The sequence below is a fragment of the Neofelis nebulosa genome, chromosome 9 (genome assembly GCF_028018385.1).
Source record: "Neofelis nebulosa isolate mNeoNeb1 chromosome 9, mNeoNeb1.pri, whole genome shotgun sequence".
Classification (NCBI taxonomy): domain Eukaryota; kingdom Metazoa; phylum Chordata; class Mammalia; order Carnivora; family Felidae; genus Neofelis; species Neofelis nebulosa.
The window spans coordinates 141,106,100-141,338,984 of NC_080790.1; the positions used below are offsets into that span (position 1 = coordinate 141,106,100).

General features: G+C 58.8%; 11 protein-coding genes and 4 long non-coding RNA genes across 57 annotated transcripts; 10 read left to right on the forward strand and 5 right to left on the reverse strand.

Annotated features, from left to right (window-relative positions):
• Positions 1–2,689: 2,689 nt before the first annotated feature.
• Positions 2,690–25,358, reverse strand: GMEB2 (glucocorticoid modulatory element binding protein 2). 3 transcript variants are annotated; one of them, XM_058686237.1, is made up of 10 exons: positions 25,239–25,358; positions 18,613–18,799; positions 15,078–15,175; positions 14,454–14,584; positions 9,684–9,787; positions 7,158–7,315; positions 4,946–5,017; positions 4,564–4,701; positions 4,222–4,344; positions 2,690–3,585 (listed from the first exon to the last, which is right to left on the reverse strand). In XM_058686237.1, the coding sequence occupies exons 2-10, from the start codon at positions 18,741–18,743 to the stop codon at positions 2,927–2,929; spliced, it is 1,614 nt and encodes a 537-aa protein (XP_058542220.1). In that variant the 5' UTR covers positions 18,744–18,799; positions 25,239–25,358; the 3' UTR covers positions 2,690–2,926. The 3 variants fall into 3 exon arrangements, with proteins under 3 accessions (XP_058542220.1, XP_058542221.1, XP_058542222.1); XM_058686238.1 differs by having other exon boundaries at positions 14,454–14,581; positions 25,239–25,357; XM_058686239.1 differs by lacking the exons at positions 14,454–14,584; positions 15,078–15,175; positions 25,239–25,358 and adding an exon at positions 22,492–23,096.
• LOC131486091 (uncharacterized) lies at positions 23,661–29,644 on the forward strand. Its single transcript, XR_009249182.1, has 2 exons — positions 23,661–24,443; positions 29,180–29,644. It is a non-coding gene; the product is annotated as an uncharacterized LOC131486091 (long non-coding RNA).
• On the forward strand, positions 25,771–26,961 carry LOC131486092 (uncharacterized). The gene is made up of 2 exons (XR_009249183.1): positions 25,771–26,136; positions 26,491–26,961. It is a non-coding gene; the product is annotated as an uncharacterized LOC131486092 (long non-coding RNA).
• Positions 29,645–35,014: 5,370 nt separating the features above from the next.
• Positions 35,015–43,196, reverse strand: STMN3 (stathmin 3). The gene is made up of 5 exons (XM_058686275.1): positions 43,041–43,196; positions 38,124–38,219; positions 37,673–37,848; positions 36,205–36,396; positions 35,015–35,404 (listed from the first exon to the last, which is right to left on the reverse strand). Exons 1-5 carry the CDS (start codon positions 43,057–43,059, stop codon positions 35,345–35,347), a joined length of 543 nt encoding a protein of 180 aa, XP_058542258.1. The 5' UTR covers positions 43,060–43,196; the 3' UTR covers positions 35,015–35,344.
• On the forward strand, positions 38,818–41,048 carry LOC131486102 (uncharacterized). Its single transcript, XR_009249186.1, has 2 exons — positions 38,818–39,715; positions 40,820–41,048. It is a non-coding gene; the product is annotated as an uncharacterized LOC131486102 (long non-coding RNA).
• Positions 43,197–45,665: 2,469 nt separating the features above from the next.
• On the forward strand, positions 45,666–78,218 carry RTEL1 (regulator of telomere elongation helicase 1). Of its 12 annotated transcripts, none has more exons than XM_058686242.1 (36): positions 45,666–45,723; positions 46,394–46,643; positions 47,545–47,737; positions 48,034–48,127; positions 48,704–48,785; positions 48,972–49,032; positions 53,498–53,573; positions 54,439–54,523; positions 55,074–55,139; positions 56,196–56,349; positions 63,669–63,707; positions 63,775–63,853; positions 64,449–64,546; positions 65,130–65,185; positions 67,751–67,825; positions 67,897–67,978; positions 69,996–70,128; positions 70,232–70,345; positions 70,432–70,472; positions 70,628–70,713; positions 70,891–70,968; positions 71,320–71,397; positions 71,834–71,980; positions 72,061–72,176; positions 72,321–72,444; positions 72,535–72,682; positions 72,897–73,054; positions 73,591–73,746; positions 75,037–75,238; positions 75,433–75,573; positions 76,132–76,248; positions 76,431–76,667; positions 76,756–76,917; positions 77,040–77,194; positions 77,283–77,383; positions 77,494–78,218. In XM_058686242.1, exons 2-36 carry the CDS (start codon positions 46,542–46,544, stop codon positions 78,041–78,043), a joined length of 4,386 nt encoding a protein of 1,461 aa, XP_058542225.1. In that variant the 5' UTR covers positions 45,666–45,723; positions 46,394–46,541; the 3' UTR covers positions 78,044–78,218. The 12 variants fall into 12 exon arrangements, with proteins under 12 accessions (XP_058542225.1, XP_058542224.1, XP_058542229.1 ...); XM_058686241.1 differs by having other exon boundaries at positions 45,669–45,733; XM_058686240.1 differs by lacking the exon at positions 45,666–45,723 and adding an exon at positions 45,954–46,260.
• Positions 58,201–64,451, reverse strand: LOC131486101 (uncharacterized). The gene is made up of 2 exons (XR_009249185.1): positions 63,289–64,451; positions 58,201–59,608 (listed from the first exon to the last, which is right to left on the reverse strand). It is a non-coding gene; the product is annotated as an uncharacterized LOC131486101 (long non-coding RNA).
• A 192-nt stretch (positions 78,219–78,410) lies between the features above and the next one.
• On the forward strand, positions 78,411–80,129 carry TNFRSF6B (TNF receptor superfamily member 6b). Its single transcript, XM_058686261.1, has 3 exons — positions 78,411–78,970; positions 79,073–79,276; positions 79,690–80,129. The coding sequence occupies exons 1-3, from the start codon at positions 78,538–78,540 to the stop codon at positions 79,971–79,973; spliced, it is 921 nt and encodes a 306-aa protein (XP_058542244.1). The 5' UTR covers positions 78,411–78,537; the 3' UTR covers positions 79,974–80,129.
• On the reverse strand, positions 80,070–87,838 carry ARFRP1 (ADP ribosylation factor related protein 1). 10 transcript variants are annotated; one of them, XR_009249184.1, is made up of 8 exons: positions 87,694–87,835; positions 87,038–87,136; positions 86,733–86,820; positions 86,423–86,505; positions 83,103–83,271; positions 82,821–82,891; positions 82,146–82,262; positions 80,070–82,075 (listed from the first exon to the last, which is right to left on the reverse strand). XR_009249184.1 is itself a non-coding variant. In XM_058686266.1 (8 exons), exons 2-8 carry the CDS (start codon positions 87,128–87,130, stop codon positions 81,988–81,990), a joined length of 696 nt encoding a protein of 231 aa, XP_058542249.1. In that variant the 5' UTR covers positions 87,131–87,136; positions 87,694–87,836; the 3' UTR covers positions 80,070–81,987. The 10 variants fall into 10 exon arrangements, 9 of the variants coding, with proteins under 9 accessions (XP_058542249.1, XP_058542252.1, XP_058542255.1 ...); XM_058686266.1 differs by having other exon boundaries at positions 86,746–86,820; positions 87,694–87,836; XM_058686269.1 differs by having other exon boundaries at positions 83,103–83,184; positions 86,746–86,820; positions 87,694–87,832.
• A 1-nt stretch (position 87,839) lies between these two features.
• ZGPAT (zinc finger CCCH-type and G-patch domain containing) lies at positions 87,840–104,592 on the forward strand. 2 transcript variants are annotated; one of them, XM_058686257.1, is made up of 7 exons: positions 87,840–87,945; positions 88,402–89,029; positions 101,968–102,101; positions 102,254–102,469; positions 103,341–103,460; positions 103,547–103,946; positions 104,161–104,592. In XM_058686257.1, the coding sequence occupies exons 2-7, from the start codon at positions 88,446–88,448 to the stop codon at positions 104,297–104,299; spliced, it is 1,593 nt and encodes a 530-aa protein (XP_058542240.1). In that variant the 5' UTR covers positions 87,840–87,945; positions 88,402–88,445; the 3' UTR covers positions 104,300–104,592. The 2 variants fall into 2 exon arrangements, with proteins under 2 accessions (XP_058542240.1, XP_058542241.1); XM_058686258.1 differs by having other exon boundaries at positions 102,314–102,469.
• Positions 104,593–104,712: 120 nt separating this feature from the next.
• On the forward strand, positions 104,713–107,728 carry LIME1 (Lck interacting transmembrane adaptor 1). 4 transcript variants are annotated; one of them, XM_058686263.1, is made up of 6 exons: positions 105,155–105,286; positions 106,176–106,294; positions 106,445–106,502; positions 106,573–106,660; positions 106,790–107,130; positions 107,213–107,728. In XM_058686263.1, the coding sequence occupies exons 2-6, from the start codon at positions 106,197–106,199 to the stop codon at positions 107,447–107,449; spliced, it is 822 nt and encodes a 273-aa protein (XP_058542246.1). In that variant the 5' UTR covers positions 105,155–105,286; positions 106,176–106,196; the 3' UTR covers positions 107,450–107,728. The 4 variants fall into 4 exon arrangements, with proteins under 4 accessions (XP_058542245.1, XP_058542247.1, XP_058542246.1 ...); XM_058686262.1 differs by lacking the exon at positions 106,445–106,502 and having other exon boundaries at positions 104,713–105,286; XM_058686265.1 differs by lacking the exon at positions 106,176–106,294 and having other exon boundaries at positions 105,172–105,286.
• A 709-nt stretch (positions 107,729–108,437) lies between these two features.
• SLC2A4RG (SLC2A4 regulator) lies at positions 108,438–111,785 on the forward strand. Of its 2 annotated transcripts, none has more exons than XM_058686259.1 (8): positions 108,438–108,680; positions 109,004–109,164; positions 110,090–110,199; positions 110,630–110,808; positions 110,881–110,981; positions 111,090–111,357; positions 111,442–111,533; positions 111,620–111,785. In XM_058686259.1, the coding sequence occupies exons 1-8, from the start codon at positions 108,570–108,572 to the stop codon at positions 111,729–111,731; spliced, it is 1,134 nt and encodes a 377-aa protein (XP_058542242.1). In that variant the 5' UTR covers positions 108,438–108,569; the 3' UTR covers positions 111,732–111,785. The 2 variants fall into 2 exon arrangements, with proteins under 2 accessions (XP_058542242.1, XP_058542243.1); XM_058686260.1 differs by having other exon boundaries at positions 108,440–108,680; positions 111,093–111,357; positions 111,620–111,783.
• Positions 111,786–112,616: 831 nt separating this feature from the next.
• Positions 112,617–182,124, reverse strand: ZBTB46 (zinc finger and BTB domain containing 46). 5 transcript variants are annotated; one of them, XM_058686254.1, is made up of 6 exons: positions 177,497–177,712; positions 157,435–157,577; positions 148,458–149,426; positions 137,631–137,915; positions 118,883–119,058; positions 112,617–116,178 (listed from the first exon to the last, which is right to left on the reverse strand). In XM_058686254.1, exons 3-6 carry the CDS (start codon positions 149,392–149,394, stop codon positions 115,807–115,809), a joined length of 1,770 nt encoding a protein of 589 aa, XP_058542237.1. In that variant the 5' UTR covers positions 149,395–149,426; positions 157,435–157,577; positions 177,497–177,712; the 3' UTR covers positions 112,617–115,806. The 5 variants fall into 5 exon arrangements, with proteins under 5 accessions (XP_058542237.1, XP_058542236.1, XP_058542238.1 ...); XM_058686253.1 differs by lacking the exon at positions 157,435–157,577 and adding an exon at positions 171,428–171,842; XM_058686255.1 differs by lacking the exons at positions 157,435–157,577; positions 177,497–177,712 and adding an exon at positions 182,102–182,124.
• Positions 182,125–207,217: 25,093 nt separating this feature from the next.
• Positions 207,218–208,986, forward strand: ABHD16B (abhydrolase domain containing 16B). Its single transcript, XM_058686278.1, has one exon. It carries the CDS (start codon positions 207,342–207,344, stop codon positions 208,755–208,757), a length of 1,416 nt encoding a protein of 471 aa, XP_058542261.1. The 5' UTR covers positions 207,218–207,341; the 3' UTR covers positions 208,758–208,986.
• A 1,735-nt stretch (positions 208,987–210,721) lies between these two features.
• Positions 210,722–228,584, forward strand: TPD52L2 (TPD52 like 2). 12 transcript variants are annotated; one of them, XR_009249187.1, is made up of 10 exons: positions 210,722–210,885; positions 214,869–215,014; positions 217,026–217,174; positions 218,155–218,214; positions 222,733–222,834; positions 224,308–224,368; positions 225,875–225,901; positions 226,467–226,835; positions 227,920–227,968; positions 228,442–228,584. XR_009249187.1 is itself a non-coding variant. In XM_058686288.1 (9 exons), the coding sequence occupies exons 1-7, from the start codon at positions 210,867–210,869 to the stop codon at positions 225,899–225,901; spliced, it is 564 nt and encodes a 187-aa protein (XP_058542271.1). In that variant the 5' UTR covers positions 210,722–210,866; the 3' UTR covers positions 227,920–227,968; positions 228,442–228,584. The 12 variants fall into 12 exon arrangements, 11 of the variants coding, with proteins under 11 accessions (XP_058542271.1, XP_058542270.1, XP_058542266.1 ...); XM_058686288.1 differs by lacking the exon at positions 226,467–226,835; XM_058686287.1 differs by lacking the exon at positions 228,442–228,584 and having other exon boundaries at positions 226,794–226,835; positions 227,920–227,960.
• The last annotated feature ends 4,301 nt before the right edge of the window (positions 228,585–232,885 follow it).

Sequence of the window (232,885 nt, forward strand, 5' to 3'; positions counted from 1 at the left end):
CTAGTATCCCCATGACAACTTTCACTCTGACACTTCTTGTCCAGGCGGGTCACAGGCCACGGGCCACAGATCCACAAGCAGGAGCCTCCAAGCTCCACCACGCCCAATTAGCGGATGTCCCCGGGGCGGGCTCCCACACTGGCAACTCCACAACTGAGGACTGCCCTTCTGGGCTTGCAGTGCTCCTGAGGTCTCCCTGGAAGCGGGCCACTGCAGAGACCCCCGCGCCCCACGCCTCTCCACCAACGAGGGCGAGGAGGAGCCCTGGGCATGACGGGACGGGCTCCTCCTGAGAGGAGTGGGGAGCCTTCAAAGCATCTGTAGCGGGGGGCCTGGTGGTCAAGGGACCCCTAGGAAGGGCGGTGGAGGGCAAGAAACCAAGGACAGCAGACCCCACAGACGACTGCGGAGAACGCCTCGCTCCTGGGGAGCCCGCACGGGCCCTCCCTCTCCCAGCCAACCTCCCCAGCTGCCCGGCCGGAGTGCCCGACCAGGGCCAGGGAGCTCGGTCCACACCCCGGCCCTGCCACCCTCTCCTGGCTCCACCTTCCCCCACGTGAAAGCAGGGGTCAGGCGGGTCCACTTCAGCGTGGTGGCCCTGAACTCTCACCTCGGGAACCCCTCCCATGCAGGACCCTGAGGCCCGGGCAGGGGGGCTGCCGCAGCGACACCATGAGGTGAACCTGACCGCCTTTGGGCGTGTGGATGTGCGCCACTGTCCGCGGCCCACCCACCGCTCAAGGACATCATCACGCCCCTTGGCCTCCAGTAAACTGCACGGGGAGGGTGGGGCGACGGGGAAGGCCCCCAGACCACCCTCTCAAAAGCAGGCGGCAGGCCGAGTGCGCCGTCTGCAGTGGGCACACGCCTGCGCGAACTTGACCCGCATCGTAAGAGTCGGACACAAATTACGAAAAATGTTTTTACTTTAAATCAAAGTACCAAGCAGATACTTGCAAAACAACGTACAAAGTAGAACCCGGATGCTTCCCTGCCCCAGGCACCGACCCTGCCCCCCAGAAGCAGCCTGCAGTTCTGGCCCCAGGGGACTGGAAGGCGCGCTCGCACCCTCCCGGGATGGCACAGGTGCCAGGCAGGGGGAGGGGCTGCAGTCATTTCTGAAGCTCTGGTGTGAACTTCCCTCCAGTGCCCTGTGGTCTGAGAGCAGGGGTGGCAGCTTCAAAGGGGGCGGGTGCGCCCGACTTTGACAAAGGCTCCAAGAGCAAACCGTGGTCTTATCAGCCACATAGTTTCCTGTATGGTCTGAGCTGGTGCAGACGGGCAGGACTAGCTGGGCTGTGCCCACACCCGCGGGGTCACACTGCCGAAGGCGTCAGGACTCAGTGGAGAGGAGTGTAGACACCAGCTGACCCATGACAACAACAAACTAGTTCGCAACAGAAAGAAAACGGAAAAAGACCACCCCAGTGGCTTGACTCGGGGGCCAAGACCCGCTCAGGTAGTTCTGGGGCACCTGACAGATGGAAGGACGGACAAACAACCCAGTTCCCTTCAAAGCACAAAGTGGGGCAGTGGCTTGTCTCTGGAGTTCCCCCCTGCCTTCCCCTAGAGAAGGAAGGGTCTTCAGCAGGCAAAAGATCTGGAGGGTTGGGGGGCAGGGGGGGCACGGGAACCTGCCACTTGAAGGCTCGGGCCTGCCATGGGGCCGTGATGGAGAGGGCGCCAGGCCACCAGGGGACCCCTGCCTGGTCCTCCTCCTGGGTCTCAAACAGACCTGCTGACAGCCCATGGCGGCCGTGGCCGTGCCCGTGGGCAGTCTGGGCCTCCCAAGTGCCCTCAGGCACCAGTGTCAGCCAGCAGGGGGCCAGGGAGTCCCAGGGAGCCCAGGGGCCAAGCTGTCACGGTGGCCCCACCAGCGGACTGAGCACAGGGGTCGATACTAAGCCCCCACAAATCTTCCTCCGCCCCTGACTTATTCTGTTTGCACCCTACCAACCACCCCCGCCCCCCCCCCCCCCCCCCGGGGACCAAAGCCCCAGGGGCACAGCCACCGTCACACTCCCCTGGGGTGGGCCTGCTGGTGCTGACAGCTCACAGCAGGAACCACGAGCACAGTCGCCCGCGGGCCATCCCTATGGTCCTGTACAAAACACTCTGGAACCCAGAGCGAACTCGGGAAGCCTAGGCACTCAGCATTGTTTAGTTTGAAAATGCTATAAATTTGACTCTTGCAAGAAGCCTACTAAACAATTCACTTAAAAACACCCACAGTGCGTGTGCAACGGCCCCTGGTGCTGAGCACCTGCCGGGCAGAGGGAGGTGGGGGTACTGCCCCGTTCTCACCCCAAGGCAGATGGCAAACTCAAGCTGTCAGGGCCCTGGGTCCACACTCCAGTCCCAGCCCCCCCACCCCCCACCCCGAGACCGGGGCCACGCGCAGACCCGCAGCAGCACCCACGCTGTCCCGGAGACAGGGGAACAGGGTGCCAGGCCACACTAAACCTACAGAAAACTGTGGGAAGAAACCAAATCCATAGGATCCATGGGTTTCCACACTTGGGGACGGTTCCCAAGACATGTGTTAGCGACACCCCCTCCCCCAGCCGGCTCCGGCCCACCCAGGGGCCCCTCGCACCCACAGAGTCCGCACCCCACTCCCCGGCTCTGCCTCCTCATCCTCTCTGACCGGCTCCTCATCAGGCCTGACGTGTCAACAGTATCAACAAGCAACAGATGGAAAAATGTATTTCCCAAGAAAGAAGGGGGAGGAGGCTCCGAGTGGAGGGCTGACCGCACAGGTCTGTTGTGTTCGATCCCTTTTTCTCGCCGTCTGTTTTGGTGTTTCCTCTCTTTGGTTCAGCCCAACGTGGCCCGCAGGGCGCCGGCACCGTGCTCCCGCCCGGCCGCGGCCTGAGGAGAGGCGGCCGGCCCTGTGCCCACGGCGGGCCTCGTCCTCCACCCACGTCTACTTGTGCTCACGGCCTTCCGCCATGGCGGCCACCTCAATGGTGGCAGTGTGCTCCTCGGGGCCTGAGGCGGCCACGGCGCTCTCGACGGCCCCTGTGGGCACTGTCACGATGGTGCTGCCCCCGGGCGACACCTGGGCCACGTTCTGCAGGGTGGGGCCCAGGCCGGGCAGGGTGAGCAGCTGTAGGGGGCTCACCACCTTGACCACAGTGCTGCCGTCCTGCATGGCGGCCGTGCTCAGGACCGTGAGGCTGGACGCGTCCGGGTGGATCTCCACCGTGCTGGGGAAGGTGGCACCCGACGAGGCCAGCACCGTGTAGCCCCCGAGCAGCGGCGAGGCTGGCGAGCCGGCGGGAGCAGCCTGCGTGGGCCCCTTGCCCAGCGCAGGGGACGGCAAGGCGGACACTACTTTGCCGAGCGGCACGCCGGTCAGCTGGGAGACTGGCACGCCGGGGCTGAGGGCGATCTGGGCAGACTGGGTGAGCACCTGCGAGGCGATGGCGGCCGGCCCGGACGTGGCCCTCGCGAGCCGCGGCCGCTTCGCGGGGGGCGGCAGGGAGACGGGCGTGAGTGTCATAAGCACGTTGCTGAGGTGCTGAGATTTGTGCTTGAGTTCCTTGGCTCGACGTCGGTGCTCATCACACTGCTGTTCCAGGGCTGCGGGAGGACAGGGACAGAGCGTCACCGTGGGGATGGGGGGGGGGGGGGCCGGCAAGCCTAACGGGGGGATGGGAGCATCACTGCAGGGACACGGTACACAGAGCAGGGACAGGGAGGGAACAGAGTGTCAGACCACACACACCCTGACCAGGGGCCTGTGCGGACACCACAGTGATGCTCTGTCCCTGCCCCACCCCACCCCGCCTCCCACAGTGACATTCTCTGTGGGGCCTCCACTGACTGCCCCTCCGAGCTGCCGGACGAGGGGACAGACCTTCCCCATCCTAACCCTCCAAACTTCTTAATCTCTGCGCGAAAGGTCTTGTGACATGGTAGGATAAAAAGCAGGTCAACACCCACACATAAGCTCCCCAAGTGTAGACGCCGAGGGAGACCCGGAAAGACAGGCACAAATGTCAGAGGTGACTCTTAATCACCGCCCCCCTGCCTAGTTCTCCCCGTAAATAGCCGTGTGTTGAATTCCACACGCTCCGGCCCCGCGTCACAGCTTCCCTGCATGACAGCGCGAGGCTCTGCTGGTCTTTCCCGACTCCCCGGCTCTGCCTCAGGCTCTCGGGCTCTCCCACAGTCCCTATCTGGGGCTACGGATGGCCGCGCGGCCACGGGACGCACCTGCCAGGTCCCGGGCGTACTGCTCCCGGGAGCGGTCCATCTGGCACTTGTGGCTGGCCAGCACCTTCTTCACCAGGTCCAGCATGCCGAAGTTCTGCACGATGTTGTTGAGGAGGACGGCATCTTAAAGGGCAGGGCGAGCACACGCTGAGAACGGGGCCTGGCCCGACAGAGGAGTCCCAGGGACACACGGCGTCCCACACACGGCCCTCTTCCGCCACCAGATGCCCAACCACGGTGAAGCGGGGGCAGGCTGCATATCTGGCACCCTGAGGCCACCAAGCACTGCCCTCCCCCCACCCCCGCAGAGTGGAAGATGCCAGGCAGACACAAGCCCCTTACCTCGGAGCTGCAGGGGAGGGTCCTGGACCCGCTGCTGCAGGCCCTTCATGGTCTCCATCAGCTCCTGGTGGAACTCATGGATGACCTCATCCAGCAGACCAGCATCCTTGAGCCCTCGCCAGAAGGAAAATGTGTCATCTGTGGGGGGCGGAGGGCTCAGAAGAATGCACAGAGCAGCCCCTGCGGGCCTCTAACCACAAGCAGGGGCAGAGAGCTGTGGATCAGGGGCCGAGGCCCTGCAGGCAGTGCTCTGAGCTCCACACCGGCACCTCCTCCAGGAGGCCCTCCAGCCCGCCTGCACCCCTCCCAGGGCTGCCCTGCATGCGCCGCCGCCCCCACACTGCCACCCACCAGGAGCCCGCCTGCCGAGCAGGACCCGTACCTGCGATGGCCGTGGTCCAGTCACCGGGGTCCTCACAGGTCTCTATGGTGATGGTAGCGGGAGACCCGTTCACTGCAACCCAGACGGAGCCACAGTGAGCCTTGCCTGACAACGACAGGCCCTCCCAACCCGCCATCGAAACGCCAGCTCTGAATCTCCCCCTCGCACCGATTTTCACAGAATCCGCAAACACGTGTACCTGCCTGTTAAACTTCTTAATCGCGGATGTCTCCAAACGCACACGACCAAGAAAGAGCTAAGTAAGCCTCCCTGACCCCATCGCCAGCTTCCGCGACTGCCCACATTCTGCTCTTCTGGCGGCATTGACGCCCTTACCAGCACCCCCAAGGCCCTCGACACGGCCCTGCACCTCCCTGGGTCAGGAGACGTGGGACTTTGAGAGGGACCCGCGCCGCCCACACTGGCGCACCCTCTGGTTCGGTTCTGGGGCCCGCACAGCTACTCACACAGCTGGCGCTTGGCTGCGTGGGGCTGCCTGTGACAGAGGCCTGGCTTCACACAGACCTGTGGCCTAAGGCCGAGGCTGCGTCAGCTCCCCAGCCTCACGCAGGCCTCTTCGACGACCAACAAAGATGTCCCGCTAAGGAATATCACATGCTTAGAATAATTTGGGGCATAAATGGATCTTTTCCACAGTCTGGATGATACACAATCTTTGACTAATCACACCGCTGGCTCAGGCTGAACAAACCACCACGTGGGTGAGTCACCAAGAGCAACAGACGGGCCTGTCCCAACCATCACGCGATGACAGGGTTCAAAGAGCTAAATCTTAACTAAACCCGACGTTGCCTGCCCGGGACACTGTGGTTTTGCCTGGAGCGCTCAGAGCCTGGTCCTTTCCTGGAGACGAGATCACTCACCCTGGCTGACTTTCATGAGGCAGAGCAGACCGTCTGGACCCACAACCCCACCACCTCGTAGCAGCCCTATTCTCATGAGAGCTACTGGCCCACCAGCAGTGGGGAGAGGGCTGGGCTGGGACTCAGGCCATCCCCACGCTGCACTGTGCTATCCGAGAAGCCAGACCGGGCCCAGCCTGGGGCTGTGCCCAGAAAAAAGCTGAAGACCCGAGGCCCCACATCATTGCAAACTGGAGCCACTGGAGCCTCTGACCACCAGCACCGACGTGTTCCTGGAGCTGCCAGGAAGGACTCTGCAGTCTGGCCAGCCCATCGGGAGTCAACAACAGCCTCACCATTGCCCCGGGCCTCTCCCACCGTCCTCCCAACATCCCTCAATGGGCCACCGTCTTGTCTAGCGACGAGGACGGCCCCTGGCCACATGGCAGCACACACAGCCCGGCCCCGTAGAGAGACAAGGTAGGGACAAGGCAGGTGACCTCACTGGAAGGGCAACCCCAGGCAATTATCACCAGGCCACAGCACAGGGGACTAGGGACCTAATTCACTCTAACTTCAGCATTAAAAACAATTTCTTCCCAACAGCTAGAAGGCCTCCAGCGAATACTTAGTCCATCCACAGGGCACAGCTGCGGGCGTCAACGTGGAAGGTCACGAACACATCAGTCAAGACCCAAGTTGCAGGAAACACGCACGTGAGCAGAGTGCCAGAGGCTACGGGCTGTGCAGCCCCGGGGGGTGAGGCGGGAGGCTGGGCCGGCCACGTGGGAGCACCCCTGAACCGGTTGGGGCTGGTGACGGGCACTGGACACCTGTGCTACTGTACTTCACAGGCTTTTCCACAAGTGAGTTATCGTATTTTATAATGAAGATGACTGAACAAGAAAAAGTACCTGAATCTTGTCAACGAAAAGGGCAACTCAGCTAGCCTCTCTCAGGGAGGAAGGGGGCAGTGCTGACAGTGTGGGCCCGGAGGGACTAGCCGAGCTGGGGAGGGGAAGGCCAGGCTGCCCTGCCCAGGAGTGGGTGTGCAGAGGCCCACCTCCGTGGGACGGCCGGAGTGGGACTGGATCAAATCGCCGGCAAGAACAAAGCCTCTGAGGGGCACCTGGCTGGCCCAGTAGGTTGAGCGTCTGACTCTTGGTTTTGGCTGAGGTTACGATCTCGCAGTTCATGAGCTAGAGCCCCGCATCAGGCTGCATGGACAGCACAGAGCCTGCCTGGGGTTCGCTCTCCCTCTGTCTCTGCCCCTCCCCTGCTCGTTCTTTCTCCAAAGTCAAACATAAAAAAGAGAAAGAACAGAACAAAGCCTCTGTGCCAGTGCGTACCATCGGCTGTGGCGGGTGTGAGTGGAATGTACTCGGCGGAGGTGGGGCTGCTCAGTGACACACGGGCGCCCGAGAGGTCGATCTTGGTGCTGCGGCAGGTGTTGGAGCAGACCTTGTCGTGCTGATAGAAGTCCAGCTCCCCGGAGTCCATGATCTTCCTGTGGCAAAGGAGACCAGAGACTGAGGACGCGGCCAGGGCTCCAAGTGTGCGGCTGGACCCGAAGGGGACCTCACTGATGTCCCTTGACCCGGCTCAAGTGTCCTCAGGTCCTGGAGGCAAGGAAGCGAAAGCTCGGCCTGGGGGCAGGTCCCAGGAGGGGCAGGTAAACTGGCCAACTGAGGACACGCCCCCACCAGGTGGGCGGTAGGCGCCACTGAGGCTCCAGACAGGCCTCTCCGACACCCTCCAGCCAAAATTCTGTTAGCCAGCGTGGGGACTGCCTGCCGCAGAAGTGGAAGGTCCGTGGGGACCGCCACCCTGCTGCCTGGTGCCCAGGAAGAGAGAGGAGGGCCCCGCAGGCAGGCATCCCGGAGATGCCCACTCAAGCAGGGTGAGGCTGGGCCCTCCAGGGATGTTCCGCTGCCCACTGGCCCCGGGGCAGCACCCACGGCTACCAAAAGTGCTGACAGTGCACCCACAAGGTGACCGTGAGGCAGAAGAGATGCTCAGGAGCAGCCCGGCCCCGTGCACACACAACAGGGCAGGGCGGCGCGAGCACCTCTGGCTTCTCGCTGCGCACTCGAGGCAGCTCCCTCCCCAGCCTCGGTTTTCTCAGGAGAGCACAGCATGTCCCCCACCTGCCAGGGACAGCCGTCCCAGGGAGGCCCTTACTACGGCCTCTCTGAAGGGCCTGGGTTTAAGTTTGGAGATGTCTCGACTCACCCGCCTCAACCTGTGAGAGGGTGAGGTGTCTCCACGGGACCTCTGCACTGCTGGGCCTTTGACAGCGTGCCTGACTTCAAGGCTTGCAGATGACCCAGGGCGCACCTCCCCCCGGGGCCTCTTCCAAGGAAATAGCCCGTGGCCTTCTCACAGCTGGGCCACCGAGATGCTTTCTAGAAAGTCAGGGGCTCGCTCAATGGACAGGGTGTAGAGGAGAGTCATGAGCGCTGAAGGAAGGGACGCGGGGCCAAGTGCAAGGGTGCGAAGCGGCAGGCCCACTGGGCCTCTGGCCGCCCGGACGGTGGTTCCAGGGCAGACTGAACAGGGCGGCGGTCCAGGACTCAGCAGAGGCTACAGGCAGTCCCATGGCAGCAAACACAGCTGACACAGCTTCTCCCCGAGAGTAAACACGTGAAGGCGAGCAGCCCCTTCAGCAGCAGAGTGACCCAGTCCAGCTATCCCAGACACTGTCCCAGACAGCAGCGGCCCCCAGACAGGAGGGGCTGTGTGGCGAGCACAGGTGGGGGTGGGAACAGCCAGCAGAGGCGGCCTTGGCCCCATCAGGCGGGGTGAGTTTGTTACCGCCCAAGCAGGAAATAGGAAACACGAATACTGGGGATCTACATTCTTGGGGGACAAACTTACAGCCTAGACTCTGTCCTCAGGGTTCTGAGAAGGGGCACCACCATTCCTGTTTCATGGTGACAGGCAGGGGACAGAAGTCCATTGGGGACGGGTCACACACACCCAGGGTGGCCGGCAGAGCGGGCGCTGGCCTCGCAGCTGCCTGAGAACTGGCCCACACAAACGAGCAAAAGGCCCCTTGGGGGACTGAGGCACAAACTCCAATCCTCTCCTTTCTGGGACTCGATGTCACTGAAGGAGTGGAGAGCCAGCCCAAACCCTCCTCCAGATTCCTGATTAACCCTAAAGGGAAAAGGAGGTCTAGGAGCAAGGGAGACCTGACCAAGAGCACACCGCCATCGATAGGCAGGCACGGGTGCCAACCCAGCACAACCTCATCCAATGACAGGAAAGGTCAGGGAGCTACACGAAGACCGACACGTGGCCCCCGAACTCAGGTGTGGTCTAGACGGGATCCCTGGAGGCAGGCCGGCCATGCCAGCAAGGGACGATCGGCCAGATGGACATGAACCACGGGTCAGAGACACAGGCCCCTGATCAAGCGTGCCCAGAGACACAGGAGTACCTCCTCTGTCATGGCAGCACACAGGGAGGCGGTGCGGGGACAGCAAACTGACACAACAAACCCACAGGCCTGAAAGCCACGTGCAGGCAGGGATTGGGCCGGTGCTGTCCCTGGGCACCGCCGGGTCTCATCCTGTTTACAATGTGCCTCAGCTTAAAAAGCTCAAAACCCAGGGCACCCAGGTAGCTCAGTCGGTTAAGCATCTGACTCCTGATTTCAGCTCAGGTCATGATCTCAGGGTTTGTGAGTTCAAGCCCTGTGTCGGGCTCTGAGCTAACGGCACAGAGTCTGTTTCTCTCTTCCCCTCTCTCTCTCTCTCTCTCTCTCTCAAAATGAATAGACTTTAAAAAAAAAAAAAAAGCTCAAAAACCAGCAAAAGAACAACGGAAAGACAGCTGGCGGGTTTGCGCTCTGGCCCCATGCAGGCCCTCACCTGAGCATGATGCCGTTCATCCGGATGGCCCTCTTCCAGTCCTTCAGTGTGGACTTGCCAGCCAGGTGCACAAACTCCTTTGGGCTGATCACGTGCTCGTCATACTGTGGAGGGAAGCGCAGCAGAGCAGGGTCAGGACGACCTGGGGTGGCCCACCTCTCCGGCCCGACCCTTTGCCACAGCCCAGCCGCAACGGGCACAGGAGGACAGGGCTGTGGTGTGGCTCCCATAGCCGCTGGCTTGCTCTCCATCTGACACTTAGGTTTCAACCAGCCGCGATCTCGATCCGGCGGGGAAAGAACAATTCAGGGGCTGGGGCGGGGAGCTGGCCTCCAGCTGCCCCCGAGCCTGGGGAGGAAGCTGGGGGCCTGGGCCCTCAAAGGAGAGCTCAGAAAGGCAGTCCCTTCCGGATGGGACTCAGCAAACCCACTTGTGTGTGATTTATTCCAGTAATAATGTATACACACGTGACACGAAAATGATACAAGACGGGGTGCAGGGGGAGGTGTGAACTGTTGCCCTCATCCCACCCCGGCCCACCCTCCTCCTGGAGCACATGTCCCCTCACACTGGTGCACACACATCCACTTCAATGTCAGGGTTCTGGGGCCAGTGTCACCCAGGGTTGGAGCTCAGGTGGCCTGAAAAGCTAAAATATCTTATTCAATCTTGTTAAGCAAGCAATTCTTGGAACCAAAAAAATCAGAATAAAACTGCATTTACTCAGGAAACAAGCAGGCAGGAGAGAGGGGGGGTCACCGGGTGTCGGCAGAGGTGGAAACGGAGGTGCTGCTGGGCCTCCGCTGCTGTCTGGGCTCAGGCCTGGCCGGGAGCAGCCTGCGCATCCTGCTGGGAGCACAGAGCACTGAGCATCTCCGGCAGACTCAGGGCAGACTGGGGTCACGGCCAGTGCAAGCCGCCTGGGGCCCCCTGCCGATGGGAGGGAACTTCCGGAGCATCTGCACACTTCCTTCCACCGAGTCCAGGAAGCCACTCGGCCCCTCACCCAGCCGGTCGGGGAGATGGTCTGCGAGCCCAGGCAGCAGAGTCAGAATACCTCTCGGCCGCTGCCCAAGCCGGCAGGAAGCCCACGCTGGGCTGGGCCGAGCCTCTGCCCGACGCCTCCCACCCCCTGGACAAGACACCACCTCTGTCCCCCTACCAGGCGTGATGCCCTCTCCCTCCTCCCCCAGGCGTGACATCAGCTCTGCCCCTCCATCAGGCGTGATGCCCTCTCTCCCCTCCCCCCAGGCCTGACATCAGCTCTGCCCTCTCCCCAGGTGGGACACCACTGCCCCCTCCACCACCCCACACGATGCCATCTGGGGCCACGGTCTCTGGCCCACCCTGGCCTCACCCACCGGTCCACCTCTCCCGGGTCTCGCCTTTCCTCCACTCTCGCCTCCACACGCTGCCTTTGCTCCTCTCCTGCCACCGTCTGGGCTGACCGGCACTGGCAGGCTTCCCGAGTTTTGTCCGCCAGTTGGCAGATCGCACGCCACTCTTAGGGTGGGTGCTGCGCCCACCTGCGCTGTCAGAGTCAGGAGCCCGCTGGCCCCACTGCCAGGTAGCCATGTTTTCTCTGTTTTCGGTCTTCCTGCAACATGTCGTCAGAGCAGGAGACACGCTTGTGCTCGGATCACCCACACGTCTCTACTTCCTTCACTCGTCACACCCTCTCGCACCTAAGGACCCCTACGTGGAGTCGCTTTCCTTCTGCCTGAAGCACACTTCCCAGGACACCCTTCAGTGAAGCCTCGCTCGTGGCAAACGCAATCTCAGCGCAAACAGACGTTTCGTCCCCTCCAGTTTTTAAAGATGATTCCGCCGTGCGCAGCTCTTCTCCCTCACGCAGGACGCAGTGCCACCGCCCTCCGGCCACTCTGGGGACTTCCAGGAGCTCAGCCGCCAGCAGACTCTTGCTCCTGAGTAACCGTCTGCTCTAGGCTCTTCCGGGGTCTTCTCTGTGTCTCAGTCTGCAGTTCCATTACGATGCTATCTGTGCTAAACAGGTTTTGGTTTCTAACTTATTTTGCTATTATTTTGAACTTACAGAGTAAACGGAAAACTAGCATGAAGAATGTGCGTCTGCTCCTCCCAGGTTCCCCAACCCCCCCACCTGACCTTTCTGCCCCTGCTTCTTGTCCACTCCCCTCCACACTGTCGGCGGGGGGAACTGTCGGCTCAGGTCCTTGTTCTGAGTTCTGCATCTATTTCCTAAGAAAAAAGGTTCTGCTAGGGAAGCACCACTCCCCAGATCAGGAAATTGCCACTAATATTTAGTATCTAACTGGGTGGCTTGGTCGGTTAAGCGTCCGGCTCTCGTTGTGGCTCAGGTCATGATCTCACAGTTTGTGGGTTCAAGCCCCGAGCTGGACTCTGTGCTGACAGCTCGGAGACTGCTTGGGATGCTCTCTCTCTCCCTCTCTCCCTGCCCCTCCCCTATTCATGCGTACACACTCTCTCTCTTTAAAAATAAACATTAAGGGGCGCCTGGGTGGCTCAGTCGGTTAAGCATCCGACTTTGGCTCCGGTCATGATCTCGCGGTCCGTGAGTTCGAGCCCCGCGTCGGGCTCTGTGCTGACAGCTCAGAGCCTGGATCCTGTTTCAGATTCTGTGTCTCCCTCTCTCTCTGACCCTCCCCCATTCATGCTCTGTCTCTCTCTGTCTCAAAAATAAATAAACGTTAAATAAATAAATAAATAAACATTAAAAACCGTACACACACAAACACACACTTGTAATCCAACCAACAGGCAACACGCAGAGTTCACGAACTGCCCCAGTAACAGCCTTTGTAGCAATTTATCCCAAGGCACCACCCTGCCCAGACATCACACCACACCTGCTCCCTGAACAGCCTGCCTTCATCTTCCTGCCCTCGACATTTCTGAAGTACATACATGAATTTTTTGTGGACTGTCTGTCCCTCATGTCTATTCATGAGTAGATCCAAGTTATGGATTTCTGGTGGGAATACCAGAGAATTACTGCCCATTCGATCAGGAGCCCTGTGACGGAGGTCCCCTCACTTGGTGAATGAGCCACCTGCCAGGCTTCCCGTGCAGAGTTGCTATTTTTCCTCTACAGTGAGCACCCAATTGATGGGGGCTATCCTGAGACTGGCAAACACCCTAACCGGCTCTCAGCAGCCAGTCTGGGCAGACAGTCTTGGGGCTGAGGCTCCATCCATTTCCACGTCTGTTAGCAGGCATCCCAACACGAGGGCTTCACTTCTATTTATCTGACATAAACACCATAAAACATACTGCAATAAATACAGACTTACAGACTCTTATCTTGAGTTATAATTCAGACCATCATTAATTATCTCGCTGTTAAATTGTCCCAGATGGAGCCAGGCCTTTGAGTTGGCATCCACAGCTGTTTGAAATTTGGTTGTTTTTTTGTATTCATTTAGTGTGGGATCTGTTAAATCTCTTGGACTGTGGACTGCGATCTTTCTTCTATCGTGAAAGCTCTCAGACCCTTCTTCTCGCCTTCCAGAATTCAACCGATGTATCAACTTTTCTTGAGACTCTATTCCCTCTTTATTTATCTGGATTGTATTCTGGATAACTTCCTTACTCCTACCTTCCAGTTCACGAATTATCTCTTCAACTGTGTCTAATCTGCTGCAAAAGCTACCCACTAAAGTTTCTATTTTGTTTCATTCCTAGTTTGTTTTTCTAAGTACATTGATGCTTTTCTCATGTCCGAGCCTCTCTTCCATTTCTTGAGATAAATTAAACCTCATTTAATGTTCCATGTCTCAAAATTCCGACACCCGAAGTGTCTGTGGGTCCCGGCCTGTCCATGGTCTCTGGGCATGCTCGCTTGGGTGCTTGTCTCCCTGCAAACTCAGTTTCACTTGTTTCAGCGAGCTGTTCCTCCCCAGAGACTTCGCTGAAATTACTCAAAACCTCCAATAAAGACAAGTTTTTCCAAATTCCAAAAGGGAGTTTTCATTTGCTTCTGTATGATTCCTGGGGGAGCTGCCAGTCGCTTACAATTTTTAGACCGCATGGTCCTAATGTGAATGCTCCTCAAGAGGGTCCCTCTTTCCCTCAGTGCTAAGATGGGGGGCAGGAGGTCCCTGTCCCAGGGACAGAGGGGGGCCGGGGGCATGTTATTAGTGGTTTGCCCCAACACCGAGGGGAGAACCCCTGAAAAGTAACAGTATTCCAGGGGACAATCCCTGCCCCCCACCCACAGAGCTGAGGGGAGCACTGGGCCCTACAGGGTGGAGGCGGTTAGTGTGAGGCCAAGGCTCTGCAGGCTGAAGCTGGAGTGACGCTCTGCCTCCCTCCACAGCCCCACTTTTACTCAGTGCCTCGGCTGGAGTATTCCATCCATTTGTGCCAGCTTGAGGAAGCATCTGGAAGACGCTTTAGCACACACCTCATTCAACCTGCCAATAAGACAGCTCCCCCCTCGGCGACTGTGGCGCCCCCAGCGTGAGCACGGCCACTTCCCCAGCCTCTTCCCATGGCTGCGCTACAGAAACAAGGAGTCAGTACCTCCTGGTGGTTTCCCCTATGACCGCAGCAACAATCCTGTCTGTCCTTGAGGGCTTATGCCTGCTCCTCTGTTCTCCTGAGCATATGGGACCGCCGCCTTCTGCGCCACACACGGCACGGGTCACGCCCCCGCCCCTCCAACCCCAGCGGGGTCTTCCTTTGTTTGCTTCAAGGCTGCTGTGCCGCGAGGGCCTCCCTCCCCTGCAGCCTGGCACACGTGTCTGCGTCCTGGCTACGTCGGAGCCTCACCTGAACACACTTCACATTGATGCCCGGACACACAAACTTCCTCCAGATCAGGTTGGCCCTGCTGTCCCCGCAGGTAATGGGGTACACGATTTCAGCCTCCAGGCCCTCCTCCTCTTCAGCCACCTTCACTTCTCACAAGGTGCATCGACAGGGAAAGGGGAAAGACAAAATCAGTTACAACCTCTCCAAAGTACCTCCTGCAAAAGCACAACAGCCGCCACACAAACACCAGACATTAAGGTCCGGGGGGGACTGCGACAGGCCCAGGTGGGCAGCGACATCACTCATCAGTCCCTCCAGGGTTAGAGTTTCAGGCAAAGTCACAAAAAGCGATTTTATGATAGTAACGTGAAGATAATCATGTTCGAGTGTGGTTCAACTGAAGAGCCACTTAAGGAAATAAAATCAAGCTTTACTTGGAATCGTTCTAGAGAAACTGATTCCGTTCTGAAGACTTCTGAGGCCTTTGGCTATTTGCTGCCGGTCACAACGGCAGGGGCCTCCGCCCCCCACGGCTGGGAGGACTCTCAGGCAGGAGGGCCCCTCACGATCAGAGGACTGTCGTCGGGCAAACCCTCTCCTGACCCGTCTGCGGGCACAGAGGCGGGAAGGCAGGCTCCCTACCTAACACGGCCTCCTTGAGCTGCGAGGATGCTGTGAACGCGGCCGCGGCAGCTGCCGCTGCATTTTCCGTCTCCATACTGTCTTCTGCCAGGTCGCCCCTAGGAGGGAGGGACACGTCAGCTGGCCCCAAAGACAGCGTGCCTGGCGCACCGTCTGCCGGCACGCCGCCCCTTCCCTGAGGCGCCGCAGGGTCTCAGCAGTGGCTGTACCGGTCAGGGACCCTGCGGTGACGGTCACTGTGCTGCTGCCCCAAGCGGGCATTTCCCCGAGTGTCCCCGGGGCCACCGGCAGGGCACATCTGTGGAGGCAATAACACCTAAGTGGGAATTTTAAATCTCCTCTTCTTTCTTTAATAAAGCTGTTTATTTCTATTCTAATGACTTCACGCGGTTACAGAAACTGTCAAGAAACGCGGGAGAAAGAAAGAAAAAAGGATGGCCCACAGCTGCCCTCACGTTCCACCACACAACTTGCGTGCAGATCAAAATGCACGAGTAAGTGCAAACCACAGGAGCGTTAAACGCAGAAGAAAAGGAATTAAACGGTTTGAAAGCGGTGAAGGATTTTCTCAAATACAAAACCCCAGGAATAAAAGGGAAGGTAAGTTTCCCTTTAAAAAATGCAGATAAAAACTTTTTGTGGGGAGGAGGGGGGAAACACCACGAACAATTTTTTTTTTTTACAGAGAGAACCAGGGGAAAGGACGCAAGGACAGACAGCTTGTTTCCTGCTGTTATCTAAGGAACCCTCAGATTGCCACGACGGCATCCGAGGAAAACAGGCCACGAGCTGGAGCAGAGACCCCGACCCGAGGGGTATGCGTGCAGCATACTCAAGCCAGGCCCACCTGCACAGCAGGGCCTGGGAAGCCAGCCGGGGGCCTGCACGGGGCTCCCCTCCAGGGCGGTGCACACCCTTCTCCACGGGGAGAGGTGGACTCGCACACACGGCCCCGTCGGGAACGGCTCCCGGACGCCCGCGCCCTCCCCTGGCCCGGAACCCACGTGGCCGCTCTCACCCCACCACGGTCTCAGTCAACACTCCTGACTCAAATGCCCCCAGCCCTCCTTCCTCACACAGGGTCGGACGGCCACCCCTGCGCTCTCCTCTCCCCGCCTCTCTGCACATGCACCTGTTCCCGGCCAGGCCCCCCGAGAGCAGCATGCCAACGCTGGGGCCCCCACTCCCCTTTCAGCCCACGGCGCCCAGTCAAAGCCACTCTGCGTCTCCGAGACCTCACTCCACCTCCCACCGGGTCAGGACGAGAGCTGACAAGAGTAGACTCAGAGTCCGTGGTCTGGGGCCTACGAGGAGCGGCTCGTACGTGAAGCATCACACGGACGGGACACCGGCGCTCCTACCAGGACACACCAATTCAGGGCAAGTGTCTTTCCAAGCCAGAGTCTGGAAGCAGGAAGGACAACATCCAAACAGGGAGCAGGCCCCTCCACACAGGAGAACCGGGACCGTCCCCCAGAGAGAGCGAGGAAGGAGAGGGAGGCAGGGAAGCGCCAGCCCCGGAGAGCTCGGCGTGCCACACGCAGAGCGGTGGCCCACCGCAGGCCACGTGCACATACAGCAGGCCACCCACAGGGGCCACCCTGGGGAAACCCAGCCGTCCGGCCCCCACCACGACCAACTGTGCTCTGCTCTGTGCCCGCCCACCGCACACACCCCGTGGGCAGGAATCTTTAGTTGGCAAAGTCATTGGCGTTTGTCGTTCAAATTTCATTTGAAAAACGTCCACCTCACTTAGAGCAAATGTTCGTGGGAATGGCTGGCTATCTACAAAATGCTACTCGCTTCTTTCCAGCATGGCCCACGTGCCCGTTGCCAGGGCAGAGCGGCGGGTGGGTGGCAGGCCCAGCGGCCTTCCCTAAGCGAGGGGCACTCCCAAGCTCTCCCCCAAACACCCGGCCCACAAAGCAGTTAACTGGCCCTTCACCCCACCCTTTTCTAAACACACAGCAAGGGTAAATCTCGGCTTCCATGCAGTAGGGTAGAGGGTAAAATTTGCCACAGGAAAAGAAGAGAAATATCTTTAGGTCCCTTGAGATAAACCTGCCTCCGCTGGGGTGTGGGGTTTCCTCCCCCAGGGAGAAGCCACATGCGGCCCCTCCTTTCCTCCGTAAATGACCAACCATTTGGTCATCTGGGCCCCTGGATGGGGGGGGTGGGGGGGGTGGGGGGGACACGAAGCCAGGCTTGACCTGGACCAGAGCACCTCGGCGAGAATGGCTGGGGGTGAGGGCTCCTTACAGCATCCAGGGCGCCTGCCCCGGGGGAGGCAGCTCAGCCTTCCCCAAGTGAGTGTCCACTCCTGACACAGGCCGTCCTGAATCCAAGGGAGGGGGCTCGGGCGCCGCCTCCTGCTGGGGAGGGCAGGTCACTGCAGGGCACGTGGACGAGAAGCGGTGGTGTCGCTGTCTGGAAACCTGCCCTCACCGCCTGGGACACAGGCGTGCAGCCTGCCCGCAGCTGGGACACAGACCACATAAACACTGACCAGAGTAAACGCGAGAACATAGGCAGGAAATCCAACAGGAAGGCCCTGCGCTTCCAGACACAGTTATACCCTCTGTCGGTGAAGCCCTGAGTATCTGGACATGGAACCCAGCAAGCCACCAAGAGCCGGCCCTCCCTCCATCCCATCTGCAGGACGGTGGGTGACAAAGGCCGAGTCTGGTTTCAGCCCCAACGCTACGCGAGTGAGGCCGGAAGAGTCTCCAGGCCCGGTCCGTAAGGTGGCCGTGCAAAGCAATGGAAACACAAGCATCCTCTGTGCCAGCGACGGGAGTCGGCGCTCAGGTCAGGTCCTGGGTCCAGAACCTTCCTCTCAAAAGTTCTGTCGGGCAGGGAAAAGGCCACAGCTCACCCCTGCCGCAGCGTGGCACCGACGTCAGTCTGAACGGGTCACACACCGCAGAGCGGACACCGACAGCAGGCCTTCCCCAGCCCGGGTCCCTCTGGCAGGAAGCACGAGGGGGCCACCAGTCCCCCCCCGACCCCTGGGTGACCTGCTCCTGTATGTCAGCCCTTCCAGAGGGGGCAGGGGTGACAGAAGGCACACAGGCAGGAGCCATTCTGCCCCACGAGGCAGCTCCCTCAAGTCAGACGTGAACTTTCTTGCCAATGGCTACTCTCTTTGCACATCTACCATGAGAGAGGAGGAGGAAAAGACAGTTTCGTGTGGTATGTCAAGAAACTCACTGGCTCTTCAACCTCATTTTGCAAAAACAGTTCCCAGTTGTTCCCACTGTCCACCTTCTCGAAAGCCACATGACCACGCGTCTCCAGAAACGAGAACCACGTGACCGTGCTGACGCAGGAGGAAAAGGCAAAGGTAAAGCGCTGTCTCTGCCTCCTGGCTGATGTGAGGGCTCCGTTTCTCCTCCAACTCTCTACTCACACTGACACGCGAGTCCGGTTTGGAAGAAGTCAGTCCGGGAAACTCCAGACGCCCCCGCCCTCACGTGATGCCCAAGGCACCCACCAGGGCCCGAGCGGCCCTCAAAGGACAGAGGCCCTGTCTCACCCGTGAGGAGCCAGGTTGGTCGTCACCAGCACAGTCTTCACCTCCTCCACGCCGCTGCCATCCACCGCGGTGTCCGGCGTCGTCACCACCACCACCTCCTCCATGTGGACGCTCACATCCGGGGTTGCCATGGCTCAGCAGGAGACGACGCCGGGACCGACACGGTCCTTCGCCAGGGTCCCAAGCCCTAGAGGAAACCACAAGGCAGGGCACGGGGTCTCAGGTGGTCTCTGTGTCTGCACAGCGGAGCTCACAGCACCTCCAAGAGCCCCCCTTCGGTCCGGGCCCACTAGTTTTGGACAGAAATGACAACAAGAGGGCTCCTCCAGGGCAGACGGAATAGCACAGCTACAATCCCTGAGCAGAATGCAGGGAGCTGGCACGCGTTGGCCCAAAAACCCCATGGTCACACAGCAGGGGCCAGGGCAGGAGACCAGGACCCAAGTGGACTCCTGTGGACGGGAGTCCCCCCGGCCCCAGTCCAGAGGCAGCCTGCATTCCAGAACTGCGCACAGTAAGTATCTGGAGACAAGTCCAATTTCCAGTCTGCAGAAATGGAAGGGAAACCCACACAAGACAGAAAAGGGAGAAGAGCCTTGCTCTTATTATTACTTTTGCTGCTACAGGCTCTGCCTTCAGGCCAGCCCCAGTCCCTGCTAAAACTGTGATGCGAGTAGCCCAGCAGCTCCTAAAGCGCTGAGGGCCTAGAGGCACACTGGTCCAAGGGCTGGGGGACCCCACTTCTCTCCTGCCCCCATGCTGACGCTTGCCCAAGGCAGACCCTGTGCTGAGGTTTCACAGCACTGAGGACACACGAAAGCCACAGGTCTCTGGTCGGAGGAAGGGGACCCTGGGGTCAGAGTGTCGGGGAGGCTGTGCAGAGTAGGGAGGTGTGGAAAGGGTGCCTGTCTGCGAGGGGGCCTGACCCGAAGTGGCACACCCAGGGTTTCGAGAACTGACTTACACGTCAGCTCCAAAGAGCACAGCACAGGCTCTGAAGACAGAGCTGATGTGAGGGCGCTGCCCACAGAAGGAGCTCACAACCTGCAGCCTGAGCCTGACCAGGTCGCTTTCCTGCTGCTACAGAAATGTAACATTCTCTCTGAGTTAAACAAGACCCAGAGCCTCACAACACAAGACTCAGAGCGTCCAGGATACAATCCAAAATTTTCTGACATAAAAAGAAGCAGGAGGGGCGCCTGGCTGGCTCAGTCAGTTAAGCATCAGACTTCAGCTCAGGTCATGGTCTCACAGTTCGTGACTTCTAGCCCCACGTCGGGCTCTGTGCTGACGGCTCGGAGCCTGGAGCCTGCTTCAGATTCTGTGTCTCCCTCTCTCTCTGCCCCCTGCTCGCTTGTGTTCTGTCTCTCTCTGTCTCTCAAAAATAAATAAATGTAAAAAAAAAAAAAGAAAGAAAGAAAAGAAAGAAACAGGAAAGTCTGGCCAATTCTCAAGAGAAAAAAATAATCCAAAAAAGCCCAGTCTGAAATGAATCGTCAGAGCCTTTAAAGCAGCTGGTGCACCAGGCTTCAGGAATGAAGCCAGATATTCTGGAAACAAACAGAAAGATAGGAAGTCTCAGCACAGGAACAGGAGTTACAGCCAAATGGAGATCTGAGAATTAGAAACATAATAACAACAGAAATACAAAACTCACTGGATGGACCCACTATGAGAATAGAGACAGGGGAAGACGGAGGCAGAACAATGAAATGAACAGAGCTCAACAGAAACTACCCAAGCTGGCCCACAGGAACAAGGTGGAAAAACAGAAGGAGCAGAGCCCAGGGAACGTGGAAGAGTAGAAGACAGCTGGGCATCTGCAGCACGGAAGCCCCAGAAGGAAAGAAGAGAACAGCGTGAAGCTGGAAAAATGGTGTGAAGAAATAATACCCGACCGCTTCCCCAGTTGAGTGAAAGGTTAAACATGCGCGTTCAAGTAGCCCGGCAAATGTCCGACAGGATGAGGTCGAAGAAATCCGTGCCCAGATGGCAGTCAAACTGCTGAAAACCAAAGACAAAGTAAGAACGTTTGAAAAGCAGCCGGGCAAAAAAGGACGCACGACCTGTCGAGAGCAACCCAAGGGGCCACAGGGCGCTCCCGGAAAGCCATGGGCCAGCGGGCAGGGGCGCGTACACCGTGCTGGCAGAGAGCTGTCCGCCAGGGTTCTACCAGAGTGAAAGGATCCTCCAGAAATAAAGGCAAAACAGAGACGTTTTCAGCTGAAGGAAACGTAAGAGAATTGGTCACGAGGAGACCTGCTCCAAAGGAGCCGTTCTTCAGACAGAAGGGAAATTCTACAGAGAAATCCCGTAACTTCAAGAATGAGAAAAGACCAACGGAAACGGTGACTATCTGGGGAAATACACACTACGCTACGTTCTTTACACGACAGCTCGAAAGCAAACACTCCGCGCCGTCTGGCGGGACTTGCGACGCGCATGACAAGTAACACGCAGCACGCACGAGGGGATGGTGGGGTAGGGGGCTTCTCCGTCCCACCTGAAGCAGGGAAATGCTGCTCGAAGCACGCTGTGAAAAACCGAGTCCTTCAAAAGGTGAACGGAGAAACAGATGGTTTGGTTTATGTTCCGAACGACAGAATATTACTCGGAGGTAAAAGCAAACGAGCTATGAAGACACACAAAGACACGCAGGACCTTCCTGCACACTGCTAAGCCAAAGAAGCCAGTCTGAGAGGGCCACACTGGGGAGACAGTGAAAAGATCAGCGGCTGCCAGAGGTGTGCGGGAGAGAGGGCTAAAGGTGACGCACGGGGGACTTGAGGGCAGTGAAAACACGCTGTATCGCTGTATCGGTGGCTACATGACGTTATACATTTGCCAAAACCTCACAGCACGTACGACACCGAGGTGAACCTAACGTAAACCCTAGACCACGGCGGTCCTGATTCCGATGTGTCCGTGTAAGTTCACCCTTCGTCAAACACGCACGGCTCCGAGGGAGACGATGTGCTGTGCCATGGGGTCCTGGGGCAGGGTCTCCAGGGACGGGACCTGAAGGCTGTCTTCACAACGCCTTTTAGCCAGGAAAGCTGCCACAATGAATTCATTGACACCAACAGACTTCCTCCCCATCTCTAAAATATAACTTCTGTGTTCTAGATTTCAGCTTTGAAACCAAATCTTTTACACAAACATGAATAAAAGTCTACTTTAAAACTGTACTCAAGGGGGGCTCCTGGGTGGCTCAGTCGGTTAAGCGTCCGACTTCGGCTCAGGTCACGATCTCACGGTCTGTGGGTTCGAGCCCCGCGTCGGGCTCTGTGCGGACAGCTCAGAGCCTGGAGCCTGTTTCACATTCTGTGTCTCCCTCTCTCTCTGACCCTCCCCCGTTCATGCTCTGTCTCTCTCTGTCTCAAAAAAAATAAATAAACGTTTAAAAAAAAATTTTTTTTTAAATAAATAAATAAAATTGTACTCAAGGGGCACCTGGGTGGCTCAGTCGGTGGAGCGCGTACGACTCTAACTCAAGGTTTTGAGTTCGAGCTCCGCGGTGGGTGCAGAGATTACTTAAAAAAATAAAATCTTTGGGGCGCCTGGGTGGCGCAGTCGCTTGAGCGTCCGACTTCAGCCAGGTCACGATCTCGCGGTCCGTGAGTTCGAGCCCCGCGTCAGGCTCTGGGCCGATGGCTCGGAGCCTGGAGCCTGTTTCCGATTCTGTGTCTCCCTCTCTCTCTGCCCCTCCCCCGTTCATGCTCTGTCTCTCTCTGTCCCAAAAATAAATAAAAAACGTTGAAAAAAAAAATTAAAAAAAAATAAAATAAAATAAAATCTTTGATTAATTAATCAATTAATTAAAACTGAACTTAAAATATCGATCTTTGGTGCTAATTTCTCAGGGTTTAGCTATCTTACCAAGCAAGGACCTCTACTTTCATTGGGAGAGCTCCACGGGGTCACAAAAGTCACACTTCAACCGAAACTGCAGAAAGGCAGGAATCCGATCTACACGTCGGTGTCCTCCCCCAAACCCCATGTCCTCCCCCAAATTCCGAAACTTTGCAGAGGACTAAGCAGCATAAACGCACAAAACTGAGCTCTTGCCTCTCCAGTGGCAACTGTATCAAGTTTCCAAAACAACACGCCCGGAAGTCACTCCACAGAATGTGGCTCAAGTCCTTGACGCGGGGAGGTAGACACCGAGCAGGCACTAGGGTGTCATCGAGCCCCCAGCACAGGAACCGCACCTCCCCAGCGGGTGAGCGTGACCTTCGGAGCCCCTAGCACCGGGTGGACTTGGGACGGAAGCCCGGGTCTACTCCCAGGGCCTGGGTTCCTGAAGTGTCAATCAGACCCCAATTAATTGTGAGGTAAGATACGAGGAAACGTTTTTTTAAATAGCATTCTTGAGCATAAATATATAAAAACGACACAAAACTGTTAGTGTCTCATCAGGACATCAGATTCAGACCTGGCTTCCCGAGTCTTCTGCAAGATCACAAATGTTTTCCTTTGACAAAAACACCACTAAGAACACAGTTGAGGTCACACGTGGTGGCCTTCGGGTGCCATTAGCTGGATTCTCCCAGGGTTTCCAAACTTAATGAGTTGCCGACTTTGTCAAAGTTCACGGGGTTCACATAAAAAAAATCCAGATTTTCAGCTGCCTTGTTCCATGGAGGCGGTCCCTCTGGTCCTTCCTGCCTTTCTGGGAGCATCTGGGCCTCACCTGCCCTCCTCAGGGAGTCACAGACCACAGCTCCCCAGCGTCAACCACAGCGTCCCCGTCCTACCCGGCCAGGCTGTGCCAGACACGCCAGCGTGCGGCCCCCTGCACACGTATTTGTCTTCCGGCTCTGAGAAGGCATCTCGGCGGCCCCCTTTCTCAGTTCAGGCATGAAGTGGGTTGTGATTTTAAATCCTAGACTTGAATGTAGTTTTGTAGTGTTCTAAATTCATAGAAACTCTGCCGTGCTTGTACGCATATATACAAATTCCTCCCCCCTCCAGGATGTCTTCCCCCAACTTTTTTTAAATGTTTGTTTTTTTGAGGCGGGGGGGGGGGGGGGTGTGCAGACAGAGAAGAGTCAGAGAATCCCTAGCAGGCTCTGAGCTGTCAGTGTGGAGCCCAACGCAGGGCTCAAACTCACAAACCGTGAGATCATGGCCTGAGCCGAAATCAAGAGTTGGACGCTTAACCAACTGAGCCACCCAGACGCCCTGCCTCCTCTTACCAAAAATGTTAAGATACTTCCTATGAAGAAACAATTCCGGGACAAGCAGGCTGCCTAGTTCATCTTGTTATGTTCCAGTTGTATTTAATCCATGGATTTCACCGTTAAGACCAACAGACGCTGTAGTAGGACGTCAGGCACTGTTGGTGGGAACGTACATCGGTGCAGCTACTGAGGAAAACAGTACAGGGGTTCCTAAAAACCACCACCTGACCGGACAATCCACGTCTGGGTACAGATCCAAAGGAAATGAAATCAGTGCCTCCCAGGGAAATCTGCATTCCCATGTTCCCAGCAGCACGATTCACAGCGGCCGCGTCGTGGAAACAACCAAAGGGCCGCGGAGAGACGAGTGGGTAAAGAAAACGTGGTGTACGTAGGCGGAATGTAATCTAGTGACGACACGCATGACCCTGGAGGCCAACACGCTGGGTGAGGGAAGCCAGGCACAGGACAAACACCGCATGACCCCGCTTCCCTGAGAATCTACAGAAAACTCAGGGGAGCAGGGGCCGGGCGGAGGGAACGCACGCCAGCAGCAGTTCAGGCTGCGCACCAGCAAGTGCAGACATTACAGCACAGCGCGGTGCCCGCCGTCAACACGGACCACGTACTGGAAAATTCGCCAAGGAGGTACATCTTGCGTTAAACGTTCTCATCACGAAATAAGAGGGTGGGAGGGAACTCCGTGAGGCGGAGGACAGGATGGGGTAATGGTTTCCCCGGCGTATACTTATCTCCCAATTCATCAAGCTCTATTAATTATGCTTATCAATTAAGCTCTATTAATTTTCTGTACGTCAAAGCAAGACTGATGTAACCGACACTTGTATTTGAGGCTTTAGCGGACAGAACCTGGACTCCGTGTAAAAGTCAACCAAGTGAATTGCAAAGTTAATCAACTTTGTTAACAGGTCGTTACTGGCTCTGGTCCCCCACCTACACAGTATGGGCCCGCACGGGCACGGCCCACGGGGCGGGGCGGGGACCGAGTCCACACGGCTCCCAACCGACGCTGGCCGCGGAGGGGGCCCGCGTGGCCGCGGCGCCCACCGGGCGGGGAGGGGGCCCGCGTGGCCGCGGCTCCCACCGGGCCGGGGGAAAGGGGGGCGTCCAGACAGCTCCCACAGGACGGGGACCGGAGGTGGGGGGGGGCGTTTGTCAGCGCCCAGCCCGAGGGCCATGCCCATCGCCCCCCAGCAGCCCGCCCGTCGCCTTCCGGCAAGATGGAGGCGGACGCCGCCGCCGACGCCGCCTGACGCGGGCCCGTGACGCCCGTGACGCCCGTGACGCCCGCCGCGCGCCGCCGCCCCTCCCCCGCTCCCCTCCCCCCGCCGTAACGTCCTGACGCTCCGCAGGGACCCCTGACTGGACGGCGGCGCGCGGCGGAGCGAGAGGCCTCGCCGCGGGGGGGCCGCGGGCGCTTACCTGGGCCGCGGCCGGGCCTGCGCGGGCGCCGGCGGACGGGCGGCGGCGGCGGCGTCAGGAGGGCGGCGGCGGTGGCGGCCGCGGGCTCCGCTCCTTGTTGGGGATTCGGCGGCGGCGGCGGCGGCGGCGGCGGCGGCCCGGGCGCGCGCTTCCTAGTTGACGCAGGCGGCGGGGCCGCGCACGCAGGGCAGGGGCGGGCCCGGAGACTTATTTGGCGCTCGGCGGGAAGGCGTGCAGCACCGAGAAATAAGGCCCGGCGGGGCCGGCCGCGCGTGCGCCGGGTGGCGGGCGGAGGGTGGCAGAGGCGGGACGCGGGGCGGCTGCGGCGGCACCTTCGCCGGGTCCCGCCCACCGGCGCACCTGCGGGGGTCCGCCCACACAGCTGTGGTCCCGGGTCTCCCGGGCGGGAAGATTCCGTAGGAAGACCTTTTGGAGAGTGGGGGCGGGGGGGGGGGGGGGAAGGTGTACGAACGGTGGCAGGAACTGGTGCAGGTCCGCTTGTCATCTCAAGCGTGTGAGAGGCTCCCTGTCCGGAGGCGGGCTCCAGAAGAGCAGCTTGCGTCTGTGTCCTCCCGCGTGTCTAGTCGGAATCCTGTAATTACCAGGCTTTCTTTCTCATAGTAACCCTTAAAGGGGGCTTCCAACATTCTTTCTGAGTCCGCGCTGCGCCATACAGTGTTCTTCTGTTGACTGCCACCCCCCCAGCCGCACTGTCCTGTCTCCACTGGACACGCCCTCATTTACATTTAAGTTAATTAAAATTCGGGGCCTCAGCTTTCACTGAGCCAAGAGACACACGCAGATGTAGGGTTAGGGAGCTCTGAGAATTGCTCGCGTTCACTCTAATTACTTTTAATTACAGGTAAGGCCCATGCGTTTTCCAGAGCGTAAGAAGATAGTAAGCATTACTCAGTTTTTATGGGGTACCCCTGATTTGGGAGCCGGGTACAACCACCCTTGCTGTTTGACTGAGAGGCGCAGGGGGAGGCCTCAGAGCGGTGGATATCTAGCTCCATCTGCTGCGTCCAGAGCTGGGCAGTTGGGAGGCTTTCTGCCCTTGGCCGGAGGACGCCAGAGGAGTCTCTGCAGCGGTGCGGTGTCCCGCGTGTTCCTTGGTCCGCCTGCGCTCCCTACCTGCCCCGGGCAGTCGGGGTGCAGCACCCAGAGCGTGTCTTTGGCCGCCCACTCAGGGAACAGGGTGGACAGCATGAACTCTTCTGATGTGGGTGTGACTGATTTCTCTCATTGCTAGCAGCGGCCAGAGGACCCCACCCCCTCATCCCTGCGTGCTCCCCCTGAGGGCACAGGGAAGGCAGGAAACAAACGCCTTGTTCGGAACCAAGCATGAACCCGTGATCAGTCTTCAGTAGGAAGATCACTGAAGACCATTTCCCAAATTGGAGGTTTTCAAACAGACTTCATTTCAGTGATGTTATAATTGGGAGAGTGGCAGTTTCACTCTGTCTTCAATAATTTAGAGTGTACTTAAACCAGTGACGGAAAAAAAAAATTTTTTTTTAAGATGATGCTACTGAGGGGCACCTGGGTGGCTCAACCGGTTGAGCGTCTGACTTCGGTTGAGGTCATGATCTCATGTGTGGTGAATTCAACCTCCGCGTCGGGCTCTGTGCTGACAGCTCAGAGCCTGGAGCCTGCTTCAGATTCTGTCTCCCTCTCTTTCTGCCCCTCCCCCGCCCCTGCATGCGAGAGCGAACTCTCTCTCTCTCAAAAATAAATAAACATTAAAAAAAATTTCTTTTAGGGGCGCCTGGGTGGCGCAGTCGGTTAAGCGTCCGACTTCAGCCAGGTCACGATCTCGCGGTCCGTGAGTTCGAGCCCCGCGTCAGGCTCTGGGCTGATGGCTCGGAGCCTGGAGCCTGTTTCCGATTCTGTGTCTCCCTCTCTCTCTGCCCCTCCCCCATTCATGCTCTGTCTCTCTCTGTCCCAAAAATAAATAAAAAAAAAAAAAAAAAAAAAAAATTTCTTTTAAAGATTAAACTATTCAGTTTGTGCGAGTGCTGTTGTTTTATTATCTGGTAAATATGAGAATACACGCGCAATCTGTGTGTCTGTCATTTATCTGAGCTTCTTTGTCCTCACGTTCTTGAAATAAATGCCAATAAAGTCAAAGGGAGAATGCTCAGAAGGGCGCTGGAGACGGACGGATACCATGCTCCTGTGGTCCAGGAGAGAGCGTGCACGTGACAGTGTGCCTGTACCAGCTGCCTGGTGCTGTGGCCATCAGCCCGAGTCCGGGGGCACCCAGCATCCCTGGTCTCTGGTCTCTGCATTCGGGCTGCTGCGTGACCTTCATCGTTCCTGCCATAGGCCCTCAGGCTCAGCAGTGGGACCTGTGCTCACCTTTTTGTCTCCCAAAGAATGAACTTGCAGCTCTGGGCTCTGCTTGGCCGACAGGAGAGCAGAATAGAACAGCGTAGACAGGGGGTTGGGGTGGTGATTTCTCCCCAGGAACACCCATGTGAGATTCCCAGCCCACCGCAGGCTCCCAAGGGGAGGGGAGATTTTGCTCTCGATTTATTACAGAGGAAGGCAAGTCACACTGTCTTGCAAGCCACTGACTTCAGACCTTCTGACGATGCCTGGACCCCATGGAGGCCATGACACTATGGGTGTCATCCAGGCCCAAGAATGCTATGGGGTCACCATGCCCCACCCCCTACTCAGGCTCTGCTTCCTTCGGCTCCTGACCAGACAGGAAAGCAAGACAAAGACAGGCTCCAGTGCTGCCGGCAATCAGCTGATCTTTCCCTCCAGCACTGCAAGAGCGCCTGGGGGGAGGTGGCTCATGGGCCGGGAGCTTCAGAACCACACATGGGGACGAGGCCACGCAAACTCAAGAGCAGTGGGCTGACAGAAGAGTATGGAAAGTTCACATTGCCTCCAACTACAAGAAACTGCCCCATATCACGCTTTGGTTTACTATTAAAGAACAGTCTATTAATAACACATTTTCCTTCAACCACGGATCTGAGGCCAGATTTTTTTCATATGCTTCATTCTCACTAATTTTTTTTCCCCTGAGAAAGTGTCACTTATTTGTTTGTTGTGGCTGTTTACACTTTTTATTGGTGCACGAATGTACATGGGGGACGGTGGAGAGAGAGAGGGAGAGAAAATCCCAAGCAGGCTCCATGGTGTCAGCACAGAGCCCAACTCGGGGCTTGATCTCATGATTATGAGATTATGACCTGAGCTGAAATCAAGAGTCGGACACTTAACCAACTGAGCCACCCAGGAGCCCTTGTTTTTTTTTTTTTTTTAAGCAAACATTGTTAGATATTTGTGCTACAATATCACTGTATGTTTTCACCAGGTCACGAAAATCAAATGTAATTTTTCAGGATCCAGTCAATATCCTAGAGCCCTTGTCTTTTCTGTTGTTTTTTCACTTTGATTTTATTTTACATCTTTTATGCTTTATTTCACTTTTGTTTTACATTATTTTGTCATTTTCCATTATATCTTAGGGAACTTCTAAAATTAAGGGGTTTATTTTGCAATTAAAATTTTTTTTAATGTTTATTCGTTTTTGAGAGAGAGAGAGACAGAGCGTGAGTGTGGGAGGGTCAGAGAGAGAGGAAGACACAGAATCCGAAGCAGGCTCCAGGCTCCGAGCTGTCAGCACCGAGCCCTATGCAGGCTCAAACCCACGAGCTGTGAGATCATGACCTGAGCCAAAGTCGGATGCTTAACCAACTGAGCCCTCCACGCACCCCAATAGGGTCTTTCTTTCCTTAAGTGAGATTATTACTTTCACTAATTTTTTTTTACTTGGGTAGAGTTGCAGCACAATACTGTTTCTCAAAATGTTATGTTAATATGTAATGGGTGGATCATTTCAGATGAATTGCTCTTTTTTTAATTTCTGAGTTTTAATTTCTAACATGGTAACTGTGAATCTGCACAATCTACATTAACAGAAAGTTTATGAAACCAAAAAGTTGGAAAGAATTTCCCAAAAGCCCGGTACGGCGGTGCAGCCACAGGACACAGAAGCACAGCTCCCAGAGGCTATAAGTGTGTCACCTTCAACACTGCTGACGATGCACGTCCTGTCTGCAGGAAAGCAGTTTTGGTGGCTTGAGGGTTTTTTCTCTGTACTTTTGCAGTGAACATGCGACACGTATAACCAGAAAAAACATTGACGTGATACAATAATGCCTACCTTGTTTTCCTCATAGTGGACATTATGAAGATCAGAAACGTTTTAAAATGCCCTGAAAAATCATAACTTACCCTATGTGCATAGTCTTACTACCACGGAAGTTCTCCCAGGGCAGGGGCTAGGCTTTCAAGTCAACACCATTCTCTAGAGTGAGGCACACACACACACAGTAAGCACTTACTGAACTCATGCTGAATATACAAATAAATGCATGAATGTCTTTTTTTTTAGTGTTTTTATTTATTTTTGAGACAGAGAGAGAGCATGAGCAGGGGAGGGGCAGAGAAAGAGGGAGACACAGAATCCGAAGCAGGCTCCAGGCTCCGAACTGTCAGCACAGAGCCTGACACGGGGGCTCGAACTCACGAACCGCGAGATCGTGACCTGAGCCAAAGTCAGATGCTCAACTGACTGAGCCCCCCAGGTGCCCCTAAATGCATGAATGTCTTAAAGTTAATTATACTGGGGCACCTGGCGGGCTCAGTCGGTGGAGCACGTGACTCTTAATCTCAGGGTTGTGAGTCTAAGCCCTACGTTGGGTGTAGAAATACTTAAAAACAGATAAACCCTTAAAAAAATAAAGCTATGAATTATATGTCTGCAACTTCTGGTTGCGGCTGAATTGTGTCCCTCCCCAAAATATGTTGACATCTCAACTCCCAGTAACTCAGAGCGTGACCTTACTTGGAAATAGCGTTGTTGCAGTCGTCGCTAGTTAAAACGAGGCCATATTGTATTAGGCTGGACCCCGAATCCAACGTCTCGTGTCCCATAGAGACACGCACAAAGGGGAGATGGCCATGTGGCCACAGAGACTGGCATGACACGTGTACAAGCCAAGGGATGCCAAAGATTTTGAGTGTTCAGCAGAACACCAGCTCTGGTTCCCAATCCCAGGGGAGAGCAAAGCTCATCACAGCACCAGCCACTCAGGTAAAAGTCCAAACACTTCTGCCCCTGCATCCTGGCATCGGAGTTGCCAAGGAAACCATGAAGCAGCCGGGCGCCGAGAGCAGTTTACTCATGCGAGGAAGAGAGGCAGAGAGGAAGAGACGGTGGGGTCTACTTGGGTGGCTGGTCCCCACAGCCCCACCCCTCCTGTGCCGCAGGGGGAAGGCCCCACCCCCTGAGAGCCGGGGGGCCTGCCTGATGGTGCAGAGGCACAAGCAGGACTGAGCTCGCGGTGGGGAAGTGTGTCCCGCACAAGTTCTGTGGAATTCTTATTTGTTGGAAAGAAGGTTCCAGGCCCAAAGCCCATTCTTTTTTTCCTTTTTTTGTAAGTTTTTAAGTATTATTTCTGAGAGACAAAGAGAGACAGATGGTGAGTGGGGGAGGGGCAGAGAGAGAGGGAGACCCAGAATCCGAAGCAGGCTCCAGGCTCTGAGCTGTCAGCACAGAGCCCGACGCGGGGCTCGAACTCACAAACCGTGAGATCGTGACCTGAGCCGAAGTCCCACGCTTAACCGACCAAGCTGCCCTGGCGCCCCTGAAGCCCATTCTTAAGTGGTGCTGCTTGGGACTGAAAGGCTGCCTTTCCCAACAGCCAGAGCTAGGAGAGGCCAGGAGGATTCTCTGGCCCAGGTTTCAGAGGAAGCACGGCCTTGTGACCCCTTGATTTTCGGCTTCTGGCCTCAGAACTGTGAGCAAATACATTTCTGATGTTCTCAGCCCCAGTTTGTGGTACTTGTCACCGCAGACCTAGAAAACTAATATCAATGTTGAAGAGCGAAACTTCTTCAGCGAAGAGAGAGACGGCCGTGGTCGGTGCTCGCTTCTTCCGCCCCCACCTGCACGCAGCCACAGCTGAGCTCACCCAAGGGGAAGCCTGCGAGAGGCTGCAGGAAGGCCCTGCCTGGGACAGACATCTCTCTGTGCCGCCATCTGGCCTGTTTTGCTAGACGCCGTATTTTGGGGCGGGGGCCCGCTGCAGCCCCCAGACACTGAGTGAACACCAGCTGTGTCCACAACACACGGGTTGCTCAAGACAGGACGCCTGAGGCGGGTATAAAATACGCCCATAGATCCTTTGACACACTTCCTCTCCACAGGTGGAGCCTGACTCCCCTCCAGTGTGGGCTCTTCTTGGTGATGTGCTGCTTCTTTTTTTTTTTTTTTTTTTTAATGTTTATTTTTGAGAGACAGAGAGAGTGTGGGTGAGCGGACAAGGGGTAGAGAGAGGGAGACACAGAATCCGAAGCAGGCTCCAGGCTCTGAGCTGTCAGCACAGAGCCGGAAGCGAGGCTCAAACTCATGAACCGTGAGATCACGACCTGAGCCAAAGTGGGACGCTCAACCGACTGAGCCACCCAGGCACCCCGGTGACGCACTTCTGACAAAGGGCACGTGTGTGCTCCACCCAGGATCGGTTCACGCAGCTCAGGCGGCTCGCCCCGAGGGGACCAGCCCTGGGAGAGTTCATGGGGAGAGGACCTGAGGCAGAATCTGCGTAAGCGGGCCAACTTGGGGATCCTCCGGCCCTGTCCAGCCTGCAGGTGACCAGGGCCTTGGCCGATGTCCCAACCACGACCTCAGGAGAGACCCTGAGCCGGACGGCCCAGCTCCTGAGACCCTGATTTATGGACGCTGTGAGATGAAGGGTGTTGTTTTAAGCCACCACTTGGGGTAACTTGTTCCACAGCAGTAGATAACTAATACAGGACTGGCTCCCCAAAAGGGCTCCTGCCTTTCCTTTTCTTTGTTAGGGAAAGCGTGATCTGTCCGTGAAGGATTCCTCCATGTTGTGACTGTTGCAGATGCCATCTGCCCCTCGCTGCCTGATTAGGGCCCCCCTAAGAGTTGAGAAGCCCTGGTCTGTGACCAGCCTGGTCCTCTGGGAACGCCAGGCTCCGTGGCGTGCATGTGTCTATGTAGCCAGAATACAGCCGTGCAGAGCTTATGCCTCATGAAAATATTCTCAACACGCTCCCTTTCTCTCCCATTGTCCCCAGGCTTTTGATGGCTCTATTTCTTGTGGAGCTGTGTGTCCAGAGTCTGCCTTTCCCACCTGTCCCTGGGCAGGGGAAGGCGAGGATATGGTTCCCACTGTGTCAGCCTGGGGAAGTCGCTAGGACTGCCTCAGGGGAGGGCCAGGAGTGTGGGGGAGAGGTGACGGGGTCTCCCTGGATCCTGGGGAGCAGGCACCTACTCAGGGCCTGGACCTGAGGCCCATGTGTGGGCCTGAGCAGACGCTGCATGGACACCCACCAAACATGCCTCCTCCCTAGCGGAGGGGTCCCTGCTGGGCACTCCAAATGGCTACGTGGGTCCCATGGAACAGGCCGACGACCAGTCGAAGTCCAAGGTCTTCTCGTTCTCCTTTTGCCGCTCAAGGAACCCGTTTTCTGTCTGTGAGCGATCAGCTGCGCAGTGGGGTCCACAGAGCCGTGGGGTACATCCCTGGGAGGCTAGGACCCACCCACACCTGAGTGAGACCCACAGGACGGTGCAATGAGCAAGACAAGTCTCAGACCTCAGGCCCCCATGTGCCCCCCATCGCAGCAGCCGTTGGCCCCCGAGCCCAAGCTGCCAGGACAGTCCCGCTGCAGCCACAAGTCCTGCCCCCTCCCTCACACTGCCACTGTCACCTGGGGCTCCAGCGAGGAAAATGGACTGGTGTGTCATTTCCACACTCACCTCTTAAAGCCCCAAGGTCGTTAGAACTGTCGGTAATTGTGATTCAAACAAGCTTGATAAGGGGCTTTAGTCGGAGCTCTACACTAAGCCTTCAGGCACTCACGAGGAGTGGCCCTGAAGCCCGTGTGACCCCACAGATGCAGGATGCACAGGGCACAGTTCAACCGCTTCTCAAACACACGAGTTTTTCTGTCTGTAATCATTCATTTGATTTAATTTAAAGTTCACTTTCACTACGTGGATGACGTCGGCACAGCCACACTGGGCTTCCAGCTATGCGAGAGCTGCCCCGGCTCACAGATCCAGCCTTCCCTTCTCTTTCCGCTTCCCCTTCTGAGTCCCACAAAAGCCACATGTGGGTTCCAATCCTAGCTTGCCGCTCCCTCGGAGGCCGTGTGGGTGGGGATTAGGAGAGTGGGTGTGGGTCCCTACTTCCTCCTAAGTCTATGGCAGGGAACCTGTGTCTACTGTGCGCTCTGGCTCGGCCCTAGGAGACCACCACCAGCAGTGCCCCCGTAGGTTTCTGTGGGACGGATATGGGGGCACTGGGCGCTGGACCCACCTGGTTTCTGAGGTGCTGGCTCTGGGTCCTGCAAGAACCTGCAGTCTGTTCCCTCATGCTGGCCAGCAAGAGGATGGTCAACAGGGACCCTGCCCTCGGTGCTCAGCTGCGGGATGGGGCTGCTATGGAGAAGGGCAGGATGCCACAGTGACACAAAGACTGGACACCGCCCGTATCCGGCAGATGAAGGCCTCACAGGCCAGCGCTGGGGGATCTGGAGATTGCACCCCCGGCTGAGGGAGGGGAAGGAAACCAGTCCAGGAAGGTCTTGGCAGGAGAGGCCTAGGGCCACGTCTCCAGCCTGCAGGTTGCCCAGAGGGGGGCACTGGTCAAGAACGTCAAGGTTCGGGGCGCCTGGGTGGCTCAGTCGGTTGGGCGGCCGACTTCGGCTCAGGTCATGATCTCACGGTCTGTGAGTTCGAGCCCCGCATCAGGCTCTGTGCTGACAGCTCAGAGCCTGGAGCCTGTTTCAGATTCTGTGTCTCCCTCTCTCTGGCCCTCCCCTGTTCATGCTCTGTCTCTCTCTGTCTCAAAAATAAATAAACGTTAAAAAAAAAAAAAAAAGTCAAGGTTGGAGTAGGCAGGAAGGCGGTTTGGGAACCCTGTCCCCCAGCATCTGAATCTGCAGGCAGCTGGGCCCCTACTCCCTTTGCTGTCTGTTCCCTGAGGGGCACTCGTGGCTGCCACTCACTCACGCCTAGCCACACCTGTCCGGAGGCAAGCCTGAAAGGCCCATGGCCAGGAGCATCATGGGAGCGTCTTTCTACCAGAGTGAGGGCATGCGAAGGGGCCAAGACTCAAAAGAGCTCCGAGGACGGGGTTCCCCAAGGGTCTGTGAAGTCCAGGGGGAGAAGAGCAGTGATGATGGAGGAGGGCTTTCCCCACATGGGTACTGGGCCAGAAGCTCTAGGAGGGCACTCCTGAAAGGAGGGGCCAGCAAGGGGTGCCCACAACCCTCTAGACCATGGTGGCTCGCTCCTGGGTCCCTGGTGGAGAATGCCCACTCCCTGGGAGACTCAGGCCAGGCCATATCCCTCCCCACTCCCACTTCAGCCACAGGCAATGGCTGTGGCCTCCCAGGTCAGCCCAGATTGCCCCCTGAAGACCAGGTGGTCTCAGAGGACCCCTCTGCGACCACAGTAAAAGGCTGCCAACCGTACCCACCAATTCCAAAACATTCCACTGCACAGACGGCTTCCTCGGCTGGCCGCAGTGACAGAATGCCCTGCCCCGAGGTCCTTCTTTCTTCCTCCGTCCCCTCCCACGCGCTCAGGCCCTCTCCCACCGAAGACGGCACAGGTGGTGTACCTTTGCCTATCGGCGGGGAGCTGGCTCAGAGGATGTGCCCCAAGTGACAAGGTGCTCACAGGACAACCCAGCATAAGGACCCACATGTTCCTGCTACCACCACTGGATTTATTGAGGCTGCCACCACGTCTGCTAAGAGGGCCACCAAGAGGGGACCCAGCCACTGCCCGGCCTGGTGCCTGAACTGAGGGACTGTGTGCCATGTTCTGGTGGCTCCTTGAGGGAGAGCCTGCGGAGAGTGACAGGCCACAAGGACTGGACAGCTCAGAGCGGAAAGAGAAGCATGAGCTAGGAGTGCAGGGTGGGGAGGGGGCAGGAACCAAAGTTGCATCTAGACAAAGTGGGACAAGACGAAACCAGAACCCGCGTGTGTAGACGTCTCCTCTCAGGATCCAGGCGCCTCTGGTCCGCAGCCCCTTAGCCGGACATCTCCTCTCGCTGCTCCTTGTTCCTGCGCACTTCAGCTGCGTGCAGCTCCTGTGAGGACAGGTGGAGGTGGGCGGGGCCCTGCGCCGCGGGGGGCGAGAGGGGGGGCCCGCCCCTCCCCCCCCGCCCCTCCCCCACACCCAGTTTTCAGGGACCCTCCCAAGTGCGGGAGAAGCGACCAACGAGGGCACCTTAGCGACCAGGACTGAGGGTCAACAGAGAGCAGGAGGAGGTCCGCGTCATCCTCTGAAAGTGTGGCCCGAGTGCGGGGACTGGCCCTCAGTGCGACTGGGGTTGCGCCCAAACCACAGAGGGGGAGTTGGAACTCAGGTAACTTCCTTGGGATTGCGGACTCCACGGTGTCCCCTGGCACCAACCTGGTTCCACCCTGTGGTCTGAAGCAGAGGCCACTCCCGGGGGCTCCGGCCAGGGCAGGGCCTCGCCTCACTCTGGGCTGTCTCCTAGCTGGACAGGGAGCAGCCGGGGCGCGAGAGCGCTGGTGGTGCGGTGGGCAGGGGCCAACCGAAGGAAGGGGCTCGTGGGTGCTTCCCCGGCCCCTCCCCTCTTCTGGTTCAAACCCGGGATACGCGTCCTTCCGGGCACTTCCAAAACAATGACCACCCGTTTATTATTGCGGTTATTGGCCCTGTCCCACCGGAACTGGACAATTGGCCTTGGCTGTGGCACTGCGGGAGGCGCCCAATAAATGCAGGCGGAGCCCGCCTCTCGCGGCCCGGGATCCACCCCGCCCCGGCACCGCCCCCTACGTGGAGCCCCGCCCCTCCCTGCTTTGGCACGCCCCCTCCCGGTCCCGGTCGCGTTCCCTGCTCAAGCCCCGCCCCGGCGCGCACCTTCTCGCGCAGTCGCTCGCGCAGCGCCGCCAGGTGCGCCTCGCGGATCTCCTTGCTGAGCTCCATCTTGTAGTTGAGCTTCTCCTCCGCCAGACGACTGAAGTTGTTGTTCTCCTCCAGCGCCTTGTGCAGCACCTCGCGCTCGTGCTCGCGCCGCTCGGCCAGCTGCTTTAGCACCTGCGCCTCCTGCGTCTGTGCGGACGGGCGGGGGCGCGCGCGTGGGCGGTGGCCGCCCGCTCCGCCCCGCCCCGCCCCCAGCCTGGCCCCCCACCCCCACCCCCCCGCGCGCGGTCTCGCCCCGCCCAGTGCCCTCACTGCCCTGCCCTGCTGCCCACTGGACGCGCGTCCTCCAGGAGCCCGGATCTACACTGTCCTGCCGTCGGCGAGGGTGTCCACCCGGTCCCGCTTTGCCTGGGACTTCCTGGGCTTTAGCATCGCAAGGTCCGCGTGCCCGCAGAACCCTCGGCCCCAGACACACCGGAAGCTGCTGACCCTTTCTGTGAGTCCTCAGCTCCCAGAGCTGCCCCTCCCACGAGGCTGAGTGCGCCCACGCAGTAAGAGAGGCTCTGTCCCGCTCGCTGCCGCCTCCAGAGGTCCTGATGCACTCAGGGAATGTTGGAGGAGCAGAGCAAGTTCAAAGCTTAAGGGCTGTCACTGAGCCTTCACCGTCTCCTCTAAAAAGTAGGTGCGTGATGCGCACCAGGTTCTGAATTCCCTAAGGTGCGGAGAGCTGTGCACGGGCCCCCAGGGCTGGGGAGAAGGGACTGGTTGGGGCAAGGAGCCCGGGACTCCTGGCTCTACACTGTCTGTCCTTATTTGGGGGAGGGGCTGCTTGGTGAGGGTCAGAGACCCAAGGATGATCACCCACACTTCCTTCCTTCTGGGCCCACCCACGTGCCAGTCACTACTAGCTAACCCTAGGAGGCCTGGGTCCCCAGGTTTCACTGGGACGTGCTACAAGGGATCCAGAGCCACTGCCCCTGCCCAAGGGGCAGCCCTCAGCACTGCACTCCTGAGGGTACCCCTGTTGTGTGTGTTTCAGTCTCCATGGGGCTGGTGTGAGGGGGAGGGGTGGGGAGGGAGGCTGGGGCCCCCTGAGCTCCCAGCGGGTCTGGGCTTGCAGCCCCCGACACATGGCAGCCCCTTTGTTCTCACTTCTCTGCCCCGGAGAAAGGTGCTAGTCTAGCCTCATGTCCCAGGACTCCTCCTGGCTGTGGCCAAGGACATCCCCTCCAACAGCATCTGCTTCCTATCTGTCTCCGGCTGGCTGCCATTGGGGATGCCTTATCCTCCCTGTCCCATTCTGATCTCCCCAGAGGCGATCCAGGGAACCATGAGACCCTCTCCACCCCAAGCTAATAGCCAAGCAGCAGCTTGGAGTACCCTGTGCCTGGAGGGCTCTGTCTGTGCCCATCCAGGCCTCCTGGCCACCTTCCTCAGGACCTGGAGGCAGGGGTGGGCTCCTCACCTTCCTCCGTTCCTCAGCTGCCTCCAGCCGCTTCTGCAGCCCCTCCAGGGAGGTGTCCTTCCTCTTGGGGGGAGAGGAGAGCACTGGGCTCTCAGGGGACAGGTCAGAAGGGGACTTGAGGATGACCTCGAAGCTCTGGCCAGAGGCCCTCTTGTCCAGCTGCTTCACCTCCATGTCTGTAAGATCAGACGGGGACTTCAGGATGCTGAGGGGGCCTGTTCCCAGCGCACATCCAAGTCAAGGGCTGGGGAAGGGAGCACGGCTGCTCACGTGGGACTCCCAGGCCTGAGCCCCCAGGACCACCGCCCCCATCAGAGCTTCCCTCTCCAGAAGCCAACTAGGGGAGCGTGTGGGGGAGGGGGGTTGGAGAGGCCACGGGGCCAGGGAACAAGGTAGGGAGGAGGCAGGCACTGGTCAAGCAGGACCTGTCAGTGGCCCGGGGCACACTCACCCCCATACTGGTAGATGGTGTTGGGGTGCGGCTGTGAGTAGAAACAGGAGCAGATGAGCGACAGCACTGACAACTCCTTCATCTTCTCCTTGTAGGCTGTGGGCAGGAGGCCAGCATGAGAGGGCGCCACGACCTCACCTCCTGGCGGCCCCCTCGTCCTCCCCGGCATTCTTCCCATGCTGTGTCTCTCGGGAAGTCTGTTTATCTCGCTCTCTTTTCTGTTCCCTCGCCTCTCTACGTCTCTCCTCTCCTCTTCCCTCCTCTCCCCACCCCTCCCAGAAGTTGACGGTCTTTCCCTGGCTCCCCTCCCTGTGTCCTGCATTGTTCTCCCTGCTCCAGGCTCCTTGTGCTCCCCTCCCTCCTCTTCTCTCTCTTGGCATTTCTGTTTGTCTCTGTTCATCCTTCTGTCTCCCTCACTCTCTGTCACTCTCTGTCTGTATCTTTCCACATCTCCATGGCTCTGTCACTGTATTTTCCCAACTCACCCTCCCTGTACTTCCCCCTCTTTACTTCCTCCCCTTTCCCTCTCACAGATACTAACCGCCACATCAGATGTGGTGCTTCTGCAGGCAGCACTTTCTTGGGCTGTCCACTTGGGTGAAGCCCTCAGAATTCCTCTTATGCACCCTCCCCCCCCACTTACCCTGACAGCATTGCAGCTCCCCCCCCCCCCCCCCCCCCCCGCCATCCCCCAAAACCTGGCTCTGAACAGGCCCAGGCTTTCTGTTCTTCTAGGGCCAGAGGGTAGGGAGCTGTCCGTTCAGCACCAACACCTGCCCTCTAGCTTTGCAGAGCAAGTGCCCACAGCCAGTGTCCCCAGTGCCCAACTAGAAAAGGAGGCCATGAGCCCTGTCAGAAGATAGAGGAGCCCACTGTCAGAGTGGGAATGAATGAGCTATTTGTGGTCCATTTGTGACAAGCCAGACCCCAAAGTAGACACGTTGGTCAGGTGTCTCACTAGTGTTTAACCATCTTCAGGTCCAAGACTGTCCCCTTGCTCAACCGAGATGATACTGGACCCAAGGGGTGAGGGTGACTTGTGCAAAGCTCCTCAAGTACAGTTCAGGTGGTCTGTGTTCTTTCCACAACTCCAGCATGTCACAAAGACCAGGAGGCTCAGAGACCCATGCCCCCGCCTCCCTGGCTAGAGAAGCTGGGACAGGTCTCCAGAGAGATGCTCCAGAGAGGGAACATGGCTTCTGTGAAGGAAAAGCTACCTACAGGGCTCTTCCCAGGGGCAGACACCAATTGGGACAAGTGTTGAGGTAGACAAGAAAATTCCTGATCAAATTTCACACGAGACAGTGTCTTTAAGTTGAATTAATGTGAAATTGGGGAAAGTGCTGGTGCAGAAACAGGAAACAGGACAGAAATCATCAGCCCTTGTCTGAGGGAATAGCTCACAGTGAGCAGGGTTTTCTCACAATCATTTCTCTGCAGAGAATGATGTTATTTGATCTAAATGTCCTGATGACCCAGACTCCTCTGGAGAGAGCCCGAGAGACCTTAAAGGGAGCACAGTGAATCCTGGGCTGGCAGCAGGGAGAGCCTTTAAGGGGCTTGGAGGGGAAGCAGGGCAAAGACATATCTTGGTAAGTGGGCCGGACGGGGGCAGGCTTCCAAGGGAATTTCGGCCTGAGTTGCCAATTTTATTTTTTCACAAGCAGAATCTATTTGTGCATTTTTGTGCTGTGAAAAGTTAATTTTAAAAAGAAGGCAGAGGATACATCACAATACATGTGCTGGGGAGTTAGAGAGTGTAAGAGCAGGCAAAGCAGCCCTTCAGAAGCAGCAGACCAGGAGGCATTTGGGCATTTGGAAAGGCTGGGGAAATCACCAGCCCTGTGCTCAGAGGCAAGGTCAGGACGGGAGCAAGAGGGTATCTGGGTCAAGGGGACACACTTGGGTCCTGGGAGAGGCCAGGAAGGAAAGGGCTCAGTCTAACCCTGCCACCACCAGCCTCCCCGGCAAGAGACAATGCTTCCCCGACCTCCCAGGGAGCCCTTCTGCACCACATGTGAAACCTGCAAATGGGTCTACCATACAGGCAGGAGCTTGGGGCCTCGCCGCTGCTCCAGCTCCTCTCTGCCTTGAGGCTGAGGTTTTCCTGGGAGAAGGAGCTGCACATTTATTACAGAGGAAGAACAAGTTCACAGACAAATGTCACCTCAGCATGAAGGGAGGCTGGCGGCAGTTCAGGGAGCAGGATGGGGAGGTTTGGCAGGTGTGAGCACCGAGTTGTTAGGATAGAGGGGAGAGGGATGGTAGGGCTGAGACTGAGCCAGAGCTCTCTGAGGTCACAGCTCAGCCCAGGGGACCAGTGCCAACTGGAAAGCGAGGGACTCTGTCCTACAGCTGTAAATAGGGGTGCAGCTCAGTGTCTGATGGTCATGGAGATTCCCTGGGCTGGTTTCTCCCAGGCTGATGGCCCAGGGGGAGCTTCCTTCCCTGAGTAGCCAAGTGGGAAGGGGCACCCCCCAGAAGGGGGCTTTGGGAGTGAGGCTTGCTGTGTGGTTTGGCTACAAGTTGGAGGGGACTGGACAGCAAGTGAGGAAATGGGCAAATTTGCAGAGAGTGAGCCAGGAAAAGCCCACACATGGGGCCGGAGAGCAGGGCTGGGCCCAGCGGCTCCGAACACAGGAGGTTACACCTGTGTCCTCAGAGCTGGAGGGCTTAAAGACCATGTCTCATTGCAGAGGGAAGAGGTTGAGGGCCAGACCCGTCTAGGCACCTCTCCATACACAGAGCTCAAGTCAGGAAACCCCTCTACAGCTTGGAGGCATGCCCTTTCTCCCCCTCACCAGGACCCTTCTCTTCCCCATCACTGACTTCAGGGAGTCATTAAAAAACAAATCTCTGCTGTGAACTGGATTGCTTTCATCTCCCCCCTCCTCTTCATTGTATTAAATGTTAAATATGCAAATATGCACATTGGCCTTTTGGATGCTTAGGTCCCAGGTGAGCAAGAGTTAGAAGGCACCACCTCAGCCTACAGTGCATGGTAACAATAATGACACCACTCATAAGGTGGGCGCGTGACATCCATGCGCATGACCCTCAAGACCAGCCAGCCCAGGTAGATACGCTTGTCAGGCTCATTTCTACTGAGGGGAAAAAAGAGACTCAGAAAGCAAGGGGCCCAGCCAGAGTCACACAGCATGCCAGGATGGGAGCCTGGTCATGAGTCCCAGCCTCTGACTGTACTTTTCTGCTTGGAGCCTCATGGTGATGGTGATAGGTGGTGTCTAGTCAGAACTGGGAGGGCAGGGGGCCCACAGATGCCTGCTCACCCCTAGAAGGGTCCTGGAGGCCGCTAATTGCTTCTTCACAGATGGAACTCATTGCCATCCAGGCTGCCCCTCTCACTAGCCAGAGTCATATGCAATGTGCTGGGAGCCCGGCATGGCAGGAATTGCCAGCAGAATTCACCTTTCTCTGAGCAGGAAACTCTGCAAAATGTGGCTGCAACAGTCACACTGCCCAGCACAGACTGGGCACGCACCTCTCGTCAGGCAGCAGGCCGAGCACTGTTCCTGCAACATCTTGCTGTCTCTCAGAACAAGACCAGGGGAGGTGCTGTCACTGCCATCCCCATACACTTGCAGCCCTGAGAGTTTAGGTAGCATGTGCAAGGCCTCCCAGCCCAACAGAGTTGCATAAGGAGACAGATACGAGCAGGAGTCTACAAAAGTGTGTGAAGAGCTGAGCATCTGGGAAGGACACCAAGAGATGGCCACCTGTCTGCTAAAGCTGTGTTCACTCTCTAGAGAATAAGGTTAGCTAGGGTGCCCGTCTCCGGGATGGAGGGGAGGGAAGGGAGGGTTGGGAGTGTGGTTCCGGATGGAGTGGGGAACGGGGTGGAGGTTGGGGAGGGGGTGCTGCCCTGTTGTCCTTCCACATGGAGTGCAAAGATGAAGCTGGTTTTGGGGCTCAGAGCATTCCTGGGGACAGCAAGCCCAACGTCCTCACATCCAGGGTCACCTGCAGCTCTCCTGCGTCCAGTAACTGCCCCGTGTCCACCTCTCTGCCAGAGCTCCCCTCCTGGAAGGCCCCGAGGGAGGAGGGTCGCAGCTTGGGTGGGGGGTGGGGGGTGGGCCGTGGATCCGCAGCTTGGGAGGCGGGGCGGTCGGGGAGGGAGGGGCAGACCCCTTGCTGGAAGGGCTTGGAAACTGCAGCAGCCCCTCCCCCCATGCGAACCCTGCTGCGCAAAGGGCGGTGGCTTTTTTCGACCAGAACGGGTGGCACCTTGTCGCAGAGAGCGGTCCCCAAGCCCGCAGCAGCGAGGGGAGGGGGCGGTGACGCTCGACGGGGGCGCGGCTCCCCGCTCGCTCCCCAGTCCTTCCGCAGCGTCCCTCCAGCCCCCAGGGCGCTCCTTTGGCGCAGGGAGGGCCCGGGCCCGCCAGCCCTGGGCTAGGGCTCCCGCAAAGAGTCCTACCCTCCCAGTCCCCAGCCTCGCGAAGGCGAGGTCCGACCAGGATCTGCGGGAGCCGGCCGCCTCAGGGGACGCTGTCCGCACCTCTCCAGCGCGTCCACCCAGGGGCACCGGCCCGCGTCAGGCCCGGGAGCCACTCTGCCACAGTCACGCCTGGCCTGACACGGCGGACACGGAAGGGGCAATGAGCCTCCGAACCTGACGTTCTCACCCTGGGTGCTCCCTTGGGCGCCGCCCCTGCCCAACGGCCCACGCTCGCCGCACCAGCGCCACAATCCTTGCCCTTGGGGCACCAGGTCGTCCCAACCCGTTGGCCTGAACTCTGGCTCATGCGGGTTCGGCCCGGCCGCGCCCCGCGCTCTGAGCGCGGGGTCTGAGATGTGGAAACAGGAGTCCGCCAACAGCCCCTGCTTTGGGCGAGGCCAGACAATGGCCTCAGCTCAGACCCGCCGCCGCCCCAGGAAGCCCGCGTGCCGGGCGCCTACCGGACAAGGTGCTGGCCATGGTGCTGGCGGCGGCGGAGGCTGCGGAGGCCGAGGAGGCGCGGGCGGCGGCTGGAGCTGCAGTCGGCAAATGCTGCAGTGCTGGGGAGGGGAGAGAGCGAGGGAGGACGGGAGGCGGGCGCAGAGAGGGAGGGAGGCAGCGAGGGAGAGAGAGAGAGAGGGACGGAGAGAGAGCGCGCTCGAGAGAGGAGAGAGAGAGAGAGAGAGAGAGAGAGAGAGAGAGAGAGAGAGAGAGCGCGCTTGAGCGCCTGGCTGGCTGTGGTAGGGGCAGCCGTCAGAGAGAGAGAGGAGTGAAGACAGGGGAGGATGGGAGGGGAGAGACCCGCCTGGGACGAAGGGTGGAGTATTGCAGCCAGCTGCCCATCCTCCCACTGCTTACCTCTTGGACCCACTGCTGCCCAACGTGGCTTTGGCTTTGTGCAGGCTTGGGGGGATGGTGGAGACATTCCCTGTTCCCCAGGGTGGGCGTGGCAGGAGGGGACAGACCCCAACAGCGGGGGGGGGGGGGGGGATTGGAGAGCTCTTCACCTGAGCCTGGGAGGTGCCTTCTGTGTGCCCAGGGCTGTGCTGAGGGGAAAGTTTGTCATAGACAGTGGGGGTGGGGATTGGTCCGGAAGGCCTCCGAGGAGCATCCCAGAGGATGAGCTGATTCTGAGGCAGAAAAGAGGGCAAATGGGGATGGTGAGGCCTAGAACAAGGGCTTTGAAGGAAGACAGAGATGCATTCCAACCCCAGCTCTGACACCCACTAGCTTGGTGACTGGGGCAAGTTTCTGACTTCCTGTGCCTCCATTTCTCAAATGTAAGATAAAACAATAATGGCAGTCTCCAGATGATGGAGGTGAAGAGGGTACACCCTTGGTGAGTGCGTGGGGGTCATGCCTCCCCTCCTCCTCTGGGCTTGGGGTTCTGGTTTGTACCCCAAAGGGAGAACCTGGCAGAGATGGTGGGTCCTTTCTTGAAGTGACCATCTCTCCTCCCTTTGGGGCTGGGAAGTCAGAGAGATGGAGTGTCATTCCCATTTTAGGGACAGAGCCACCGAGGCCTGGAGAAGTGCTTGCTCCACAAGCAGCTAAGTCCAGGAATAAAACTGTGGGAAATCTCAGGAGCCTGCACAGCGGTCAGGTAGGCACACACAGCTAAGTACAGGAATAAAACTGGGGAATCTCAGGAGCCTGCACAGGGGTGAGGTAGGCTCAGAAAGGGAACTGACAGGAACAAACCTAAGGGTCAGAGTCAGCCTGGAGCAGGCCCAGCAAGCATGTATACAAAACACACCTTGAGATACACACACAGCGAGTGTGTTAACATCTGTCTTGTGTTCCACATGGTGTCTGACCCACATGGGTATCTCACAAAGCCCGCAACAGCAGGCTCAACTCAAATTTGTTGACTTGATCAAGACCTCTGTGCCTGCTGGGCGGGGCAGGCTATGGCCATCCTTCAGCCTTGGTGTCCATTCCCTCTCATCTTTCGTGGCTAAGTTCAGTACACGGAATTTGTAGGTTATAATTTGTAGTAGGCCTGGCAGTCCCCCATGTGTGGTTTGTGACCAGGCAGCTCATGCATCAACTCAGGGTCTCAGGGTCCTCAGCTCCAGTCCTGCCCAGGGGGCTCGAGTCTCTGGGCCCTGCCCTATCTTCCTTGGACTTCTGGAAGCACCAACACCCCTGCTTTTAGAAGACAGGGGTGTGTGGACCTGAAGAGGAGGAGTCCTGGCTCTGAGACTTGCTAGCTGCTGGCTTTGGGCAATCTGCTAACCACCTAGCATGTTCTTTGTGAAGTGCGGATAATAAAAGAACTTATCTCAGAGGCCGTTAGGAAGACAAACATGTCAATGCCTGCGTGGATGGTAGTGAAATCTGTTTGGAGTGAGTACTAAGCAAGTGTGTGGCCAGATCTCTTCATCTTCTCCAATCTCTAGCTGAGAGTCTGAGACAAACACTGCACACCCCCTCACAGGTGGGACAGGTCGGGGGTGGGGGGTGGATGCCAGTGGTCCACGTGCTTCTCTAAGCACGATGTCTCACACATCTAGGCACTAAACAGAGCCCATGAGAAGCTCTGATGTCAGCGTTGCCAGCTGGCTGGTGCCTTTTGGGACAGGCTGGGGTCATCTACAAATACCTACAGCCTACAGAGCTGTGCAGACCCCTTGGTCCCACTGCTGACTGCCAGCCGGTGCTAGGTGCTGGGGAGTCAGGGGGGTCCACCCTCACCAGTCGGGGGGACATTGGCTAGAAAGTCGGCCGAGGGTCTCCAGGCCCGAGCAGCCCTTGGGGAGAAAAGGGGAGGAGGGATCACAGCTAACCAATCCGAAGGTTTGTGCAATTGTCTGGACCATCCAGGTGGCTCAGCCCAGGGAGGAGTAATGGAATGCAGGCTCTTGTGGGGAAAGCATCGAGGGAGGAGACGGCTGGAACCCTAGGTTTCTGCCTGCGGGCGATGGAGGTGCCGTTCCCCAGGCTCAGGGTCGACGGCGGGGGCAGGGTGGGGCCTGGAACCGAGCGCGCGGACCCCTCCGCAACGGAACTGTTTCCGCGGGAGCGACGCGCAGCGGACCGGAATTAGGGACGGAAGTGCAGCGCGTTCAGTGACGATTGCGCGCCTCAGCCCGCCAAGTCCGAACCGGCTGACGGCGGAGGAGACGCGGTGTCGGTGCCTCGGTAAACTGGGGTAAATTCCTGGGGACCCCGGGTCGTGCAAGGCTCCCCGCGGACACAAGTTGGGCCGTGAGTCGCACAGACCCTGGAACAGATACTTTTACCCGAGCGGCGCCTCCCGAAACTGCAGCTCCCGGCAGGCCCCGCGCCACTTTGCGTCCGCGCGTCGGCCATTCTGCCGCGCGGCCTTCTGGGGCCGGTAGTTTTCCTGTTCTCGTGGCCTGCGCCCCGCGCCGCGCGGAGCGGGTTCGCGGGCGGTGGTTCCCCTGCGGGCCGGGCTCTGCAGGGAGGGCCGTCATTCGGTGCTTACGTGAGTTGTCCGTTAGCGCCAGTGTCCAGGCGAAACTGGGACTGGACGTTGAGGCCGGCCCAAGCCGGGGGTCTGGCCTCTCCAGCTCCGCTGGCGCTAAGTGAGTTACTGCAGGCGGAGCTTGTGGGACTGCACCCGGGCTCCAGCTCTCGTTGTTTCTGTGTGTCTGGCCGACTCTCCCCGAGCAGGACCCGGCTGCGCGGGGCGGGAGAACGAGGCAGGGCTGACGTGTAGGTTCCTCATCTTCTCGACCTCCTTATGATAGGACATCACAGGCTTGCCTTCGACCTTGCAGGGGGGAGGTGAGGTGGCTTAGCACTCCAGAAAGGCCTGCTATAAGCAGTCTTGCCGTCTCTGCCATAGGGCTTCCTGCTGGGAGCAGGGTCACGTCCCAGCGCCGCTGGCTGGCGTCACTTACCCGCAGTGGCGGAGATCCTGAGATGTTCGGAGGGGTTTTGTCTCACAGCCTGCATATCAGCCAGCCTCAGTGCCTTCCTGAGAACAGGCCAGTATGCCCAAGATAGCCCTGAATGGCGTGACAGTGGACTTCCCCTTCCAGCCGTACAAATGCCAGGAGGAGTACATGAGCAAGGTGCTGGAGTGTCTGCAGAAGGTACGGCTGCAGATGGGGGGCTTTGTGCCCTGGGAGTGGGTCCACCTTCCTGTTCACTCTTGCTGGGCCCTGCTGGGAATGAGGTCTCCCTCTGGATACAGGACTCAGTCATAAATGGGGCTGGGGTTCTTGGAAAGACGATAGGGAAGTAGGCGGAAAAAGACACTTTTCACTCCGAAGGATAGTCGTGAGGTCATAGGCTTGGGAGCACCCTGAGGCCCACTTGAGGATCCAGGGGAAGTATTTCCACCTGGAGGGATAGTCGGTGCCCAACCGTCATTTTGGAAGGTCTTCAAACCCCAGGGGTGTGCAGGAAAGTTGGAGGGGTGCAGGCTGCTTCCTGCTGGCTTTCTTGGTAGGCTGTCTCACACCCTCCTGAAGCTCCCAGCCCCTGAGGGGCTCCTGACTGCTGTTTTGGACACAGACTCCTGCAGTGAGGAGCCTGGTGCCCAGTCCCGGGAGCGAGGGGCACAGCTTTGCTGATGTGCCTTTGTGTGTCACCGGGTTTGCGGCTCGGGCCCCCGCCTGTCCATGCAGGTCTACATAGGTCGTCAGGTTCTGTTCACACAGTGCGAACGTCTGCATGCAAAGTCGCAGAACAGTCTTCTGTCTCGAGACTTGGAACCTAATTAGTCAGTTTACTACTTATGTTACGCAGAAAAATACTTTAGGTAATGTTCTGCAAGCTGTTTGTTAATGAGGGCTGAATTAACCCGGTAGCTTTCGGCTTTTGGTTTGAGAGTGGAAGCACTGTCCCGTTGTCCACTGTTCCCCAGGCCTTTCGCCACCTGCTGGGTGGGCTCTGCCTGCACAGAACTGCCCCAGACCAGTGTCAGGTGGGCGGTGTGGTCTGCACTGCCTCTCCCTGCTTCCCCGTGACCTTGTTCCTGACCCCGTTCAGAAAGTGAATGGCATCCTGGAGAGCCCCACGGGCACAGGGAAGACACTGTGCCTCCTCTGCACCACGCTGGCCTGGCGGGAGCACCTCCGTGACACCATCTCTGCCCGCAAGATCGCTGAGAGGGCGCAGGGAGGGCTTTTTGTCAATCACACCTTGTCCTGGGGAGCTGCCGCTTCCGATGGAGACAGCACAGGTGAGGCTCCTCTCGGCCCCTCTGGGGCTCCGTAGAGAAGAAACGCAGGGACAGAGTGGGCAGGTGAGGCTCTGGTGCAGGACTGAACAAGGAGCATCGTAGCTGCTCCCTTCTTTCCCAGCATCTGGCCGTGAGCCTCAGGTCGGAGCCATGTGTTCACACCGCGGCCAGCCACATAGCTCGTTCCCGGGGCTGGGTGCGCAGGGTCGAGTTGGCCACGTGCCCTTGGGTTAACAGCCTGCGAGAACATTGTCTGCTGGAACTGTGACCTGCCCTGCTTCCTTGTGTCTGGGCAGCCTGCTACTCGGACGTCCCAAAGATCATTTATGCCTCCAGGACCCACTCGCAGCTCACTCAGGTCATCAGCGAGCTTCGGAGCACCTCCTACCGGTAGGGCCAGGCGGCACTCACCCCTGCCTCGGAGTTACGGGGGGTTGGCCTTGGCCAGGTGGTTGATGGTGGCATTCTGCCTGGACCCTGCCCGGAGGGTACTGTCTGCTCCGCGTCCAGGGCCGTGTGCGGGCCAGGCTGACCCTGCTGCCCACTGCTTATGAGAAAGCGGCTGGGTTAGCGGCAGCCTGAGGTCCTGGAAAGCCGTGTGGTGTCAGCTGCAGGCGCAGGTCACCGTGGCAGGCACGTGAAGGGGGCGGCTCTGCCTCTGTCGGAGCCCTGCACAGCTGCGGGGGTCCTGGCGTCCTGCCCCAGCCTCCTGGGTGGGGGAGCACAGAGTAGGTGGGGTCTCCTCCGTCTGCCCCGCTTCCCCTGCCTTGTCTCCTTGCTCACTCTGGGCGATGCAGCAGAGAGAGTGCCGCCCAAGCCTGGGGTCCGCTCTGGCCCCAGCCACTCCCTCTTGTGAGTGAGCTCTGTCTCCCGCCGTGCCCCCCACAGCGCATGCTCTTGCTGCCGGATGGCGCTGGGGGCTGGTGCCCTCTGGTTCTTGGACCCCACGGCTCTCTCTTCTGCCAGGCCCAGGGTATGTGTGCTGGGTTCCCGGGAGCAGCTGTGTATCCACCCCGAGGTGAAGAAGCAGGAGAGTAACCACATGCAGGTGGGCTCCTGGGGTGGCTCTTTCCCTCGGCTGTGCCCCCACGGGACAGCCCGGTGAAGAGCTGGTGGGGGCAGGGCTGGAACAGGACTCGCTCTCCACACATTGGGCAGGGTGCTCCCTGGCTGGCCCGGTGCGCTGTCCTTTCTTGACCATGTGCCCGCCGGGCCTGCTCCCTCTTTTTCCCAGATCCACTTGTGCCGGAAAAAGGTGGCTAGTCGTTCCTGTCACTTCTACAACAACGTGGAAGGTGAGAGGGGGTTCGTGGAAGCCACTCCTGCTGCTCGCTCAGCGTACAGCCAGGTGGGCTTGGAGCACGTGCAGCCTCTTAGGCCTCGTGGCCTGCTGGCTCTCCCCTTCGGGCTCCAGAGTGGCCGCGGGGGCTCAGCGAGGTGCAGTGGTCCGAGCACTGTCTCCTGGCCGCGGGCCTGCCCTGGGTCATGTGCAGAACGGCTCATACGCCGGGGCAGGAGACGCCGCCATCCCAGAGGGACCTCCTGGCAAGGCTGGCCTTGCTGCGGTCTGGGAACTGGGATTTCAGGGCTTCACCATTCCCTGGTAGGGGCTCTCAGGGCCTAAACTGTTGGTGCAAACAACATGGTTTATGCTGAGCAGAATCTGGAATTGGGGTGCTCTCCAGCCAGGGCTGCCTACGTGACCAGCCCCCAGCAAAAGCCCTGGGCGCTGGGCTTCTGGCGAGCCTCCCAGTAGATAGCATTTCACACGTAGTCTCGGCTCATTCTGGGGGAGTTAGCTCGGGGAGGGGGTTCTGGAAGCTTCTACGTGGTCTCCCGAACTCCACCGGCTTTTCCTTCTGATTTCGGCATGTGTCCTTAGAGCGTGGCTCCCCTGAGTCCTGGGAGTGCTCTGTCCTTTGGTGCTGTGTCGGGGAGTGGGCAGCCTCTCCCAGAGGTGGCTGAAGTGACTGGCACAGGGTCATGACAACAGCTGGCCCTAGTGTGGCTCGATGGGTGCATGTGCAGGTGCCCACGGCCTTGGTGCATACTGCTTCCTCTCCTCGGGCCCAGAGTGAAGGGCTGGCGCTGGTGCCCTTGACTCCAAATCTGTCAGATCTTTGCTTTTCCACAGTGGGGCTGCCCCTCACACCTGTCAAGGACTTCTGGAACCAAAAGCAATGGCAGAGGGGCTTCTTTGGGGTGTGGCCTTTACAGTTTCCTGTCTGCAGCTAGAGCTCTGTGGTTTGTGTGTGGGTGGGGGGTGGGGGGGGGTCCCTGTTTCTTGCCTCTGGGTTGGGACTCAGATCCTGGCACAGAGGCGACATGGGCCCGAGAGCAATCACAAGACAGTGGTGGTGCTTTGGAGCACCCAGCATGCCAGGGCAACGCTTGCTCCTGGGGGCGGGAGCCGGGGATCCCCCACCGCCCAGTAATTGCCATCCCTGGGCCCCGTTCCCGGAGCTCGCTCTGCGCCACCTTCTCGTTTGCCGTGTCGTTTGGTCTGGTGGCACCGAAGACCCTTGGAACGGCAGCGAGCACAAGCCTGGCCTACGGGGGACTCAGACGAGTGCAGCCGCTGGCCCCGTGGCCCGGTGTCGGCTCTGGCCCTGGTTCGGAGACTGCTGACTGACTTGTTTGTGTTAGGGCTGTGGGTGTTGGGGTCGCTCTGACGGCATCGTTTCCCCATGACCTTACTTACCTTTTGCTCACAGCCCTCCGCCTTCAGTTCTGCTTCTGCGTGGGCACTGCAGACAGGCTCGTGAGGCCTGATGGCGTCCTCTCTGTTTTACCCTGTTGTGGCCGCCCTGACTTCCCTCCCCATATTCCAGGCAAAGAGGGTGGCGTGCAGGTACCCTGTTCACGTGCCACAACCTTTGGCAGCTCCTGATGGAACTGTCCCCGCCACCTTCCCACAGCTGTTTGTGGGTCAGCTCTCCACTCTCCAGCCCTCACCTGCACTTCTTCTCAGCTGCACTGTCTACACTCGCACCGACGACACCCGTACTGTCTCCCCCTGCACCGTCCCCACCTGCACCGTCCCCCCCGCACCGTCCACACCTGCACCGTTCCCCCCCACCGTCCCCACCTGCACTGTCTCCCCCCGCACCGTCCCCACCTGCACCGTCCACACCTGCACTGTTCCCCCTGCACTGTCCCCACCTGCACTGTCTCCCCTGCCACCGTCCACACCTGCACCGTCCCCCCCCACCGTCCCCACCTGCACTGTCTCCCCCCGCACCGTCCCCACCTGCACCGTCCACACCTGCACTGTTCCCCCTGCACTGTCCCCACCTGCACTGTCTCCCCCGCCACCGTCCACACCTGCACCGTCCCCCCCCACCGTCCCCACCTGCACTGTCTCCCCCCGCACCGTCCCCCCCGCACCATCCCCCCCGCACCACCCCCACCTGCACCGTCCCCCCTGCACTGTCCACACCTGTACCGTCCCCCCCCACCGTCCCCACCTGCACTGTCTCCCCCCGCACCGTCCCCCCCGCACCATCCCCCCCGCACCACCCCCACCTGCACTGTCCACACCTGCACTGTCCACACGTGCACTGTCCACACCTGTACTGTCCCCCCCACCGTCCCCACCTGCACTGTCTCCCCCCGCACCATCCCCCCCGCACCACCCCCACCTGCACCGTCCCCCCTGCACTGTCCACACCTGCACTGTCCACACCTGTACTGTCCCCCCCCACCGTCCCCACCTGCACTGTCTCCCCCCGCACCGTCCACACCTGCACCGTCCACACCTGCACTATTCCCCCTGCACTGTCCCCACCTGCACTGTCTCCCCCGCCACCGTCCACACCTGCACCGTCCCCCCCCCACCGTCCCCACCTGCACTGTCTCCCCCCGCACCGTCCCCCCCGCACCATCCCCCCCGCACCGTCCCCCCTGCACTGTCCACACCTGCACTGTCCACACCTGTACTGTCCCCCCCCACCGTCCCCACCTGCACTGTCTCCCCCCGCACCGTCCACACCTGCACCGTCCTCCCCCCAACGTCCCCAGCTGCACCGTCTCGCCCTGCACTGTCCCTCCCTACACCGCCCCCCCCCGCACCATCCAGGCCTGCACCATCCACACCTGCACCGTCTCCCCCTGCACCGTCCCCCCCGCACCGTCTCCCCCTGCACCGTCCCCCCCTGCACCGTCTTCCCCTGCACTGTCCCCCCCGCACTGTCCACACCTGTACTGTCCCCCCCTGCACCATCTCTGCCTGCAGTATCCCTTACCTTGTCTGGTGGGTGCTGGAGCAGGGATGGGTCAGGAGTCCAGAGGTGGGTGGTGGGAGCTGCGGGGCACTTTCAGCCCAAAGCGGAGCCAATGCTGGAGCTGGCGTGTGCTGGTCCTCTGGGCTGCAGACCACCCCCCTCCGATCTCCCCGGCCTTGCACGGCAGAGTGTGGGTGCCGTCCCATCTGCCCTGCTGGCTCCAGCCTCCATCGGTCTTCCCCTGATCCCCAGCCTCCGCGTTTTGCTCTGGTTCTTGCCGCACGCCCTGTCCGAGGTCCATGTCTCAGCCTCCTCTGCCCTGCCGTGGGACGTGAGGGGGCATTCCCAGAAGCTGCCCAGCTCTGGGGAGAGTGAGCAGAGACTGCAGGAGGGGTCTGAGAGGAGGAGAGGCACGTGTAGGAGGAAGAGAGGTGCAGAGCCGGAGTGCTGCCTGGCCTGCGTCTGGGGAAGCAGGCGAAGGGCCCTGCTGGCCGCCCGCAGCATCTGCGTGCCGGGGTCCGCGCTGGCTGGGACCCCTTCACGACCCACACCCCTGCCCCAGGAAGGTGTCCGGGCTCCGGGCTGGCCTGCTACAGAGCCTGTGGTTGGCTGCTGTGTTGCTATGGCGGTGCCAGCTTGCAGCTTCTCTCCCTGCTGTCCCTGGGGCCATTTCGGGGTTGGGTCACTGTGTTCCGGCTTCTGCAGTGGACTGGGCCTGGTACCTGCCACAGTGGGGCCGGGAGCCAGGAGCCCAGTTCCACAGGAGGCTGCCCTGGGGCCCTCGGGTGTTTTTTAGAGGAGAGCCCTGGTCCTGCCAGCCTGGGCAAGGGCTCCCGAGCGGCCGGGTTAAAGCAGCTCCCCAGAGGGTTCCTGGGGCCCTGGAAAGGTTCTGTGCCCCTTCCGGAGCACCTTTCTGCCCTGGGCCACCTGGACAGCCAGCAGGGTGTGGTGCTTATGGGCTGCTATCCCGAGGGAGGGGCCCTGGGTCTGTCAGGTGGGTTCTGCCTCGGGGCGCCCCATCCTTCCTGTCTGCCCTGCCTCTGCTCTGTGCTTCCTGCACTGTTGACATTTGGGGGTGGGGGCGGGGAGAGAAAGCAACTTGGTGCCAGACTGAAGCCTACTAGTAAGACAGATGCCCCCAGGGCACGGCCTCGAGAGTGTCTGGGATGGTGGTGACGGGCTGTGGGGCTGTGCACCCCCTCCAGCCCCATAACCCCCAAGTTCCCAGGGGTCCCCTCTCCTATTTATCAGTCTCAGGCCAGCAGCCACCTTCTGAGGTACAGGGCAGGGCTCCCTAAGGATCGCTTAAGGTCTGGGGTCCTTCCCAGGTGACCCTCAGGCTCACAGGGCAGGAGTTCTCTCTGGTGAGTCCCTGGCTGGGGGGGGGGGTGCCCCCGTCTTGCCCTGAGGGAGAGTCTTGGGGTGGCCATGGCCACTGCTCACTATGTGGGAGCCATGCTGTTCTGGGCGTCCCTCTGGGGTCTGCGGGGACTCAGTGGGCCTGAGGACACATCTTTACTCCTGCCTCTTTCCCCAGAGAAGAGCCTGGAGCAGGAGCTGACTACCTCCATCCTGGACATTGAAGACCTGGTCAAAAGTGGGAACAAGCACAAGTAAGACCCCTCCCAGCCAGGCAGCAGCCACCGCGTCCTCCGGGCGGGTTCTGGCAGGACACCATGAGCCGTGGTCCTCATTGCCTCGACTGGTCATAAAGCTAACAGTTGCTCAGTGTGAAAAACGGAAGCGTCTCTGAGGAGCACAGGCAGGGAAGCCGTCACCGCCGTGCTGACGGGCAGCTCTGGCCTCCTGGAGGACGCACTGTGGCTTCCAGCAGCCGGTGGGCAGCGCACCTGCCCTCCCCACTTGGCCCGTTCCCACAGAACATGCTTGCCTCTCTGCCGTATGTATCAGCCTTTTACGGCTTCAGGGCTCCAAGTTGTGCTAAGATGGGGTTCAACGTTTTCTTTCTGACTGCCTCAGCTCTGTACCCAGGAATAGCATTGGGGTTTTTGTTTATGTAGACATTTTTTTTTTTTTTTTTTTTTTTTGCTTTAAATTTTTTTTTAACGCACATTCACTTATTTTTGAGAGGGCGTAAGCAGGGGAGGCACAGAGGGCGAGAGACACAGAATCCAAAGCAGGCTCCAGGCTCTGAGCTGTCAGCACAGAGCCCGATGCGGGGCTTGAACCCACGAACCACAAGATCGTAACTTGAGCCAAAGTCGGACGCTTAACCGACTGAGCCACCCAGGCGCCCCTGTTTATGTGGAATTTTCAATCGGTGACCCAGTCGAAGTCCCTGGTCAAAGACTCAGGTGTGAGTTGTGGGCCCTCCCACCGTCCCCAGGCTCCGGCTCCTGTCTGGGCCCCGTGCAGCACGAGGGCTCCTTCCTCACGCCTGCCCCGCAGCAGGAGCCCCTCCAGAGACCCGGTCCCCCCTCTGTGGTGCTCACGGCGCCACCTCCCTGCTCCCCACAGGCTGTGCCCGTACTACCTGTCTCGGAACCTGAAGCAGCAGGCTGACATCATCTTCATGCCATACAACTACTTGTTGGACGCCAAGGTGAGCCGTCTGCTTGCGTGGCTGCCGAGTGCTGACGTCAGCGGGTGTCCCTGGCCTCACAGGGGCCGGCGGGGCCTTTGCTCGTTCAGTTCCTGAGACTAGGCCCTTCCTCAGGGCAGCAGGCGGGTGTGGCTACGGTAGCCGCGGTGCTCGCGTCTGTCAAAACCCAACCACACACTTAAAACGGGCACTTTGTTTATGGAAACGTCAGCTGCAGTGGAGACACAGACGTTCTAGTCCTAGACCCCACCCACGTCACCCCATCCCACCCCGACGGAACGCTAGGCCGAGCCCCGCTTTGCGCCTTCTCCGTACCTTGGCTGTGTGACGAGCGCGGTGTGGGGTCGCGTACCTGCTCCCTTGTGCCGTGTGTGTCGCCGGAAGGGCCACCTGAAGTCCAGCTCAGCGGGGGGGTGGGTGGAATGGAGGGGATTGCCCGCGGCTCCAGCGGTGCGGTGGTGACGCTTGGGGAGGAGGGGGAGGGCCGGCCCACCCCTGCCTGCCTCGTGCTTCTTGGCTCCAGCCCTGCGTCCTTCCCCTCTTGGTGCAGAGCCGCCGGGCGCACAGCATTGACCTGAAGGGGACGGTTGTGATTTTCGACGAAGCTCACAATGTGGTGAGTAGTTGGGTGGCCGCTGGCCACACCTCTCCTTTGCCGCCTTCCTGCGGAGAGCAGTGCAGACCTTTCCGAGCCCCAGGCGAGGCACACCGGCCGGCCCCGTGGCCCACTCCCACCTGGAATCGCCCCCAGTACCCCCCTCCCGTCTGTTTTGTTCTCTTTGTCTCTCGGTAGACGCCTGGCCTGATGCTCCCCGTTGGTGGCCATAACCAGACTCGGCTCAAAGAGGCCACCTCCTGGCCCTTCTCTCTCACCTGCACCCTGCCTCACACGTTCCTGTGACCCCCGCTCAGGGCCTGTGTTTCCAGGAATGGCTGGCCTTGGCCAGGGCACTGGAGGAAGGCCACCTGGGTGCTCTGGAGCCTTGCGTCCTAGGACAGTGGTGGCCACTCTCAAGCTTCTGCTTGGTTCCAGGCGTTGTTATGGGGGACGATAGGTCCAGTGGGCCGGATAGAACTTTTGAGGAAAACCAGGAATGTATATTTAAAAAAAAAATTTTTTTTTAATGTTTATTTATTTCTGAGACAGAGCATGAGTTGGGGAGGGGCAGAGAGAGAGGGAGACACAGAATCCAAAGCAGGCTCCAGGCTCCAAGCTGTTAGCACAGAGCCCGACATGGGGTTAGAACCCACGAACCGTGAGATCATGACCTGAGCCAAAGTCGGTCATTCAACCGACTGAGCCACCCAGGCGCCCCTCTCTATTTTTTTTTAAAGTTTATTTAGTTTTAGTAATCTCTACACCAAATTTGGGGCTTGAATTCACAATCCTCAGATCAGGAGTCACATGCTCTTCTGACTAAGCCAGCCAGGTGCCCCCAGAAATCTATATTCTAATGGGAAATTTTCTGCTGACGAAGTTTCAGACACTCGTGTGGTTGGATGGCCATCTTTGGACCAGTTTGTGACCTGGCCTTCTTAGAGACCGTGGAGGGGGGACTTTGGCGGGGGGGGGGGGGGGGCCTCTGTTTCCTGTACCCTCATCCGCACCTTGGCTTCCTGGACCCCCGAGTCCCTGCCCCATTTGGCTGCAGCGTGTGTGCTGGTCTCTCAGGAAAAGATGTGTGAGGAGTCGGCATCCTTCGACCTGACCCCCCATGACGTGGCTTCTGGACTGGACGCCATAGACCAGGTCTTGGAGGAGCAGACCAAGGTGGCACAGCAGGGCGAGTTCCACTTGGACTTCAGTGCGGACTCTGCCGCCTCAGGTGAGTTTGCAGGTGGGAGACGAGAGGCGAGACGGGCTGCCCGGTGGTCTCCGGTCCCAGCGCCTTCTTCAGTCGTTTGGGGGCCAGGTGAACTTCTTTTTTCTTCAGCGTTTTACATTGGAGAGCGAGAGAGAGGGAGAGCCGGAGCAGGGGAGGGGCAGAGAGACAGAGATGAATCGGAAGCGGGCTCCAGGCTCCAAGCTGTCAGCACAGAGCCTGATGTGGGGCTTGAACCTGTGAGCAGTGAGATCCTGACCTGAGCCAAAGTCGGACGCCTAACTGACTGAGCCCCCAGGCGCCCCAAGATGAATTATGCTAGGAGGGTCTTGGGGCTTCACGGAGCAGGGAGTGGGTGCCCGCTGACCGTTCCATCATTCTCTGAAGACCTTTCCACAGTTTCCCAGCGGTACGGACTCCACTGTATAAAAATGAAAACTGCACGTGTTAACTGTGAAGTACGTCATTTATCAAAGACCCGCTAGCGTTACTCGTATGTGGCTTACTCTCCTCACAGTCCCCTCCCGGTGTTTTCTTGAACACGAGGGTAATCGTGCTGGACTTGCACGTGTTTGGTGGCCACGGTTAGTTTGCGTGGATCCGCTCCGCGGCCTCTGTCGGTGGCTGACAAGGTCACAGCAGGACCGCTCTGCCGTAGGCACCTCCCCTGTCTGGTTGCTAGAGGTTTGGGACGTTTGCGCTCTGCACGGCGGCGTCTCCAGAGGCTTTGCTGTGTCCTGCCGTCGGGCTCGGGGTGCCGGCGGGGGCAGCTGGAGCTTCCTCTTTGCGACCGGAGACTGAACAGTCTCCAGAGGGAGCAGAGGCCCCCCTGCGGGCTCCATGCGCCCTTCTTGCCCAGGGCACCTGCGTCTGCCCTCTCGGTCAGGCCTCCGCTGGCTCGCCCACAGCCCCGCGCCGATGGACGGAGGGTTCGTAAGCGGCGCTCGTGTGGTTGGCACAGAAGTTCTCAAATGTTTTGGTTTGGACCTTTATGTTCTTAACGCTTTACTGAATTCTGGGCGCCCGGGTGGTTCAGTCAGTGAGGTGTCTGACTCACGGTTCATGAGTTTGAGCCCCGCATCGGTCTCTGTGCTGACAGTGCACAGTCTGCTTGGGATTCTCTCTCTCCCTCTCTCTCTGCCCCTCTCTGACTCACGCGCGCACTCCCTCCCAAAATAAGTAAATGAAAACTTAACCCTAAAAAAGTTAAAGTGAAGAAGAAACCTTACTGGTTCGTCTTCCTGCGAGTTATGTTTATTGATGGTTACTATATTGGAAATGGAAACTAAGCAAACGGAGACTAAACAGGTCACAACGATGTATTTGTTCTTGTGAGCAACGAGCCATTACGCGTTACGTGAGGCTCCAGGGCTCCCGTAACAACATGCCATAAGCCGGCGACCTGGGACAACAGGAACCCCCTCTCCCCGCCCCCGCCCTGGGGCGCGAGTCTGAGGCCCACACGTCGGCTCCACGCTAAGGCTCCTGAGGCGTCTGGGGCATCTGTCCAGCCTCCAGCCTCCGTTGCGTCTTCACGCGGGTTTCGCTCCCCTGTGTCTGTGTCCAAATGTCCCCCTTCTTGTAAGGACACCGTTCACGGAAGTAGGACCCACTGTCGTGCACAGTGACCTCATCTTAACTTGATCATATCTGCAAACACCCTGTTTCCAGGTACGGTCACCCTCACAGAGACCAAGGGTTAGGAATTGAACAGATCTTTTTATAGAACGTGGTTCAGTCCGTGGCACGTTAACACAAATAATGTTTTGTTTCCCTTCCTTCCTTTCTTTTCTTTCTTTATCTCTCTCCGCTCCCCTCCCTCTTCCTCCCTTCCTTCCTTCCTTTCTTTTGAGAGAGAGACAGAGACAGAGACAGAGAGCACGAGCAGGGGAGGGGCAGAGAGAGAGGGAGACACAGAATCCGAAGCAGGCTCCGAGCTGTCAGCACAGAGCCCAAGGCGGGGCTCGAACCCAGGAACTGTGCGTGAGATCATGACCTGAGCCAAAATTGGACGCTTAACCGACTGAGCCACCCAGGTGCCCCAAGAACGTTTTTCTTAAAAAACGACTGTATTTTAAAAATCGAAAGAGTGGCATTGTGTTATGGTTAAAAAGATCTGTTTAATAATCTGGCTTTGTCAAAGGTAGCTGGCCCGTAACTTTCTGCTTTTGCTCTGATGCGGTGCCACCCATCACGTGCTGCGTTCATTTCCCGCTGCTGCTGTAGGTAGTGCCGGCGACGCCGGGCGACACAGATGTATCGTCTTCTAGGTCTCCCAAGTCCGTCCAGGCCGGTCCGTCCGAGGGGAAAGGCAAACTGTGTGTCATGCTGAGGGGTGGCGTTGTCGTGACGACAGGTGCGGCCCTGCAGGCCCCCTGAGCTGGTCTCGGGCTCCAGGTCCCTGAGCCTCACAGGAGCTTGTCTGCCCCCATGGAGCCCTGCCCGTTTGTACCCGTTTCACATTTTCCCTTCATCAGAACTGCTGAATCAGAGCTGTGTTCAACGCCCGAATGCACGTGTGTTGGAGTGAACAGCTACGTGTTTCTCTGCAAGGACACCTAGAAGTGGATTATCTGGATGGATGGTCTTATGTTTTTCTTAAACCTTGTTATCTTGAGATTTTTATCTTCAAGTCCTGTGTCCTCTCAGAACTCTCTAAAGCGCAGTGACTTTGTCATAGTGTCTCAGTGTCCGCCATGCGATGTGCCCCCTCAACATGTGGTTTCAGACTTCTCTGCGTCCGCGGAAGTGTCCTGGCCTGCCGTACTCAGCTCTTGTCGTGGGCTCCGGTTTTCTTCTTCGGGGACGCGTTCAGAGCCTCCTCTGCCTCAAGGTCTTTCCTGTGTCTTTCCTGACTTGTAAAAAATTGCCCCCTTTCTCCTTCTGTTTCTCTGAAGTCGCCGTGGCAGGCGTCCACTTTGGTTTTCCTTCCGATTTAGTCTTCGTTTTTAAAATCATCTTTTGTTTTTCTCCTGTTTCTATTTGAGTTCTTTGGACGGATGATCTCTTTTTGTGCGTCCTTCCCGATACTCTGGATCTCAGCGTTTGTTTCCCAAGAACAAGGACACTCTCGTGTGGCCTTGCTCTGATCGGGAGACCAACATCGATAGTGCACTCTTGCCAAGAATTTGTCCAGCCGTCCTCACTGTAGCCTGAGACACAACCAGAGGAAATGTCGTGGTCTGGGAGCCACGCCGTGGCCGTGTCTCTGTGGCCTGAGAGCTGTGGTCTGGACAGATGTCCTCTTCTGTGGCCTAGATACCTGTGAAGAGAAAGGTTAGTTACGCTGGACGCCCTGCACTTGGGACGTGTGAGATGTGCCCTCGTGAGTCCGTTCAGGACCGCCCACAAGTGCCGTGCCCTCGGGCTTGTATCACAGACGAGGCTCGGCACGTCTGTGTGTGCATTGTTGGTGACGCCAACTTTGATCACTCGGTAAGTGACGACTGCCGGATTTTCCTGCTATGAAGTTTCTGCTCTTCCATTTGTAATTTCTAAGTAATCTGTGCCGTCCGTTCGCGATTCGTCTCTGAAGTAACGATTACCGTAATGTTTGGAAAATGACGTGTCTTCTTACCCCTGGATGCCGCTCATTTCTGAATTGGAATTTCCCCGCATGGAAGACTTTGCTCCTCTGCACGGCGGGGCAGCGTCCTTCCCATGCGTGCGGGGTCGCGGGCTCACGCACACGCTCCAGTCTGTCTGACACCGCGCGTCTCATCCTCGCTTTCTCCCGTCTTCCCATCCATTTTGTCTTGTTTTTATTTATTTGTTTAAGTAATTTCGACACCCAGTGTGGGTCTCAAACTCAGGACCCTGAGGTCAAGAGTCGCCAGCCGGGAGCCCCGATCCATCCTTTTTATGTATTTATTTATTTTTAATCATATTTTTTATTTTTTAAAATTTACATCCAAGTTAGTTAGCATCTAGTGCAACAGTGATTTCAGGAGTAGATTCCTTAGTGCCCTGACCCATTTAGCCCATCCCCCCTCCCACCCCACCCCCCCAGTAACCCTCAGTTTGGTCTCCATATTTGTGAGTCTCTTCTGTTTTGTCCCCCTCCCTGTTTCTATATTATTTTTGTTTCCCTCCCTTATGTTCATCTGTTTTTTTTGTCTTAAAGTCCTCATGTGAGTGAAGTCATATATTTTTATCTTTCTCTGACTGACTGATTTCGCTTAGCATAATACCCTCCAGTTCCATCCATGTAGTTGCAAATGGCAAGATTTCATTCTTTTTGATCGCTGACTAATACTCCATTGTATATATACATCACGTCTTCTTTATCCATTCATCCATCGATGGACATTCGGGCTCTTTCCGTACTTTGGCTATTGTTGATAGTGCTGCTATAAACATGGGGGCTTTTTTTTTTTTTAGAATTTTTTTTTTAATGTTCGTTTATTTTTGAGAGCAAGCGAGTTGGGGAGGGGCTGAGAAAGAGCGGGGACAGAGGAGCCGCTGCAGGCTCCAAACTGTCAGCACAGAGCCCAATGCGGGGCCCTAATTCACAAACTGTGAGATCATGACCTGAGCTGAAGGCAGACGCTTAACCGACGGAGCCACCCAGGTGCCCCCCCCCCCCCATCCTTTCTTTGATAGTGGAAAAAGCTGGCTTCTGTTTTTCCCAATAGTCCACTTACTTGTTTTATCCTGGAATACCCAGACGGTTGTTTCTAAACAGCTCACGCATCCGTGATAACGGCAGGCTTCCTCGCCAGAGCCGAACACTCGCTCGTACCCGTTCTGTCGTCGGCCCAGGTGTGCAGCCCACGTGCTGTGCCCTGGTGCTCGGCTGTGCCTGCAGCTCCACTGTCTTTTCGTCGTCATCTCCGCTTCCTTTGCTCTCCTTTAGATTTCACTTCTTACGCGTTTTTCTCCCTCTGTTGATTTTATCGCTCCTTTGCTATTTCTTGAGCATTTGAAATGTTAACGTGGGTCCAGAAGTCATCGTCTGCTCGAGAAGTGTCTTGTCAGTCTCTGGTTTATTCTGTTTTGGGCTTTATTTCCCCCACGAAAACAGCAGATACAAGCGTGTGTTGCTGCCTCCCTCTTCTCCCCTGCACGCAGGGCCGTGTGCTCCTTGGAGACGCGTGTTTGCACCTTACTGCTTTCGTTCCTAGCATGCCCTGCCAAGGCCTCCCCTTGCAGAGGCTCCCTCCTCCTCGGCTGCCTGAGTCCCCTGTGGATGTCCCATGTCCGTCTGTGTGGCATCTAGGCTGTTCCCAACACCCCCGATCACAAACGGCGCCGTGAGGGCAACATGGCACACGCACTTCAGGGTCAGCTCCAGGATCCGGGCTGCTATCGACAGGGAAGCATGCTGTTGGGCTGTTGAACCCTGGGCCCCTCATCACTGGTGGCAGGGGACCGTTTGCACTCCCACCGGCAGTGGGCAGAGGTCTGCGTCCCCACAGCCTTGCCCACAGAATGCGACGTTGGGCCTTTTCATCCTGCCGGTCTAATAGACCGGGCCGCGGTGTGCTGTTCGTTTGCTTTCCTTCCGGGAGTGAAATTGAAGGCTTTTTCAGTTGTTTCAGGAATGTGGATTTTGTTCTGGGAAGGGCTGTGCTGTGGGTGTGGAGTGGCTGATATCTTTAGTCTTCATGTGATGTCCTTGTTCTGTCCCGGAAAACCACGTGACACCAGCCCCCCCCGCCCCGCCCCCCGCCCCTCAGCCAGCTCTCGTCTGTGAGTTTCTCAGACTTTCCTTGAGTTTGAAAAACCTTGACAGTCGGGAGGAAGGTTGATAAGGCCTTTTGCAGCGTGTGCCCTAATCAGATGCGTCTGATGTTTCTCTCAGGGCTGTGCTGGGGCTCCCGGGCTTGGGAGAGTGCCCTTCTTGTCCCGTCCCGCCAGCTGTGTGTGACTTAGGACCCTCGGCCGGGACCGCCAGGCGAGCCCCTTTGTGTGCGGGGCCTCTTTGCAGCCCCTGGTTTCTTCTCCTTTCCACCCCGTCCTCCCTGGAAGGAGGCCGCTCAGCACAGCCCACACCTGGGGCCCGTTCCCCTCGGTGTCCCTCTCTGGGACTGCACACAGGCCCGTGGTCTCAAGTGATGCCAGCTGGGGTGCCCGGTGGGCTTAGTCAGAAGAGCGTGTGACGCTTCATCTCGGGGTTGTGAGTTTGAGCCCCACATGGGGTATAGAGATTTTTGTGAATAAATAAAACCTTAGGAAAAAAGACGCCAACTAACAAGCACAAAAAAAGATAAGTTGGACATCATTGAAATTAAAAACTTAAAAAAGAATTTTTTTAAGTTTATTTTGAGAGAGAGAGATGGGGAGGCGCAGGGAGAGGGGGAGAGAGAGAATCCCAAGCAGGCCCCACACTGTCAGCGCAGAGCCCGATGTGGGGCTCGAACTCATGAAGCCATGAGGTCACGACCTGAGCCGAAATCGAGAGTCAGGTGCTTAACCAACTGAGCCCCCCCAGATGCCCCTGGTGATAATTGTTTTTATAGGAAAAGCAGAATAGATGCTTGTTTTTTTGTTTTCCTTTATTTTGCCAATTTTCATATTTGGGAGTTTATTCTCGACTGCTTATTGGTCCCTTGTCCCCCTCAGGAGAGTGGGGATTTTTTGTTTGTTGAAAAAAAATTTTTTTAATGTTTATTTATTCTTAGAGAGAGAGAATGAGCAGGGGAGGGGCAGAGAGAGGGAGACACAGAATCCAGAGCAGGATTCAGGCTCCGAGCTGTCAGAGCAGAGCCGGACGCGGGGCCCAAACTCCTGAACTGCAAGATCGTGACCTGAGCCGAAGTTGGACACTCAACCAGCTGAGCCCCCCAGGCGCCCCTCAGGACAGCAGTTTTAATGTCATCAGTGGGTACTTGTGTTTCAACACGGTCTGCTCTAAGCCTCATCCTCCCTGAACTCAGGGTCTCATCTTTGGCCGTTAGCGTGGCCCCGCCAGGCCTTGAGGGAGACTGGGATATTCCTCACCTGTCCACGCTTTTCCCGTCCCTCATCTGGCTCCAGCCAAGTCTCCAAGCAGCCCTGGTTTCCTCTCGCGGGAGATCTGATCTCGCAAGAGCCACGATGCGGGCGCTGGGACACTTTGTAGCTGGGTCGTTGTCCTGGGCCTCCAGCGAGCATCCGAGTGTGTGTGTGCTCCCGTGTCCCTAGAGGTGAGACACCGCCAGCTCACACCGCTGCTTCTGGCCCACGTTCGGGCTGCAAGGGTTCAGAGCCTGTTGGACTGGTCTGTGCGAACCTCCAGACCGCCACGACTTGGGGAAACTGGCAGGAATCCAGCCCGAATCCTGTCTCCAGGATGTGGTGCGTGGCGGTAGAAAGTGACTGTGCGTTTGCCGCTCTCCCAGGGCTGCGCATGGAGTTGGAAGACCTCGCCAAGCTCAAGGGTGAGTGCTGCCCTCCCCCGCTGCAGCGTGGCCGGGCGGGCTGCACCTGATGACCCCTTGCCCACAGTGATCCTGCTTCGCCTGGAGGGGGCCATCGATGCCATTGAGCTGCCGGGGGACCAGAGTGGTGTCACCAAGCCAGGGAGGTAAAGGACAGTGGGTGTGCCCGGTTCTCCTTACAGTGCCCAGCTGCCCTGGCCCCGGCCTCTCCCGCTCTGGCCCAGCCCTTGGGCGACAGCGCAGCCACCCTTCAGAGTGAGGAGCTTCTGTGCGCATCTTCCCACCAGCCTCCTCTTCCGGCCGCCCGTAGGCCCGGATGGCTGGCCGGGGTGCGCAGGACTGTGGTCTTAGCAGCCCAGGGCACCTGGCTTTATTTCCTAAAGGCAGGTGAGGGATCGTGGCCTGGGGCCGGTTGTAGCTTTCCTCAGGGCACAATTGACAGCTGTGCTGGGATCCAGCCTCAGGTTCTCGAGGTGTGGAATGTTCTAGAATGTGCTGGAGCACTGCTGCCTGCCTTCTTCCTGAGCCCATCTGTCACACTGTGCTCAGAGCCTTGTGGGACTCCCACTTGCTTCCCAGCTGCTCCAGGCCCTTCGGCCTTCACGGCCCAGACGGCAGGGCTTACCTGCCTCCCAGAGCTGCCCTGTGGGGCCTTGCCTTTTCCTTCACACTCAGGGCTCTGAAGTTTGGCCTCCTCCCAGGAGGCGGCCCGGGCCCTGCCTGAGCCTCTGTCCTCTGCAGCTACATCTTTGAGCTGTTTGCCGAAGCCCAGATAACCTTTCAGACCAAAGGCTGCATCCTCGACTCCCTGGACCAGATCATCCAGCACCTGGCAGGACGTGAGTCCCCATTGGGCCCCGCGGCCACCTTGGCCCCTACACTGGCCTTGACTCAGGACTGTAGCCTGCTGCACCCCCAGGCGGGAACGTTGCCCCCAGATCCCCCTTTCTGCCTGGGGTGTTGAAGCCTCACTGCCGTTCAACGGGCATGTGTTTTGTAAAGCACGTTCCCTGGTCAGCCCCGGAGGGGAAGAGTGGTGAGGCACCTGCTAGGCGACTGAGCCACGGGTCCTGCCAGCCTCTCCCCTGAGCCCCCCGCATCCTGTGTCCACCCAGAGGCTGCACCGTGGGCCCACTTCTGCTGGGTGGGGCCTTGTTCTCATCTCAGACGGTCACTTTGCTGTGCTCCTGGGCCCTGGGGTGGCCCAGCAGCCTCAGCCTTACTTGAGCACAGAGCCTGTTCTCATCCCACCGACCCCCCGGAGACATTCTGGCAGCAGTGTGGGAACTGCCCCCCCCCGCAAGGGCGTACCCCACACCAACACTGGGTTGAGGCCAAGCTTGCCTGTGGCTCCTGAGGGTGGAGGGTCCAGGGCCTCCCCTGGCAGAGGTGCGGGATGGCCAGCGTCTGCTGCTCCCACAGGTATGGGGCCGTTCACCAACACAGCGGGGCTGCAGAAGCTCTCAGACATCATCCAGGTAGGGTGGGCTTATGGCGAAGGTACGGCGTCTCCTTTCCTGATGGGGATCGAGGGGTGCCTCCTTCTCCCAGGTTTGGGGCAAGGCCAAGGCGCCCACGCCACATGCTTCGAATCAACACCTGAAGCGTGTCTCCTCTTACCTGGAGGTGCGCTGCGAGGCCTTAGGGGAGCGGGCCGTGCTTGGCTGCTCTGGGCAGTCAGGTCCAGGGTGGGTTCCCCGGGTGCCAGGGGGCGTGGGGGCCTGGCGGGGTCCCCTGGGTTTCGGGCAGGCTTAGTGGCCACACCGTCCGCTCTCACCTTTCTCAAGTAATTTCTTGAAGCAGCTTTTCAGAGGTAAGTCAAAGCATGAGTCCATCACAGAGTGAGAGGCCATCGACTCTGTCTACTCAGCCCCGTTGTCCGGCCACTGGGCCAGCCCACCCAGAGAGGCATTCAGACACTAGGGGTGAGTGCGTTTGGGCAATGCCTGTGAGCCCAGGTGGGGCCCGTGGGGCTGGCGTTCAGAGTCGGCAGGCGCGGCCAGCATGTTCTCTGGGCCAGACTGGCCTCTGGCCTCTGGGATCCACTTTGGGGTGAGGGCAGCCCCTCCTGGCGCATGCAAACCCCACCTTTCCCTAGCCAGGCCACCAGTGGGGACATCACACACCTCAGGGCCTGTGGACACGGCCGCCTCCTGCCCCCCAGGGTGCTGTCCTGTGTCCAGCTAGCTGTCTTTGGGTCTGGCTGAGCCACTTCTCAGCTCAAGTGGACGAGCCAGGGTCTGTTTCCCTCAGTCGAGTGGCTGCCGGGCCAGCTGTCGAGGACCATCCCTTTCTGAGGAAAAGGACCCTATGACGAGGGCCTCGCTAGCCCTTTCTTAAGAGGACTCTTGGTGCTAGTGGTCCTTGCCGAAACAAGACACAGGAGGCTCTGTGCTCTGTGGTGCTTCTTCACACCTGCGTGGCCAGGCGGGGGAGGTCCGACTGGGGTTGGGGGAGGCCAGGTGGGGGAGGTCCGACTGGGGTGGGGGGAGGCCAGGCTGGGAGGTCTGCCTGGGGTTGGGGGAGGCCAGGAGGGGGAGGTCCGACTGGGATGGGGGGGGAGGGAGGAGGAGCTAGGAGTGGGTGATCCTGCAGCCCAGGGAAAGGCAGGTATACCTCCCCCAGAGCCACTGTGATCTGGTACCTGGGGCTCCGTCTCCTTGAGTGTGAAGTGTGGGTAGGTGTTGTCCTGGGGTACCAGGCCCTGCCTTGCTGTCCTCCCAGCACTTCTCTGAGGCGCTCCAGACCACTGCTGCCTGGGGCCATGGCCTCTTGTGACTGTCGGGTCTCCGGGTACCCTGGCCCCTGTCTGAGACTCCTGCCAGGCGGGCCCTCTCCTCTGAGCTGCTCCCTGCGTGTACTCCCCACTGATCTCAGGGTCCCTGCAGATGAGTGGGCGCTGGGCTAGGGCTGCTGTCCCCTCTACAGGTGCCCTGAGCTCAAACCCGCTCCCACGCAGCCCCCTCCCCTCCCCAGATTCTCCCCCGCAGACTCACTGGAACCCAAGCACCTCTACCCCATTGGTTTGGAATTTCTTTTGGCAGCCGCTCTCAGTGGTCCTGGCAGATGGCTCCATGTCCCTGCCTGCCCGGTGCTGCCTGTAGGCCAGCTTCTCTCTCTGGTGTGTCCCTTCCAGCTGGAGGAAGTGTGACCGGGCTCTTGCTCCTCCCAGACCTGACTCCTGTGGGAAGGGGGTGTGCTGGGCTGGCCCCGGGGCTGCAGGGGGTCAGTGGGCTGGCCAGACAGGTAGCCCATGTCACAGGCCGCACCGAGAGCACCCCCAGGCGGGCTGTAGAGCCTCGTACCTCCCGAAACTCAGATCCCCTCAGGCAGTGTGAGAAAGGGGGTCTGCAGCCCACCCAGACAGAGGCAGCCTCAGGAGGGATGGGCAGGTGCAGCCTGCCCTGGGGCGGCGTGAGACCTGCTCACCTGCAAAGCCGTGGACAGGAAGCCGCTGGGCCCCAGGGCATCCTGGGGCACTCTTGGTGTTTCTGTCAGCCTCCTGGTACTGTCTTACTAAGTTTTCCCTCTAATTGTAAAAGTCGTTTGGTTTTCTGAGCAGTCCCGCCACGTGGTTTGTTAACTTCCAGCATCGTGCGCCTTCTTCCCCAAAGTTACCTCTCGACTCTTTTTCTCCATTTGTTGCCTTGGCCAAGAGTATGGTTCTCTTTATTTTAGTTAGGGGTCGCTTTTGTCTTTTTACTTCTGGGGGTGAACTGAGTCCCTTCCTCTGGCTCCCTGACCACCCCAGGCCTGCTCCCTGTGAGAGCACATGGATTAGCTACCACAGAGGGGGCCCTGCGGGATGGCTGTGTCTCCGGTGCTGTGGGGTCCTTCAGGAGAGGGGACAGGCAAGTGTGACTCCTGCCCCTCGGCCTGGAGTCCCACAGCAGGGATGCCATGAGCTCAAAGGCAGGGTAGGGGATGACAATGCCCTGAGCATCCGTCCCGTGTGTGGGGGCGACTCAGGAGTGGTGGTCCCTGCTGTACGCTGTGTGACCAGCGTGTCTCTGCTGACTTTGTCCCCCACGTCTGCTTTTCAGATTGTGTTCAGTGCAGACCCTGCGGAGGGCGTGTCTAGTTCTGTGATGGGGCCTGGGGTCTCTCAATCCTACAAGGTAGGGGCTGCCTCGGGGACGGGGGGACCCTGGGGCTGGGTCTCGGGATGCTGTCCCCTCTGTCCCTCCAGGTGCACATCCACCCTGATGCCAGTCACCAGAGGACAGCTCGGCGATCAGACGCCTGGAACGCCACGGCGGCCAGAAAGCAAGGTATGGTGCCTGGGGGGGCGGGGCCGCGCTCCCCTGTTCCAGCTCCGCACAGCGCCCGCGCCCCCCCTCCCCCCCCCCCCCCCCCCCCCCCCGCCCCGGGCGCAGCCTGCCCCATGTGACCCCACAGCTCACCCAGACAGAGCCGGTGGAGACAGAAGGGCCTCAGAGCTGGCCGACGGCACAGGGCCTACCCAGAGTCACCTTAAGGGCTTCCGTGGAGCGAAGGCACAGCCAGGTGCCCCACCCCACAGGGAGGGGAGACCTGGGCACATTCACGTCGGCACAGGTGTGCTGCTTTAATGCCGTCCCACCGAGCGGACACGTGCGGGGCCAGCTCAGGCCGAGGCCACTCTCCAGACCCCAGGGTCGTGTGTGATGGCCACTCCGGTCCCTCCGGTGCTGCCTCTGTTACCCTGATCCCACGTCCCACTCTCCAGGTTTGTTACTGGTCTTACCTGCTTCCACGTGTCCTGGAGACGGGGCCACTTGTGACTCTTGAGGATGGGGTCTGTGTCAGGCATCCCGTGGCTCTTGGTGTGAGGCTAGGCTGGCCTGTCCTGGCCAAGGTGTGTGTCCCTGTGGTGTGGTGTGGTCCACACTGGTGGTGGCCAGTGTCCCGGCAATCCCAGGCAGAGTTCAGCACCCCAGGCGGCCTGGCCTTTGGAGTGGGCTTTGCCAGACACGTCTGGGGCAGTGGGTCCCAAGGTCAGGTCACTGTCCTGTCCCGGTCACCCCTCAGCATGGCCGGTGGCCTGTGTTCCGGGCCCAGCCCCCAGCCCTGCCGGCACACCCCCTTCCATGCCGCTGTCAGCCGTCCCACGGAGCCGAGCAGGAAGAGCGGGGCTGGGCCCGTGGGCAAGGCTGGCGCCAAGCAGGAGGGTCACAGGGTGCCCTCGGTGGGTCACCTGGCCTCTCAGAGCAGGAAGTAGCTTCCATGAAAGGCAGGGAGACCAGCGCAACCCTCGCGTGTTGTGAGGTCACAGGAAGCAGTTTGCGCCAGCACTGGGGCCTGCCCCCCCTCCCCGCCCTGGGGGAGCACTCACACACGGGCAGGGTATGCAGGTATCCACGGCCAGCGGGGCGGGGCGTCGCGTCCCCTGTGTCCTGTGTACTTCGGAGCTCATGTGAATTCTCAGAAAGAGCCGCCCCGAGTTGGGCGTTTGTGGGAAGCTGGTTCATTGCTGACCTTCCCGAGAAGCTAGGATGTGCGTGAGCAAGGGGAGGGCCGGCCCTGCCGGGAGAGGCCAGAGCACCCAGCCCCCGCTCTCCTCCCCCCCATCTCGGGCCAGATTCCCACCTGAAGGTGGAAAAACCTTCTCTGGCCCCAGGAGGGGACTGGTTCTTTTCTGGAAACAGTCCTGCTGACCCATGACCTAGTGTGGACTTTGGAGTGCTATTTAAAGTCATTCTGCTGGTGCTGGTTTAATTTCCTAAGCTTCCAGACCCAGCTGGGGGCCAGTAGGAGGCAGGCACTTTTAGGAACGGCTGCTTCCGGACACCACTGTCTCGTCGCCGGTGACTTCAGCGCTGGCGCTGCCTGCGGGGGACGGTCCCCTCCGGGAAAGCGCTGGCCCCGCCCTCCAGGGAAGCGCCGACCCCGCCCCTCCAGGGAAGCACTGACCCCGCCTCTGGGAAGCACGGCCCCTCCCTCCTCTTCCTGGAGCAGAGCTTGGGTTCTGCTTCCTTTTCCAGGTGTGCCCTTCAGCCAGGGGCACGTGATGGCAGCCTGCCTGCCTGCTCTCGGTGCCCTGAGCCACACGTCCGTGTCTGCAAGTCTAGGTTGGGTTGGCTGGCCTTTCTGGAGGGGACCCCCAGTATGTTCCCCTTGCGGGCCTGCTCCGGGTCCGCCCGTGCTCCCAGGACGCCTGAAGGAGGAAAGAGGGGCCCTGGCCCAGACCCTCGGCTCAGGGCTCAGGCAGGTCCGCGTTTTCAGACGTGTGCGTGTGGGCTGCGGGGCCCAGCGGCCGCCTGTGGCAGGCCTCCTGTGTCCCGCCCAGCCTCACACTCCCCCTCGCAGGGAAGGTGCTGAGCTACTGGTGCTTCAGCCCCGGCCACAGCATGCGCGAGCTGGTCCGCCAGGGCGTCCGCACGCTCATCCTCACCAGCGGCACACTGGCCCCCGTGTCCTCCTTCGCCCTGGAGCTGCAGATGTAAGGCTGCCCTGTGCCCTGTGGGGGCGGGGGTCCCAGGGCCAGCCGTGGGCCGCCAGGTGCTGGGGTTCAGGACCTCACGGGGGCCACCCTGCTGCCCCAGCCCTTTCCCAGTCTGCCTGGAGAACCCACACGTCATCGACAAGCACCAGATCTGGGTGGGGATCGTCCCCAAAGGCCCCGATGGAGCCCAGCTGAGCTCTGCCTTTGACAAACGGTAGGGGGCCTGGTGGATAAGGAGGTGGGCAGGCAGTGTGCCACCTGCTGGAACCCTCGCGATGGTGGGCCTTTGGCTTTGTGCAGGTTTTCTGATGCATGCCTGTCCTCCCTCGGCAAGGCGCTAGGTGAGTGCCCGTGGGAAGCTTTGGCCTCCATCCTGAGGTCCCACCCCACTCCCTGGTGTCTGGGGTCCCTGCCCTGCCTGCTGTCCCCAGGGGGTATCGTTGGCAGCCTCTCTGAGCACCTACTCCCGCTGACGTAGCCACGGTGGCACTTGTAGGCAACATCGCCCGCGTGGTCCCGCACGGGCTCCTGGTCTTTTTCCCTTCCTACCCCGTCATGGAGAAAAGCCTGGAGTTCTGGCGGGTACGTCCCTCCTCTGTGTGTCCTGGGGGTGGGAGGGGAGCCCCAGACAGCCAAGGCTCTGGCAGGGCCGGAGCAAGAACATTTGTGTGAGAAGGCAGAGGTGACTGCAATGTGGCCCTCCGCCTGCCAGATGTGACGGGTGTGATGGGCACCCCCTTTCCCTGTCTCTCCTCACAGGCCCGTGACTTTGCCAGGAAGCTGGAGGCCCTGAAGCCTCTATTTGTGGAGCCGAGGAGCAAAGGTGGCTTCTCAGAGGTCTGAGCTCTCGGGCTCCACTGCCCATCATGGCTGCCCCAGGCTGGCCACTGGCCCTGACGGGTCACCTCTTAAGAAGTTTGGGCATGGGGATGATGGCCCCAGACCCTCGAGTCTGAGGGGCTGTCATCGAAGCAAGCCTCCCCTGCCCCCTTACCCCCAGCCCTGGGGTCCCCATGCTTTCTGGGAAACATTGAACAGGTTCTGGGTCAGCCTGGGAACCTGTGCCATGAGGAAGCTTCTAGAACTCTGCTCGCCCACCTCCCAGCTGGGACAGCCCTTCATCTCAGAGGATGAGACCTGGGGTCTCGCTTCCGTGGATGGAAGGAGCTGACCGGTGTCTCCTCCCAGGTGGTGGATGCTTATTACACTCGAGTCGCCTCCCCCGGGTCCAACGGGGCTACTTTCCTGGCTGTGTGCCGGGGGAAGGTGAGGCTGTTGAGGGTCTGTGCCCCACACCTGCCGGCCTGTCTTCCCCCAGCTGGTGCTTGTGTCGGAGGCGGCTCACGGCTCATGACCTGGGGGGCTGTGACACGGTGGGATGGGCCGGTCCGACCGCCTCCCTGGTGCCCCGTGTCCAGCAAGCAGGAGTGAGGAGGGTGCAGCCCTGGCATCCCAGGCTGGACAGCCCTTCAGTGGGCATCGGGTCTAGGCACTGAGAGTGAGCGCCCCTCACTGGCTGCGGGTGGGGAGGGTGGAGGAGCTTCCGGGAGTGTGAGGCCCCGGGAGCCGTGAACCCCAGGTAGGGCCTGGCTCAGGGTGGGAGGCTTCTCCCCCCCACCCGTACGTGCGTGGCTGTGAGGACCTGGGCGTGGGCAGACCCTTGGGGAAGGCAGACCGGGGAAAAGAGTACTCACGCCCCCAGGCCAGCGAGGGGCTAGACTTTGCGGACACGAACGGCCGCGGTGTGATCGTCACGGGCCTGCCGTACCCCCCACGCATGGACCCCCGGGTGGTCCTCAAGATGCAGTTCCTGGACGAGTTGAAGGGCCGCAGCGGGCCTGGAGGTCAGGTGAGAGGCCACAGGCCTGGGTGGGAGTGGGGAGGAGGGTCTAGAGCGCCCATGACTGAGCCCCCCCCCCCCCCCAACAGCTCCTCTCCGGGCACGAGTGGTACCGGCAGCAGGCGTCCAGGGCTGTGAACCAGGCCATCGGGCGGGTGATCCGGCATCGCCACGACTACGGGGCCATCTTCCTCTGTGACCACAGGTGCGGCTCTTCTCCACGCAGCCTCGAGGGTGGCCAGCTAGGCTCTGGTCCTTCCCTCAGCGAGCGTGAGCCTGGGCTGTGGGCCGTGGGCCGTGGGCCATGGGGTGGGCGGGGCTCCCCGTCTGACAACCGACGCCCTGCCAGGTTCACTCACGCGGATGCCAGAGCCCAGCTGCCCTCCTGGGTGCGCCCCCACGTCAAGGTGTATGACAGCTTCGGCCACGTCATCCGGGACGTGGCCCAGTTCTTCCGTGTTGCCCAGAAAACTGTGAGTTCCTAATGCCCAGCTGGCTGCGTCCTCACGCCCTACCCAGGGGAAGCGTCTGTGCGCGACCCCAACCTCTCTGTGACTGTCCAGATGCCGGTGCCGGCCCCGCTACTCGCTGCCCCAAGTCTGGGTGAGGGAGAAGGTGCTGTCATGGTGGCCGTGTCGCCCGGCCCCCTCTCCACCAGGAAAGCCAAGAGTCTGGACGTGCACGTCCCCAGCCTGAGGCGGAGACCCGTGGGTGCGTTTGCCTGAGGGACACGGCTGGGCAGGGGCCCTGCGGGCCGGGGGCCTGGGGTGCTTCCCGCTGGCTACCGGTGTGCTTGGTCCAGTGACCAGAGTGCCTGTCTGAGCCTGAGTGTTGCTGGGACAGACCTGACTTGTCCCCACCCCCACCCCCCCTGGTCACCCCCTTCCTCCCACGGGCTTTGCTGCTGATATCTGTGCTCCCACAGGGTCGCCGACCAGGGACGCCGAGAGCAGCCTGTGTGTAGAGTACGGGCGGGAGCTGGCCCTCGCTCGGCAGAGGCCTGTGGGGCTGCTGGCAGCCCTGGAACACAGCGAGCATCTGGCTGGGGGGCCTGGAGACAAGGCCTCCCCTGGGGAGGAGGAGGTGCGGGAGGCCCCAGAGACAGACCCGTGCCCCCCACCCCCCACTCCCAAGCCTGGGGCACATCTACTCTCCCTCCTGTAAACCCCCTGGTCAGGCGGGTGGTTGAGTTTCGGCACATCCCTGGCACGCCCCCCTGCCCCCGCCCCCAGTCCTCAGCTGGTGCTGCCCTACACGCCCCTGCTGGTTCTCTGGGGGTTGGCACGAGCAGTCAGAGTCCAGCTCCTGCTGCCCCAGAGGTCAGCCCTTTCTGGGAGCCTGAGCTGGGGGTGGGGATGGGCAGGGGGGACACAGCTCCTCACCTGGAGCCTTTGCGCTGGAGCCCTTAGCTCTGGCCGGACCTGGAGCCCCCGTGCCCTGCTTGCCGCAGAGTCCCTTCCCCTCCCAGTCCTGCTCCCTGGGGCCTGGGGTGAGCCCGGCTGCGACAGCAGGCGGCCCCTCCCCCCATCCCTTCCGTACCCTTCCCATCCGGGCCACGGGGGAGGCTGGTGGGGCGGACCGAGGAGAGGCCTCTTCTCTCCCACTGTGGGCCCTTGCAGTGTCACAAGGGGCCTGGGGGCTCTGAGGGCGTGGCCAGGACCACAATGTGTCCCCCCCAGGCAGCGCATGTCTCCACCCTGTCCCTCCCACGTGAGAAGAGGCCTGCACAGCAGCAGAAAGGAGGCAGAAGGAAGATCAGGCTGGTGGGCAGCCGGGTACGTGAAGCGTCCCACGTACGGGGTCGGGTGGGAGCCCCAGGCTGCACGGTGCCGACCAGGGAGTGTGAGGTGTGGCTGGGCCTGGCCTCCCTGCTGCTTTCCCAGGGGTACAGCCTGACCGCATGCCCTTGGCTCTCCAAGGCCTGCCCCCCACCCCCAACCTTTGTTCAGCTGGAATGTTTAAAGGAGGGTCTTTTAAGCCTCCTCACCTTCACTGGGTGAGCCTATTCTGACAGCTCCGAGGGCCTCCTCCCGCCCTCCTCTTGGGCTTGGGCCCCCTCCCGCCTCCCGCCTCCCTCCTGCCTCCCAGCATCTTTGCAGGGCCTGGCCTGAATGGGCTCCAGGTCTCTTTTGCATTTTAACTTCTTACCTTGACACCCTTTCAGACCCCGCAGAGCTCCCAGCAACGGCATGGGGTCCTGTGGCCCTGCCAGTGCGGCCCTGCCCGGGGCCCACGGGGTCCCTCCCACCAGGGGTGGCTCCTCCACACTTGGGAGTCCTGCAAACTTGTGGTCAGCTTTGGGCCTTTCGTTTCCTTTTGTCTTTCCTGGAGACCACTTTGTGGGTGGTATGACAGGTCCAGCTGGACAGACGTCGGGCCCTCGCCCTTTGGGCGGGTTTGGTGTGGGGCTGGCAGCCAGGTCAGCTCCCCCTTAGCTGAGCCCTTGGCTCAAGTGTGGGTGCTGACGTGCCCGAGTGTGGGGAGGGTCTGCCTTCCCAGCCTCAGATGAAGGATTTAAGGGCAGTTGAGTCCCTCTGAACCAGGAAAGCTCTGGAAAGCCCCCTGCACCACCTGCCTTTGTCCATCTCCCTGGGCGTCTGGGAACTAATGCTGTCAGGAAGTGGGTGGAGTGGGCGGAGACTGGGGAGCCTGGACCCCTCCTGTCTGGTTTCCGTGTTCTCTTGCTGAGAGCCCCGGCAGCGTCCGGGCCTGAGCTGTGCAGCACGAGTGAGGCACAGTGATGTCTTAGGTCCCCCATCTGGTCAGAAGTGCCTTCTGCTGTGGGCTGACCGTCCTTCGGGCTGGGGCTGTCCGCTGCTGCGTGGGCGCAGGGAACTTGGCTGAGGAGTAGGAGCCCCCAACCCAGGGGAAGCAAAACTACACTTGGCCTCTGCTGCTCTCCAAGGGGCATGGCTGTCTTTGTGGATTCCCTCCTGGGGTCAGGCCAGCCGTGCCCTGGAGCTGGGGTGTCCCTCCCAGTTCCTGTGCTCCACAGCAGCAGCCCAGCGTCCCTGGAACGGGGGAGGGTGGGTCCTGACTGATGGGGCCCCTGGCCCTGTGTCCAGCAGGAGGGGCCGGTGGCCAGTACACAGGCGGGCAGAGCCAAGCTGTTCATGGTGGCCGTGAAGCAGGCGCTGAGCCAGGCCAGCTTCGACATGTTCACCAGGGCCCTGCAGGACTACAAGGGCTCTGACGACTTTGAGGCTCTGGTGGCCTGCCTCGGCCCACTCTTTGCTGAGGATCCCAAGAAGCACGGCCTGCTCCAAGGTGCCCTGGCCCGCGGTGGTCCCCCGACCCGGGGGCAGTGCGGCAGCCGTGGCGGGGAGGGGGGCTTGTGGGCGGGCGCCAGGGTCCGTGGTTGTCCCTGCTCCCTAGAAAAGGTTCCGGTGCACGGCCCCTGACCCCAGAGCCCTCCACCCAGCTCAGCACGCGGGGGCCGCATGGTGGGACCATTCCAACAGGCTTCTACCAGTTCGTGCGGCCACACCACAAGCAGCAGTTTGAGGAGGTCTGCCTGCAGTGGACAGGCCATGGCTGCGGCCACCGGCCTGAGCACAGCCTTCCTCAGAGGCGGGGCGCTCCGTCAGCCCAGGCCCCCAGGGGTGAGCGGGCGGCACCCCGGGTCCGGGGGGGCGGGGTGGTGGGCAATGCTAGCTTGGCCCAGCCTCCCTGCTCGTGGGTGGGACTGTTCACCCATGGAGGCCTGCTGAGGGTGAGGTGTGTGTCCCCCAGAGCATGCATGGCCCAGGCTGGGACCCTGTCCCCACCTGTGTCTGCCAGGAGTGGGCCCTGCACCTCAGAGCCTGGGAGCCTGTGTCCCCAGTTGCAAACAGTTCACCCCCGAGCAGGGACTTCCCCAAGGATAGGCATCAGGGAGGGGGGTGGGGAGCTGGCTTAGGAAGACCCCTCGGCCCCAAGGAGGGGACTTTCCGGCAAAAGAGTCACCCCTCTCCTTTCTGGGCTTGGTGCCCACTGGGGTGTCTCTGCTGGTCCCCTGGCAGCAGTTGGCTGTGGTGGGGGCTCAAGCCTGGGTCGTGCTGTGGTCAGAGGAGGGTGGCAGGTGTCAGTCTCCCCTTGGACAGACCTGCCTCCTCCCCAGGGAGCACTCCAGACCCTTGGGAACCAGCTGGGTGGTTCGTTGTGTGTCCCTGTTTCTTCAGGAAGGAGGGAGTGTGACCCAAAGCTGACCCTGTCCCAGGGTGCAGCCGGGCAGCTGGACCCTGGACAGCACCTGAATCAAGGCAGGCCTCACCTGGTCTCCGGACCGGCCCCGGCAGGTACCAGTCCCCAGAGAGGCTTCGAAGCAGAGCACAAGAGCCCTGGTGTCCTCCCTGGGGGGGCGTGGGTGCCGTTCTGGCTCTGCAACCCCAGAGCGAGGGAGCAGGCTGGTGTGAAGGGTGCCAGGGGAGCTCCCTCGGGCCCCAGATCCCCGCCATGATCCAATCCACCTCCCCACCAGGAGACCCCAGCAGCTGTCCAAAAGAGGGGGGATCTGGAGCCCCCAGGGCAGAGAAGCAAGGCCCGCCTGTGGGGAGCGCCTACTTGGCCGATGTCCGCAAGGCCCTTGGGTCCGTAGGCTGCAGCCAGCTCCTCGCAGCGCTCACCGCCTACAGACGGGACGGTGACTTCGAGAAGGTGGTGGCCGTGGCGGCCGCACTCACTACCTCAAGGCCCGAGGACTTGCGCCTGCTGGAGAGCAAGTGGCCGCGGAAGGGGCGGGGCTGGGGGTGTGCCGGGCCGGGCCGGGGGCCGCTGCGGGCGGGGCCTGACCGCTCTCCCCACAGGGTTTGGCGCGTTCCTGAGACCTCGCCACCAGCAGCGCTTCCGGCAGGTGTGCGCCGACCTGATGGGCCCAGCCGCCCCGAGCGCGGGCCCTGAGCTGCCGGGTCCCCAGGACGGGACTCCCACTGTGCCTCCCGACCTCGCCCACGGTGATTCCAGGCCAGGTAGCGGCGGCGGGGGGCGGGGGGCGGGGGGGGGCGGAGCAGGGGGGAGACCACCTGGTGCCCCCGGAGCCCCACGCAGCCCAGCAAGGTGGGCCGCAGATCAGCCCGAACCACCCTTTCAGACTCGCGCCTGTGTCTCCAGGCCCCCCAGGACAGGACAAACCCGGGAGGACCCAGAGCAAGATCTTGGCCTTCCTTAGACCGAGGCAGGCCGGGGATGCGGGGGCTCCCAGCCAGCCCCCCAGCGCCCCCCACAGGCACGCGCCGTCCGAGTCCGGTAGGTCTCCTGGGAGGGGCCGCAGGGAGTGCGGGCAGTGGGGGCGGCGCAGCTGCCAGCGGCGCTCACAGCGGCCCCCTTGGAGCAGGCTCGGCGTGCCCCGGCTGCGGGGCGGAGGACACGGTCCCTTTCCAGTGCCCTTCCTGCAACTTCCACCGCTGCCGGGCCTGCTGGCGACGGCTCCTCCAGGTTGGCGGCAGGACCCTGCGGACCCGCCCGCTGCGCGTCCGCCACCTGGGGGGCCGGGAGCTGGGGGGTGCGGGGGGCGGCGCCTGTGCAGCACTGCCCTATCTCCGCAGGCCTCTAGGACTTGCCCGGCCTGCCACGCCCCTGCCAGGAAGCAGAGCATCACGCAGGTCTTCTGGCCAGAGCCCCAGTGAGGCTGGAGACCCTCGGGCAGGCGGACGCCGCCTCTGTCCCAGACGCAGCTGGGACACTTGTCCCTTCACGGGGTGCGGGTCACGGGCCAGGCCAGTGCCCGTGGGGATGCCCCTGAAATGGCAGCAGGATCGACGCCTGCCTATGAGAAGCCCCGAAGTACCCTTAGGGTCTGGGGAGGGTCTGCTAAAAGGTACCTCTTCAGAACTTTCCTTGGCTGCTTGTTTGTGGGTGGAGCTTCAGGCGCTTGGCTGCTGCGGCCTGAGCCCAGGACTGGAAGGTGGGGGAAACGCTCTGCCCCCTCCTCTCCGGGACCTGTGTGTGCCGCGCGCGCGCAGTGGATCTGCTTTTAATCAGGTGACAGGTTCTCTAATAAAGTTGCGGATACCGTATCCAGACGCTGTTTGTAGGGTCTGGACTTGGCAGTGGGGTTTGAGGGTGCTGGGAAGGAAGACGTGGGCATCTGAGTAGGGTCGTCCCACCCTGTCCGGGAAAGGGCACGCTGAGCGCTTTGTCCCAACTGGGCTCAGCCTCCGTCCTCACAGGTGGACCGGCAGATGGCTGGGGCCAGAGAAGAGAGGAGCCAGGCATCCCCAGCCTGCACCCCGGCTGCCAGCCCTGCTCCCGGGTAGAGAGCTGCCCCTGGTGCTGGGGAGGCCCTCGCAGGACCGCCCCCTGGACTAAGGCCCGGAGGAGGCTGGCGCCAGGCGGGGGGCGGGGTGAGGGGGCTCCCTGGGGAGGGAGGGGCCTTGGGGCGGTGACGTCGCCGAAAGTCGGGTCGCAGCGCGGCCCCGTGGAGGTCGTGAGCCCTCCCCCCGGGGGCGTGGCGAGGCCGGGCCATATAGGCCGGCGCTGGCCTCCGACGGGCGAGCTTGTGGGGTGGCGACAGGTAGGGTAGGACGCGTCGTCCCCGTGTCCTCGCTCGTGGGCCTCCCGGAGGCCGAGCCGCCGCTCCGGTGACTATCATGTGGGCACTGGAGAGGCGGGGACCGCCGCCCTTGACCCGGCCTTGGGCGCTGCCCACCCTACTGTTGGCTCTGGCGGCACACGGGGCGGCGGCGACGGCGGGCGCGCTCACCTACCCGTGGCGGGACGCAGAGACCCGGGAGTGGCTGGTGTGCGGCCAGTGCCCCCCGGGCACCTTCGTGCAGCGGCCGTGCCGTCGGGACGCCCCCACGACGTGCGGCGCGTGCCCTCCGCGCCACTACACGCAGTTCTGGAACTACCTGGAGCGCTGCCGCTACTGCAACGTCATCTGCGGGGAACGCGAGGAGGAGGCGCGGCCCTGCGACGCCACCCACAACCGCGCCTGCCGCTGCCGCCCCGGCTTCTTCGCCCACGCGGGCTTCTGCCTGGAGCACGCGCCTTGCCCGCCCGGCGCGGGCGTGACTGTCCCCGGTGCGCGGCCGGGCTGGCGGGCGGCGGCCTGGGACTTCAGCCACCGGTGAGGACCGCACCCCCTGGCTCCCCCTGACCCCTTCCTCCCCATCTCGTCCCCAGGCACCCCCAGCCAGAACACGCAATGCCAGCCGTGTCCCCCGGGCACCTTCTCGGCCAGCAGCTCGAGCTCGGAACAGTGCCAGCCCCACCGCAACTGCACGGCCCTGGGCCTCGTCCTCAACGTGCCCGGCTCAGCCTCCCACGACGCCCTGTGCACTAGCTGCGCCGGCTTCCCACTCGGCACCCCGGAGCCAGGGGGGCCAGGTGAGCAGGGGAGGGGGGCGCGTGAGTCAGAGGAGGTCAGCCTGTGTCCCTGTTGTCCCCAGGCCTGAGTCCAGCCCTGAGGTATGCAGCGTTTATCCAGCCTCTGGGAGGGTCCTCCAGAAACTTACCTGGGGAGTCCCCTGCGGTGGTGGCGTGGCACCAGTGCCTCCGCAGGCCATGCCAGCCACCACCCCCCCACCCACCCCCCTTGGGAAACGGACTCCCAGGGAGTTTAAACCGCATCTCCCTTCCCACCCCTGCACGCTCTCTGACCTTTTCTTCCGCCTCTGCACTGGACCTGTTAGTGGGCAGGGATTTCTCCCTTGTTGGGTGTCCCTCCCCTCCACACCCAGAGCACACGGAGGCCTCTACCACTGGGTCCTGACACCCCCCCCCCCCCCCCCCCCCCGCAGGAGCCGAGGAGTGTGAGCGCGCTGTCATTGACTTCGTGGCTTTCCAGGACTGGTCCTTCAAGAAGCTCCTGCGGCTGTGGCAGGCGCTCAGGGGCCCAGAAGTACAAGGCCCAGTGCCACCCAGGGAGGGTCGCAACGGCCTGCAGCCGAAGCTGAGGCAGCAGCTCCTGGAGCTCCGTGAGGCACAGGCTGGGGCGCTGGCTGTGCGGCTGCTGCGGGCCCTGCGCGAAGCCCGGCTGCCTGGGCTGGAGCGCAGTGTCCGCACACGCTTCTGGGCACGCTGAGCACCCCGCCCCCTATTTATTCTGTTCCCAAGCTGGGGCTCCCACATGGGCATCACACCAAAAGTGACTTACTAAAGTAAGCTCAACCGACCGGGGTCCCATTACAGTAACAAAGTTTATTTTTTATAAAGCCGTTATAAACCGGATCGTATGAAACTTTGTGCCATGTCTACTGGGTGCTGGCGGGCACGTCTGGTGGGGAAACAAACACCTGCATGGGCTTTCTAGCATCCCACGCTTCCTCTGGCTGCTGGTCACCCCAAGTGGGATAGACCCTCGGTGGGAAGGACTGTCAGAGAGGGCCAGCGGGTGGCAGGTGCATCCCTTCTGGCTGTGGGCACAGTGGAGATCCCTGAGGCTCGTCCCATGACCCCAAGTCATGCTTTGTGCGTAGGACAGCTGGGGGGGGGGGGGGGAGTGTCGTGAGGGTCCTACCCAGTCTAGGGGCTCTTGCTGTGGAATAGGACCCAGCTTGGATTGGCCAACACTAACCTGGGCTGCCAAGAGACCCTTCCCCTTCACCCTGCTCCTCCACTTGAGCTCCACCCAGTCCCTGCAGGCAGGGAATTTCCCCGCAGGGGACCAGCCAAGGACCTCCCCTAGGCCGGGTGCATCCCATGTGCTTTCTGGGAAACACGGCTTTTCCCCACAGGAAGGCTCAGATGAGGGCTGGAGTGCTCCAGAACAACCTGGCCGACTCCCAGCCCTTCCCGTGAGCCCTGGAGCCTGGCGCCTGATCCCCATGATAGGTCCCAAGCGGGGGGGTGGGACCCCACAGCCTATGACTCCCCCATGAGTCACCTCACCTGCATTCCCACCCCCAGCCCTGACTCAGCCTTTCTCAGTAGGCCCTCCAAGGCTGCCACCTCGGAGGGAGGGTAGTGTAGCAGGGTCAGGGTTCTGGCTCTGGCACTCCCACGGAAGCAGGAACAGGCCCTGGGTCCAGCCTGGGAGCCCTTCGTGCTGTGGTCACTGTGCCCAGACAGTTGGGAGCCCACCACCCAGTCCTGGGGTTCTGGAGGGACAACAGACAGCAGCGACTCAGACTGCCATTTTCTGGCATACTCCACCCAGTGCTGGCCAATCAGCCTCCTGCCCAGGGCTAGGCCCACTGGGTCTTGCCAGCTCCCACAGGGGCCATGTGGTGAGGGTCCCAAGGACCAGCCTCACCCGGAGGGATAGTTTCCAGGCACAGACCCGGAAATGGGTTTTTAGCCCGTCCCCAGACCTGACGGGGACCCCACCCCTCACCTCCAACTGGGAATCAAGGCCCATCCCACAACTGGCCTGGGCTCCACAGGAACCTAGCTGGCCTTCGGAACACCCATGCTGGTGTGCCCCCCACAATGGTGACTGGCTGTCCTGCGCCAGCGGCAGACACGCTTAGAGGGAACACCCACTCCCTCCCTGACTGGACGGGAGGCCAGCGGAAGAGGACACGGGGCCTCCCAGGCAGATCTCCCCCACCCTGTTCTGAGGCATCAGAACCCAGGGCCCCGCTGGCCTCCAGCAAAGTGGACCAGGTCTCCCTCCTCCCTCAAGATGACACCAGCCACCAACCCATCTCCAGGCCCAGACGGGACGGAGACTGAGGACAGACACACTTGCCCCACCAGCTTCCTCCATGGGTGAACGGCACAGAGCAGCTCTGGAGCATCTCGTTTCCAGACAGGTGCCCCTCCGTCCCCTGGGCCAGGCAGGCCACACTGCTGGGGTGGCGGCTCCAAAGGGCCAGGTGGCCCGCCAACACCAGCAGGCTTGGCAGGGGTCTTGTGGGGGTCCCCTGGTGGCACCCAGCCTGGCCCTGCTGCCCCGATTCCCCTCAGCAGAAGCCTCTGCATGCCCACACTTTTACGGACACAGGGAAACGCTTGTCTTAAAGAGAAAACAAAGCAACTGAAAAAAACCAAGAGCAAAGCAAACCCGACCCCCAGGCCTGGTGGCTCAGAGCTGGCAGGAGCGCTCCTCGGGCACTCAGGGGTGAGCTGTGGGCACCAGCAGGCACCAGCCATGCCTACGTGATGTCCCTCTGCCGCGGCGGCCGGTGCACGTTCCGTACGACGCACTTCACCATCCACTCAATGCCCTCGCGCACCCCTTTGCTGTGGAGACAGTAAGCATGAGGTGGGGCCAGCCCGGCCTCCAGCCCACGGCAGGGAGAGCCCCACTCACCCAGTGAGGGCCGAGCAGGCCTGGGTCAGGCAGTCGCGCCTGCCAATCTTGGAGGTGCAATCACTGAACGCAGTCTTGATGTCGGGGATCGAGAGGCAAGTCTGGGGGAAGGCGAGGCTGTGAGGGGCCAGGTCGCAGGCGCTGCAGATGTCCTGCTCCTGGGGCAGGACGTGGTCTTGGTGGGGAGGGGCTGGGCTCAGGGCTTCTCTGCCTAGGAGAGGCCCTGCATCGAGCAGTCTCAGGAGGAGGAGCAGGTGGCACGGAAGGGCTGCAGGAAAGGGACCGCAGGCGGAAGGAAGCCATCTCCGACGCACCCTGACCCTAGAGCGCCTCTGCTGCAGAATCAGGACACTGCCCTGCAAAGCCCTCTCCACACAGACTGCCACTGAGCATCCACTGGCCGGCTGAGGCGATCCCAAGGGCAGCAGACAGGCCAAGATCAGAGCTGACTCTCACCCTGGGACGCCTCTGCATTTCATGTCCAGCCACGCCAGTGGCAGAGGAATACTGCCCGCCCACCTGCCTGTGCAGAGAAGGTGCCCCGCACCTCGAGAGGCCCAGGTGCACCTAGAGCACACCTGGCCTGGGAGGTCCAGGACAGGCACCCTGTCCCAGCTGTCAGTGGGACGTGCTTCTGCTGGGGACTGCCCTGTGGGCATGCTGTAGTGAGCTCACCTCAACGTCCTGCTTGTTGGCCAGCACCAGGATGGGGACACCGTCCAGCGCCTCACTCGTGACCATCTTCTCTGGGGTGGGCAGAAAGGGGGCGGTGAGCACCCTTTATCTGCCTGTGGCTGCCGGGGCCCACCCACCCCTCCACACACGTGCGCTCTCTCTTGGCCACAGCCCTGCCTGACCTGGTGTGGGCCCCATCTCCCACCAGGGCCAGCTCCAGGCACCTGGGGTGGGCAGACTGGACCTGACCATTTCCCCAGCCCCGAGCCGGGCTGTACCCACCGAACGCTCGCTTGGTCTCGGACAGCCTCTCCTCATCTGTGGAGTCGATGACATAGATGACACCGTGGCACTCCGCGTAGTACTGGGGAGGGGCAGAAAGGGGGTGCTGGGCCACAGGCACTTGGCCACCCCAGGGCCAGCTGCCAACTGGAAGGCCTTTCCGAGGTGCCTTTGGGGGGCAGAAGGTAGGGCAGAGCGAGGCGGCCCTGGAGGCCTTTGGGAACAGCTTGTTGACCTCGGGCAACACTGTCATTTCCCAGGTACCGTGCCCCCAAACCCCACTTCACCATCTGCTCCTGAAAGCCGCCCACAATCGTCGGTCTGATGGTGGCTGGTGGGAAGGGGGTGGGGGAAGGATAGGGTGTTCCCATGCAGCCCTGGAAGGGGAGGAAGGATGCTAGCCAAATCACGTGCCAGTGTGGACAGCAAGCCGATGGCCATTCTGCTCGGAAGCCACGCAACAGCCACCACCAAAGGGAGGGAGGGGCGGCGCCGAGGACCAGACCCGCAGCACTGAGCTCTGCGGGCCGGACTGGGGCAGGAGGCAGTTAGCCCGGGCACGCACACAGCAGCGGCATCAGAGCCCAGGCCTGGGGAAGTGTCACGCAGCAAAGGGAATCTCGACAGATGGACAAAACAGGGCGCGTGGGGGCGGGCCCTTGGAGTGCGGGGCACGGGTGATGCAGCCACACGTTTGGTAAGCCCACATTCTGCCTAATCGAAAAATACAACCCGGAAGCATCCACGTCTGGCAAGCAGACAGCAGCATCTCCGCCACTTTGCCCCCAGCTGTCACTAGAGCCCGGAGGCCGGGGACACCCGCACGTTACATGCAACAGGACGCCAGGTGCCAGTTCGCGGTCCACGAGCTGACGACCCCACAGATGCGCAGGCCTGACAGCTCCGGGGAATTCTCGGGGTGTAACGAGGGCAAGCTGAAAGTGCCCGCCCCAGCACGAGACAGGCTTCAGCATCCACGCTCGCTACAGGAAGCCCGACACGCGTGGCCTTCTGGATCCCGCAGCCCATAAATCACACAGAAGCAGGAACCTCTGTAGCGTACGTGCTAGGTGGTGTGAGGGCTGCAGGCCCTGTCTTGCTGCTGGGAGGTGGGAGCTGGCGGGCCCTGCGGCAGAGGTCTCCGTGGCAGGAAGGGGTACCGCACGGGGTTCACAGCAAGCCCGGGGAATCCCCTCACAGCCCTCGGGGCGTACGACCTGGCCTGGCAGACGGGTGTAAGGCGATGGCCGGTGGCACCGGGAGCAATGGAGCTGGGCACTGGGGGCTGAGCAGGGGTAGGACTGGGGGCACAGCGGGCTGCCTCCGCCCCACGGCACCCTGATGGCAGCGTCACCCGTGGCCGCACGACGGAGAGCTTTCGGGTGTGGCCTGGAGGGAGGGAAGCTGGAAGGGCCCCTGTGGCAGGCACGGGTAGTCCACCAGTCTTGTTTGGGTGCAGCCCGAGGCTGGTACGTGGACAGACCCAGGGACGAAATGATGGCCACCCCAACACAGTGCCAAGGTGTCAGACTTTGCGGGGGACCAGGCCCCGGGACAAGTGTCTAGGAAGGGGCGGGGGTGGCAGGAGCTCTACTTCCCATCCATCCTGGTGACCCACAGGGGATCCTGCTGCCCATCCTCACAGCTCTGGGCCCTATAGGGTTGGGGATGTGGTCACCACCGAGGCTCCCCGTTCCCTAGGGCCCAGCCAGAGACCCGCTAAGTCACAAACCCCGGTTGTCTCCTGGGCATGTTGGACAACTCGCGTTCAGGGGCCAGCAGAGACCCCACGCTGGCGGGGAGGATAGACACTATCAGCGGGAGGCAGGGCACCCGCTCCACAGGGAGGCCGGAAAGCTCATGAAGAACCTAGTAGGGTCAGCGACCAGGGGCGTAGACTCTTGTGACGAGCCACACCGTCAGCAGGAGCAGTAGCTGGAGTGGGGGACGCTGCCAGCCGCAGAGCCTCCTCTCTCTCTTCCCGCCTGGCAGAGCTACGCCCACCTCAGGGCATGAGTGCTAAGCGGTGCACGGTGGGCCGTGGTCCAGGAGCCCAGGGGCAGGCAGCGCACCCAGCGGATGAGCCCGTGGGTTCCTGTGGCACCTACTTTAACCCACCAAGAGCCACCTTACCAAGTCATAGCTGCCCCAAGCAGCCCATGTGGTGACCCACGAGGCCGTATGAGTCCCAGTCGGCTTGGCCTGATGTGGGAGGGCTGTGAGGAAGGAATTCTCCTGCCGGGCTCCCTGCTGGCCCGGCCACCTGAGCTGGCCCTTCCCCTCCCCAGACCCGCATTAGCCCAGCTCCCATCTCAGGTGCTGGCCCTCAACACACATCCTATGCCCCAACATCTGTCTCAGCGTCTGCTCCTGAGACCTTGGCCTGCGACACAGTGTCAGGGATATGGGTCTTGGTTCAGAAGACCAGGCCCGGCTTCACTCTGCTTCAGTGACCTTAAACAGCCAGAGAACCTGTTGGTGACCTTCCGGCCACGGGACGGAAGCTGGCCTCCTGGAGGGAAGTTGGAACAGAGGAGACACTTTAGAGGAAAGCCAGGAAAAGGTGACCGGGTACCAGGACCTAGATGCTAGTTCTAAAGACACAGATGACTAATGAGAGTGCATTTGAGCGTGTCCGTGCCCCTGGAACTGGGGCAGGCACATCTGTGCCCCTCGCATTGGCTGCACCAAATCCACTGTACCAATCCACCAGGAGGGGGCCGCCTAAGGGAGAGGCTAGGTCTGTCCTGCTCGCTGCTGGACCCCAGTGCCTGGCACAGGGCGAGCTGAAGACAGACCTCGGGGCTGGGGTGTGTGGGAAAAGCAGCACGGCACCGGGGCCCTGGAAACACCCCAAAACCTCATCAAGAAAAAAGGCAGCTGTTAAAGGCCTGTGAAAACATCCTCCCCTAATGGGGAAGAGGCCACCACAGAGACCAGGTTCCAAGCTACAACTGAGGGAAAGGGCCCGAGCAGAGGGACTCAGCCCCAGCGGTGAAGCGGAGTGTCCTGCTGTCATCGTACCTCCCCTACACCTGTTTCCTGGCCAGCTTTCGTCTTGTCCTGTGGTAGCAGCAACATCTCCAGGTCAAAGGGAATCAAGTACATCCTTGCTCTTGGGGGAAGGACTCGGGAGCTGGGATAGGATGGGGGGGGGGAGCCCGGGGAACAAAGTGGGTGACAAAGCTACCAACAACAAAGAAAAAAGGGGAGTCTGAGGCCTTACGAGGAAAGGAAGCAGCCAAGGGGTGTCACCGGGGGAGAAACGGCCTGAGGACAGGCAGCGCGTGGCCAAGGACCCTACACAGCGTTTATCTTACCTTGTCCCACAGAGACTGCAGCTCTTCCTGGCCCCCCAAATCCCAGAACATGAGGCGAGCCTTTCCCACGTCCACAGTGCCGACTGGGGAGAGAAGAAGACGGATGAGGCTGCGTGTCCTGGGTCCCTGACGTGCCGCCTGCCAGCTCCAGGAGAGGAACGAGCCACTCTGGTGCTCCCCCACCATCCGCCCGGTGTGAACTGGGATAAAAGCTTCACATGGCCCTGCCCATCTGCCTGCTGGCCTGCGGACATCACAGCATCCTCAGGGGTCTGCCCCACAAACCCACAGCCCTGAGGGACCCCCTTACTGTTCAGACCCACGGTGGTAGTGATTTTGGACAGGCTCATCCCCTTGTAGTTCTTGTTAAACCGGGTTTTTGACTGCTCCAAGAACGTCTGACAAGAGAAACAGACAGCAGGTAAAGACTGGGATCCTTTCCAGTCTATTTCCCAAACATCCCTTCTTGGGACTTTTCCTTGAGAACAAACCAGAACAGAACAGTGTTTTTGTTTCTAAAGCAGCTGGAGAGGACTCTGGGCAGTAAACACGCAGCTCCAGGTACACCACCACAAGGACCACGGAGGGGGTGGTGACAGAGGGACGGGCACACACCGTCTTGCCGGCATTGTCCAGGCCCAGGATCAGGATGCAGTACTCGTCCTTCTGGAACATGTACTTGTACAGGCCCGACAGCAGCGTGTACATCCTGCCCTGGGCACCCGGAGAGACGCGTCACACGGGGCGAGCGGCGGCCGGGCCCGACCCCTCCCCTTCCGTGCACGGCCGCCGCACTCGCCAAGTCCGGCGCCCCCTCCCGTGGCGGCCTCCCTCCCCCCTCCCCACGCCGCCCGCCTGCTCTCCGCCGCCCCCCTCCCCCTCCCCGGCACTCGGTCCTCAGAAGACAGGTCCGGTCCCGGTCTGCGTCCCGGCGGTGACGTCAGGCTCCCCCGAGCCCTAGGACGCCCCGCCCCCGGTCTGGGCCACCTCGGAGGCGGCGCGCTGCCGGGCAGCCAGCAGGTGCGGACCTGCCCTCCAGAAGTGGCGGCCGCGCGGGGATGGCGGGGCGGCGGCGGCCCCCGAGAGGCCGCACGGCCGGCAGGTGGCGCGGAACGACCGCAGGGGGGGAGGCCGCCCGGGCCCCACGCCCCCGACCTCCGCCGCGCAGCTCCGACACCGGGTCTCGGGCTCGCGGGCCGGCCGACACGCCGACCGTGAGTCCCCGCCGCGCCCTCGGGCCCGGGCGGGCGGCAACCAGCCCCGCGGCCTACCTCGCGCCCGTCCGGGCCGCGGAACCGCCGCGCGCCTGACCCCGCAGACCCGCGCTGACCCCGCGCTGACCTCGCGCGGCGCCCGACGGGAGGCAGGCCGGCGGCTCGGGGCGGGCGGAGCCGTCCCGGCGGCCCCCGCGCGCCTCATCCCGGCGGTCTCCGCGCCAGGCACTTCCGGCGGCGGCGGCGGCTTTCGGGAGGAAGTGCCGGTGGGCTGCGAGGGCGGAAGCGGTGCGCTGGCCGCTCTAGCCGGTGAGGCCCGCGGGGTCTCTATGGCTGCGGCCGGGAAGCCCGCGCGGAGGCGGAGGGGCCCCGCCCGGGCGAGGGGGCGCGATCTGGGGCGACGGGGCCGGGGCCGGGGCCGGAGGTGACAGGGCGAGCGGAGGCGGGCTGGGGCCGGGGAGGCCGCGGGGGCGGGGGGGGGGGGGGGGAGAGGGGTGACCTGGGGGGCGGGGCCGGGGAGCGCCGGGCGCGGAGGGAGGGGAGCCGAGGCCGCGGGGCCAGCGGCTTTTCCACTCGGAGGTGATGGCCTTGCCGACCCTTTTTCTCGCCCCCCCTTTTTCTCGTCCCGTCCCCCAAAAGGGAGAATAGGCTGCGGTGAGGACTGCGGAGTGCAGCTGTCGGCGCAGGGCGCGGCGTCGGCCCCGCAGGGGTAGCCCGGCAATAAGGGCGGCAGGTCCGGGACCCCTCGGCTTGTGTTCTTTGCAGCTCTGAGGCCCCGAGGACGCGCCCCTGCCTTCGTTCCGTCCAGGATGGACGAGGAGAGCCTGCAGACCGCCCTGCGGACCTATGACGCCCAGCTGCAGCAGGTGGAGCTGGCTCTGGGAGCCGGCCTGGATCCCTCGGAGCTGGCCGACCTGCGCCAGCTGCAGGGGGACCTGAAGGAGCTGATCGAGCTCACCGAGGCCAGCCTGGTGTCCGTCAGGAAGAGCAAGCTGCTGGCCACGTTGGACGGAGAGCACCCAGCCCGGGGCGATGCCGAGTACCTGGCTTTCCAGGAGGCCGTTGCTGAGGGGGCGCAGGGGTCTGTAGCCCCCAGGGCAGAGCTGGAGACGGCTCCTGAAGGGGAGGCCAGGCCGGAACCCAGCAGGCCTGGGCAGGAGGAGGAAGAGGGAGAGGACGAGGAGGAGGAAGAGTGGAGTGGGAGGAAGGTGAACGCCCCCTACTACAGCTCCTGGGGCACCCTGGAGTACCACAACGCCATGATTGTGGGCGCAGAGGAGGCGGACGACGGCTCGGCGGGCGTGCGGGTCCTTTATCTCTACCCCACTCACAAGTCCCTGAAGCCCTGCCCGTTCTTCTTGGAGGGCAAGTGCCGCTTCCAGGAGAACTGCAGGTAAAGCCTTTGCATCTGGGGGCCCACGGAGTGGGGGAGGAGGGGCACAGGGTCACAGTGGGTCCTCTGCCCGCAGGGTGCTGACAGAGAGAGGGCTTCGGGGGCCCGTGGATCCTCACAGCCGTGTCCTTGTTTACGTGCCCCCTGGATTTCCGTGGGCAGATGGGGAAGTGTGGCAGGGCTTACCTTGCAAAGAACGGCCCCCCACCCGCCGCTGGTTTTGTTCAGAGCGAAGCCCGCTGCAGTACAGGTCCCCGCCAGCGCCCCGGCTCCGCCACCCAGCCTCCTGGGTGGCCGGCGTTTCCCAGTCTGCTTCAGCGCTTTTCCTCGTGCTGTGTGGCTTTCTCTGGCTTGTCTCAAAGCGGATTCTAGAAGCTACTAGTTTTTTCACCTATGAACACTTAAGGGTGTACCCCAACAAGATTATCAGTCACGTTTTGTTTATGTTGAAATTTCCGTGGCTGTCGGAACGGCGTCTTCTGTTTCTTAAGTGTGTAACTTTGCCTTTGCTCCTTTTTACTTTGTCTTTGGAAGGAACATCTGCTGAAATCTTTCGCAGGTAATTTTCTTTTTTAGTCAGTAGTGCGGAGACACCGTTCCTAGGTCTTCGGTTGGCGTCTTTCCTTGTAGACTGCCGCTGGGCCCGTAGCGTCATCTGGCACGTTTTTCGTTGCTTCTTTTTTTCTCTAAGTTTTACTAAAGCGTAGCTCATGTACGGAAGGGCGCATCCACCGTAGGTGTGTGCCCGATGAGCGTGCGCGGAGTGGACACACCCACGTGCTGGGGAGCAAGTGGGTCAAGGAGCAGAGCAGTAAGCCCTCTGACCTCTCTGCCGTTAGCCCCTCTGGGGCCCCTCCACGCCCCTGGCAACGCACCCGGGCGCTGCTTCCTCTGGGCCAGGCCCTGGTCCCAGACTTCCACGTGCGTGAACTCATCCGTACAGCAGCCCTGCGAGGTGGGCCCTGCAATGGCCGAGGTTGCCGGGCTTGGGGAGGTGGCGCGGGAGCCTGCGCCGGGGGACAGGCCAGCTCTGAGATGGCCCCTAGGTGCCGTACCTTCCCAAGCTGCTTCTGCGTTAGCTTTAGGCCTAACGCGTCCCGCAACAGCGCTCGCCTCCACCTAGGAGCAATCAGCTATTTTCTCGCGTTTCCTTTGCGTTTTTAAAAGTGATATAAAATAGGTAAAGTTGAAGCACCCTTCGACTCCCCACTCTGTTACTGCCCCCTCCCCACCTCAGGGGGCTGTCATCCTCACAACTCCATTGTGTTTCTGGTGTGTGTTCTTCACAGATGCGAGCGTATATGCGAAAGCTGCGTATTTGTGCTGTTTTTTTTTTTTTCTTTTAATGTTTAATACACGTGTGTTTAATGTTTATTTTGGGAAGAGAGAAGGAGACACAGAACCCGAAGCAGGCTCCAGGCTCTGCACTGACAGCACAGAGCCCGTCGAGGGGCTCAAACCCACGAACCGTGAGCTTATGACCTGAGCCGAAGTCAGAGGCTTGACCCACTGAGCCCCCCAGGCACCCCATATTTGTGCTGTTTTTAAAACAAGTGTATCACACGGTGTGGTTCATTTTGTAATTGGCTTTGCTCACTAGGCACATTTGTGAGCGGCATCTATATTGGTGTTTACAGAGGTGTCTGGTAACTGCTATTTTTTCTTGTGAAACGCTACATTTTATTTATTCTGTTTCCTTCGGGGTGTTTTCCAGTTTTTATTTATACAAACAACTGGCTGTGAACATCTCAGTGTCTTCTCTGTTCCTGCTGAGAATTTCCCTAGGACGTGACGTCGCCGGTGTGCAGAGTACATGCAGTTTCTGGTCCCAGGTGTCCTAGTCCTTGTCTTTAGTCTTCTCTATAACCACCGGTGGGAACATCATGTGACTTGCAGATTCCTGCCGGCTGAAAGCTGGGAAAAGGGTATCATGATTGGATTTGTATCTTCTAGATGCTAGTGAGGTGGAGTAGCTTTTGATACGTTTGTTGTAACTTAGTCTCTACATTTCGATCTCCTCCGTAAAACGGAAAGGAGAACTGGTTTTCACAGTGGTTCGGAGAATGAAAGACGTCAATGTGTGCAAAGAATCTAAGATAGCACGTCACACGTTGTAAGTTCAGAGTGGGTATAAACTTTCATCTTGCCGCAAGATAAAATCAGACGTGGGAAGTAAATTCATAGCCTGGGGATTACTGTAGCCCCCTGGCCGTCACCACTCAGTGAGAACTGCCGCCACCCCCGAGCCCCTCCGTGCACCTCAAACCAGACATGGCCTGCTCTCTCCTACAGAAATCCCCACGCTTCCAGACTTTTATTACAATCGCCTCTCTGTGTTCCTTAGGGCTCATCACTCAAGTGTAACTGTTTTGTAAGTGCCCTAGTGTAGTCTCGCTCACTAAGCTGCTGTGTCTGAATCTGGCCGTCCACACCTTTCTGCCTGCCTTTCCTGGCCTCACAGTCGATTGAGGGAGTGGGCCCTCTGCCCCGTCACTGAACACCCCTGGTGGGGTCCAGCACGTCCCTCTGCGAGCGGGCAGCTGCAGCCGGGGACCATATGCAGGCTCACACTCTTCGGCAAGACAGCGTGTACGGTTCTTTCATCAGGAGCTACTTGCTGCCTCATTTGGTGACATTCGCAGTGATCGATCCCTTGGTGATAAGTGCCTAATCCACTGATCTGGTGGGGATTGCAAAGCAGACATCTTTCAGTCCCTTTGCATTTATTACCTTTAAAGAGGCTTTCCATCATCTGTGGTTTGGCTACCCAGTGTTAACAGTTCACATAGGAAATGCAGGACAAATGCTGGATTTTCCTGTTTGCTTGCTTGCTTGCTTGCTTGCTTTCTTTCTTTTTCTTTCTTTCTTTTTTCTTTCCTCTTTCTCTTTCTTTTTTTCTCTCTTTTTCTTTCTTTCTCTTTCTTTCTTTCTTTCTTTCTTTCTTGTTTTCTTTCTCTTTCTTTGTTTCTATAGTGTATTTGAAACCAAGTTAGTAACATAATAGTGTATTAATGGTTTCAAGAGTAGAATTTAGTGATTCATCATTTACGTACAACACCCAGTGCTCACCCCAACAAGTGTCCTCTTTTTTTTTTTTAATTTTTCTTAATGTTTATTTATTTTTGAGAGAAAGAGAGAGCACAAGCAGGGGAAGGGCAGAGAGAGAGGGAGACACAGAATCTGAAGCAGGTTCCAGGCTGCGAGCTGTCACCACAGAGCCCAGCAAGGGGCTTTAACCCACAAACCGTGAGATCATGACCTGAGCCGAAGTCGGACGCTTAACTGATTGAACCACCCAGGCATCTCCAGCAAGTGTCCTTCCTCCTTAATGCCCATCACCCCCTTTAGCCCATCACCACCCCCCCACCTCCCAGCCAGCAACCCTCAGTTTGTTCTCTGTATTTAAGAGTCTCTTATGGCTTGCTTCCTGCTGTTTTTATCTTATTTTTCCTTCCCTTCCCTATGTTTATGTGTTGTGTTTCTTAAATTCTACCTATAAGTGAAATTGTATGATATTGGTCTTCTCTGATTTATATTGCTTAGCACAATATGTTGTAGTTCCATCCACGTTGTTGCAAGTGGCAAGATTTCATTCTTTTTCATCGCTGAGTAATGTTCCATTGGGTATATATACATATACCACATTGTCTTTATCCGTTCACCAGTCTGTGGACATTTGGGCTCTTTCCCTACTTTGGCTATTGTCAGTAGTGCTGCTATAAACATTGGGGTGCATGTGCCCCTTCGAATCAGCATCCTGTATCCTTTGGATAAATTCCTAGTAGTGTAATTGCTGGGTCATAGGGTAGTTCTGTTTAGTTTTTTGAGGAACCTCCATCCTGTTTTCCAGAGTGGCTGCACGAGCTTGCATTGCCACCAACAATGCAAGAGATCCTTTTTCTCTGCATCCTCACCAACATCTGTTGTTGCCTGAGTTGTTAACGTTAGTCATTCTGACAGGGGTGAGGGGGTATCTCATGGCGGTTTTGATTTGTATTTCCCTGGTGATGAATATGTTGAGCATCTTTTCGTGTGTCTGTTGGTCATCTGGATGTCTTCTTTGGAGAAGCGTCTATTCATGTCTTTGCCCATTTCTCCAATGGATTATTTGTTTTCTGGGTGTTGGGTTTGATGAGTTCTTTATGGATTTTGGATACCAGCCCTTTATCTGATATGTCGTTTGCAAATATCTTCTCCCATTCTGTCGGTTGCCATTTAGTTTTGCTGATTGTTTCCTTCTCTGTGCAGAAGCTTTTTATCTTGATGAGGTCCCGGTAGTTCATTTTTGCTTTTGTTTCCCTTGCCTCTGGAGACGTGTTGAGTAAGGAGTTGCCGCGGCCAGAGTCAAAGAGGTTTTTTCCTGCTTTCTCCTCGAGGATTTTGATGGCTTCCTGTCTTACATTGACGTCTTTCATCCATTTTGAGTTTATTTTTGTGTGTGGTGTAAGAAAGTGGTCCAGGTTCATTCTTCTGCATGTCGCTGTCCAGTTTTCCCAGCACCGGTTGCTGAAGAGACTGTCTTGATTCCATTGGATATTCTTTCCTGCTTTGCCAAAGATTAGTTGGCCATATGTTTGTGGGTCCATTTCTGGGTTCTCTATTCTGTTCCTGTTTTCTTTACATAGTTTGCAAGATAACAAGTTGGTTTTCTTTCATGGTGAGAAAGTAATGAATTAGGTTAAAAAAAAATATTTCCAGGGGCGTCTGGGCGGCTCAGTTGGTTGAGCGTCTGACTTGGTTTCAGCTCAGGTCATGATCTCACAGTTTTGTGGGTTCAAGCCCCACATCAGGTTCTACACTGGCAGCCCAGAGCCTGCTTGGGATTCTCTGTCTCCTTTCTCTCTGCCCCTGCCCCATTTGCACTGTCTCTGTCTCTCTCAAAATAAATAAACTTAAAAAGATGCTTTTAAAATATTTCCAGTATCTTTATGGACTCATGGATTTCAATATATTTGACAAATTTCAATCTCTTGAGATTCTGATCCTTATTGAGATTCAAGCTGTCCCATGTGGAATCAATGACGTCTCCAAGAAGCCCTGGCTTTGTTTTTTTCTTTTCCTTTTCTCTTCTTTTCTTTTTCTTTTCTTTCTTTTTTTTTGAGAGAGAGAGAGAGAGAGAGAGAGAGGGCGCAAGTGATCGAGGGGCAGAGAGAGAAGTGGGGCTCACCCGGGGCGCACGTTTTACACGAAGCAGGGCTTGTGTTCACCCAAAGTGGGGCTCGAGCTCACCTGACGTGGGGCTGAAACTCATGAACCATTAGATCATGACCTGAGCTGAAGTCGGATGCTTAACCGACTGAGCCACCCAGGTGCCCAGCCCTGGTTTCCTTTAATGGGAGATGGTTTTGCAAGACAGTGCAAGCACTGGGATACTCTTTGTTACTGGGCAGTCATTGTCCTGGGTCTTTTCAGTACACAGAGCTAAGAAGTCTAGGTGGACGTGTGCGTCTGCGTACGTAAGCATGTGTGCACACGCCATGAACCTATTTTTTAAGGACAGAATACCTTGTGAATTCATACTCCTCTTTCCAATTCAGATCAGGACTGTGGCATTTTTACTTAATCTTCTCTGGACCACATCTTTATTTCCTTCTCTGGTTCTCAAGGGCATGGCGGACCCTAGATGTCCCATCCGGACTTCTTGGTTTCATCTTGTCTTACACACGTGACACTGAGAGTCACAACAGCCTCTCTTTGGTAGGATGACTGACGACTACCTCGTGTGGTCCTACAGTGTCCGACCACACAGTGTCCCGTGCCATCATCTTCCTCTTACACTCAGCCGTAGTTCTAGAAAGAATTGCGTATTTCATGCTCACCAGCGTCCCACATGTCGGTGTCTTTCTAGTCAGTTTGGTTGTCTGAGGCTCATTTTCTATTAGATTCCTCAGGACGGGCTCACGGGAATAATATTCCCAGAGATCTGGCACACTGATAAATTTTTGTTTGTGTCTTTTAGTCTTTTTTTTTTTTTTTTTTTTAAATGTTTTTATTTATTTTTGAAGGAGACAGAGACAGAGCATGAGCTGGGGAGGAGCAGAGAGAGAGGGAGACATAGAACCTGAAGCACGCTCCAGGCTCTGAGCTGTCAGCACAGACCTGACCCGGGGCTCGAAGTCACGAAACTGTGAGATCATGACCTGAGCCGAAGTCAGACGCTTAGCCGACTGAGCCACCCAGGCGCCCCTGTGTCTTTTAGTCTTGAAGATGAGTTTCGTTGGATGTGAAATGCTCAGCTTGCACAACTTCCTCTGAATGTCTTAAATATGTTACTCTGTTTTCTTGTTACATGAGATATTGTTGAAAAGCTTAATAGTGATCTGACTTTATTTCCTTTATAAGTCACATGCTCTAATAGTGTAAGGTAAGGGTCCAATTTCATTTTTTCCAGCGCCATTTGTGGAAAAGACTGGTCTTTCCCCATCGAGTGGTCATGACCCACTTGTCGAAAACCCCGATTGTGCACGTGAGCGGTTACTTCTGAGCTCCGTGCTCAGTGCACGTTCCATCCCCAGACCCCGGGACCATGACCTGTGCCAAAATCCAGAGTCAGACGTTCGACCGACTGAACCACCCAAGCGCCTCTAAGGCTTCATTCGCATCCAGCACAGAGCCCGACACAGGGCTTGAACTTGACCTTGAGATCAAGTCCCTGAGCTGAGATCAAAAGTCAGATGCTTAACCTACTGAGCCACCCAGGCGCCCCCGTATGAATTTTAAAATCAGCTGGTCTGTTCCTGCATAAAAGACCGTTGGGATTTTCATAGGGATGTATGGAAACCGCGGATCAGTTTGGGGACTGTTGCCGTCCTGACGGTTTTAAGTCTTCTGACCATGAACATGGGATGTCTTTCTATTTATGTAAGTTTTCTTTTATTTCAACAGTATTGTATAGTTTTCAGGTTTTGGTCAAATTTATTTCAAAGTACTTTGTTCATTTTGATGATATTATAAATGAAACACTTCCATTTTTTTTTAATTAAAAAAGTAACCTCTACACCCAACGTGGGGCTAAAACGAATGACCCCGAGATCCAGAGTCACATGCTCTTCTGATTGAGCCCAGCAGGTACCCCTGTTAATTTCATTTTTATTATTTTTGTGTGTGTGTGAAAGAGCACTCACACACGAGTTGGGGAGGAGCAGAGAGACAGAGAGAGAGAGAGAGAGAGAGAGAGAGAGAGGGGGGGGGGGGGGAATGAATCTTAAGCAGGCTCCACACTCAGCACAGAACCCAGTGACTGTGAGATCATGACCTGAACCAAAATTGAGAGTAGGCTGCTTAACCGACTAAGCTACCCAGGTGCCCCAGATTTCGTTTTTAGATTGCTCATTGCTAGTGTATTAAAATACAACTGATTTTTGTGTTGATCTTGTATTCTGTGATATTGCTGAATTCATTTATTAGCCCTAATAGGACTTTCTATGGATTACTTAGGATTTTCCTCTTTAATTTAAAGTTGTTGTTGTTTTTTTTTTAAGTTTATATATTTGTTTTTGAGAGGGAGGGAGGGAGGGAGGGTCAGAGAGGAGGGAGAAAGAGAGTCCCAAGCAGACTCCACGCCATCAGCACAGAGCCCAGCTCAGGGCTTGAACTCACAAATTGTGACATCATGACCTGAGCTGAAATCAAGAGTCAAATGCTTAACCAACTGAGCCACGCAGGCTCATCCCCTATTTAGGATTTTCTATACAGATATTCCCCCACTTTTCAAAAGTTCATGTTACACCACTTTTATGAAAAGTCTACATTAGTAACTTTCAACATATTGTCATCGTTGGACCCAAAATAAGTCTCTTATAGATAGCATAGAATTTGACGATTCTTCTTACCCATTTTTCCAGTTTTGCCTTTGAATTAGAGTTTACCTCACTTACATTTAAAGTGGTTACTGACGGGTGGCTGGGTAGCTCTGTTGGTTGAACAGTTGACTCTGGATTTCGGTTCAGGTCATGATGTCGTGTGGTTCGTGGGTTTGAGCCCTGCATCGGGCTCTGTGTTGACAGCTCAGAGCTTGGAGCCTACTTCAGGTTCTGTGTCTCCCTCTCTCTCTGCCCCTCCCCCACTCATGCTTTGTCTCTCTCTCTCTCCATCAAAAATAAATAAATAAGGGGCACCTGGGTGGCTCAGTCAGTTGACTGTCCAGCTTTGGCTCAGGTCATGATCTCACAGTTTGTGGGTTTGAGCCCCACATCGGGCTCTGTGCTGACAGCTTAGAGCCTGGAGCCTGCTTTGAATTCTTGTCTTCCTCTCTGTCTGCTCCTCCCCCACTCATGCTCTGTCTCTCTCTCTCTCTCCTTCAAAAATAAATAAAAACAGGGGCGCCTGGGTGGCGCAGTCGGTTAAGCGTCCGACTTCGGCCAGGTCACGATCTCGCGGTCCGTGAGTTCGAGCCCCGCGTCAGGCTCTGGGCTGATGGCTCAGAGCCTGGAGCCTGTTTCCGACTCTGTGTCTCCCTCTCTCTCTGCCCCTCCCCCGTTCATGCTCTGTCTCTCTCTGTCCCAAAAATAAATAAAAAACGTTGAAAAAAAAAATTTTTTTTTTAAATAAATAAAAACATTAAAAATTTTTTTAAAAAATAAATAAGCATTTTAAAAATTAGAAAAAATTATTTTAGAAATTAAAAATAAGTAAAGTGGTTACTGATAGGCAAAGACATCTCGGTCATTTTGTTCTTTGTTTTCTTCTTTTTTTGTTTTTAGAGATTTTATTTTTAACCAATCTCTACACCCAACGTGGGGCTCAAACTCCCTACCCTGAGATCAAGAGTCACACATCCCTCTGATTGAGTCAGCCCGTCACCTTCTTCTGTGTTTGCTGTAGGCCTTCTTTCTGCCGTTTGCTTCTCAGTGCCTCCGTTCCTGCTTTCTTCAGCAACACCGGCTTGTACGTTTACCTACGTAGTGGCCTGTGTCAGCGTTCGCATGGCTTGAGTTACCGTCTAGTGTCCTTTTGCTTTGGCCTGAGGGACCCACACGGGCACCCCTTGTGGGGCAGGTCTGTTAGCAGCAAACTCCCTCAGCTTTTGTTTATATGGGAATGTCTTAATTTCTCTTTTGAAGGATAGTTTTGCCAGAGGTAGAATTTTGGTTGACAGGTGGTTGTTTTTTTCTTTCAGGACTTTAAATCTGTCATCCCGCTGCCTCTTGGCCTCCATTGCTTCTGATGAGAAATTGGCAGTTAGCCTTCCTAAAGATCCCTTGTACATGAGGAGTGCCTTCTCTTTTGCTGTTTTCAGGATTTTTTCTTTGTCTTTGGGTTTAAGGAACCATAGCTCCAACGGGGTTTTAGTAATGTGGTGAGATGTGAGGGAGGGAAGCAGTCTGCGGTCCTCCAACCAGATCCCGGTGCCTCTGGATCATGACCCTCACCCCCCACCCCCGTCAGGTGGGGCAGGGTGGCCAGACCGGGCTGGATTTGGGCGTTTCCCTGACCTCCTGTGCGGTTAGGCTCTCGTTCGCCAGTCTCCCCTGAGGACGGGCCTTGTTAGGAAGAGCCAGTGCTCTGAGGTTTTTCAGAATATGCCCCCTTCCCCTCCCTCTGCTGGGGCACAAGACGAGTTTTCTCCAGTCTTCACCCGAGTAAAAGCCGCAAACTCTGGAGGCTTCAACTCAGACTTGTCCACACCCAGCCACAGTGAAGGTTGTCTTTCTACTTCTGGGTCCTGCCGTGGTGACTGCTGGCAGGTCACTGGTCTGCTGAGTGGTGATTCTCCACATTCACCTTTTGGCCTCCAGTTTGGCTTAGCAGTTTGCCGCGTGACCTCACCTCTCTTGCGGATCTAAGAAGAGTTCTTGAATTTTGGTTTGTTCGGCCTTTCACCTTTGGTTGGAGCAAAGGGGCAACTCCCCAGCTTCTGACATGCAGACCGGAAGCCAGGGGTGTCTGGTCCGATGAGGGTTTCATTTCGGCTGTTGACTTCCCAGCTCTGCAGATTCTCCTTCCTCCCTTTTACACACTTTGCGTTTACGTTTCAAGAATCAGTTTCCTGAATCACCTTCGTACGTTTCTAGTTCTCGGAACATACGCTGTCTGTGTTGAGGTCTTTGCCGCATTCAGCACTTGGGCCCACTCGCGTTCTCTTACCTGCTTTTGTTCCTAACTGTGGGTCACACCTTGCTGTTTGTTTGAGTGTCATGCAAGTTTTATTGAAAACTGTTCGTTTCGGGTAATACGTTGTAGCAACTCTGGACTCTGAATCGTCTTCCTCAGTATTTTGTTTCATTTTAGTATGTTTTGTGGGCCCCGTTACAGAGTCTGTACCCCTCATAGGGTGCAGCCTCTGATACCGCTACTCAGATCTCTTAATATGTGTTTCCTTTTTAGCCTGGCTCTTTGGGAGTCGCTGCTGTGTCTGCATAGCTTAGTGGCCAGCCAGTGATTCGGGCAGAAGTTATTCTCCCAACACTCTTGCCAAGGAGGCTTCTCCCCATCAGTCAGTCAACTTATGTGGGCTGGGGTGGGGGGCACATCCATAGTTCAGCCAGCCCCCAGTCTCTGTCTGTTTTCACTTAGCCGTGGCGTCTCTTGGAGCCCCCGATACGCACACGTCGTTTCCGAGAGAATCGGGGATGCTCGCGGGTGGAGCCCTTCTGTGGTTCTTTCGTGTTCAGGGTCTCTACATCCCTGGTAAATACCTCCCTGTGACACACCAGTGCCCGCTCCACCCGGGCTCCCAGCACGAGCCATCGGTGTTCTCTGCTGGTGTTCCGGGCCCTGGGTCTCTGCCCCTGTCGCGCTTCCGCCCCAGGGGCAAGCAAGAGGCAGCCCCCACGGCGAAGGCACAGGCGCTCCCTGCTCCCTTTCCGCCCCAAAGTTGGGCGTTTCCTCAACTATGACGACTTATCCGCGTGTCATCTGTTTCGTTTCATTTCCAGAGCTCTGAAGCTGTGAGTTTTGACAATGTCACTGAGGTTTAGCCTTGTTTTTCTATACTTGGCCACGGCTGGAACCAGAAGCTTCCTCATAGTTCTACATGCTTGTTTTCAGGTTCAAGTGTTATGTATTCTGGAATGTATTCCTGTGAATGTTGTGATGTAGGAGATTGAGTTGGGTTTTTTATGTGGGAAGCCAATTTCTAATCTTTTCCTTATGAAACCAGCCATCCCTCCTTTGATGCCTTGTGTGTGGCTCTTTGCCCGTCACACAGAAAGCTGTGTGCACGGTGCTCTTTTCCATTCCATCCATCAGCTTGACCATTCTTCTCTTAGTTTTAAGTTTACATTTGTGGATATGCCAGTCACTACTCCCTGAGGTTAGAAATTTAGGTCATTTCCAGGGCACCTGGGTGGCTCAGTCAGTTGAACATCTGACTCTTGATTTTGCCCCGGGTCATGATCTCAGGGTCGTGGGCTCCGTGTTGGACCTGGTTAGGATTCTCTCCCTCTGCCCCTCTCCCCCGCTGGCATGCTCTCTATCTCTAAAATAAAAACTTAAAAAAAAAAAAATGTAGGTTATTTCCAAGTCTTTTGTATTTGGTTAACCTCTTTTGGGGCACATCGTTGCATACTTTCATTATTATTTTTCTAGAATCATTTCCTAGAACCACTTTCCCAGGTTAAGGAGTGTACCGAATTTTCAGGCTTCTGTTATCACCGGAGAGTCCTGCAGAAAAGTGTAATTGGTGGTGTCCATGGGTGTGTGTGTGTGTGCGTGCGTGTGTGTTGAAGTGGGTATTTAGTTGGATTCAGTGGGGTTTGCTAACACACTGCGTCCTTCTCGGTTGAGGAAGGGTTTTCTTTTTTTTTTCAACGTTTTTTTTTGTTTGTTTGTTTGTTTTTTAATTTTTGGGACAGAGAGAGAGAGACAGAGCATGAACGGGGGAGGGGCAGAGAGAGAGGGAGACACAGAATCGGAAACAGGCTCCAGGCTCCGAGCCATCAGCCCAGAGCCCGACACGGGGCTCGAACTCACGGACCGCGAGATCGTGACCTGGCTGAAGTCGGACGCTTAACCGACTGCGCCACCCAGGCGCCCCGAGGAAGGGTTTTCAAGCGGAGTCACTACTGCAGTACGTTCGGGGCCCAGCCTTGCAGCTGCACTCGGTCATTGGCAGTGTCCTGAGGGCCTGAGGACGGTCCAGGACGAGAAGGAGCTGCCTGGAATCCCGCAGGGAGGTGTCTGCGGCCATCTTTGCCCACCCCTTCCTTGCCGTTCCCTCTGTCACTGCCGATTCCTGCCCGGAAGGACTGCCATGTGTCACCGAGTAAATGCCAGTCCTTGATTGCTTTTGTAGGGTTACAACTGTTTCCTCTTTGAAATGCCGGCACAGTAGAGTGGATGTGTGGTTGTCTTTCATGCCTTTATTTGGCAGAGTTGAAGCTTGTAGTCCTTTGTCCCCACGGTTCTTCCTCTCTCCTACTCCTCCTCCTCCTCCTCTCTTCCCCTCCCCTCCCTCTCTCGGTTTTGGTTTTAATCTCACTGGTTCGCTGATAACTAAAGGTCAGGACATCACTGTTGCAAGTGGGTTCTCCTACGGGGTTTGGGAAGGACTCCGTCCTGTGAGCTCACACACACAAACACACCTGCCTTGATCATCTGCTCGTGCCGGGGGCCTCCTGTCTGGTGGGGTTCACACCGCTGTCTGCCCGCCACGTAGTCACTGTAGCCCAGAGAGCTGGAGCGTAGCGTGAGACATCTTGTCCTCGGAGCGGCCAGACCCACACCGAGACCGAGAGCGTGCGTGCGTGTGTACACGCACATAACGTGTCTGTACTTACGTGCAGGGGTACGTGTGTGCGTGCCTATGTGTGTGCGTGTGCGCACATGCGAGCAGATGTTTATGTGCCTGTGTGTGCGTGTGCATGGATACGTGTGTCTGTTTGTCCCCCGTCTCTCCCGCCCTTCAGGCTGCGGCCCGGACCATGGACATGGCCCTGGGTTCACTCGCCCCTGCTGTGCCCTGTCTGAGCCCCTGCCCCCTGTGGTTCTCTTGGCAGGTTCTCCCATGGGCAGGTGGTCTCTGTCGATGAGCTGCGCCCCTTCCAGGACCCGGACCTGAGCTCTCTACAGACTGGCTCTGCGTGTCTGGCCAAGCAGCAGGATGGCCTTTGGTACCCAGCCCGGATAACTGGTGAGGCTGCCTTTCCGGGAAGGCCCTGTCCGTGCTTCACGTGTGATCATTCCCGTAGGACCACTCCTTTGGTTAGGCATCAGGACCCTGTTCCGTGCCCAGAGGAGCAAGACCACCCTTGACCTTGGCCCCACCTTCCTTCCAACTTCCAGGGTGGTTCCTACCACCTCTTGAGGCCACTGATCTGGCCTGTCTTCGTCCCCTGCCTCCAGATGTGGATAGCGGCTACTACACAGTCAAGTTTGACTCACTGCTGCTGAAGGAGGCCGTGGTGGAGGGGGACAGCATCCTGCCCCCACTGCGCACAGATCCCACAGGGTCCTCGGACTCAGACAGCGGCGATGCGGATGACCCCAGCTATGCCAGAGGTACGGCAGCCGTCCCCGAAGCCAGGAAGGTGGGGCATGGGGAGGCAGTGGCGGCAGCAGCCCGAGAGGCTTCCGGCTGGCGGGGACCGTGAGCATCTCGCCAGAGGGCTGGAGAGAGTGACCACAGTGAGGCGGGCTGTGTTCAGGGGGCTGCGTGCAGTCGTGCTGCGGAGGCATGGAAACCCACCCTGGGAGGTGGGGGGAAATGTGACCACGTGCGAGGTCTTGTCTTCAAGGAGCGCACGTGACCACTACAGGTCCACACCCTGCAAACCAAAGCTGTGGCTGCTGGGCACGTGGGGTGTGGGAAAGGACCGGTGGGGCGTGGGGGTGCTGGAAGGAGTGGCTCCTTCCGCTAGGGTCCCCACACGGGCTGGGTGTCCGCGTGTCCAGGCAGCCGGCGGGCAGGAGAGTTTCAGAAGGGCACCCGGCGGGGCCATCCCGCCCTCCCGAGGGGTCTAGTCAGGATGTAGGAGGGAGGCGTTCCAGCGGGATCTGTTCTGTGAGTTGGTGGGTTCGGAAAGCCCGTGTCCACGGTAGCGGAGGGGAGGACTGAGCCGTGAAGTAGGCGATGACTTTTTACGAGGGGACGAGGGGAGCTCCCTGCTCCAGAAGGTGGGTCGGGGGAGGGCCCGTGTGCCGAGGAGCTGCCGTGTGACCTGTGGGGGGAGGGCTGGAGCAGATGGGGCCAGAGTCTGCCGTGCCTCCTGCCTCAGATTCACGGGCCAATGACAGGCCTGGGCGACCAGCGGAGAGCCCGAGGTGCAGGGGATCACAGCCCCGACCCAGAGCTGAGCTCGGGGGCTGACGCTGGCTGCAGCCCAGGTGCTCCGTGGGCAGTGGGGCCCAGTCGTCGCCCTGTTTCCCGCAGTGGTGGAACCCAGTGCTGCCGACCACGGGACCTGCAGCTCTGCTTTCGCCGGCTGGGAGGTGCACACACGGGGCATTGGCTCCAGACTCCTTGCCAAGATGGGCTACGAGTTTGGCAAGGGTGAGTATGTGCTGCACTGGGGCGGCGGGTGTCACAGCGCAGCTCAGGGGTCCCGCAGCAGTAGCGCTAGCCCTGTGTGCCCCCAGGTTTGGGCCGACATGCAGAGGGCCGGGTAGAGCCCATCCATGCCGTGGTGCTGCCTCGGGGGAAGTCGCTGGACCAGTGCGCAGAGATTCTGCACAAGAGGACGAAGGGCAGCAAGGCTGGCATCCAGAGGCCCCCGAAATGCCCGCGGAGAGGGGGTGGACGCCCTCCCCCTCGTAGCGTGTTTGACTTTCTGAATGAGAAGCTACAGAGCCGGGCCCCTGCGACCCTGGAGGCGGGGGTGGCCTCCCCAGGGAGGAGGGGCAGTAAGGAAACGTACCACGCCAGCAAGAGTGCCAAGCGGGCCCTGAGCCTGCGGCTCTTCCAGACTGAGAAGAAGATCGAGCAAGCCCAGCGGGACATCCGGGGCATCCAGAAGGCCCTTGCCCGAAACACCGGCCGGTACGTGTGGGGCCAAAGTCAGGGCAGAGGGCCGCCCCAGGGTGGAGATGCCTTCGGCCCACAGCTCATACGCAGGAGCCTGCTCTGACCCGAGGGTGGTGGCTGTCTGAGGAGGGTCTGGATGACGGGAGGAGGACGGGCAGTGGCCACGGTGCTGTGGGGGCTCGGTGGCCGTGGCCCAGCAGCCCATCCTGAATGGCAGGCTCCTCTCTAGGCACAGTGTGACGGCAGCCCAGCTGCAGGAGAGGCTGGCGGGAGCCCAGCGGGAGCTGGGGCAGCTCCAGGCCCAGGAGGCAGGCCTGCAGCTCGAGCAGAGGAAAGCAGACACCCACAAGAAGATGACGGAGTTCTAGAAGCCCCAGGCACACACAGCGGACAGAGCTCAGGGACCCCAGCTCCTGGCTGCCTTCTGGAAGACCAGCCGTCACCCAACAACCGGATGCCGCTGGGAGAGGGGCCGGCCTGCTGCCAGGCCAGCCCCCACAGTCAGCCTTCTCGCTGGCCTAGGGCACGTGGACGCTGCCGAACGGAGACGGCCCTGCAGGGCTCACTTCTGGACACTTGCCTGCCCGTTGGGCCCACCCGCCAGTGTCTTAGGGAGTCTCTTTAGCAAGGACATTAAAGTGTCGTGTTGTGGTGTCTTTCAGGCTTGTGAGGTTTTTGGGGATAAAGGGATCTCTGCACAGGGCCGTGGGTCCGGGCTAGGGGGTCCTGAGTGAGGCTGTTGCCCCCTGTCCAGAGGCAGAGGGCCCAGAGGGCTGGCATTCTCTTCGTTCCCTGGGATGGGATTCTGCCAGCTGGTCTGAGGGGGGTCAGAGTGCCCCCCCGTTGCCCGACACCCACTAATGTGTGGGGCTTGAGGCCACAGCCTCAAGGAGAAGGTTGCGGCTGGTGAGGGGCCCTTGGGAGGCACTGCCAATGAAGCAGAAGGCTCTGGCAGGGTGGGTTGGGAGTCTGAGAGGCGGTGTTCAGCCCAGGGCTTGGTGGCCACGAGACCGCCCAGTTCCCGTGCTGTGCCTGTCCCCTTACCAGCGCAGGCCCACCTCCTTCCTCGTGGGCGGAGACCACGTGAGCTAGGCCGCTGGAGCAGGTGCTGGCCTGCTGCACACACCCACCAAGTAGTGGTGTCTAGATCCCACGCGGGGGCTACGGCAGGAGCAGCGGCAGCAGAGGGTTGAGTGGCTGCGTGTCGAGATGTGGGGAGATGTGGGGAGATGCGCTGGCAGGAAGTGGGGTGGGGAGCTCCGCTGAGGTCTGCACAAGGGCACCTCTGAAGGTGCCCAAGCCGTTGGGCCTGCTCCAGCCGGGGCCGAGGAGGAGCTACCGTGCGCAGGGCCTTGGTAAGTGCCTGTTCCCGGCCTCTAACCCGACTGGAACCCCAGACCCCTTGGTGGCCTCCTGGGGGCAGCTGAGGGCTGGGGTCTGGGAGGACCAGGCCCTACCAGATTGGGGCACTGGGGCCAGGTTAGCCAGCCTGGACCCTCTTGCGCGGTGAGCCCGCTCCCTGGGTCTGGGCAGACTGGTCCCCGTCTCCAGAGACACCCCACCCCCTGTCTCTGTGCTACGAAGGGTTGTGCTGACTGCGGGATAGACCTGCACCCCAGCAGCTCTAGGATCCCAGGAAGCAGACAGATCCGATGACGGGGACAGTCGGAAGGGAGAGAGAGCCAGGGAGAAGCGGGGTGGGGGTGGCCAGGGGCCAAAGCAACTTCCCCCTGCCTGCTGACCCCTCCCCTGCCTTTCCAGCCTTTCAGGGGGCCAAGCTCTGCAGTAGATGGCCAGGGGGGCGTCACCTGCGTCTGTGGCCTGTGCCTTGGAGGGCCAAAGGCGTGACCTCGGGGCCTCCCCGGGTCCCAGGCTTAGACTGTGGTGAGCGGAGCAGGCCCTTGGCTTGCTCGCAGCTCCCCTGCCCCTCCTCACTGGCCATGTTCAGCTACCACTTGGGTCATCCACACCGACTTAGGTACTCGTGAGGCTGAGCAGAGCACACCTCCTCGCATGTCACCAGGGGCCCCCAGCCAGAGTTAGGAAGGTGGCTGCTGGGGCTTCGTCCTCCATGCTTCTGCAGGAAGGAGGGGCTGTGGAGTCTTGGGGTTTCCTGTGTGCTGAGTCAGAGCACCCAAGGGGGAGGGGACTGCCCAGCAGCTTGAGGTGCAAAAGTAAGTGGGGCTCCCAGGTATGTGCCCGGTCCGTCAGTCAGCCCCCAGCATCCCTGTCTTCTTGCCCCAGGCCTAGCTGTGGCTTCACAGGATGGGGCCACAGGTGCCCTCGGCCCCTCCTGTCCTCTGGGTCCTAGGGTGCCTCACCTTGTTCCTCTGGCTGTGGACACTGTGCACAGCCTGCCACAGGTATGTTCATCCCTGGCCCGGGTTTGGTGTGGGGTAGGGCTCCAGGTGGGTCTGGCTCTGCACGAGCCTCCCTACTAGACCTTGGGCCAGAGGCTGGCACCTCAGTCCCCCGTCTCCGCCTCCCTGGCCTGATGAGCCCCTTGCCCCTAGGAAGCGGGTGCAGAGGTCGCGGGCCGGGCCCCAGGGCTGTGTGATGCCAGTGGAAGTGGTGAGTGCCGGGTTGTCCCCGGGGCCAGGGTGGGGCCAACACAGGACCCACCAGCCTTCCTTGTCCCCAGTCACCGCTGAGACAACACCGCCTCTGCTCCCTCAGCAAGTCGGACACCAGACTGCATGAGCTGCACCGGGGGCCAAAAAGCTGCAGGGGTGAGCCAAGCAGGGGGAGGCAGATGGGGCTGCGGGGGGGGGGGGGGGGACTTGCATCCTTAGGCTGCTCCCAGGCTACCCAAACAGCTCCCCATCCCCAAGTGACCTCTGTCTTGACCCCACCCCTAGCCCCTCGGCCTGCCAGCGTGGATATCCTGCACCCGCGATGGCTGGAAGTGCCCAGAGGTACCAGCAGACCTCTGACAGCCTTCTCACACCGGGAACTGCCCCAGGCGACGCCTGCTGCCACCTTGCCCTCCATCTGCCCCGAGGCCACCTATTCCAATGTGGGGCTGGCGGCCCGCCCTGTGGTGTGGGCAGGGGCACGGCTGACCAGCAGCCATGCCAGGCCCGGGCCTGAGGCCGGACCCAGGGTGGCTGAGTATGCCTGTATCCAGAAGCTCGAGGGAACAGATCAAGGCCCCCAAAGCCTCAGGCAGTGGAAGGCCGAGGTGACCCCAGCTGTTCAGGTAAAGTAGAGTGGACGGGGTAGGGTGGGTGGGGAGTGCTTGGTGATGCTGACCCTTCCCTGAGTGGGCTTCCTCTCTCCAGGTGGACATCCTGTACTCCAGGGTTAAGAAGCCTAAAAAGAGGGACCTAGGACCTGCCACAGATCAGCTGGACCCCAAGGGCAGAGGAGAAATTCCGGCTCTGGGAAGCGACCAGGCCTACGAGACCCTCCCACTCAGGGGCCTAGGCGTGGATGATGGCCTCCCAGACAATGTGTACGAGACTATCCAGGAGATGGGGGCCCCTGAGCACCCGGAGCCCTCTGGCTGTAGCTATTAGCATAAGAAAAGAGGACAGAGGCAGGGCACGGGGGCTCCCTGCTTCCCCAGTTTCAGCCCAGAGAGGGGCATCCAACCCCCATCTGCCTTGAACCACCAAGTATAGACGGTCCTCCTTCCAAAGTAGTGCCCAACGCCTATTCCCTGCCCCTCCCCCCACAGCTGGCAGCGCAAAGTTCAGATCCCAAGGCTTCTAGCCTGTGAGGTCCCTGGGGGTCCTGGCCCCCATGGCGTTTTGGCCTTTCCCAAGATCTTAATAAACACCCAGCACAGGATGAATACAGCCGTGCCTCGCAGTCTGCTCTTCTTGAAGACCCGGGAAGGTTGTCGGGGATTGTCTAGAAGGACCCTCCTGCCTGGGGTGCCTGGGCCCTGTCACCTGAAGCTGTGCTTGGCTGGTCAGTTTCAGAAGACGGTGTGGTGAAGGGAGGCAAACCCCAGGAGTGGCGGTCCCCAAGCTCATTTGGTCTCAGCGGGGGTTGCCGCCGGCCCTCAAGCGGGCCGCCCCAGGGTGGGACTTGGACCCTGAACACTAGAGAGGGCCTCGCCACGCAGCCCCTGGTGTTACATAAGGTGTGGGGGTAGGTGGGCAGTCGTGCGTTAAAGAATAACCTGGTCCCGGGAAGCCCGCCAAGGAGACGCGGCCCCTTCCCCGGATCTGGCAACTCCGCGCGCGGGCACACCCGCGAGTAAGCCGGCCCTCCCCGGCGGCGGGGTCCCGCTGGCACCTGGAGCTCCGCAGGGGCGAGGGGCCGGCGGGGGCTCGAGGTGCCGCGCGAGCCGGGCCCTTTCTCCAGGCCGCGCGGGAGCGGCCGGCTCGGGGGCCGGGCCTCGGAGCACAAGCCAATGGGAGCGCGGCGGGCCCCGGCCGCCGGCCGCCTCGGAATGTTGATACAGCGCGAGAGCCAATGGGCGTGCGCCGGGGGCGGGGCCGCGGGGCGGGGCGCGCGAGCCGCGCGAAGGGGGCGTGGCCGGCCGGCAGCCTCCCGGCCGCGCGGCGCGGGCGGCGGCCGATTGAGGGCGGGGGTCGGCGCCCCGGCCAGCCCGGCCCGGCCCGGCCCGGGGCCGTGTCCTGAGCGTCCGCCCTCGCCGCTGCAGCCTCGGCACCCGGCCGGCCGGCCATGGAGGCCGAGCGCCCTCCGGTGCCCGTTCCGGGCTGCGGGCGCCCCCCGCCCCGTGCCGCCGGCCGGGACCCCGCGGCCTCGCCCATGTCGGTGCCCGCGCCGCCGCAGGTACCGGGCGCCGGAGGGCGGGGCGCCGACAAAACTCCCTCGCTGCAAAGATGGCGTCGGGGCCGCACAAACTTTGGGCCCCCGGGGGCGGGGCGGCGGGGGCGGCCGCGTAGGTCCTCGCGTGTCCGCGGGCCTGGCAGTGCGGGGCTGCCCGGGAGCTCTTCCCGCCGCGCCGGGCCGGGGGCGGGGCCGGGGGCGGGGCCGCGCTGTTCCCACCGGCCGCGGCCGGTTTGGGGGGCGGGTGCGGAGCGGATCCGGGGTGGGGGCTGGGAAACACCGCCCCGCGCGAGCCACCGCCCCCGCTGAGCCTGCCCCTTCCGCAGGGCCCTGCCGTGGGCGGCGGCTTTGCGGGCTTGGAGTTCGCGCTGCCTCAGGAGCCAGAGCCGCGGGCGGCGGACCTGGGGGTCCCGGGGACGTGGGCGGGGGCGGGAGGAGCGGCGGGGCCCCCGACGCCGGCGGCGCACATCCCGGTGCCAGCGCAGAGGTGAGCCAGGGTCCCGCGCGCCAGGCCGAGGTGGGCGTGCGCACACGTGCGCTGGCGTGTGCAGGGGTGGTGGGTGGGGCGCGGGCACGTGCCTTTTTGAACCCCACCCTGCGGCGGGGCTCTTGGTGGAGGACAGGTCTGGGCCCCGATCTGGACTTTGTGTCCCCCTCCCCAGCTCTCCAGCCCTGGAAGAGTTGAGCACAAGTTAGCAATATATAGCGCTCCTTGTGCCCCCCAAGCTCTGGGGCCAGAGCGCAGGGCTGGGAGGGGGCCCCTGTCAATCTGTGCAGTAGAGGCTGCCAGGCTGGCGTGAGGTTGACGGTGCAGGAATCCCAGGGCTTCTGACTGCCGGCTCCTACCCTGCCTGAAACCCTCCTGGGTGCCCCACACCCGGGGCTGGCTTCTCAGGTAGAGGCGGGCTCTGGCCTGGCCTGCTGGGGCCTGGGGACTCTCTGCTTGCGCTTGGAGCCCAGTCTGCCCTAGCTGCTGCCGACTGCTGGCTGCTCCCTCCCCTCCAGGCCTGGCATGGGCCCGCAGCTGCTGTTGCACAACGCTGGTTAATGTGTGATTTGGGGGAGGAGGGCTGGGTTTGGCCTGGCCTGGTTGGGGGGAGGCGGCGCTCAGACCCCCGTCCAGCTCCAGGCCCTGAAGAAGTCACTGTGGAACAAAGCCCAGGCTGCAGAGAACTCAGACTTTGGGGAGACCCCAGCCCAGGCCATGTTCCCAGAGGTTCCTGGAGATCTGGGGCTCTGTAACCTGAGCTGGGGGGTGGAGATGGGCCTCCAGCCCGGCCCAGTGCCTGGAGGGAGGGAGCGGGCGCCTGATTGCGCGCTTGTGCACGCACACGTGTGCGTGCATGCACGCGTGCGCAGTGCCAGGAGAGATGCCTGAAGTATTTGCTGGATGCCACCCGCGTCTCTTCCAGAGACCCCCCAGGAAAGTCCCGGCTGGACGAGGTCATGGCTGCGGCAGCCCTCACCAGTCTGTCCACCAGCACCCTCCTTCTGGGGGCCCCAGCTGCAGCCTGTAGCCCAGGTGAGGCTTGGACACCCGGCCTGGGTAGGGAGGCAGGACCACTGTCTTTCCAGGACACCGTAGTTGCCTCCCCCTTGGGGCAAGCAGTCGCCCTTTGCCTGGAAGACCACTTTGTGAATAGACCTCTCCAGGCCTGAAATAGACCTCAGGATCCCCAGTGCCTCTCACTGAGGCCAAAGCCAGTGTCACAGGTGTGCGGGCCTCTCTGATCCGTTTCCACCTGGCGGGCTGGGCATCCCCACACGGGATGTCTCTGCTTATCCTTGCCTGTGCTGCGCCAGCTTCTCCCGGCCACCGCCTTCCCACCAAGCTCACCAGTGAACAGGCGAACAGGTGGAGGCCCAGAGTTAAGGGCCCTGCGGCGGTGGGTTCCGTGGAGCAGGCTGAGCCCGCTAAAAGCCCTAACACGGGTGCTGGTGTGTCCCCACAGAGCCTGGCTTGGAGCCCTGGAAGGAGGCCCTGGTGCGGCCACTGGGCAGCTGCGGCAGCAGCGGAGACTGGGGCTGGGACCTGGCCAGTGACCGGTCCTCTCCGTCTATCCCTTCACCCCCACTGCCCTCCGAGGCAGCCCATTTCCTATTCGGGGAACCTGCCCCAAAGAAGAGAAAGGTGAGCCTGAGGCAGCCCTCAGGGCAGGGTGGACGTGGTGGCCACGCCTGACCACCAGCCCCTGTCGCCCAGAGCTCCGTGCGGGTCCTGTTCCAGTGTCTGTGGAAGCGGTGTGGGAAAGTGCTGAGCACGGCCTCCGGGATGCAGAGACACATCCGCCTGGTGCACCTGGGGTGCGATGGGGCTGGCCGGTGGGGGCAGGGCAGCCCCCCCCCCCCCCCCGTAGCCCAGTGCTTCAGCTTCCCGCCCCCCACCCCCCCACCCCCCGGCCGTGTCCCCAGCAGGCGGCAGGCAGAGCCTGAGCAGAGCGACGGGGAGGAGGACTTCTACTACACAGAGTTGGACGTTGGCATGGATGTGCTGACAGACGGGCTGTCCAGCCTGTCTCCAGCGTCCCCCGCGGCCTCCGTGCCCCCCGCCTCCCCCTGCTTGGAGCTGCCAGAGCCTCGGACCCTGTCCAGCCTGCTGCACCCGCTGGCCCTGCCCCCGGTTCCGGTGCTGAGCCCCGTGGCACCCCGCGAGGTGCGCCGAGGTGACGCCGCCTACCAGGTGGGTGAGGCCACAGGCAGCAGCTCGGGGTGAGTCTCGGGGTGCTCGGGACGGGGGAGAGGACACGCCTGTGTCTCCTCTCAGGGCTGCCTGGCCCCCGCCCGCCCGGAGCCACAGCCGACCACCGTCAGGACCTGTGTGCCAACCCCGCCCTCCAGACTCGGCGCCAGCCCAAGGTGCGTGCGTGTGGAGGGGCCAGGGCAGGCCTCGGGCGGAGGCTCCCAGCCCCGCATCAGCCCCCATCTCCTCTGTGTCCCCCCAGGAAGCCCCGAGGTGATGCCAAGAAGTGCCGGAAGGTGTATGGCATGGATCACAGGCACCTGTGGTGCACAGCCTGCCGCTGGAAGAAGGCGTGCCAGCGCTTCCTGGACTGAGCCCCCCCATCCCGCCCCCCGCCTCCCACCTCCCACCCCCATGCCAGCGCTCCCTGGACTGAGCCCCCCCCATCCCGCCCCCCGCCCCCCACCCCCATGCCAGCGCTCCCTGGACTGAGCCCCGCCATGGCCCCTGCACCCCCCCCACCTCTCTGTGCCCGTGCTCCCTGGACTGAGGCCCTCCCTGCCCCCGCCCCCCCCCCCACCTGCACTTCCTGGACTGAGCCCCCCACCCACCCCCATGCCCCACACCGTGCTGCTGCCTGCTCTCCAGGACTTTTTAAAGGAAAAAATAAGCTACCCCCGACTCCCCAGCCTGGGGCTTCTCCCAGCTGCAGGGTCTACTTTTTAACAGTGGGGGAAGTTGGTGACCCTGGACCCCCAGAGGTTGCGGGGGAGGGGTTCTTGCCACTCAAAGTGCCTCTGAAGAAACCAGCCTTTTGCACTAAAGCCAACCTCACGGCCGTCCCCCTGGCCCGGGGTCCCTGGGGGTGGCTGCCCTCCCTGCCCGTCAGCCCGTGGACTTGTCAGGGCCGCGTGGGGGCCAGTCTGTGATGCGCCCTGAGGGGAGGGGCCTCCTGCCTGCACTTAACCTGATGGTTCCAGGGCCCGGGGGCTGACCTTCGTCTCCTGTTTGTGAAGCTCAGGTGTCTCGAGTCTGGGCCATACCAGGCGAGGAGAAAAATTAAAGATTTGGGGTTTTTCCAGAAACTGTGTCTGCCTCCTGGGGGAAGGATGCGGAACCGGGACCCTGCCACAGGCAGGGGTGGGGGGCCAGCCCCAGACCACCAAGGGCTGGGGGGCAGGGGCAGTCACTCTGGCCACCTCCACCCAGGCTGAGGCCAGAGGAGGGGACACCGTGAAACACTCATGAGGCGTCTGCTTGAGCAGCAATTTCCCAGTTTATTGAAAGTGGAAGCTTTGCAAGAATGTCTAAGCTAACCCCGTCACAGAAAGGAACCCACAGGCAGGCCCGGAGCTCGCCGAGGCGGACAAGAATCGCAAGACCGCTAGAGAGGGTGCGCTGTCCGCCTGCCCTGTGGCCGCAGACGGTAGCAGCTGGACCCGCTACCAAAGTCTCTGCCCCCCCCCCCCCCCGCCGCCGAGTATGAAACACGTCTCCGATACAAACACAGGTTTATGATGATTAATATAGAGTTGATAGAATATAGATCATCCCCAAGGGGAAAAAAAAACACAACAGTTTTTCAAACACTGCCCTTTTTTGTCTGTTTTGTTTTTGTTGACAGGTTGAAAGCATGTTGAAAAAATAAATATTTAAGAAAAGCACACACAGCACCCTCACTACAAGTAGTTCTGAAAGGGCCACGTACAAAACACAATATAGAAGCTAAAAAAGAAAAACAACCATGAAGTATGGCTTTCTTAAGCGTTGCACACGTCACAGGATGAGCGAAAATAAGATTATCTTTCATAATATTGCAAAAAGTTCCAGTTTTTGCATTTTCTCAGAGTTTTCTTTTTTAAAAAGGAAGATGTGCAAAGTTGGAAGCAGCAGCTGTGTCTCTCGAGTCGAGGTCCCTATTGAGTCCTGGCAGTGTTCTGACTGTTCCCCACAACCCAGAGTCCAAATGTACAACCTGGTCAGGATCCAGAGCTTGATACAAAAGTCATACGGGGTCCCTGCCCACCCCCACCCCAAAGAACTCCCCACTCAACGGACTGCATTTTCCACTTTGGTGTTGCAAACACCAAAATACACACAAGACACAAACAGAAAAGTACAAAACGTGAAATGTAATCTACACATTTTTTCCTCTTCATAAAAAAATATTTATTAGTTTAAACATCGATTTAAAAAAAAAACCAGTCACGTAAAAAAACCCTTCATTACACGTCTTTTCCCTCCACGCCTCCTGAGAGGTGACGGGTTCATCCCCGACGGCGGACAACCGCGGAGAGCTGAGGTTGCCACGCAGCAAACGCCTGGGGAGCTCGGGCAGAGCGGGGCCCTCGGTCGTCCGGTACAGTATTGGTTTTAAGGAAGAAGATGCCCCGTGGCACTGACAGCGAGCCCCCCAAAAGGCCAGCAAGGGCGGTCCAGAGCCGGGAGCGAGCGGGTCAGAAAGAGCGAGGTGTCCTGAGTGCGGAGGCACAGGTGGCCCGGGGTGCGGGCAGGACGGCCCGAGCGGGAAGGGGGGGGGGGGGCCGGTAAGAAACCCAGAGACACTGTTGGTAGCAAAGGTCTGGTTTCCAAATACATTTATAAGAAAATCAGTCTGTGTAGAAAAGGGATCATAGAGTCGGGGAGGTACGCGGTTCTGAGGGCTCCGTGAGGGCTGCAGCCCCGGCCTCACCGGTGAGAGGCAGGAAGGGAAGTGTGTCCCAGAGCCCCTGCGCTGGCCTTGCCCACCGTGGGCAGGTGGGCAAGCAGGGCAGCCAGAGAGGGCTCGGTCACCGCGCGGTCACCACGCGGGACAGGAGTGCAGGAGGCCGGATGACAGCTCCGTGCAGGCCCTCTAACTGATGGGTACTCGGCTGACTGTATTTAAGACAAACACAGAAGTTGTGACCCCCCCTCCCCCCGCAGGGCTTCCTGCCAGCCCTGGTCCCCAGCACCCCCAACAGCAGCCTGGGCCCAAAGTGCTCCCGGCCACCATTGGAACCGAAGTTAGGGTCTTGTGGCATTTCCCTTTTTCCACCTAGAAAGAATATATGCGACGCAATGAAAAACCTGGTAAAAGCTTACAGTCTGTGGAAAAAGAGAAAATAAAACCACCGTCTGCAACGGGGGCTCCAGCTGAGCACCCAGGGGAGTCTTTACGTGGCCTGAGTCTTGCCCAAGCCCGAGCCACGTGGGTGCGAGACGGAATGTCTTAGTGGTGAAGTGTCGTCAGGAACAGCTTTAACGAGGGAGAAGACAGACCAGCGTGTGTCCTGCGGCCCAGGGGAGGCTCCTCACAGCCAGGCCTGGCTTTCCACCCAGAAAATTAATAAAGAGGCGGGAGCGCATCTAAAGAGACCACGAGAGGACGGGAAAGACGACTCTGTTTCGTCAGGTGAGAAAATAATGCCAAACAAAGTATTTTTACGTAACTGCCTCAGGACGGCTCTGACTACTTGAGAAGTTTGCTTACCCACGCGGGGACGTGCGAGCAGCACACGGCAGCCAGGAACACTGCCTCCAGTGTTAGCAGCAACAAGGCAAGGGCACTCGGGAGGGTCAGGAGGACTGGCCCAGGCAGGGAGGACGGCAGAGCCCAGGGGATGAGGCCGCCCCCGGGCTCCCCGAGGAAGTGCACGCAGAACAAAGAGCCCAGGCCCCCCAAAAGGACCCAAGTGGCCAGGCGCGGGGAGCGCTGAGCCCTGCACCAGAGGAGCGTGGCACGTCGGTGGCCCATCGGTCCCCACCTGGCTGCCTCTGCCGGAAGATAGCACCTGGGGGTCCCCGGCCCCAGTGGGGGGCTTCTGCAGCTGTTTTATGTTAAGCACCAAAGCCCAGAGGCGGGAGGGCCACGGGCTTTCTGTACACCAGACCTGGGCTCCGCAGGCGGCCACAACAGCGGCAAGAGACTGCGGCGGTGGCCGCAGGCAGTGACCAGGCTGCTGAGAAGAGGGGAGCAGAGCAGGGGGCAGGGGGAGACTCCACACTGGACATCGGGCGTGGGCAAAACCTCCCTTAGCATCTCTTGGGCCTGTGGCCTCGGGGACCACGCTCACAACCGGGACCAGTGCTGACCTCGACCTGGCCATCGGGCTACGGTGTATCCCGAGGCCAGACTGGCCACACGGGCTCCCTCGACGCCCTATCTACACGTACCTGCTGGGGATCCTCTATCTGTCCCCACAGACACGTCGGACTGTGTGCTCTCCTGGGCTCAACCCCACCCCGTGTCCCCCAACATGCCGTTCGGTTCCAGAGCCCTTACTTCCTGGGGTCATGCCTGCCTGTGAGCCTCAGGGTGGTGTGTGTGTGTGTGTGTGTCTGGGGGGCGGGAACAGAATAATGAGGGAGGAAGGGGGTCAGCATGGCCTGGCCGCAGGCAGGACACACACACACACACACGCACGCACACACAGGAGAGGGTGGTGCCGTGCCACCCCAGCCCGGCGCCTAGGAGATCCAGAAGTCCTTGTCCGGTGCCCCTGGGGGGCTGCCAGGACCCCGCGGAGAGTCCTCGTCCCCCTTCTCGGCCGCCAGCAGCGCGTCCTCGTGGGTCAGGCCCACCTCGTCCTCGTCCTCACACAGCTCCTCCTCGCCCTCCCCCCGCGGGTCGTCGGGATCTTCCAGGTAGGGCCCGTCGCCAGGGAACAGCTCGGGGGAGCCCTCAGTGCCACCGCCGTCCAGGGGACCGGCCACACCGCGGCCTGCGCAGTCGGCACAGACACCGTGGCGCCGGGAGCCGTGCTTGATGCCCACGCTGGCGGCTGACATGAACACCCGACTGCACAACTTGCACACGTACTTCTTGTCCTTGCTGTGGACCTGTGGAGGGATGGGCGGTCAGTGCAGGAGGGCGGAGAATGCAATTTTAATTCTTCATATTTTTCTGAATTCTCCAGTGTTCTAGAGCAATCGAGTAAATACCGTTCCTGCAACAAATACACCACCAGTGGCATGATGGTGGAAGAGGGTTTGCCAAGCTGTGTCCTTCCTTCGCACTCGGAGCGCCCCCTGACTGATGGGTCACTGTCCTGGGGGCTGCACCCTCTGAAGGGACCCCTTCACGAGTCCCGGGCTAAGGGCCCCTCCACCCCCCAACTCAGTGGCACCACAGACTGACATGAGCAGTCCACCTTCCCCGTCAAACCCGTCCACAAATCCCAACCATGAAGACCACTGTGTCCCCAGGCACGGGGAAAGCTGGGCCCACACGTTCTGATTCTAGAAATGGAGCATGAAACGACTTGGTCCCCGGGGCCCTCCTGCACCTTCTCTGTTGTGTCTTAAACCCAGGCTTCCTCAACACTCTCACAACAGAAACTGTGTTCTGAGAGCAGGCTGGGCAGTGGGGCGGGGGGGGGGGGCAGGGCCCACTGAGGCCCCTCAAAACCTGGGGCTCCCACGTGGGGAACTGAGGGCTGTGCCAGGACACCCAGGAGCGACAAAGGCGTCTCAGGGAGCCACTCGGCCAGCACCAGATGGCCCGGCACCTGTCCTAACAAACAAACGGAAGCAAGGGAAAGAGAGAGGATGCGGGCACCATGGCAACCCGTGGCTCCCGGCTGGTGGCAAGCAGCTCCTGAGACCTCACCGTCCAGACCACCCCTGGCCAGCCTGCCGCCAGCCCCTCTGTCTGCTGAGCGGGCACCGGCGTCTGCACAGAAGGGCCGCTGCGGGACAAGGTGGCATAGGGCGCCCCTACTGCCACCTGCTGTCAGCAGGGCTTCAGCCTCCTTGGGGTCGGGGGCCCCCGGCAAATTAAAGGGGAAGATCCAGATTCTCTTCTCAGAAAAAAGCAAGCCCAAAACATTGGTGGGTACGTGTTCAGGGATTTATGACCCTCCCTGAAGCCCAAACACAAACCCAGGATGGCAACCTGGCCCATCCAAGGTAGCAGCCACACCGAGCCTCAAATGGGATTGATGCTTCCTAAAGCGATGACATGGTTTTGCTAAAGAAAGACGGAGTAACCCGGCAGCGACAGCCCTCCAGCACTTCCGCGTGACGGGACACTACTCATCTCTTGACCGGGAGCAGCGTGGGCAGCGGGGCGCACGTTCCCCTAAGTTGCTGTACACGGTCTGCTAACGTGACCCCTGTGCTCTCAGGGTGGACTCTGGGAGATGAGCGAAACGAGACACAGGGCAGTTCCGGGGCCCGTGCCGTCCAGCCAGCCTGTGGCTGCTGGCCCCACGGACCTACCCCCGGGTCCAGGACTGCCACTTTCCCGCTCCACTCGACCCCATCTGGGGAGACACTGCAGGACGGGGTCATGGGCGACCCTCAGTCAGATGGGCTGGGTGCATCCACTCTCAGGACTGTCTCCCCTCCCGCTTTGCCGCCTGACCTCACGGGAGGTTCTCCAGGGTGTCCTCACCCCCAAATAAGTGCCCCCCGCTGGGCTGGGAAGGATGCCCCTTGCAGGGGGCCAAATGGAGGATCCAAGGAGAGTAAATCTGGACGTGACCCCAAAGTGAGCCAGAGCCCCCCACTCGCCCCACGGATGGACGTGCACAGCAAAAGACCCCGCTCATCCGTGTGGCTCACCCCGCCACCAGCCAGGCCTGAGACTCTCACCTTGCCACCTGCTGCCCTTGTGCTAGGGCACACCCAGGTCACCCTCACCACTGCCAACACAGTCCCCCCACACCTCCTGGGGGGGGGGGGTCTGCTCCTGATATCATCAGATCAGCATGACGTAGGGCTCCAGCCAAGTCTGTGCACCTCGCAGGTGACTCTCAACACCTCTGAGACTCCCGAACTCGTGACGTCGCCCCAGCGCCCTCTCCCTGCGCCCCCATGGCACACGCTGGGGGCTCTGGGCACCTGACAACCCAGGGCGGCCTGGAGCTATAGTCTCACGATCTAATGGCTGCAAGCTCCAGGTGGCCCCACCCTCAGCCCTGAACTCCACCGTGTCCAAGGTAGACTGCACACTGCGGGGAACCTTGTGGTCCACCCCGCCCCCACGGTTCATCACCCACAAGAGTCCCTTGCCCTGTGTCTTTTGGCGAATCTGCCTCCCTGTTTCAAGATGACCTTCTCCTATCACTTCCTGCCAAGCAAATCCACCCGTTCGGCATCTGCTCCCTGGCAACTGCCAGCTAAGGGTGCCCACAAGACAGGTAACCAAACGTCTTACAAGGCCACGGGGGGAGCAGAGGCCGGGTCTCACCACCACTCGGAGCCCAGGCACAGAGGAAGGGACCTCACGGTGGGACCCACGGGGCCAGGGGAGGTCCTGGCAGGGGGAGGAAGCACTTGCCAAGGCCAGGCTGAGGGCCGGGGCTGGGGGTGATGTGGCCCCTGCCCTCAGCACCCCGACCCTGGGTGGGGTTCAAGGTGGTGTGTCCCCCATCACTTGGGCACCCCACATCACCTTCCCGCACACCTCAGCCCCCCACAGTGTGCCCTGGCCAAACCCGTGCGGAACCCGGACCCCGCCCAGAACCCGGCCCAGCCCCACCCCCGACCCCGCCCCGGATCCCGCCCCGGACCCCGCCCAGGACCCCCCGCGCGCGCTCACCAGCGTGTGCCGCTTCATGTGCTCGCGCCGCGTGAACTTCTTGCCGCAGATCTCGCAGGGGTAGGGCCGCTCGCCCGTGTGGGAGCGCATGTGCCGCTTGAGAATGCACTGGTGCATGGCCGAGAAGCTGCAGTACGGGCACTTGAACTTCTTCCTGATCACCGTGAACTCGTTGACTGAAAGACAGCAGACCAGCCGGTCAGCGTGCAGCCCACCGGCCCCAGCAAGGCCCTGGCCCCTGCAGACTGCCCCCAAGCGCCCCCGGCGCCCGGCCCCTGCCAAGGGCTCTTCCAGGAGGTCTGGTGTCAGAGGTGCTGGGAGGGCCGGGGCCAAAGGTCAGAGGCCACTGCTTCCGCTTTTTTAAGAAAGAGACCTTCTCAGGGGCGCCTGGGTGGCTCAGTCGGTTGGGCGATCGACTTCGGCTCAGGTCATGATCTCGCAGTCTGTGAGTTCGAGCCCCGCATCGGGCTCTGTGCTGACAGCTCAGAGCCTGGAGCCTGTTTCCGATTCTGTGTCTCCCTCTCTCTGTGACCCTCCCCCGTTCATGCTCTGTCTCTCTCTGTCTCAAAAATAAGTAAACGTAAAAAGAAAGAAAGAAAGAAAGAAAGAAAGAAAGAAAGAAAGAAAGAAAGAGACCTTCTCAGACACAGCCAGTATCTTACCCATCAGCATCCGGTACCCCGTGGTGTCCACATGCAGAATCGTAACAAAGACACGGGTATAAAGACAGGAAGCCAGAGGACGGCCCCCAGCCCGCAGCGCTGCTCACGGCCACAGGCGGACGGTGCCCAGCAGGCAGTCGGGCAGAGCCACCCTGTCCAAACATCTGCAGGCCGGTGGCATTGCATTTTGTGCCCAGAGGAAAGGAGCCTGCCTGAGCAGCTAGTGGACAGAACCAAGGGAGACGCCTGGGCCAGCCCCAAATGTGCCACAGCGGCCGGGGGGCGGGGGGGGGGCTCCTCCCACCCACCCTTATTTCCACACTTCAGAGAATGACGCCATGGGCCCCACAGGGGTCACCCCTGTGGCCAGCTTGAGCACATGGCTGGGGCCACACTCCACGCCAGGATGTGGCCATACCCTCAGAATCATCTCGTTCCACATTCCAGGTGGCCTCTTGGTCAAGAATGTCAAGGGGGTTGGGGTCCCTGGTCCCGCAGTGGGGTCCTCAGTGTGCAGGGCTCCACTGGGCACTGGGCAGCTTATCCTGAGTGGTGCCCTTGGCGACGGGGACCCACAGACACCACAGTGACCCCGTCTGGAACACACATTAACCTAAAGACGTCCTGAAGACAGGTTTCACTGGGATTGCTGGGAGCAGCCAGTCTTGGGATCTCATTTCCTGCTGTGAAAGGTGGACATCTGTCTGGATGCAGCTTCCTGGGCCCTCGCATCGCCTTACACTCTGGAGGGCACTTGCCCGACTGCACACCAGCACCGGCACCCAGCAGACAGACCAGGGGTAACAGCGGTCAAGACCAAGGTGGGCTGCTGGAATGAACCCCAGCAGGGGTGTGGACACCGTCAGCTGGCAGTCTCCCTCCACACCCTCAGACCCCTGCCAAATGTCCAAGTGTGGCAGGTGCTGACCCCACTCACAGCTGCCCCTGGAGGTGCCCAGGAGGCAGATAAGAAAACCGGCACCCCAGAGTAACGTAGCCCAAGACAGCGGGACCCAGGAAAGCTAAGGCGACTCAGACCCTGGGCCCCTCCTGCTGGAGGGGACCAGCCAGCCTGCCAGAAGCGTGGGCCACCCACCAGGCCGCCCAGAGGCAGGGACCCTCACTGCCATCTCCGTGAGCCCTGCCCCGTGGCCCCAACTCCATTCTGCTGTTCACACCTCAGTGTGTCGCCGTGGAAATGACGCTGGCTGAGCTGTGCAGAGCAGAAACCGCGGACGCGCCGGCCCCTGGAATGGCCTGCTTCGAGCCGGGCCTCACTCCCACACCTCTGTTCCTAGGATGTGACCACTTCGGTGTGGGGGAATGCTGCGTCTCTCTCTGCTCTTTTTTTTTTTTTTTTAAACATTGATCCATTTTTGAGAGTGAGAGAGACAAAGCATGAGCAGGGGAGGGGCAGAGAGAGAGAGGGGGACACAGAATCCCAAGCAGATGCAGGCGCCGAGCTGTCAGCACAGAGCCCGACGCGGGGCTTGAACTCATGGACTGCGAGATCATGACCTGAGCTGAAGTTGGATGCTTAACCGACTGAGACACCCAGGCGCCCCTGCTCTTTCTTTTTAAGTTGGCTCTACGCCCAATGTGGGGCTTGAACTCACGACCCCAAGATCAAGAGTTGGGTGCTCGGCCGACTGCACCAAGCAGGGGCCGCAAAGCAGCCTCTGCTCTTTTTTAAGTGTTTCTCTCAAGAACACTTAAAAGGCATCTAAAAAATCAAGTGACCCAGGTTTCTGTATTTTCCAGTGAGACCATCCACCCACCACGTGCCTGAGAGCTGAGGACCCGGGGGCTTCTCGACACCCCTCGGAGAGCCGATCCCTACAGGGACACACTCCCAGGAAGACTTTACCCCCACTCAGGCCATCACGGCCCCCACACTAAGCCACGTGGACTTCATCACAGCTCACGGCCAATGCCACCGCGGAGCCTTGCTGCCGGCTCGCCTCACGGTTTCTGTGCCCGTGGAAAGGGTGCCAAGCCCCCACCGTGCCTCTCAGAAATCTCAATCCCGTCCAAAGAAGTAAAGCATTTTCCTAAACTTAGGAGCTTTTAACATGCATTTGCTTGCACACACGCACACGTGGCCGGGGCGGGGGGGGGGGGGGAGGCGGGAGCTGGGGACAGGAGGGAAGGTACAGCCGGGGGAAGGGGTGACGCCAGAATGCTGCAGAGAACATGACAGCCAGCAGGAGACAGGGAAAACCACCAGTAACCCATCCCACAAGGTGGCCTCAGCTGACACCTGTCTTTGGAGTCCCGTTTCTACGCGTAAACATATTGTTAAATCACAGAACTGGAATCGTCACGTACCGTCATACAGAACTGCTTCAGACAGAAGCTGCGTGCCGGCCTGGGTCAGCCCCAACTCACGGTGACCACCTTTCCATGCTATGCTTTCCAGTGGCAGTTTCACACACGTTTGTTTGTCTGTGTGACTGAGCCCATGAGGCCCCCGCGAGAGGTCCGCGCATCTGAACACCTGCCGAGGGTGTGCTCTGAGGAGGAGCACGGGGACCGGCTCCCCCGGCCCCGGCCCCGGCCCCGCGGCCAGGAGCCCCGAGACCAAGCGGGCGTGACGGCGGTCACCACAACTGCTGGGCGAGCGGCCACGGGCTGGGGAAGAGAGCTGCAGGCGGGTTTCTGGGCTGTTGAGAGGGCAGCCTGCGGGCCCAGCGGCTTCTTCAGCCGAGAGGAGCCGCCCTTCCTAAGGGAGGGCCCGGAGGAAGGGGGCTGCCGGGTGCCGCTGGGGCTCTGGTCCCCAGGGCGGGGGGGCCCCGGCACCCCCCACGGCAGGACCCGGGACATGGGGACGCACACTAGGAGCTCTGAGCTGTGGGGGACGTCTGTCTGGCTGTGCCGGTCACACCTGGCACAAGTGGTCTCATCTGCCTCTGCTGGCCCGGCCGTCCAGTCAGTCAGTGGACTCTGGGAGGGAAAGGGAGACGAAGTGAACTTTTATGTTATTTTATTTAAAACCACCTTTTTTTTGAGAATGTGTTTAGTCATAGCTTCTATAAACACGACAGTTAAAATGCTGAATTACATATTCCAGCCTTCTGTATTTAACAACTCAGACGAACATGTGAAAAAAATTTCTCCGTGCGGAAGTGCATTTTTCCCTAGAAAAACAATTTAGCTCACACAGGCACAGGAGTGAGTAAGGCTCCCCTTCAGGGCCCCTCCCCGGGAACGCAGCCCCCGTGCGGCTACGGGACGCTTGAAACATCCTCTGAAGTCACCCTGTCCCAGCACGTTTTGGTGTTTTCTTAGTTTCCTGTCTCGGCCAGAACACAACACCACAAGCTGGGCAGCTTTAAAGCAACAGAAATCTACCGTCTCCCGGCGTGGAAGTCAGAGTCCGAGGTCCAGGCAGGGCAGGGCCGCTGCCTCTGGGGGCTCCAGGCGGTCCAGGCGTCCTGGGCCTGAGGTCACGTCCTCCCCTTCTCTGTCTCCCTCACGTGGCTCCTTCTCTGTGGCTCTCCTCTCTGTCTCTTCCAAGGACACTTGTCACTGGACTTAGCTCCAACATGGATATTCCAAGATGACCTCATTTAATTACCTCTGCAAAGACCCTTTTTCCCAAACAGGGTCACACTCAGAGGTTCCGGGTTTTAGGACATGGACACAGCTTATGCGGTGGGGGGGGCACCATTCAAGCCACTCATTGAGTGGCCGGCACCGTAAGCACGGAGGGAAATGTTCATTGGCTGTCGTGACCGAAATAACTTACTCTTGGAAAGAACCTAACACTTCTAGGACCTGTGATTTACGGTCTGTGTATCTTAGAAAAACTTTCAGCCTCACACAGCGTCCTTCTCATAGACACTAATAAAGCCCTAAGAGGCCAATGATGAAAGAGCAATTGAAATAAACGAAAGAGCGCAGATACCATTAAATTGGAACAGACGCTCTGCCCATCTGTCCCCAAAACTGAACCCTCTGGCCTGGGACCAAGCATGCCAGCAAAATAGCAAGCTTCAGTGATCAAGGAGCAGGGCTTCAGAAGCTGGCACCAGCTTGACTAGAATAAATTCAGTGACATTCGACTATGATTTTACAGAAGTGTGTCTACGAGGACACTGCTCGGCAAGCACCACTGCCCCCCTGCCCCCCGTCCTGGACCTCCCCGGCTCCGTGCAGGGCCGCAGGAGGATCGGATCTGTCACAAAGATCCGCCATTCAAGCGAACATTCCACGACTATTTCGTGATATCATCAGAGACTCCAAGGAACCGCTAGTAGGACAAATGGAGTTGGCAGGTTGCAGACAGGTGCACAGGGGAAGTTTCTCCAGAAGAGCACGCGAGTCTACCCATATCGCCGTCTGGATTTTTTAGCCTACCTCTGATGACAATTTCCAAGAGACTCCACTTCATGTGAACCCCACTTTGCTTTCCTGTTTACAAATTTATCGGGCTATCGATTATTTTGTGTTAGAATAGAGTGAAGCTATGCTATGTCCAAATTATCTTTGAAAGCTTCCTAACCTTACATGAAGTGCTCGTACCTGAACTGTACGGCTCAGTGAATCTTTACCGACGTTCGCACCCACGTGACCACCATGTACGTCAGGACTCTGCACGTCCGCAGCACCCTGAAGGTGCCCCTGGTCCCCTCCTAGTCAATGTCCCCCCATAGGCAATGACCGTTCTGCCGTCCATCACCATACGTTTGCTTCAGGGTGGGATCGCACACTCGGGCCCGGCGTTATTCTCGTAACATAGTCTGCAACAGTCACCACACCGCTGCCTGGAGCTGGGCTGTTCTTGTTTGTTGCTGCATAGTATTCCATGGTACGACCACATGACCACGCACCCATCTTACAGCTGAAGGATATCCGACCTGAGGACAGTGGTGCTCAGACGGCTCTCATACATGCCTCCTGCTGAACAGGGCTCTCACTTCCGTTGGACATAAACCTGAGACAGGAATGCCTGGGCCACAGGGTACTTGGACGTTCCATCTTGGTAGATACCAAGAGGTGTTTCACGTGGCTGTGCCAATTTATGTTCCCTCCAGCCACACATGAGTATCCCAGCTGCCGCATCTTCCCAGAGACCAGGCATCGCCGATCTGTCGGTCTCTGCGCTCCTGCCCCTGGTGGCCCAGGCGCCACACATCTCCCATCCACTGGAGACACTGAGCCCACCGGTGAAGTGCTTGTTCAAGTCTTCTCATGGATTTGCCAAGTTGCCTCTTTCTTAGATTTTTAAAGTTTCATGTATTCTGAATGTGACTCTTTTGTCAGATATATTTATGGCAAACATTTTCTCTACTCTGTGACTGGCCTTTTACTCCCTTTAAGATACTGTTAGTGGACAAATTAATAAACTTAATGAAGTCCATTTTTTCAGACTTTTATTATTAGTGATTTTTATGAACTGCTTAAGAAATTACCACCATGATCAGAAGCTATTCTCTCCTAGGGCTGCTTCTAGAAACCTGTTACTTTTTATAATCAGGCTTATGATCCATCCCAAATTAACTTTTGTGCTTGGCCTGAGGCAGAAATCAGGATCCATTTTCCTCCTCGACATCCGGTCCCCTGAGAACCACGCACGACATCCAATTCACTGAAAACCACATACGACATCTGGTCCCCTGAGAACCACGCACGACATCCGATTCACTGAGAACCACGCATGACATCCGATTCACTGAGAACCACGCACGGCATCTGATCACTGAGAACCCCGTACGACATCCGGTCCACTGAGAGCCACGCACGATATCCGGTCCCCTGAGAACCACAGACTGGAAGGAACGGCGGAGGCGCCCCCACCCATGTCAGGGTCTGAGCCAGACTCCGCTCCGCGGTCGGCTTGTCCGTGGATCACTGCAGCTCTGTAATCCTCGCGTCCACGAGCTCTCCTTCTGCAAGAGGCAGCCTCCACTGTGTCCACACTCCTTCTCTCCTGGACTCTGGTGCGTGCACATCTGGGGTCCTGGGGTAGCCCCTTTGGGGTTGGCCGATTCCAGGAGATAATAAATAACTTTCCTCCAACTAAGCCTTTCACATGCGAGCCAACTCTCCCACTGCCTCACCCAGCACCACACAACCAGCCCCCGCGAGCCACTAAAGTCAGTCAAACTGGCCATCCTGAGCCTGCCGGCTCTCTCCCACGTTTGGTCCCATTGGTCCCGAGGAGGCCACAGTCAGGGCTCCTTCCCCGGCTGACCTGGTGCATCCGGGTCTGATAGAGTGTTTTCTAAGGAATTTGAGCGTCCCCTCCCCCCCAACTTGTCAAATGTGTTGGCATAAAACTGTTCACAGTATTTTATTATCGTCTAATGTCCACAGCATCTTAGCGGTGATCTTTCCAACACCTTTTATTTACAATTAGCACTGCCTTCTATTTGTGCTGATCACTGTTGATAGGAGTTCACTAGCTTTATTGATCTTTTCAACACACCGATGTTCCGTTTTGTTCACTTTCCTACTGGATGTCGGATTTCTAGTTCATTGGGTTTAATTTGCTATTCTTTTTCTCATTTCTTGACCCCAAATTCGCCTCAGTGCAGCTACAGGCATGAGGTCCCCTCATGCATCGTGTCAGTCCTGATGGTTTCTATTTTCATTATCACCTGGTGGAAAATAGTTTATAATTTCCATTGTGACCTATTCTCGGACTTGGGGATTATTTAGAAGGATGTTGTTTGATTTCCCAACATTTAGGGGATATTCCAGTGCCTTTTTGCTGTTATTTATTTATTTGTTAATTTAATTTCACTGAGGTCAGAGAACACGCTACGATTCCAGTCCTTCGGTTCTGAGACCTGCACCATAGCCACACTTACCCTTCGACTCTGTTCATGCCTCAGGTGCACTGGGAAGAGTCTGCACCTGTTGCGTGTGAATTCAGATTGGTTACTTGTGCTGTTACAAGTGGCACATCCCCGGACTGGGATGGGAGACACCTAACCCAGCAGCAAGTTGAATCCAGCGACAGATGAAACAAACACCTTGACCAGATGGATCTACTACAGAAATTCACGGTTCGTGTAACATCTGAAAGCTGTTCAGATCTCTGTCCTCCCTCACATTTGTCCGCTGTCCTGTCAACCACTGAGAAGACGTGCCAAAATCCCTGACTCTAACGTGGACTCGTCTTACTCCTTTGACGGCGTTCAACTTTTACTTCCTATATTTTTTATTTTGAGAGGGAGAGAGACAGGGACAGAGACAGAGAGACAGAGAGAGAGAGAGAGCGGTAGGGAGGGCAGAGGGGGTGAGAGAGAGAATCCCAAGCAGGCTCCACCTCAGGGCAAAGCCCGACGTGGGGCTCGATCTCATGACCCTGAGATCATGACCTGAGCCGAAATCAAGAGTCAACCAACCGCTCAACAGACTGAGCCACCCAGGCACCCCTCCTTCCTATACTTTAATACTAAATACATGCACTTAGGGTTGTCACATTTCCTACAGAATTGACTCTTTCATCATCCTGGAATGTCTCTTGAGTAATAGTTCTTCAGTTTACTTTGACATTAAGATTAAAGATTTCCTTTAGGGGTTTCCTTGGTTTATCTTATTTATCGCTTTGCTTTAATGCTTTTTGTGTGCTTATCTATGACTTATGTCACCTACAAACAGTACACTTTTTTAAAGCAGATTTTTTCACCTTTTTATTGGAGTCTTTAGTCTATGGGTCATGACAGGCACAGCGGGGTGAAACCTATCATCTTAATTTGTGTGGTTATTTGTGTGGTTCTTCTGTCCTTTATGTGTTTTGTTCCTTTATGCCTCCTTGCCTGCCTTATTTCAAATGAATCAAGTTTTATTCCATTTTTTCTCTTCATAAGCCTTTAGCTGTACTTTACCACTTTTGCCATTATTTACACGACTTCAAGAAGAATCCAAGAACCACTCAAGCTCATTTATCCCGGACCCTTTGTGCTGTTAATGTCATGCATTCGACTCCAATTCCCGTTTAAAACCCTGGAAGAAACTAGAAATGTTGTTTTAAACAACCGAGATGCGTTTGCAGCACTCACGTGGTCAATTCTGTGGGTCGCCTGCCAAGGGCCACCCTCCAGCCAGCGTGGGGTCAGCCGGCAGTGAACTCTCGGGTCGGTTTGTGTGTTTGGACAACAACATCTTCACGCGGCCCCGATCGGTGAAGGGCATCTCTGTGGGCACATCAGAGGGCAGGCTCCCCGCGGTACTGGGAGGTGTCGCTGTGCCAAAGAGTCGACATCAGTTGTTGCTCCCCCGAAAGGGGAGACTTTTCTTCACCGGCTGCTTTTTTAAAAAATTTTTTTCTCAACGTGTATTTATTATTGAGAGACAGAGAGACACTGAGCATGAGCAGGGAAAGGGCAGAGAGAGGGGGAGACACAGAATCCGAAGCAGGCTCCAGGCTCTGAGCCGTCAGCACAGAGCCCGACGCGGGGCTCGAACTCACAAACCGCGAGATCATGACCTGAGCCGAAGTCGGACGCTCAACCGACCGAGCCACCCAGGCGCCCCATCCGGCTGCTTTAAGATGTTTCTTTTTGTTGCTGGTTTCCAGTAGTTTGACCATAATGTGCCCAGATATTGTTTCCTGTTGCTTTATTCTGGAATTCATTCTGCTCTGGGGTTCCTGCGCTTCTGAAATCTGTAGGTTGACGTCTTTCATCAGCTTTGGGAAACTGAACTTCTGTCCCACGTCCTCCTATCTCCTTCTGGAATTCTAGTTACTCATGCATTCAGCATTTTCACTGCGCTTCCTGTGCCTCTTTGCTTTTATTCCATTCTTGGGTTTTTTTCCTAGGAGCTTCCTAGTTCACTAACCCTACCTTACGCTGTATGCAGACTGCTATTAAACCATGTAGTGAATCCCTAATTTCAGATATTATACTTTCACTTCCAGAATGTTCCTTGAATATGTCAGTAGTGGGTCTTCATGTCCCTGCCAGGTGAATGTGCTGTGTGCCCGCCTTCCCTGGAGGGATTCGGTCATGTGGCTCTGTCACTTAGCACGTGCTGTCACCTCTTCCTAGACACCAGGCATGGCTGATGAGACAGCGGGGACGCTACCCGTGGGGTCAGTTAAGGTTTTATTGCATGTTGTTATGACTTCTGTTGAGCAGATAGATTCGGGACGATCACCCTCCCCTGTGGAGCTTTGCCTTAGCTCTTGTTGGGGCTAAATTTGGTCTCATTTGGTTTTGGTCTTACTCTGAGGGAGTGACTCTCACATTCAAAGTGTGGCCCCTCCGGGGTCTCTGCTGAAAGCCCAGGGTGTCTCCTTGCCTCCCTCCCTGGGCCTGAACTGCCCTACCCCCCCGTGTCCCAGAGCCGCACAACCGTGGAGATCTCTGCTCTGTGCATGGCTCACAAGTTTAAAGGGCTCGTGTGCAGAACTGGGGGCTCCTCCTCTGTGGGTTCTTGCTTTTTGAGATTTGCTCCTCCAGTCCCAGCCACTCTGGGTGCCCCGAAGGACACCCTCCATGTTCTTGCATAGCAAGCACACTGCTGCTCTGTGCTTGGCCTGCTTCCTGTCCCCCCGTTTGGGAAATCCACCAGCAAAACCTCAAGGTGAAAACATAGCTCGTCCTGTGTGCTCTTCCACTCTCTAGGAGCACAGCCCCATATGTGCCACCTGAGCTGGCCAGTCTCCAGGGTGTGTGTGTGTGTGTGTGTGTGTGTGTGCGCGTGTTCGCCAGATTTTCAAATGGTATTTGCCTGGAGAGTAAGCCCAATACAAGCCAGTCATGGCTGAAACTACAAGATCAGAGAGTTTTCCTTAAAATAGAGCAATGCCTTTTCCCCAGCGCTGGAGTTATATACACAAGTGCAAAACCAGCAATAATCAAGACTAGATTATATATTGTGTCTGGATTTTGGGGTCTTTCTGATTTTTTAGGTAAACTCTATACCCAACGTGGGACTCGAACTCACAACCCCAAGATCAAGTGTCACCCGCTCAGCGACTCGGCCAGCTAGGCGCCCCTGGATGATATATTTTAAATGCAATCTAAATTAGTAATTTAACATCCCCAAGTGAGTAGAAGACTTCAATTCTATACATGCATGCACACGTGAGCCCCTGCGACATGGGACTGACAGCCACGTCTGTGGCATCTGTCATTCCCCAGCACATGAACACGGCAAATACACCAAGAGGCCCGAAGCGAATACAGATGTGGAGCGGGTCATGTGGCAGTAAATATACCTAAACAAGAGCCAACTGTTTATTACTGAAATTCTGTGTTCAAGAGACATTGATGTTACATATTGATAAGTTTTTAAAAAACTCTTTGAGATCAATCCATGAGCCACAGTATTTCAATGAGAAATTCAACAAAATACGAGCAATGGATATCTAAATGCACCTGCTGAAAATTCCATATTACGTGGCTGTACAGTTTTAAGGGAAATAATGGTAAATATAAGAACCCAATCAGACAGCTATCTATTCTAAAAATGTTTCTTGCGCCTCTCATCACTGGACCATCGACCACAAACCTATTTCTTTCTTCTTACAAACCTATTTCTCTTAGGCACCATCTAAGAGGATGGTACCTGTCTGAAACGTGTTAACTGTTTTACAATTTTTAAGTCATCTCCACACCCAGCGTGGGGCTCGAACTCACGGTCCCGACATCAAGACTTGTGTGCTCCACCGACTGAGCCAGCCGGGAGCCACAACCGTTTTAAAATTTTAACTACAGCCTTTCAGCACAACAGCACAGACAGACGGTCCCCAGTGCAGATGTCCACACTCCATCCACCCCGGGGAAAAGTCCTCCAAGTGAGCAAATAAAGGGAAAAGCAGCCACCGGACCCCTGTGTCCCCACCTGGTGAACTCAGAACCCAGACAGCCACACAGGCTCTTTCTGCCAGTGTCCACATTTCGGCCGGGACTGCCGGGCCAGGCCAGCCACAGCGCGGTCGGGGGCTGGGCCCGCGAGGGTGGGGGCCGCCCGGCAGAGCGACGGGGAAGCCCCGCCCTCTCAGAAGCCAAGCCACTTCCGCCTCCGCTCGCTCACTCGGCAGCCCCGCACTGGGGCCGCCCGCTTCCCTCCTAGGAAAGCACCCGCTGCCCTGCCGGCAAAAGTGAGCCTCCGGGCCCCGGGCAGCCCGCCACATCCCCAGCCACCTGCTCCGTGCCAGTGAGCAGAGGTGCGACCCAACACGTCCAACAGAGGCGGGCAAGCAAACACAAGGCATTCTTTCTGAAAGGAAGCAGTTTCGGTAACTCTCCTAAACCTGGAGAGAGACGTCGTGAGACACACACATCAAGAGCATCGTGCGGAGGCCCTGTCCTCGGATTTTTCCAGACAGCAATGGGGTCGGAGCTATCAGGTTCCTTGCTGCAGGGACGGCGGCGTACTTCTCTGCCCCCGCAGACGGCAAACCCTACAACATCCGGGTGAACCCCAGCCCTGTCGCCCAGAGGAGCCCCGCCCACCTGCCCACCAGCAGGGCACTGGAAGGCCTTCTGCACCTGGCTGCCGTGTAGTAACAGCTTTGTTTTCATTTATTTTTTATTTCGAGAGAAATAGCCAGTGGGGGAGGGGCAGGGGGGGGAGAGGGAGAGGGAGAGAGAGAGAGAGAGAGAGAGAGAGAGAGAGAGAGAGAGAGAGAGAAAATCCCACTCAGGCTGCAGGCTGTCACAGCAGAGCCCGAAGCAGGGCTCGAACCCACGAACCAGGAGATGATGATCTGGGCCGAAATCAAGAGTCGGACGCTCAACTGACTGAGCCACCCAGGCACCCCAAGAAGTGACAGCTTCAAAGGCTCACACGGATGCCTAGTGCAGCCTCCACAGCTGTCCCCGTCCTATGTGATTCTGCCGTCACCCAGTGGCCACCAAACCTGAATGCCAGGCCTGGCTGAGGCAGAGGCAGGTGGGAGCGTCTGCTCCAGAGCAAAGGTGCCTGGTGAGGCCTCTCCAGCCTCGAGGCTGTCAGCAGAGCCCTCTGTTTCCACGGGCACCTCCCTCACGGCTCCTTTGCTGACTTCATGGTCAGGCTGTCGGAGCTCTGGGCGCCCATCAGGTTGCAGGGTGGGGGGGGGGGGGGAGTGCTGGCCGCACGGCATGCTGGAAGAAGGCCCCAGACATCCTGGGGGGCCCCTGGCCCCCACAGACCCTCCCAAGGGCCAGCGGGGGCCAACTCCAGGGCAGGCCTCCTGTGGAGCCCAGGGCTCCAGCTAACAAGGGGCATCGATCCAGAACAAGACACAGACAAGTTACAGGCGGTCGGGACGTGACGATGCCACCTCTTATCAGGTCCCTGCCATGGTCCCTGCCCTGTCACCATGAGGACAAGCTGTCCCACATGTGGGAAGGGAGGCTACAACTGATTCTCAGTGAACAGACACTCAGGGAAGATCCATGCACAGAACACGATCTATCTCCCACCAAAACCGTCCTGTTGGAAAAGACCGCATAGGAAATCAATTAATTTCAGAATCCAAAATATGTGAGTAAGCTCTTCTTAAAGACTTATTTTCCTTCAGGGAGACAAGCAACCCTGGCAGACCTTTCTTTTATAAACAACCCCTCGGACCCAAAGAACAGGAAGGAGAGCTCACTGTCCGTGACATTCCTGAGGACCCAGGGTCCATGACGGTCACAAACGTGCGGCCACCAGCACAGCCATTTTTAACCCGCAGCTGACGAATCAAATGTCTTCGCATCAGGGGGAAATTCCTTAGAGAAATCTCTTGACTTAAATATAAAAACGTACGTTCAGGGGCACCGGGGTGGCTCAGTCGGTTAACCATCCCAACTCTTGGTTTCAGCTTGGGTCATGATCTCACGGTTCCTGAGTTCGACCCCCACGTCCTGTTTGGGATTCTGTCTCCTTCTCTCTCTGCCCCTCCCCCGCCTGCTCTCTGTATCTTTCTCAAAATAAATAGAAATCAACTTTAAAAAATGCACTTTTATTTAAATTTACTTAAGTACATGTCTATATTACACGCACATGGAAAACGAGAAGTACAGCAGAGGGAACACAGTTGCTGGCACCTGCCGACAGACGGCAGGCGCCCTGCGGGGAGCGGGCGCAGAGGTGTGCAATCAGGGTGCCGCACGCCGAAAACAACGCAACAGCGTGTCAACCGTGCCTCAGTAAAACGTACGGACACATATACATGACCGACTTAACCTTACGTCAGGCTGTGAGAGCGTAACGGTAACTACCGCCAAAGCCCGTAACTTTGTCAACCTAAAGTGAGGTTCCTCTCACTGGGCCGAGCTGAGCACCAGAGACGTCTATCTGGTACAGCAGCTTCTGCTCTGGACGCTCATCGTGAGCCTGGTACGACCACAGACATGCCGGGGACGCACCCGAGCCTGCCGGACGGCGGCTGATCCGGGACGCTCGGGACGTGGCGGCCGCTCTCACGTCTTACCTGGGCTTGGGGGGGTAGTGCTGTCCTGGGCTGGGTCTGGCCATTCACCAGAGCAGGCATCCCGGGCTCTGAGTGGAGGGTGGAGGGGCCAGAGGGAGGGGCCTCTGCTCTGCGATGAGCATCCCCCCAAGAGTGACTGGGGCTGGTGCCAGGCCCTGGGAACACAGGAAACGAGTCTCACCCACGTGAATGGACACCTGCTGGTGGCTTGTTTGGGAGAGTTCCGGGAGCGCTGTCCTTGATCCTGATGCCGTGAGCAGAGCACTGCTATGCACGAAGCCTGGGTCTCGCCGGGGGCCGGTGTTTGGGTATTTTTATCAGCTCACCACCCCCAAACAGCCGGGGTCTCCGCGTGCGACTTGTCTGCGTTCCGGGTCTCTCTCCCAGAAGCAAAATGATTACAACAGAGGGTTCTAGCACAGAAAGTGAGGACACGTTGTGCAAACACAAGCACACGCGCACCTGTGGCCTCGAGAAACGATCTTCCGCGAAGTACTTCAAGGTGTGTCGAGCAGGGTGTTTCTCTACAAGTGCGGTGACCTCATCCAGTGCCTCTTTGCAAGAAGTCGCTTAGAATTCCAGGGTCAATCCAGAATCAAGAAAAGGTCCTTGATTCATTTCTTTACGCATGATAGGAAATAATCTTTAACCACAGTCAGAACAGAAAACGGTTCCGCTGTTCCCCACAAAGTGCTCCTGGACGTCGGGGCCGGCCTGGGTCAGGCAGGGACGGGCACAGCCCGGCGGCTCCGGGGCCCACGCAGAAGCCCCCGCTCGCGGCCACGCCACGCTCTTTTGAGGCTTCCCTCCCCGTGAAGAGCTGGAGGGAACGTGGCACGTGTTGCGCCCAGACACGACAGCGCCCGCCCGTGAGCACCGGGGGGAACCCTCAGCTCGTCCCTCACACGTGGTATCTACCGACTGAACACCAACAACAGCAGGGCCTTCTCAGCTGCTGGGGGGACGTGGTGGCTTTACGAGGCGCCCACCCTCCCGGACCGCGGCGGGCCGCTCCAGCAGCTCGGTCCCGTGGCAGTTTTCAAGGCCCAGGAAGGCGACGCCCGCGTCAAGGTCCCTCTCAGACCAGCGCACGCTCACAAACGCAGCAGGGCCGAGTCTGGGGACACAGCCCATGCTTCTCAGTCTCTACTCAGTGAAGCAGGACCGTGAGCAGGTGCGGTGCTCGCCTACCCCTGGAACTCGGGAAGAGCAGAAGACCCAAGTTACGCCAAATCAACACGAACAGGTCCTTTAATCAGTTAGACCGTTGATCTAGAAATGAAACTGTCCGAAAACCCTAACAGCCAAGCCAATGCGATTAGACCCGTTCAACCTCCCCTAGAAGGTTCCGGACTGCCCAGGGGGAACCGTGAATGCTGGCTGCTGGTTACCACTGGTGCCCTGCCTGCACGTGTGGCAGGCCCCTTGATTTACACACCTGCAACTGTTTCCCTTTCTGTCGCCGAACCGCCACGGCCAGGCCTTGTGCCCTAGCACGTCCCGCCTCCAGAAGGCCCGGCGAGCAGGGGCAGGACCCCACCCCGCACAGCCGCTCGAGCCTAGCACCACACCGTCCTCTCGCTTCTCCGGCTACGAGCCCACGTCTGCTGGGACGTGGACCCATTTGGGGCGCCCCAGAAATCATGTAACAACACGTGCATCATCAACAACCCACCCAGGGAGGCTGGAGCTACCGCGGCCTGGCCTTCTGGCACTGCCCGCCTCTCACGCCAGACCAGGCTCTGGGGACGCCTCATGCCGCAGCCCCGGCCCCTGCCCTTCTGAGCCACCCGAGGAGGAAACAGAGGCCCCTGCGCCCGCCTGAGCTGAGGGGTGGCCCCTGGGCTGGTGGAGCCCGGGCGTTTCACCCCAGAGCTTTGCTATCAGCACACCTCCTCAGAGGTGCCGTCGAAGGCTCGGGCACACGCACCGCTTGCCCACCGGGCTGGAGACGTCAGCTGCCGGCTGGTGCCTGGGGCTCCGGGAACACGTCTCCAGGCTGAGCCGGCGCTGGGGGGTGAGGAGGGAGGCGCAGGACCAAGTCGCCGGAGCCAGGCCCTGCTAGGCCGCGTTCCGCCGAACAGAACAGTCGCTCCTGCCCATGAGGACGCATCTAGGAACCAGCAGTGGTCGTGGAGGGTGACCGGCATGGGATTCTGAGCCTGACCCCTGGCCACGGGCGCCCGGAGAGACCGTGCCAGTCAACCGGGCACCGCCGAGCAGACAGCACAGAGGAGTCGCTTCAGCCCCTTCTCGGGGCGGGAAACGTGTAGCAGTGGCCCGGGCCATACACCAACACTGACACGCTCGCGGGGACAAAGACCTGGAAAGCGGGTGCTGGACAGGTTGCCACCAGCCCTCCTAACCCCGGACGGCGGCTCGGCCTCCGTCCGTCCGATTCCTCGAAGCCACCTGCCAGGGACAGGGCGGTGGGGGGCGGGGCAGGGGCCGGCGGCCAACCATGACGTTTTGGGAAACAAGGTTTTTACCTGGGTATTTTCATTCCTCGATGTCACAAATACCCGGTCGCAGACTTTACTTGGGATGTCAGAAAACAACGTTTTAAAATAACCCATTTTTGCACCCTGTTCTCTGGCCCCTCTGCCTCTGGTAGGTTCGTACAAGAAAAATGGGGGATTTAGAATAGGAGAAGCAAGGAGATTAAAACATAACAGAAATAACAGAACAGCAAAATCCACTGAGAGACTTTGCCTGGAACTTGTCACAGATGTACTAAAAATAAATGGTAGAGGGTCCCACTGCCGGGCTCTCCGCTCCCTCCAACGTGTGACGCCTCTGACAGTCACACACGTGCCCAGCATTGCGACGCATTAACACAGTGTGTGGTGACCACTCGGGACGAGGCAGGTCTGAGGAGAAACGTCCACCCACGAGATGGGAGGGCTGCCGCGGGAGGGTCCGGGCCCACACGGGACCCCCGGGAGTGGGGGGCCAGCCCCCCTGGCGCGAGGCCCACTGCCTGGCCCAGGGTGGCTCCCAGCACAGATGCACCAAAGGCCTTTTGGACAAGGCCATGTTGGAGGCAAAGCCTGGCAGACAGGGTGACCGTGAAAAGCACCGACGACCACCCCTTGTCCCAAAGTCACCCTTGGCGGCACCGGTCGGGCTGCCCACGGTCTGGGACGCACGGTGCGCACGCGTGCGTGAGGAGCGTGTGAGGGGTACAGAACGAGCGTGCCCCCACCTCCCCACACAGCCACCCATTCCCCGGAGCATCCCCCTGCTCTCCTTCCACGAGATCCACAAAACCTGTCCCGCCGACCCCCAGCCAGGCGCCCCCAGCACCCGTCAAGTGTCCTGGGATCGTCCGGCCCCGGAGCCTCTGCCCGCAGCATAAGGTCTGACGCGAGACGGGGCAGGACCGACGTGTGGGAGCACGTCAGCCACTCTCTGCTCACACATCTGAGGGTCCACAGACACTACTGCGTTTTAAAGTCACAACGACCGTGTGATGCGGTTCTCAGCTGGGGAAATGAGCCTCAACATGCCTGTCAGAGCGTGCCCAAAGCCAGGCGGCCCGTCAGCGAGGTACTCGGCTTTGGGTCTGACTTCACAGCCAAGTCCCATGAACCGACCGCGGCATCCAGGCTGCTCAGAATATGGCAACGGCTCCTTAAGTCCAGGGAAATAAAGTCAACAGAAACGTCGTTCCCACTTTTAGTCTTTATTAGCCATAGCGATTTTCATCACTCCAACACAAAATCTTAGGAAATTTCAGCGCTCACGAAAACAGAGTTGTAAAAATACTGTTTTTTTACATTGAACATGAAAACAGTTTGCCCTTCCCAAACCCCGAACACAGACGATGGACCTACTTCCTGCAGTGGCGCTCGGGAGACCGCTGCGTCCACGCGGGCCGTCTCTCGTGCCCCGCACGCTCGCACCGCAGGCCCCTGCACCCCTGCTACACTCAGCGCCTCCCGCTGTCGGGGGAGCCCCCCGGGCCTTGTCCCCTCCGGCGGCCACGGGGTGCACTAACCACACTGTGCGCTAATCCCAGGACGGCCAGAGACAGTGCGGCTGCCTCCTCCAGGGCACTGGGTGGCCACCACGGTCCCCGAGCGCCCCCAGAATGGATCTTCGGAGCGTGTGTGGCTCGCTCTCGGGCTGGCACCCAGAGCGTGTGTGGCTCATGGCCGGTTACATGTAAAAGCCAAATGCCCTCGAGTCTGGTTGGGAGAAGGACGGCCCGGGGGCTTCTCCGGCTGGTCTGTCATTTGCTTCGGGACAACTGGAGTTCGGCCGGAGACATTTACGGAGTGGGCACCCTAGGCCTTTAAACGCTCACGTGTGACCACGTGTGACCAGCATCATCTAGCGGAGACAAAGCAAGGATATGCGCACATCTCTCCCCTGCGGACGACAGGCACGCTGAGGCGGGACCAGGGCCAGCAGAGGGAGCCCGAGTCTGTCCCTTCGCACGAAGGCCCCCTGCGGGTCCCACCTCGCAGACGGCGCGCTCGGGGTGCCCAGGGCACACTTGTAAGCCTGATGTGGGTTTTGGCTCAGATGCCAGCAGCTCAGTGATTTCTGCCTGAAGCCTTCGAACAAGTACTTGCTGTTGCCCTGACAACCGCCCATCAACCACCTTCTCCACCACGTGACCCCAGGCCAGAGCGGTCACCACCCCCTCCCCCCGCCCCCCGCCGCGCGGTGCGCACCCCTCCCGCACCACCTCTGCACTCGGCCACGCACTTACGGGACAGAGAGTGGGTGCCCTTGGGCAGGTACTCCAGCAGCAGGGAGCTGTCTTCCCCGAGCACGTCCGCCTTGAGGGACAGCAGGCTGTTCTTACTCATGAGTGCCGCCCGCAGGTTGGCCACCGCGGCGGCCTGCTGCAGTGCCTCGTCCTTCTCGGGGGTGAGGGGCGGGCCCAGGTAGCTGGCCTCTCCTCCCAGGAGACCCTCGTCCACATGGCCGTACAGCTCAGCCCTCTCCCCGCGGCTGTCAGAGCTGCTGGCTTCGGCGACAGTCAGGTCCGCGCCTGGGGGAGCAAACACACAGAGGACACGCAGGTCATTTAAGACTCTCCAATCGGAAACAGGACGTTTAGGAGAAGCCAGGGTGGCGGGCTGAGCACCTGGCTGCTTTTGCCAAGCCCACCCCCGTCCTGCTGGCGGAGGCCCCTCGCCTGCCCCGGGACGGCGGCGAGGCCGCGGCCTCGGGCGGGAGCTCCACTCAGCACGGTGGGGGACACGGGACAGGGGCTGTCCTCTCAGAGAAGAGGCGACACGGAGCAGGGGTCCAGGACCGAAGAGCCACGAGCACAGGCTCTCGGAAAACCCCCAGGGTCTCAGCTTTGGCGATGGGCTCCGGGATACGACAGCACGAGTGCCAGCGACAGACGGACACATCGGGCTCTGGCAAAACTAACACCTCCGACGTCTCAGAGGAGGCTATGGAGAAGCGAGAAGATGGGGCTCCCGGATGGCTCCGTCGGAGCAGCAAGCCACACTCGATCTCGGGGTCCTGAGTTCAAGCTGCAGGGCGGGTGTGGAGTCCGCTCAGAAGTTTAAAAAGGGGGTGCACCTGGGGGCTGAGTCGGCTGAGTGTCTGACTCGATTCCAGCTCAGATCATCACCTCGAGGTCCCGTGTCGGGCTCTGCGCTGGCCGCTCGGAGTCTGCTCGACACTCTCCGTCCCCCACGTCCCCCACCCCCACAATAAACTTTAAATTTTCTTTTGAAAAAAGGAAAGGAAGAAAGACGACAAGCCGTGAGAATGTTTGCAGATCACAGATCCGACTCGAGATCCTGTTCAGAAGAGTTACCGACGCTTCCAACTCAATAAAGAGACAACCCAATTCTAAAGTGGGCAAAGGACCTGAGTAGGTACTCCTCCAAAGAAGATCCAGAAACGACCGGTGAGCAGCATCCGACACCCTCAGTCCTCAGGGAAACGCACCCGAGCCACACCGCGAGGCCACCGCACCCCAAGTGTCAGACGGTGACGAGGGCTGAGAAGGACGTGCGGGAACCGGAGCCTTCTCCCCTGCGACCGTCCCATGGCGCGGCCGCTGGGGGAGAGCCTGACGCCCCTTGGAGGAGCCGGTGCCCGGAGCAGTGGGGGACCCACGTGCACACTCACAGTGACATGGGCCACAACAGTCAGAAAGAGGAAACGGCCCGCATCCAGCAGCGGCTGACGGACAGACGAGACGGCCCATCCTCACAGGGGACTACTGCCCAGCCGCGGAAAGGCACGAGGCACTGACACACGCTGTCCCGGTCGCAGACCCGGAAAGCCAAGGCGGTGCATGCGGGCCGTTGACCCTTCTGAGCCCCGGTGAGTTCCACCAGAAACCTCAAGGACAGATATTCAAGCAGCCCTCTGCGCCCCTCACACGGCCCACCCTGCACATCCCGGGCCTGGCAAGGACGCCCCCACCCCGGGCTACGGCTCATCTGTGCAAGGAGGTTCTGGAATAAACGCCACGTCCAGGAGGCTGGAGCGTGAGACGGAGGCCGCCTGAACCTTGGACTCAGGCTACGTTGTTTAGAAAAAGCTGGCGAGCACACCAAGCGTCCAACTTCAGTCTGAAAAGCGGGCTGAGTTCCCAAGATTCACTTATAAGTTAGTAACGTAGGGTCTTCCCTCACCTGGGACTGTCACACGCTTGTGTGCACACGCACTCACTCACACCCCCCCGAATGCACAGACAGACGCAGTCGCTCACACGCACACGTGTGGGTGGCACACAAGCTATGCTGCCTCTGGACAGAACACTGACAACAGCTCTGATTCCAGGAAGACCCTGCCCCCAGGACACGGCGTCAACATGACACGTGGCTCCCGGCAGACACGTCACACGTGTGTGGCAGAGAGAAGTGACCACACGCCAGCTGCATGAGCGACAGAAAGACACGCAGGGTAACTTCCTGATGCCAACCTCTTTTATTATTTTTTCTAATGTTTATTCATTTTTGAGACAGAGCTTGAGCAGGGGAGGGGCACAGAGAGAGGGAGACGCAGAATCCGAAGCAGGATCCAGGCTCCGAGCCGTCAGCACGGAGCCCGACGCGGGGCTTGAACCCACAAACTGCGAGATCATGACCTGAGCTGAAGTTAGACGCTTAACCAAGTCACCCAGGCGCCCCTGAGTTGTTTTTTTTTTTAAGTTTGTTTATTTGAGAGAGAGAGAGAGAGAGAGAGAGAGAGAGCGCACATGTGTGAGTGGGGGGAGGGGCAGAGAGAGCCTATCTGTGCAGAGCCTGATGGATCTCACGACTGTGAGATCATGACCTGAGCCAAAATCAAGAGTCCAGTGCTTAACTGAGCCACCCAGGCGCCCCAACAAGGTGAATCTTTTTGATAAAAAGTGATAGTTTTCATCATCTTGAGTTTTGGGGCAACTTAAAAAATTTTTTTTTTTATGATGTTTATTTTGAGACAGAGTATGAGTGGGGGAGGGGCAGAGAGTGAGGGAGACACAGAATCCAGAGCAGGCTCCAGGCTCCAAGCTGCCAGCACAGAGCCCGATGCAGGGCCCGAACCCACGGACCGCGAGATCATGACCTGAGCCGAAGTCGGATGCTCGGCTGACTGAGCCACCCAGGCACCCCACTGACCTCTTTTTAATAAATGGAGCAAACAGGATTAAAAATACCAACATTTAATTGTAAGGGCTACATGTTAAATGTAAAGGTTTTATTCTACAGGGAAATACAGTGTTTTTTTTCTCTTCTACAAATGATACATCTTAATACTTGAAAATTTAGATCACAATCTTTAGCTAAAAAGCAGAAAAGAGATTATGATGAAAATAAGCAGAATGTTTAAATGATCAAACTAGATCAGGCAGTGTTAGTTGCAAAGTGGGGTATGAGCAGATTCGGAAGAGGAAAGAGTGGGTTCCAGCCACGCGAGGCCTAGAGTCTGGGGGGACACGGCTGTCGTGGAGGCAGGAGGGTCGGGAGGGTGAGGGGCGCTGACCTCACAGCCAGGGCGTCTTGGGGGGCACGGTCTGGTCGAGAGCCAGCACCCGTTTTCGAACGTCTCCCCAAACCTCCACTCTTCACAATTCCTAAAAATGCTCACAAGGTGCGTTTGACAGTGTTGGTGTAGATGTCACAGCCCTGTCTCGCCCACCAAACGGGCACCCAGCGTGCGCCCTGTGCCAACACCACCAGTGGGATGGACAGCCAGCACCGCCAGGGCACCGTCCCCCCTCAGCAGCTGGTCACAGCCCAAATCACACCCGAATAGGGTACAATCCAGTTCAGAAAGATTAAGTGTGCACTTCATCTAGAATTTACCTCCTCACTCTGTCAGCAGGGTAATTCAGTGGGTAAAAGACAAGCTTCTGGCAAACAGTATCGGAACGAGGCACCTACACACGAAAATCAATCCGAACCACAGACCGGAGCGTCACACCAAAATCTGTCAAACTTCCAGGAAAAGCACACAGGGCTCAGCAGAGATTTCTGCGATAGGACCCAAGGACTATGCGCCGTAAAAGAAAAAAGTCCGCAATTCGGGCTTCATCAAAATGTGAAACGCGTGCTCCTCCAAAACAACGTTAAATGAAAACATGAAACAAAGACGGGGAACGTCTGCAGAGCACACGCCTGGTGAGGGCCTTGCGCCCAGAACACAGCAAGGACGCTCAGCTGCGATGGGAAGGCCCTCAAGACTCCAGCAGACACTCGGGGAAAGCAGACAGAGCGTCGGGGGCAGGTCCAAGCGGGGCTCCCCGCAGCCAAAGCCTCAAACCTGACGGCACAAGCCAGCCTGGTGGGACCCTCGCAACGAAAGCCACGCGAGTGACTGATAAACAGGGAGACAAGAGCAACCACGTGGCCCACGAGGGAGCCGCCAAGGGGAGGGAGGAGAAGCCACGCCACTCGCTCTAGAATGCTGCAAGTTTACCAAGGAACAACCTCCAGCCTCAAGGATGATGCACGGCAGAGAGCACCTCGCACGAGGCCAGCGAGAGCCTCAAGTGCCAGCCCCCGGAGCTCACCCGTGAGGACCCAACGCACGTCCGCACGGTGGCCTCCCAGCGCGCCCCCGGAGCCTCCTCGTCGCACCCGAGACCGCCCAGATGACCCAACGTCCACCAGCAGGACAGGGGTGACAGCCGGAGAACAGAACACCAATTCTAGTTCTGGAAATACAAGATGACCCCTGACACCCATGGCAACGGCAAAAACCTCACAGGCAAGCGGAAATCCCAGACGCGCGGGCAGATTGCCGGCTGCCAAAGATCGGGGAGGGCAGCACCCCGGGGTCCTTGGTGGCGGCTGTGGCGGGGGGAGGTCTGCGGGTCCTGTCCGTGTCTGGGGTGGGGGGGTGAGTGGAAAGGGCAGGAGGGTCCTTCCCGGCAGTGAAAGTGTTCTCTATCCAGATGGCAGAGGTGTCCGAGGTTGTCAAAACTCATCCAACTCACCGCCTAGGGCACTTACAATTAAAAAGACAACACGTGGTGCGCCTGGGGGCTCAGTCAGGTAAGCATGGGCTCTTGGTTTCAGCAGGTCACCATCTCACGGTTTGTGAGTTCAAGACCCACGTCGGGCTCTGCGTGGACGGCACAGAGCCTGCTTGGGATTCTCTCTCCCTCCCTCTCTCTCTGCCCCTCCCCTGCTCATGCTCTCTCGCGCTCTCTCTCTCTCAAAATAAATAAACTGAAAAAAAGAAAAAAAGACAACACGCCAAGCTATGGAGGATGTGGGGGGTGCGGACGCTCAGGAAAAAGTCTGGCAACTTCTTATAAAGCTCAAGTCACCTGTCCTCTGAGACCCAGCCACTGCACTCCGAGGTATTTGCTCGAGAGAAATGAAAACATACGTCCACAAAACAGGCTTTTGCCGAAAGTGTTCGCGGGAGCCTCACTCACAACAGCAAAACCTGGCTACTGCCCAGGTGCCAGGTGGCTGGCAGGTGGCTCTCCCAGACAAGAGGCTGGGACACGAGGCACAGCCATGCGGTTGTGAGTGGGGAGCGCGTACTCCGTGATGTGGCTCGTGGGACGCGAGGTTTCTTCCAGACAAAGCGCTGGACAGGCTAGGTCGACCCACGGCAGAAAAAGTCAGGTTAGGGGCCACGGGGCTGGGGCAGGGATCGATGGCCGGAGGCGGAGGGGACACTCTGCTCCGAGGGGGCTCAGGCGCACGCGTTTGTCTAGACTGGTCAAGGGGTGCGGCAGGCCTGGTGCGTGCAGGGCGTGGGAGTGTGCACACGGGCTGAACCCCAATGAAAAACCTGCTGTGCTCTGGAATGAAGTATACTGATCTGCTAGGTAGTTTGAAAGGCACCAAAAATAAGATGTGTTTTTGGACGATTAGGTGAATAAACATACAATAAAGCAAATGTAGCAAAACATTAAGTGAAGAATCTGGCTGGTAGACGTGCTCGTTTTCTTTTTCTTTTTTTTTTTTTTTTACCTTTTCTCTAAGAATAAATGTTTCCCCAATAAAATGTTAAAGAGAGAAACAAGAAATTGTTCAACCCGAAACTGTTCACTCGAAATCTGTGCAGTTTACTGCATGCATATCATGCTTCAAGGAACAGAAAAAAAGAATGGCAATTTTCACCACAAAACCTTGCTAATTACACGTATGCGCCATGGGGTAGGCTGATCGCGGTCCTTAGACGTCCAGGTCCCCATCTCCAGGGCCTGTGAGTGGGCAACCTCATGCGGCACAAAGGATGGAGTTAGGGGCCCTGAGGTGGACGACTGTCCCAGATTATCCGGGTGGGTCCGTGTCAACAGAAGGGTCCTTCTAAGGGGAAGAGGGCGGCGGGGGGGGGGGGGGGGGGGGGGCGGACTCAAGGAAGACAGGGCCTCTAGAAGCTGGAGAAGGCCAGGAAATGTCCTCCCCTGGGGACTCTAGAAGGAACGCAGGAGCCCTGCCACCCCACCCCTGACTTCTGAGAGCTGGAAGATAGTGAGGCCACGGGGCACACGGTAACTTCTCGTGGCAGCTGTAGGAAACCCCCGCACCCCCGAGAAGCACCTCCAGAATACAGCAGGAGAAGCACGTTCAGAAGCGCTGGAAGGTGTGGCAGCAGTGACTGTCACAGCCCAAACCAGAGGCAGCCGGAGCCATCCACATCGGCACGGGAGTGGACAGTGCGCGTTCATGCGGTGGAATCACCCTCAAGTTCAAATCAAGACAGGATCCAGTGAGACAGCTACACGTCTGCGAACTGACCACAGAGCAGCGGAGGCTCCCTGCGGATGGGACAGGCACGAGAGCCTGAGCTCCGGTAAGCTGCTGGGGGTGGCCCCCTGCACTCGGAGAGGGGACAGGCTCCTTTCTGCACAACCCTAGAGCACAACGAGGTGCTCATAGGCCGTGCAAAAACACATTTCCCGGCTGCCTAACAAAATGGCAATCACACCAACTCAAGCACATTCCACTGAGATCCCTCTCCCTCGTGGGCCGCACTTCGGGGATCCTGAGTGCGAGCCTTTGCTGGGCTCCCTGTGTCGCCTGAGCCTGGAGTGCTGCCTGACTCCTGGGGCTTCCAGAAGCACCTTCTCCTCTGGCTCCAGCCTGCCACGGCCTCACGACGTGGTCTGCCTTGACCTGCAGCAGCCCAGGACACGCTACGGCTCGTCCGCCTGGTGGCTCCAGGTGGGACGTCCTCCCAGCTCCCTCAGGCACCAGGCTGAGCCTGATGCCCGTGAGAGCCCTTCAAGGACTCATCCTTCACGAATGCGATATTCTAGAAAATCCAGACGCAAAGGGAGCACCTGCATTTGAGCTACACCAGCAGCTCAGCAGAGCCGAGTTCATAAGGGTCTTGAATCAGGACAGTGATTCAAAATCATGGCCTTGGGCGTGGATGAGCCAAAGGTCACAGGACACGACCCCCAGGCTCCTCCACCCGCGGGGCCCCTTCCCAGAAGACCGCACCGCGCAGGCAGCTGGCTCCTGCCACCGTTCGGCCCGCTCTGAGTCGCCAGCATTTCCCGCCACCTCCTGGCACAGCCGCCAGGGTTCGCGCTCTCACCCAACACCGCAACCACGAGGGCGCCACCTGCCACCAGCCAGACAGCAAAGGGCCAGCGGGCACCGGCTCCACACGGTCCTGCTCCTGTCGGAAGGGGAAACTTCGGGCGGCAGCTACAATGGGCTCCACCTCTTGAGGAAGGGGTGAAGGGCAGGGGTGACAGGGTCTCGGGAACGGGCCCACCCGTCCGGGAGCCAAAGTCCCAGCCCCAGAGACGTGCTGCCGCTTTTCATTCAGGCTCTTCTACCCAAAAGTCACAAACACCACACTGAGCCGGATGCTGGACTGTCGGCAGCGGAAAGGGCACCTGTCGCGGAAGTGGACAGACTGACCGGAGGATCAGGGAGCCCGGCGCTCGGTTCACCCTTCACTCCTGCAGGCGGGTCACGACACCACGACATGCAGGGAAACTCAGACAAACTCGAAAGGTTCACCGCTTCTCGAACAAGCCCCACCCCGCACCCTCACGTACTTGAGGACGGGCAGCGGGGGATGTCTCCCCTCCCATCTGGTGCCCCCACTTCAGCCCCCATGACGACCTCGGCCTGACAAGTGGTGCACCTGTCCCCTCCCTGCCCAGGAAACGCTGCAAGGGCGTGAGGGGTCAGCTGGGAGCCTACAGAGACCACCTTCACCCACCCAAACGTGTTCTTCAAGATCCTACTATGTCAAGATCCAACTTTACAGAAGTTCAGGCAGAAACATTTACTTTACAAAGCAGACCCATTTTATCCTGGCTCCAGAACTCTCTTTTTTGGCAGAACTTTTTAGGCCGTGTGTGGGACATTAGGACGAGCGCCTGGGCCCTTCCCGTTCCCGCTTGTGAACCAGCAGCTACAGATCGCCTTCTGGGGGTCTGCGGCCACCGTGGGGTCGCACGCGAGGGGGGAGGCCAGGGCCCGAGGAAGACGTGGCCGAGTACGTGCAACCTACCTGCGCGTGTGGACACCACTTCCCCCGAGCTGCCACACAAGTGACCGTACGAGAGAATTCCAACGACACCTCGGAGGCCACTAGGTTCACATGCTCTTGGCCCTTTTGGAAAAAATCACTCTCCAACTCAAAGAGGCCTCGGAATCGCCAAAGCCAAGCCGGGGACACAGGCGGGCCTGGCGGCAAAGCCGAGCATCCAAGCACCTGCACTGAGCCTCCGAGGGATGTGCGAAAACCACCTGACAGTTCTTCTGGAACAGGGCCTGTGCTCCTGCAAGTAGGAGAATTTAAAGGCATTCTTCCCTAAGAGGTAAGGAATCTTTAGTGGAAACAAACCGGCCCCCACTGGGGATCACAACTTAAGCTTCCAAGCCCAGCCCCAGGGCCAGGATGGAGGGATAAACCACCACCACCACCAAGGGCAGAAACCACCCTATGCGAGCCTCCAACCCCACATCCCTGCCTCAGCAGCTCAGAATAATCTAACAGAAGCTGTTCACAGTTGCCTTGGAAACCCAGGGGATTTAAGACATTAACAAAAGTACACGGTCGAAGTCACTTGTTGGAATCTAAAAACACCTTCTGCTTGACTACTGCACTCAAAGCCCCAAACCTACAGGCCTGAGGAGAGCACATTCCTTACTGCGCTGATGGGCCCTCAACCTCAAGCCCCCCCGGCGTCACAGCCTGCTGGGCGGCCCTCGACACCCAGGACTGGACTCGCCAGGACGGGACTGCAGCACCGACCGGCCCAGAAGGCTCGACACAAAGCAGCTGTCCTTAGGTCATATACCACAGACTGCTTCTCAGATTTCGGTCAGAGCCGGTGAGAGGTTATAAACAGTTTAGAGCACACGGAGTGTCCTCTCCCTACAGACAGCCAGCAGGGAGACGGCTTTTCGAGCAGCTCAGACACTTAACCTTCTTCTTCAGTGAACCTCCAGCAGTTCTGGGGTGCTGCCCGTCAGGGACCTTTACAACGTCCAGACACACTTCTGCTGTCACCAGACTAGGGCTGGGTGGCTACTGGCATCTAGTGGACGGAGGTCAGAGCTGCTGCTGCCCTAGGGCGCCCGGGACACCCCCGCGGCAGTGAGCCATCCAGCCCGAGGTCGAAAGGCTGTGTTTCGACCAACCTGAACTGAGCATTCAGGGGTCTGGCCCTGTGCTTTGGGCTGGGAACACACAGTGACAGAGAGTGACAACGAACACAGGTGACCGCGTGTCTCGGGGAGGTTCCGTTCAACGGGTACAGAGTCTCGGTCTGGTAGATAAATGGTAATGATGGTTGCCATAACAGTGTGAACGTATTTAATCCCAATAAATTATAGACTCAGAAATGGTTAAAACAGTAGAGGTTACGGCACATATATCTCACCACGATAATAAAAGCTAACGCATGGAGAGCTGAGCGTGGGAGCCAGAACGTCCAGGGGCCCGCCGGCCCTGCCTGGGAAGCTTCCTTCCTGCCCCCAAGCACAGGATGCTTGGCAACTGTGACACTTTTCAGGGCTATGACCCTAGCTTGCTGCCTTCACGCCTGTCCGTTCTCGTGTTGCAGGTGATTTGTGACCTTCCCAGAGGGGCCTCCCCTGGACGAGAACTTGCTAAGAAGCTTCTATCCTGCTCTGGACCAACTCTGTTCCCACGAAGACCCTTCCTCAGCCTCTGGACCCCAGTGCACCTGGGGCTGGGCTGGGGGTGGAGGGAGCCTGCCCCCCAGTCCACCACTTGGAAGGGCGGCGTAACAGCAGCCGTTACGCGCCCAGGACCAGAAGGGTGTCTGGTGTTTCAGCAAACACTTAACGTATCAGCCACTGTCTGGGAGACAGACACAAAACTACCATCCAGGGTGCGAGGACCAGCTTCCGCAAAGCTGAGCTTAGAGCCACCTTGAACCTGACACACAGGGTCTGACGCGTGCTCAGCGCCCCCTCCCCGAGTAGCACAGCAACGCCCAGCGGCTGCGAGAAAAGACATTTGTTACTTTGAACCACTGGACCCGCACTTACTGGAAACAAGGAAACAACCCTCCTTGCGAGGGGGGCTTTTCAGCCGGAAGCCTTCAAGTCCCCCCAGCTGAAGACAAGCTTTTTACCAGGGATAAAAACAGGTGCGTGTGACGGCCTGTCCAACACTCACAACAGTGACCAAGACCCCGGTGTGGGGACAGAAAATGCAGAGCTGAGGCCACGGGACCGTGAGGGTCTGAGGTGTGGGGTGGGGTCCCTACCCACCTTCACGTCACCTCACCTGATGCACTTTTGCACCGCTTAACATTTTCACGTTTCAACCGTTTAAAATTAAGTTCTCCTAAGCAGTGTTGACGAAAGACTCCCTGGATAAAGGAACACAGACCCTCAAACTGCCCCCGCACCAGTCGTCACCCACTTTTCCAGCTACTGACCCCTGGGCGACAGAGAAGCCAAGCCCTACATCATCAAGTGGCCTCTGTGCACCAGTGACACGGGGGCACCCAGAGTCACACTCCCTGCACTCACATAATTTGCTGCAAAAGGAGGCGGCCCGTGGGAGGCCCCGGTGTGAGGCTGGCCCACACTGGTTCCCCTGCAGCACAAGCAGCGCGTCTGGGCCGCCAGCGTCTGAGCCCCGCCCACGAAAACAAAAGGCTTACTTGAGTCGCGGCTGCCGAATGGCCACCCGGACGTCGGAAGGAAAGGGGCCACCGGGGAGCCGGCCCGGCTATCGCCCTCCGCCTGCTGTGTGATGTGCCGAACCGTCTCTTTGTTTTTCCGGTTCTTCCTGCGACCCGTGGGCTGCCAGCCGTCCCCGCCAGCCTGCTCCGAGAAAGAGTTCTGTATCACCGCGTCCCTGGAGGAAGGGAGCTCACTCCCTCCGTAATGAGACGGGGAGATCTGCTCTTCCTTGACGCGCAGAGACCCGTAGCCCACGTCCCCGGGCCACAGAGGCTGCGAAGAAATGTCGTCGGGGCCGTCAGCCTTGGGCTCCTGGTCCTCCTTCCCGTAGCTGCTGCCCCCTTCGTGGCAGCTGGCGATGGCCGAGTCTCCGGAAGAATTGGCGGGGCTGGTGCGCCGGGCCAGCCACGGGGAGATGCTCCTTCCCGCCATCACGGCCGAGATGAGGGCGTCCGTGCTGCTGCCAGGAGGGGCACTGATCTCGAACTCGGAGAGCTCGTCCGAGGCGTCGGGCTTGATGCTGATGTCCAGCGCGGCCTTGATGAAGTCGTGGCAGGCCTGCACGATGTCCGTCATCTGCAGGAAGCTGGCGGCGGACATCACCTCGATGACGTTCCTGCTGGTGAGGGCCAGGTGGGCAGAGTACATGAAGTCGATGATGGCCTTGAAGCCCTGCGCCGTGACGATGTCCAGGTGCGTGACCGTGGCCTGCTCGGACGTCTTCTGCACCTGGCAGTACAGCGTCTTAAAGTAGCGGCTGCTGCCGAGCAGGACGTTCTTGTGCGCCTTGAAGACCTTGCCCTCCACCACGACGCACACATCGCACAGGACGCCGTGCTGCCGCTGCTCGTTCAGTTCCCGCAGCAGGTGCCGGTAGTGGGACGCAATCTCCATGTCTTCCTTTCGGTTGTTCATCTGGAAGCCTTGCTGTTGCTCCTCTACGGACTCTGTGGGGGCGAGAACGGGACAGTTACCCAGGTGGCCGGCAGAAACACGCCCGCGGAAGTCAGGCAGAGTGCCGCGCCGCTGTGCGCGGGCGGAGGAGACGGCAGTTGTCTGGCCGAGCGGCCACCGGGCGGGACGCACCCGAGCAGGGCTCTGGGTTCCAGGCTGACCACAACGGACACGTAGTCCTGAACGGAACCCCACATGCACTGGCTGCCTCTCGGAACAGACAGCAAACGGTCCACAAAGAAGGCAAACGCCCGTCGGCGGCCGAAGCGAGGTTCCCACCCAAACGTAAAATCCCGGTGACATAACCCAAGGGAGATTCACCCTCACCCTCCAGGACGTATCTTTAAAGACGCAACAAGGCCTCCTACACAAGCGACGCCCACACAGCAGAAAGGCCCGGAAGCAGACATTGCAGCCTCCAAAACTCCAGCTCAAACCAGCTCGAGGCAGGAGGCCTGCAGGGCCCGAGCGCCCAGAGGCACCAGCGGCTCCCGACGGAAAGCCCTCTGGTCGGCGCCCTCCTGGTACGTGTGCCATGTTCTCCTTTCCTCTGCTGCCGGCATCACCTTCCCAGGACGGCCAGAACCCCGTGCCCCAGGCCAGGGGCTGTGAGAGAACCAGATTCTCACGCAGCCTGGAGGCCCTCGAAGGCCCCGGGCGAGGACGTCTCCAGGCGTCTCCCCGCTTCTGCTCATGGCTGGCAGTCCTCGGCCGGAGAAGAATCTCCAGTTTCTGCTCTCACGTTCACCCACCTTCTCCCTGGAAGCCTGTGTCCCAGTGTCCCCTTCTTACAAGGACACCAGTAATATTGGACACCCTACTTCGTCATCTTAACTAATTATATCCAAATTAGGTCATGGTCTGAGACACATCCGCCCTATAACACTCCCTGAGAAAGACAAGGTAGTTAGAGACTGATCTTCCCACTTGAATACTCCATTTTGCAGCTGGTTAGTCAAGCAGGAACTCTCACCAAAGATGTCAACGTGTGTTTAATGGGAGAGAACTAAGCTGGCCAAGCGTAGGGTCACTGGCCTCTTTCCCGTGAGGGTTGCTTCCCCAGGACTCAGCTGGGTCCACCTCCAACGCTTCTTTATTGACTCGGAGCTGTCACAACACACCCACCTTCCTTTGGTCATTACAATACGTATCCAAACACCACCTGAAGTCACCTCTAAAATCCATTACCCCAATACCAAAACCAGATAGAGCCATTACAGAAAAAACAGACCTACAGGCCAATATCCCTGATGGACAGATGCAAAAATCCCCAACAAAATCCTAGCAAACCGCATCCAACAGTGCATTAAAAAAAATCATTCATGGGGCGCCTGGGTGGCGCAGTCGGTTAAGCGTCCGACTTCAGCCAGGTCACGATCTCGCGGTCCGTGAGTTCGAGCCCCGCGTCAGGCTCTGGGCTGATGGCTCGGAGCCTGGAGCCTGTTTCCGATTCTGTGTCTCCCTCTCTCTCTGCCCCTCCCCCGTTCATGCTCTGTCTCTCTCTGTCCCAAAAATAAAAAAAATAAAAAAAAAAAAAAAAAAAAAAAAATCATTCACCACGATCATGTGGGACTCATTCCTGGGCTGCAACGTGGTTCAACGGTCACAAATCAATCAATGTGATGCATCACATCAATAAGAGAAAGGATGAGAACCATACGATCATTTCGACAGATACAGAAGACACATTTGACAAAGTACAACATGTACTCATGATAAAAACTCTCAACGAGTAGGTTTAGAGGGAACAGACGTCAACATGATAAAGGCCGGATATGAAAAATCCACAGCCAACATCATACTCGATGGGGGAAAACTGAGTGCCTCTCCCCTAAGGTCAGGAGCAAGGCAAGGATGCCCACTCTCCCTCCTGTTATTCAACACAGTCCTGGAAGCCCTAGCCTCAGCAATCAGACAAGAAAAAGAAACAAAAGGCATCCAAGTTGGTAAGGAAGAAGTGACATTTTCACTATTTACAGATGACATGATACGGACACGTACACATACAGAAAGCCCTAAAGACCCCACCAAAAAACTACTAAAACAAACAAATTTAATAAGGTCGCAGGATCCAAAGTCAATGTATAGAAAACCGTTGCATTTCTAAGCACCAATAATGAAGCAGAAGAAAGAGACATTTAAAAAGCAATCCTGGGCACCTGGGTGGTTCAGTTGGTAAAGTGTCCAACTCTTGATTTCAGCTCAGGCCATAGTCTCATGGTTCACGGGATCGAGCCCCATGTCGGGCTCTGCGCCGACAGCACGGAGCCTGCTTGGGATTCTCTCTCTCCCTCCCTCTCTCTCTCTGCCTTCCCTCTGCTCACACGCTCTCGCCCTCTCAAAATAAATAAATAAACTTTAAAAAATCCTACTTGTAATTGCACCAAAAATAATATGATACCTAGGAATAAACTTAACCAAGGAGATGAAAGGCCTGTACTCCGAAAACTACAAAACGTTGCTAAACGAAACTGAAGAGGGCACAAAGAAATGGAGAGACGGTCCATGCTCGTGGTTGGAAGAACACTGCTAAGATGTCTGTACGACCCAAAGCAGTCCGCAGATTTCATGCACTCCCTATCAAAATACCACCAGCACTCTTCACAGACCTGGAACAAGCAATCCAAAATTTGTACAGAACCACAAAAGACCCCCAAAAGCCAAAGCAATCTTGAAAAAGAAAAGCAAAGCTGGAGGTATCATAATTCCAGACTTCAAGCTAAATTACAAAGCTGTAGTCATCAAAGCAGTATGTACTGGCACAAAAATAGACACGTAGATCAACAGAACAGAATAGAAAACCCAGAAATTAACCCGCAACTATAGGGTCAGCTCATCTTCAACAAAGGAACAAAGAATATCCAGTGGAATAAAGACAGTCTCTTCAGCAAGTGGTGCTGGAAACACTGGACAGCGACACGCAGAAGAACGAACCTGGACCATTTTCTCACACCAGACACAAAAATAAACTCAAAATGGATGAAAGACCTAAATGGGAGACATGCGAGTATAAAAATCCTGGGAGAGAGCACAGGCGGTAACGTCTCTGACATCGGCCACAGCATCAACACCTAAATACCTCAATATCTAAAAAGAAAATACCCCGATTTAAAAACGGGCAGAAGACATGAATAGCCGCTTCTCCAAAGAAGCATCCAGATGGCCAACCGACACATGAAAAAATGCTCAACATCACTCATCATCAGGGAAATACAAATCAAAACCCTGATGAGATATCACCTCACACCTGTCAGAATGGCTAAAACCAACAACACAGGAAACAGCAGGCGTTGGGGATGGTGTGGAGAAAAAGGAACCCTCGTGCGCTCTTGGTGGAAATGCAGACTGGTGCAGCCAGTGGAAGACAGTATGGAGTTTCTTCGAGAGACTAAAAATAGAAATAGCATATGATCCAGGAGTCGCACTACTGGGTATTTACCCAAAGAATACAAAAACACTAATTTGAAAGGCTACACCCCCCCCCCCCCCCCCCCCGCCGATGTTTATAGCAGCATTACTTACAACAGCTCAGCTATGGAAAGAGCCCAAGTGTCCATCGGGGATGAACGGATAAGGAGGATGTGGTATTTATATGTATGATAGAATATTACTCAGCCACAAAAATAATGAAACTTTGCCATTTGCAACAACACAGATGGAGCTGCAGAGCAGAACGCTAGCAAAATAAGTCAAAGGATGGCACACACCATGTGATTTCACTTGTGTGTGGAATGTAAGAAACAACACTGATGCAGACCAAGAACGAGACTTGACTCTAGAGAAGAAACTGATGGTCACCAGAGAGGACGTGGGTGGGAGGACGGGGGAACAGGCGGTGGGTGTGAAGGAGGGCACCTGACACGACGAACGCAGGGCGACGCATGGGATCGTCGGATCACGGTATCGTAGACCTGAAACTAGGATTACCCTGTGTCCTCACTGCGCTGACTTCAATTTTGCTGATGGTTAAAAACTGCATCCGCCAAGAGAGTGGATCTTAACATTTTCATCACAAAATACGGGTTGTACCTATACGTGCTGAGAGATGTTCCCCAGGAGAGTAGAGAGAAACACACCATTGTACCACAAGCGGAGAACACAAGGCCTCACAGCGGTTAAACACAGTAGGTCTATGTCACGAAGAATAAGAATCAAAAATATTTCATGAAGATGTCACGTTGCAAAGGGCTACGAATGGCAACGTTTATTGAAAGTAACGAGAGGGCTTGCACAAAACACCGCTTGTTCTGGAGGCTCAGCGGCCATTTTCTGTCCGTGAGTCCAGATGCGCGCGCGCCATTCGGCGTCGGCACGCTCGGACCGGAGCGCTGGCTCCGGCAGCACTGGCTGTGTGGCCTGGGGAAGTTGTTCGACCTCTCTGTGCTTCAAATTCTTCATCTGTAGAATGACAACAACAACCGCACTCGCCCTTTGGTTATTATGATCACGTGAGTCACTGTCTACAAACTCTTACAGGAAGGTCCACACCACCGAGCACCATGCTGGCTGCCATTCTATGGTTATTAGAGAAAGTAACTGGCGAAGCACAAAATTTACCAGCTGGGATGCATCTAGGAAGGGAGGGAGAGGAGCGGGAGGGGGATGTAACATGGGGTTCGTTTTACTTTCTAAAAAACAAGAGTAAAGTCTGTATTCTTTTTGATTTTGACTCACAGACTCATGAACATATATTCTAACTCATCTGGCATACTTTTTAAAATTTGTATTTTTTTTTTTTCAACGTTTTTTATTTATTTTTGGGACAGAGAGAGACAGAGCATGAACGGGGGAGGGGCAGAGAAAGAGGGAGACACAGAATCGGAAACAGGCTCCAGGCTCCGAGCCATCAGCCCAGAGCCCGACGCGGGGCTCGAACTCACAGACCGCAAGATCGTGACCTGGCTGAAGTCGGACGCTTAACCGACTGCGCCACCCAGGCGCCCCTAAAATTTGTATTTTTAATTCTGTTTGCTTTCTCAGAAGTGCAAGGATAACCTTTAATACTTACCTAAAAACCATCATTGCTTTCATGGAAATGTTGAAATTGACACTCTAATTTTTAGCCTCCTTTATGTTTTAGTGGCCGTAAGATTAAATTAAAAAAATAAATGTCCCGTTTCACATTCCCTGGCCGGGAAGACGGGCAGGAAGAGCGTCTCCCTCAGATGGCCGGGTCCTGGGGGCTCCCGACACCCGGTCCCTCTCCTTGGCCGGCCGCGCACAGCTCGGGGCAGCGCCGGGGGTGCGAGCCCTGCCCCAGCGGGCGCAGCACCAAAGTCAAAAGTGAACATGCTGCTCGCACCTTCCGTGGGGTCTGTGGTCCCAGCAGCCGACCCTGTCCCCGACGAGGCCTGGCCACCTGTGGTCCCAGCGGCCGACTCTGTCCCCGACGAGGACTGGCCACCAAAAAGAAGAAACACGAAGAATGTCCAGAATGGGCCGCAGGGAGGGCTCCCGTGGTCACCACGGGCGCTCTGTCTGGAGCACCTCAGGGCCACCTGAGGTGGGCCCTAAGCCAGGGTGCTGCCCCCCCGACCCCAGACTGTCTGAGGTGGGACGGGAAGAGGCTTTGGGAACAGACATTCCGCCCAGGTGTGACTTCACCCCTCACGCCCGGCTTTACAGGCGCAGATACTCAGACTTGGAGGGACAGAGGGTCAGAAATGTGCCTCAAGTCAAGGGAAACCATCACGCAAACAAAAGGCATCAGTTTAACGCCTGAAGTCCCCACAAAGTGGTACCCAGTTCCCGGCCGTGATGGGAGCATTGACAGCTCAGGTGACCAGTGCCGGTCAGGAAGCTGCTTCACCCCCTCGTTTCCTAGATGAACAACAAGTCTCTTTACTCGCCAGCAAAACGGGCTTTGTAAGAATTAGGAAAAGCAACGAAAGCAACAGAAAACTCCATTTCACTGAGGCAACGACCACCACACAGGGTCTGTACTGCTAAGATAATTTCAACTTGCACAGAAAACTGTGGAATAAATTTTTACTCCATTAGGGGAGCTTAAATATCAGCTATGTACTTCACAGACAGTACGATGCAGCAGAAAAACCAGACCATTTTCATCAGGGAAAAATGTACACTAAAAAGAAATGGAATCTAAAATACCTGAAAATGCTATGAAACGAAACGAAATGAAATATCACGGGTACATGAAATACTACGAAAATATCAAGGCTACATGGGGCGTACCCAGGCCCGGAGAAGCTTCAGGAAAACAGCTGAATTTTCGTTACAAAATGGATAACCTCTCAGCATCGGTAAGGTGCCCAAGGGGTTCCACCTGCTCGACGACAGCAGGGGGTGGCTGTCCCCTGCTCTGAGCTGCTGCGACCCTAAAAGTGGAAGCATCCTGGGCGACATGGCCAGTCAGGTCTATGGCGTCCAGACGGGACACAGCCTCGAGGTGAGAGCGTGTGCCCACAGGGCTTCTCCTCGAGGACACGGACGGCGGCACCCCTGCCCGCCCAGCCCGAGTACACCACCTGCTGGAGACAGACCTGGCCACAGACACACACCTGTGGACAGGTAACCCGACCGTCCCCTCGGAACCACCTGTGCTCCCGCACGGAGCCCACAGCACCCTCAGGAAGTCAGGGGGCTGCGTGGGACCGTGTGAGGAAGGAGCCCTTTCAAAGAGGAGCCTGCAGCCCGTCAGGGTTCCATCTCATTGTGAGGCAGGGGTCTGAGGGCCGGGGGAGACCGCAGGGCTGGCATCCGAGGCGCCACAAAGGAGCTCCAGGCACCCCTCAAAGTTACACCCTCCCCCTGCCTGTTCTCCAAACTTCCATTCTCGTTTCCCCTGGGCCCCCCACTACCTATTCACAGCCTCCTGATCTGCAGACACTCGCTTCTCACGGAATCACTCACGAAACCTAACGCTTTGGCACCCAAACAACTTGAATCCCCGTTCCAGACCGGGCTTCAGAGGTCATGTCACCTGCAGCGCTGGGGGCTCGATGGGGCCTCGGGAGCCCCTGTCGTGGATAACCAGGGGCACAGCGAGACTTCACCACGTCACTGGCGAGACTCCTACCAAAGGAGGGTCCTTTCTGGGCAGACAACGTGTGCAATGACACTCAGGTGCCACCTGCAATCCCGCAGCCTCTGGGGAAGGTGGAGGGCGTCCCCAAGAGGCAAGAACTGAAGCTCGAGGACGCAAAGGTCCTGGCCAACGGAGGTGCCTGCGTGTGGCACCGAGCCCTGCACTCCCGCGCACCCCGTGCCCTGTGCTGGCTCCGATGACTCTGCTCGGCACGGGGACCTCGGGGCAGGGATGCGGCTCCAATGGCTCCAGCACAAAGTAAACCACGCTCCAAGCCGAGCACCGGAACTGCCTCCCACCCATGGGAGCGTGTCCTGTTGGTCCACGATTCTGGCGTCGAGGATGCTGAGGGCAGGGCAGCTCCCTCACCGGCCCCCAACTTGAAGGTACAGAGCACCCCAGTCCCCGGTCACCCTGGGAGTTACAGAGTACGTTCCAGTGTGTGAAGATAAGGGCGTCTCAACCAGAAAGCCATCCTTACAAGTTACCAGCAGAAGCCAGCCTGTTGAAGACACATGTCTGTCATTCATTCACCTGTCACACGACTACTGGTGCTTCATGGGTAACGTCCAAATGCATCAGCATGTCTCAAAATGCACAAGAACCACGATTTCTGAAGGCCACCGTGAATGCCACCCTTCACTGGGGGCATCGTGCGTTCAAGGTCCAGGGACCAGGGTGGGATCAATTCTTCCCTCAACTGTAGGGAGCTCCACCGGGAAGACCACAGGCTCCCATGAAAACGTGAAACAGCCAGTCTGCGCAGGGGCCCGGGGCCCCCCTGGCCAGCCCGATCCTCCCCCAGGGCCGGTCCCTGAGCCCCACTCACGAAAGACCGTATCGAATGAGGAACTCGCGTGAGACATGAGCGTCCATCACAAACACACGGGCAAACCTGTTTCACGACAGACGAGACCTCACCTTCCTACCTCGCGCCTGTGACTTGTGCGCACCTGCTAAGCTCAATGTAACCTTCTCCTTAGGGGCCCCTGGGTGGGTCCGTCGGTTAAGTGTCCAACGCTTGATGTCAGCTCAGGTCTTGATCTCAGGGTGGTGAGTTCAAGCCCTGTGTCAGGCTGCACACGGGGCGTGCAGCCTGCTTAAAAAAAAAAGGGAATCTAACAGACAAACCTTGTTTTAAAGCAGGAGGAAAATACCGTCAGTGCTAGAACTGGACCACTGTGGTTCTATGGGCCACGTGCTGCCCACGGAAACTCCCCACAGGAGAGAGGGTGCCGCGCAGACATCAGCGCCCACTTGACGGCCCTAAAAACCCCATTTGTAGTTACTTTTGTGATATTTTTTTTCAACGTTTTTTATTTATTTTTGGGACAGAGAGAGACAGAGCATGAACGGGGGAGGGGCAGAGAGAGAGGGAGACACAGAATCGGAAACAGGCTCCAGGCTCCGAGCCATCAGCCCAGAGCCTGACGCGGGGCTCGAACTCACGGACCGCGAGATCGTGACCTGGCTGAAGTCGGACGCTTAACCGACTGCGCCACCCAGGCGCCCCACTTTTGTGATATTTTAAGTGGGCCATATTCTGAACAGACACATCACAAAACTGGCTCACCTGCACCCCGCTCACCCGTGCAAACAGCAACCACCGCAGCGGGGCCACAGCGATGTTGGCGAGGGTGCTGGAAGCTAAGAGGACGCATCCTCCTTGGGAAACGCTCACCAGTGTCGTCACAAGCTGAACGAACACCGGGTGACCCAACCACTCCAATGCAGCGAGAACACGGTCCACACAAGGGCTCGTACACAGACAGCCGTAACAGTCAAAACCCGGAAACAACCCAAGCGCGCATTACAGGCAAACCGGTAAGTAAGTAAGTGTTGTCCCAACACAGGGATGCACCTGGCAGGAAGGTCTCCGCGCACCTCCAGCCCAAACGTCACTTTCCTGGACACACATGGAGCTCACGATGGTCATGCTGAGTGAAAAAAGCCACACAGAGCAGCATGCGTGAACCGCCTTCTAGCGGAGTTCTAGAACGTGCAGACTGATCCACGGGGCGAGGCAGGGCAGTGGCTGCAGCCGGCGAAGGGGCGGAGTCCTGAGGGTTCAGGGACCTTGCGCTGAGGGATGCGTCCTCCGCGATGGTGTCCCTGGCACCCAGGTACGTGCAGACCCACAGAGAGACACTTTAAACGAGGGCAGTTTGCTGTGTGCAAGTTATGCCTCCGCAAAGTCCATTAGAAATCTGCTTTCGTGAACCACAAACCTGAGCTTTCTCACCACGTGTGGTGGGGTGGGTTTTGTCCCCCCAGATTTGTTCGTTGCAACCCTAACCCCATGAGCTCAGAACGTGGCCTTACTCGGGGACAGGTGGTTGCAGAGTAGCTGGTTCACACGAGGTCACCAGGTGGCCCCAGTCCAATGGGACCGATGGTGTCTGTGCAGGATGGAGACACAGGGACAGATGGGCCCCCGAGGAGGCCGTGGGGGAGACTGCGGGGCTCAGCCAGAGGGAGACTCGCGCAGACACCATGCCCCCCCGCCGAGGAACACCACTGGTCAGCCGGCAGGGAAATGCTCCTCTGCGGAAGTCTGTGCGGCCCTGAAATTCAGCTCTGTCCTCCCCACGCAGATGTTATTTCCCACCCTGTGAAGTGCTCAGATGGTTTGCTATGTTCTGAACAACTCGAGGTGAAGACACCCACGATGAGAAATCATTTTACAGATCAGACTCTTACACGTCGAATGGTCATTGGTGGCCGGCGACACGGGAAGTGGTATTACCCGAATTTTCTCCGGTGAGAACCCACAGGCAGCGGGAGTTGCTGGAGAACTTCACAGTTTCCACGCTGCAGCCGACAGCGTCTAAACATGCAACATGCAAAGCCGCCCACCCCCCCGCCCCGGCTGCGGGTCTGTGGGCACAGCCCCCACTTCCGGCCCCTCCTCTGCCGCTTTCTGTTCCCTCTTGTCCCTGCGGCCTCCGTACCTGCCTTGGTGTCACTTCCCTCTCGGGCACACCCCCACCCTGGTCCCCCGCCCCTGTGCTCAGGTGCCCCCTTTCCACTGAAGACCGTGGGAGCAGAACTCAGGCTCTCACTGCACCACCGATGTGATGGAGCCAACCCAGGTCTGAGGACACCACTCCCTACACAGAGACTCTCCCCCCCCGCCCCAGCACCACCACCAACCAGAGTCACAGCAAGCATGATTCTAGATCAGCGCGAAGGTGCTGTGCGGGTACGGGGAGGGGCTGGGCAGGGGCAGCTCCCCAGAGTGGGCACAAACCAGTCACGGGCAGCGGGGAAGGGAGCAGCGCACATTCAGAGGGTCGCAGTGGCCTCTGAAGAAGCCCCCCGTGAGAGTCCAGGGCCTTCGGCGGCCTCTCCCTCTCTGACCTGGCCTGAGCCTCGAGGAGCTGACAGCACCCACCTCTCTGGGTGGGCAGGTCTGTGCAGCTACAGGAGCTAAGGTGATATGGAGGGAGAGGGCACCCCAGCAGGGCCCCGACCCGACCACTGAGCCACCTGCCTGGCCACTCCAGCCCAGCACCCGGGGAGCCGCAGGCCCACCCAACATCATGTGGGCAGAAGAACCCAGTCGGCCACGGAACCTCGAGAGACACCGAGCCTCTGTGTTTCTGGATGGTTCAAAGTGCATGCGAGACCCGCAGCAGAGGTGGTGAGGGCACCACCCTTTGGAGTCCGAGGGGGAGCCCAGGCAGTGCCGGCGACAGGCCGGGAGCCAGCTGACAGCCAAGTGCCCAGCTGCAGAGGATTCGGCCTCAGGGCTGGGGCAGCAGTCACCAAGACAGGGACCCAGGGACCAGCACTCCAAGGGGAGGGGAGATTCAGCAGGAGCCCCGGACGTCCTAACTCAGGTTCTGGTGCACAGGAGCGGGGCCTGGGGCTGGGGGAGGACGGAAAAGGCCTGAGCAGGGTCAGGGGTCTCGAGAGAGACCTCAGAAAAAGGCCGGTGCCAAAGCAGGCAGGGCCCGTGCCTGCCGAGTCCACCTGAGGGCTGAGCAAGTGCAGCAGCTCCGACCGACTTCCGCAGCTGGGAAGCTGGCCTGGGGGAACTTGTTTTGTGGGCTGGGGGAGAGAAAGGGGAAGAGGTCAGCTCTTTGCGCTCCTCCTCCCAGACACCTCCTGCTAGACCGGGGTCCTATTCTGGATGCCTCTTCTTTAAACCACACTTGGTCTTAAGGGCAGCTAAGCGCCTTCGGGTAACGCATGAGGCGCCGGGCAGTACTGACGTGCTGTTTTAACGGGCCTTGTCTACAAAGGCAAATTCTGCATGGAGCAGAGGAGGGGTGGCTAACCCCTCCAGCTGCCAGACGCTGCCTCCCCCTCCAGGAAGCTCCCAGGAGCTCCTCCCCAGTCAGGGCACCAGCCTCTGAGCACAGGAACACATCTCTGAGCACACTCTTGGGTCAACATGACTATGGTGCCTTTTTCACATTAAACCTGTAGTACTGAAATCTTACGTGTTAAACTCAAGAAGTGTTTTTCAAACGTCCCCCGTGAAGCGCTCGTAGAAGTAGGAGACAGCAAATCCCTGATCGGGGGAGTGGACGGCAAGGCCGCAGCCGACCAGCCACACACTCCATGACATCCCAGCTCCAAGCCATCAGTGCCCAGGTGACATGGCTCCAGACGTGACGGCACTCGTGTGACGGGGGTGGACGCAGCCACTCGCTGTTGTGGGTGAGTCGCGTCCCAGAAACAGCCATGTTGAAGCCCCAACCCCAGTACCTGTGAATGTGACCTTATTTGGAACTAGGGTCTTTGCAGATTTTACCAAGATGAGGTCATAACCCAATGGTATTGGTGTCATTATAAAAAAAGGGAAATCTAGACACAAACACAGAGAGAGACCATCTGAAGGCAGAGACAGAGCCATGGGGTCACAGCCCATGCAGGGCCTGGAGCCCTGAGAACCACAGGGCAGGGAGGACCCTCCCATAGAGCCTCAGAGGGAGGGAGCACAGCCCTGGGACACCTGACTGCAAATCCGGCCCCACTTTCCTGTTGTTTCAAGCCCCCAGTTTGTGGTACTTTGTTATGAAAGTCCTAGGAATAGCCACACATCAACTTCATTTGTTTTAAGAGGGAGAGAGAGAAACAGCACGAGCAGGGGAGGGGCAGAGAGAGGGAGAGAGAGAGAGAATCCCACACTGTCAGCACAGAGCCCGAGAGGGGATCCACCCCACAAACCCGAGATCATGACCTGAGCCGAAATCAAGGGTCGGCCACTCGACCGACTGAGCCACCCAGACGCCCCTGGACTTTTTTTCTTAAAAAGAAAGCTGAACAGCTTCACGAGGCAGAAAAACTATTTCTGTGAACTTTAAGCCTGAGACGCGCTGTGACTTGGAATGCTAACCGAGCACTTGCACTCCCTGCATCAAGACAGGAACAGACTCCAAATACGAAATGAAATCAAGGCAACACCTTGCTCTTCCGCACCGGGATGAAACCCTTTGTGCCGCTGTATTCAACTTTTCATTTTGAAACACTCTGCAACTTACGGGAAAGTTGTAAGAATAATTCAGACAACGCCCACCTACCCCTGAACCAGATACACCAGTTTTAAACTTTTTGCAACGTTTGTTCACATTAAGTACTAGCCCACGTGTTCACACAGCCACGTTCCTCTTAACCGCCGTAGACAAGCCACCTCTGGTCCACGGAAGGCGCTGCCGGCAGGGTACCCGGCGGCTCCGGCACTGAAGCGCCCAATTCTTAATTTCAGCTCACATCGCGATCTCACAGTTTGTGGGTTCGAGCCCCGAGTCAGGCTCTGAGCTGAAAGCCTGGAGCCTGCTGGGGATTTTCTCTCCCTCGCTCCCTGCCCCTCCCCCACCATGCACTTTCTCTCTCTCAAAATAAATAAACAGGCTTTAAAAAAAGGCGCTGCATGGGGCGCCTGGGTGGCGCAGTCGGTTGAGCGTCCGACTTCAGCCAGGTCACGATCTCGCGGTCCGTGAGTTCGAGCCCCACGTCAGGCTCTGGGCTGATGGCTCGGAGCCTGGAGCCTGTTTCCGATTCTGTGTCTCCCTCTCTCTCTGCCCCTCCCCCGTTCATGCTCTGTTTCTCTCTGTCCCAAAAATAAATAAAAAACGTTGAAAAAAAAAAATTAAAAAAAAAAAAAAAAAGGCGCTGCATGCGAAGCTGGGCCAGCTGGGCCAGGACCACCCTGAGCAGGGCACAAGCATTGATCATCGCCTCGTCTCCGTCACCTTTTGAGACTAGTGGCAGACAGCACAGGCCTTTCCCAGGTAAACACTCGTTACATGCTGAATACACGACGGACTGAAGGACGCACAGGCAGCTGCTGACTGAAGGGTCATCGCCAGAGCAGGAAGCAGACCGGGTGGGCAGCTGCAGCCAGGACCGCTCGGCCCCCAGCGATGGCTCAGCTTCCTTAACTCACAGGGACATCAACAACACAGCCAGTCCCGGAGCCGTCAACAAAGAGATCACCCTGGTCCCTGGCAACCCCATCAGTGGCCAGCCGAGCCTGCCTGGGGGCAAAGGCCAGGCTGCAGGGGCCCAAGGCAGGGGCATGTGATGAAGGCAGGAGGTGAAGGCAGGGCCGCCCTGGCCAGCAGTGGGCACCAGCATGGGGGCCACCTGGACCCACCAGGAGTCTGAGGCCGTGGGGCAGAAGCCCTGTGGGAGGGGCAGGGTCTGGGCTGGGACTGGGGGGAGGAGGGGAGGTTTCAGGCACCCTGTGCCCCCTCTCTACACGTAAGGGAGATGGCCTCTCCCAGGGAAAGCCCCTCTGTCAAGTGCTGGGCTGGGACCAGCCCCAAGGCACGGTAAGAAATGAAACTCCCGATTCACAAGGAAAGACCTGGGTCTCAAGGGGAACTTACCAGGGGCCACTCAGGGCTCTGGGGCACGTGGCAGAGACACGAGGGGTCTCCAGGTCTGCCCTGCTGGCAGTGACCACAGCTGCAGGAAGCAGGCACTGAAGGTGCTGTCTCTCTGGGCAGCCAGTGGGCGGGCGGGGTCCTGCCCTTACAGCATGGGGTCAGGGGTGCCAGGTACCCTTGTATGACAAAGCCCTCGGGAATGAGGCCACACAGGCCAGCCATCATCTACCTTCGTCACCAAGCCCGCCCCGCATACCTATCCCCAGGCCCACTACAGAGGGTCCCGAGGCGGGTGACAACTGGAGGACGGCCTTGGCTGGGGTGCTAGGTGAGCCCCACAGCCAGCCTCAAAGTGAACCCCGTGACTTAATGCTAAAACTGTAAAGGTGTCTGGGCAAAGCCTAGAAGAAACCCGGTGAAACATACTAGACTCTGAGAAAAGATTTCAAAGAAAAAATCTGCACGAATGAAGCTGAAAAGATTAACACGAATTCACAAAAACCCAATGATGGTGGTCACGTGCAACCAGAGAACCGCAGGCCACGGGTCCTTCCGGAACACAGCCTGCAGCACACGGTGAGACAAAACACACGTCTTCGGCCAGTAACTCTACTTTTGGGAAATTCGACCCCAAGGAAATGACCCCAAATGCTGACTTGCTCAAAGATGTTGCTAATGCTACTTATAATACCACGATGTAAGAAACTACTGAAATGCCCAAGCAGCCAAGGAAACCATGACGTTAAATCTGAACAAGGCCCAACTCAGAGGAACAATGAAAGGTTGTTCATGTTGGTGCTCAGGAGTTTACAACAAATAAACTGACGGAAAGAAGTGACAGCTGGGACCACGGACCTAAGACGTCTGCTCAGATCCCCGCCCCCCTCCCCCCACCATGGCAAGTTGCTCATTTATGAAACTCAAAGACCAAACACTTGCATGGGGCAGGATGAAACCGTTCGAAATTAACGTCGCAGAGGAGGAACGCAGCATAAATATGAGAGAAACCCATGTTTCCCTTTCTTCCCTCCCACCTGGGCTGGGAGAGCCCCCGTGGAGCCCGGGCGGGACTTTCACAGATCCTGCCACCAGGACCGAGGACGGTCTGCCTCCTTGGCCCCCAGAACCGGGCCGATGTGAGCCACGGGCTCCTCTAGGACCTTCCAAGCACCACGGGGCAGGGTCCCCCCTGGAGGAGAACACACACTTCTCCCTCCTGCCGCCCCCCCCCCCCCGACTGCCTGGCGTGGAGTGGCTGCCAAAGCCCTGGGACCCCAAGCCTGACTTCGAAGGAACAAAAGGAAACCCTCCTTGGGCCGTGGGCCCTCTGGCCGCACAGCTGTCACCTTCCCTGCTAGTATTTCTCTCTGTGCTCACACAGAGGGGATGGCGTGTGCCACCACCTCGCCGGCTCCCTTACACGCGGTGACATCTTTCACTGACTGACAGTCCGGGACAGAGGGCAGCGGCTAAGTGACATCTGTCACCACGATCTTTTTTTTTTTTTTTTTTTTTTGGGACAGAGAGAGACAGAGCATGAACGGGGGAGGGGCAGAGAGAGAGGGAGACACAGAATCGGAAACAGGCTCCAGGCTCTGAGCCATCAGCCCAGAGCCTGACGCGGGGCTCGAACTCACGGACCGCGAGATCGTGACCTGGCTGAAGTCGGACGCTCAACCGACTGCGCCACCCAGGCGCCCCTGTCACCACGATCTTGAGCAGGATGACACGAGTGGCAGGACACACACGCTGGCCTGCAAGCACGAGGGGTGAGCCGTCCGCCGTCCCCAGGCCCCGTCAGACCCCAAGCCTGCTGGTGTCAGAGGAGAGAGGCCACAGGACCCAAGCTGTGGCCTTCGGGTCTTCACAGCACTTGGGAAGCAGCACGTGAACAGCGACGGATGAACCCACCCCCTGCGCTCCCCCCCGCTCCGCCAAAATCCCCACGTTTTCTTCACGAGACCGGAGTTCGAGAACCAAGCCCACGTGGCTCAGCCACACACTGACTTCGTCCACGCCCGTGGCTCTGGCGGGCCAGCGCTTCCTCTTCCGACCCAGTGTCGGCTGTGGGCAAAACCATTTATCTGGGAAGAAAACTAAGGCAAAAACAGAGCACGGCTCCAAACAAGCTGAGAAGCACGCGTTAAAACATTCAAAAGGAAAGGCCTGCAAACGGCAAACTGAGGCCTGGAGTCAACCTTGGAGTCAAGCTGACGCGGAGAACTTTCTCACTAACAGGAAAATTCCAAACTCGGAGCCCCAAAAGCACACGTGTTTTTAAAAGCAGACACCAGGGGTGCCTGGGTGGCTCAGTGGGTTAAGCGTCTGACTTCAGCTCAGGTCATGATCTCATGGTTTGTGGGTTCGAGCCCCGCCTTGGGCTCTGTGCTGACAGCTCAGAGCCTGGAGCCTGCTTCGGATTCTGTGTCTCCCTCTCTCTCTGCCCCTCCCCTGCTCGCACTCTGTCTCTGTCTCTCTCTCTCTCAAAAATAAATAAATATTTAAAATTTTTTAATTAAAAAAAAAAAAAGCAGTCACCAAAACGTAAAAACTACTGGGCTTTAAGATATGATGAGTTGAGCCCTCTGATGTGGACATCATTCCTGCAGACGCTCCGCCCGACGCACACGGCCCCTTGCGCCTGGTCCCAGACCCTCCCGGGGGCCAGTGGGGGGCTCCTTAAGGTCACAGATGCAAGCAGCTACAGCAACAGCTCCGATCTTCAACCAACAAACGGTGTAAGATAAACGTGAATGAGGTCCCCGAGGCGCCACCGCAAGTGCCATCGAAGCCACCAACAGCGAAGACACAACAGCCCGAGGGGAACCCGGATCCAGGCCGGCACGGCCGCCCCACAGCACAGCCTTTACAGGGAAACGGGGTCCGCAGAGCACCCTAACCCCACCCAGCCCGCGGCCCAGAGCAAGACGCTGAGGGACACCAGCGAAATGGGAACCAGTGCGGCTGCATGACAAGGACGTTTACGCCAGTTCTGTACGTGTTCGAAAACGTCCCGGGTCAGTAAGAATCACGCGGTGGGGCCCACACAGCTTGTAGTTTAGGGAGAATAAGTGATCCCGCGATGCAGACACAGACAGACTCTAAGGTGCTATGGGACCCGCAGGCCGCGGCTCTGGGGCTGCACAGGCACAGGCCCTCTTCTCCGGGTCGTCACTCACAGGGGACCGCGAGCGAGCGTGAACAGAAGTGACAGCAGCAACCACCCCCCAGCGGCCTGCCTGGCAAGCGGAGCTCCTGGCTCATTAAACGACCTCCGAACCTCCTGGCGAGCGCGGGGTCAGTGTTCGAGGGACCACGCCTTTGTGAGCATGGACAGTACATCACTAAACCACAACGGCCTCGTCCACGTCCCCACAACACTCCTGCTCTCACGGCCACTTCAGGGCACGACGATGCCCTCAGCTCCACGTTTTCTTTAGCACAAGACCGAGTTTTCTCCATTTCTTTTTTTTTTTTTTTTTAATTTTTTTTTTTCAACGTTTTTTATTTATTTTTGGGACAGAGAGAGACAGAGCATGAACGGGGGAGGGGCAGAGAGAGAGGGAGACACAGAGTCGGAAACAGGCTCCAGGCTCCGAGCCATCGGCCCAGAGCCTGACGCGGGGCTCAAACTCACGGACCGCGAGATCGTGACCTGGCTGAAGTCGGACGCTTAACCGACTGCGCCACCCAGGCGCCCCAAGTTTTCTCCATTTCAAAGACTGCGTTTCAACAGCTGCTCCTTTGCTTTCCCGTGTATCTTACGGGAAGCGCTAAACCCGTCCTGAAACAGTGCCACCAGCCTCACTCGCTGCCTGGCTATGACCTGGTGGGGCAGCTGGGCACACGTGCATCCGCAGGGCACACACAGGGCACACATGCATCCGCAGGGCACACAGGGCACATGTGCGTCCACAGGGCACACGTGTATCCACCGGGACACACACAGGGCACACGTGCACCCATCGGGGCACACACAGGGCACACGTGCGTGCGTCCACCGGGGCACACACAGGGCACACGTGCATCCATTGGGGCACACACAAGGCACACGTGCGTCCACATGGCACACACAGGGCACACGTGCGTCCGCAGGGCACACACCGGGCACACGTGCACCCACCGGAACACACACAGGGCACACACAGGGCACACGCAGGGCACACGTGCATCTGCAGGGCACACACAGGGCACACGTGCATCTGCAGGGCACACACAGGGCACACGTGCTTCCGCAGGGCACACACAGGGCACATGTGCATCTGCAGGGCACACACAGGGCACATGTGCTTCCGCAGGGCACACACAGGGCACACGTGCGTCCACCGGGGCACACACAGGGCACACGTGCGTCCACCGGGGCACACACAGGGCACGCGTGCGTCCATCAGGGCACACACAGGGCACACATGCATCTGCAAGGCACACACAGGGCACACGTGCTTCCGCAGGGCACACGCAGGGCACACATGCACCCATCAGGGCACACACAGGGCACACGTGCATCTGCAGGGCACACACAGGGCACACGTGCTTCCGCAGGGCACACACAGGGCACACGTGCATCTGCAGGGCACACACAGGGCACATGTGCTTCCACAGGGCACATGCAGGGCACACGTGCATCCACTGGGGCACACACAGGGCACACGTGCACCCATCAGGGCACACGCAGGGCACACGTGTGTCCGTAGGGCACATGTGCATCCACCGGGGCACACACAGGGCACATGTGTGTCCATCGGGGCACACACAGGGCACACGTACGTCCACCAGGGCACACACAGGGCACACGTGCACCCATCAGGGCACACGTGCATCCATCGGGGCACACACAGGGCACACGTGCGTCCACCAGGGCACACACAGGGCACACGTGCACCCATCAGGGCATACGTGCATCCATCGGGGCACACACAGGGCACACGTGCGTCCACCGGGGCACACACAGGGCACACGTGCGTCCATCAGGGCACACACAGGGCACACATGCATCTGCAAGGCACACACAGGGCACACGTGCTTCCGCAGGGCACACGCAGGGCACACATGCACCCATCAGGGCACACACAGGGCACACATGCATCTGCAAGGCACACACAGGGCACACGTGCTTCCGCAGGGCACACACAGGGCACACATGCACCCATCAGGGCACACGCAGGGCACACGTGTGTCCGTAGGGCACATGTGCATCCAGCGGGGCACACACAGGGCACATGTGTGTCCATCGGGGCACACACAGGGCACACGTACGTCCACCAGGGCACACACAGGGCACACGTGCACCCATCAGGGCACACGTGCATCCATCGGGGCACACACAGGGCACACGTGCGTCCACCGGGGCACACACAGGGCACACGTGCGTCCATCAGGGCACACACAGGGCACACATGCATCTGCAAGGCACACACAGGGCACACGTGCTTCCGCAGGGCACACGCAGGGCACACGTGCATCCATTGGGGCACACACAGGGCACACGTGCATCCACCGGGGCACACACAGGGCACACGTGCACCCATCGGGGCACACACAGGGCACACGTGCATCCATCGGGGCACACACAGGGCACACGTGCGTCCACTGGGGCACACACAGGGCACACGTGCATCCGCAGGGCACACACAGGCCACACGTGCGTCCATTGGGGCACACACAGAGCACACGTGTGTCCACAGGGCACACATGCGTCCACCGGGCACACACAGGGCACACGTGCGTCGATCGGGGCACACACCGGGCACACACAGGGCACACGTGCGTCCATTGGGGCACACACAGGGCATACGTGCATCCACAGGGCACACACAGGACACACGTGCGTCCACCGGGGCACACACAGGGCACACGTGCATCCAGCACTTTCTCTGCAGCAGCAGCAGAGTACCCCCCACCCCCAGCCCCACTGATTACCTTTCACTCTGCCCTACTCACCACCACCCAGAAGAACCTGGTCCCGGTAGCCTCCCCGGGCACCTGTCCGGGGAAGGGGTCACCATCTGTGTCTCAGAGGCCCGTCTGTCTGTCTTTGTCACCTCCCCTTCAGGACATGCACTTCAGCAAAGCAAGGGCCTCGCTGGCAGCTGAGAGCCCTGCATGTGGCAGGCATGGGGCTGGGCCTGCTGCACAGGCCACCTCTGCTGTGCCATCCAGGGACCAGCGGCTGGAGAGGTGATGCCTGGCAACCGGAGAACCTTCACTAACGCAGGATTGAGAAGCACACGTGCAAACGTGCAAATACAAGCTACGGTAAATCACGTCCCACACGTTCAGGCCTAACCACCACCACCCCCCCCCCCCCCCAGTACTGTGAATGTGACCTTGTTTGGAAATAGGGTCTTCGCAGATCTAATCAAGTTAAGGTGAGGTCATCATAGCAGACGTTGATTCAACGTAACTGATACCCTCTTAAGAATAAGGAAATCCCAGGGTGCCTGGGTGGCTCAGTCAGTTAAGTATGACTTTGGCTCGTGGTTCGTGGGTTAAGCCCCATGTCAGGCTCTGTGCTGACAGCTCAGAGCCTGGAGCCTGCTTTAGATTCTGTGTCTCCCTCTCTCTGCCCCTCCCCGCTCTCAGAAATAAATAAAACATTTAAAAAAACATTTAAAAATTGTTTTAAAAGAATAAGGAAATTCAGGAGCAGCTGGCAGGCTCAGTTGGAGGGGCATGTGACTCTTGGTCTCGGGGTCATGAGTTCAAGCCCCAAGTTGGGTATACAGATTACTTAAAAAAAAATTTTAAGGGGCTCAGCTAGTTAAGCATCTGACTTTGGCTCAAGTCATGATCTCGCAGTTTGTGAGTTTGATCCCTACGTGGGGCTTGGTGCTGACAGCGCAGAACCTGCTTGGGACCCTCCATTCCCCTCTCTTTCTGCCCCTCCCCAGCTTGTTCTCTCTCCGTGTCTCAAAAATAAATAAACATTACAAAATTTTAACAAAAAATAAATAAAACAAAGTAAGAAGGAAATCTAGACACAAAGGGGAGGAGACCATGAGAACACACAGAAGAGATTGGCATGATGCATCCAGAGGCCAAGGAGCACCCAGGATTGCCAACAGATGGGTCCTCCCCTGCAGCCTTTGCAGACAGTGTGGCCCTGCGCACATTCTGATTTGGGGCTCCTGGTCTCCAGAACCGTGAGAGAATGAATCTCCATTGTATAGAAACCAGGTCTGTGGTGTTCTGTCACGACAGTCCCGGAAACTCATACAACAGCAACCTAACTCAGAGTACTGCTCCCAGTCAGATGATCACAAAGGCCGGATGAGATGGGGCGTGAGTGGTTCTGCACCTCCTGTGTGTCCCATGCGCCAACACGCACCCCATCCAAGTCAGTGGTGTGCAGCAGAGCTGGGAGATGCATCTTTTTGAAGCTGTCCGAGGGGCTCCAAGGTGAGAACCACAATACAGTCCGCCCCTTCACCCAGGAAAGCCACGCAGCAAAGTGCCGGCGTTCAGAACCCAGAACCCAGGCAGGGGTGGCCGTTCAACAGCTCGGTGGCCCTTGCCCCTGCCGCTGGGTGGAAGCACCAGACCTTTCCCGTGGGCTGTGGGCGGAGACAAGGGGAGAGCGCAGCATGCGCCCTTCTGAGTGACGAGTGAGGTGTGGTGTGTGGGCTGCTCTGGAGGCACAGAGCGGAAGGCAGCTGTGCAGAGAAGGGTGGACCCCCAGGGGTGGCCTGCACACCACAGCAACACCAAGGGCAGCTCCAGAACAGCTCCTGGACAAATCTGTGTCTGCACTGAGAGTTACGTGCTCGCTTTAGTGGGCACCCAAAAAGGGTAACCGACATCAAACGCACGATTTCGTGGATATTCTTGCTTAAAACAAGACAAAGATCGGCTTAAGTAAAAAGTAAGAGGATTGTGAATGATCTTGAGCAGGTGTGGGCAGTGCACCGGGAGGCTGCCGTGCTGGTGCTCCGTCCGCTCTCCCTGCGCAAGGACGGCATGCCTACTGGTCCCAGGAGAGAAGACGGCAAGACACATCTGGTCTCTGACCGAGCCCCCGACCTCTGTGCTGGACACAGTGAAGGCGTGCTTCTCAGTGCTGACCCCTTCCCAACCTGCTCCTCGGGCCCCGAGTGCACACACACACCTTGGAAATACTCGTGGCTCTCTCCATCGGGAGAACTCTGTAGTACTGCGGGCAACCTTGCCAGCCGCCCTCTGCCCCATCAGCAAGGCCAGCTGGGTCTCCACCATGCCAAAGACAGCAAAGCAGCACCAGCAGTCCGGAAGCCAGAGCAGAGGAGACGCCAACAGGTTCAGAAGACCACCTATCCACTCCTCAGATGTTCACTACATTGCCCAATCAAGTTCAGCGGGCAAGTGTCAAACCAACTTTTCTTTCTCTTTTTCTTAAGTGTATTTATTCATTTAAGTAGCCTCTACACCCAACATGGGGCTCGAACTCACGACCCCAAGATGAAGAGCTGAATGCTCCGCCAACTTTAATTCAAAGGGGCAGCCAAAGACAGTGTCACCTTTTCACTCCTTGTTCTGGTCTCATTCTGCCAACACAAGAAAAGAAAATGAGAAAGCCGAGCCTACTCAGTATTAAAAATCACTTTGTTCGGCCTCCCAGTGGGCCACACAGATGTGTGGTTACTGCCCCAGTGCACAGTGTCTGCTAAGGAGCTCTGAAAAGTTCTTCAAACTACTCTGAGGTTGGAGGAAAAAAAGCCTTCACACAAAATGAAACAAAAACAACGAAACGATATAGAAATGTGTTTCTGTATCGCCACAGGCGATGGAAAACCACCACATCCCCGTGGAAAGGCCTGTAAACTTCCACTTCCAAAGTTGCCCACGTACGACCAAGAGCAAAAACGGAAAGATAGTCTGTGACAAGCTGAGTGGAATTACCGAAGTGCACGGGGCGACATGACTCAGAAACGTCCCCCTGGCTTCAGGCGAGGGCCTTGTCCAGTGCCCACCCGTGCGCCCTTGCACGTCCTGACTCCTTCGGGCTCTCTTGACAAATAATCACAGCACAGGTACCTCTGCGTGGTTACGGAAAACACCCTGCAGCCGGCCCCAAGCGCTCAGCAACTGCGAGTCCAGTCTGCAAGGACTCCCATCCCCAACTCTCTCTCATCTCCGAAGGTCGCACAGGAAAAGCGCCACCTCTAGCGACTCAGAAGCGGATGGAGGAAGCAGGACGGAGTGGCACCCAAACGGGGAGCATGAAGAGCTCGCACCAGCCGCCACCGCAGGGCCCGGAGGGCAGGGCGCCTGTGAGGGAAGGGGCACCCGGCTGAGTCCCCAGAGTCCCAATGCGCTGCAAATATCCTGCCGTCTGCCGGAGGCTGCGCCGGAAGCGGCCCGCATACCAAGGAGCTCTCTGGCAGCAGGAGGAGAACGCACAAGGCCGCCACCTGGGAGCCCTGGGACTCCGGCCACGGGCCCTGGGCTCAGGCCCGCCCAGACCCGCAGCCTCCAGGGTCCAGGGCCCAGGCCCAAACACGCCATCTGGGAAACACCGGGCGGTGCCGACCTCCCTGCACACACGTGGAGAAGCACAAGGGCAGGGAGCCAGAGACACTCAACCCCAGGGCCTGAGGCGGCACCTGCCGGGCCCCGGCGCCCCACCCCCTCCCCGGGGCAACGAGGGCATGCGGGGTGGGTCTATGCATCAGACCCACCGGGAAGGGGAGCGTCTGACCCGACAAGGTGTGGGCAGGCTCCTCGTGGGGCACGGGGCCACCGCCAGGCCTGCAGCCGGTCTGCCGTTTGAGGAGGGCCTGTGTGCCCGTGAACCTGTGGGTGACCCTGGGCCAGCTGCTACCTTCTGTACCAGCGTGTTCTCTGTCTCTAAATGAAACTGAGTAATTTCTGCTTCTCTCAAAATTTCCTAAGCGGACTTAAAGCTTCTGAAATAAAAGGATAATGGCACTCAGAAGCTTTACTACTTTAGGGGCACCTGGGTGGCTCAGTCGGTTAAGCATCTGACTTCAACTTAGATCACAGCTTGTGAGTTTGAGCCCCGCATCAGGCTCGGAGCCTGGTTCAGATTGTGTCTCCCTCTATCTCTGTCCCTCCCCTCCTCATGCTCTGTTACTGTCTCTCTCAAAAATAAGTAAACATTAAAAAAAAAAAAAAAAAGTTTTACTACTTTAAATGGGATGGGATGAGAAAAGAAACGTTTTTAAGATTCAAACAGGGCCAGGGGCACTTGGGTGGCTCAGTACGTCCAGCATCAGACTCCCGGTTTCAGCTCAGGTCACGATCTCACAGATTCATGGGTTCAAGCCCCGAGTCAGGCTGTGTGCTGACAGGTCAGAGCCTGGAGCCTGCTTGGGATTTTCTGTCTCCCTCTCTCTCTCTGCCCCTCCCACTCCCAATCTCTCTCTCTCTCTCAAAATAAATAAGTAAACATTAAAAAGAAGAAGAAACTTTGGGAGTGTCTCTCTAATGTGACTCAAAAGCACACCTGTCAACACACAAAGTTCAAAACTGCGTGAACATTATTTCTCACTTTTCTAGTCTAAAATACCTACCTTTGCGAGTTTTAAGTCCAAATAATGATGTTTTAAAATACCCAGTAATTTTTAAATCTGAATATGACTTAAATAGCATTATTGATAAGAAATTTAACAGAAAACTTTGGATAAATCATACTAGGATCAAATTTAACTGGCCTGGTTTCTTTTTACCCTTTAACAGAAAAACTTTCTAGTTTGTTAGGAAAGGTTATCTCTGTCTTCCATGACTTTTTCATCTACAAATAACATCCCAGGCCACATTCTGCCATCACTAGCAAACCAAAACACAAAGCCTGGGTCTGCACATGTAAGACACAAAGTGTTCAGGCCGGAATGGCAGAAAAGAGGGAACCCTTCCCTAACCTCATGGCGTGAGGCCCAGCCATACAGGCCACGCACAGCCAGAGCTGGGGGCCGAAGGCATCAGAACCACAATCAGGATGACACAGTATTTCAAACACTTAAATCAGCCTCGTGGCCTCAACAGAGATTTTTAATCATCCACTCGTTCTTAGCAGCCAGCCCACTAAAGGAAACTGGTAGCAATGTTTTATCAGGGGAGGGGACAGATACACGGGGAATTCTGGGCAATGTGCCATCCCTCAACAGACTTTAAGGTAAATTACGTTAGGTCAGAGGAAATAAAAAGTCTATGCATTTTTTTTTTTTTTAATTTTTTTTTTTTTAATTTTTTATTTTTGGGACAGAGAGAGGCAGAGCATGAACGGGAGAGGGGCAGAGAGAGAGGGAGACACAGAATCGGAAACAGGCTCCAGGCTCCGAGCCATCAGCCCAGAGCCTGACGCGGGGCTCGAACTCACGGACCGCGAGATCGTGACCTGGCTGAAGTCGGACGCTTAACCGACTGCGCCACCCAGGCGCCCCTGCATTTTTTTAATGTTTATTTATTTTTGAGAGAGAGAGAGAGAGAGAGAGAGAGAGAGAGAGAGAGAATGAGAATCAATGCGGGGAGGGGCAGAGAGAGAAAGGGAGACACAAAATCCGAAGCAGGCTCAAGGCTCTGAGTTGTCAGCACAGACCCCGACACGGGGCTCAAACCCACGAACGGTGAGATCATGACCTGAGCTGAAGTCGGACGCTTAACTGACTGAGCCCCCCGGGCGCCCCAAAAGCCTATATTTTTATGAGAACATGGGTCAGGAAGGAATGCCAACTCCCAGAATGGACTGCCGTGGCAGGTGCTGTGCTGCAAGGTGTGAGGAGGACAGGAGGGACGGAGGCTTCTAGAACCTTCCCCTCACCTTAACACAGCAGCCAAGAAGGCACCTGGGCACATGACGTGTCAGCAAAGGAAGGAATTAGCTCAGGTGACCGGGCGCTCTTCTAAGCACCGTGCACTAAGTGGGTCTCCTCAGCTCGTACAGGCTGGTCCAAGACCTCTGGTAGAGAACAAAGCAGGAGGGCCACACAGCTGTCCCAGAAACACATACCACAGGGACAGTGTGGCCCAATTTCTTTTAATTTGAAAAGCCCCACATACGGATAACGTTGGAAAGTTCACTCTCTTAAAACTTAATTTCGTGTAACATGTTTGTAAATAACACACCCTCTGACAGCAAAAGGGCGTCAGGCCTAAGCATTTCCTCTAAACCAGGAGTGATCTTGCCCTTTCCAGGGGTCTGTGTTGCCCTTTCTGTGCTCATGTGTGACGGAGGAGCACGGGTGTCACCGGGGCAAGGGAATCACCGGGCCCTGGATAACTGAGTGGGGACACAGAGCGTCAAAGAGGGTGGTGCCCCTCTAGGCGGCAGTCACCTGAGCCCCAGAAGGTGGACATCAACGGGGTCTGAGCACAGGAACGAGGCATTTTCAGAGAGAAAACAGGCAAACCTGAACAGAAATGGTCTCATCAAAACGAAACTCTTATATCCAAGATGATGTCAACGAGAGGCTTAATAAAATGCCTTCCCTAAGGCTGGTCTCCAGGAAAGGCCCAAAGTGAGGACCTTCCACTATCTTCTAAAGAAAACTCACAATAACCACCCCCGTCCCTCCTTCAGCAGAGAATATGAAGAGGACAACTAACTTTATAGGGGACACAGGGCTTAGATCTCAGTAACTTCTGCCTCAGCATGCCTATCATTCACTTAATTCTTTCTGGAATAACAAGGCACCCCACAGTTTTCAGTGCAAAATATCTAAAACTAGCATAAAATAAACCAAATGAAAGGACTCCAGTATGATAAAATACTACTGTTTACTTCATTTTTCATGTGAAAAACCCTCCTCTAAATTTCTTTCTGAGGAACGAGCTATTTTCCATTCCTGTAGAGTGGAAATATTGCCTTGTACAGGCAGCGAGCGGGCCAGCCACACAGTGAATCCACAAGTCTGTTACCCACACGGAAAGTTAGCTTTGATAATAAATCCAACAGGAAAGATTCTACAACTGACCCGATTAAGCTGCACGCGAGCACTCCGTGCACAGGTGTCCTCGCCCAGCAGTTTGCAAAACGCGTTGCCTAATTAGCATTTCTTTAAACAATGCTGATAACAATCTTGCCACCGTAATCCTCCACAAATGCGTAGCTGAGATTGTAGCACGGAAAGCGCGAGGAAATTCGCTGTGAATCTCAGTCAAACTTTCTTTTGTTTATATTTCTCGGTGTCAGAAAATATCTGTTCTTTACCCCTTTTGGCTTGTACCCAGGCTCCTCGGTCCAGCCCTATTGTGCGTGGTCCGTTACACCTACAAATAATAAATTTGTTACCGGGGCCAGGGGAACCCCAACTAACCACAGCCCTCCTCCTGGCGCAGAAAATTCCCCATTTGCCATCGGATTGAGTTGTCAGACAGTGACTCGTGCTACCCTGTGAAACTGACATGTCTATTTACGGAGAAACAAAGACACCGCTCGCGGCGGACCCGGCTCCCTCCGCGCGCCCCGTCCGCTCCGCGCGCCCCTGGCCGCTCCGCGCGCCCCGTCTCCTCCGCGCTCCTCTGGCCACCCGGCCCCGAGGCCCCTGCGCCCTGGTTCATCCAGCAATTAAAATGGAGACGAGGCCGGTGGCCGGCGTCAGGGGGAGACAATGACCCCAAAGGCCTGGTGGGGCGCGGGGACCCTCCTGCGCCCACCTCCCGCAGTTCCGACTCTTGGCAAACTCGGCGCGGGCGGGTCCGGGTGCGGCTCGGCGGCGCGGGCGGGGGGCGCGCGGGACGGCGCGGGCGGGGGGCGCCAGGACGCCCCTGGGCTGCCTCCTGGGGCCGGGCGTTGACGCAGCAGAAATTACCAGCTGGAAAATTCCCCTTTTGGAGGTGACGGGGGAGGGATCGCGGCGGCAGCGGCAGGAGGCGCGGAGGGCGAGGGGCGCCGGGCAGCCGCCGCCGCCGCCGCCGCCGCCGCCGCCGCCGCCGCCGCCTCCGCGCGCAGCCCCGCGGGGACCCCGCACCGCCCCCGCCCGCCCCGCCCCGAGCCGCCCGAGCTTCAGGATCGGCGGGGGCCGGGCTGGGTCGCCGCCGCCGCCCCCGAAGCCGCAGCCGGGGCGCGCCGATCGCCGCCAGGAGGGCGCCCCCGCGGGGCGGGGCGCAGTGGGGCGCGGGGCAGCAGGCGGCGGGGGCGCGCCCCGGCTCGGAGCTGCCCGGCCTCGGAGCGGCCCTGGCCGGGCCCGGCCGCGATGCGCCGGCCCGGCCGCGCGGACAATGAGCCGGCGCCGCTTACCTGTGACCCCATGGGGCGCGGGCGAGGGCGGGCGCCGCGGCCGCCGGACCGGCGCCGGTGATCGCCGCCGCCGCCAGGCGAGCGCTGCGTCCGGGCGGGTCCGAGCTGCGCGCTCGCCTCGGCTGCTCCGTCCGTCTGTCCGTCCGTCCGTCCGTCAGGCCGGCGCGCGCCCCCGCGCCCGCTCCAACCCCGCGGCCCCCGCCGCCCGCGCGCGCGCCCCGCCTGCGGACCCTGACCCCGCCCCCCGGCGCGCGCCCGGCCGCTGCTGATTGGCCCGAGCGGCGCCCGGGCCGCGGCCACCGCCCCGGGCCCCGCCCCCGCCGGCCCGGCCGCCGGCCCCGCCCCTCGCTGGGCCCCGGGCTCGGCGCCGCGGGGCGGGAGGGGGCCGCGGCGGGGGTCGGCTCCTCCGGGCCCCCCCCGCCCGCCCCGTGGGCGGCCGGACAGCGGAAGTGCGGGCTGGAGCTCGCTGGGCATTGTGGGAAGCCCCCTCCCCTGGGTTGGCGGGGGGCGGGGGCGGCGCGGCGTGGGGGTCTCGGAGCGCCGGTGCGGGTGCCCGCGGGGGGCCGAGCGGCGGGCCGAGCACCGCGGCGGGAGATGGGGCTCGGGGACTAGGGCCCCCCCCCCGCCCCTTCCTCCCCGGCGCGGCCCACGCGCCTCTTCCTCGGGGGCGCGCGGGTCCCCGGGCCACAGGCTGTCCCCACGACCCGATGCGCAGTCCCGCCGCGCGCGTCTCGCAAACTTCGCGACTTCCCCGCCTGCTCAGGAGGCGGTGCGGACCTCGCGCGGTGCGGAGAGAAAGCGCTGTCGCGGCGGCGCTGGGGCGCGCGGCTGGAGAGGGCCTGTGGCCGCGCGCTCGCGCCGTCGGGGGACCTCGGCGCTCCCGGGGAGAGGCGCACCTCGGGGCGCGGGCCACGCGACGGCCCCCGCCCCCGGGGGCTTGGGTTCGGCCAACTTAGGAGCGCCGGCGGCTGCGCGCGCAGGGTCCTTCCCGCCGCGTCGTGCGTCCCGCGCGGGTGCGGCCCCCGGGGAAGGGGCGAAGGAGCGGGGAAACAAGCCGCCTGGGGCGCCGGCCCCCTCACCCCCCCCTCCACGACCTGGAGTCGTGCTGCCCGGGATGGGCCCTGCGCCTCCCTTCTCGCCCCCGCTGTCGTCGAGCCGAGCCCTCGGGCGGGCTGAATGGGAAGCGTGGCCCCACATTCCTGGCCGGCCTGTGCGGGGGCAAAGGCCACCTCGCTTCCTCCCGCGGGCGCGGCGGTGGGAAGGGAGGTGAGCCTGTGGCTAGCCAGCCGCGCAGAGGAGTGGAGCACGACCCGGCCATCCAATGGCGAGGCTCCGCGGGCCGTCTGCGCCCTGCCTCCCTGCGGGGCCGGGGCCGAGCGCCGCGGAATTCCTCGGGAGGTGGGAGGCGGCGGGCCATTATGGATGCTTTCTCAGGATGTGTAAGGAGGCATTCACTGGGCTGCAGCGGGAGGGCAGGCGGCGGGGGAAATTCTCCTTGAGTGCACAAGGGCGAGCCGCGGTCTGGCAGCCAGCGATGAAAGGCCCGGACACTCCCTCACTTCTAGCCGGCGCCTGGAAATGGCTGTGCAGACACCCTCACCGCACTCCCTTCCCGCTGCCTGGTCTGGCGCTGCCGGCCCGCGAGCCCCCTCCCAAGCCTTTGTGTGGAGGACCCTCGCAGTCACATCCTCCTGGTCTGGAACAGCAGGCCCCAGTTTCCTCAGCCAGGAAGTGAAGGTTGGACACAGTGGCCCTGGGAAGAAGCGGGTGCCTCTAGGCCTCCGGGAGAGTCCAGCGGGTCACCTGCCTCCTCCCTTTGAGAGGACAGGGGGCGCTCTCGGCAGGAGTCTCCCCACCTGCCTGCCTAGAGCACCCGTGTAGCCCACGGTGGAAAGGGGGCCAAACGGATTAGGACCAGACCCCTGGTGCCTGCCCTCCTCTCGGAGAGCCCAGTCTCTCCCGAGATGTCTCAGTCCCCTAAGACGCTCTGCAAAGAGAACAGCCTTGCGGAGTTGTCACCTCCACTGTGGGTGCGGGAATGAGAGCTGCAAAGCCTACCTCAGTCAGAGCACACAGTGGTGCTCAGTCGTTGCTCAGCAGGCCTGCCCGCAAGAACTGAGCCCTTGTCTCACCAGGACCAGAGCCCATCACAGCCCAGGGCTTCTGCTCCCGACAGAAAGGCTTGCTGAGTTCTGGAATAAGCCCCTCTCTCTCCACCACTCCCCTACCCTGCCTCAAGGTTACCTGTCTCCTGCATTCCAGCGATGGGACTGAGAGTCCCATCTTTTCTGCTCCAAGAACTAACAGAAGGGCAAGCAGCCTGAAGAGGAAGCCGATAACACCAAAAAGGCAGAAGCGAGAACAGTCCCGGCGATGCTTGATCAAGCCATACCTGAAGCCTGCTGCCTCCAGATGGTTATTGTTCTGTGAACTAATAACCCCTTTATATTTACACACACACAAAGAAACAAACAGCCAGCAGCAACAGCTGTGGCCTCTCAGCAGAGCCAGGAGAAAAAGGCGATCATGTAGCTGGACTCCTTGGAGCCACATCGGTGCATCTGCTTCGATGGGGAGATACTAGCTGCATGGCCCCAGGGACCCCACATTCATCAGTGCCCAGTGTTGGCTAAGCTGCTGCCAGGATTGGATTCACAGTGGGCAGATGCCAGGCTGGGTTGCAAAGCCTCCTCTCTTCCTTGGATCCCCCGGACATCCGTGCAGATGACGTGCCCTGCCCCTCACTGCTGAGGCGTGGCACTGACTCTAGGCGGTACCTGCTACCTAACAATCAGCTGGCCTCTCACTGTCTGCGAACAGATGGCCTTTCTGAGGGCAGCTTCACCGTGGAAGCAGCTCTGGGAACAGGTGAGGACCAAGGGTACGACCTCAGCAGCACTTCGGGGTCAGTGTCTCGCAGACGGGTGTCTGAGAGGGTGCAGGGAATACGGTGCCTGAGAACACTGGTGAGCTGAATGTGGTCCCTGCCCTAGCTAAGCCGGTAGACGAGACAGGTTAAGAAATGGCTGGTCGGGGGGCACCTGGGTGGCGCAGTCAGTTAATCATCCAACTCAGTTTCTGCTCAGATCACGATCTCACGGTTTGTGGGTTCCAGCCCCGCATCGGGCTCTGTGGTGACAGCTCAGAGCCTGCTTGGGATTCTGTCTCCCTCTCTCTCTCTGACCCCACCTTCAATAAACAAACAAGAAAGGAAGGAAGGAAGGAAGGAAGGAAGGAAGGAAGGAAGGAAGGAAGGAAGGAAGGAAGGAAGGAAGGAAGAAAGGAAGAAAGAAAGAAAGAAAGAAAGAAAGAAAGAAAGAAAGGCGGATCGTTGAGGCTCTGCACTCCCTGGTCATTGCAAGCTGGTCATTCTGGAAATTCACCCCTAGCCACATGTGTGAGCTTGTCAGCAGCCTGCCCAAGAGACGTGTCAAGGCTTGTGACAGTCTGGGGGCCTGGAAAGAATGAGCAGCGGCAGGCCAGGGTAGGGGGCTTGAGGGCCAAAGTGCTAGAAGGCAGTCGGGCCCACAGATGTGCTTGCTGACGGCAGTCCCCCCAAAACATGCTGCCCCCGCCCTCGGACCTTTGAAGGACACACTCGGCTCGGCAGGGTCCCCACGAGGTCCTGGCGCTGCCCCCTGCACCAGGTGTTCGGCCAGCCCCCGCCCTGTCCTCCACCCCCACGGCGTGGCTTCAGGAGGGCAGAGCAGCTGGCAGGGGTCCAGCCTCATGCCAGGTGCTCTGCTGCCACCACGGGAGCAGGGCCCTGCCTCCCACGGGCTTGCTCCCGTGCGGCATAGCCCAGGGGGAGCTGTGGGAAAGACAGGAGGAGCAGCAGACATCCCCCGCACCTTCCTTCCGGAGCCCCCGGGTTCCCCCCCCTTGCCAGGCCCTCACCACCACACCACCTTCCCCCAGGCAGCGTCCCCACCCCCGTGCTCCCCCAGCTGGGTTTTCTGAGCTGACTTCAGTCCGAGAACTTGTCTGTTTATTCTCCGACCGGTGGTGTTGCTCTGCCATCCCCATGGCAACAGCCCTGGGAGTCCTGCCCCCTCCCGGGGAGCTGCCCGGAACCTGCCCCTGCCCCCTCCCGGCCCCTGCTGGAAGCAGGAGCCGACCGACCACCGGGGAGGCAGAGGGGCCGAGGGCAGGGCGGGCCTGAGGATGCTGGGGCTGCCCTGCAGGACCCGCCCCTGCACGTCACCCCGGGGGGGACCGGCCGAGGCGAGGCGGCTCCAGGCTGCAGCACGGCACCGCCCCGCCCACGTCTGTGGCCAGCTGGCCCTGCTCTCCTGCTGGGCCTCCCCGAGACCACCCTCCAGAGTCGCTCGGGGCCAGGGGCTACCTGCCAACCCCACGGCCGCCCCACCCCAGCTGTCCTCCGGGCCGGCGCCCCTGCCAAGCCCCAACTGCCCGTCCAGCTGCCACCGCCAACTGCCGCCCCGTCTCCGTTCCAAGCGCTCACCCCCAGCCGTCCCTCCGAAGTGCCGCTGACAACCGCCAGCACCCTTCCTTCCTGAGCCGCCGCTCCCACCAGCACCCTCAGGCCCCAGCACAGGGGCTGTGCTCCCAGACCTGCCCTCCGGGACCGAGGCTGGGCCACACCTGCTGTGTTCCCCGGGAGGAGCTGGTGCCAGAGAACAGAGGCAGAAAGCTGGAGACGCGTCTGGGGGCCAAGGGCCCGGCAGGCAGAGGGGAAAGGGCGGGAAGAGAATGGAACAGAAGTGGCGGGGGCGGGGGGGGGGGGGGAGAGACAGAGCACAGCTACCACCCTGAGTGCCAGCTGCACGGCCAGGCCAGCACAGGGGTGGGACGGCAGCTGGGGCGTGGCCTGGGCAGCCCCAGGGGACTGTGGGGAGTGCTGGGGCCTGTCCTCAGGGGGTCGGGGACGGCTCGGCCTGACCACCGACTCTGCCCTGGCCTGGCAACGGTCAGAGGGCATTTTGCCTCCCTCTCCCCCCAGGTCTGTCTCTGGGGGCCACCAGCCTTCCCCAGACCCAGGTGGGCCCAGTTCTCGGCTCTCCGCTGTCCAAAGCCAGCCTGAGCTCAGAGGGGTAGCACTGGGCTCCCTCCCGTGTTACCACCCCAGCGCCCTACACCAGCCCAGGTCCCTTTATCATCTGACCCCCGGCCACCTCTGCGGGCCCAGTCCCTCGTCTTTCTGTCCCTCCTCTTCCTTTTACCTCCTGTCCCCTATTCATCCTGGGGTCCCCGTGGTGGCATCCTGTCCTCCAGGGATGCTTCCCTGATCCCCACCCCACATGGGGTTTCCACAGCCCTTGCTCCCCGGGGGCCACGGCAAGCGGCGTCCGTGAGCTGGTCCCTGCCCGGCTGAGCCAGGAGGCAGCGCTACCCGCTGCGGGTGCGGGCTTGGGGCTGAAATTCCATCTCAGGCGGGCTCTGGAAACCCAGCCTCGGGGAACCAGCCACTCAGCTCTGGAGCAGGGCAAGAGGGCCGGGCGCCTCAGTCTCCACCGGAGGAACGCAGCTGCTCCCTAGGGCCACAGCCACCGAGGCTCACGTTGCAAAGGCTGGCGATGGCGGCAGATAGTCACGGCAGGTGAAAGGGACACCTGGCCCTCCCCGGTGTCCCATCCAGGAGCTGTGAGGCCAGGACACGGTGGGGGAGGCACTGGGGAGCCATGTCAGCCGCAGCCTGGCCGGGTTCTGTCCTAGCCGGAAAGGAGGAGACGAGGGCCCCCTTCCTGAACGCCTACTCTGTGCCCCGTGGGGGCGGCGAGGGCGTCTTCGCCCAGGGTCACCTGGCCCTCCTGGGCTAGCAGCCGGGAGGAGGAGGAAACAGAGGCGGCCGAGGGTCCCCCCCCCGCCCCCCGAGGCCTGCCGGACGAAGGGCTCTACCCTCCGGGGACAAGTACGTGCCTCTCCACTCCCGCTGGAGGAGTGTCTTCTGGAGTCCGCGTGCTGGCCGTGGAGAGGCCCCAACCCTGAGCAGTGGCAGCCCCCGGCCTCAACGCCCCCCTCCCTCATTCACTTGTCGGGCAACGTTCGCGGAGCGCACGGAGCCTCCCGCACGCCAGCGGTGTTCTGTCTGGAGAGCGAGCCAGAACTCCTCGGTTGTGGGAGGAAGCCAGGTGATAGCACTCAGTCAAGAGCTCGGCAAGAGCGGGGCGCCTGGGCGGCTCGGTTGGTTAACTCTTGACCTCGGCGCAGGTCGCGACCTCGTCGTTTGTGAGTTTGAGCCCCACATCGGGCTCGGTGCCGACAGCGTGCGGCCTGCTTCGGATTCTCTCTCTCCACCAAATAAGAGGAAACTTCTGAGAGAGAGAGAGAGAGAGAGAGAGAGAGATCAGTGAGAGCGTGTCTGGTGACAGTGGGGACCTGGGAAGAGGGCATCTGGGAGAAATGGCTGATGCCCGGGCTGGGGTGGGAACCGCAGGCTGAGCGTGCGTGGAGCAGGTCTTGCCAGACACATGTGCTCCGGAACCGACAGAGGGACGTGGGGGTGACAAGGAAGACAGCCAGAGTCAGGTCCGACCAACGGCAAGTCAACCCAGTGCCGGGCCAGCACACGAAGCGAGAAGCCGGGACCCTGGAGCACAAACACCCGGCGACGAAGAGCTACGTGTGGGAGACGGATCTTCCTGGACCCCGAGTGGTCGTGTGGGTTTCCCCTCCGGGAGGTGGGCGAACCCACACACACGCCGTGAGGGTAGACTGGGCCCGGAGAACCCCTTCTGAACGAGAGGATGGAGAAAGGGACAGCGAGGGACTTTACTGTGGGGAGCCCAGCAGGCAGTGCCTTCACCGGGCGACGGGCGAACACCGTCAGGGGTGTCGTGGGACGCCAGGCACCCCGGGCACGGCGTGACGAGAAGGGCGCTCGCCTCTGTCGTATTCCTCCCCAGAACTCATAACGTGGTGTAATCATGAGGAAATGCCTCGGACGAGCCCCGATTCGAGGGCGTTCCACAAAACACCCGGCCGGTGCTCCTCAGACCTGTCCGGGCCACGCAGACCGGGGGCGGCGTGAGGCAGCGTCACCGCCCAGAGTGGGGAGACGGGACAGCTCTCCGTGTGCGGTATCCTGGGTGGGGTCTTGGGACAGAGGACACGCACGGGGAAAACGGTAAACCCTGGGGAGAGTTTGGACTGCAGTTGAGAGAAAGGCACCAAGGTGGCTCCTGGTGTTGACCAGCATGCCACGAGGTGTGGGGGCGGGAGGTGTGAGGTGCCATGAGGTGTGAGGTGCCATGAGGTGTGAGGGGCGGGAGGTGTGAGTCACCACGAGGTGTGAGGGGCGGGAGGTGTGAGTCGCCACGAGGTGTGAGGGGTGGGAGGTGTGAGGCGCAATGAGGTGTGAGGGGCGGGAGGTGTGAGTCGCCACGAGGTGTGAGGGGTGGGAGGTGTGAGGCGCAATGAGGTGTGAGGGGCGGGAGGTGTGAGTCGCCATGAGGTGTGAGGGGCGGGAGGTGTGAGTCGCCACGAGGTGTGAGGGGTGGGAGGTGTGAGGTGCCATGAGGTGTGAGGGGCGGGAGGTTAAGGCGCCACAAGGTGTGAGGCACCATGAGGTGTGAGGGTGGGAAGTGTGAGGGGCGGGAGGTGTGAGGTGCCACGAAGTGTGAGGCACCATGAGGTGTGAGGGGCGGGAGGTGCGAGTTGCCACAAGGTGTGACCAATGGGAGGTGTGAGGTGCCACGAGGTGTGAGGGGCGGGAGGTGTGAGGAGCCACGAGTTGCGAGGTGCCATGGGTGTGAGGGGCGGGAGTTGTGAGGGGCAGGAGGTTGAGGCACCCCGAGGTGTGAGGGGCAGGAGGTGTGAGGCGCCATTAGGTGTGAGGGGCGGGAGGTGTGAGGGGAGGGAGGTGTGAGGAGCCGCGAGGTGTGAGGGGCGGGAGGTGTGAGGCGCCACGACGTGTGAGGGGCGGGAGGTGTGAGGCGCCACGACGTGTGAGGGGCGGGAGGTGTGAGGCGCCACGAGGTGTGAGGGGCGGGAGGTGTGAGGTGCTATTAAGTGTGAGGGGCAGGAGGTGTGAGGGGAGGGAGGTGTGAGGAGCCATGAGGTGTGAGGTGCCGTGAGGTGCGAGGGGTGGGAGGTGCGAGGGGTGGGAGGTGTGAGGGGTGGCAGGTGTGAGGCGCCATTAAGTGTGAGGCACCCTGAGGTGTGAGGGGTGGGAGGTGTGAGGCACCGTGAGGTGTGAGGCGTCACAAGGTGTGAGGGGCAGTAGGTGTGAGGCGCCACGACGAGTGAGGGGCGGGAGGTTGAGGCGCCATGAGGTGTGAGGGGTGGGAGGTGTGAGGCGCCATGAGGTGTGAGGGGTGGGAGGTGTGAGGCGCTATTAGGTGTGAGGGGCAGGAGGTGTGAGGGGTGGGAGGTATGAGGCGCTATTAGGTGTGAGGGGCAGGAGGTGTGAGGGGCGGGAGGTGTGAGGCACCACGACGTGTGAGGGGCGGGAGGTGTGAGGCGCCATTAGGTGTGAGGGGCGGGAGGTGTGAGGTGCCATGAGGTGTGAGGGGCGGGAGGTGCGAGTTGCCACAAGGTGTGACCAATGGGAGGTGTGAGGTACCATGAGGTGTGAGGGGCGGGAGGTGTTAGTCGCCACGAGGCGTGAGGGGTGGGAGGTGTGAGGCGCCATGAGGTGTGAGGGGTGGGAGGTGTGAGGCGCTATTAGGTGTGAGGGGCAGGAGGTGTGAGGGGTGGGAGGTATGAGGCGCTATTAGGTGTGAGGGGCGGGAGGTGTGAGGGGCGGGTGGTGTGAGGCGCCATTAGGTGTGAGGGGCGGGAGGTGTGAGGCGCCATTAGGTGTGAGGGGCGGGAGGTGTGAGGTGCCATGAGGTGTGAGGGGCGGGAGGTGCGAGTTGCCACAAGGTGTGACCAATGGGAAGTGTGAGGTACCATGAGGTGTGAGGGGCGGGAGGTGTTAGTCGCCACGAGGCGTGAGGGGTGGGAGGTGTGAGGCGCCATTAGGTGTGAGGGGTGGGAGGTGTGAGGCGCTATTAGGTGTGAGGGGTGGGAGGTGTGAGGGGTGGGAGGTATGAGGCGCTATTAGGTGTGAGGGGCGGGAGGTGTGAGGGGCGGGAGGTGTGAGGCGCCATTAGGTGTGAGGGGCGGGAGGTGTGAGGTGCCATGAGGTGTGATGGGCGGGAGGTGTGAGGCGCCATTAGGTGTGAGGGGTGGGAGGTGTGAGGCGCTATTAGGTGTGAGGGGCAGGAGGTGTGAGGGGTGGGAGGTATGAGGCGCTATTAGGTGTGAGGGGCGGGAGGTGTGAGGCGCCATTAGGTGTGAGGGGCGGGAGGCGTGAGGTGCCATGAGGTGTGATGGGCGGGAGGTGTGAGGCGCCATTAGGTGTGAGGGGTGGGAGGTGTGAGGCGCCATGAGGTGTGAAGGGCGGGAGGTGTGAGGGGAGGGAGGTGTGAGGAGCCGAGGGGTGTGAGGGATGGGAGGTGTGAGGTGCCATGAGGTGTGAGGGGCGGGAGCTGTTAGGGGCGAGAGGTGTGAGGCGCCATGAGGTGTGAGGTGCCGCGAGGTGCGAGGGGTGGGAGGTGCGAGGGGTGGGAGGTGTGAGGGGCGGGAGGTGCGAGTCGCCACGAGGTGTGAGGGGCGGGAGGTGTGAGCGGATGGAGGTGTGAGGCGTCACAAGGTGTGAGGGGCGGGAGGTGTGAGGTGCCACGAGGTGTGACCAATGGGAGGTGTGAGGTACCATGAGGTGTGAGGGGCGGGAGGTGTTAGTCGCCACGAGGCGTGAGGGGTGGGAGGTGTGAGTCACCACGAGGTGTGAGGGGCAGGTGGTGTGAGGTGCCACGAGGTGTGAGGTGCCATGAGGTGTGAGGGGCGGGAGGTGTGAGGGGCGGGAGGTGTGAGTCACCACGAGGTGTGAGGGGTGGGAGGTGTGAGGCGCAATGAGGTGTGAGGGGCGGGAGGTGTGAGGCGCCACTAGGTGTGAGGGGTGGGAGGTGTGAGGCGCAATGAGGTGTGAGGGGCGGGAGGTGTGAGTCGCCACGAGGTGTGAGGGGTGGGAGGTGTGAGGCGCCATTAGGTGTGAGGGGCGGGAGGTGTGAGTCGCCACGAGGTGTGAGGGGCGGGAGGTGTGAGTCGCCACGAGGTGTGAGGGGTGGGAGGTGTGAGGTGCCATGAGGTGTGAGGGGCGGGAGGTGTGAGGGGAGGGAGGTGTGAGGAGCCGCGAGGTGTGAGGGGCGGGAGGTGTGAGGCGCCACGACGTGTGAGGGGCGGAAGGTGTGAGGCGCCACGACGTGTGAGGGGCAGGAGGTGTGAGGCGCCACGAGGTGTGAGGGGCGGGAGGTGTGAGGTGCTATTAAGTGTGCGGGGCAGGAGGTGTGAGGGGAGGGAGGTGTGAGGAGCCATGAGGTGTGAGGTGCCGTGAGGTGCGAGGGGTGGGAGGTGCGAGGGGTGGGAGGTGTGAGGGGTGGCAGGTGTGAGGCGCCATTAAGTGTGAGGCACCCTGAGGTGTGAGGGGCGGGAGGTGTGAGGCACCGTGAGGTGTGAGGCGTCACAAGGTGTGAGGGGCAGTAAGCGTGAGGCGCCACGACGAGTGAGGGGCGGGAGGTTGAGGCGCCATGAGGTGTGAGGGGTGGGAGGTGTGAGGCGCCATGAGGTGTGAGGGGCGGGAGGTGTGAGGCGCTATTAGGTGTGAGGGGCAGGAGGTGTGAGGGGTGGGAGGTATGAGGCGCTATTAGGTGTGAGGGGCGGGAGGTGTGAGGGGCGGGAGGTGTGAGGCACCACGACGTGTGAGGGGCGGGAGGTGTGAGGCGCCATTAGGTGTGAGGGGCGGGAGGTGTGAGGTGCCATGAGGTGTGAGGGGCGGGAGGTTAAGGCGCCACAAGGTGTGAGGCACCATGAGGTGTGAGGGTGGGAAGTGTGAGGGGCGGGAGGTGTGAGGTGCCACGAAGTGTGAGGCACCACGAGGTGTGAGGGGCGGGAGGTGCGAGTTGCCACAAGGTGTGACCAATGGGAGATGTGAGGTACCATGAGGTGTGAGGGGCGGGAGGTGTTAGTTGCCACGAGACGTGAGGGGTGGGAGGTGTGAGGCGCCATTAGGTGTGAGGGGTGGGAGGTGTGAGGCGCTATTAGGTGTGAGGGGCGGGAGGTGTGAGGCACCGCGAGGTGTGAGGCGTCACAAGGTGTGAGGGGCGGGAGGTGCGAGTCGCCACGAGGTGTGAGGGGCGGGAGGTGTGAGGTGCCACGAGGTGTGAGGCACCACGAGGTGTGAGGGGCGGGAGGTGTGAGGGGCGGGAGGTTAAGGCGCCACAAGGTTTGAGGCACCACGAGGTGTGAGGCCCCATGAGGTGTGAGGGTGGGAAGTGTGAGGGGCAGGAGGTGTGAGGTGCTATGAGGTGTGAGGCGCCATGAGGTGTGAGGGGCGGGAGGTGTTAGTCGCCACGAGGCGTGAGGGGTGGGAGGTGTGAGGTGCCATTAGGTGTGAGGGGTGGGAGGTGTGAGGTGCCACGAGGTGTGAGGCACCATGAGGTGTGAGGGTGGGAAGTGTGAGGGGCGGGAGGTGTGAGGCCCCATGAGGTGTGAGGGGTGGGAGGTGTGAGGCGCCACGAGGTGTGAGGCACCATGAGATGTGATGGGCAGGAGGTGCGAGTTGCCACAAGGTGTGAGGGATGGGAGGTGTGAGGTGCCATGAGGTGTAGGGGCGGGAGGTGTGAGGCGCCACGAGGTGTGAGGTGCCACGAGGTGTGAGGAGCCACGAGGTGTGAGGAGCCGCGAGGTGCAAGGGGTGGGAGGTGTGAGGGGAGGGAGGTGTGAGGAGCCGCGAGGTGCAAGGGGTGGGAGGTGGGAGGGGCGGGAGGTGCGAGGGGTGGGAGGTGCGGGGGGGGGAGGTGCGAGGTGTGGGAGGTTGAGGGGCGGGAGGTGTGAGGCGCCACGAGGTGTGAGGGGCGGGAGGTGTGAGGGGCGGGAGGTGTGAGGGGCGGGAGGTGTGAGGCGCCATGAGGTGTGAGGGGCGAGAGGTGTGAGGCGCCACGAGGTGTGAGTCACCACGAGGTGTGAGGGGCGGGAGGTGTGAGGCGCCACGAGGTGTGAGGGGCGGGAGGTGTGAGGGGCGGGAGGTGTGAGGGGCGGGAGGTGTGAGGCGCCACGAGGTGTGAGGTGCCACGAGGTGTGAGGCGCCACGAGGTGTGAGGGGCGGGAGGTGCGAGTTGCCACAAGGTGTGACCAATGGGAGGTGTGAGGTACCATGAGGTGTGAGGGGCGGGAGGTGTTAGTCGCCACGAGGCGTGAGGGGTGGGAGGCGTGAGGCGCCACGAGGTGTGAGGGGCGGGAGGTGTGAGGCGCCACGAGGTGTGAGGTGCCACAAGGTGTGAGTCACCACGAGGTGTGAGGGGAGGGAGGTGTGAGGAGCTGTGAGGTGCGAGGGGTGGGAGGTTGAGGGGTGGGAGGTGTGAGGCGCCATTAAGTGTGAGGCACCCTGAGGTGTGAGGGGCGAGAGGTGTGAGGCGCCACGAGGTGTTAGTCGCCACGAGGCGTGAGGGGTGGGAGGTGGGAGGCGCCGCGAGGTGTGAGGGGTGGGAGGTGTGAGGTGCCACGAGGTGTGAGGCACCATGAGGTGTGAGGGTGGGAAGTGTGAGGGGCGGGAGGTGTGAGGCCCCATGAGGTGTGAGGGGCGGGAGGTGTGAGGGGTGGGAGGTGTGAGGGGCGGGAGGTGTGAGGCGCCATGAGGTGTGAGGGGCGAGAGGTGTGAGGCGCCACGAGGTGCGAGGTGCCACGAGGTGTGAGTCACCACGAGGTGTGAGGGGCGGGAGGTGTGAGGGGAGGGAGGTGTGAGGAGCTGTGAGGTGCGAGGGGTGGGAGGTTGAGGGGTGGGAGGTGTGAGGCGCCATTAAGTGTGAGGCACCCTGAGGTGTGAGGGGCGGGAGGTGTGAGGGGCGGGAGGTGTGAGGGGCGAGAGGTGTGAGGCGCCACGAGGTGTTAGTCGCCACGAGGCGTGAGGGGTGGGAGGTGGGAGGCGCCGCGAGGTGTGAGGGGTGGGAGGTGTGAGGCGCTATTAGGTGTGAGGGGTGGGAGGTGTGAGGGGCGGGAGGTGTGAGGCGCCACGAGGTGTTAGTCGCCACCAGGCGTGAGGGGTGGGAGGTGGGAGGCGCCGCGAGGTGTGAGGGGTGGGAGGTGTGAGGTGCCACGAGGTGTGAGGCACCATGAGGTGTGAGGGTGGGAAGTGTGAGGGGCGGGAGGTGTGAGGGGAGGGAGGTGTGAGGCACCGTGAGGTGTGAGGCGTCACAAGGTGCGAGGGGCAGTAGGTGTGAGGCGCCACGACGTGTGAGGGGCGGGAGGTGTGAGGGCAGGAGGTTGAAGTGCCGAGGTATGAGGCACACAAGGTGTGAGGGGTGGGAGGTGGGAGGGTGGGGAGGCCGTCCAGGAGCTCTCTGCCCTTCACCGTTTTGCAAGTTTTCTGTACATCTAAAACTATTCCAAAATAAAAAAATTGTTTTTAGTTTTTAAAATATTTGTTTTTGAGAGAGAGAGAGAGAGAGAGAGAGCGCGCGCATGAGCGAGGGAGGGGTAGAGAAAGAGGAAGACACAGAATCCGAAGCAGGCTCCAGGCTCCAAGCCGGCAGCACAGAGCCCGACGCGGGGCTCGAACCCACGAACCGTGAGATCACGACCTACGCGGAAGTGGGAGGGTCAACCCACTGAGCCCGGAGGCGCCTCTAGAAAGCTTGTTTTTAAAAAGCAAAAGCTTCAAAAGATGCCAATCAATCAAACAAAACCTCCTTCAGGCCCCGGGACCAGACGCCACACAGTGGGTCCGGGGCTGTCGCGGCCCAGATGCTCGGCCTCCGTCGGGGACTCGGGGACACTCCTGGCTCTGCTCTCCCTCCCCCGCAGACCGAGAAGCGTGCGCCCCCGCCTCGGAAACCGCGGACTCTCACAAAGCACTTGCCCAGACACTGTGCCGAGGACCTTGACTCGCCAGGCCGCGTCCCTGCGGTGCCCCCCGCCCCGGTGCTGAGTCTTTGCTCAAGAGAACGCAACGCAGCATAAGTCGCGTGCAACCAGACGCTTGGGTCACCTCCGTCACCCCCTTCGGTTCTTGTCCACACCACGGCCCTCTTGTCCGCTGTCCTGCCTGTAAAAGTCTTGGCCGTCTTGGTGCCACGGGCGCCAAGCCAGTCTGTACGTGTGTCGCCCCCAGGTGCGGTGGTCCCGGCGACATTGGCTGGGTCACCCCTGACCATCCAGTGCTATTTCTTGTGGACAATTGCCAGAGCCTTCGTCTTTGCACACGTGTGTGTCTTCCTGCGTGTGTCCACGTGCGCTAGGCGTGTGTCCGTGAACGGTGCCTGTGTGTGCCTGGTGGTGGGGGGGAACCTGTGTGTGCTCGTTCAGAAGCAGCCATTTGTGTGGAGAGTGCGCGAGAGTGTGAGCGTGGGCTCTGCGTGCTTTTGCGCTTTCCTCTCTCCCAGCGGAACGAGCCCACGCGTGTGCGCCGGGCCCAGTTCTGGACACGGAGCAGGAGATGGTCCCGCCCAAGCCTCAGGAATGAGGGCAAGACGTGTCTGTGGGTGCGGGGTGGGCGGACACGGCTGTGGGGGTGGACAGAGGCGGGCAGCAGGTGATCTTCAGCGAGCCGAGTCCAGAGGGTGCCCCTGAGGGGGAGAAGCCATCAAAGGCCTGCCTGGGGCCCGGCAGGATGAGCCGGGCTCCAACAACCCCAGGCTGGGGCTTCCAGGTTTTTCCACAAGCTACGGGGTGCCATTGGAGACTTTTGAACAGGAGACAGACTTGATCTAATAATGACTCAGAGAGATTTTTAGGATGCAGAGCTGACGTCGCCTGGATGGAGCAGGTGTGGAAGATCCCCCTCCACTTGGCAGCAAGGGGGGGGGGCAGGAAGCCAGAGGGGGCATGGATGTGGGAGCCACCCAGTTGCCGCTGGCCCGGGGGCTACAGGTTCCACGTGGGGGAGGGGAGCCCTCGAAGGGAGCGGAGCTGGCTTGGTTCCTGTGATAAAGGGGAAATCCCTTCCTGGCAGCCACCGGGGCACACAGCCCGCACCCCTGCACGGCTGGGGTCAGGAGAGGTCATGTGGCGGTGGGGTGACCTCAGCGCACTCCTCTCTCTTGCTCGCGGGGGGCCTCGGGTGTCACCTGGGCAGGCACCAGGGCAGAGCCCCTTCCTCAGGATGCCCGGGCCCTGGGTGACTCCCGCGAGCCTTGCCCGGAGGACAGCGAGCCGAGGGGGAGCGTGGGGACACCGGGATCTGTTCTCTGGGCCCCAGGGTTCCCACTGAGATGTGGCAAGGTGACCTCCAGTCCCGCTCAGGTGGGACCAGCCCCCAGTGGACACTCCAGGATGACGCCCACCCCCACTGGCGAGGCCCCCTCCTGCAGAAGTGCCACACAGGTCAGCCTCCCGTGTCCCCTCCAGGTCAGCCCGGCCTGAAAGGAGAAGGGAGCGCTTGAAACGGAATACTCCCTCCTCTCCCCATCTCTGTGGCTCAGGCATCCTTCACCCCTGCCGGCCAGCCTGCTCGCACAGACGCGGCCCCCCCTCCCTCGCCACTCGCCGTCCAGCTGTGCCTGCAGCTGGTCTCACGACCCGGGAGGCCCGTGCCCACACGCCCCGCTTCGGACGAGAGGTTGCCGCTTGAGCTGCCCCCCACCGGCTCCACAGGCCAAGTGCCCAGCCTGCACGTGCACCAACCACTTACTTGTGGCCTGCCCCAGGGCTACTGCACCCACTCTGCCCTCAACCGGACCTGCCCCTTCCCACCTCGCGGTTCCCAGCCATCCCTGAGGACCCGCTCCCAACTCTGGTGAGGTCTCCCTCAGGCGGAAGACCCCACCCACACGAGGCCCTGCCTCTGGCCTACTGGCTGCACTTTCTGTCTGTCCTGCACCCCTCCCTGTGCTCCACGAGCTCAGGGCCGTGTGGGTTTCCCTTTGTGTCCTAGAGCCTGAGGGCTCTGGGGCCAGCCGGGCCAGGTTTGGGGTCACCACAGCTGTGTGATTTGGGGTAAGTGACTCACTCCTCCGAGCATCAGTCTACGCCTCAAGAACCGACCGGGTAGGGCCGAGTGGGCTGAGCAAGACAGGACAGGGGCCCCAGGAGATGCTGTCTTGCTCGACAGCTCGTTACACAGGAGCTTAGCAGACACCAGAGCCAGGTGGGTGCAAGGAAGGGCACAGGTGGGGGCAGCTGAGCCTGGGCTCTGAGGCCGACTGCCGCGGTTGTGAGCCTAGGATGCTGTGTGGGCACCCCTTTCCCGCTGGGATTTGGCCTGGAGTGGTCCTGCGATGCCAGCGGAAGCCCCGGGGCTCACAGACCCCGGGCAGAGGCCACGTTGGAGGAAAGGGGGTTGCTTGGGCCATTGCCGGGCGGTGAGGGAGAACTGGGTGCCAGCATTCCTCCTCTGGGCCCCCTGCCCACCCTCGGGTAGGTTCGGGTAGGGTCGGAGGAAAAGCCCAGGCTGAGGGGCTGCAGTGGGGGGTGAGAGCTTGGCCAAAGCCTTGAATGAAGGACCACCCTGCCCCGGGAGGCGGGGGGGGGGGGGGGGTGAGGGGGGCAGGGCTGCTGAGAGGAGCTGCCCTGCCCTACCTGGCCAGCCACCTCCGCCACACAGCCCGCCGACCTGGCAGCCGTGAGGGGAGGACCTGTCGTGCAGGAGTGGTTGTGGAGCGCCCAGAACCAGGTCCCCACCCCAGCTGCCACAGGCTGCCTGGGGCTCTGGTCCCTCCTCCCCTGGGGGGTCCGAGTGCCGGGGTGGTTTTGAGAACCAGAGCCTGGAGGCCTTATCAGACCACAGGTTTTCCTGAGGAAGGAAGGGTGGGCCTCCAGGATGGAGCGCCTCCTCTGGGCGTGCCTGGCTGCTGGAGGGCGCACGGGGGCTGCCCATCCCTCCTGGGGGGCCCTAGCCCAAGACCTAGGCTGGCTGAGGACAAACTGACGCTGAGGCTGGAGAAGCCGGGGTTCGAGTTTCCGGAACCCAGGGGTGGGGCGGGGAACAGGACTCCCGGAAATCCTAAGCAAACGCTAGCGTTTCTGGGAGAGTGTCCATAGCACACCCATCAGATCCTCAGAGGGATTTGTGCTGGGTTTAAACTACAATCCCACTCCTGGGGGGTCCGGTGGGACCTGTACATCAGGTTCACCAAAAACCACGTACCAGAAAGTTCAAAGCCACCCTATTTGTAATACCCCCAAGTGGAAAAACCCAGATGTCCCTCAGCAGTAGAGGCGGCAAATAAAATAGGGCCCGTCTCACAGTGGAGCCACCGTCGAGTCCAGGCCCCTCTGCGGACACCACACCGGTGTCATCGAGAGTGGAGCGGAGGGGCTCCCGTGACACTGGTGGGGACCAGTGCTGCCAATAGGGTCACGTAGGATGACCTTTGGGGTGTGGGCCCAGGAGGCCCCCCTGGGGCTGCAATGTCCTGTTTCCTTGACTTGGGTGCTGGCGACAAGATGCATTCCGTTTATGAAAATTTATTCAGCCACACACTTAAAGTATGTGCACTTTTCTGTATGCATGTGGTATTTCAATAAAAAGTTATACAAAACAACCCCCAAATCTCTCCACTGACCCCTCCCTGAGAAAGGAGCGTTCCCTGGGACCCTCCGCCCTGTCCCGCATCCCACCAGGGCCTGGAAGGCTCCAAGGACCCTCCAAGGAGGGAGCTGAGAAGGCAGGTGAGGGCGGCCCCTGGGGCATCACTGGGGGGGGGGGGGCGCTTCCTCCCCCCTGGGGACTGAGGCTCAGAGCTGGGCTCAGGCCAGGCTCTTTCACAAGAACAGGGCCCAGAGTAACCACACAGGGTGGGGGTCCTGCAGCCTTACAGGTGGGGCCAGGCGGATGTGGGGCCCACCCTGCTGGAGCCTGACCAGCTGGCCTTGGAATGCTGGTACGGCCTCCACCCGCCCGCGGCCTGCTGGGCCAGGGGTGCCTCCAGGCCTCCTCCCTCCTGCTGCCGCGGGGGTAGGGCCTGCTGGGCCAGGGGTGCCTCCAGGCCTCCTCCCTCCTGCTGCCGCGGGTGCCTCTACCCCTTCCGCTTCCAGAGGCCCTGGGGCTATTTTTAACTCAGCTGAGCTGCCTGTGCTGAAGGTGGACGGAGCCCCGGGTCAGGGCAGTGGGGGGGGGAGGGGGGGGAGGGCAGCAGAGAGAGCCTAACAGCTGCCTTCCTGCCCCCCGCTCCTCCGGGGCCAGGCTTTCTGCGGAGGACGGGTCCTTCTCAACCTCAGAGGGGAAACAGCATTCCACCCCGCAAACAAGATGTCCACGGAGGCCACACAGACACGCATACCGTCGGACACATGCCCAGGATGCAGACTCAAACACATGAGCGCATACGTGTGCACACATGCAAGGCCCGGGGACCTGCTCGGAAACATATCAGAGGCACAGAGACTCAGGGCACACACGCAGATCCACGCAGACATACATCCACTCGACTCCACACGAACCTAACCAACCTGGAGACACAGGCACGTACGTGCACGCACTCGAACACCCACCACCAGCACGTGCGCGCGCACCCACGCACGCACACGCACACACAGATGTACGCACATGCGCATTCACGTACAAGCGCATGCGCGCGCACGTGAGCACGCGCACCCACGCACCAGTGCACGCACCGACGCGCACATACGCGCGCACATACACGCACCTATAGATGTACGCACGCGCGTATTCGCACCCGCACACTAGGTTGGACACACGTGAGTGGGTAGAAGCGCAGGTGCCCAGAGGCCACCAGCTGGGGGTGGAGGGAGGACCCTGGGGTCACATCCGTAAGATCCAGGGCCAGGAGGTGCCTGCAGGTGGGGGTGCTCAGCCTGCTCTTTCCCCTGCTCCCCAAGTACCAGCCCCCATCGTCCTGCAGCCCACTGGGGCTGAGCTCCCGGAGCCTCTTACACCTTTCCACCCGAGACTCCCCACTCGCGGCCTCACTCTCCCTCATGGTGAGGCAGGCTGTGGCGGTGGTTGGAACTGAGCTGGTTCGTGCCCTTCTTCCCTCACTTCCTCCCCAGAGCGCAAGCACAGGCTCAGGGCAGGAAACCGGAGAGAGGGATGGGGGAGGCAGCGCCTGGAGAGGTGGCCTCGGAGTGTGCTCAGCCCCTTCCCCTTCCTTTTCCCTGTTCCCTACTTCCTCTCTCCTCTCCCAGCCTTTGTTTCGTAGAGCAGCTACCCCCACCCCTGTCCTGCTGGGGGAACCGGAGTCAGGTCCTGGGAAAACCCCAGGTGCCGGGCTGAGGGCCTCTGTCCCTGTGACCCAGTCCAGGGGGAGGAGGGAGCTGGGAGAGACGGGGCTCAGGACCCCACGCGGGGGCGGCCGGCTGACTTCCAACTCCCTTCCACCCACACCCCCACCTCCACCGATAGAGGCCCCAGAGGGATGGGGGAGGGCGGGGAGTTGGCCTGAGGACAGGACATCCTCTTGGCAGGACACAGGACGCCAGGCCGGAGGTTCCCAGCCCCAGTCAAGGCCACAGGGGGAAAAGGTCACTGGGTCCCGGGGCTCACCAGTTCCAAGATTGGCCAGTGTCCTGATAGCCAGTCCAACCTACTTCAAACAGCAACGCCAAGACCAGCGGGGCCTGTACCGATGAAACCCCCCGGCCCCTTGCCCAGGCCCCACCATGGCCAGCCAGGAGGCAGAACAGCCCACATGCCCACCCAGGGTGGCATCGGCCCTCGGGGCCATCCTCAGGGAGCAGCGGGGAGCATGCGAGAGACCAAAAGAGCCAGGTGGTTCCTGTCCCCTGCAATGTGGGGACCTCCACGTTTATAGGTTTGCCTCCACTTCCTACTCAGGAGCCGGCTCCTCCAGGTGAACCCTGGGGCCCACGGCCCTAGAGCAGAGGCCTCAGCCTGGCCCTGACCCTTCCTTGCCAGGACGGGAACCCCAGGGACAGTCTAGCCAGGGTGAAGGCCGGGGAGACCCCTTGCTCTCGCACACCCCGTCCCCTGGGGGCAGCAGCAGAGCCTGGTCTTTGAGTGGACACCCTGGGCTGAGATTGGCTGACGGTTTGCCCGCTGGTCTGGGAGATGAGCGTCCCTGGAGGGGCTTGAGGGCAGTAGGTCAGAGGACTTCCTGCCATTACCACACCCAGGCTGCCAGGACCATGAGGCAGGCCATTCTCCTGGGAGACGCCCTGGGCTTTGCCTATGGTCCAGTGGTGAACCCAGACCAGAACACCCCACCTGTTGGGGGAGGCCTGGCGAGTCTCACCACCACCCCCCCCCTCCGCCCCCGACACACATATCAGCCTCCTGCTTCAGCCTAACCCCCAATACAAGTGCCTGCTGGCCATTCCACACAGCTTCGGCCAGGCTATTCCAGTTAACCTGAGCAGGAAGTGATGTCTCATCTAAAAGCAGCCTATAAAAGTGAATTATCTCAACACACAGCTTGCATCTAGCTTTGCCTCTGTTTACCTAAGAGTTAAAATTATCCAGTGGGATGTTAAGCATAGAGATACCACATGACCCACCTCCTCCACTCCCAAGTGCCCTGCCCAGAGAAAGGACACCTCCAAAACCAGTCCCCACCACCTCCCAGCCTCAGCTCCTCTGTCACCGCCTTCCCTGACACTCATAGTCTTCACGTCTTTTCAAAAATTAAGCTTTATTGGGGCGCCTGGGTGGCTCAGCTGGTTGGGCGACTGACTTCAGCTCAGGTCATGATCTCGCGGTTTGTGAGTTCAAGCCCCACGTTGGGCTCTGTGCTGACAGCTCAGAGCCTGGAGCCTGCTTCGGATTCTGTGTCTCCCCCTCTCTCTACCCCTCCTCTGCTCACGCTCTGTGTCTCTCTGTCTCTCAATAATAAATAAACGTTAAAAAAATTTTTTTAATTAAGCTTTATTAAAGTATAATTTACATACGCTGATATTCACTAAGTTCAAGAGTGCAATTTGACGAGCTTTGACAAATGAGTAGTCATGTACCCACCCCCACTGTCATGATGTAGAACATTCCCATCACCCGAAAAAGTCCCCTCTACCTCCCAGCATCCATTCTCAACCCTCTGGCCCAGCCGGCCAGCGATCTGCTTCCTGTCACTATAGTTCTGTCTTTTCTAGGATTTCACGTAAAGCCAAATCATACAGTACATGGGCCTCTGCGTATGGCTTCTTTCACTCAAAAAGCATGTTGCTTTTGAGATTCATTCTGTGTGAATCAGCAGTTCGCTCCGGTTCCTTCCATTGTAGAGACAGAGCATAGTTTGCTTACCCACTCTCCAGCTGATGGACATTTGAGTTGTTCTGGTTTGGGGACATCATGACCAGTGCCTCTAGGAACACGTGAGCACAGCCCTTTGTGTGGGCACGTTTCATTTCTTTTGGGTAAATACCGAAGAGTGGGGTTGCTGGGTCATTCCACTTCTCGTCTCCTAGGTCTGTTCATGTGTTTGTTTTCAGGGTGCCCCACAGACCGTGAGCTCCCCGAGGGGTGGAGACCTCACCTGTGTTGGTCGTTGACACGACCAGGGCCCAGCACAACTCCTTGCGAAGAGCACATTCTTCACAGATGTCTGTGTGCTGGTGATTGAGTGATGGTGGCACCTCCCGTGGGGGTTTTGGTGACCATGTCAAGAAAGCAATGATGGAGCCAAAGGCAACAGAGGGGATGATGGGAGAAGTGGCCCCTGTGCCAGCGACGACCAGAAACACCTCCTTTGTCCCCCTTCAGAGATGTCAGGGACCAACATGCTAAACTCACCTGGGGAGATGTCGTGGGGGTCTCTCTTCAAATGCCTCTTTCTGCCTCCTCACCTCCAAAGATCTCGAGTCAGCCACTCCCAGAGTCACACCTTGGAGCAAGGGGTCAAAGAAGCCCACACCCACTCTGAAACGACTGGCTCTAGCCTCCTCCCTCTGCGGCCACATCCCCAGCTTGCCACACAGCTGTGACATCTCACAAAGCCCCTCGCTCCAAGAACAGCCCTCCTTTCTCCTGAAGACTCAGGCTTCCCTCCCTCTGGCTTCTTTCTTATCAAGTTTGGATTTTGTATTTTCTCTTGAAAACACCAGAAGTGTTAGCATTTTCTATACTCTTCTGGCATCATCTGGAAGAACCCCACCCACCTTTTCTCCTCGTCAACACCTCAGGTGATGCTCACTGCTGGGACAATCCCTATTCCCCCCACCCCCGCCCTGGGAGACAGGTGCCACCGGAAAGCCGGACCTGGGTGGACACTCGATGCTTCTGGTCCCACCGTGTCCCTCCAGGGGCCATTCGATACTGCCTGGTCCCACTCCTCAGAAACTACAGACACCTGCACTGGCCCTCACAGCCCCTCTGCCTTCCCTCCAACGTTGTCACCACCCCTTCCCCAGCTCTTCCTCCGCAAAGCAGTGACCTCTCTGAAATGCAAAGTGAGGTCATTTCTGGAGCTTTCTTGCTGAGAATCCTTCGGTGGCTTCTGAGAAGTGGCTTCCTTTCAAAACCCTTGCCCTATACCTACCCGCTCCCATCCCTAGCCTCATTCCTATTCCACCCTCACCACCGTGGGCCAGGTCCCGGCCAGAGTGGTCTTGTCTTACTCCTCTAAGATGCCAAATTCCCTCAGCCCCGGGGTCTTTCCCAGGGTCAGGCCCTTACGGAACACTCTACTTCAAGAGCTAATGCCTACCCATCTTCCTGGTCTCACCTCCTGGCCTGTCCTGCTCTCCCCCTTCCGGGTTGACAGCCACTGGATGTTTGCTCCTTGAGAAGCCCTCCTTTCTGTTAAACCTTTATCTGTGCCCAGCAAGCACCCTGGGGGCAGGGATGCACCAAGGACCTTGCGCAGCTCTGTTTGGCAGGACCAGCACAGCACGTCCTCAGGGAATATCTACGGAATGAGTGGTCCTTGTGGGGAGTGGTGACAGGGAGGGATTAGAAGGTGGGGTGGTTCGGGTCATCACCAGGTGCGGAGACTGACCCAGAGAAAGAACAGCCTTCATCCGGCCTCCTGGTGCCCATGGCAGGAGGTCAGCCCAGGCCCCAAGGGGACATCTCAGCCGCGTAAGGGGAGCCCACCCTAGCATGTGAGGCCTCGCTTGAGGGACCCAGAAGATTCCTGCCCCACGTAGGTGTGAAAGCACCACTTGGGACTTTCCAGGGGTCTGTGCCTGCTGACAGGAGCCTTTGCGTGGGGGTGGGGGGTAGTGTACCAGGGCATTTCCTGCCTAGCCTGGCTCCCCAGGGCCCAGCCCAGCAGCCCTGCTCCTTCCTCCCCCGCCCCAGGGGCTTTCCACAAAGCCTGAGGCCCGCTATTTTTAGCTGAGGGAGAGGGACCAATTCCTGGCCCCACTGCCCCCCCCCCCCATGGGAGCCTGGGTGAAACTGGGCCTGGGGTTGGGCCCCAGAGGCCAGGGAGGCAGCCTCTTCCTTCCTTGCCCCCCAATAAGTCCCTGAGGCGGGCTTGCACCTGGGCAAGCAAGGTGCCTAGCTCCTGGAGACGGCTGGGGCCCGAGTTCCCAGCCTGGGCTCCCGGCCAGGGCTCTCAGCCCAGTGGGCTGGGGCTCGAGCCCTTGGGCGGGGTTGGCTCAGGGCCTGGGTGGGCTACTGCCCACTTCCTGGGGCCGGGCCTCATCACTTCAAAGGCCACTGGCGGCCCTGTGGTCACTCCCTGGCTCCCACGCAGCCGGAGGGGCGGGTCGGCACACGAACCCTGGCGGCTGGGTCCTGCCCTCGGCAGCTTCAAAGCAGCTGGGGTGGGCAGCCCTGTGGTTAGGGCTGCTCCCCAGGGGAGGGTGGGGGACAGGAAAGGGGGATAACCGGGCTCTCTCTGCTTCTTCAGCCTTCCCACCCGCTGCCTTCCTGGGTGGGCCCTGTCCTGGGACCGGGGCCGCCTGGGGCCGTGATGCCTTCAAGTCTCTATAGAGTGTGAGGGTCCAGGTGGGGGTCACTCGAGTGCAGACCCCATTAGAGAAACCACAGAAACCAAGGTGGGGGCACCTGGCTGGGTGAGGCAGGGGCCAGCAGGCTTCCCTGTCTCCCCTTCATGTGGTCCCTTCTCTCCCCACTTTTCTGCCTGAAGCAGGGACAGCCTGGAGGGGAGGGGACAGAGGCAAGACAGGACTGCCTGTCTGGGCCGGCCCACCACAGAGGTGGGCTGGACTTCATGCCAGCTCCCCAGGGAACAGCGGGGTAAGAGGGGTGGGCGAGTGACAGCCTCAGAGCAACCGCCCAGAGTTCAGCAGACGCTGAGAACAGAGAGTGCCTTGAGCAAGGGGGGTGGGAGGGGAGAGGAAACTTTCAGGGTCCCCTGGGGTCAGCTCCGGGACAGTTGCCGTTTTTAATCTGCGCAAGAGACTTAGAAGGAGCCGAGAGGGCTGTAACCTAGATCCGCTCAGGCAAGCTCCGGGGGTGCTGGCGGTGTGGCCCAAGAACAGCCCCTCCCCCAGCCGTGCGCCACAAGGCAGAGGGGGACTCGTGGTGGTCTTGCGGGGTCCTGCACCCCTCTGGGCGGGCCTCCCCTCACACACCCCTCCTCCAGACAGCTCCACTCCTCTTCCACTGGGGTGCCAAGGTCTCCGGGGACCAGAGCGTGGCCGCAGGGTGGGGGAGGGGAGTCGGGAGAGGGGGAGGGGGTGCGGGAAGGGGGGATGGTAGGGGCGTGGCGGGGGGCGGGAACGGGTGACTTCTCTGATCTAGGGTCATGAAAATGTCCCACTCATGGCCTGGGGCCTCAGCAGAAGCTCGCTTTCAGCCCGCCCACGGGGGCAAATGGGAGAGCTGTGCCCCTGGAAAGCAGCCCACCGGGCCTCCCGGCAGTGCCCTCCGGCTCCCCGGGCTCCTCACCCGGGACCATGACTCTCGGCTGCCAGTGACCTCGCGGACCCTTTCTGCTTGTGTCTCCACCCAGGGCGCGAGGAAGCCCCAGCCCCCAGTCCCCCCGCGCCCGCTTTTCCCTGCGTGGGGGTGACCGCCGGCGACCCGGGACGGGACTCGGGGAACAGCTGTGCGCTGACGCAAGGACGCACCGCGGCCCCTCGGAGGGGAGCCTCGGGCGCGGCGGGAGGAGGGTGACAGAGCGCTGGGGCTCCTCGGCTCTCCAAGGGCCGCTGTGCGCACTGCGCCTTCAGAGACACCTTCCACCTTACGCCGCCTCGCTGCCTTGTGAGAAACGTCACGCTGCCACGACCTGGAGGAGACCCGAAGGGCAACCTCGGTGCCCTCGAGGGACCTGGGTCCCTGGTGGAGTCACGGTCGCCACAGAGGCTGGTACCAGGAGACGCCGAGTCGGCACCCTTTCGGACCCTCTGGGCTCTGCCCTTTTCCCGCCCCGTTGCGGGTTTGCAGGGCCCCACACTGGCGAGGCAAAAGGCGCCCAAACGCCTGAGACTCAGCTCTCGGGTGGAGGGTCCCCCGTCTTTTCCATTCACCCCCATCCCGCTTAATCTCCAGGGCTGGCTGTGTGAGATCCAGGCTGTAGTTTCTATCTGGCCACTTTGGGAGCTGTGGGCACCTGGGTCCCACAGGTGAGGGGTCCCCAAAGGGCGAGAAGCAAACCAAACCGCCGGACTGGAACCCCAGAGGTACAGACTGGCTTCTGGCGCCGGCCTGGTCAGCAGGTCCCGATCGGCCAACATTCATTAAGTTTATACACGCGGGCCGAGAAATACCGAGAGCACAGAGCTGACCCGAATTGCTGTGGAGACAAGCTCCCTCACGAGACTCACAGGCTAGCACAAGCTTTCAGAAGAGCAGCCTGACCACCTGTCCCTTCCATTCAGGCGGGTGCCTCAGGAATCGCGGTGTAGGGAAAGCGCCTGGAAGCAAGGATCCTTTGACAAAAGTGCTATGGCGGCCACGGCTGCAGCACCAAAAGGCCCGGAAACCCACATATCCGCCAGCAGAGGGGACATCCACTGGGGCATCGGCGCCCGCCCGCCCGGAGGAGCGCGCCTCTGACCAGCTACTGGCACGTGGCGATGCTCGTGGCAGAGGCGAGCTGCTGGGTAACGCGCACATCACATCCATTTCTGTAAAAGCTAACGACACGCTTACCACCCTAGTCCTGACCGTACGTTGTGCGTGTTTGTGCGCAAATGGAGAAAGGGGTACAAGACACACCAGGGCCGGGATCTCTGGGCAGCAGGGAGGTGCGGAGAAAGGACAGTTAACTCTCTTCCGTCCTGTCTCACAGGTTGCAGTGAGCCTGTTTTACATTTTGGACGTACATAACGGCTGGTGCCATCAATCCCCGGACGGGTGTCACGCTGGTGGAAAGGATGAGGTCCTGCTCTGAGGGACTCCCAGCCACAAGCGACACTAGGCCCCAAGCATACGGTGACCCTTCAAGTTCGGGTCTGGGGCCCCAGGGACCCTCCCAGGAGCGGGGCCATGGCCTGCACGATGCCAGGAGGCACTGTCCACACGGCGGAATCTGCAGAAAGGGTACAGGCTGTGCCACACCCAGGGGGGCTGAGCTCCAGGGAACTTGGCCCCATCAGACCAGCCTGCTGGGCTCTTGACCCCAACCCAGACTTTACCCTGATGGTGGGGGGTACAGTGGGGGAGGGGGGAGACTGAGAGACTGGCCCTGCAGGGAGGCAGGAAGGGGAGGGCGTGGGCGTGCACTGCTCCCCATCAACCCCACCATCCTTGAGGGCTCTGGGCAAGTCTCTGTGATTCCAGATGTTCAGCAGCTGTCTTGGCCATTTCCGCCCCTTCTTTGACCCTGCATCCGCCAGGAAGCGTCCCCTCCTGTCCTCAGGCTCTGAGCCCCCCCCCCACCTTCCCTGCACCCCATTTCCTGAGCGGAGGCCTTTGTGCAGACTCAGCTCCCTATCCCGCCAGGGTGGCTTCAGTTTTCCCAAGGCCCGGGCTCTGCTCCCGGAGCCCTGGGCTGCTGTGGTCAGCTCACAACTGGCTGGACACCCTCGGCCAGGGTGTCCCAGCCCCCACCCCTGCAGCCTCTGGGACTGGTTTTTTCTCTCTTCCTCCATTCTTTCTCCAAGGTTGGCTCTGTCTGCTCCTGCGGCATAAATCAGGGCCTCTAGGGAGGCAGAGCAGAACTGTCCGGGAGGGAGCACTGCCTCGGTGGGGGAGGGTGGAAAGCTCTGTAGGGTGAAGGCCAGAGGTCATAGAGCCCAGCAGGCTCCGTGGGGGTGGGGTGTGTGCTCAGATGTCTGCCTGGAAGACCCTGGGGGTGAGGAGGGGGGTGCCTCCTAGAACTGAGAACTGATCCTTAGGGGTCACAGTCCCACCTTCCCTGAGCAGATGGGAGGGGAGGGGGAGGTTCTTCTGGAGAGGGGACAGCAGGAGGAGGTCTCCCTTCCTGTCACATGCTTTCCTGTCTCAACAGAGCTGGTGGTTCTGGGGCACTTGGGCTCCCAGGGGCTGGGGGGCAGGGCTGGTGGGGTCAGGGGCCAGGCCAGGCACAGTGTAAGAGCCCTAAGGGGCCAAGAGCTCCAGCCTACTGACCTTTGCCCCTCAGAAGCCAGCCTCTGCTCCCTTCCACCACAGCCACCTCCCCCTCTGGCCTTCCTGCTCTTCTGGAGTTGCGGGGGGGGGGGGGGGGGGGAGCCAAGGGCAGGTGGGGCCTGGCTGAGGCAAAGTCTGTGCTTCCAAGTACAAGTCTCAGAGCTCACCAAGCTGAGACACTGTCCCCAGGAGAACAGGCTCCTTCCCGCAAGCCCGATTTTTCCCTGGGCAATCAAATCAAATGTGGGTATATCTCACATACTCTGAGGACAGTCCTCCAGGACACTCTCGATGCACCCCTGTGTTTGCCTGGATTCAGGCTGAGGACACAACGAGGCCATCTACTCTGCTGTTGAGGGTCACTCCTGCGGTCTCACAAAATGAGCCTGGAGCCTCTGGGTCTGCGCGCCCCCCACCCCCAGGATAAACAGCATCTGAAGTTACAAATGAGGTTCCTGGAAAAGTAAATGCCCCCACTCTCCCTCAAAATTTCCACCACCACTTCTAACCAAAGGGCCAGGGTGGACATTTCAGGACCAGGCCCACCAACCCGCATGGGCAACAGCTATGCCCATTCCTTGACCCCAGGTGCGGTACCCTGTGGGCTCCTTCCTGGGGCAGTCTCCCAGCTGCCCCTGCCGCTGCCACCCGGGACCGAAGGAAGAGGTGGGGTTGCAGAGTAGAGAGAGCAATAGGGGCGCCTTGCCCAGGCGCATCAGGGGGCCCTGAGACACCCTCTTGGTCCTCAGGACCTGATCAATGAGCAGAGCAGCCCAACCTGGGATATGAGCTGGATGGTCAGCAAACTCTGGATGTCACTGGGTTGGGGGGAGGGGCACCAGGGGTAGAATAGCCAGGTTCAGCCAAAAATAACAAACAAACCTAAAAGCAGGATGTCCAATTAGAGTTGAATTTCTGCGAAACAATTTTTGAATAGAAATAAGCCACATGCAGTATCAGCACGCACTTATACTCAAAAAGTATTTATCGTTTACCTGAAATTCAAATTTAACTAGATGTTCTGTATTTTACCCGGAAACCCCCAATTCAGCCCTCCCAATTCCCTCACTCAGTTTTCTTCCCAACCCTAAGGACCCCAACAGTCTTTATCACTGCTTCTCTAACCTGGTGGGAGCTGACTGGGCTAGCGGTGGGCCCAGATAGACAGAGCAGGAGAGCAGAGAAGGCTTGTCGGAGCCTGGAACCCCCTTCCCAGAACGCTGGGATCCCTGAGGCAGGTCTGGCTCCCGGGCTCCAAGTGTCTGCCTGGGTTTGCCAGATTCCCTGTTGAGTGAGCCCTCAGAGCCTGGTTTTAATCCTGCCCCCTCTGCGCTTAGGTGGGGTGGCCCTCTCCGGCGCAGGAGGAAAAGGGGAACCCGCCAGAGTCCTCCCGAAAAGAGGAAGGTACAGCTTGCGGGGTGGTTTGAGTGGGGAGTGGGGAGGTGGCTTGGCCAGGGGCTGAAAATGAGGAACGCTGGCCAGGGAGGACCTACCTGGAGGTCACTGCCTCTGCTGGCACCAGTGGAAACAGGATCCAGAACAGGTGGGGGGTTTCCAGCCAGGGCTCACCCCGTTTCCTGGGAAGGAAGGTGTGAAGGGGAGGACAGGGCCCGGGCTGCTCCAGAAGCCCCACGGGGCAGACTCTGCACTCCCCTAGGGTGACAACCCAAGCTGGATTTCCCGGGCTGCCCCGCCTCGCACAGGGAGGTCTGGGGGCGCGGTTACCTGACACAAGCCTGGGCAGGGAACTGCCACCCCCAGACTTCTTCAGGAGGCTCTCTTGTCTTTGCAAACTGTCACACAGCCTGGTCACCAGAGCTGCTTCTTCGGGCTGCTGCCTCCCCTCCCCACCAATGTGGGTACCTCACGACGTGGGAAAGGGAGCCACAGCCACCTTAGTTCAGGGCCATGGGAAGCCCCGCGTCATTTGTCTCACTGAGACCCCTCTACCCGCCCCCCCCCGCCCCCCCCCCCCCCCCCCCGCGTCCTCCGCTCCTGACTAGGACGAGGTTAAGGCTGTCCATCTCCAGCCTGTCTGTCCGCTTTCGGTTAAGGAGGGCGGTGGATGCTGCTCCAGGTGTGAGGGAAGGCAGGTGAACTCGGCCTGGAGAGGGTGCAGGCCGAGGAAGGTCTGGGGAGGATGTGGTCGCCGCAGGGTTGCAGGGTCCGAAGCCTGAGGTCCTGGGGGCGGGGCAGAACTCGAGACCCACCCCCCAACCCCCTGCGCGCCCCTGCCCTGGAACCCTTTGTGCGCCCATCACAGGGTGTCGCCTCTTTCCCCAGCGACAATGACTCATAAAGCTGGTCCGCGCCGCCTCCTCTCTCCCTGAAAGGCCCAGGTCATAAAGGCCATTGGGGCCAAGCCCTGAGGAGGCACGTCCCAAGACAGCCCCGCGCTGCGCTGGCCCCTGCAGCTGCCCGCCGGGCCGGGCCTGGGCCTCCCGCCGCGACCCGGACCTGGCGGCCGGCGTTACGGCTCACGCCGAGCGCCCAGTAGCCTCGACGCCCATGTGTGTCGTCTGCTTCGTGAAGGCCCTGGTGCACGTGTTCAAGATCTACCTGACCGCCAACTACACCTACAACTTCCGCAGCTGGCCGGTGGACTTCCGCTGGGATGACGTGCGCGCCGCCGGCGGGGGTGGCGGCGGTCACCGCGCAATGACGTGCGCCGCGGCCGTGGCGGGCGTGTGGCTGCTGCGGGGCGCGGCGCTGGGCGGGGACGCGCCCGGCCGGCCGCCGCGCGGGGCGCGCAGTCAGGCGCAGTGCCTCCTGCAGCAGATCCGCGAGCTGCCGGGCCAGCTGGCCAGCTACACGCTGGCCCACTCGCTGGGCCGCTGGCTCGTGTACCCCGGCTCCATGTTCCTGATGACTCGCGCGCTCCTGCCGCTGCTGCAACAGGGCCAGGAGCGCCTCGTGGAGCGCTACCGCGGTCGGCGCGCCAAGCTGGTGGCCCGCGACGGCAACGAGATCGACACCATGTTCATGGATCGCCGCCAGCACCCGGGCAGCCACGGCCGCGGCCTGCGCCTCGTCATCTGCTGCGAAGGCAACGCCGGCTTCTATGAGATGGGCTGCCTGTCGGCGCCACTGGAGGCCGGCTACTCGGTGCTGGGCTGGAACCACCCGGGCTTCGGGGGCAGCACGGGCGTGCCGTTCCCTCAGCATGACGCCAACGCCGTGGACGTGGTGGTCAAGTACGCGCTGCACCGCCTGCACTTCCCGCCCGCGCACGTGGTGGTCTACGGCTGGTCCATCGGTGGCTTCACGGCCACCTGGGCCACCATGACCTACCCGGAGCTGGGCGCGCTGGTGCTCGACGCCACCTTCGACGACCTCGTGCCGCTGGCCCTGAAGGTCATGCCCCGCAGCTGGAAGGGACTGGTGGTGCGCACCGTGCGCGAGCACTTCAACCTCAACGTGGCGGAGCAGCTGTGCTGCTACCCCGGTCCGGTCCTGCTGCTGCGGCGCACGCTGGACGACGTGGTGAGCACCTCGGGCCACGTGCGCCCCCTGCCGTCCGGCGACGTGGAGGGCAACCGCGGCAACGAGTTGCTGCTGCGTCTTCTGCGGCACCGCTACCCAGTCGTGATGGCGCGCGAAGGCCTCGCGGTGGTGACGCGCTGGCTGCGCGCCGGCAGCCTGGCACAGGAGGCCACCTTCTACGCGCGCTACCGCGTGGATGATGAGTGGTGCCGAGCACTGCTGCGCTCCTACCGCGCGCGCCGTGAGGACGAGCAGGGGGACGAGCAGAAGGACTGGGGGCCTCACGGGCTCGCCTTCCCCTGGCTCGTGGGCCAGGGCCTGAGCCCGCGGCGGCGCCGGCAGCTCGCGCTGTTCCTGGCACGTAGACACCTCAAGAACGTGGAGGCCACTCACTTCAGTCCGCTGGAACCGGAGGACTTCCAGTTGCCCTGGAGGCTGTAGTCCTCGCCCCTCCCCACACGGGAAACCAGTAAAGCTGGCCCTGCCTTGGGGATCCCGACCTGGTGTCTGGGGGAGGGTGAGATGGAACACAGGGAACTGGTGCTCTCCCTCACCGGGGTGATTCCCCCCTTCCCTCCTTCAGCTTCTCTCTCAAACACTTGTGGACGTCCCATTCTGCTCCCAGCTCCTAAAGGGAATGTGGAGATTAACCTGACCCAGTTTATGGCAACACTGTGTGATGGGTGCCTTGATCACCTCAAAAGGATGATGGGAGCATAGGCTGTGAGACCCCGGGAGGTACCCTTATCCTGGATCAGGATACACAGTGGCTCTGGGAAATTTGAGTGAGGAAGGGTTTGTACAAGTCACCCCCAGCTGTGAGAGGACATTGGCATTGGAAGACTATAAAGCAGGTCTTAGCCGCCAGACCTCACCAGGAGTTAGTAATGTTGGGCCTCTAGGGTCCCCTCCCCACCTCCACACTCCTGGCTTCGACAGGAAAGGACAACAGACTCAGAGTAACAGGTACTCACAGTGGCATGTCCATGTGGGCTATAGACACACCTGCACTGACCATTCGTTTGCTAGGCAAGGCAAATTTGAGCCAGGCCTGGGCTGGGCATCGTTCCTGGGTTCAAGGATGTAACACAGAATGAGAGACAAGCCTTCTGCTCGCCACCATCTGCAATGCAGTTGCTTCCTTACCATCTGCCATGAACTGCATGAAGGGGGGGGGGGGGACGACTACTGGCCTTCCCCAGCACCTGGGGACTGGGGCTAGTCAGAGTGGGCAGTGCAGGAGACTCTGGAAAAACCGAAAGAAGGCAAGTGGGGCAGACATATAATTGACAGCACCAGAGCAGGACATGGCCATGAAGCACCTAGGCCAGTGCAAGCCAGAGGTGACCTTAGGTACCAGGAAGACACCTGTGGTGAGGTGTGCTTTGAGCTGACACAGGAAGAGGAGTTAGCCAGATTAAGGAAGGGGCTTCCACAGAGGGATCCGTACATGAAGAGTGGGTTGGCTGGAAAGGGAGAGTGCAGTCCGGAAAAGTCAGATCCTGAAGGGTTTGAACACCATTTAGGAATTCCCTTCCAGTGGCTATTTAGGTGCCAAAGAAGGGAAATTTCGGGACTTGTTTTAGTGAAACCGCTAGTGGTTTCACACATCTCCTTTGAGAAAGTCCGGCAAACTCTTGTTCCAGCATTTGCTGGAAGCTTTACAACTAGCTGAGCGATCTTGGACAAATTACTTTAACCTCAGTTTCCACATCTGTAAAGTGGGGAAGGCTCCACCTGGCTCATCAGGTTGCTGTGAAAATGAAGTGAGAGAACACCGGAGGGGAAGGGAGCACTCAGCACACAAGCGCGAAGGCTTCCCCACAGGTCAGGTCACGCCTTTCAGCTGTGCGTGCACGGGACCCGGGGCAGGTGCCAGATGCCTCCAGCCAAGTGAGGGCAGCGGCGCCTGCAGGGCTAGAGGACGAATCGCAGACACGCCTTTTTCTGCGTAACTCCCATACAATTAAAAAAAAAAAAAAATCCCCATAAAGAGGAAGGACTTAAAAACTGGAGGGAGAAGCTAACTCCAAAATCAGGAAGTCAGGCCTCAAACGGTCTGTGCGGTGCGTGAGCCATGGCACTCCTGAGCAGCGGTAAACACTCTCGAGACCTCCAAAAACGCCAAACCCCGCTTTTTCATAACGCCATGTTGGACGGTCCTCCCACTTCCCACCTCCCCCGAGCTCCTTCGGACCGTTCTACCTGTGTGTCTCGCTGGTGGAGCCGACGCGGGAGGCAGTCCCTGAGAACCCGCCCTCCCTTTCCGGCTTAGTCCGCAGCTTCCGCCAATCAGGTTGGAGCAGGTAATAGGGACGGGGCCGAACAAAGTCCTCATTGGACACCGTTAGTGGGGGTGGGATGAAGGCGGAGCACGCGTCAAAGCGGAAGTGGGTTGTCGCGCCGCTGATTACGTAATGCCGCGGTGGCTGAGGCGGTTCCGCTGGCTGCTCTGTGCGCAGCGAGCGAGTCCTGGTGCGGCCAGCTCGGCTCCTACAGCGCCCGACACCCCGGTCCCGACCCCAGCCGCGGCCCGGCCGCCGCCTGAACATGGACTCCGCAGGCCAAGGTACCCGCGGGCCCGGCGCCTTCGCTCCTCGGGCCCAGCGCGCGCTCCTCCCCTCTGGCGGCGCTTCTCAGACTCTCAATCCCCTCCGCCTCTATCCGCCCCGTGGCTCCTTTTCAGCTCCCATGCGCCGGGCCTCGAAGCTCCCGATGGCCGGGGCGTGCGTCTGCCGCCCCCGGCTTGGACCACTCACCAACTTACCCTGCGGCCGCTCCGAGGACCGGTTCCCCGGCACCCCTCCGCTCGTCCCCAGAGTTTTGGGTTTTCTCTCTCCGGGCAGCTGTCGTCATGCCCCCTTCCCGGCGCTTGCCTAGTCGACCGCCCTACGCAGGGCCCTCGAGGACACTCCATCCGGCCCTGCACCAGGGCCGATGTGTTGTGCGCTTCTCCCGGGGAGGGGAGGGGAGATGGAACCATCTTCGAGCTCAGTGCAGCGCCCCTTGGGTGGCAACGCTGCTCGGAGCCCAGGCTTCTTAGGGGTTGTCTCAAGGGGGAAGGGTGCAGTGAGTCAGGGCACACCGAGACTGGGCCAGTTTCCCGAACAGACACCCCTGACCGGTTTGAGATGGCCGCTGGAGGTGTGGAGTGGGCCCAGGAGATTAAAATCTTGAGAAGGTGATTGGAGTCGATCTTTCATTCTGGTAGAGAAGAGATGCTAACTTCCTGTGTTGACATGACTACCCTGGGTAATTTAAGGATTTTTTTTTCCTGTCATTTGACCTGTATCAGCGTATTAATTAAACAGAACTCCTAGATTCTGATACACTGTGTAGATTTTCCTATCTCTGCAGTCCACTTACGAAATAGTTGAACATCAAAAGCCGCCAGTTTTAAGTTGAGGTTTTTCGCTGTTTGACGTGTATGTCTAATATAGGTAAGCATCACAAGCATTGGATTCTGACCATAGAGTGATAGAAAACACTGAGCACTTACTGTATGCCGAATACCATACCAAACCTGTTTCTCAAACGTCCTTTTTCCGTTTTCAGAATAACCCCTTGAGATTATTCCTTGTATTATCACCACGCAGTTTATACAGTTCTGGAGATCTGGGACTCACCCAGGGGGGACTCTAGCCCCCTAGTTTCTCCTACAGCACCAGCCCCACACTCTGTAGGTCTTTTGGTGACACTTTCTTGCCTCGGTCTCCTCTGAACCAGAGTGTGAATGCCATCTACCTACAGGGCTACGGTGAGATTGGTATCACACAATGATTGTGCGGCGCTTTGGCGTGTTTGGTGAATGCCCAGTTTCTATCTGGGAGTGATTGCAGGATCCGCCTTTAGCTTTATAGGCAGAAACAGTCCAAAGACCTACCTACCTTCCTTTATTATAAAATGTTTATTTTTGAGAGAGAGAGCAGGGGAGGGGCAGAGAGAGAGGGACAGAGGATTGGAACAGGCTCAGTGCTGACAGAGAGCCCGATGTGGGGCTTGAACTGACAAACTGTGAGATCATGACCTGAGCTGAAGTCAGTCGGTTGAGCGTCCAACTCTTGTTTTCAGCTCTGGTCATGATCCCAAGGGCCGTGGGACTGAGCCCTGCACTGTGTGCAGCCTGCTCAAGATTTTCTCCCTCTCCCTCCCTCCCTCCCTCCCTCTCTCCCTCTTTCTGCTCCTCTCCCTTACTTACACTCGCCCTCTTTCTAAAATAAAAATTAAAAACATAGAAGAGCAAGGTTGTGGAAATTTTAAGGCATTTAGCGAATTTGAGTAGATTCAACACAGCACATGAAATAAAGTTATGTGGGTTGATTTCAGTTAAAAATCAGAATTAGTTGATGGGGCACCTGGGTGACTCGGTTAAGCCTCCGGCTCTTGATTTCAGTTCAGGTCATGATCTCACGGTTTGTGGGATTGAGCCCTGGGTCGGGCTCTATGCAGATATCTCAGAGCCTGCTTGGGATTCTCTCTCCCTCTCTGTGCCTCCCGCCCTGATCACAATTAGATAAATAAACATTTTAAAAAACCCAAATCAGTGGATAAAAACAATGGTTGTGCTTCATCTGGTAAACGTGTATCAAGTGCCAAGGAAGTGCTAACCTCCAGCTGTGTGGGACATGTGAAGGGAATGAGCTGAATAGAGCATCTTTGTAGGGGTTTTTTGTTATTTTAGAGAGAAGGGGTCGAGGGGCAGAGGGAGAGAGAATCCTAAGTAGGCTCCACCCTTAGCACAGTGTGGAGCCCGACACGGGGCTCGATTCCACAACCCTTGGATCATGACCTGAGCCGAAATCAAGAGTAGGACACTTAACCAGCTGAGCCACCCAGGTGCCCCTAGAGCATCTTTAGTTTTAAGCACAGTCTATTTTTAGCAGATTGTAGGATTTCAACAGTAGAGAAACATATCTGTAACTACAGGCAGTTTTTTTCCCAACCTTTGTGCATTTGTTTTTATTTATTTTTTTAATTTATTATTTTTTATTAATTTTCTAGAATGTTTTCTTTATTTTTGAGAGATCTTGAGCAGGGGAGAGGCAGAGAGAGGGACACACAGAATCTGAAGCGGGTTCCGGGCTCTGAGCTGTCAGCACAGAGCCCAATGCGGGGCTCGAACTCACAAACTGTGAGGTCATGACCCTAGCTGAAGTCGGATGCTTAACTGACTAAGCCACCCAGGTTCCCCTTAAACATTTTTTTTAATGTTTTTATTTTTGAGAGAGAGAGAGAGAGACAGAGTGTGAGCAGGGGAGGAGCAGAGAGAGAGACACACACACAGAATCTGAAGCAGGCTCCAGGCTCCGAGCTGTCAGCACAGAGCCCGACACAGGGCTCGAACCCATGAACGGTGAGATCCTGACCTGGGCCAAAGTCAGACGCTTCACCAACTGAGCCACCCAGGTGCCCCTCTTTTTTTTTTTTTTTTTTTTTTTTTTTAACGTTTACTTCAGTAATCTCTACACCCAACATGGAGCTTGACCTCACGACCTGGAGCTCAAGACTCACATGCTGCTCCAGCTGAGCCAGTGAGGTGTCCCTATGCCTTTACTTCTAAAGTGCTGGACACCACACAAAGCCTGTTTTCATGGCGTGTGCGGATTGTATGCTACTGAAGGACGGTCGTGTGTTCGGAGTTGGAAAGAACTAAAGCAGACCCATGTTTCTTTATTTGTGTGGGATCTTGTCCGCTGTTAGTGCAGGCAAGAAGATGCATTTAACTCGAAGAGGAAATAGTGCCTGCAGGAATTGGAACCTGATCTGGGTATAGCGGAGGTGTGGAAGCAGTGTCTCTGCGCCTCCCTGCATGTTGTTGTGGGACGAGGGTCGAGAACAGACTCCAGGGGAGTTGTGTTTTGCCGACTCCCTGCTGGGGCTGTGCGACCAGCCCGTGCACCTTGTGTGTGTGATGGGAGCACGTGCTCTGCAGATCGGTTGATTGAAAGTGGTGCTTGTGTTTACAGCCGTATCGTTTCTTTGCCTTAAAAATTAGAAGATCTGGGGGCGCCTGGGTGGCGCAGTCGGTTAAGTGTCCGACTTCAGCCAGGTCACGATCTCGCGGTCCGTGAGTTCGAGCCCCGCGTCAGGCTCTGGGCTGATGGCTCAGAGCCTGGAGCCTGTTTCCGATTCTGTGTCTCCCTCTCTCTCTGCCCCTCCCCCGTTCAGCTCTGTCTCTCTCTGTCCCAAAAATAAATAAAAAACGTTGAAAAAAAAAAAAAAATTAGAAGATCTGTTAGGTTCAGCTGCTTTGTTTGTAGCAAAGGTTTCCTGTCTCCGCAGAGTGTATTATCCTGAGGGAAGCAGAGTTCAGGTCTGGCTGCCTCGTGCCAGCCTTTCCAGCGCCCTGAAGCAGCACCTTGGGTGGCTTGAGTTGTCCTTGGCCTAATGGCCCAAACCATCCCGACAACCTGTCAGAGTACTCTCCACGGCCCCCTCGACTCCCCTGTAACCTGGCCTCACCCTTGGTTTCTCCCTTGGTGGAGACCTCTACCCTATTTACTTCCCTGTAACTTCTTATTGACGATTTCTGACTTTGTTTGTCTCTGGCAGATATCAACCTGAATTCTCCTAACAAAGGTCTGCTGTCCGACTCCATGACAGATGTCCCTGTCGACACCGCGGTGGCCGCCCAGACTCCTGCTGTTGAGGGTCTGACGGAGGCTGAGGAGGAGGAGCTTAGGGCTGAGCTCGCAAAGGTGCTAAGTCTCCGCCATCTGTCCGGGGGTGACTGTGAGTTCAGGCTGATGAGGGGCCATAACGCTGTCTGTGCTCTGCAGAAATTGCCCTGGGAGGTCGTTCCCAGAGTCCCACAGAAATTGCTCTTTGCGGCCACTTTTTGTGTGCCTGGTGCTTTGTGTACCGTGAGGAGGGTGTCCACACGGGAACGGCTGCTCTGAGCACACCATCTACTGGGGGTTTCTTTGTTGGGATTAACACTTGACAATTTCCAGACCCCACAAACTATCTGCCCCTGGATCTTCATTTTTCCTTTAAAGATTCTTCTTTTTGTAAAAAGCGCTTCATGTGATCTTTAAAGTGAGAGTCCTTTAAGAGGAAATGGTAATTAACCCAAACCTGCAAGTATAATTTTTATTCAGACTGACTGTTGGGAGTGTTTCTTTTTTCTGTGTGGTACAGAGTCTAACAGCAACTCACGTAGGTTCAAAATCTGGGGAATGAACTTGCTGATATCTGAGCATAGCATCCGATCAGGCAGAGGCTGGCATCCTGCGTTGATGCATCCTGAGTCTAAAGAGAGCTAGCTGTGTAGATGATCCTCAGCGCCACAGCCAGGCCTCAGACCCTGGGGGAAAGCATGTAGCAGTGTCTGAGTTGAGTGAAGGTTACAGCAGCAGCAGGCAGTGCGGTGAAGCTTATGGGCTGCGCTCAGTCATTTCAGAGTTGAGCGGCAGAAGCTCATGTCACTTAAAGTTTTCAACGTGCGTATCCCCAAGACAGCTGGACTGCACAGCCTCAAGCCATGTTGATTATCACACCATGAGTGGAATGTTCTAGTCATTGGTCCTTATTGCTGGAGTAACTAGTAACAATTTGACTGGGTGATCCTATGTTTCTAAGTTATTTCTTTTTCAGCTATTTTGTGCTGGAAAAACTAGTGATATAAGGGCTCTGAGCTACTTTTTATTGCCTTACTTCAAATAATCACTTTTTTAAAAGAAAGACTTTAAAATTTTTTTCATTTGTTTTTTTGTTTAAAGTTTATTTTGAGAGAGAGGGAGAGAGAGAGAGAGACAGCATGAGTGGAGGAAGGGCAGAGAGAGAGGGAGAGAGAATCTCAAGCAGGCTCCACGCTCAGTGCAGAGCCCCACATGGGGCTCAAACTCCCAAAACTGGGAGATCATGACCTGAGTCGAAACCAAGAGTCAGACGCTTAACCGACTAAGCCACCAGGCGCCCCAAGGGAAAGACTTTTTTTTAGAGTAGCTATTGATGCAGGAGCTAAAAACGAAAACCTTTAGGGTAGTCAGGCTCCAGAGGATGCTTCCTTCTCAAGTTACATCTTTTTTTTTTTTTTTTTTGGTTTTAGGGCTTGAGCAGTTTCAGGTGTTTATTTTCAGGATTCTTTCTAACTTAAATTGAATTCAAACTTAAGTTGAATTCAAACTTAATTCAAACTTAAATTCAACTTAAATTCAAACTTAAATTGAATTCAAATTCAAATTTACTTTTGGCTTGAGTAACTGCCTTTGCCGACGCCTAGAGCTAACCTTGGAAACATACTTGTTGTCATAAAGGCCGTTGCTCTGTCACTTGAGTCTTGGCCGTCCATCTGTCTGTCAGCTCTGCTTCCTTCCCAGTGCATGTGGAATTTCTCCGTGCAGAGAGGGCCTGGCTGCCAGCAATTCCAGCTTCTGAGCCCAGACCCAGAGCCTGGAGGGAGAGGGGATCATCTCTTCTGACACCTGTGCCCCGTCCCAGAGCAGAGCTCCGACAGGCCTTGCTTGGTCATCCATGGCTGGGCACAGTGATTGGTAGCCCCGGCAGAACCACTTGGCTTGAGGGGAAGAGACAGTTCTCAAGAAGCTGGGTGCTGGTTCCAGATAAAAAGAGATATTTGTTGTTGACTCTGTTCCTAAGACAAGTTATGTACTGTAAGCGGAAAGTCCTTACGTAATTCCGAGAAACCTCTTGTGTGTGTAAGGATGTTAGTCACTTCCTGCAATCAAGTCAACTGTGCTTTTGCAGGTGGAAGAGGAAATTGTCACTCTGCGCCAGGTCCTGGCAGCCAAGGAGAGGCACTGTGGAGAGCTGAAAAGGAAGCTGGGCCTCTCCGCCTTGGAGGGCCTGAAACAGAACCTGTCCAGGAGCTGGCGTGATGTGCAGGTCTCTACCGCGTAGGTACCTGCCCGCGGCAGAGGCGCCCTGGAGGCTGGAGGGCGTTAGCCAGGCTGGTGCCCCTGGCTCGCCAGTAGGGTGTTACGTGCTTGGGGACAGGGTGCCTCACAGAACGGGGGGATCAAGTATCCCTGTCTGCAGGCAGCCAGCCAGCCAGAGGCCCTGAGTCCTTGGCCTAGCCCCTGGCATGTCTTCCAAGAGCTTAGAGTCTACACATACTTCTAAAAGGTGGACGGATGCACTAGCTAGTTGTCCAAGCAGAAATTGATGAGAGTGTATCTCAGGGTACAAATCTGAGAGGACACTAATTAGGTCCTTAATGAGACTGATTTTCCTGTGGTCCTCAGAGCTCAGTGTCTGCTGAGGTGGATGTGAGTCCTTCTCATGAGCGTGATGTGGTCACAGCCCTAGGACTTCTGACTCACGTGTGACTTTGCCCTCTGAATTTGGGGAGTACAGCTACATGGCTCCTCTGAAATGTATCCTCCAGGACTGGTGCGGGGGGGGAGGGGGTAAATGTCTCCCACTGAGAAGCCACATCCCTGCAGAAAGATCGATCGCATTTTATTTAAAAAAAAAAAAAAAAAAAATCACCTACGAAAGCCCATTTCTCTGTCCTAGGGAATTGCGGTTTGAATCCCAAAGGGTGACTGCCAGAGAAGTATCCTGGGGATGCGGCTGTGCCTTCCTCATTCCGCACAGCAGTACTGTTCCCGAAGGGCCGTCTCACATGGGATGACCAGGCGCTCCCTGGGCGTGCCAGGGGAAGGACTGGTTGGTTCTGTCAGCGCCCGGGCCCCCCTGGGCCTCCCCGGGCCTGCACAGCAGGTGCTGAGCACCAGCAGACCTGGTCTCAGGCAGGCTGGAGTGTCATATTCCCGCTCTCCAGTCCTTGTCTTCCCTGGAATTTCAGCTGTGCTTTGAAACCTGAGTTGAAATAATTGTTCTAAATAATTCACCGCAGACTTTCTGTTTTTAGCTATATGAAAACCTCTGAGAAACTTGGCGAGTGGAATGAGAAAGTGACCCAGTCAGACCTGTGAGTGCCTTTGCCATCAGCACCTCCCTCCTCCTCCTCCTCCTCCTCCTGCTCTTGACACTCTCTTAGGGACCGGGAGGCTGCGTGCACCTGGCACAAACCTAGTTTGGGTGTGTTTTGCTTATTTTGCTGTTACGTGATTTTTCTTAAACGCAAATAACACTCTACTTTCCGTGAAACGGGTAGTCACTGAAGGAGATTCACTTGGCCACCAGGCCACGCCGAAACCCTCCCTCTGGCTGACGCGGATGCATCCCTTAGGTGACAGGCCTGGCTGGCCTTGGGCAGCACGTCTGTCTGGTAGGCGCCCCTCAGCCTTCTGAGCGGCCAAAGTGGCCAAGCACCGACCGATGCGGACGGTGATTTGGGGCCTTTGTTTCGGTCTTCCTTCCCTGCAGACGTGGCTGCAGCCGAGGGGCTCACAGAGCTTCCCTCGTCCTTGGGGTGGTTCTTAGGCTGTGGGGGCCGCCTGGACCCTGCCGGTGGGGTCTCGACGGAGTCTCTTTGGTCTGAGGGGCATCGAGCTGTCAGCCATGTGGAACATGAGCACAGTAGGAAACATACATGGATAGTCTTTTGTGTCAAAGCCACGGTTCAGAACGACTCTTGACGTTTTATCTGAGGTAATAGCACTTCATTTATCTGCACTCTAATCTAATCAGAATTCCTCTGAACAGGGTGGGGTAATGTTTTAAAATAGTCACTTTCTGGGATTTTTTCTATTTCTTACTTAGAAGAAAGTGCTGTCATGGATACCAGAGAACTTGGGTAGTCCTTCTGTGTCTGACTGAAAGGAACTGGTTGTTACTGAGCTTGTCTTCAGGGTCCCTGGGACCCCAGGTCTGCTGGCTCCACGTATGGTCTTTGCAGCCTGACATCACAAGGGGCGGCGGGCACTGGTGGGCTCTGGCGGTTCACGCTGTCTGTGTCGTTGCCGCACGTGCTCTGGGAGTCCCGGTGTGTTGTGTCCCCGGGGCCGCGTCGGACGGTCCGTCACCAAGTTGCAGATGTTGCGTAGTTTGGGACGCCTGGCAGGCTCACAGTGTGGACTTACCTGAAAAGAGCTTTAGGAGACCTGAGTGCCGTCTCAAATAATTACAATTCTGATCCCTCTGGAAGAGACGTGTGGCTCTGGGCGTGGAAGTGGCCGGGGGGATGCCCTTTCAAGCGCTTTGCCAGGCGGTGGCCACTCCCGGGCATCACTTGCAGCCAACAGCGCGCCGGAGGATGACAGAGAACTCGGGACGGCTGGGAAGCGCCCGCGTCTGTGCCCGTCGTGCTGCTGCTCGTGGGCTGTGCTGGGCACGCGCAGCCTTGACGCCACTCATCCTGTCTTGTCTCGGCCGCTGCTTCTGATTCAGACGGCTGGCCGTGGCGGCAGCTGTGTTCTGCGTCGCGGAACGACCGCCTGGTTGGGCTCTTCCCCTTGGTAGAGCGTAGCTGCAGGCGTGCCGAGGTGGCACCGGGCGTAGTTGCCAGTTGGTATATGTCGTCCTTTCCTCATACGGGACAGAAAGCATGGCAGAGTGAGTGTGAGCCTGAAAGGAGGGGAGGCCTGCTCCGGGCTCACCTGACCAGGGGTCTCCTTACGCTGGCTGTGTCGCCAGGCTGGCTTCTCCTGGACGGTGCAGAGGGTGCCCAGCGGGGCAGGTTTGAATCTTTGTGGCATTGCAGCCCGACGGCAGGACGGCCTCCCGCGGGTCTCCCCGGGCTCCCCCCGGGCTCCCCCCATGGTCAGGGAGCTGTAAACGCACCTGGCTGGCCGGACTGGGATCACGTGCCCACCCAGGGTTGGGGTGGGAGCAGCCACCAAGGGAGGGTGCGGGAGAATGCCCCACGCTGACTGCAGAGTTTGCTGATGGCGGGCGAGGCTGGCATTGGCGGCTGGTGTTGGCGATGTTCCTACACCTTTGTCTTCCCAAGAGCTGGGGGTGATTCCCGAAGGGGTGCTAGGCAGGGTGGCACAGTCTAGCACCCTTCCTCACGTCTGGGCCTGAGGTTACCTGCGTGCAGACTCTGGCTCGGCCACCAGTCCCCTCACGGCCTGAGCGTGGTCTCTCCACTGGGGCTGATGACAGCCCCTCGGCCCCTGCACTGCATGTGCCCTGGTTTGGAGGCTCCCGTTTCAGAAGGGGTCCCTGTGACACCTCATTTCCACACACTTGAAGTGCTGAGGGTGATGGAGTGGGGGAGATTGCCTCCGGTCCGTCTCCCGTGGGGGTGCTCCCCTTCGGAATGGCCCACGAGCCAGTGTCTCTCCTGCCAGTCATTCAGCGGCCAGCTCTGTACTAAGTGACCCCAAGGGCACTCCTCCTCATCACCAAGGATCCCCGGCACGGGCTTGTGGTCTCTCCAAGTGCAGTTCCCCACACCTGGCCCTGTGGGTGCAGGCAGAAATTCTCTAAGGACTTTGCCTTAAATCCTCTGCTTCAGACTGTTTCACTTCAGCGAACAGAACGTTAACGTGACCTTAAACGTTTGCTATTTCGTGAGAAGCAGCTTGAAGACATTTTCTGACCCTGTGTCTGAAACCAAATATCCTGCATGTTCCCAGTTAACCTTGTAGTTGGTGTTTTATAAATAACGAGCACGCTCCAAGTCTGTTGCTCGCAGGTAATCTGTTTTAACTCCCTTTGAAATGAAAGCAGCTCACCAGGTGGGGGTGAGGGTGGGGTCCCTAACAGATACTGCAAGTTAGGGGCCCCAGAGAAGGTCCCAGAGCCTTTCCTTCAGCAGGCCGTGCAGTGGGGGACACGCAGCAGGTTTCTCTGTCCTTTTCCTGCCGGCTTTGCCGACCCCGAGGCGACTGTGTGTATGTGCCAGGTCCTGGCAAAGGCTCTGTCGGCTTGGAAGGTCCCTCAGAGGATGACAGCTGAGTCTGTGGAAACCCTCCCAAAAGGAGCATGTGGACTTTGGTTTTTAGTGAGACCCAGCTGTGGTCTGCCCCCGCTAGAGCCGGCCTTGCCCCTGTGCCAGGGGGTCCCGTCTAGATCCCAGACACGCAGCTCTCTGGGCTGCAGCTGCACAGGCGGTCGGGTTTCATTTCCATTCCTGTTCCATTCTGTGATAGCTTCTGGCTATCACAGGGGAAGGGGTTTCTGGTGGTCGGGTTTGTCTAAAGGTTGGATTTAGAATTAGAGTTTTTTCGTTATGGACCTGAGGAAATCCCGAGGCAAGTCTTACAGTAAAGATTTTAGATTATTTTCTCTCTGTTAACGTGTTCCAGGATTTACTGACCTTCCCGGCAGCTAAGATAAACTCACTGTCCTAGTGACTACAGTGTGTTTTTAAACTCACTTTCTGGAAAGCACGTGTTTTAAGTTCTGGACCCTGCCGGGCACCAAAGAAGCCTGAGGCCCCGCGGCGCTATGGGAACGGCTGGGCCTCCCTGCTGATGGAGTGGCACAGGGACTTGATGGGGTGGCACAGGGACTCACGGGCAGCCTGGAGTGCTCAGGAGGGAAGGGGAGGGAGGAGGGCAGCACGTGATCACAGTGGAGCCTCCGGATGGCACTGGGAGAGTGGACGGGAGGGAAGGACTCCGAAGACCCAATGCTGGTGCTGTCTGTGACCTGGTGACACGAACAAGGCGTCAGAAAGTAATTTCAGAGAGAAGGCTGGCATCTCGAGAGCCTTGCCGTCTCAAGCTGTTTCCTTAAGGGCAACATGTCAGCTTGGCCAGAAATGAGCCCTTGGGTTCAGGCTGCGGTATCTTTTGTTTATGGTGGCATCTGGACAAGGTCTGGCAGCTCCAAGTATTAACTCTCAAGGCGAGCCCAGGGATGTCCTCGCTGTGCCTGTAGCCAAGGCATCCTGCCTGTGTCCATCTCACAGATGTTGAGGTCATGGACCCGTGTCTTGTGTGATGCACCCCCCTTTGTGGATGGTTGGGGCAGGAAGGCCTAGAAAGGGTGGTCTTTGCTGTGATCCAGAGCCACCCCTCGCACTAGGGACGATGGCATTGATGGCATGAGATGAAGGTTCCTCAGTTCTGAAAGGATTTGTGAGACCGCCCAGGGGGGTTGAGGGCCGGAGGGCTCCCGAGAGTCTGAGCGGCCAGCCCACCACAGGCCACACGTCTACACTGTCCAGGGCACCCCCGCCCCCAGTGGGCGTGGTGGAGCTCTCACATGAGAAGCTCCCTGAATACAGTAACAGAACAAGGGGACCTTTCTGGCTTCTGTCTCAGACCCAGGGCCTCTGTGGGTCTGTCTGCTTTGCAGCAGGCGGACGCCCCACTTGCCGGGCAGTTAGCGCCGTGGCAAGAAGTCAGGGGAGGTGGGTTACCTGAGCGTTAGACGAGACGGAATAAGGTCACAAAACAGTTATTGCAGAGCTCGGAGGTTGCGATCTGGCCGTGCTGCTTTCGTCCCTGCTGTCAGTCCCCTTCCTGGCGGCCAGACACGTGCTCACTAACCCTCTGTCCCCTGGGGTTCTCTCTGGGCACGTGGTGTCCTCGACTCATGGGTGGTGGCTGCTTCTCCTGTTGTGCTGGTTCAGCTGGTGTTTTCTTTACAGCTACAAGAAGACTCAGGAAACTTTCTCTCAGGCGGGACAGAAGACGTCCGCTGCCCTGTCCACTGTGGGCTCTGCCATCAGCAGAAAGCTCGGAGATATGAGGTGAGACACCCTAGTTGGGTAGGCCAGTCAGGTGAGGGTTTGGGGATTTTAGATCCACCAGAGGCGCTGAGGGGGCCCGGGGCTCAGGTACGTGACCCTCCGGGGCCCTTTGGCAGCTGCAGGTGTGGGCACACCAGCGCTGGGGCAGTCGGTTCACGGTCCCTTGTTTGTGGGCTGCCTCTTCGCCACTGCTGTGCTTCTTCGGCAGGGATTGTTGTTTCCTTTGGGTAACTTAGCGCTTGGGATCTGTAAAAGTGGGTGCTTGCCGTTGAAGTTCCACGGATGAAAGATGACTGTGCCTGCAGGTCGGTGTCAGGGTGGGGTGTCGCTCTGGGCAAGCCAGCCGGGACAAGGGTGTTGTTTCCTTGCAGTGTTTGCCCAGCCCAGATCTCAGAGTGTGTGTGGCTGCACGCCAGGGGCCCCAACTGAATGTTCTCCCAGAGTTGATGAGACCTTCATGGCCATCAGAAGTGCTTCAAGCAGGGCCTGGGGCCAGGGAGTGTGGGGGCAGCTTGGACATCTGGTGGAGCACACGTGGCTGCATCCGCCGGGCCCCCTCTGCCACACGGCACCGAGCCAAGGAGACTGGTCCTTGGCGCCAGAGGCTGTGGTGTGAATCCTGGCTTGGCTACCTCCTAGCCCTGCCTTTGGCGAGGCGTCCCTCTCGGGGCTGCTAAGATCAAGCGTGCGCTGTTGAGCGGCAGTGTGGTGTCCTTCCTGGCCGCCCCTCCTCCCCAGGTGTCACTGCCCAGCCCTGCCCTGGCCCCTGACCCACGCTCAGGACCGGTCCCTTCACTTAGCGATTTCAGGGAATGCCTCCCTGTAGCCCCCACCCCATGCTGAGGCTCCTCTCTTCTCAGACTTGAGAATCACGCGGTGGTAGTGCCCGTGGGCTTGGCGTGTGGAGTACAGCATTGGGAGCCCATCCCGCTCTGGCCCCTTTCCTCTTATCCTCGGGTGGCCTCCCTCCCTGCCTGCGTAGGTGAGGCATTTCCTTGCCTCACAGACCTGCCTGGCAGTTGCCTTGTGAGGCCTCAAGGTGGGGGCTCTGCCCTGACCATGTAGCCAGAGGTGAAAACACAGACACTCCTACCACGTGGCTCGTGCCCAGGGCCGTGCTCACCTTTTGTTTGCTGGATGTAGTTAGTCCCCTCCACTTTTTATTTAGAAAAATTGCAAATTTTCAGAGAGGCTGAACAATCAGTACACAGTCTGTGTATTTCCTCTGTCCTAAGGAGTGCACGGCCTCACAACTGGAGATCTGGTCATGCTCCTGAGCAGCTATGGCTGGGGAGGTCCTTTTGGGTCACCCTGTAAACGTAGGCCTTGTCCACAGTGGCTGTGATTGGAGCCTGCAGATGTGGCTCTGAGTGACAAAAGGGGGGTCTGCGGCGGTCCCTCCCGGCCACACAGTCAGCTGCTAATGCTTGACTTTGTGGGTGTGTACCTGTAACGAATCTCATTTGAAATTAGATGGGACGCCATCGCCGCTGCACTGTGGGACACCTGCTTTGGCCACCTGAGCCGTGCTGTGGTAAGCCTGGTGACAGACTGATCACATGCCACTGGTGGCCTGGCCTTGCTCCCAGGGGTTGCCATGGAGGGCGTGGGGGGGCCGTCCCAGCGCTGCTGGGGTGAGCTGTATGTGGGGTTGTGGTCCTTTCCTCGAAATGCTGGTCTGATAACAGAGCATTTGAAGGAAGCAATAAATGTGTGCTGTGCCTAAATTACATTCTCACTAGGAACGTCCCTGTCACTTCTGGCATGATTCACTCACATCAAGCCTTCTCCCTCCCTCTTGGGCGTGTGCAGGGCGTTGGCACTGTCCGGAGCTCCCGTGGGCCCTTTGGACGGTGCACCTCACTTCTCCGTCTCTGCTTCAGTCCCGCTCTCTGCTCCGGGAACTGGGGTGTGCTGCTGACCGAGGCGAAGAGCCTCAGGTCACGTGCCCGGCCTCACTGCCGTGTGTCACGTTTGCACCCGTGCTTCCAGGGACAAGAACCAGGTCCCACATAGTCAAGGTGCTCATACGGACTGGCCTGTTTGCTGGTGCGCCTCACCACGGGGCTCTTCGGTTTTGCTCTGCTGTGTTTCCAGGGGTGTGGGGAACTCTTGACGTCTTGGGGTCAGTGATGTGTCCACCGTTGCCTCACCCCGTAGTCTCAGGTTGAGCTGAGGCTGAGAATTCACCACTTCTTGAGAATGCAGATGAGGTCCAGGGAGGTTTCTGTGTGCTGAGATGTTTGCCCTACATCACGGTGCTGCAGAAGCCTATCCGAGAGCAGCCCGGCCTGGGAGGCTATTTGCATGCCCTGGGGTAGGAGGTGGCAGGCCGGGAGAGGAAATCGGATTTGGGTCAAAGCCTGGGTTAAAGGAGGGGTCTCTGTCTAGCTTGGTGAGCCTTGACGAGGCACCTGCCTTCTCCTCCCACCAAGAGATGGCAGGGCCTGCTGCCCACCCAAGAGACCACATAATTGAGCCTCATGTGATCTTCTGAAGGCTTCTAAAATGACTTTCATGTTGGGGGTAGTAGCCTCCAGAGCGTGAGCAGGCCTGGCTGGGTAGTGGAGGACATGGCCGTATTGCCCCCAGACACGCGTGTTTCTAGGTTGGAATCTGCCAGCTGGAGTGTGGAGCTGGAGTGCAGGGCGCTCAGCCCCATGGGTGTCCCGGCCAGTCCTGTCATAGCATGCATGTGCGCACCCTGGTTCAGCCGAAGCCCTGAGGGTCGTACAGCCCGCCTCCGCACGCCCCACCCCTTTGCGCTGCTCCTCTCCTTGGGGCTTCATCCCTCTAATTCCAGACAGGGTCGTGGACACGCAGGTGCCTCGTATGTGACCCAGGTGGGATCGCAGAGGGGCCAGTTGCGTGCGTGAGGGAGCGGCAGCCTCTCACAGAATTGGGGCTTGAGGAGAACAGGGACCGGGGTGGTCACGGGGGTCCCTGCGTGGCCTTCTGGAGCTTGAGTGAGGGGCTGGGGTGGGCACTAGCCTCCCTTTCCTAACACTGCGTTTCTTCTCCTCCTGCTGCTGCCTTTCAGGGCCCGTCCGTTCTCCCACTCGTTTAGGTAAGGCTGATGCGGGGCGTGCCTGTGGAAGGCTCTTCCCTCGATTCCGGGCAGGGTGGTCTCTGGCTGGCCTGTGGGAGGCTGTGCACCTCGGCCCCAGCTGGCACAGCCAGGCCTGCCAGGCGTTGCAGCCTGCTGGGGAGCTCACGGCTCCTGGGGCTGTGACCGTGTGGCTTATCGCCAGCCCCCAGCCCAGCCTGACAGCGTCCTTCCTGAGAAGAGACGTGTTCACGTTGGGGGGGGGGGGGGGGGCAGGGAGAGGGGAGTGCTGAGTCTCCATTCTCGGGTTCTGTGCCTCTTCATCCTCAACACCGGCTCCTGTTCTCTCCTGCCCTGCAAGTGGATTCGTTTACCACTCGAGGGCCAGGAACGGCAGGGCACCTGTGGGGCATCCTCCTGGGTGGTCCTCACTCCACGCTGACCCAGTCACATATGTCCGGCCTGATACCAGTGCTGCCCCATCACACACGCTTCCAGCTCGGAGGCCTGGAACCAAATCTAGAACAACGTGTGACTTTAAATATTTCTACTTGCTTGACCTGGTTGTTTCTCTTTTGCCGAAAAGTCATTTGCTGTGAAGTCGAGTAAGGACATCTGACAGCTATTTGTACCAAAGGTATTTTAAAGCCCCAGGTCGAGGTCTTCTTAGTTTCCTATTTTAAAGCTCTCTCTCAGCACTGTCCCATTTCTGGGGCAACTTTGGAGGCCAGCGAGAGGAGCCCGGGGTCCTTTCCTCCCGGGGCCAGGGGCCCTTCTGTGTGTGGTGGCCAGAGCTCACGCACCCTGCCAGGCCGCGTCTCTGTGTGGGTGAGCTGACGGGTGTGCTGAACGCCAGGCTCATCCCCTTGGTAACTCCTGCTTCCTTCTCTGCTTCTAACACGCTCCCAAGCAGCAACTCTTCAATCCGCCATTCGATAAGTATGCCAGCCATGAGGTAATGTGCACTCGTGCTCCCAAGCTCCTGGGGCGGGGGGGGGGGGGGGGGGCAGGGGGCGGGGATGGGGGAGCTGGGGGGGTGGGGGTGGCTCCAGCCAGTCAGCTTCAAATTCCCCATATCCCTGAGCCAAGGGCCATCTTCTCCCTGGCAGGCTCCTGCTGGCCAGGGGTCGGAAAGATCCCTTCTAGGCTGAAGAGCTAGTCGGGGGGAGGCTAAGAGAAGACCAGTGTATCAAACAGGGCTCCATCTGGAACCTTCCAGGGCTGCCCAGGGTATTGGGCCAGGGAGGGGCAGAGAGGTTCATACACATACCTGGCACCCACAAGACTTCAGGCGCCTCCAAGCCTGTTACGGGAAACTTTTATCTGCACCTGGAGGGGAGTCCCGGTCTCCTTAGAACACCCAGAGCTGTGGCCTGTTCCTGGAAGCCTCCCACTCGTGTTTCCTGCCCTGCGGTGCCGCAGCAGAGGCCCTGTCCCTGTTTGGTAGCTGCCACACCCCATCGCATGTCTGGGGGTCCTTGATGGGCTGCTTCTAGAAGCCTGAGGGTAGGGAGGGAACTGGTTGTATAAGAGGGTGCTGGGTGGGGCTGGGGCTGGCCTGCTCTCTCCTCCTCTGCCTCCTCCTCACTCACTTGTTCCGAATTGTCCTTGGTTTTCCTTTACTTCCGTGAGAGATTGGTGTCAGGAGTACCTGGGACCTTCCATAACTTCAGCATGTGTGGATGTAGGGTGCAGCAGAAATGTGCTCCACATCTCACCCACTGCTCAGTCGAGAGGTCTGCACTTCACCCGGGGTTGCACCTGCTGGCGGCATGCAGGTCTAATGTTCTTGGAGTTGGCAGGTGTGGCTGACCTGTTCTGACCTGGAAGCCTCCAGAATGACCTTGCCTGGACTGTCTTCTGGGCACGCCCCCTCTCCTTTTCAGCTTGTCACATGTTTACAGTGAGGTCTCAGGGTGCCGTCAGGGATCTTTTCTGCAGGTTGATCCTAACCCTGAGGCCCTTCAGACTTAGGAAGGCAGTACAATTGTTTGCTCCCTACACCGACATCTCCTCTCTCTCTCTCTCTCTCTTTAAAGGAATTCTGCGACCTTTAAGTCCTTTGAAGACCGAGTTGGGACCATAAAGGTAACTGTATTCAGACTGTTCGTTTGATTCTCTTGCTGGGGTGGTGGATTCACGTGCAGTTACGAGAGCTAATGCAGAGGGCCATTGTACCTTTCATCTCGAAGTGACATAACCAGGATATGACACTGATAACAGCTAAGGTGGAGAACAGTTTGATCCCCACGGTAATCCTTCCCCGTGTTCTCCTTCCTCCTGCCCTACCCCCAGAACTAGCGATCTCTCCATTTCCATGATTGGAACCATACAGCGTGGAGCCTTTGAAGATCGGCTCTTTTTACGCTGCATAAATCCCTGGAGGTACCTCTAGCCTGTTGCTTGTGTCAGCGATTTGTTCCCTTTTATTGCTAATCAGGATTCACCTAATCAGAATTCAAGTTCTGTAGACTCCGTAGAGACCTGAGCTGGCCTGGGATCTGCCCGGCTCTGGGTGCTCTGTCTCAGGTCTTTCTCTCTTGGTCTTTTCTCACCCGTAGTCTAAGGTCGTAGGTGGCAGAGAGAATGGCAGTGACCACCTTCCCTCCCCGACGGGGAGTGATGACAAGCCTCTGCCCGACCACACGCCCTTCTAAGCCCGTCGCAGCTTTGCCCAGCCTCGGAGCACGTGCAGGCCCACCCGTCATCACCACAACCGCACCTCTGCAGCAGGACAGCCGGCCAGGCCGTGGGCGAGCGTGCAGAGCTGGTTTTGAGGACAGTCGTGCCGTTCACACGTGGACCTGGCTGCTGCGCTCACATGAGTTAGAGAACACAGTTTTGTACGCAGATGCTTTACGCCGAAGTTGGTAGACGCAGGACCGCTGTGCCGTCCGTCCTGGGCTGCAGGGGTGGACAGGGCAGTGGGCCCTTTGGGAATCTGGTGGGTTCATGAGAACGTGGAAGGAATGGGAGAGTGATACACGTAAATAAGTGGTATTTCCTAAAACCTCTCCTTCCCTAAGTTCTAGAAGGAATGTACAGAAGGAAGATTCATCCAGAGAGTCCTACCTGATCCTCAGTTTTTATTTCAAACGCTAAACAAGAAAACTGTGCATTTTCTGAAACCCTCCAGAAAAGAAACTGGTTATCAGCAACTGCCTAATCGTTACACTAATGATCTAGCTTTAACGAAAGCAAATTCTTTATTTTTTAAATGCAGTGGATTTTTCAAAAATTAGAGCTAAGCGAAGCTTTAGTCTCATACTTAGGAAACATTATTTCTTTGGACTCAAGCTGAAATACAAGCCTTACATCGCCTTATGCTTTGTTTGTTTATAATGTTTTTATATATAAAAATAAGGGTTCTTCAGTGGGTTTTGACACTGTGTAGACTTTGGCATCTAGCTTGAGGGTGGCCTGGACCATTGGTGTGTTTTATTTCACTGATGGGCTTCATCCAGCGTATGAAGCTTGCTTGTCTCTCCTCTCAAGGACTGGGACAGCTGCTGGCCAGAGGGCTCCTGGGCCTCCCTGGGGCAGGAGAAAGAAAAGCAAGCCTGCCCCCCCCCCCCCCCCCCCATGGCTGATGCATTCATTACTGGCCATCTGTATGCATCAGAATGCATTACTGCATTCATCGGCTCCATCCCGACCGTCTGCCCCACACGGGGGCTGAGTGAGGAGCAGGTGGGCTGCACAGAGGTCACCTGGAGCTCTGCTGTTGCCTTTTCTCAGGAGCTACACAGATCTCATTCCCGTTTTGAAGCTGCCACACCCCAGCAGCCTCTCGGGGCCCCACTTGGGGGGTGTGTCTGCAGGGGCAGCTCCGTGCCTTACTGGCTGGCTCTCAGCAGGCAGAGACGTCCCCTGTGCGTGCATCTGTGTGCTCGCTGCAGGGAGCAGCCGTGCCCTCGGGCTCTGTGCTGGCAGACTGTGCTGTGCTCCCTGGTACCCTGAGTGCTGCTCACTTCAGACACCCTGGGGCGGGGGGGCTGTCGTCCGTGCCTGTGCCATGGGAAGAACACCGTTGGGGTTTTTTTCTCCAGGGTTAGAATCTCAGATGGGGTGTGGTGAGAAGGCAGGATTCAAGCGTAGGAACATTTATCTTTTCCTCCAGGAAATAATGGGTAATTTGTCAATAAAGCATTCCTTTGGGGAAGAACCTATGCCAACTTGTGTGGTTGTCTTTCTTCCTCCATGAAGGCGAGGAAAGAGTGGCAGATAAACCCACAGAGGAGGTCCCTGTTGTCCTGGGCCCACACCCTGGGGAGGGGCAGCAGGAAGCAGGTTCAGCTCAAACGCAGACCCCCAAATCCTCAGTCCTGTGAGTTAAAACAGGACGCACTGTGAGAGGGTGCCGTGGTGACAAGCCTGTGGGGCGTCTGAGGAGGGACGTGTGGAGGGTGAGGAGGACCCAGCCAGGTTACAGGGTCAGGCTGAGCAAGCAAGAGTCCTGCAAACCAGGCACTGAAGACAGTTTGCTCCACCGAAGGGCCTGGGTCTGGTGTGCGAGCCGCCAGAGTCCTGCGCGCATCTACTTGTAGTGACCCCTGAGCTGTTGGGGTGCAGGGAAGCCACGTGTGTCCCTTGGTCAGGTGCAGGGCTCTTCCTGAGTCTCCTCAGGTGGAGGAAGTTCACTGAGGTGGCTGTGCTGCTGTAAGAGCACCCATGGCATCCTTCCAACCCCCTCTATGGGTGGGACCACGTGGACAGAGGTAAACGATGGCCTGGAGCAAATCAACTGCAAAGGGAGCTTCGTGAACTGAGGCGGTGGCAAGGGGGAGGCGGGGCCAGAGGCCTCCGGGTGTGTGCAGGGACACTGGTGAGGCGACCCAGGGCAGTTTGAGGGCTCCTTTGTTGCGAGTTCATCGTTTTAAGGCAATCTGCAAGATTCAGAAGTCCAAACAGGCTCCGGTTCCCCACCCATGCCCTCCCCACCACTTTCCTCCTGCATTTCTTCACGAAAAGGCAAGCAGATACGAAAGTGTACTCTCAGACGGTACCCGATGTTCTGTGCCCTGCTTTTCCTTCCTTGTGCTCTGCCCTGGTGCATCAGATGTGTCGACCCCGCTGCCCTGGGCGCTCCCAGTGGCAAGTGCCTTTACTGGGAGTATCGGACTTTCCTTTGGGATCAGGGAGCAGGCTTGCTCCAGATGTAGCAGTGGGGAATGTGAGTTACTCCAAGTTGTAGGAAGTCTACACTGCACGTGGGACCTCGATACAACAGTGGGCTGGGAGAAGGGTGGAAAAGCACCGCCGCTGCCTGAAGTCAACATTTACCTTAATTTACTTTGGAAAGGGGTTCCATGTAGTCTTCACGGATTAAATAAATGTTTTGTGGGGAAGTCTGTCAGGCTTTGTGGGATAGAGTGAATCTGTTGTGGACCCAGCTCTCAAGGGCTTTGCAATCCCATCTGTTGGGGAAGACAAGGTATTCCTCTAACAGATTTGAGAGCTTGAGAGCTTTGAGAGCTTGAGAGCTTGGAGGACTAGAGCACCTGGTGGGGCAGGTAGAGACACGGACATGCCTGGGAGGGGCTGGGGAGCAGCAAAGCACCTGCTTCCCTGAAGCCTCAGTTCCCTGTTTCAGGGTAAGGATAACGCGGCCCGCCTCCCGTGATTCAAGGGCCTGGAAAGCACAGGGCCTGACCATAGCCACTGTCGGCATTTGACCGGCATCTTCTGTCACTTCCTCTGAACAGGTTGGGTTGCTTATTTGTAGACATACTCATAATGATGTACTTTTTATATCATGCATCTTGCTCGTTTACTTTCAGGAACTATCACAAGAATCTTCTACGCTGTTTCGTAGCTGTTGTGTACATTTTTAATAGCTGTTTTGTTCCACTGAGTGTGCTTGCTTGTACAGTTGGGCAGGTTTCCATTTTCACTATTTTACAACAACAGTATACACCTTTTTCTATATTTGGGAACATTTTCTTTTAGGAGGAATGGCCCTAAAGTGGAACTATTGTATCAAAGATAGACTCACTAAGGCCCGGTTCGTTCGTTCTTGCAGCTTCCGGCACAGGCTGAACACAGCTTGCCCATCTTACTGCCTCCTTCCTCCTATGATTCTGTCCGGGAATCTTTCATCCTCTTGAATCAATAGACAGTATTAATCTGGCCTTTCTGCTTCTTGGTTTTCATAAGCCTTTTCTTACTGCCTCCTCGTGTTGCACAATTTAACGACTACCAGGAGGCTTCCTGAGCTCTCTGCCACAGCCAGCACGATGGCAGAGAGGTGTAAGAAGAGGGCAGAGGCAGACGGGTCAGAGCTTGTTGGCAAAGCCTGGATTTTACTCAGTGTTCTAGGAAGCCTTAGATGTCATCAGGTTTCTCTTTTATAAAAGACAACTCCGCTGAATGGAAAACGGCCAATGCGCAAGAGTGGCAGTGAGGCGGACACACGCCGGAAAAGGTCTGTGTGGCTTCTAGAATGAAAACTGCCACATGCCAGTGTACCAGACACAGAGCAAGCACTGAATAAGTGGTAGGACTGCTTACGGTTCCGGGAGTGACAGGGAAAGGTGACAGGCAGGCCTCCCCTCCCAGGTGGCCAATAGGATGAGCAGGAGTCCTACCTGTATAGGGAGGGAAGTGTGTGGACGCTGGTTCTCCTGCTTTTCCACGCCACTGTCTGAAGGCGATTCTGGGGGCGTGGCTGGACAGTGGTGGTGGCACTTCATTGGTTGGGCAGGAAGGAAGGAAGTCCCATCTCTGCGCTCCAGGGGTGAACAAATGTCAGTCCCTAACCAGTGCCCGGAGGAAGGCGGGCGTCGGCCTCTGGGTCATCTCCTAGCAGCTCCCTCTCCCGTTCTTGGACGAGCGAAGTCAGCGGCGAGACAAGTCCGCACACCTCCCCTTTCGCAGGTTTCACCGCCTCACCTACCCGCGGACCTGAGCACCACGGGCACTGGCGGGAGGCTCGGCCCGCGCGCCTCGGTCCCGCCCCTGCCGGGTTGTAGGCGCTTCCGGCTCTGCAGTGCGGGCTCCGCCCAC

Coding starts and splice junctions, on each gene's coding strand:
- GMEB2 (XM_058686237.1), bottom strand. CDS start 18,743: ATGGCAACCCCGGATGTGAGCGTCCACATGGAGGAGGTGGTGGTGGTG. Junction 9,788..14,453: donor TCAATGTGAAGTGTGTTCAG/GTGAGGCTCCGA, acceptor TTCCCTCCACAG/TATGACGAGCACGTGATCAG. Junction 4,702..4,945: donor CTGGACCACGGCCATCGCAG/GTACGGGTCCTG, acceptor CGCCCCCCACAG/ATGACACATTTTCCTTCTGG.
- STMN3 (XM_058686275.1), bottom strand. Junction 37,849..38,123: donor CACCATCTACCAGTATGGGG/GTGAGTGTGCCC, acceptor CTGATCTTACAG/ACATGGAGGTGAAGCAGCTG. Junction 36,397..37,672: donor CAGCTGAGGAACGGAGGAAG/GTGAGGAGCCCA, acceptor CCGTCCGCACAG/ACGCAGGAGGCGCAGGTGCT.
- RTEL1 (XM_058686242.1), top strand. CDS start 46,542: ATGCCCAAGATAGCCCTGAATGGCGTGACAGTGGACTTCCCCTTCCAG. Junction 46,644..47,544: donor TGCTGGAGTGTCTGCAGAAG/GTACGGCTGCAG, acceptor GACCCCGTTCAG/AAAGTGAATGGCATCCTGGA. Junction 67,826..67,896: donor GGGTCTCTCAATCCTACAAG/GTAGGGGCTGCC, acceptor CTGTCCCTCCAG/GTGCACATCCACCCTGATGC.
- TNFRSF6B (XM_058686261.1), top strand. CDS start 78,538: ATGTGGGCACTGGAGAGGCGGGGACCGCCGCCCTTGACCCGGCCTTGG. Junction 78,971..79,072: donor CGCGGGCGTGACTGTCCCCG/GTGCGCGGCCGG, acceptor TCTCGTCCCCAG/GCACCCCCAGCCAGAACACG. Junction 79,277..79,689: donor CCCGGAGCCAGGGGGGCCAG/GTGAGCAGGGGA, acceptor CCCCCCCCGCAG/GAGCCGAGGAGTGTGAGCGC.
- ARFRP1 (XM_058686266.1), bottom strand. CDS start 87,130: ATGTACACGCTGCTGTCGGGCCTGTACAAGTACATGTTCCAGAAGGAC. Junction 86,821..87,037: donor TGGACAATGCCGGCAAGACG/GTGTGTGCCCGT, acceptor TTCTCTTGTCAG/ACGTTCTTGGAGCAGTCAAA. Junction 82,892..83,102: donor CGAGACCAAGCGAGCGTTCG/GTGGGTACAGCC, acceptor TGCCCACCCCAG/AGAAGATGGTCACGAGTGAG.
- ZGPAT (XM_058686257.1), top strand. CDS start 88,446: ATGGACGAGGAGAGCCTGCAGACCGCCCTGCGGACCTATGACGCCCAG. Junction 89,030..101,967: donor CGCTTCCAGGAGAACTGCAG/GTAAAGCCTTTG, acceptor TTCTCTTGGCAG/GTTCTCCCATGGGCAGGTGG. Junction 103,947..104,160: donor CTTGCCCGAAACACCGGCCG/GTACGTGTGGGG, acceptor GCTCCTCTCTAG/GCACAGTGTGACGGCAGCCC.
- LIME1 (XM_058686262.1), top strand. CDS start 105,151: ATGTGGGGAGATGCGCTGGCAGGAAGTGGGGTGGGGAGCTCCGCTGAG. Junction 105,287..106,175: donor CTACCGTGCGCAGGGCCTTG/GTAAGTGCCTGT, acceptor TTCTTGCCCCAG/GCCTAGCTGTGGCTTCACAG. Junction 106,295..106,572: donor CTGTGCACAGCCTGCCACAG/GTATGTTCATCC, acceptor CCTTGTCCCCAG/TCACCGCTGAGACAACACCG.
- SLC2A4RG (XM_058686259.1), top strand. CDS start 108,570: ATGGAGGCCGAGCGCCCTCCGGTGCCCGTTCCGGGCTGCGGGCGCCCC. Junction 109,165..110,089: donor ATCCCGGTGCCAGCGCAGAG/GTGAGCCAGGGT, acceptor CGTCTCTTCCAG/AGACCCCCCAGGAAAGTCCC. Junction 110,982..111,089: donor ATCCGCCTGGTGCACCTGGG/GTGCGATGGGGC, acceptor CCGTGTCCCCAG/CAGGCGGCAGGCAGAGCCTG.
- ZBTB46 (XM_058686255.1), bottom strand. CDS start 149,394: ATGAACAACCGAAAGGAAGACATGGAGATTGCGTCCCACTACCGGCAC. Junction 137,916..148,457: donor ATTCGGCAGCCGCGACTCAA/GTAAGCCTTTTG, acceptor TTGCTCCCCCAG/GCGCGGACCTGACTGTCGCC. Junction 119,059..137,630: donor GGGCACCCACTCTCTGTCCC/GTAAGTGCGTGG, acceptor GCTGTCTTTCAG/TCAACGAGTTCACGGTGATC.
- ABHD16B (XM_058686278.1), top strand. CDS start 207,342: ATGTGTGTCGTCTGCTTCGTGAAGGCCCTGGTGCACGTGTTCAAGATC.
- TPD52L2 (XM_058686280.1), top strand. Junction 222,835..225,874: donor AGAAAGCTCGGAGATATGAG/GTGAGACACCCT, acceptor GCTGCCTTTCAG/GGCCCGTCCGTTCTCCCACT. Junction 225,902..226,790: donor CCGTTCTCCCACTCGTTTAG/GTAAGGCTGATG, acceptor CACGCTCCCAAG/CAGCAACTCTTCAATCCGCC.